The following is a 254654-nucleotide window of genomic DNA, read 5'->3' on the forward strand; positions in this document are numbered from 1 at the left end:
CGTCTTATGGCTGCAACATAAGAAGGATAATAGAACTGAATAGAATAGGATGTAGTAATTCAAACAAATATTACGTTATCGGCGACATTAGTATATAACTACGATTAGAGTTTAGAATTTTTGGTTCTTTATTTTCTTATGCAGTTACGTTTATGATTACTACATCATCATTTATGGATGACAAAATCGTAAGAAAGCAATCGTGCAACTTTAAAAGATGACTATTAAAACATTTTTCAAGGAAATAACTAATGGCTTTTATAACGACATCTAAAATTGCAATTGATATAATCAGAAAGCTTGTGAATTTTTATTAATCTTATAAAGTCAAATTTGCTATTATATATAGATATATTCTACTGTACACAAGTGTTTCCGATGTTAACAATTTCATGAAATATCAAGTTCACTTCAAATTGTGTTAATTATACTGCTAAAGATGTGCGTGGGCGAAGAAACTGATGACAGAAAAGAAATGAAAAGCGCAGGCAAATCGTAAAAGAGATGAGATAAATCTCGAAACAGGAAATCGAACGCTTTGCGTTCCTGTCTTTCTAATTAACTCTATTCTGCAACAAAAACAGCTTCATTAGGAGAGAACAATGCAATTAAGGGCTTCCCCAGGAGGATAAATGCGGATCAACGGCAGGGTGGGTGGATCAGACGCGGCCTCGTCTGAGAGGCATCCGTCGCTCCTCCGTTATCGATCAGCAGCAAGAAAGGGTGAACACCCCGTCGAGAGTGCTAGCACCCCCTCGCCCGATGAATATTTCGCATAAACAATCTGATTCGACGAATTTCACAGACGACGTCTCAGCCCTCGTCGATGTTCTCTCCCTCCCCCCTCTCTCCCTCTCTCTCTCTTTCTCTCTTGCCCTTCTCTTGATTTCTCTTATTTACCTTTAAAGTTATTTTCTTTATACTTTTTCGTCGCTGAACGCTTCAATCAAGTCGATTTCTTTGAAATAGAAATTAGACGTAAAAGAAAACATGTTCAAAAGATGAAGGTATTTGGTTTTTTTTTTAATCAAGATTCTTTCGAGTTGCAAATATATTACGAATATCTTTATTAAAAATTAATATACATATTAATAAAGAACATATATTCTCTATATATTTATGTTAAATTCTTATTGGAAAATACGAATGATAAGATTAAATCAATTATTAACTTATGGAAAATGGCTGTTTTATATGTAGCAATATACATATCGCGAATACTTTTTAATTTTTTTTTACATAAACAAAAAAAGAATGCTATTATAATTCCATTGTGCAATCTTCTTACACAAAAATGGCACCAACTACACAAATAAATATCTTTCTGATAGCGCCGTGTGTTAGAAAGGAAAAAAAAACAGATAGGGCCAAAGTGCTTCCGGCATTGTACTCTCTTTCCTATTGAACGTTACACGAAAAACTTCTACCAGTCGGTGAAGTTAAATAAATGCTGTGCGAGACTACGATCGGACGTCGTCTCGCGGCGGAACGCGCGAATGTTTCGGCAAACGCCGACGATCAGGCGGTAATAACGGCGCCGGCATAAATAATACAGCAGCCAAAGATCCGGAAGGGAAAAACGTCGATCGAAGTTGGACTACGTGGCTACTTCTTCCCGTAACTACTACTCGGTACGTTCGGGGAGAAAAGAGAAGGATGCTTTTTCCGGTGATCTGCTCGGCCGTCGTTGCCGCTTCGTTCGTCGGTGGAAAAGCGATAATAACGAAAAGTTCGCCGTATAGCGGAGGCTCGCGTCGAGGGGGCACGGATGAAGGGGGAAGGGAAGGGGTGCGGTCCAGCGGTTGGTGGATCGACGCAAGGCGTCGGCGGGGGCACTTCGGAAAGAACAGTGGAGCGTGGAAAACAGTTGAGGGAACAGAAGAACGGAAAACAGTTGCGAAACTGCTGCAATTCTTCCAAACTGCCGCCCAACCAAGCGCACCATCGCCGCGCCACTCGCGCGCGCGGCCATCGGATTCTCCCCGCGCCAACCCCCCGGGGGGATATCACGATGCAATCGTCGTACGCCGTCGTACGGCTCCTTCTACTCTCTCCTTCTCTTCCCGCGCCGTGCCCCCTGTTGGGTTGGCTTTATCATCTGCTAATAGCGAAATAAAATTGGGACGAAACAAAATTTGCGGCACCGAGGACGCGGGGAAGTGAGCGCGCGTATCCTTTCCTTGTAGAATGTAGAATGGCGATAGATGCGTCGCGGCCGGATCCTCGAAAACTTTGAACATCGCATTATGCCGAAGTGCAGTCGTATAGCGAAGCTGATCCCGAGTTGCTGCTGCATCGGGAATTTTGGCAGGGTTCCGTTGTACGTCTGTGATTTCCCGTGTCGTCGGCGGGTTCTCGAGGCCTTTGTCTGCTAACGGTTTTCAGTTTTGCTATGTGCGGCTTTAATTAAATTTGTGAGACGCGAAGAGGATTATCCCATTGCTCCAGAGAGCCGCGCTTCGAAGAGAAGAACAGGGCTTCTTTTCCGGATATACCGCCATTTATTAATTCTGACTTGAGGTTTTATGGCGCTCGAAGTAAGTTTCTTAAAGCGACTCTCAGATGTTCGGAGAGCTATTAATTCATGTGATAAGAAATGCTATCAGGCGCACTGACGTTCGAGCTGACGTTCTCTTTATGGTACGTTTACTACTTTTAAGTCAACGAAGGGTATGCCACGATACTATATACGGAGTTACCCCGCCTGTTTTGTATTCTAGCACTTCCTGATCTCGTTTTGAGAAAGTCTTCGGGACCAGTGCAGCATGGTACATATGAGGGAATTCAATGTTCAAAGTTTGGGCGTGAATGCGATACTTATTGTCACGAATACTGCACTTTCATGCTCCTATTGGGATATTTTGTACTTTGGTTTCCTACCGTTATACAATACGTTTCACCTGTTGTATTTCACAAAAGATATTATTAAAATAGATTTTAAATCTATAAATATATTAAAAGATAATCTTAATAACTTTAAGTAATAGATGATAATTATTTTATTGAAAACAAATTAGAAAATTTTATAATATTATCTAACAATTGTACGAGATATATATTATATATATATAAATGTTGTCTTTTTTAGGCTAATATTAGATTGTGTTAATATCAGAATTCATTGGGAGCTTTCCAGCAAGCGACACAAGTCGACACAAACGTCATTCTATCTTTCTTTTTTGGCATGAGTAACAAAGACAAAATGACACTTGTGTCGACTTGTGTCGCTTGCTGGAAAGCTCCCACTGTTAATATTAGATTCATTGTTAATATTAGATTATTTGAATTTGTGGCAATTATTAGAATTGATGTGAACGTTAAGATAACTGATTTATCTTCTTCACGATATTTTTAATAAAGCTACCATTTCCAAAAAAGATTTTCAATATAACGAACTATTCTTATCGCATCGCGCATGTATAAATAATATTCGGCATTATTTAAAAACCAATAAGCGATATATGTCAGTCAGGATAATAATTAACATTATCGAACGTGACAGTAATCAGCTAGTTTATCGGAATATCGATCTACAAAATCTAGGCCAAGCTAAAGTTAGACAGAAAGATGAATCAAAAGTACATAAAATAATTGCTTTATGTTAAAACCGCAGATACAAAAAACATATTAAATTGAGCAGTTAACAAAATTAAATTAATTGAATGAAGACACTTCTTTTACTGCTTATCGAATATATCGAAGTTCACAGTTCACAAGTGAATTGCTTCGGGCACTAAAGTACCGGAATATCGTGCCACCTGCTCCTACCTGATCCTATGGGGACCAACGGGACTTGAAACATACCGACTTGGACACGGAAAAGGAATGGGAATCGAGAAGAGAGAAGAGAGATTCGACGGCAAGAGGAAAACACCCGTATAAATCAAGTTACGGTGCTTTACCTTTCTCTTATTAGGATGAGCGCATTCTAACCGCTAGAACTTGATCGTTTACTTTTTGTTCTCCGCAGAATCTTCCATTTCAAATAAAATCATGTCACTGCCGTTTCCCGAGAAAATTCCGAGTGGCATCGCGCGCGCGAAATATCTAATTTCGGGCTTTAATGACGTCCAGGAAATTTGGCGCCGCGATTGTCGATAGATCGACACGTGGCGTCTGTGGAAGCAGCTGCGGCTCGATGTTACGTTGCAGGCTTATTGGGATGGAGCAATCAGTGCGGTCACCCAATATGCACACTTCCATAGTGTATTTGGCGTATCCAATTGTGTTAATCCATATTATAATTTAGCGGCTAATCAATTTAAAATTTAACCAGACGTGAAAACAGATTATTTGAATGACTTATGCACTTGAATTATATATGGTTACATATACTGCGTGCGATACATTTAGGATGTTTCAGTATTTCCCAATGAGCATACGATGAGAAATCTTTCAAATGACCACAATTCCTATCGTTCAGAGAAAATCTGTCGGGCCAATATCATAGGGAATCATCGACAGTGCATATCTCGTTTCGCATATCCCGAATCTGCATCGCTTTGCGAATAAAAAGCAAGCGCTACGCTGAAATAGAAAATCGTGATTCTCCGATACATCCTATTGTGGTCGGAACGCGAAAAGAACTCTCTTATGACGCGTACGTGCACGTGAGTCGAAAACACATCGGTTCTCTGCGATATCGGAACTCTGCGTGTGCGAACGCACGTGCAGGATACGCGATGTAGTCCAGTAAATTTTCACTCGACAGCTCCGAAAAAAAAGCTATCTCTAACTGCGAAATCATTTTGAAATGTTCCTTCTATCTAAAAGCGTATCGCGTTCTCGACAAAGATCGCCATTTTGCTGAAATGTAACACTCTTAATAGTTCTCCGTATATTATTGCTTCGCGATAGTAATAATTTAAAATTCGTGTATTCTTGACAAATGTAACGGAAGGGAAAGAAAGGGTGTAGCTAGACGGAACGGTTACGGACTGAAAATTATTAAATGCGCGACAATTCTGCGTTAATTAATGTAGAGAAGGGATTATTTGTTTAGCTTTTAAGTCCCCGGGCAGTTACCGGATGCTCGAGATTGTCTCAGGAGCTATTTATTTATTCCTCTCCTACAACAATGCCGCGGCCCTCCGATGGGAATCGTTCGAGGGTAGAAATCGACGTGCTCCTCTGATTACGACCGAGTTTCTTCTCTCTCCGGCTCCCTCTGTCTATTTTCGACTCCGTCTCTCTGTTTCTCTCTACCTTCCCCTCTTTCTGTCCTGGTTTCCTATCACGCCCATCCGCTCCGCGATTACACTCCGTTTTCAGTGGCAACGTTTCATTTCGATTTTCCGGAGTTTCCTGCTAGGTGTCAAATGTTCAGCTATTGGATCGTGCGAACGTTCTTCCCGCTGGCTCTTTTTTTTTCTCTCGCGGAGAGCAGCTTCGCTCGATTTCTCTCGCCGAGAAAATTCGCGTCGACCGCACGTTGATAGCGCTTCGTGACCCCGCGCAAACGATCCTGCTGTTCTACGGTCGACAGATTGTCAGATTGGCGGAGAAAGTCCGAAATTGTGCGCTACAACGTCGCGAAATTGCTTCCACGTCACGGATGCTGCGTATACCATCTCGCGGTATGTGCGGAGGGGAATCGGTTTGATTGCGCATAGGAGCGATCATCTAGAAAGTTTATTTTCTGTATCGTTGTGTTTCTTGCATTTAATATATACAAGAAATATCAGACGTGCAATGCAATACAGAGGTGCTCTACCCCGTAGTTGATGTATTTCTATGCAAATATTGTTGCGCAAGTTGAGGAAGTATCTTTTCGTTTCTTTTCCCAAGTAACCGTGTGGATAATAAGGCGTATCCGTGCAAAGTTGAAGCGGACTAGGTGGAGTGCAATGCAATTACGGGACTGGAATGGCGCGACTGGCTTCATCTACTCTTATTTCCTTCTCGGATGATTCACGGCGCGTAACTTGGTGTGTGCCCGTGAGTAGGTGAGCTCCTGAGGCGCGGCGAAAAACTATCTTCGTGAATTTTCAACCAATGGAATTATGTTTCTGATAATAGTTGCATTTGCACGCAATTGGCGTAACGGAAGTCGAGCCGCTAAATATGCACCGATTTCAGTTAAGAACCCCGAACTTCTTGCGTTGAGAAAATTTTCCTAGCACCGTAGAAGAAACGTGATAACGAAACGCGATAGACTTTCGTTGCTCTCCAGTTGTTTTTATACAACATAAGCAAAACTGATCCAGCGTAGCTTTTTCGTTTTCCTGCTAGAATTAACACAGAGAAGATATCACGTACGAAATAAATAAGATATAAAATGCATTTTAATAAACTGGACGTTAAATAACGTCAGAAATCATTAGAGAGATTTATCTGATGATAATGAACAGTTAATATTACTCGATAGTGTTTATTTTAATCTAAGTGCATACGTGTATTAATAATAAAATCTGTAATATAATAACATCAGTGGCTAAATACCAATAGCAGAATATATAATTTACTACAATAATATCAATGGCTAAGTGCTAAAAACTTATGATTTATTATAATAACGCCGCGATAAAGATATTAACTATTTAAACAATTAATATGTTGTCTTTGTAGCAAATATAATATTGATCTGCATTTACAGTCTGCTATGATAAAAGGATAGCTAAATTACGTGAGATGGTAACTTCAATTACCGAAGATGAGAGAATTTGCTCGTTGGCTTGAACTTATATCACCGCTCACGTGTGCCATTGTCGCAACTCGGGTCCCGGTTGTACACTTATATTTTTACTTAGTTGCATGGCGTGCCTTTGGAACTTTTAGATATCCCCGTATCGTAACTTTCCACAAGCTAAACAACGTTCGTGGCCAAGATTACTTTTCATTTTATCCGCCGTGAAAAGTATCGCCCTGATGCACGAGATTTTCAGCGGCAACTTTTAGTAAAACACGGAAGCCACGTATGTAATGTACGCGCGTATGTAGGGTGAGATAGAGAACGAGTATCATGCGACTCGCGTAATTAATGTGTAAACCTACTTTAATCCTGACCGCGGTCAAGCGCCGAGTTCGCGCAGTTGTCCACCACGTTTCATAGTTAATTCATCCAACTTTAATCGCCTGTGACACTAACGACTTTTTTATGCACTTACTTCGTGATACGCCCAGTCATAACGGATGTAAAGTATTACATCGTCGCCCTACATTATGAAAGCTCTTAAGTCCTAAAGTGAATTTTCAGAGAAGATAAAACATGGAGAAAGTAAATATGCGAAGTCCATATATGGACCACGTAGCCTGAACTCTCAAAGTCAACATCGATTTCACATTGCGTCGATTGTAAAACCACACTTGTGCTACTAAGCTAACCCTCTATCAATTTATAAAAAGATTAAATTTAAAATTAAAAAAAGTGTGCAAATTAAAAACTTGCACATTGCTTCCTTATCATTACAGATCGCTACCATTGCTCCTATGTTATTTCGCTCATAAAGCTTCCTCTAGGAGGAACAGGCTTTCCTGAGGAAGCCAAACTAATAAATACTAATAATTATGCATCGAATAAAATACAAGCTTCCTCAGAGAGGAGCTTTGTGGGCGAAATAAAATAGGAGCAATGGTAGCGATCTGTAATGATGAGGAAGCAATGTGCAAGATTCTAATTTGCACACTTTTTTATTTTTATATCTTTTTTCTTTCTGTTTCTTTTTCGTATACTTATTTCTTTGTAAGTCGTCATACTTTACTAGTTTATATATAATATATATATATATATATATATATATATATATATATATATATATATATATGTAGGTCTAGAGGTATGTTCCGGGACTGTTTACGTTCTTTTGAAATGTACAGTCCTGGAATATAACGCATATATATGTAATCAGATTCAAAAAATTGTCCCGAAACGTGCCGTAGGACATGAATTTTTTCCAGGACAGTCCTGGAAACTGCCAAATGTCCTGGAATATACCGATGTAAAAAAATAAAAGTCCCGGAACATACTTCCGGACCTACATATAAAATTATATATATAAATATATATAATATAATATATATATAATATAATATATTATATAATATATATATATATATATATATATATATATAAAACTTATACATGTGCAAATATATAACCAAGTTTTCCAATCTTCGAACTCTAAGCGAAACTAAAGCTCACGGAATTGAAGCACGCAACATTTCGCGTTACATTGGAACCTATTCTATTTCCTATCTTATTATATAGGTACATTCTACCGCACGCCAATGACGTATCATCCGAATAGAATGGGTTTTACAAACCTAAAACAATATCAACGGAGATTTATCGAATACTTTGCACTCTTGAATTGTGTCAGGAACATTTTGCTATGTTGGTTTTAGCGTTTACAATGACCATCATTCATTAAATGTAAACATTTGCTCGTGACATCGAGACTCGATCTGCTACAACGTGTTCAAGCGCGACCTAACTAAACGTATATGCAATGTGGCTACTATTATTACGAAATAATGTACTGTCGTGTGTACGCAGGGCATATGATTATCAAAAAAATTGTAATTACATTCATGATACTTGATAATGTTTCATTAATTTGCTATTAATATTCAAATTATGACAGTCATTGTTAATATATCTGTTTATTAGGTATATTACCGAATAGTTTTGTTACCTACACTTATTGTTATTGACATAATTAATCATTTGAATAATTTATGTACATACAATCAAACTATTTCACATAATCGGTTTATCAAAATTCTACAACCTATGCACATAATATTTAAATGAACTTATTGTTAGTAAAGGAAAAAACATTTTCTATTATGTTAATCCTGTCCGTACGAGATTTCGTGATTGTGAAAGTACACGCAAATCCGACGTGATATATCCCCATGCGCGGACGTTAATCAAACTTTAAGATGAAAAACAAATAGTCTTTGTCTCTTCATGTATTTTGCATCGCTGTTGGATGGACGTATTAATATCCGGGAATATAGCAACCACTATCAGTTCTCTCGCGTGAAGAATTCATTTACTCGACCCAAATAAGAGCACGTGCCCCAGACTCCGATAAAACGATGTGCATAGGTAATTAATCCGTGCCAAATTTATTCCCGCGAGCTAGATCGAATCTGGAACCGGTTCGATAATGTAGGTCAAAAGGTCTCGGTGATAAAATTGGGATACTACGATTGACGTAGACGCACGCGGAGTAACCATTTCTAGATCTAGCCAGCTATCGATTTTCAATCCGTAACCGAGTAACGTTTTAACACTTCGAAAGACGAGATAACGTACGTCGCCAAATGATCAAGCGGCAACGGCGAGCGAAAACTCGTTCCTGAAATCGTTCCAAAACTCGTTCGACACATTCTCCTTCGTCCTTCTCTCTCTCCTCCTCACAGCATTTCGAATGATTTCCTAACTGGCTCGTAAGAAAGATTGCGCCACTATATCTAGCGATTTACGTCGTTTTATACTCCGGAAAAGTTGCAGTCTATTAGATTAAATTTTTCTCTAATAGAACAAAGTCGAGTTTTGCCTTATGCGGCCACTGAAATTTTTCTTGATTTTTAAAATATTTTTTTTACTAGAATTTTTGTTTTTTAAAAGCAGTTTATTCTTATCAGCAACGGACAAGTTGCTAAGTAAGTCGCAAGAGTTACGTTGTTGTATATATATAGAGTGGGCCCAGGTAAAATTTCCGAACTTGCACTCGATTGACAAAGCAGAGACAGTCACGTCGCGAAAGTTCTCGCAGGTGCAAAGAGGCACGGTAACTTCGAAGAAAACTTCATCACTATCTGCGAATTTCCGAACCTTTCCAAGAAGAAAAGCTTTGTCATTCGCATCAGGCGAGCCTGGTGTATCGCTATCTGCATCATCCGTACGACCCCGTGCAAGTTTCGAAACAATAACTGGATCCTCTCTCGTGTTCCCCGAGCACGAAGATAGAATCATTTGGGAAAGCTCTTGTCGTCGATGTTTCCAGTCGTCTTATTCCGACCGTATCGGTGCGCGTGCTTGACGTCAATATCGAGTACCGAAGCTAGAATTCTTTATCTGGGAATCTTTCAAACTTCTGAAGAATTCAACGTTTTTCAACGAATAGTTTCGTAAATTTTCATAATAGATACTCGCAGAAGCGAATGTCTATTATGAATCGTTATTTCCCCCAAAGAATTTTAAGCTTCATTCATTTTCCACGCGAAAAATACCATTTTCGTCATAAAAACAGAAAGTTAGCCCCCAACGAGCGTAAACTGTGATGCAACATATAAAAAGTAGCGAAGGGTTAAGTACAGAGTTTCAGGTGATTAATTAAATAAGGCGAGAAGTGCGGATTTTAGAAAGTTTTAATTAGTTTTCACACTTATGAGAAAGTGTATCCTGCTCTCGACGATAATCGAGAGTACGAACGCAGCGTTACCTTCCTACCGGTCGCAAACGCTTCTGAGGTTTGCAGCGACCGTAAATAAAACTTACTATAAATTTTAAATGCGCAACACTGTTTTGACAGCCGATGAATCCTGTTTAGTTCCGTTTAATAGAGCCAAGCCCGAATGCACAAACCGTTAAAGCAACTCATCTTAGATTATATACGGAACTCCGCACAATTTTCGTTTACAAAGTTTCCAACGAACACTAGCTGCGGCGGCGCTCTCTTTTTGTCCCCCTTTCCCCCGCGAGACCCTCCGCTGCGCGTCAGCTTAATGTTAAGTGTTTCAGAAGGGGATTTACCCTGCGATGAATAAGAACGCCACTTAATATCAGGCAAGTATATCTGGCACCTTCATTAAAATGCAAAATTCCCTGCAATTGCCTTTACTCCCGGTGCCCGCAATAGCAATACCCGTTTTCTCGCTGGCGCTCAGCCGCTCACACCGACGTGCTTTTAAGCGCTAAGTGTGTGTAATTTTTTCACGTGGAAGAGACGAGTTTATATCCGCGAACGAGTAAAGTCATTACCCGTATTCCCTTTACCCGCGTCCTCTCTTCCCTGTCCGACATTTTTTCACCTTGTCTAAATACTCGGGGCAACCGGGACGAGTCTGCTCTCGCAGTTACGGCGCCCGACGCAGAAGCTTTAGAGGTGCGACGGTGCGACCCGAGTGTGAGAGTTGGGTTGGGGGTTCAGATAAGAGAATCGCCACTTACCGGGAGAAAAATGCACCGGGCTGATTAAAGAGTTTACTCAGGAACGGATTATGAATTCTTTCTTGCACCCGCGAGCAAAAATTCCGCAAGTATTAAAACTCCAGTAGTTTTTGCGCGTATATAAGGATACATTTATGAAGCGATTTGCTTGCCTTTGTATTATCGTGTGTGTGTGTGTGTGTGTGTGTGTGTGTGTGTACTTTGCATAACGGGCAATGTTAAATAAGTGAGTAAATAAACCAAACACAATAATAAAGTTGTTAAATAAATCTCAATATTAATTTTCGTAATGTCTATATTGGTTGGGAGAATTAAATTACAAAGTTTCACTATCTTCGTAAGATACATATTAATTTACAGCAAACCAAGTTACGTCCCTGCTTTTCCCCTAAGGATCTTTTAAGACCCCGTCCTCTTCTCGCGGCGCATTCATTCTCGAACAAAACTTTCAGTCGAAATAGCGAAGAGTGTAACTGACTAAGAGGCCAGATATAGCATGTGCAACAGACGAACTGCGCGCGACTGTCTTAACTGGTCACGAATCTTCTTTATCGCGTTGAAGTCAGCGCGGACGCCAGCAATGCTTCCGAATAAATGGTGTATATTGTACGTCTCCCTTTCAAACTAGACCTTTCCACAACCGTTCTCCCGTAGTCCCTTTCTAAACTTGCCTCTTGTCCACCGGAATTAACCGACGCCGCGCTGCTAACTTTGGGGATGAATCGGGTACGTGGAGGGCATAAATTAACTTGCATGACGCCGACACGAGTTTAACTAGTTCCCAACACTTTTTACCAGACCGCGTCACGTCGCTTTGGTACACATTGTACTCAGTGTCGAGGTAAAAAAAAAACAAGAAAAGGAAGGAGAAAAAGATCGATGTGGCTTTCTCATGGCGACATTTGCAAAACGTGAACAAGTCGAGACTCTGACGCGGGATATATAAATAACAGTAATATCGGTTAACATTTAATATTTGTCACGTAAAAACAGCTAAATTGTTTTTATTAAAATTCTATTTAAAATCCATTATATGTATTAGTTAATTTTATTGCGGCGTTTCAAATAATCCGGTTTGTTATTAATTTTAGAGCACTAGATTATATTAAACAAATAATAAAATGATATGTTATATCGCAAATACAATATAAGCTAGATTTTATAATTTTGGCATGTTTGCGTTGGTGGATAATGGAAAGGTTAACTTGTGCGCAAATATCGTTTGGCTGCGCAACGGAGAAAAAAGTAAACCAGTCAGTTATAAATTGATATTTTGCGCAGTGAACCGATTAAACTATCGTGCAATGATTTGACGAAATTATATAGTACGGAATTATACTCGAATGCGGAATGTTAATGGTTTACCGAGAAATAAAGAGAGATTCAGAGATAATACTTGGAAAATGCATACGGTATTTTATATTTAAAATCTCATTACAAAAATAAAATTCTTGATTACTTGCTGCTTTGTTCGATTCAATTTATCTTCTGACAAATTACTTCTGAATATAAACCAAAGAAAAAAAAATCAGCAATTACAGATAACAGTTTATCAGCCGTTAGTCAAAGAGCGGATGAATTGCTTTCAAAAAGCAAAATTAGAAGGGACCCGCATAAGCTCTTCTTCCTTTCTTCATATAGAAATAAACGTCAGAAATCAATGGCAGAATTACAATTCGAGTTGAATCAAAAGAAATGAAATTTCTACGGTTAGCCACAAAGAGATACATAATTATATTTGACCTGAAGCAATTGTTTTAAAATCGTTTGAAAATTACGATATACTAACTAAGTATAATAGAGTAAATATTCTCTTGCGCTCCGCGCAACTTGCTGAGACAAAGATAGAATATAGATTTAAATCGGTATTTGAGAGACACCGAGAATCTATCTACGTTAATTCGACGACAAGTATAACATTCGCTTTAAAATTTACGTTGGTTGATTCGTTGCAGCCTTCACAAATTCATGAAATAACACGATAAACTTGGAATTTCGACAACTCAAATTCCATGTAAGACACGCTCGATCACGAATTCATTTCGCCGTAAGTTCATCCAGCTGGCACAGTTTCAGCCTACAAATCCGTCGGCTGTGTGTGCGGCAACGCCGCGCTGCCGCAGTTTGCGCGCTTCGCTAAGCTAAGTACGGAAAACATATCAATTTACTAATGCCGCACATTAATTGAGGCTCCGGTAACCGTCGCGTAAGTGAGTCACACCTCTTCTTCGTGGCCCGAATTATTCAGTCGAGTGCAACTACGTTCCGCATCACCGTCCTACTTTCGAAACTTCGCACTTTAGCAACTTAATCGTCGTACCAGCAGCGGCGCGACCAATTCGCAAAGCGAAAGAGCATCCTAAAAAAACACCGCAATGTCCGAATAAAATTTTGATAAGGACTCGCCCGGGAAAGCTGCGCGGAATCTCGCTTTAAAGTTCGTCGCACGGAACGGTAATTTCTCACGATCTCTCTTCGCTTCCTACGCGTTTTGATTCGTAAATTAGGAGCGATCGTCCAGTGGCGAATGGACCTTCCTCTCTTACTTTGAAGATGGTGATCCCTGGCCCAGGAAATTCTGCATGTTAGTACACGGCTGCGAACCGAAGGGATTGCACTGAACACACGTTAACACACAGCTACTAAACACAGTTCCATTACATGCAGATCGTTCCATTTGTTACAGAGCGTTGCGGAGCGAGCGCATCCCTGTACTTTTGGCGAAACGCTGCCAACGGAGTTTCGTGAATTCCATCAAGACACGTAATGGCTCTCCTGACAATGACGCAGAGTTCAGTAATAATGCAGTGTAGTTAGATGCACGAGAAAGAGGTATTATTTTATTATTCAGTTGTAATTTTAAAATATTAAAACATCTCGTTGTATTTTGTTTTTAAGAACAACATCTTTCTTTATTGAACGTGGAAATAAATGTACTTAATATAAGTGTTGCTTTGTACGAAAAGCAACAATTAGCGGGAAAGACAATTTGCCACCGGTAAGAGATGTAATTAACGATATCTAGCGACAATGAGAGGTCTCTCATTAGTGTAAGCTCTTGGGGAAACTCTTTTTTTCCCCAAACAATTACGGGCCTGTCCGATAAACCAATTGGCGGCATCTCGCCGACTCGCGCAGATTTTAATTCCGTCGAGAGCCGTTCATTTCGGCTGTTCGTTGAACTTATAGCGAGCGAACGTGTCGCGAGCCACTGCCGTCTCGTTATCACCGAGAGGAAAATATGTAGGGAGAAACACACGAATGTGCCGTGACGTGGCTGTGATTGCCTCGCTGGCATCGTGTCTCCATGCGACTGATGGAATTCGTGAAACTACGGGCGCGCGCTGGTCGTCGACCTTTCTGTTGATTTCGCAGTAATGTCGACTGTGCAACACTTTGCCTCATATCAAGAGAGGTACGCTAGAAATGCACATGCATATATTGAAATTGAGATATTACTAGGTAAAGTTATAAGCAAGCATCGAAATTCGAGTTTTACTTTAGCGTAGAGAATCATGGGACTCTATATTTTATATAATAACAAGCACTTTAAGAAATATATGCCACACAGATATTCTAATACACCTTTTTAGGATATTGTCATTGATCTCAGTTGCAAATGTAGTTAAAGTGAAATATGAAGTCACTTTTTATCCCGCGATTTTTATACGTAATGCAATACGACAAATGCTCCGTAACATGCATATGTATTGATACAGCTGAAAGCAGTCTCTTGTTTGACAACGCGCGCGCGCGCTCGCCCTTTTTTTCCTGATCCATATTATATTATCCTATAAAAGTGGAACGTCGCGATTTCGTCATGGGACCGATCCAACAATCATGCCGACAATGGGGGAATTCACGCTTTCGCTAACAACGCTGGCGCTGCGTTCATTCGCGATAACTTTGTCGATTATCTCGATACGCAGTTGACAAAGCGGGAAATTAAAGCTCGCCGGATACACAGGGGTATGTAGATCCTGAGTGGATCCCAGCGGAAATTTGTCGCGTCGTGCTACATATTTATGGAAATTTAATGTGTTACACATCCAGCGCGTACGCTGGACCACCGCGACCGCTTTGACCGCTTCGACTATCACTCGAACGAGCAACCCGCAATTCATCTGTCGGCCAACAACTCGCAACACGTTCATCCGCAATAAGTTTGATGATTGCTCAGGAGCATGCTGGTTCCCGAGGAAATTAAAACTTGGCCAATTCAACTGCTCGGTTCGGACAGTTGGCTTTATTAACCGTCACGGCACGGAAAGAAAGAAAGCCGCCAGAGGAGCGAGGCTAATGAGAGGTACAGCGAAGCCGCTGGAGCGAATAAACCACCCTCGTCGAAATATGACGAGCGCGCTCTCTCTCTCTCTCTCTCTCTCTCTCTAGGGTAATCTTAATTCTCAAACTGAAGCCTTTTCTCCAACGCGATGGTGTGCATGCAACGCGCCGAGTTTTGATCAACGTCTGACGCGGATGGATGAAAAATTCATCGCCGCAACTCGCGCAACTCACCCTCGGGGCACTTTATTAGAATACCTGTTTACCAGGACTTGCAACCGCAGTCATGCTCAATTTGTCAGTCTTAATGAACTGATTTCTTATGTCATTTCTCATGATACTCTCGCGCGACCAATTATCAATTATTTTTCTTCATTTCGCACGCTTTTCTTTTTAAAATACACACTGAACGGATTCGCGTATCATAAAAATGACCAATAAATATATTCTTGAATATTTCTTCCTTTTTGAGCATTCTAGATCTTTAAATTTTTGTATTGTTGTTGATATTATTGTTTAACCATTCAATAGCTGCGCCTTTGACACGCTGCTGTGAAATATTATCATATGTGAGACAAAATCAGAGAAGAGAGATAGAACGACCGATTGATATAGGAGAAACAAAATATGTAATGCGTGTCAGAGATATTTATCCTCGTAAACAAAATTATTTAGAGCTAACGCAATGTCACGATGGTACTCGACGATAAATTAAAAATCGTGTAGGAGCCATTGTCCCGTTATTTTCATCGTGTATTAGCCAGCTGTAAATTCTCGTAAATATTTCAGTGGTCAATAATCGTTCAACTGCCGCAAAATTGTGTCGAATAAACGGACGGTCCGCAATCGTTTGCATTGATTTACTTTAGCGATATTATCAATTACAGTTCGACGTATGCCTCTGATTTGGTTAATCATTATATACATAATTCAGTCACCGTATTCTGTACATAAGCCAGCAAATATTGGCGAAAACCTTTGAAGTTTCATACTTTCACGCATTAAATACTGAATTAAGCGAAACGTCAAGTAAATACGTCGTATTTTGCTTTCTTAGTGAATAATAATATTTCTTACAGGTAAATTAAGGTAAGAGTACCAATACCCGGACATGTACCTATATCTGGACACCTTTATTATTTATAAGTATAAAACGAATTAAAATCAAAGATAACAATATTTTTTCTTGTAGTTTGAAACTTTAGTTATTAGTTTCCTATAATATTGCAAACGTTTATTTCCATAAATTTATATTTTTTTAAAGGTATATCCAGACATAGGTACGTGTCCAGGTATTGGTATTTTTATCCTTACTGATTTATCTGTAAGGACACAAACTACTATTTTAGAATTTCTTTTACTTCAGAAAAATTATTAATTCAGAATTATTATTCTAGTTCTAGAAATACTTCAGACGTAATTATTTTCTTATAGATGCGAGATTGAAATATACATACGCGTCAGGACTATTATAAACGGAATCAAATATGTATCATCATAAATATTTTATTTATCAAAGATCTCGAACAGAACTGTCTTCGCAACGTTCATGAAATATGAACGTCTAGAGAACCGCTTTATACGTAAAAAAATAAAGAATCTCTGCCACTCATAATCGCAAGATTATGCGACAAAGAGAGATATTCTCGAGTGTCCTGCACGAACTGGACAGGACCCCGTGCTTACGCTGATGTGAATTAGGATAGGACGCAGTCCGCGGAAAAGCACAAGCGCTTGCGCTAAAAGCCACGGCCCGCGGGGGAGGGGGGTTGAAAGAGGGTAAGAGCTAGCGCTGGGGTAGGGAGAGGGTTCGTGTTGGAAGCTTCTGCGGGAAACGGAGAATCTGCGAGTGTCAGTGCAATTCGCGACGCGATGCCCTTCGCTCCCCCGATCCGTGCTTAAGGGGTGGTGAGATCGAGGGCTCGCCGACTACTCGTCGTGTCGTCATCGAGGGCGACGGGAAGACTCCCCCGTCTGTGCGCGACAAGTTTCCAAGGAAATCAAAGTCTCCATTCATGTAAAGCTGCGGGCGGTACAATTCGGAGCAGTCGCGGCGACGAGCCCAAATAATCGCGCGATCAATCCGTCGTTCCTACGGGAAATGACGGAGAAATGTGTTAGATGTGAGTGACAATTAGTAGGATTAAATCCGCTTACCTTCGAAATGAGTCCGTTGATCGAATCAGCGATTTTCGTTATCGGCCGATGAACGAGCAACTGCATTTTCAATTATTCGCGATAATCGTGCGGATCGATGCGATACTCCGGTACGTGGCCGCGTCACGAGTTCTCGTCAATACGTCGGTGGTTTCTATCGCGAGATTGAAAATTATGCAAACATAATTTCCGACACTGTGCAATCCGCGCCAAAGAAACGCCGGCGTGGCGACGTCCGATCGTGCGTTCGCCATTATCGGAAAAACAGCGGCGAGGTGCTCGAAGTAAATTTAAGATACGACGCATCTCTTCCGCAAACCCTTCCCTCACACCATGTCTCATGCCCACGAACCCTCTCAGCCAACTCTCTTCCGCTCCCTTTCGTTTTCTGTCCGCCAACTTCTCGCGTAACTTCCCGCTTAAATTGCGTTAGAAACTCGATTTGCGACGTGCGATAATAATGATTGAAAAGTTTGGCAACAGTTATCGATTAAATATAAAATGCAGCATTTTCAACTTTTATCATCTACTCGTTTCTCTAATGTGTTTCGCTATAGTCTCGATTTCTCATGATTTCACGGTTAAAATATGAGTATCATAAAATTAATTAAAAATATGAGACAATGAGATATCTATAATTTCTGACTTTTAATATCAATAATTATAAAAATATTAGACTGAGAAATTAAATATGTTATTTGTGAAATAATCCATTGATCTTATATATCACATGTGACGGAATTTTGTCAACTTCCAATGTTCCTCTCCTCGTCCGTTTCACAGTTTCAATGGAAATTACTAGCCGCACATTGCATTCAAGACTCGATTCGTGGGGATAATAATAATGATCGGAAGCTCTCTTACAGCAATTATAAACGCAGGAACTTAGCATGGGTGAAAGTTCGCCCGTTCGCGTTCTACTATCAGAATTCCGATCTTGGAAACAAACGAGCAGTGACAATCAAATATGTCTACCTCGCCTTAGTCCAACTCGTATTTGTTCGCAAATCGGTATTTAATTACATTTCTGGAATCGTTATTACTAAAAATGCGATTTAATTTAAAAACACCCTTAAATAATTGTCGGATCGGCCAGCAAAATTTTATGTCAAATTTTTACAAAAATTTAAATTAATTTTGTAAAGTAAACCGCTGCAAAAAATAATTAGTAAATAATAATGATGAACACGGAGCTAATGAGAGAATTAAAGTCGATATTTTAAAATCGTATACGAATCGTGACGCTGTTAATCTGGATATAATTACGCAAGACTGGAACGTGCTGTTCACGATTGGAAGTATTAGCTCATGGTGAACAACTTCGGGAGAAGCAAAAGGATTATTAAAAGCGCATAATGGATCATACTGGATAGATACTAATTGATAAAATATTAGCGGAATTCAGTGTAAATGTATATATAACGAGAACGTGATTAATTAATCGACGGGGGCACACACGAAGGGCTTCTCGCCGGCATTGACGAACACGGTGTGCGATTGGACAAAATTTAACGGTGAGTATTCATGTATATGTAAGATATTTTTTACGTTCCACTCTTTGAAATTCAAATTGCTATTATAATATCGAAATTACAGGCTAACGGATTATTTCGTTGGACGTTACATTATATTGAAATCCTCATTGACATAAAATTATTTAATCAGCTTAACTTTATCGGGCATTATTTTCTATAATTTCCTTTTTTCCTACTTTCTCCGTGAAATATCTGCTTTTTCATGAACTAGATACATTAGCCGTAACTAATTTAGGCTTGTATCATATATCTTCGATAACGTATTCGCCAATTAACGGGAGGAACAGTTGGTTATGCGGGTGCTGCCTTAATTTTCCCCCTCTCGTCTTAATTCTCCGTGGTAATTCGCACTCATATTTTACGTCGTTAGACCGGCACCGTAATAATGGTAAATTACGTGTAACATTGCAAGCAGTATCTGAATATCGTCTCTTCTAAGATGATTCGATGAAAGCGTACATGAAACATATACGAATCTGTTTTATACATTCCGCATTACTGTTTTATATATTCCGATTTACGAGACCGCAAATAATTGAATCGGTTTAATCAGTTTAATTTTACGCTCATCGATCATTCACATTGATCTATTATTCATCATGTGTTGTACAATTAATTAATTTGTCACGGTAGGATAGCTGATTACGTTCGCTTATTTTGAAGGATAATATACCACGTGACACAGAAAAAATATTTTTAATTTATTGCAGTATCGTTAATAATTTATCGTCATCGATTAGAATAAACTGATAACTTTTTGTTACATATTTTATTTGTTAACGCGATCCCGATATTAAGCAATTATTTATTTCGCTAATCATGCTTGATTATAACCATTTTTCATAAAAAAAATTGATATGCAACTGGTAAATATACTGATTTAATGATGTTCTTGCATATTTTTGTTTCAATATTGAATATAAAATATATCTTTTTGCAGATATATCTTCTAACCATAATAATGATTTAAGAATATCACAAAAAAGTATAAAAATAGAGATATTAAGTAACAGCTATTTTTAAACTTTTTTACTTGCTAATGTCTAAAATAGGATTTATACACAGACCAGGCCGATTGAATTGATATGCCATTTCTTTCTCTTTACTTTTATTTAATAATTGTATCAGTTTTTACTTAATGGATATATGCGTATGTATGTGCTTTTTATATTTTATACAAAGTTTTTGGCAACACAATAGAAAGAGAGAAAGGGAGAGATTTTATTGTTTAAAACGTGAACCATTGTCGCAATGTGTTCTGTCGGAAACGACTTAATTAGTCAAGAAAAGTAAGGATTGTTTTGTCGTGAAGCCAGTATTATCTTGTTTTCGTTGGAAAATCGTTAACGTCCAAGTGAAATACAGCAAAATGCACTAGCATCGAAAAAGCCACTTGCAAGCACCGTGTCAGCATTCCATTCCGCATTTCGCTGGATCTTGCTCAATAAGCAATACTGTCATCGTCGAAAATTCTCGGAAAATAAAATCGCGGAAGCATGTGACAAGAAGAAAATCTACATCGTCCGTTTCATTATTTTTGCCTTCACGAAAAATAAATTTTGGCACATCAGTTACGAGATATCGTCCAAGAATTTTAAATATAATAAGTGAAACTGGACCAATATAAGTCTAAAAATTAAATAGAAAAGATGCCATCTTCAATCAGGCTGGATTTTAGTCTAATAATGATATTTTTGTTTGAATTTTATGTACTTTTTCGAACTCAATAATCTGCGCGCCGATTATTTGTTAGTCTTGAAACACAGTTCTTTCTTGGAATGGTAAATCTACATATTTAAATCAATAATCAATTTATCTTTTTGATGATAATAAACATCCTTTTTAAATTGCTATAAAGAATTTATTGCGAGAAATATCATTCCTGTCAGGATTCGAACCTGAACTTTGCTCCGTGATATCTTTATCAATTCGATCACAAAATTCACACAAAAATCTTATTATTAGGCTGCCAAGATCTAATCCGAAGATGGCATCTTCTCTATTTAATCGTAAATATGTTGAGAATTTTTTTTCTTGAAATGGAGCGTGATGATATTTATATGAGACGTGGTAGCAAGAAATTATCTACAAAAAACTGTGTAAAATAGCCGAATAAAATATTCGGGTTTAAATGAAAAACTGTCGAATAAACGCTTCTATGTATTGTTTGGCAACGTAAAATCAATTCGCAAAATTGGTTTTTCATGCAGACAAATGAGAGCTCTAGAGACGAGTTAACTGTCTCCCTCTCTCGTGGAAGCTATTACTAATCAATAGTCGGTCGAAACAATGGTTTTAATATGTTCGCATATTGCATACATGCGTCTACATGTGACAACACACTATCGCGAAGCTTTTCGAACGAATTAAGAGACAGGTAAAAATATCAAAAATTATATGTTTTCTAAAAATATATTCTAAATATAGATTGACGAGATATATACAGACATTTTTCCAATAAATTATAGATTTGCAACTTAAATTACGCGATTTTATTTAAAAAAATGTGAAGATATGATACATGACAAATCGCAAATGAGTACTAAAGATTAATTAGTAAATACTATCAATCCTTTATAGTACTTAGTATTTAGAACACAATCAATCTATCGAAAATTGTATATCACTAAAATTTCGATTAAGTTTATTCAAGAAGAAATGTCGATCGCGGCCGTTCAGCATTATTATGAATTATGCATCACGACAACGCATCGAGAGCACAAACTTCTCCGGTTTTCCATTTATATTAAGCGTTATGCAAACTCGTCAGCGTCAAGTGCCGAAACTTAAACGATTCTCACGCGAGCTTGCAATTAACGAACTTTCCTAAAAGAAATTTATCGATGGATCCTAACAAAATAATTTATTCGTTATACATTTGTTTTGCTCGTCGTTTCGCAAAGGCATTATATATTCGGTTATGATAAGAGTTACTCTTGCAAGATACATGACGCGCCAAAAAAGTCCATGTAGGCAAATCTACAACTAAATAATGTGATTTCACAAAAATTGAAGTTTTAATTTGTTAGTAGATTGCTTTTAGTGTAAAATTATACAACTATCGTTATGTCAACGATTGCTTCAAAATTTTATAATCTTAAGAATCTAAATTTTATAAAATGTACGTAACACACACACACACACAAACCCTTTTTTTATAATAACTTTTTCGCCATTTATTGCCGCATAATTTTGGATATTTTGAATTTCAGCTTCGTTAGAGTATTTTCTGCGTGCGTTTATTACATGAGATCGTATCCTTGCCGATATCGGTTATCAAGATTAGCAAAGCTTGTCAATGGATCAGTCTTTGCGAATGTCGGTAGGACCGCGTGATCTAAACTGTTTCAGTAATGGAACCTGTAATACGGTACGTTGCTCCTCGATACAGGGACTGTAATGAGCCGGCTCCACACCGGAATGTCAAAGGTCTCTCCACGTCGCAGCGGTAGACCGTTCTAACTTTGATAGCTCATTCCTTGACGCGTATTCATGGGATATGGCAGACGGCGGGCCGTACAATTAAACGCCATCAAGGTCTGGCCGGAAATAAATAGCAAATATCGTCAAGCCGACCGAGTTCGCGACATCGTGGAACCGACACGTTAGTTAATCACTCGTCGGTGCATGTTCAATTGCGATCGCGCTGTCTAGGAATTCAGGTCACTGAAGCCGTAATGAAGCTTTGCGGGTTAATAGCAAAAGGGATTGATACGCCGCTACGCACAATTCGATCGTTACCCTTAATCGTCTATGACGTTTAAGTTTGGACAATGCTACCTAAATTGATTTTGTTTGAAGCAATTCTCTTATTGCACTCGAGAGAAACATTTTTAATTCCATTTTTCCTTAATTATACTTAATATTAAATCATAAAAAAAAACTTTTTCTCCTTTTTCTACCATACTCAAGATTACGAATAAAATTTAAAACAACAGGACTAAAAAAACCATAATTAAGCTCAATGTTAATAATATTTCACATACATCAATTAGCTTGAAATTAATTTAATTAATGCGTAATTTCTCTATAGAACTTCAGAGTTAATACACAGTTGCAAGTACGAACTTAATAACTGAAGGCTGTTGACACATTGATATATTACGAAGTAACTCAATGACTACCGTATTACCGGGCGCAAATTCATCTATCCGCAAATATCGCTCACTTATGCTGCTAAATAACCAATTGTACAGCCCATATAACTGCAACTTGGTGTAACGGATCGCAAGTGACGAATTGTTACCATTAATCTGACAAGTCTGATTAACTTTCGTCATACATTAATCCAAATACGAAGCGAGATACAAAGGAGGAATTTGTGCTTTGTTCATGAAAAAGAATTGTTGATCAACTTAAACCAGAAAATTGAAATGTATAATAGAAATAATATTATGATACGATAAGAAATTAAATTTTCCAATTATTTCTGATATAGTCACGACGTAAATGATGATAAAGATAAAGATATTTTAAAGCGTTATTATACAAATATAGACTGTCTGGTTAGCGAAAAAAAAAGAAACAAGATACAATGTCGAATTTACAATACAGAAAATCACTAAATATTGTTTTTTTATTGTTTGCTTATCGTAAATCTATATTTCGTTACATCGTTACTGGCACGCAACGATGTCGTTAAAGTTTCCACGAAGCGTGTTGGGGAGCAACTGCCTGTGGACATAAATATTTTATAACGTATGGTCATATGTAATCTGTCATATGTAATCCGTTGACAGATAGCTGATATCGAATTGATATCCATTTCGTGGATCTCTCTTGATAAGTACCGCACGTGCGAAAATCCCTTCCAATGACTCGTATTTCGCGAGTAAACATACTCGGCAATCTCGAATTCGATGAACGACAAAGTTCCCCAAACAAAGTTGTCTTGTTACAGCGCGAATAGTCAAGATAATATAATAATATTGCTTGTGAAATTGCGTTTGTTGTCAGTGTATTCAAAACTTGATATCACTGGTGAAATTGTTCACCCCTGGCGCGCGCAATATCGAAAGGAATTTGATTACGCAACGTGCAATTATTAATTGCGACGAACGTAATCGCGCTTGAGGCTTGAGCGTAAATTATAGCGCAAGGTATCAAACTTGGACGGCCGTAAACGCGTTAAGGCTTGTTCGTGCCACTTTGTGAATACCAATGCGATCAGAGGGATGTACACGAGGTCGGCGACACTCTTGCAATGGTACGGTCAACTACATAACCGCTTATTGCCCGCCAGTTCGTGTCGGCGATGCTGCAACGGGGCAACGCGTCCTTTGTGATTGACGTCCACGCGGTTTAATACTCGGCGCGTCCACGTCAATTAAAGTTTAGCGGCGTTGCACGAGCAGCCGATAACACGACGCACGATGCGTCCGAAAACGGTCGTGATAAAAGCTCCGCTTGAAAAAATATATGGCCTGAAATTTTGCGAATGCAGACAGTATCGTTCGGATGCTAGCGTGTGGCTGGCATAAGGCTTTTATAGGCTACTACGATATTTCAATCGTCGCGTTACGTTGCGTTAAACAAATGGAAATCACAGTAAAATCAATAACTATTAAGCCTAACCAAGCGTTTTTGCGTTATGCTATCAGTAAACAGGATTTTTTATTAAAATAAAAAGAGAAAATAAAATAGAGAACTTCCACGTTATTTTCTTTTTAATATGCACATTGTATCAAAAGTCATACGTTTTTTCTTGACTCTATATAAATAAAGGAAATCATGTAAAATGAGTAAAGTGAATATTATTACGCTTTGCATTAATTAAAATACAATTTCATCTGGATATACGTTTGTCAAAAGAGTATGGGTATCGTTTTGATACGCAGCTTTAGGTAACGAAATGTTCTTTGAAGTAGTCTCACAAAACTGTATCCACGTACTTCAGAATTAATTAAAACGTAGCAACATCCTGACGGACGTGTTTAAAAGTTGTTCTCCGCGTATTACGTGGTTAGACTGATTTTATTCCATGTGAAACTCAATCCGTAATGTTTCCTGACAGGTTGCGTAATTTGGTGCAGACCAATTAAATGTTCCAATAAACTTTGAAAATCATAATGAGTAAGACGTGACCGTTATATGATAACAATCAAGTAAATAGAAAATGTGCCAATACACAGGCTGCCATGCATTCTGATATTCACTGTCAATACTGAAAATCTATTTTTTTTTATATTTTACGTTACGTACATACTATAGATTTTCAGTACTGACAGTAAATATCGAAATGCAGTCACAGTCGGGCTGGATTGTTTGTGTTTAATATTTTCCGCGTTAAAGTTTAAAAATAAATTTTAGAAACTTATATCATTAATTACGCGATCACCAAATATCTTCAATTGATTAGGAATACGTTATTATATTATTATATATGGAGTATCCACTATAGAAAGTTTCAAGTTTGCTATCGAATATTATTTATATATGATCATGCTTCCATTATTCCATATATTAACAGCATCGGTTATAAAAACAATGTTATTTAGCTTCAATTAAATTACTTAAAATGATTATTGACAAAGAATAAAAGTTATAGCATACTTTAATTAGCTAGATTTTCTGGAGAAATTAGAGAAAGTAGAGAAAGTTTAAAAGCTTCAGATTCTTTCATTTGACCCACGGAATGGAACATGTTTCAGCAACTACACGGCTATGCTTTTCGACCATCAGATTTGTCGAAAACGCGTGAGATCGAAAGCTTTTTCGAAAATGTCGATCCATCGAATTGTCACATGGAAACTCATAAAAGTATAGCGATAACGCAGAATCGAGAACCGTTCGACAATATGGCTCTCGGGCAGGAGGTGTATGAATTGGTGCGCGCGAATAGGACAATTCGACAGAGTCTGGTTGCAACGGGTTAATCTAATTTAGCCGCTGCGGGATTTGCGCGAACTATACCTGCGATTCGCGATATAGCGAACCGGCGTAGTTGGTTTAAAGCCGTACTCGCAATGAGCTTGTCTTTCACAATTAAAACCTACCGACTTTCACTGTGCTATACGGCAGTAGTAGCACAGTGTAAGATATTATAAGTAGACATAAATTAAAATTTAATTTCAGCAAATAGTAACTTAGAAATGCTGAACGTCACAGGGAATAAGCATTGCGCTTTGATATACATGTATATGAAAATATGTACAAGATCATAAAGCTCGACAAACGCTATAATCGAGAATTTTAATTGCTATGTACTACGTTAGCCGTGATGGGGCACGTATACGTCGGCTCTTAACTACTGTATACAATGCCGCGTGTTGCAATTTTGCAGCGTAGCGGCCTCGAAAACTGACCGTGTCAAGCAGAGAATCGAAACAGGTAAACGGCGCTGGCTGAATTATTTCACGACCTCCCTGTCTAGCTTTTTCTACTCCTGTCGACATAAATGATGATTACGTAGGAAATTCTCGTTGCGTTTGAGAGTAAAAAGAAGAAGAGAGAGAAAGAACGAGAGAAAAAAAGAGAGAAAGATCATCTTTTTACTGCACCGCGCACGCGGAACGGTGTTAATTAACCCAGCGGACGAATCTCGTCCATTTTTGCGCAATAACTTGTCATTCATTAAACGTGTAACCACTTAATCCTGTCTTTTCGCGAATACAAACTGTGAATTTTTATGCGCGCGCCGTTGAGGATTTAACATGTATGTACGTTTTTTGTCGTCAGTAGCGAGTTTTGTCGATAAATGCAAGAAAAAGTTGGGTACGCTCGCGCTTGCAACGTTGTAATATATGCATGCACATGTCGTAATTGCGCGTACCCCAATCGATATCGTGTCCGACGAATCCGGGGGATTTGCGAATTTTTATACAAGCCTCGGATAAACGCATTTCCTTGCGTTTCCGTAAAATCGACGAAGATATATTTCAAAGTTTCTCTCCACGCGCGAGACACGCCCGCTTCTGAACGCTCTCATGAAAGATTTATGCTTACGAAAAGTCCGCTAACGCACACGACGACAACGCACCGACGACGACGACGACGAAGACGAAGACGAAGACGACGAGACGGCGGCGGTCGACGACGAACGAGAAAAGCTCGCCTTCGGGAATCAATTTGCGGGATGAATTCAATACCTCGAAACTGGAACAACCGATGCCACTTGAAGGTAGAAAGACAGTCATACGTTTCTTTCCCTGACTAAATTTTCAAGCTACGATAAAATACAGAATCTATGTTCGTTTGAATTTGAAACTTCGCTTCTCTATAATTTAGCGACCGCTGGAAATCTGAATCTGTCGGCGAGGATTCGGCGTCAGATAGGCGAAGGTATAGCATATCTCGCGCCGATGTAACGTGCGCGGACTGTTGCATCGCGCAACAACGCACGAAAGCGCGCGCGACGCGGTAACTCGCAGGGCCATCATTTACCATCAAACAGACCACGCATGGAATAATATACAACGTGCCAGTCTTGCTCGCGCGGTATCAGGCAATAATTCCTGCCCAGGTATCTGCATAATATACAGTCGACGGCGTGAGATTCCCTCCATACAAACGTTTACGTTTCGGATACGTTCTCGGCGGACGTGCGCGCGACCATTTCGCTCGCTGCGAGAGATCTGTTCGAGCGATTCCGCTGATATAAATCACTGTCTGCTTCGGCGAAATTTAGATCTTCGTCGTAGGAACGCAGTGAGAATCCATTGGGAGCTCGCGCGTGTCAAGAAGAATCATTGGATGTCCGCCGAGAGGCGGAGCCCTTCGATAAATTCATGAATGACGTATAGAAGTTTTGAGCTTCCGCAAATTGGAATTTGGCATTTAGATCGGTAAAAGGTAAAAATAATATTGCAAACTTTGGCCGGGATATCGCTCGTTACATTTCCGGTCATAATTTCCAACTGATTGATTGTTGCGGTGAAGCTGCGCGAGCGAAACCGATATATGTATAGTACGTATCGAATCGCGTCGAACGAATTAATGGCGCGGTGCGCATTTTCTTAAATATAATACGACCGCGAGGATGCTGCGGGACGCGTCGCGAGATAATGAATTCCGCGAATGACATTTGGAAGTCATAAAAGATTTATGATATGCCACACAGTTGTTGTACGCGGAGGGCACGCGTAATTCCGCAGCAGCCGACGTGTCGCCGGCGTGACACATCATGTAAATGAAACATGTCACACGTATGTGTATATATACGCGTCGGAATAATGCAGGTCGCTCAGAGCGCGACTCAATGCAAATCGCGGCTCATGAGCGCTCGCTTCAACGAGCGATCGATCTAAGCCTTTGCGCGGCTGTTGCGAATAAGACCCGGTGAGCCTTTTATCCGGGACATGCTTCCAAACAACGTGCGATTACTCTTGCTCCTTTTTCTACATTTTCGGCCGATATTGTGCAACACGTGATACGTGCGATCCTTAATGGATTGTAATTTATACTCGCGGAGTAACGTGAAACTTTTCATGCGAAATAACGCGAAAGTTTTCTGCCGGTTTCGAGGACTAACGATATTTAGTGGCAGTAAATCTTTCGAATCGCTTCATTCTGTCCGTTGCAAGAACATTGACTTGCATCCACTGACTTTTATTGGCGAATATGGATGTTTTACGGCGCCACGTGGGATTTTAATCGACCGCGCTATTTCGATTTGTATTCGCTCCATTCCAATCTATTGCGATTCTATCGCATATTCAACGACCAAATGCATTGCTATACAGATTCGTCATAATTTCGAGGATAACTTATGTTTTATTGCTTCACGTTACTTTATATTTCTGTTAAAACAAAAATCGTTTCTTATTAATAAATTTGCCAATAAATAATCGGAATAGATGTCTCACTAGTATTAAATTTTTTAATTAGTAATCTTAGCAGTTATATATAAATGACTTTTAAATGGAGAACGATATGTTTAAAAGTTTCTCTGATTTCAATATTACCGCTCCTTTTCAGATGTATTTTACCAGCATCTCCATCCTTATTAACTCCGCCGTTAATCAGTACAGGAAAATTAAGTACCGTTCTCAATTTCAGCCTGAGAGAAATAAGCTCACCGCATCTGAAGAAGGGCTCTCCACGCGACACGCTAGTTGATTTTAATGCGCCGTAAGTGTAATCGCGACGTGTTAATCCAGCAAAGAGATCGGCGTACAGACGGAACGAACGCCGACAACGTCTCGCGAGGGAATAAGACGCGCACAAAATTGGCCTGATTAGATTTAATAAGCCCGTCGGGATTCCTGCGCGATGCCGCGTCTGGTAATTTGCGAGGCCGTGGGATTTTAGGAGCGCCTAGTTTGAGACGCAGATGTGATTACCATGTTGGCATCAGAGTCAAGTTCACGATATACCTAATATACAAATATTGTTCGATCGTAATCACGTTTCGCGTTTCAACGATATCTATCATACGAATAATTAAGCCAGATTGCAACATTTTTTAACTGGTTGTGTACTTACAAAAGTTACTTTACTCCTGTCATTAAATTTAAAGAAATTTTGTCTTCCAGTGCTATTGATTGACGTAACAATTTATTGTTGATGAATGATCCGTTATTAATAAACGCCATCAGATTTGAAGAAATATTAGGCAGCCGCTATTAAAGTTAATATAGCCGAGTGGTCACTAATATTACGTTTCTCTAAAATAGCTCTGATAAGTAGAAAGTTGTTACGAACGTTAAACCATAGCATGAAGTCGGCAGTACTTGTAATGATCGATCGTTTGTATTGTTTATAACTCACGATATTAGTGCATCTGTACGCGACCCTCATTTTTTATACTTCGCCGCACTTTACAAATATTACGGAATGTTCATCTTGCTCGCACGTTTACAACTTCTGCCTTTTTACATAGGCGGTTTACACATATTGGGATCCTTCCATTTAATATTATCGACTGTACGATATTCCAATATATTAACTTTTTATTAATATTTTCACATGTGTATAAGCACGAGTCTGCAACATTAAAATATCGGTACATCACGATTACATATCGTAAATTTTTGTCTTTCGTACAATTTTTATTCGCTCAGAGGTTAATCAATATATTTTTCGCTAAAGTATTTTGCGCAATCAATTTTAATATTTTATCTTAACATCGCGCTGTCAAAGGGACGACGGGTTAAATAAATAAACTCACAAAATATCCATTTTATATGTTAATCAGATTTTCAGCATACTATATTTATGCTTGTTGAAACGTGCATATTAGCGTTTCGAATCGATCTCGCGTGAGAAACATGTTTCATACATTTCGAGCTCCTCTTTTTCTGGAGTTGTCATTACGTTAAATTTGACATGTTACTACTCTGAAAGTTAAATCCCGCTCTTAATCGATTGTGATCGACAGCTCGTAAATATGAAATGAATTCGGCACGTCAAAAGAGACATTTCGTTAAATTCTCTCTGACACAAAATACATACATATTCGGCAAACATAAAATACACGTAGCGACTGACGAATGACGAAAGGAATACTTTGACGTGCCTGACAAGTATGACATTAATGACGATCGAAGGGTGATACGTTGATCATGATGAGAATACGCTCGCAGGTACATACAAAAGGCCTTCTTATAGTTCGCGTATATAGCGTGAATGATGGATGTCCATGCTTCGCATAAAAGTTGTTCGTATATTTGCGCGTAGCGTCAGACGTGGAAAAAGTATTTCTATGTGTCGTGTGCCCATTGAAGAGGCGAGAATAAATTATGCGTAGGCAGCATATCTACCTTCCGGAGTGATAAAGTCGAATATGGTTGAACTAGATATCGAAGACTGTCTTGTAAGGATAACACAATCTTTAATATGTATCTTAATATAGGTATATCAATAGGAGCAATTAACAGATAATACACATATCAAAGAAATATATTTGTAAGTAAAACCTCTACAATAAGATATTATTGTGATAACTATAATATAAATTGCAGTCGGAAAAACTCGGTTTGAGATATTTGCGAACACTGGATTGCATGAACCAGATTGCATAATTAGATATATTTTTATAGAAATTGAAAGTAAATGTACTGATCCCGCCGCTTTAACGATAAGAAGGTTTAATTGGCAAACCAATTATGAGGGAACAACTCGCATAAAGGAAAAGCTGGCTCTATTTTTTGGATTTTTTCCTAGATAAACTTTTCTTCGTCGTAATGTTGCTTACATCACAAGCATTTTGTCTGTTTAATTTTTATAACATAAAAAAATTCAATTTCTTGCTCCGTTTCATAGAATACGAATGAATTAGGTTGTAGGCAAAATACAAAATTTAATTAATATTACATAATTAATAGTTTAACCGTATTGATATAAAGTTAAATAAATAATATTTGGTATAAAGCAACGCGTCTATATAAAATGTTGGTTTTACATGGACGAGAAACGCATAATAAATGCACACACATACGTTTTTGCAATCTAGCAATTACATTAACGTTATCTGGCGGTAAGACACAAAGAACTGGTGAGGCAAATGTATAAAAGGGAACTGAGAGAGGGTACGCTAACAAGGTTGGCTAATGGAAGCCAAAAAAGTTTGGGGTTCAAATTCGTTTCGCCCCTCCTCGACTGAACATGCAGACAATAAAGAGCCATCGGGCCTCGTCGCGCCACACGTTTTTCGCCCCCCCCCTCCATTAAATTCCCGAATCCCTTCAAGGGACAGACGTGGAAACTTGAGAATAGAAGTTCGAGAGCCCGGGACGAAGACTCAATTAGGACTTTTGTATCCACGACAGCTGAAAACGACGTTTACGGAAAGGTGTGATGATCGGGTTTGGTGTCACATGCTTATGAGGCACGCTCGATCGATTCCGCACGAATGCACGTTTCCGTGACGTAAATTGAATGTTATTTAAGTTGTTGATAGTTATCGTCGTCGGCGGTAACAACTAAATTTACGTGAAAAAATGAAATCAAAGTGAAAAGCTGAAAAATGCATCTCATTTCGGGCCGTATGCGACATTACACAAACACGATGTAACGGATGCGCTCTCATACACGCAGTTGCGCGAAATTCATGTTATTCGTACGCGACGTTAATGAAATGTATGTTAACGCCACGCATTCCCCCAACAATATTAAACAATATTAAAAATACGTACGAAACTGTGGAACTGAATAGTCAAGCTGTATCCCGCGGTTTTACGTCCACTGCCAATACGAATACTCTACTTGGCAGTTTTCGAAATCTGCTCACGAACTCGTTATCGAGCCGTTCCATTACCAAATTACAAACTGGCCGCGCTATTAGCGTCAGCGCCGGCTCGATAAATCCACTGCGAGCCAATTTGCCAAATTGTTTATCGGACGCTCCCGTCTCTGTTAGTGAACTGTGCATTTTTCACGGTTCCCGCTTCTTCGAAACACACACGAGATTTTTACGAGTGTCTCGTTAGCGTATCATTTTCAGCTTGATCAACGATATGCAATCGATTTTTTAAACACACAGCGAAATCGATCGCGTCGCCAGCTGCATTGTTGCCGTCAAACAAAGCTTTTACGATATTATTTTACACGATGCGCGTCCGTGTAACATGATTCTATACAGTAAGAGATATCAGTTTGAAAACGTTGAAATCCAACTGTTTTTCTCGTTCGATACTCGGATATCGCTAATTTATTGGAATTCAATTAGCTTGCCCGAGGGCCACTTATTTTCTAAGCCCTTTCCCTCCCCCCCCCCGTATATTATTCATTTCAACAATTCAATAAGCAGTGTATTGGATATTCTCCAAAAGAAAAAATAATACACACGCTCATAGATGTGCCGCGTATTCAAGAGAGCCGATCGATAACTTCAACCACGAATATGACGTTTCTAAGGACAATCTAAGGGTCAGCCGACCCCTTCGCTCTTCATAATCGCCGAGTGCATTTACGTGTTTTAGCGATCCAGATTTGTTTCAAGTACCGGGGACATCGAGTCTCTCGGACGCAATTTGTCCGGTGAGTCTTTCAACATGTCGCAACATATCGCGCAACGCGACGTGCTTAACAGATTGTGACGAAAGCTTTCGCAGGAAATGCGGAATTATAGCGGCTGAACAGCGTGGACGTGACATCACTAAAGGTCCCTGTTTGTCGCACGTTTGAGAGTAGTATAGATCGATAACGCGCGAGCCGTTCGCGTTGGATGTGACAACGCGTTTGTGCGGATCATTGGCGAAATGGCGGGCCACCTTTCCCGAGACACGACAGGGCAACCGCCTCAGAAACGGCAAGCGGTTTATGGACGGTGGGACAAGGGAAAGGGTGCGCCGATCCGATCCGACGGAGGTTCGGTCGCGACGTATCGGATACTTGGCCGGTCGTTTATCTCGGCTCATAAACGCACGATCTCACGGGCAATTTCGCAAATTGGAAACCCAGCCACGATCGCACGAACCCAAAACCATTTCGACCCTCTGTAACGAAACTTGCGGCCCTCATCGCCGACAGCGCGAACGGCGATGTCGGTCCGTGCAATCCTGCACGCCGCTGTTCTAAATGACCAGAGAACCTGGCGAAAAAGACGAGTCGGGAAAGAGGATTACTCGTGTTCTAAATTGACTCCGGACATCGGAACGAGAGACATTTCATTTTTTTTTCTTCTCTGCTATAAGTACCGACAAAGAAATGTACTGAGAATCATTAGACAAATCGAAATTAATTCTATCACGGATGAAATCGTATAATATACAGTTTTTATTGCTTGAAAAGGGTATTTCAGAAAAATTAATAATAATATTACGTTCTTTTCTCTCGAATTTAGGGAGGATTTTTACGCAGAGGAGAAAATGTATCAGTTTATTACAAAATCAATTCGTTCCCAAGAATAACGTGGTATTTTGTAATAAGTCAGTAAAATTTGAAAGTTCTACCAATTATGTCATTCATCTTCTCTCTCTTCTAATTCCTTTGTCATTACATTAAAATCTCCCAAGCGTATCAGAGAGCAGACAGTTTGATATTCTCTGACAGTAGATTTTCCTATCTCGCAAAACTGTAACAATAAGCACGCCATCACGTAATAAGTCTCACAACTTCTCGACAATAGCATTATTCTACTACTTACAGTACTTACAAAATGTATTTCACTGTTTACACGTTTCATGCTGTTTCATAAGATTTTAGCTACCTCGAGTAAAGTACGCTCAGTGATCAACTTTAACGCCGCTGTTTCCACGAATGCAACATTTTGTGTTTTGAACATCTTAAGCCGACAAAGCGTCAATTGATTCAGATTCTTTTTCGGCATTATAACCATCGTGACGACAACGTGAAACTACGTGATGATATTGGCGATGTTGATTAAATCGCAATAAAAATTCTATCACGCACGACGCAAAACAAAAAGCGGTTTGCACTTTTTTCCCCGCTTTTTACGCATGGAAAAATTAAATCTACCTTGATGTAAAAAAAAATAAATAGAACATTTTATCGTTATCCGATAGATAAAGTCGATTCAACCGCGCGAGTTATGGGCCACGTTTTTTTTTTTCTTTTTTGGATAAAATGACGCAAACCCCATTTTCTATAGTACGCACATAAAAGTATATTGAAAACTACATATTTTCGAAAAATAGAAATTTTTGTGTTTTTTTTCTCACATTTATCGAACCTATATTAACGTTCTGATAATACTGTAGTGTATATATATGCGATATATTTTAAATTGTTTAAAGAATTTGTATACCACATTGTTGAAAAATTATAATTTAAAACATTAATCATTTATCTAACATTTGCACTAATAACAACATATAGTTAAAACATATTTGCAATAAAATTAAATTAATGAAATATTTAAAATACACTTGAATCATTATACGTGCTTTTACGCACTAGTTCTATTTAATTCGTTAAAGGAAAAAATTGCGGCACGATGGCGAGCTGAAGGATTTAATACATATCTGTCAAATCTGATTCGCTGAATTATTTCAAGCTCTGTCGCTGCAACGTGATATTTCACAAGCTGCCATCCATCTGCACGGCTTAGGATTCACCAACAGAGACCTACGATAGATGATGTAAAACTGTCATGTCGCGTCGTAATCCTCCTCGGGGAGATACGGTTTATTGAAATATTCATAATCATTTTTTTTTTACGTCCTCAGGGGCGAGACGCCGTAATTTCGCGTTTATCCCTCGCAGACGCGTTTACTCCTCCGTCCCAGAAGCACGATAACAATGCGAATCACCCTGAGCCACGAATTCACCCTCCAACAAATCGAGTTACGCTAATACAACTCCGATATATATTTTGTCATATTTTTATTAAGTTCGCATAATTTTATTGACTGAAATAAACTGAACGCGATAATATTAGCATTTGTGATGATAGACTTAAACTTTTATTGGGTCTTTTATTACTTTTTTTTCCGCAAAACTTGTCAGGATCAATGATTGCAACCAGATTAACTCGCTCGTTTGTCTTACGCCACGTTAGAATTTCTAGCATTCAAGTCGTAAGACGTATTTTACGTTTTGGCGCTTAAAACATCTCGCGCTCTTGGCCGGCGCGGCGCGACGTCATTGTCTTTCTAACAAGTGAAGTCGTATTTCCACCATTCGTTCCAGTCGCGGAATACGGTCGTTCGGCGTCATTTCGCGGCAGGTCCTTTATAATTTATCGGGAGGATACGCGTCGTTTCAGCGCACTTGGCCGTTGTTCCTGGACCCCCGGTCGTCGATCGATACCGGTTGGCGTACACACGCGCAAGAAATTAATTTCGTATGCACCCTTCCGCGTGAACTGGGATAACGAGCAAGTCGCAGAAGCCATCGCGAGACCACCATTATGTGCATGAGGCTGCATTTTCTAAGTGATTCAATTCACGTGCGATTGACCGAGTCGCGGTAGATTTCGGTCAACGCGATTTATCGGCTCTATTAAAATAAAAATATTCACCGTTTTACTCGAAGCAATCCTGTTCTCATTTTTTTCTATTTTTAAAAAAATATATTTTATTCCTACAGAACTTTATGCATAGATCTTTTTGTTAGAGTTTCATTATATGAATATTATATCGTATTTTATACTAACAAGTGCGATCGCACGGTAATTTGACGCTTTGAAGTTAAGAATTTTATTACTTTTCCAATTCATTTATTTTGATGTTAACAATCACGTTGCTGCCAGATAGCCGGAGAATCCATATAAATGATTATAGTCGAAGGAATTCGGATTATTTTACTTCTTCCGAGTTGAGTGTGCCATCGGAGATTGTTAAGACCTGTTTCTCTACTTCCTGTCGCACTCATCTTAAATATCGGATTACCCGTTCTTTTATAAGCAAGCAAAGAAAGAAAAAGGAAGTAGAGAATACAGAGCGGGGAATACGAACTACTGGAATTTGTTTGCGCAATCTGTAAGCAAATCCGTTTCGATTTGAGGCGCTAATACCACGCCCGGGAATAAAATTGCGCTTTGTCCCGAGAATTCAGGATTTCGCGCTTTAGCATTGTTTACATGTATACGACGAATAAGATAAATGAATTATATGAACGTCTGGCTTATGTTAGACGATCTATAGTTTGAGTATTCAGAATAGAATTTTATTTATAATTTTATAAATATTGGGATAAAGTTTTAAAAACGGTCCACCTCCGATTTCAATAAAACTTTATAAAAAGCTTCATTTTGGGTTAAACTGAAAGCCCTTAAACCGAATTTTGGCGATTCGTATAAGAAAGCCATTTTTTAAGCTAAAATAGTAAAAAACAATGATGAGTGTGGTAATTATTTAGTTCAGGGAGCAACTTCCAGACTTTGACCTTGATATATATTTTATCTTAAAAAAATGGCTATATCATAGAAGTTGCCAAAATTCCTTTTAAAGGCTTTCATTTTAATCTGAAATAAAGCTTTTTACTAAGTTTCATCGAAATCAGAGCAGGTGGTTCGGAACTCCACCCAAATATTGTTTTCTATGTATGTATATATAAAACATACAATAATGTAAAATTTATTTTACATATTAATAATTACATAATATTTTAATATTAATAATTCTGTAGGGCGCGTCGTGCGTCATTACCGACGGCGTCGAGTCATATTCCTCACCCCTCTGAATTTGCAGCGGAACCGAACCGAGTCCGCGCCAGTTTCACGTTTCCTAGTGACGACGCGAACGGTCGGCGAGTCGCGTCGTCGCCTCGTTCGTTCGATATTCGTTGAATTTTGTGCGATTTGCGGCTTGACGGAAGCGTCACGCGGAAGATTGTTTAGTATTCGTCCAACAGATAATTACGCGGAGATATCGGAGCGCGTCGACGCGCTATCGCGTCGTTAATGCGGCTTAATCCATTCGCACGGTGGGTCGCCCGGTTTCGGTCGGTGACGTCACGGGTGTTCCGACGCGTCTATGGCGCCGTCATATTCGTTACCTGCCTCCCGTCTACGATTCTCTTTGCCAACTTTGGAATGATCGATAGACGAGCAGATGATTCATCGGCTCATAGAAGCCTCGACGACGGCGACGTTCGCGGTCCACCCCGTTGCGGTAAGTCTGCCCTACTTTACTCGGCGATTCTACCTTACGAGAAATCGCTGTTGACTCTCAGAGGAATGGAGGGGAAACGCGAATTAAGGTTGTTTTTGATGTGCAGCGATTTTCTTCCGAGACGAATCTCCAGCGGATAATTTGTCCGCATTCGGAGAAAAAAAAGTATCAGAAATAAAAAAATTGAAGAGAAATAACGCATCAACCATGGGTCTGTTTTTTATTGCTGAACTGGCTGCACTAGTTCCGAGTAGTTCAGAGTTTATCTTTTTTACTGCATATTTTGGAAGGAAAAAGATAAACTCTGAACTAGTGCAGCTAATTCAGCAATAGAAAACAGACCCTATGTATCGTAAAGTATGAATGCAAAAGAAACATGTTGCACAAACTAAGGAAGCATAATTAATTATTTGTATCAAATATGATATAGGATGGAATATGAGAAAATAATAATTTAGAATTGCAACATTTTTTAATGCTCATTTATTGGCCTTGTTTTTTTCTATTTAATTTTCAATTTAGAATTGTTTTGTATGCTAAACCAACAAATTATTATTGATACAAACAGAGTGTTATAACGAGTCATTATGTATGTCTACCAATAAGTCGAAAAAATATAATTTTTATAATAAGTCCATACAATTATATACTTTAGTTATGCCACTATTTAACAGTAGTTTATATATTTATTTTTGTCTACATCTCGAAAGAACATAATTTTTATAACAAATCTATGAAATAACTATTATAGTTATTTCACTTTTTTATTATAATTCAATAGTTATATACAATTAATGCAATAATTAATAATAAGTGAAACTGGACCGATTTGATTCTCAATTAAGTAAAGAGAAGTGTCTCCGGTCGGGCTAGATCATGGTAGCCTAATAATAATTATTATTATTTGCACCAAAATATTATAATATTATTAGGCTACCATGATCCAGCCCGACCGGAGATTGCACTTCTCTCTATTTAATTAATGTATCTAATAATATTAATATTCAACATCATGTATATTTCCATGATTATGTTTTGATAGTTTTCGTTATATTAGTTATTGCCATTATATATGTATATATACTATCTTTTGATAGTACTATTTTCGTTCTTATGACTTTGTAAAACTGTTGCGAGTACTCAAATTTCAAAGGCGTTACATTATAATTGCCGAAGCTATTTTGTTTTTTCTGAATGTGGATAAAAGCAGTGTTGAATGGCATAGTACATCTAATTTTTTGCACGTAGCACAGATTACAAGAAACAGTATTCTTTTGTTGAGGAAATGTACGCAAAAAAAAAAAAAGATTATTCAAGAGCATTCTTGAGCAAATGGCTTTTGATCAGTCGGTTAAGTTTGCATGTAAACTATTTTAAACGACTTTTAAACTGCTTCGGGATGGCAGCATTATTATATCCTCGAGAAATGATTCCGAATATCGCGGGGGCGGTATATGACTGCTAAGTCGCAACCGCAACGGAGGCCATATCGAGACAGCGTGCCGGTAGCACGGACGATGATGGATGAACACGTAGAATAGAAAATCTTGGCTGCGAGCACAGCGTACGGTAGCGTGATATTACGTAGAAGGAGTGAGAGAGGGAGGGGGAGAAGCAAAAATGACGGGGGCATGAATTATTACTACGCACGCCGGGGCTCTCATATTTCCCGACGCCGCCGCTGTGCCGCAAAACTAAGTAATCGTATATCGTCGGCTTCGACATTTTTTACATTTACTTTGGGAACGTTGATAAAATCCTGTTAAAAGCGGCCCGCGACGTCGCTTTAGACTAGACGGTGAAAAATTTCAGAGCAGAGATACACGACTCGCGTATAGTCAGAATTTGTCTTTCCAAGTAAAAAATGCGCGTGGCTCTCTGTTCACACATACGCAGACCTCGAGATTTATTTTTATTTTAAAAAATACTGGTAAAACGTTAAACGACACTCGCTAATCAATCGTTCAGCACACCGTTCAATTTCTAGTATCAAATTATACTCAATTTTAGTCATTTTTAACCATTCCGATAGGTCGCTACTGTTCCTACTCAATATATCGTTAATTTAACTAAAACAATGATAATTTAACTAAACCAATACAGTTAAAATAATACTGTCTTGTGTTAAAATAATAAATTTCGACACGCATGGTTAAAAATAACAAAATGTCATGTAACTCAACTGGTAACTACTGGTTTAAATTTCGTTTTTTAATATTTAACAGTGCAGTGCTTCTAATAAGTGCTCCAGCTTTAATTCGATAGTTACGAATCTTGCGTATCAATATTTGTTATTATTATCCAAGTTTCCTTTTTCGCGAACGACGGTAGACGTCGTGACGTCGACAAGGCGACATTCGCGTTTGACTTTTTAATGTCACAATCGCGTTAGAGGCGTAGATCGTAAAAGGCGCCTCGTCGTCGGATTAACAACGAAAGGGAAGAGCGTCGGCACCACTTGGCGGAGACACAAAAGTAGGCGATGAAACGCGCATCCGCGCGCGCGCGTGCACCGCGAGTTAATTAATCATATCGCGTTATTTGGCCACCGACGATGTTAAACTCTTTAATTCGTTACCGTCGCTCTAGCGAGCGAGGCGAGACAGGGTGCGGCCTGAAATTTTCATTAATTAGTCACCGACACCGAGCCGCGCAACAGGGGACGCGCGCATTCGATTAAAAAAATTTTTTTTTCTCAGCGTTTTGATCCGCTTAGTGCCGACACGCACGCACACAGACGCGTGCATACGCGCACACATTTCACACCCGCAAAATCCTTTTCCCGGCGCGGCGCCGCCACTGCCGCGCGATTAAAGTATTAAATATTTAATAAGAGCGCGATGCGTCACCGAGCCAGCGATCTGCATGACACGTAGGTAAATATTAATAAACGTCGCATTGTCCACGTTGTTCGTATACGTTAATATCCGAGCGTGTGTCTCGTCATGCTCATGTTATCCAAACAATAGCTTTTAGATCACGTGCATACACACGATAGAATGTACTTCTTAATCCACGTGTTGCAGTCACGTATTATTTTTTTCATATTATTATATTATAATATAGTATAGCTGGACAATGCAGCAAGGATGTACGATATACATATGTAAATACGCTTCTGAACTAAATTAAACTTTTCAGAATGTAACCAGATGAGGGAGGCTTTTTGAAGCATTATAAGAATATATAATTAGTTTTCATAATATTATTGAAAATCAACACACACGTACATATAATATTATTTCTCGACTGCAGTAAACGGAAGTTAAATTATACTTAATGAATATATATATTGCGAAGCCTGGTTATTAGTCGAGATAACATGCGCTTTTCTGCATATTTTGATACGATATATTAAATGCATTTCTGCCATGTGTGTGAACATGCGTGCTCGCATATCGATGTTAATTTCTCTAATTAATAATCTTATCTTGCTGCTTAATTTGGTTGATCGATCGCGACCTACATGCTGACGATTAACACTCGAATCTCGCTGCTTATTATCTCGCTACATCGTACAAAACAGTTTATTAAAGCACACGCGACTGTTACCTGAAACAATAGCCGAACACGTAATCGCGAACCGCTTTATTCATAGCAGTTACTCACATGCGTGAGTCACGAATAGAAGCGTGTGTATTCGATTTCGTCCAGTTACTGAACTTTTTACCCGATTCTTTACTGAATTCTATACATTTTTTTAATATTCTCGTATGTAACGTACCTCTAATCGGTTTTTTATTATCTCCATTCTCACAATATTTAAGAAGTTTCGAGCGCAAGTAAGTCTGCTTCGAAATGAAGAAGAGTTCTGCTATTAACTAACTATAATCTATTCGCTACGTCTTCATGTGTGCGCAGTTTCAATATAGCCTCGATCTCAAATAACCCCGTAATTAGGCGCCAAAGTAAATGTTTGCGCGAGAAATTCCGTCGTGCTTTCATATAACGTCTTAAATATGGGCTACGGCTATCTGATCTTCTGGTTCTTCATCTTTCGCAGTTCCCGACCTTCTAAAAATAATAAAGCTGCCAGGCATTAAACTCCGTTGGCCGAGCGATGATATGCGGCGTAATGATAAATTAATCGCGCGACGATTAATTAAAACGTATTAGAAAGCCGTGGTGCGCGTCCCGCGGGAGCGTCACGTGACGCGGAAGAGAATGCGATTCATCACTTTTTACGTCATTGCCTCGCGTCTCGCGTCGATGATAATAAATCCTTGTCGTGGCAGCAGTCTTGGGGTCAAGCCTAGAAAACTATGACACCGCTGCACGCACGTGACGAGGTCATCGTCGTTAGTTCCCGGTTTCGCCGATGCCATTTGCGCGTTGCTTTTCCGAAGCAGAATTATCACACCATTTTCCGCCTTACGACGAGAAAGCTATGCTAAATAATGATCTACGACGTCGTACACCTACCGCGTGGACCGTGAATATATCGGTGCTGTAGCGAGTATGTCAGTCGCAAAGCCCGTTTGCCGCAAAACGGCGGCCGTCGTCGTCCGTAATAATTATTGCAGTGGCCGGCGCGCGCGATTACGTACCCGTTTACAAGGAGTGTTTTATGCCCGGCCCGTAAATTCCCGCGGAACACAGCGCACCGAATCACGAACATCGGAATTCGTTTTAGTCGCCGGAGATAAATTGCGCGTGGTAAAATTATTTTTGCCACTCAAAAATCACATAAGATACACACGATCATCCGTAATTGCTTCAGGTATATTGGATCGCTCGCTAAATTATCGTCGATGCGGTTTACGGAGTCTATATAATTATGGATGGTATAGGTATATATATATGTACATTTTTTACATCGCTTCCTGAGCAACTCATGGATCATTTGCACGGTAGATCCTTCCGCGCGTTAATTGTCTCGATTATTTTCATCTGGATTTGCTGAAAAATTCTACCCTCGAAAGAGAATTAACGACCGCGCCGGAATCGCTGACTGCAGTGTTGCTCGATAACGCTCGGCGAAGATTCGATTTGCATCGATTGCCGGTCGAACGCGATCGGTGCCCCCGTGGACGAAGGCAGAGAGAAAGCTCTGCATTGATTTTCTGCGCCATTTGAAAAAGCTAGCCCATACTTCTTGACGGTGTCTCCCGGAGCGAGTGTAATTTAATTTTAACGCCCGCGTGGTCGGCGCGGGCGGCGCACAGGTATCGCGGGCGCCACGATCGATCGCGACCGGTATCGCGTCCGCCAACGCAACGGTATATTATTCACGGGACAGACAACGGAAGTTTATAGTTGACCGTCGCGACATTTTATTTCCAATAAAACTCGTTTATCGGCGCACCGATACTTTTCGCACTCGTTTACCCGATAGGGACCGGTAAGTGCGCGGTGGGATGAATGGGATTTGACAATCGCGGTTCTGGTGTCCCGATAATCGTCCTCGATCATAAAAGACCGTGATTCTCTTCTTCCTGTCGCAAGTACCATTACATTCAATTGCGGATATTCGTACGCGAGTAAAATAGCGATTTTACGATGCGTACAACGCGACGTGTAAACGATATTTTACACGCGATAAATGAAGGGCTTCACGTAAATGAAGCTTTAGCGATGCAAATAAACGATAAAACTTTATTCTCTATTTTGTCGCGAGCGTACAAATGTATTTGCGTACACGCGTAATACGAGTGGATTCCCATTGAAAGAAAAAAAGAAAAAAATTAAAAATAAAAAAAATAGAAATGACACAGGATCAATCTATACAGACGCGGAAGATCTGGTGAAAGCATCGCGATTAAATTACGTCCGATAAGCCGCACGACCTCGTTTATAGCACGAGAGATGTGCAGACGCGGTTGTTATAGGTCGAAATTAAAATTAACCCCCTTGCTAGTATCACTCGCTAAACGTATGCCACAATTGGACGCGACAGCACGTACGATCGCATGTATTCCCGTAGATCGGGGTCGATTCTATTGCACTCATGAGAATATTTATATGTGCAATTCGCTACCACGAACGCTGCAAGAATAATCACCAGGGTGCATGCTCGCGCGTGCACATACACACACACACACACACGCACTATATGCGATAACTGCACGCATTTATTTATCGCTCGGTAGAACACGATCGATATAAACTCGATCTTCGCACGGCCTATGGATGACCCGATTTTCACGAGGCTCTCGACACCGCTGTGTAATCTGGATAATTGGTTGCTAACCGCCGAGATGTGTATTTAATCGAAAAAGTAATGCGCGATAACCGGATATATATTTGCAGAAAGGCTTTTATTCACATTTCGGGATATATATTTTGATAAATGAGCGGGGAAGCTTAAAAAAGATATTAATAATAGTTAACGTGTATAAACCGCAAACAGAATTTGAGTAAAATGGAACAATATTCTATACTTTAAAAAAATATATATTTTTGTTTTCGATATTGCCGTTGTATGAATCTCGCTCGGCGAGAGGATTATTTTAATAGTTAAAAGGATTATTATAAATCCGCGGACGAGGCTTTTTTATAATCTTTTAGAACATACGAATTTGATAGCAAACTGGTTGGACAACGTTGGAAATATTTGCTTTACAATGAAGTTTGCATAAACGACGTTCTTTCGACGATTCATTACGTTATATAATGTATATTAAATTCAATATTCACGATGCTATAACGCCAGTTTTATAATCTACTCTTGCTATAGATTACCATGTTTATTAGCGATAATATAGTGAGCTTGACAATTGATTATTGACATTCATGTGTTTACGTACGATGCTTTAACGGCGACTAGCATGATTGTCCAGCCGGATATTCCTTTACTGTTCGAATCGAACTTCGACAATTACAGCGTCCGTTCCATGATTGCCTAACCGAAACGGCTGGTATCATCCAAATTGCATCTCCAAATCTCTCGGACAATTTCTGCTACAAATCAGTGAAAATAATTTCGCCGCGCCGGCACTCCTTGAATAACAATTGTAAACGGAAACTGTAATTGATTAGTTTGCTGTTCGTGCACATATTGAATAACATGGTATAAAGTAAAATGCCATAAGCAATAGTAATTAAATTTAACAGAGATTTGTAAATATTTTGTTTCCAATGCTAAACGGATAAAAAAAATTACACGATGAGTTATTTGTAATCTAAATTAATACTTTTATTGAAATATAAATGAATCATATTTTTCATGTTCTGTATAAAAGTTAATTTTTGCCACAGAAGTTAAGTTAATATTTTCTATTTAAATGTTTGATTCTCAGCATATATTATCTTTGTATTCAATTTTCACTGCATAGATCATGTATTTTTTTTAATTCATATAAAAATTATATGTTTATTCATTTTATAAAATAATTTCAAGTGTAATCATCTATTATCTATTCCAAAAATATATCATTTTTATGATTCATAAAGATGCGCAAAAAGTGTCTCTTTTGTCATGAATATAGCGGAAAGATTAAAACGATTTTTAGATATAATAGAAAATAAAATTGAACGCGCAAACCGTCTATTTTTCAAAACCGCAAAATCTAGTTTGAATGCTGGGATAAACGAAAGTTTTAGCTTTCTGTAGTCGCGTGACCACAGAGTTTTGTATGCCCCATGAAATGTATTCTCGGATACAATGCGCTGCTTGCGAAAAAAAAAACGGGTTGTACCATATAGTTTCGGCTCTGAAACTGCATTGAAACGTTCGTACGAGTTTAGATAAACTCGCGTAACAGGTTCGGCATAATCTTCTCGCATTGCACAGCTCGAGGGAGATGGTGTAGGTATAGAAAATAGTGTGGAGCCTGTTACATGTTCTATTTAATTTTGTCCCGCTCGTACCTTAAAGTCTCGAGCGAGCTTGCGGAATATATCACGACTGTTGTCTGTCGTAAGAGGCGAATGAAGATACACGGCAAGTTCTCGCAGTTGAATTGACGCGACTCGGTACACACCTTTCAAGAGGAAAATATTGCGTTTCCGTCGCAGTGACTTCCGTATTCTCGTTCTCGAAAGACGCCTTCTTCCATTACGACTGGTCTTACTGCAGATTCTCTGACATAGAACAAAAAGGGACGTACAGAAGCGGCGGTAAACAACATTGATAGAACTAACGGAGGTGATGGAATGGAATCGAGAAAAATCGATTCGCAGCGGGGACTTCCTTACTTTTGAAAGATCACGAGTCGCCCTTGGCAAATAAAATGTATTTTCTTTTTCTTGCCCCTCTCTGGTAATCGTGCCTTTCTCAATTCTGTGACACCTTTAAAGAAAACATAATAAACGCGGAAGTAAAATTTTTACGCTTTTTTAACGTAAATAAAATTTTTCTTTTAAATTTTCTTACTGCCTGTATATCTTCTAAAGTAGAAATAATTCAAGTTTATTTCGATTGTTGCTTATCAAACCACTTTTTAATCAATTATATAAGAAATAACAAAAACTACGGGGAGGGGGAATCTAAAATCATCATCTTTTTGTGATGTCGTATTTCATCAATTAATCAATAAACTCTGATAGAACGCAACATACTATTATATGCGTGATATTCTTAGAAAACATTAGATATTAGATAGATCTTATATAATATATTTACATATTAATATTAAAATATTAATAATATACCCACTTCGCTAATACGCGAAGAGAAGTTATCTGTACTTTTGTTGAATTTGTACGAGAACCGCGATGCATAAATTTACGAATGTAAAGCGGCAGCGTGAACGATATCGTCCCTATCGGCGCAGGAACTAAAAACTCGCTGCGCCCACACGAATAATAAATTACCAGATGACGTGCACCACTTCTCGATTCGGTGTAGCGTGGATGCAAAGTGCAACGTTTTGTAGGAAGGAAAGCGCGGCGCAAGAAGTTACGATCGGTCGATCTGGCCGCTCGTTTATCATCGCAGGTCAGTTTCCTTCGGCCTCGGCGCCCCTGCATACTCGCGTGCGCGTGCGTCAGGTCGAACTGGGAATCACGCGTGTCGCTACTCAAGGTCCATAATTTACTCGACGTGCTGGAACTTCCTACTCGCTAAGGTAGGACTTTCACGGCGCGGCATGGAGCACCTCAAGTGGAAGGAAATGTTTTCCGGGTAAATTCCTCCGCGAGGTCGGCACACTTGGGGAAGGGAAGAAATATTTCTTTGGAAACTTTCGATCCACCTGACAACTCGGAAGAACGATCGCGCGAATCTGTGATTCGGTAAATAAGACCGCCGTGAGTTACTCGTGTTTCGTCCGCTTGCAGATCGATGGGGGGATATCGGCTCGTCGGCTTTGGAGCTTAAGGAATCTCGTTGCCGACTTTATTTTTAGCGGAAACTAACTGGAAAATACGATGAGAAAATGTTATTGATTGATATCGACAATTTATGTAGCAGACTTACATATTAGGGAAAAATTTCTGAAAGAAGGGCCATCAAGAACTTGTAGTAAAACTAGGCAATAATCGTCCAGTTCGTGAAAATATATTTGTCGTGATTTATCATGGGAAAAACAAAATCGTTCGTTTAAATAATTACACAGATGAAATCGGCATGTGAAATCGTTAGTATGAAAAAAATAATATATATATATTTTTGCGAAATATGAATAAAATATTAAATAAAACGTGAAACGAAGAATCTATTTTATTTAATGATAAAGACTGAATTTTTGATGTTTTGTTCTGATTTTAATATATTTAATATTTCGATGATCTTTTAACGTGGGTGTTCAATGATTATTATGCTCAAAATTCCAATTTGACATTTAAAGAAAATAATAGTAGTGAAAAAAAATACAATAAATATATATACAATAAATCGGCATATTGTAGCAAAAAAAGAAATTGAATCTCGGCAAAACGGACTATTTTTGAAAGGAGAAAGGGAGATTCTTATATGCTTCGTATGCATGTCACGGAAGATTTGAATAATGCACAAAGAATGTTGGAACTGTATATACCGGCCAAGTATTAGTGAGTCGAAGAAATGCAAAAGGAGAGCATTGAAAGGTTCCAAAAGAGCGACATGTGACAAAAGTAAGAAGCAAAAGAAATATTCGTCTTTTCTATTTTGCCCTCGTCAGATGTAATATTCGAGGTTATACGAGTTACGAGGAAGACAGGATAAAGTTACCCATCTCCTCGGAGATTTTATGTCACGAGCTCAGATGCTCCATCACAAGAAGAACCGTATAACAGAAAAATATAGAAAACACATACCGGGAAATACGTAGTACACAATGGCAACTTTGATACAATGTACAAAATAATGTGTAAAAATCGCAATAATGTAAAATGTTTACAGACAGCATGTGGGGTGGGGGTGAGCTTTCTATATGATGGTTTTACTTAATGATTTTTATTTCAAATTTATGTCAGTACAAGTAGCAAAAACACGAAAGTGATTTATATACATTTTATTTTTTTCTAAATCTAATATTTTCTAAACCAACTATATTTACGAAATATACTATATATTGTAAATGTAATTTTTACTCTAAATATGATTTCGTAAAATTATATAGACATACATACATATAAACGCACATAAATAGTAGAGATATATTGTATAGATTGTATAGAAGACAATAAAATAGCCACGTATCAATTTCGTTTGGCGGTTTGTCCGTAATTCCATGCCGGATAATCGAAGAACTCGTAACGATCGCCACAGACGAGTCATATCTTTCGGCCATTTCGTTCGGATTGACTGCCAGGGTTTTCTACGATTCTTCGCGTACCACTCAATTTCCCGTATGCCGAAGACTCGCCGGTTGCCCATTTACGATGCTCGTACACGCGTTCGTATGCATTATAATGGAGCATCGCATATTCGAATATCGCCGCGTATTCCAGACTTTGGCTAACGGAGAACGATGCACCTTGATGATGAGCGAGAATAGTGGAGACGTAATAATAACGAGAAGTTGGATGATTAACGTTTCGCGGCATTCGTCGTAAAATGAAATACGAAGACCGATGTGAAAGCTGCTCGTAATAAACGCGAATATTTATCGATAATTCGTGGATATCTTTTTTCATGAGATGGAGGCTAATGGAAATTTTTTTTTTTTTTACATTTATCTCGTTGCTTGCGTATTCTAATTGCTATTTGTCGCTGTTTGTCGCATTAACTTCCCGTTATTAGTGTCAAATCTCTCGCGTTTGTCACAGACTTACGGATTTATAGTTCCGCACGGCTGCGGATAATGTGAACATTGTAAGTTTATAAGTATCGCAATAAGCTCGGCAATGTCCGCAAAACAGTGATAAATCACCGTAAAAGTTTATTTCGGAATCATACACGTAAAATTCTGATTTATGATAAGAGTAGTAGTTTTTTAATGTATACATATGCGTAATTGAAAGAATATACAATTCGCGCTTTTGTTACTCCTCCAAATTGACAGTCGCCGTCAATCGTCGAGCAATCGTGCGCGTACGTGTTGGCGCAAATTCGCCAAAGTCAGTAATTAAGCGCGCTCTGACAAAAACGCTTTATCGTTTACCATCGCATAAAATAAAGTGGTTGCAAAGCAAGCGCCACGTCGGACGACGATGAGAAAAAGAAAAAGAGCGTCGCTGATTCGTAAATGCGCGCTATGTCGGGATTTTATGTAGTCTTAAATGCGCGGAAACGACGCCGCGGTAAAAGCACGCGGTCGTTCCACTTTCGAGGAGGGACGATTATCAGAACCGAATCGCGGCTGTATTATCGGGAAACAATAGCCGTTCGCGTGGGTAATAGCGTGCTTTCGGAAGCCCTTGCACGTACGTAACACTACCGCGCGTGATGCAACACCTTATCCTTAGATGTGAGTACATCCTGTTGTTACTTAATGTAAAGGCGAGAGCAACAGAGAGTCTATACTTATTGTTCATTAATTACTAAATCATGAAATTGTAATATGCAAGGAGGAATGTTCTTAGACGACAATTTGGTCACGATCTAATTAAATTTCTTCGGAAAACTGACTTCACAATTCAAAAATATCTATACCAACAATATATTTATCGTATATTTATATTTATCTTTGCTTCGAGTACGAATTAATAGGATTATTTTTAACATAACATATATTTCTATTCTCTTTATGTTATAATAATATATCTAGGAAACTCATTCTTTATAAATATATATGAAATAAATACAATCAATTTTGCAATAGTGAGCAGAAGCTTTTACGCGAAATACAATCGCGAAGGCTTTCGCCATTACGAGACGAATTGTGTGTATGTAATTCCATATTTTGAATACAAAACGTAGTCTTGCCGGTCCGTCGCCTATAGTTCGCTCGATCCGGCGCATCCGTTCAGAAACGATGAGACCGCGGCTATCGCTGTCGCCTGTAAATTCGCAGCAATTGTTTAATTGCTTTCTCCGGCCTGGCGCATCGCGTCGTATAATTTAAGCCTTAGCTGTCGCGGATAAGCGAAACGTTACGCGAAACTCGGCTTGAGTACCGAAATCCCTGGCGGATCGTACGGGTAGTAGGGCGAGGCAGAACGGCGCCGGACCACACTAGAGAGATATTAACATACGTAGATCGTCCTATACGAGTTAGCGGGAATGAGCACAAGTCAGCTCCACATGTACACCCACACATGTTCGCCGATACTCACCGTATGCCGTCTACGTGCGGTGCAAATTTAACGGAGATATCCTCCGCTGGGCGCAAGAAGCGTCCTTAATTAACAGATAACGGTCAGTAGGATATTAGTTTATCCACGAGTGCGCCCTGACGTTGAAGGCGCGATATATCACCTTTTTGCGTCTCATACAGCGATTGTTCTCGGTGTTCGTTGGGGACACGGGAAATTAAAGTTCATTTCCGAAAGTGTACTGAAGATTTCGAGAGTGACATTATGATATTGCAGAAAATAATGACTTGTTAATTTGTATTTTCGTATCAACTGTATAATTTTTTCTTAAACGAATTAGCTTTTATTGTATATTTTTAGTTCAATCGCGATGATATTATTATTTCATAACGTTGAGCTATTTTTAAACCATATATATGTAAAACGATATTAAAACGATATTAAAAAATACATTAAATGTTCTTCGTGAGTTTAATGTATAAAATTAACATGCGACTCTTCACTGAATTCATTTCACTATTTTAAATCCGCTTGATGCAAAAAAGCTCATTCTCGCGAGATAACACAGAAGTTTTAATAAAAGCATTTGCAACTTTGCAAACCATTAGCTTTTGTTTTTAAGATTTTTCGCGTACCTCTCTTTATACATTTAAAAGAAAAATTCGTTTTAATTGTAAATTAGATTGGATTGTGCATAATTAAAGTAATAGGTGACAAACTGAACTTAAATAAACCAAATTTAAATCGAAATTATCTGTGTATGTATATAAATCGACATTTTACAGTTTTAACACCTCTGTGAGCTCACCGTGTTAGAAGGTACCTTGATGCATATCTGCTTAACTTTTCCGCTTTCTAGCCTAACTTTATTGGCACCGACCCCCATAACTCTGGCCCGACTCTCTAGTCAATTTCGTTAGAGGCGGGATGCATGAACGTGAGAGTGTACGACCACATTTGCATGGTATATAACACACACGCGTAAAAGCAGACTCCGATCAAGCACGGATAATAATTTTATGAATCTCGTGAAAACTAATTCTTCTCGTATTTAAAACATTTAATTTTAAATATGACGATTTCGATTAATGATTCTAATGTCTTTAAATGTTACCTTTTAAATAGCCACGTAAAACAGATATTAATCAGAAGCGTACAGGGAAATAATGGCTTGTGACATTAATAGCGAAAATATAATAGAATCTGTATTGATTTACCATTTGTAAGAATATTTTCCACTCACGGGTGCCGAATCTCGCTTGTTAAACCAAGTCTGTGAAAAAGCCAACTGAGGAGGGTCAGACGCGAGTGATCAGCTTGACAGCGTTCACTTCCGAATGTACGCAGGAGTTTAATATTATTAGCGTTAGTACTCACCAGAGTCAGCCTGTCCCTGAAAGGGACGACCGAAAGAACAGAGAGGAATACGTGCACGCGGTCTGGCTACATGCCGTATAAGTAGATTAGTCCTGGTGCACTGGAATGGAAATGGTGCGAATGGAAAGGTAAGAAAAGAACGAGGAAAAACAACACTACCATCCTTTGCCGGGACGAGACGCCGCGGAAAATAATTAACGATCGCGTTGAGAGACGAGTTTTCTATAATTAATTAGTATGCAGTTGCACCTATTTCTGACGTAAAAACTTTTGACGAGTATAAATAGTAATGATAAATGTGAATTATAACAATCACTTCCATGAAACTTGGTAATTGGTCGCGAGTAACAACGTTTTCCAAGGTAAACGCGATAACTTTCAGAGCGCGATCCTTAACGAAGATCCTTAACGAAGAAGAACACCGTCTCGAAAATTGTGATTAATAAAGTCATTAGTCGAGTGGGGAAAAAATTTCCCGTTAACATTATAACCTGTAATTTACGATTGATCGAAATGGATGTATCGACCCTGCTGGAATATAAATCACGATGTTGCGTAACGGGGTTTCTAACGAATAGCGCAAGAATTTATGGAAAAATTTACAGTCAAAATTTTCTGTTAAAACGTATATTATCTCTTGTATGTTTCACACAAAGATTTCAGTGCGCTTTTAATTTTATTACGTGATAAATTTCTGCGATGACATGATGTAGGATATATCGAGAGAATATTCCACTCGCAGAATATACATTCTTGGCAAGTCTTCAAATTTCAAAGAACGCGTATATAGGGACATAAATCTCACCGCAGGAGAGAGATTTCTCGTTTCTTACGTTGAATCGAATACGTTTTGTTCTCTAAAGATGAATTCGGGATTGAAGAAACTGCATAAAGAGAACTACATTTTCAACTACTTGAATAGAAATCAAAATGAAGATATTGAAAACATATAGTTAATGCAGACCTGGTTATAAAGATGGTCTGCGAGTCATCGTTTGGTGGAGTCAAAACAAAAGCAAGTTATATGTCGGAAATTAGAGAGTCAGTGATTCCGCGTTGCTTTAGTTTACTTGGCGAAAGAATATTTTTCTTAAGCGGAAGACCGTTTGGTTTCTTCATCCTACTCGCATAACTGAACGCGCGTTCATTTATTTTCAAAGAATCATCAAAAGTTAACGCACACATTTACCGCCGCCCGCTACAACTTTCAAACTGAATCTTTCGTAACTAAATGGATGCACTTTAACGAAACTCACCGTACAACTAGTACGTTTTCTTTCGCCAATCGATATAACGATCGCCGCACCAGAGACCTGACTGCACGTAATATTTTCCTTCGAAATATATTCTATACTCGGACATACATTCGTTCGAACGTCAAAATGTTTATCTCATAGTGTATCGACATAATGCAATTTCCTTCTCTTTATTTTTGCTCTCGAATAGCTATCTGTGAGAAACTATTTTGTAATAATTTTATTTTAGCCAAAATAATGACGTCATTACGCATTATGCATGCACATTTTGCTTTTATATATGTATATAATTATATATAATTTATCATTTCATAAAGGAGAATAATGCTTATAACTTCCATGTAATTACTTGTTATTTATCCTGGCTAAAAGTTTATAATGGTTCCTTACCGAGTGATACTCCAAATACTTTAATGACCAAGGTACTTAGGACGCGAGACAGCTTCTCTACACTGATATCGATTGCTTTAACGAAAAACAGTACGAAGGTATTTACCGAAGGGTTGTCCCTCGAGAAATTTCGGGAAGGGATTTTTATCCGGGGGCCGTTATCGTTTTTGCGACGAGCGAAGTTACCGATCTGATAACAAATGGAGGAGAATCCGATCCTTTTTCCGGGTTGTCACACCACGCGTACGTACACACCAACGCGTGTAGGTGCACGTGTATATGGATCACGAACGGGATATAGATCGGAAGCAAGGACCCGAAGTCCTTGGCACCGCAGTGGAATTCGATTAAACTGGCTGCAGAGGCGTTCGAGTTTCTTAGTCGAATTGGAAGATTCCACGAGCTCCTCGGACGACAAAGCGTCGCGGGAAACTCGTGGAAAACGCTCGTTCGTTCTTTCGCCTAAGCCGTCGCCGCAGCGTTCCATGACCTCCTCGGTTCTTAGCCGGGTGGCTAACTCGTTGGCCAATTAGAAAAAACTTTGACCGGAACGGGATTACTTTGATCCCGGGAACTTCGGCCGGCTGGCGCTGCGACACGATTGTGTTATACCTCGGCGTCGCGTTAGGATTATAAACTTCACCCTGTCGGATTTTAAGAGATATGTAATGTCACTCGCGCGCTATCAGCACTTAAAAACGATTGCTCTCGAAGTTTACGTCGTGAATCACGTTCTATCTAATCGCGGCAATTATCTTTTATATTTTGAGAAAAATCGCGCAAATTTGTAGATCTGGATGCTAGATTATCCGCAAACAGTGACCCGTACTCGTCAAACAAGACCGTGGATGCGAATATGCTTATGGTTCATTGAAACATTGAAATGTACGAAGAAATGTTTGTACGCGGTTGAAATCGCGTGCAAAGCCGCGGCTAGCTATGAAAAAGGTTTACGACAGTTGAAATTCCGCGACCATCGCGTATATATGTACCGTCTGCGTTACGCCCGGATAGTAGAGTGGCTAAAATATAGTAGATACCGGGCGCATTGTGCCACCAGTCTTTCGCGCCCGCGATCCTTGCCCATTTATTTGATATACGCGGCGGAACAAAAGGTGGGGTAATGATCTGCTAGTGCTTCATACTGCCATGAGCAAAAGGAAAACGAATGCGAAATTCGCGGCGGAGATTTACGCCTATTTTCGCGACCGGCCAGATATTTTTTTATAAAGCGCGTTTGGTACAGTGAATAGGCGGCTTCCGTTATACCGATAGAAATCCGCTCTTTCTCTGAGTATTTATAGCGCATGGTCGTCTTTAATTAAATTGAAAAATTACCCGCAACGAGAAAGATGAGGCTCGTGTATATTAATCCTATGATGCAACCGATACTGAGATATACGGTATGTGCGCAACGAAGCGACGTTTATTAAAAACAGCGAATATCCTCCAGTCTCGTATTGATATATAACTTTTTCCTCTATTCGTGCTATTAATACAGATTGTAAAGCTATCTTCCAAAAGAGATGCACACTATTCATTGCGCTTTAAATTTAATTTAACAGAATTTTTTATTTTTTATTACTGCAATAATAACTTTAGATATTAATGATTACGTTTATGTACTCAATTTGTAATTTAATATCGATATTAATTTAATGTCGATAAAACAAACTTATATATTCGATGGATAATTAATTTAAAACATATTTGTAATAATTTGATCGTTGCAATTAGTAATTATGAAATTTATATATAACTGTCTTTTTACCGCGATAAAATCTTTCTTGATTAAAATCGAATTTTGCATGATGTATTGTGTTTCTCCTTGGCCAACAGTCATTATTCACCTTGTCTCGTTCCGATAGATCTCTTCCGGACTTGAGCTGATCAATAGCTGTCTGCACTGAATGATTTAGATCAGGCTTCATTATTACATATCTCGCGAAACTGCGCTGTTATCGATATGTGTCTGTACCAGACCGCATACGAGTGATCGCTTTCGTGCATCTGCCGCGGCACGAAGGAAACGAAGTTTAATCCTTCGGCAAGAGTTTCCATTGCACGTACATACACACAAACAGCAGCCGGCAGGAAAGGCTCGATTAATCATATAAGCAACTTTTGCCGCAGTTCTTGAACGAGATGGCGTGTTCAGGGGGAGGGGGAGTGCGATGTGATGCGATGGCGAAAGCTGCCGCGTGCACAACGAGTGGATGTCGAGGGGTCAAAGGGGGGTAGAGCGGAAAACGGTGGCTGCGAAACGGGTGCTCCGTTCGAAATTGTCACGATGATAAATCGCGTCGGTATCGTATATCTTGGTGGCGCATCTCCAAGCACTTGCACGCGGCCGAAACTATATTTTTCCCGGATACGGATACGCGCGAAAACGGGTCGGAGGGGAGGGGCTACGTGTGGAAAGTGGAGCGTGAGGGCCCGGGGGCAGAGGGAAGGGGGATGGGGCCACGGTTACGAGCCATAGATATGTGTGCATTTGTAGATTTCAACGCGTACTCATCGAGAGAACGCATGCCGCAACTTTGTCATGCACGCTCGGGGAACAATACCCGGCGCTTACACCGCGGGAAAAAGCACAGATCCACGATCAAGTACCCGAGAGCAAAACTGAAGAGCGATTGTTGAAATATATCTTCATCCGGAAATACAAAGCGTTTTTTATTGGGCTTGAGATTTTACACTGTGAAAATTTGTAAAGTGTTATCCTCAAAGTGCGATTAAAGCTGAGATTTATATAATAGTCGGAATTGATGGCGTTAAGTATTGATACCGAATAGTTAGAAAAACGATATTATTCATAAGAAATACCGTATTTTATGTATGCATTTTATGTTATAAATATTTGTTTAAAGTATACTAGTAAATTATTTAAATTCGGTCATGCAACTAATACTGTAAGAAAGATAAAATGATTGATGAGAGATGCAGAGAGCGCAATAAATTGTCACGAATAAAAAACTATGCATATTATCTTTACATGGATGACAGCAAACGACTTCGGTCGGTATAGGAAAGCAATTGAGATAAGAGGAAAAAATGCCAAAAGAATGACAACGCAGAAACGGGTTCAACGAAATATGTTATTTTATTTATTCGCTTACATTATAGCTCTGTTCAGAATCTGAATTCAAAAGATTGGTTCCTTCAAAAGAAGAAACACGGGATAACCATTCTCTTTCTGTATTGCCACGACTCGAGGCAGCCTTTATATTTTTCTCTCCTTACTTTTATTGTATAAGACATCGTAAGACATTGCGTTTCTTGGCAACGCAATCTCGCGACGGAGATAATAATTATCAATACTCCAGACTTCTCTCCGAAACGTATTATATAAGCGTATTACTGCCGTGCCGAAAAGTATCTGCATAAAATAAGAAACTGCGAGGAACATAAAGCAGCGTTAAAAATCTCTTCCATAGCGAACTTCTAAAGATCTTTAAGAGAAAATCTGTATTTTTCTTTGTAATGGCGTTGTTTCAAAAAATATAAATGTATCTTGATTCTACGATGAAAAATATCTCTCATTGAGGTGATGTCTTACGCAATACTTGCGATTGTTTGATCAAGCATAATATTATATTATTTAAATCTTTGACTTTTTTTTCAATAAATTTTAATTTACAGATTCGATTATAACACCTCGCTCACGAATAAACATCGCTTCGGTAAACACGTACGAGACGTTCTCTATCCTTTCGGTAGCTAGTTCGAAGTTCTACTCCGGCAAACAACGCGGCGTTACGTTTGCCGTAGTTGTTGGAGTGAAAAACAAATATTGCCTGGTGCTTGGACTAGCACGAGGCAGTGCTGCGACGTTTCGGACGGAGGCTGCTCGCTGCTGCGGAACGAACATGTCATTATCCTTAGTCGTTAAGCTCCATTAGAAACTAAATGCACCGCGTTCCGGCTGGCAAACATGGGGACCACTGTGAGAAACCTGACTGATTATGGAGACGTGGTAATTGTGCAGTCGATGGTATGTTCTCTGGAACAGAGAGAAAACAGATAATCAGGCAACTCAAGAAACTCAAGAAAAAGACAATAAATGACCGATATTTTTAATGATGGTGAAACAGATATTTATAATAAATATGACTAAATTAAAAATACGATCGATTTTAAATATTGTCTTGTAAAAGTTTCTTGAAAGAGGTTTTTAGAATTTTAAATTGGAACGGAGGGTGTGCATTGATCTGACGATAACAACAGCTCCAACAAATACTGATGTTTGAATACGACGCGATTACAACCGTAAATAGGAGGCATCAACGGCGTTTAATGTGTGTTTCTGCGAAACAGCGAGTATAACTTGAGTACATCCTGAGAAGCGCTTGTGGAGCTACAGTATAGCGCGACATTTGCTACAGAATTCACGCTCGGTCTGACCTGAATATTAATGCTCGATGCATATATCTTTATCATACAGTCTTATCCAAGAATATATCTTCCAACTATAACAGCAAACCACAACCAAAGCCGCAAGCATAGCTGCTTCTACTTTACATATTTCAACAAATACTAGCGGAATATGTTTCCTCGATAAGCTTACAAATATTTACGAACAAATTAACATCGTACAATTTTTATGCAATACTCAGCACATAAATTATCAACAATAAATTTTTGTTAGTTAGTTATTTTACTGCGGAAACGAAGTTTCATATTTGGAGTAAATTATTAAACTGTAATTGTGGAAAATTTATGAGCACATAATAATGTCGGATTTAATAATTTGAATGAAAAGTTAAATAGTTTATTTAGCTTTATTTTCTATATCTTGGAATAAAATTTTATACAACAGTTATGACTTTGTTATTCGGTATCATTATATATGCGTTAATCTTACATTAGTGCAACGCACGAATGACTTCGCTCGTTAGTTTGGAATTTGCAGCTAGTACCCCGCAAGAAACATTTACTTCGAGTTGTTTCATCGGCAGGATGGTCAGATGATTAATTATACTATGAAACGCACAATCATCTAAAGCCACAGACAATTGACGGCCGGCCGTGATTGTGGATGGACTAAGATACATTCTGATGCGCAATTAATCGATATTCCGTCTAATTGATGCCTAATTCGATTAATAATTATGACGGTTCGTCGCGCACTCAATAGCCGTGCACATTTACAACAGAGATTAGCGAATTAATTATCATCAACGTTATTGCGTTTTGTTGTAAGATATTATAGCGAATGAAAAATTATTACTAACATCTATTCATTTTCCTCCCGTATAACAATATATACAGTTATTTTATTTTTTGCACCTCTGATTTAATACGAATTTTTGCAAAGCGGGAAATTTTTGGTAATATCAAAGGCATACTTGGCGAGAGAAGCGTACAGTTCACAGCCGTTATATATTCTTTATACTTTGGCAACACTTTCAAGTCGAGAATGATTGAACCTTGCATAATTCTTTTCACCTTATTAAATAAACATTTAATGAACATAAAATTAAATAAGCAGTGCGGGCTGTATCTCCACAAGAGATAGCGTTCCTTTAATTAAGTCTCGGCTAAAGAACATGTGCTTCACCTTGAAACGAAAACAGCGCGCGCGCGCGCGCTGCAGTGCTTGTAGATGGACGCGGAAAACGCGGTTGCAGGCTAATTTGCGGTGGTGCTAAACGAGGAGTTGCCGGAGCATCAAGAAACAGGGCTAGACAAAGGGTGAGGAAAGGAAGGGGAAGAAGCGAGGTAAACTCCAGACACACGGCGTGAACTCGCGCGAACTGCGGCCCGAGTAATTATCCTTGCAACGAGAAATGTTATTTACCTGTACCTATTTGCCTCTTCGGACATTTGATCTTCCCTATGGAGGCAACTTGGCCATTTAGTTTCGACATGAACATTAAATTTTACTGTTTGTCTTAGCGACGTGCGAAAGATGCACGATTACAACTCTCTCTCTCTCTCTCTCTCTCTCTCTCTCTCTCTCTCTCTCTCTCTCTCTCTCGAAGCATTATTTCTACTTTACATACATAGTGAAGCGTAATAACTGAGAACGGAGACAATTCGGATAGAAAACATTCCGAGCGGGAGGCAAATTGCAGATGGCAAGACCAGGGAGAGATGTGGAAAGGGAGAGGAAGAGAAAGAAAGGGATGGGACAGAGCTGACCCAGCCTTTGTGCCGTTGACATTCTGGTAACCGCTGATTCTCCTTCCATCGAAACCCTCTTTTACCGTTTGGTCGGTTTTATCAAACGGAACTAGCTATAACTGCATGCGGCACAATTACAAGCTACTTGCGGCTTTTTCTTTTTCGCTCCTTTATGCCAGCTCCAGTTACATATGTTTCTTCTTCTATTTCGATCACTGTTCCCCCGGCTATGCGCCCAATCAGCACCTGAATTAAGTTAACTGCATCGACACCTTTTGAATGAACCTATTCACAACGGCAATCGCTTCAATGGAGATTACTTAAAAAAGAAGGAGAATAAAAGGAGGGACGTCATTCTGGAGAGGAAATACTTGACTCAGTTATGATGGAGATATCTGACGGAAGTGGCGAATTATAATTGGAAGATCTTATGCAAGAGGCGAGGTACAGTGATTGTTGAAAACGAGATGGGCAGTGTGAAATAGCTAAAGACCACAATAGCACGATTTGAACCAAACATACTTAAAAATCGAATAAAAATATTATTTGTGTTCATGACAGCTTATAGCATAAAAAATAATTGGAAGTATGATAAAAAAAGTCACGCCGCAATAAACATTATAATTATATCACAAAATATATCTCAGTAGATAAAGTCAGCATCTGGTCAGACTGCGTAAATTTCTCGATTACAACCACTTCTGTTCATTTTAGGAATAAAAAGATAATTATTTATCGTCCAGTGTTTCTCTTGTTTCACTTTTACGTGATGTAAAAAGAGACATGAGACAGAAAGGAGAGAAAAGAATCTTGTTCAAACCGAATGAATGCTGGATGAAGAAAAAGGAAAAGCATAAAAATGCTGTTATTTACGCGAGTTGAGTTTATACACTTGAGAGAAATGTCCTTAACGGAGTTACTTTCTTTATCCTGAAATGATACGACGGCGAAAGTTGCAAGTTGCTCTCTACTTTGAACGTAATCGTAGACCGGAAAATGCAACGGTGTAGGAAAGTGTTCAGGAATCTCGGTTAAAGCAGTGTTAAGAACAGTTAAGAAGATAGCGCGAGCTAATAAGGCGGACGAGCGATAAGTGCATAGTAAAGGGTAGAAGGAGGGAGGGGGAGGGAAAAGAACAGGTATCTAGTCCCTGCGGCTAAGCACCCGATCGTCCACCGATGCGCTACATGAGCAAGTGTATAAAGGTCGTCCTTGCAGAACGCCGAGTGGCTTTCATAACTGCTGGACAAGTTCGTGGTAAAACCGGCGACGATAGATAACGATGAGTGAATAACACTCACAGCGGCAAAACGACGGGATAACTTCGGCTTGTCACATTATGAACGACTGAATCGTCGACCTCCCGTCTCTCTCCACTCCCTGCCGGCGTCTCCGTAATGGGGTCGTCATCCCCTTCGGCCTCCGAGTCCTTGCCAGCGACCTCGTGAAACATTGTGGGGAACCATGATCCCCGACTTATGCATCGCTCGTCGCCTCGATGGAGATACGCTAACGAGACATCGACGACATTTCCAAGCAGATGAAAATGCAAATGCCAGTGCAGCTGAGTCCTAGAAACTATGCGGTCTCTTCTCGCTCGGCGCGATATGAATTTCATTTCGATGGAGACGTGACAGAAATTAAAGTAACTGCGTAAGATAATTATTACGTCTTTCATGATCTCACGTTTTATATTCACGTAAATTAGATAATAATTCATAAAAATAGATGAGTAGAAGAGAGATTTTTTATTTGATACAATTTTTTAAATTTTTAAATAGATATAGCTACATTTTCTGTCTTACTCTCTCTTTATCTCTCTTTGCGGTCTATTTTTACAAATTCTGTAATAATATTGTACTTGCTGTACTTGTAAAAAAAATTAATAGGCAGTTGGATTAAAACAGCGCATTATTTAAAAAAAAACACACAATTCTGAACAGTCGATACGCTCGGATACGCTGCATGTATTTTAATTAATAATCTCCTTAATATTTTAATTAAGACACATGTATTTTATATATGATTTACTAATATACATATAATTTTTTTAGTATATAATATACCAATGAATTTAAAACGGATTTTTATGTGTAAATAATACTCGAAATAATATTATTGCATATTCATGTTCTATGTATGTAAAATTTTTGTTTTCTTTTTTATTGTTATCGGAACAAAAATTCTGCGAAAAATTTTACAAACAAGCGGCAAATACTTCAATTTAGAAAAGCCGCTTTAACAGTCGTGCAAATCTGCAGAAAATAAGTTTCAATAGTCTCCCTTAGTCTTGGAATTTTTCACAAGAGTTCTTTGAGCCCTGTCCGTGCTTCATCTCTTAATGATCATCCGTCAAAGGAGCCCTTCTAATGAAATATTTTGCTATTTTGTTGCAGACGGGATTTCGGAAAAAAGCTTTTTGATGTGGGCGAAGTCATTGAAGGATTTAAGAAGACGAGTAAGGGTCTACACGAGTCTAATTCCGTCAGGGAGCGAGGAAAACCGGAGTCCGGCAGAGAGAGCCGAAGGGAAGAAAAAAGGCGGAAAATAGTGGAAACGGTCTGGCACATGTTACGAGCGTAAAAAAAAAGAAAGGGTAGAAAAGAGCGAGATAGTAGGGAAGGCCGTTACTCTCGCGATCGCCGTCGGTAGAAGCGATGATTGTGTCTTCATGTTATACCCGAAGGAACGGAGTAATACGTTCCGAGAAGAAGGAACGTGAAGTATAGGGTGCATAAATCAAGGCTCGCGCAGAAATGAAGATTCTGTCCGAGAAGAGGAATAACGGGCAGCGAGAGTGCAAAATTTTACGTGACATAAAGCCCCTCCGCTCAATGACGTGGAAAAAGTGCGTCTGATAAACAACGGCGGGCTGCTGTTCCTTGATTCTAAATTTCCATATATCTTTATCTGTCGCCAACGGCGGTATACGTGTTAATCTCATATATGTCGAGCACCAATTAGAGCGGAGACGCGTGATCGCGCTTAATTAATTTCGCTGCCTCGCGAGTCGATTATGCCGGGTACCGTCGTATACACTCGACCGTGACCCAGAATTCGCAAGAGATTAATTACTCACAAACAAATAAATGCGCTACATAAATAAATACGCTTCATGCACTCTTTCTGTTCAATCACCGACACATCTTGATATCTTTTCTATTCGGATCCTCGAAATTAATATCGCTGTCGAATCTTCATCCCTCGGACAATCCACTCGCATATCGCTCCTTCGTTCCTACCAATACGCAGACTTGCTTTAATGAAATTCCTCTTTTGAGAATTCTTTGATTGAATCGCGTATAAATATTATGCGTGTAGAAATTACGCGAGGTGCGTATTCTTATAATTTTCTTCGAGCTATCATCGGGCGATCGCAATGATATGAAAATACCTGCTATTAGACGCGACGCGATAAAACGACGGTATATCGAGAGTTTCGTTCGATATTGCGTAGATATTCAACGGCTGTGACGTATTGTTGTGCGCCCGCGCTCGGACGGCAAAAAAGAAGGGAAAAAGAGGAACGTGCGGAAGAAACGAGCCGTAGCGAACAAAAACGGAGAGGAATAGCGGAGGCATGCCAGAGAAAATGATATCGAGGCGGAGAACTGATTGAAACGAGAGAGAAAAATGACAACTATCGAAGCCGTTAGTGAAATGAGTGCGGTACGTCGGGCGGTATGGTTCAGCGCCGTGTTATTCGCAGCGACTCCCTTGGCCTACACTCAAGTAACATGGACGCCGATCTACGTGGGAGGATACAGTGAGTACTCTTTTACTATTTGTATAAATAAAATGATATGTTAACGAAATAGAAAGAAAGTTAAGTTGTATTTATGATCAAATGGAGTTAACATTTTTTAGCTACTTTTGTAGAACATTAATTAAGTGTTTAAATATTTTGGGGGAAGCGCTTGGCTTATGATAAAATAATTTGAAGATAAAATATTATAATAAAATATAATGTTAATGTTAAATTTGTTAGAGTCAAAACGTAATAATGTGTCACTAATTCCTTGTACATGTGACTTATTAACGTCATTAATCATTCCGCATGATTTGCTCGCGGAACATGCGATATTTGCAGTTGTCACGTACACTAATCTTCATTTTCATATGATAATACATTATGATAAATTATGCTTCGGACCGCACTGCGCGTCGCTCGTTACGAGCTGAAAAAACATGTCAAAACGAGCGCACACGCGTTTCCTCTTTTTTTACGCGACATATTTTCATTCGTCTGACGGGAAAGCGAAAAAGGAAGGAAAGAAGTGGCGCAGTAAACGATGAAATATCGCGCAGCATTATTTTTTCGCATTTCTCCGAATCTTTTTTAACGACTCGAACTTTGGCAATCAGGGTTATAGCGCCAACAACGAACGGCGAACGCGAAAGTGTGCTTCACGATAACCTGTACGAAAGATTGATAGTGTCAATTAACGAGCCACGACTGGCTGAAAGTTCGCAAACGAGTACAATTAATGACACATCAGCTTTCTGCACGGCAATTGACAAAAGAGATATCAAAGAGAAACGAAATCGTCTAAAATTGGGTAGAATTTCTCAAACGCTTTTTTAAAATAATTTTAACGGTATGAAATGTTAAAAGTTACAATAGTTAATTCTTTAAAATAATATGAAATAATAGCTAATGATATCTACTTTAACTAATATTGACTTTTTAAAGCTTTTATAAAAGAGCTCGATGATAATAAAACAAAAATTGGATAATTAGATAATTTTTAAAATACTTAATACGATATTGCTTAATATAACTTCAAAGAGCTTTAAGGGAATATTTTAATTCAGATATAATGATATTGAAACAAATTAGACGTTGCCGCGCATGAGGGTATATGTTTCATTAATGCAATCGCAAATTATTTTAATGATATTCCTCTGGAAAAATGAGTTCAGAATTTAATCTATTGCCCGCGTAACGGGGAGCGTCAAACCGGGAATGATGATAAATGCATAAAATACTCGCTTAAGAGAAAAGCAATCTCACGAGTATTCAGATCTCAACGGACATTAAATTTTTATAACCTGGGACATTTATCCGTTAATGCCGTCACTCCGCCTGATGGACGTCGCAATAATCGAATTACAGGAACGGTCCGTCACATAATTTATTAGACTGGACGATTTTAATATATTTTATTGTTAATTATCACCGTCGAAAGTTTAAATCAATAGCCATTACCATTTATAACAGTTTCACTCTACGATCTCATAACTTTTGTGTATATTAATGAAATTGTATCGTATAGATATTGCGTTGATAAGTAGATTGTACGGACCATGAACTCACACGTGTAATGCGATATCATGCGAGTGCATCGAATTACGATATTGCATGTCATGCTTTCCTAAATAATTGGATACAAAATACGGCATTTATTTAAATCTACTAACAAAATAATCTTTGTATTACAATATTTGAAGAATTTTACATTATATTATTACAAATATTATAATATTAAAGATCAAAATCATAAAATGTAATATGAAAATGGTCGTTTGGCTATATTTGAGTTGTCGATAGACAGTATTTTGTTCTACGTACTCCCGAGAGGAAATACGGAAGATCTGGGAATCGGTAACAATGTATCTATAGCAGGATCAAATTATCGCACACACAGAGAACGATATTGCAAGAGGGTTTAGCCGAAGTAGAGTTTTACCGAATGATCATTCGATCCACGTAGAACGGATTGAAAACCAATCACGCTTTGCTCCGTAGAAAGATATAGGGCCCCGCTACCAAGAAATCAATCTGAAACGTGCCCGAAGTAACTCAATTTTCCCCAGTTATGTCTAAGGTTACCGTTGCAGGCCGCTGATATAAGCTGATATGAGAAGGTGAGCGTCCTTGAGTTTGCAACTTCCGCGAAGTCTGATCGTAGTCTTAATCACTAGAACTTCATCGTGAGAAATTAAGCACTACCGTTCTACAACTCGGACGTATCTTACCTTGTTTGTCTTAATGAACAAGTCTCAAAGTTGCGCCTTCCTTGCCTTTCCTAGATTTACTCGCTAACATTTGTAATAGGAAACATATAACGACCGAGTGATATCTCTAAAAATTAAAAATTACATTTCAGAATTAGAGTTATACTCTACCGGAGAATACTCTAATGCTCTAACATTTTAACTTTCAAATGTAGTGTTTAATTCCTCTATAAGAGATATTACTCGGTTACTGTATTTCCACTCAGAAATAATCCGTTATATCGTGTCAAGTTTCTGTTAACAAACACAAGTCCGGAGAAGCAACTTACAGAAATATACTCGGCATGTAAGCAACGACAACGCAAATGTGATATACATTCCGCCGAGTGGAATGTCGCCTTATTCAAAGATCCGAAGTAGCAATGCGCAGCATATCCTAGGAACTGAGAAACCTACTATCGTGCGCCATTGTAGCGCATCAATCTTCTAGATCGTTACGCGTCCTCCGTCCATTTAGTAAGGTCCCTTCAGTTAGATCCTGACTCCGTCGTAAGCGATGTCGTCGCGGTAACGACTGGGCTAGACAAGCGGATCCTTTAAAGTGATCCAGGGCTGCGTGTAGATCCGCTGGAATAATTCAAGCCGCAAACATCGTGCTCCGGTGATGGTGGATCAGGCGGAAGAGAACCTCGAGTGAGTTTAGGCGAAGGGGAAACGAAGTGGTGGAATATAGGATCGCCGCTGAAGACTCTCCTTTGCAGTTGCTTGTCGTCGGTAGCAGACTGTACTCTAATTAACGGCGGGGTAACAAGGGTACCCGAGAGAGACGGAGAATCGTTGTAATAACTCGCGCCACTATGAAGCGATGAAGGAGGCGGAGATGAGGAGGATGAGAAGGAGGAATTGCATACAAAAGGGAAGAGGGTGGGGAAGGCGGTATATGAAAGGCGTGAGAGAAGAGCGATTCTCGAATCGGTATCTCAAGTACGCCCGTCTTAAAATGTTGTCGATTAATTAACACCCAAATACCAAGCGCTTGCTGTTTCTCGGTGTGGAAATTTCCAACTTTCGTGACGTGAAAAGGTTGGAACCCGGTTGACGCCTCCGGTGAATATTGCGCGATATACTGAGGAGACTAACTACTATAAGCAGAAATCGGAGATGGATAGTCTCTCACGTCGCGTTAAGTCGACATAAATGGGGCTGAAAGTCATTTGTCATACGACTCTGTACGAGGTTTATACAAGTTACCAGTAGTAAACGTTTGATGAAAGAAATGAAGCTTCTTCCAGTTTTTTCCGCGTAAAACATTTTCTCTCGCGATAAATTTTTTAACGCAGATGTTATAGACACATTACGTCATAATATTTGAATAAAAAAACGCGAAAAAAAAATTTGTTGTATGCGTCAATAACATCTACTGTTCTTTACCTTTTGAGTCTATTGCGGCGAATGGGAAAGAATAAAGCGTAAATTGATGCGCCCTATTCTTTGAATTCGATGGCGTACCACAGAAAAACGGATCAGTGGCGCGATATCTTGCGTATTACGGAGCGTATAGATAGCAGCGAAGACTGCATTGTGAGTCAGACATGCGTACTTAATTCACATATTACTCACACACGAGTTATGAATACGCGCAGCATGCTGCCGGCTACGCGCACCTTGTCTCATTATTCGAACTTCAAAAGGATCATACTTCCATTGTAGCGTAGCAGTAATTATATTCCTTTCATGCACCGTTATTATGTTACGTTCGTCATTTGTGACGAACTGGATTTTTTAACAATAGGTGATTGATGTCGTCTAAGCCCAATATCGTCGATCGATAAATTATCCAATAACACTGTCTCCTGAAAACGAGAGTGATTTAGCGCGATACGGAGTGAAACGTCGGTTTGATTTAATCTCAGATACAATTGCTCAAGATACGGTCCTTGAATCGTTTCACTTCTTCAGTTATCTACGTTATTTCTTGATAAAAGACAAAGAGAAACGATAGAGTTTCTTTTACGCGCGCGTGTCCAACTTGGCGAATGAAGTCAGGGGTTGTAAAAAGACTTACGCTCGTAAAGCCGCGGCGAGATTCAAGTTGGACGGACGAGAGCCGAATATCGTGATCAGTCTTCAAAGATCGCGGGATTCTCGAGAAAGGGCATACAAAAATCTTTCGTCATTTTTTCCCATCTTTACTTTCTCGTTTCGTACCGCTTAATCTTATCACGTGCGGACTCGGGCGGTTCAAACTCGACCTTACTACTTACTGTCCTGAAGGGCAACTTCGTTCACGAGCCAAACTTCGATCCTCTCGGTTTTTATTGCGCTGCTTTATTAACAAGACCACACAGGAGCGTGTTACGCGACGCGAATTAATTACTGTGTGCTCGCGTCGAACTTGTTTTGTTTTAACAACACAATAACAATGTGGTAACTTCTACGGAGGATCGCGTTTACGAAATACATATTAGAAGCAATTTTTCGAATGACGATGATAAATTATTTTATTGCAAAAGCGTTTGTTTAAAAACATATTCTTTACAATTGCGCAGCGCCAAACTTCACTTCCTCCATGATAAATGGTATAAACGTTGGTGCTGTCCAAATATATCCCAATATTTTAAAAACCGGATTACAAGAAATCCGATTATTTAAAAAAATATGTGGGGATTTCTTTGTATATATGCATATCCATACTCTCTCCCCAATCTCAAACAATATTGCTGTGAAAATACGGCATTGTGCGAGCTATAAATGCGTATCCGTCGTATTGATTTATAAGTCAAAATGTAGCGTGTGCCGAGGGAGAACGTGACAATCTCGCGCAGTGCGTTTTGAGGGTGCACGAAGCAGGCGGCAAAGGACGAGTAGCGTACGGAGTGCACGAAGGCGAAAACGTTTGTTTGGACGAGTAAACAGGGGTGATTCTGTTTGCTTTTCGAGGAGGAAGAGAAGCACGTCTCGACGTATGCGTGAAATCGGGTACCCCGAACCTCGCCCCCGTATGCGCGTCTCTGCACGAATGACAATTCAATATTGATGCTAACCTTGCTTTCATAAGCAACTGCTGATGTCCACCAATTTGTGTGTTCACAACAATAAAACATGCTTCCAAACCCAGAAAGCGCTCTTTCAAAGTGAATTGTAAACTTCGCTCAGACAACTTTGTTTTCCCGGTAGACGAATGCTCAGTTGATATTCCTCGCTGAGATTGTGTGTGTATGTGTGCATGTATTCTAGTTCTCTTATTTATTAACTTGATCTCGCTTGAAATTTTGTTTCCTCTGACAAACTACGCTAGGAGAACTATTAGAAGTACTATTTCAATTTCTCACGTTATTACATAAAGTGATAATTGAATTATATAAGAAAAATATCCAATGGGACGAGATCTGATATTATCACAAAAAGATTGTGTTCATGATACTGATTATATTTATAACAAGTATTGTTTTTAGTACCGTTTTACCGTAAATTTCCTGTCTTGAAAAGCGCAATCAATAACGGCAAAGTTATCGCGAATACATCGATCGATGCTATACGTGTATATACCGTCGAATCGTTCAATAGGGGAGCAGCTGTAAAAAGGTACCGCATAATGAGGAAAGGGGTTCCATGTTCCGTCGATCTCACAATCGCGGTGGCACATTGTTACAACACATGGACCACCGCGAGCGAGCGAACTTGAAAAGCCACCTGCGCGCGCGGTGTGCAGGTGCATTGCAGTTTCATAGTCTTCGACCCCCATTCTCCTCCTCCTCTTCCCTTTCTTCCACCGCGCTGTTTCCCGCCCGGTCGACGGACCGGAGACCGTCGGGCAAACTGTAATCCTGTTTTCTAAATGTAACCCAACTTCGGCGAACATGTGTATGTCTGACCGCAAGCACTGTTCGACAATTTGTCTCCGCGCCCGACGCTTCGCCGCACTTCTCTCTCTCTCTCTCTCTCTTTCTCTCTCTCTCTGTCTCTTTAGTACTCTCCTGGCGCCGCCTCCTTTGTCACCTAACTGCATTTTCCTTCTCGCGCGTTCAATGTTCAGTATCTTCCCCAGGGGGAAAGGCCCCCTACGCGAAACTATATTTCCTTTGATACTTGTGCATGTGCGTATGTAAACATACGCGTTGAGATAGGCAACGTGCGCACACGTGTTCGTTCAACTCCATGTACATATATGATGTTTGTGCACGTGTAAGGTAATGTGGAATACATAGAGTACATAGGGCGGTTGCCTGTACACATCGCGCGACTGTAAGTGTGTACGTAGCGCACTCAGGTTTTTGGATGCAGTTTAACGCTCCGCCTTGGTCTTCGACGTAACTTCCGCGAGAAATTTACTCGGTGTTGCTCTTCGAAATTTGCGTCGAAGATTATCGAACTGCGATAAACCTTAACCACCGGTTACTAACCGGTTATTATTCGTAGCTGATTTGTGGTTTGCGCCTTCTACAATGAATAATTTCTCTTGAAAAGCATCTTACTGCATTTCTTGTAGTGGACTGTGCTTATATATCGATTTTAATTATTTTTGAATAATTTTAATCATTATATTTTAAGTAATGGATTGAAATAATAGATTATTGTTATTTTGTTATTGTTATTATTATATATCTAATAATATATACAGCTATGTTAAAAAAGCTTTTCGAATATGAAATATTCCATTTATTTACGAGGGATTTAATAATATCAAAATATTTTCTGTAACATAATAGCAGAGGTACATCATATTTGCTAATGACACGCACACTTCTGCCTGTATAATCTCATTGAGAATATTTGTAAATTATCTGTCTGTTATATAGCTGACAATTATTTATCATTTTATATTTTTATATTCCCGAGAAGAATCGCTGAATTATATCGTCAGATTTATTAAGCCATGCACGTAGATCGAGTTTGCTCGACAAACGATCAGTGGTACGTACCATCGAAATTCAAATTTCTCCATTCGAGTCACTCGTCATCGTCCAATGAAACTTGTAACATAGCAGTTTGGCAAGAACAATTAACCTCGGGCTGATGGCATTTAGCAATACCAGTCTAATTCAACCGTCGTCAGATCTCGCATACCGTCCCTTCATCCGACTCGTATCGTGACAATCGATTCCTGTTAATCCATTCCGCGCGGCACACACAATCACCGGTCTCGTTGCACCGGAATGTTTTATACGGACCTTTGTTCGCAAATTCACGAGTAAGCGGCAGTAGAAAGATCGATCTTCTTTCCTCTTGCACCGGCGGATATACGAGTCCCGTTGAAATTCGACGCCGATAGCAGACACGTATACAACATTGTCGAATCAGCGTCGATATTTCCATGATGGCTCTCTCTCTCTCTCTCTCTCTCTCTCTCTCTCTCTCTCTCTCTATTTTCTTATACGATATCTCCGACATATATTTAATGGACATTTCCAATATATATTCTAGTTAGCAATGTAAATTACATTTTAAGTTAACGTTATATCGATCTTTAATAGAATATATAATTATAAATCAGATATTTCGACTCCGCTTTGAACCATCTCTTCAGCAGTGCAGTAACAATTAAATAAAAATAATCTCACTTTGGCGAGAAATAATAAGTGAGTAACTTTAAAAGTTGATGGTCTAATAATAGCGTAATTTTCCACGAGGAAGTCCTAGTAAAACTTGGATAAATAGTTTATTATATGATCGAAATCAAAATGACAAGAGTCATAACTTGAGCAAAAAGGGAAGTAAAGTTATTTATCAGGGAACGTGAGAATAAGCATTGAAATCGAGACAAAAAAATATCGAGAAACAATATATAATTCAGTAGAGGACACCGTTACAATTGAAACAGTGATGCACTTAAAAGACAATAAGAGATTAATAAGAAAATAGTTTCCTATTTTTATTAATAAGAGATTATTCAAGACCAATGATCATGGTAATTTTATAAAAAAAATTAATCTTTGACAGAAATTGTTGTCAAAGAAAATCAATTTTGTGCATTTGTCTAATCGATGATAACGAAATGTCCATGGAAAACACGGAAATACTTGGTTAATTAGCCTTCGAGCATTGTCAGTAATTACTATCGCTACGTACACTCAACGACATTTTAACGCAACATCGGATGATCGTCCGGAAATCGACTGTGGTCGTTGCTCACGGCAACCTCAACCGGAAGACCACGTCGTGTTCGCGAATTGTCGATATTCGAGAGAGCGGCAATCGCAGCCGCTCGTCATCGCTCGGCATGGGGAGAGAGAGAACGGATCGTAACTTGCAGCAAGAACAATTAGCCGGCGGGCCTGCCGGAATTGCCATGGGCGATGCAGCCGGCTGGCTGCTCTCGCACTCGTCATGAGTGCTTTCCGCACAATCCCTTTCGTACCATCCCTCCGGGTTTATCGCCATCCCTCTACCGTCTCGCTACCGATTCTTGTCGCACTAAAGCAACCCCGACGTGAGTTACAACCCTCCGTCAAGTTTCCACGGCGGCAGCGGCGACGGCTGCTACAAGTCTGCCAGTAATATTGTTCAAAATATCCGGAGCTAACTCCGGCACGTCGCGACGCCGTGTATGTTCCCGAATGGAAGCGCTTCGTGCTTCAACTTTGTTCTTTACGCGTTACGCTGTCCGCGACCGGCGCGGCGTCGTGCAGAGAGCGAAAGTGCTTCCGTATGCTGCAGGATAAGTGACGTCGCGATGCAAGTTCCGAGAATGCAGTGATTTATCACGTGTGCGAGGTGCATTATACGCGCCTAATTAGATCGTCACGAGATGCGTGACGCGGAGATGATATACTTGATTCTTCACGTTATTTCACTCGAAAATAAAGCGAAAATGCGGTTTCTATAGAAAATAATCTTATGCAGTCTATGCGGATGCGGATTTAATGAGGAATCTTATTAGCCCTACATTTCTAAGAATTCTCAACCGAAAATGTCAGTTAAACAAGGTAGTGTACGGCAACAATAATGACCTGGGAGTTGGCTATAACATATATAACTACAACTCGGGTCATTATCTGCATTACGATATATCTATGTGATTGTAACTATAAGCAATACAATTAAAACTATGTTAACTAGTTTACATTGCGTACCGTTCTGATTCGAGCGCGTACAGAAGCAGAGACAAAAAGGAACAGGAGAGAGAAAGAGAGAGAGAAAGAGAGAAAGCTAGATAAACCTGTCTATTTAATGAAAATTAACTAACAGCCTCGTATCGCGCGAAACGCGGCGGAGTGATGAACTTTGGAACAGCAGGGTGAGATAAGGGCGAGAGCGATAGTAGAGTAGAGTTAACGCGATGGATTATATTTCAATTTCGACTTTGGTTGGAAACACGCGAATGATAAAGCAAAACGCGCGGCGCGGCGCGCGTCTTGCCAGGCGATAAAGCCGCGATATCTATCCGCCATAAAATGCAAAATCCATCTTAGACGAGGGCGTGATCTGGGATGCGAGGTATACGCGATACGTTACACACTGTTGGCACGGGACTTCGAACGACTAGGAGTGATCCGCTTTTATCTGAGCACTTTTCGATACCGGCCAAATGTTTCTTGAGATATTGCGTGTGCTGTAAATTATGGTCGTAAAAACGACTTATCTCTTAAAGCGCACGTACAAGATATCTATAATATCGTTGTACGGGGCTAGATTGTAACTGTGAGGTTAATCTCGTGGTACAGTGAGCAAACAGTGCCATTACTTAATCAGAAAGTAGTTAGCTTCTGTTCATTTATTAATGCTGATACATGTTCTTCATTATCGAACTGTAATATAAATCTTTCTTTCGTTCTCTCGCAAAATTATGTATGTACATCTGCGGGCACAATTTAATTCTATTTTATATTGTGATGATGTAAATACACCGAAAATAAGTGTGGTTTGAACACTTTTAATGTCATTCTCTTAATTACCTCCGCTTGTATTAATTACTTAAATCCGACCGCGGAAATGAAATTTCACGAATGCACGTGTAATTACTTAACTACTGCGTTAAATTAACACAGGGCTATACGGTGCGAAACTATGTACGAGATATAATGTGCTTTCGAACTTACCGGAGTTAAAGAGAAATTCGTCGTTCGCAGTGTTTAATCAATTTTGGAGGAAAACGCGTCTGTCTACGGACTGTCCATTAACGAATTGTCGCAGATCGATCCGATATTTCCAGTTAATTAAAAGTGCATTTGGGACATTGAATTTGCAGTTTAACGGAACGCGAGATTTAATGCGCGTATAGTTACGGTCCGAGCTTCGGACGAGCTTCAAATTCTCGATGAAAAATGGAGATAAAAGAAATGTAATCGTTTTATTACAATCAACGAAACTATTTAAATCTTGTTGCGGAAAACATATTTTTCGAGTTCCACGCAGAATGCAGAAACATTCGTTCGTTTATTTCAGCATTGCGTCAATTAATCCGAAAAAGAATCGCACTTGCAACGAAAGGAGTGTCATCACTGATATAAAATATAACAATATTAATTGTTTGTCATCGCTATAATTTTCTTTCTATCGTACTACGCATATTGATTTTTATTAAAGAATTAAAATAAAAAATTATGCTAAACACATGTATATATCTATGTAATTAATGAAAAATATATTTATATACATAAAACATCGGATAAAAGTAATAACAATAATTTAATTTTGATAAATTGTTAAATATAATATAAACTCTTTCAATTATATTTTACATTAAATTTGAATTGTAATTTTTCATAACGAAGATAAATTTTATCTTTGAAATGTTAGATATCAATACGCGATAATAATCGCGCGTCTATCGAAATTAATTTATCACAAGATCCACAAGGAACAGAATATTTAGCATATATTAATCTTACAACGTTAAATATTTTGAATTAGCAACGAATTTGCGGCCGCGCGAAGCTCGGTGTTTTTTTGTGTGCGGCGCGGCGTCGTACGTCGTAGCGGCGCTCTTGTATGTCGCCGCGCGAATACCGCGAATCACGATCGTTCGTCTTCCGCGTCTTCGTCATTCGTACGACGATACTCGAGTCGGAAGGTAGCATCGCGAGCCGCTCCGCGTAGGTATAGGTATCTCCGAAATGTCATTCTCTCTCGAAACGCATTCGCGATAATATCACGAGAAAAAGTTACTACGGACAGTTATCAGGCCGCACGCGATTTGTTTTTAACGCATTACATATTTCCTCGCGCTAACGAGCTGATACACAATGCTCCGAATGCTCGGTACTCGCTTGCGATGTTACAATATGCATACGCGTGGCTCTTATTGTGATTACGAGCGATAATGACGCTTAGATTCGAGTATATTTTGCATCGCGGTTGGAGTTTTGTTTCGCGGATCCAAATGTGTATAATATACCTATCATTTTCGGATCGAGAGAACCTGACCTAACCTAACGCGAAATAATACGTGAATTGCCGCATTGAATAATCGAACGGAAATTGATACTCCATCGTTTAACAGTTAATTTGAGATACTAGGGATAGAATATTCGATATACGTTTATTTCAGTTGGCGCACGTATATAGGTATTTCGTTATATATTTCGTAGCGGTAACGAATTGACGAAGTACGAAGTTTTTACAGCGCGCTGTTGTTCGCACTGAAGTTATTTGCGCTTCGAGTTTTAAGCCGGGAGGCCGGGAGGCAACAGTCGTGAGCCGCTCTGTGCCTTATTAACATTATCTCTCGAAATGCGATAAATTTCAGAAGAAAACGCAATTCCTTATTATTAACGATTATTAATTTCTATGATCAACGATCTTTAAGCGTCTTGAAGCGATGGTCGTTTACAAGTTTTTTTCCGAACGATCGATTGCGTCTTTACTTAATTAACCATTAAACATCGACTCAGCTTTTTTATCGCGTTGCATCGGTACCACATATCGAAATGTTGTGCTTGTTGAGCAATATCGTAACTTTGTACTCTTTTCTTTCAATAGATCGCAATAAAATAGAGTGCGCACGATCAATTTCGAGAGTGCCGTGCAAGACATCGCAATTGTAATTAGTTACGCGATCATGTTTTCACGAGTGAGTGTTGTGAATTCAACGACGAAATCTGAGAGGAGGTGGAGGCCTAGGAGGCATCGGGCGACAGCGGAGCAACCATGAGGTAAGTAACTCATTTATTATTTTGTTTCCTATTCTCTTTATCCTACCCGGTATTAATTATTTATAATTATTTTGTATACGCGCAATTATATTATTCTTTGAAATATTAATTATTCAGAGCATTGCTATAATTTGAATTTATATTTTGTATTTTACAGATCGAAAAACGTGATTTCAACGTAACCGCAACTCCGCTGCTACACATCGTGTATCGGTGAGTTACAAGTGTTTTACTTAAAAAATGAGATAATAGATTTTTGAAAATTATATTAGATGTATCTATATAATATGTATGTAGGATAATTGAGTAAAAGTGTTGCATTTAAATATAATATTTCATAGATCTATTGTCTTGAGATGAATGGGCTAAGACTGATTAGTACTCATGTCTAATCGTGGAAAATAAAAATCATCTGTTATTACACATATCACTGTGCATATGCATAGAAATTCAAAATTCAGAATAAAACTCATTATATACTCGCAATCTAAAATAAAAATCAGAAATATTTCAGATCAAGTAAGCTTGGCAAAAAGTGATAATAGAATAATTTTTGCAAAAAAAAAATCTCGAAAATTAATAAATATATTATCTCTTATACTTTTTAATAAGTTCTCGATATAGGCTCAAAATATTTCTCTGTATTTTCTAAGGTTTTCAGGTAACATAATTATGAACATTATGAAGATGTATTACATTAATAATATTATTTAAGTAATTTTAATATCAATTAAGTAATTAAATTTTTGGATTTGTTTTTAGATAAATGGTAAAAAATAAAGAAGAAATATAGTAAAATAAAAAAAAACTAAAATATATTGATGTTTTTAGAATATATATTTACTTTCACTTTAATTTCTTCATGATGTTCATAACATATAGGCTACGAAGATCGAATTATGAAAAATTGGAGCAAGATTTTTATGTACATGTTGTATATAAAATAAAAATAAATTAATAAGATAATTAAAGATAAATGAATACAGAAAGAAAGGTAGGAAATATTTTACAGTTACGTAACATATTTTAAATACTTTATTTGAAATTAAATATGCGCTGGTAATTATTAATTATATTTATTCTTATATAGTGCGCCAATTTTTTATTTTTACTTTTTATAGCCTATTCATCTGTAGTTATTAACAATTTTATATCGCTTAGTATAAGTAAAATAAAGAGATGATATGAGATATATTAGATCTCATAGATATACCACGGTATAAAATTTTCTCAGTGTATTCCTTTAGTGTATATCTTTAGAGTATTTTAATACTAATAAATTACGCCAGTCATGTTAAAATATTCGGTATATTTTGGAAATATTCTCAATAATAATTTTTGTGATTTACTTTAATTTTTAATCTATATATGTATTATATGTGCGATATATTGAAAAAAATCGCAACAACCTTTGGTTGGCAGCAGTCGGGAGTAAAAACAATAATAATTAATTTTGTTACATTTAATATTTCTATTGATGATATTTAATATCATCTATTGTGGTAATACCACTTACTACAATGTTGACTCTTCTGGATTGATTGATACGATACTAGAATAAGTAAGCAAAGACTTCTGCATCCGGCGTGAAATTCGAAAAGTGCAATTATCATCTCTACATTATAGAATATTTTTGACGATTGAGAAAATATGATAATTCTCTTATCTTAATTATTCATCGAAGATTTTTGTTAATAGTTAGGACTGCAAACGCGCGCATTAAATCCCGCTTTATTAAACCATTTTGATATTCCAAATTTTTAACAACATAATATCGTATAACTAATATAAGTAATTAATATACTAATTAACATAAATAATAAAAAAAGAAAATTGCATATTGATTACGGTTCAATACGAGCCAAGTACAGGAACATGTTATGAGTCGAGTTTTTAATTCGACCTCGCGGGAAGACGAGTACCGTCCCGTCCTACGTTAAACGATGGCCCAATAAGAAAACGGAGAGATGCTGCAACACGGGCGAGATTACTTCTTTTCGCTAGGTAACTCCCAGATCCTCTCTCAGCTCGCGATATTCGAAAAGTTGGTAGTTCACTCTACAGTGGCGAGAGAAAATTGCTTACGCTTTTTACGGTCTTGCAAATATACCTACTCGTGGCTCGTGTTTATTCACGCTGCTAACCGGCTGTGCGATCTGTGGTAAACGATTTTTGCCGAACCTACACTCTCGCGGATTGTGAGCTTTGTAAGATCGTGAACTTTAATTTCTGTCGCGAGAAAGGTGGTTTTCTGAGAAAAAAAAGGATTAAAACCTGCGAAATATCAGAAAAAGGAAAGTGAAAAAAATTGAGGGATAAGAAAATTGTATTTTTATATAATATGCAATTTATTATTAATTTATTTAACATGCCGGAGATAAAAAATAATTACAAATAGTTTCTAACGCGGTACGTTTAATTTTTAAGAGTTGATTGTGCCATATATTTTGACATAAAAAATTATGCACCATTCGAGTCCGTGTTGAAGTGTGAGATAAATTGAAAAGTATGAGTAAATATTCCGTGTGACGCGAGAAGTAGGCTGTCCGCCTTCGAAGAACAGCAATTTTCCTTTCACGGATAAGCACTCACGTCTATTTGCTCGACAGTTATTGATGTCAGTGTCACGAACAAGCTTTTTCTCTCGATTCTCAAGTTCTATGAGAAAGTTGTGATGGTACTGCGGGCTTTATTTTATCGTTGCAGAAAAAAGAATAAATTTCAATCTCATTTGCCTAAGGTAAATGTAATGATCTAATTTATTTCAACATTTTAATTAAACTATAGTTGAATTTATATTAAACTTTTATTAAACTCTCTCTTATTAAATTCGTGTATATTTTTAATATATCGGAACGACTAGAAATATACACAAATGGATACCATATTCTGTCGTAAATTATATTTCATTATGAACAGTAATTGTATGATTAATACTCTACAATAGGGGTTTAGCTTTACGATAAATTGCGAAAATTATGTATCTAAATTCTAAATGAATGGAAATAACTTGCCTTAAATATTTCTCGACAGCACTTATTTTATTGTAACCCATTTCTAAAAATTTACTGTTAGTAATAATCATCAGCAAATTTAATTCGCGGATTTTTAAACATTAATTTCCAATATTTTCCCGTGATGCTCGTATAATGATACATTTACGAATTTAGTACGATACTTTTTTACGTTTTCCGTTTAATGGATCCCCGTAAATCGCGCACTGCCCAGGGAAACTCGTCATAATGTTCCCGACGGAAATTCGAACGGTCCTCATCGTCGCGGGGAGACGCTTATTAGAGTTGCGTTAATTGAACGAAAGTCCGTTTCGAAAGTCGGTCTTTGAAAGTTTACCTGTAACTTCAACATTCTAACTTATTTCTATCGAATTTTACACGGGCCTGTAAGCAGCCACTAAACTTTTTCCTCAGTATATAGCGTATACTCAACACCACGCTTTTCTCGTGTATTTCTCTTTTTTCTGAATTTTGCTGATAAACGCCAGAAACTTCAAGGATTTTGTCTGCCAGAAATAGGGTATAGGGATTTGCCCTGAGTGGATCATAATTTTCCGTCCTACCGGTCCTCGACTCACTGCCTCCGAGCAGATTCCGCCTTTCCGTCCGACATTTTCTACTTCTTGCCACTCCGACGTCGGCCATAGATCGACATAACAAGCTTTGTGGATTTAAAGGTCTTAAGAAATGCCGCATGACAACTGCGAGAAGCGCCGATGCAATGGAATTCATCGGAAATCGATATTTATGGATAGTTTACCACAACCTGCCGTGGAAATCCAACCTTTTCGCAATCTCGAACCTAAATAGACACTTCCAACTAGCTTTTCGTTACTTTTTTCTTTCTTCCATTTAACAATTTCTCGCGTTCCAACTTCAGCATACAATTGACAGACTTTTTTATATACGCACTGCATTAATAGAATTTTTGTGCGCGCGAAATTTGCGGTGAAAATGGAATACAAATGGAATGTACGCGCGCGAGCAGTTTTCACAAAGGGCACCATCGGAAACGGTATCGCACAATTTCTTTTCTCTTTTATTGGAATAACTGTTACGCGGAACTCACTACAAAACATCGCGGCGAAAATTCCATTGGACGTTATTCCACAACTCAAACGTCGATCACGCCTCTATCAAACACTGTATTACAAAACACGAATACCAACATTACGACGGAAAAAAATATCGTCGAGTAACAAAATAGAATTATTTGTGGCTCATCATCCTTTAAACAAAATTATAATGTAGCTTCTGCGTACGATCTCGAATAATAATACGTTTCTGTATGAAGGTCTAGTAAATCGTATCGTAACAAATAAATTAAAAACTATTGGAAATGGAAGACTATAACGTGAATCATTATCCAGATCAGCTTTACATTTTCTTCGGAATTTTTTAAAAGAAAAATTGATTCCAGACCATCGCGGACCAAACATCTCGAAATCCACGCAAATCAAAGATTTCCGATTTTTATCGGTATTACGGTTTTATGGTAACGTTACGGATATTGCCTGGGATATCGCGGAACCATAAAACTGAAGTAAATTCCTTGTCAGTGTAGAACATGGAGTATTTTCCTAGTTATACTAGTTGAAACAAACTTTTGTCTATAGCTAACAAAATACCTCGTATCCATTAACATTTCGAAGTTCGAAATAAACTTGGAAATCGATAAAATGACATTCGAGTACAGACGCTAATTGGCTAAGGTCCACATTTAGAGTCATGTATATTTCTGTTAAAGAATTTATACTGTTGTAGGTGTTTGTGTATCAAAACTTGTTAAAAAACTCTCTTGCTCGTTTGCTTGCATGCAAACTCATCCGCATGCCGGCCAGTTACATAATATTCTAAATTTTATAGTTTATAAAAATTGTTTCTTTAACGATTCAATAAATCGCACTTAATTTTGGAACATAAAAGTCTTAACGCGAAAGATTAACTATCTAAAAAGAAAGCTGTATTTTCAAAGCAGTATACAATTGTGCAGATTCCAGCTTGGAAGTAGCGCCGGAGGATGAATATAGTTGAAAGCATAGGAAGGGAGAGTGGCAGGAGATGAAAAAAAGGTAGATCAGTCTTGGCATGTCCTGTGAACGCATATTGCGAGTGTATTTTCTCTTGCCGCTCCAGTTTCTTCCTTCAAACGCATTCTCAACAAAACTCATTGTCTGCAGGTATCCCCTCGCTACTTAAACGTTCATTTAAATATCACCGCGGCGTCATAATTGCGCAAAAACTAGTTCGTTTTAATCACGCGAAATTAAATGCGCGGCTGAGAAGAACGCTTCAATTATCTGCTTTTCATGGCTACTGATACAAAGAATTATATACCCGCCGCAAATTCCATTAATATTTATAATCTTCTATTTTTTATATCTTTTATATCATAAAAATTCATTACTTTATTAAAATACGTCTCTGCTTCGTCGTTAGTATTATTAACATCGTAAACGCCGCTACCGCTTATCGTTCATATATTTTCCTTTGTATTCTGAAAAATGGAAATTATAAATTATAAGGATCGCAAAAATGTTAATGTATTTTTAGACAAAGATTCGCGAAAAGAATATGATATTATAGTATATGTAAGTCTAAAAATTACTTTATATATTTTATATTTGATATCCAAAGATTTGATATAAATAAAGATATCGCGGCGGGCCAAATACAATATTATTTTGATATTTCCAAGAATTACTTATTTAACATTGCATATTATACTATTCGCGAATTCAAAAAGCATATCGAACGCGTTATTAGGAAACTGTATTTCGTTTGGCGTTCTCTATCATGGATTACTTCGACACTCGAGAGAATCATTGGATAAGTAGCGCTCTTCACGAGACTCCTCGAAGAGCTGCCTTTAAGTCTCGCAGTAGCACTCAAAGCAAAGAGATTCGTCGAGTCCTTCCACGTGGAAGAGCGCCATTCTTTCTCTTCATCAACCTCGCGGTCCTTTCTGTCCATTTGCCACCCAGCCATTTTCACTTTTGAAAATACGAAAGCAACCATAATGTAGATGGCCATTCGGGTATCGGATCGTGTACAAAAGAGTGATGAAAGGCGTCTGGTACTTGAAGGGACAAGAAAGGGAAGATGCGCTGGAAGGAATTGCGGCGGACAGTTTGGCATGGGACCACCATATGACCTCGTTGTATATCTCCGTGAAAACTCTGAAAGACCTCCGTTGACGGTGGTTGGCCCTCGAAGGACTTTCTATGGCATGGAAAGGAAAGTTATTGAAAGAAATCGGAAAATGCGGCGACAAATATTTCAGTTAATATCAGTGAAAATCACGGTAAACGTAACGAAATACCTATACGTTAAAAAAGAACGCTTTTAAATCGGAAATCGGAATGTATATTAAGGTGTAATATAAAAATGCACAATTGTATACATATATTTCCCTCGTTTTAACGAATATCCCGATTAATTGACGTATTAAAATAAAAGCAAAAATGAGAAATTATCAGAGAATGAAAATGTAGAAGTACTTCACAGAGAAATAACACGAGCGCGGAGCATTGAGTTTTTGTTGAAGTGGCAGAGAGAATAATTTTTGTACAATGACGTGGTTAATATATAGATAGATGCCTCGTTCTATATTAATTTTTTAATCAATATTTTTCATTATGTCTTTCCGTCGTGAGCGCACTTAAAAGAGCCCGCCGTGATTGAATCGCAAACAGAGCGCTAAGGGCGAAATACCGTGACGAAATGATTCGATTATAAGGAGGACAAATTAGGAAATGCAAAGCGGTCGCCGCAATGTAGATCACTCGCCATTGAGCAAAGAAGTAAATTTGTCGCGGCGGAATGAACGGAAAACGCCACGGAGTTAGCCGCACCCGTCGCTAAGTCAAATCGTTTTCCGATATTGCCGAAGCCCCCGACTGATAATTAGGAGTTTCCTTTAATTGAGGCGATTCAATCGGCCCCTTACCCCGCCCCCCTCCGCCACCCGATCATCAGGGATTTTTAATCTCCCCCAGGGTCTCCCCTTCGATTCGGTCAAGATGGCGCGGCCTATATTTGCATGTATAATTTCTTTCGTATGAGAATTCCCCGCAATTTATATTACTCTCGACGCATTATTTATACTATTCGAGGTCGTAAAGACGGGTACTACGCGTTGTGTTGTAACATAGGGGAATAGTTTACAATTAGAATTAATTTGTATCAGTTTAACTATCTGATAACATACATATTATAAGCGTTATTAATCGTAGCCTTTGATGAAGCGTAACCGCGTGAATATTGGATGTACAGTTCTCCCGATTGCGTCAAGAAGGATCGTTGTAATTATAATTTTTATAAAAGTGCATATTTTTTATCTCGCCTAATTTACATGCTGACACCGTAATCGCGCTGTCGAGAATTCTAATCAGCGATGCGGAAAGAGAAATTTCTTCTGGCGAGATGTTTTATTTTTCTCGTAGAATAAAAGCCACGCGGTCGTAATGGCGCCGTCGCATAAAATAGCCGCGATTTAAGAGTGGCGTAAATCAAAATAACACATCCCCGAAACATTTCTCATCGCCCGTGCGCGCCGATGCGTATGCGTCGCGCGGCCGCGAATACAAACGTAATGCGGAATGAAACCGGGGATTTTTCTTGGGGTATTTTAAATCCTCCATCTGTTACGCAGCTAAACGCGATACACGTGAATGAGAGTAATTCTCTTTTGATTATATTCATTGTTCTACGTTACTATGATTGTTCTACGTATTACATCCGGATAAACCGAATATCCTCTAATTTCATTTTGCAATTTCGAACGCGAGGAATTCAATTCCAGATGCAAAGCCGGGAAATTGCGAAATTGAGGAAAGAAGTTTCGCTTATGCGAATCCGAAACAATCCAGCAGTAAATACATGCGCTGTACATTTGTGTTCCTTTAATGCCACCCGGATGTGCAATAACGTCTGAGACATTGTGCGGCCGTAGTTTATTTCAACCGTAATAAATGGCGTACGATTCCGTGGATGCAGTTACAGATGCAAGATGTACTGCAAAACTTAAATTGTATCGCGTCCGTATCCGATTAGAATGACTGTTGTTTCTGCTTCTTATCGCGCGAAAGATAGCGACGCAAAACTTGCAAATATATTTGACGATAAATTAAGCAAAATTGAATTTCCGTGTTAGGAACAGTTTAAATTGATCTGCATTGGATATTATTTTTTCGGAAAATACATATTAAATTAAATGCAATCTTCTTATTACAAATACAATGCATTTATTGTTTATTCGAGTAATTCACGTGAGTGTGTTATTATTTATTAATTATAATTATACATAAAAAGAGCGTTTTATACGCATAAGTAGATGAACGAATATTGAATCGCCAAAATTAATTAAGAATGAATGCATAAAGAGAATACATAATTACAGAAGCGAGTTCCATGATAGAGCTTAAATGTGAAAGGAAACATACACACGTACAACGTACCTATCGTTGCCACGTACTTCCTGCGGCATGCATGTATAATTGCCGAAACTTTTTTTATGTTTTTTTTTTTCAATATTCGAACCACAACCTTACTATCGGATTGCCCGGGATTCGAGCAACGCTTGCTGCGAATCTGGCGCGAATCAACATCGCGGAAACAGCACCCATTTTCGCGGAATCCATTTTACTCAGACAGCATTTCGCTTGTTGCTCCGACACGGTTTGATGGAAGAAAACTGCGTTTTTTTGAAACGGAATAAAATCGCGATTTGAAGTAATGAGTATAGAATACAACTGTGATCATTTTCCCATGTATTTGTTGCAGATTTAGTACTTTATTTTGTGGTCTTCTAGCCGAACGAATGAATGCTCGAAGAGCAGACACATAGAACAAGATCATTTAGAATTATAATTAACATTAGCATTAGCAAACGTTAAAAATATATTGTACGACATTCTTCAAATTATATCTGTAATTGGGAATATTACTTGCTATATTAGTAATTTGTTAGTAATATTACCTATATGCCTTTTGTTAGATTTTTTAAAATTAAATTGTTGGTCGGAAAAAGATTAATTTACCCGGCGAAATGTCATATTTTATATATCAATACGTTCGTTACGTGTAATGAATGAAGTACCATCGAATGGAAAAAGTCCGATATTCCAATGCCAGAAATATTCCTGTCAGTATCAACCGAATTGCAATATTCATTCGAGTAGAGAATATTTTAATCTATCACGCGTTATTTTTACAAAGGTCGTTCACCGTTCGTTTGATTATATTATATTTATAACCTTGCCAGATAGATAATACGCGAACTGGGAACGTTTGATTTGATTAAAAGTTATTTACCGTATTATATTAATGCAATAATAGAACGGCGAGATTATCGGTATTTTATCGTATTGGCAATATAAAGAAAAAAGGATGGATCGATTAAAAAATATTTTATTCCAAGCGGGATAAACTAACTGCTTAAACAAACATCGCTGTAATTGCTGTAATAGATTTTTTTATTCCCGCTTTATCGCAGTGTATACTTTATGCAATACAGCAAACAGTGATGTTTACTTTTTACTAATTTACTATTTCGCCATAATCAATTAATTCCGCGATAAATAAAAGCGCGATGCCGGAATGAGGTAACATTTCTGTCAGGATTTCTATTACTCTCATGGAGCTCCATGAATAAATTATCGTTATAAATAATTAAAGCCCCTTCCACCGCGATGCATTAACGATTTATGGCAACGTATGTAAAAGTATTTTAGAGTAAAACCGCATGCAATGTCCCGCATTTGTTTACACGCAAGTTATTTCGGAGATGTTGTCGCGCACGTCGATTTAAAACATCATGCCGTGGATTCGATGGAATACAGATTTTACCGCTATTGGCGGCAATATCGGATCGATATAGGGCGGAATTTAGGCGGCGCGGGCGCGGCGCCTTACGATATAAGACGCTTTCGAATGCCATTTCCCTCGATCGCTGCGAATCGTCGACTAGCTCTCGAGAGTCTCACGCCGGTACTCACCGAAACATCTTGGCAGTAGACTTTTCGAAATGGAATTTTGCCACGAGGCCCCCTATATCTCATCCGCTCTCCATGTAGCGCGTCTAGCGCTACGAAAAATACTCGGGCCGGCCTTTGTATGTTTTGCCCGAGCTTTGAAACCCTCGAGGAGCGAAACGAGATTCTTGCTCCCGCGCGCCTACACATGCACGCGTGTATCCGACCGTGCGCTAATCTCAGCTCGGGGAAAACGACTCGGATCGTGAAAGCCGACCGCCTACGTTACGAGCTTTATAAGCTTCTCGAGTATCGGGCGGTGCCACTTTTTTTCTGGCTCTCCCGCGCGACTTCCGCTTCCCCTGCGGCAAGTATCGAAAATATATAGACGGTCATGTTAGCATTACACATACGCTTTATTTATAATATCAAAGAATCTCCCGCAATCTTATTATATAATGTATTGTGCGCTTCGATTTGATGCACTTGTATTTGAAATCAATATCTCTGTGATCTTTGTGTATACACTGTGCCTTTGCGGATCGGTTCAAAGCCAAAATGGCTATTATGCACATAACATCTGACCAAACAGACAGTAAGCAATTTCAGCTGGTCAATATGGAAACATCATCTTCGGCATACGGAAACTTTCCGCGAGTAGAGATATTCGATCAACTTGGAGGATCAGCGAGGATAATGCCCGTTAATCCTTCGAGATGAGATGAAACGGGAGACGAAGTCCGGCGAAACTGGAAACGTAACCGGAAGTTCTCTATCTTGTTCGCGCATGGACAGAAACAAGTCCGATAATCTACGCGGAGTGATATAGTTTGCACGGGGACATTAAAGGTGTACGATAACAATGAAACAATATCGAATGATTTAGAATCATGCATTGAATGCAAAAAATATCTCTTACGTCTAAAAAATAATCTATTTTGAAGAATTGATTGTTTTATAATGCATAAATACATATGTGTAGATATAATAATATGCTTTTCTTCATTAAGATGATTGAGGAAGACGGACAAGATGGCGATATAGATGCATTTTAAGGGGAGTTTACATACGCAATGATTAGTGGCGCAAATCGACTAACGCCAGTAAAAATGCAAGTGTAAAGACTTGATACAAACTGGCGCTAGTAATGTGGCGTTTATACTGGCGGTTATCATGGCCAAAGCATATAATCTCTAATTTTCAGGTTATATGTTTGATGTCATTTACTGTGTGTTTAATTAATAAATGTTAAATATTTTCTGCCATATTTTTTATACGCCACAGCATCACTGTGTAAACAGTTGTGAGTTTGCTAGTCGGTTTCTGGCGCCAATGAATGCCAATCAATTGGCGCCACTAATCATTGCGTGTGTAAACTCCCCTTTACTCTTCTTTCTCTGCGAATGATGGCACGCGGTGTAAAATCGCGTCAAGGAAAGTTTTCATCAGATACGATCCAATAATTCACGGCACAGCTGCGACAACGCGCCCGTGCCCGCGTGCGCGTGTCTTTATTAATAACGAGAATACCTACTTTTTCAACTGCACACGAAGATGCAGACCTCCCTCGGTAACGCAAACACACGTATACACACGCATGAACACCATTCGCAGCCAGGCGACGGTGTAGACTTGCAATTAGCGGCTTAATAACTTCGCCGCTTTGTAGGAATTAATTGGAAACCAATGAATGCGAATGAGGTTGCGAGAACGTAGAAGTTCCACGGCGAAGGGAATCTCCCTATTGTCTAGCCGGCAGCCCCGAGCTAAGCCAATTATCGGGCGTCCGGAAACGCCGAGATTTGGCGAGACTAATTTATGCCGACGGTCTCGTGATTCTGCTCTAAGATCGCCGGCGCATACTGATTATTTTAAACGCGCGAATCCATGCAATCGATTCAATGAATACCCAATCGGGATGACAACGGAAGCATACCTATTGCACATGTTAAGCTTTCGAGTGCCACATTATAAACCGAGATCATATACTCCGATGCCCGGGATGAGGAATAAAGTAAAAGAAATAACCTACTATTTAACCATCTGAATTACTTATTCTATTTGCGTTAGATATATATATTTTCCGTTACTATTTTAGGAAGAATAAAATCATGTTCCTGATGAGAAAAATGGAGACGGAATATATACTCGGAGCACAGGTAATGCATTCAGAATTAGCTCTATTTCCGTCAGGAGATCGGCACTTATGTATGTTTCGACGACGAACATCAGACGATAGAGAAATCCGATGAAGTCACCGGATACATTAGTGGAAATGGGAAATACTGGGAAACGTGGAAATCGTATTCTCGTCCCTTCTCGATGAAAGTTCATAGATGCGAGGTCGTTTGAGTTGGCTCTCCGTGGCTGCTCTCGTCTCACCTTTTTATTCCTTCACAAAAGAGTACACTTAGCCCTTAATCCTCCCTCTTATCAGGAATACAGGAAGTAATGCGGCAATCTTAAGCGATCTTTGAACTTTGATGCCGGTTATGCCACAAAGAGAATTCGAAAAACTTTCCGGACGACAGATTTTTCGAGTAAGAAACTTCACGAATCTTGTTAGCCGATGGTTCAAACTTTCTTCACACTTTTCCTACCATGTAACATAATAATAACGGAATAATCGACCTATAAGCCTGAATAATATTTTTCCATTATTGATATATTCATTTTCAAGCGCATTTAACTTTTCCACTGTCAATTACAATATACGATTTTGATCTTACTTATTATTAACTAAATATAATCAGAAATGATTTAGTGAAATAAACGACAGGTATGCTCTAAATAAAGATATTTTGAAATATCTATATTATATAGAAAAAAAATCTATTGAGACATATTTTATTTAATGGGATAACTTATATAAAATTATTTTAAATTTTTTTGACCTTAATTTTTCTAAAATAAAACGGTGTATTATTGATTATTTACTTAAGTCTATTTTCAAATAGCTCTTATTTGTCATGAATATAGAAAAGTTAAATGTACGTAGTGAAATGAGTTCATCTCTGTCAATAACGATTTTATCCGATATATTATACATATAAATCCCGTGTAAGAATAGAGTACTACTCGTTTCTACTATATGAACCTGCTTTCTATTTTAAACTGCGTGAACTTTTGCCCTCGATGAGTTTGCCGTTATATTTTAATCTAATTCGATAATGTTAACGCGATTAATAACCGTGTCGAATCGAATTAAACCAGCGCATTTATCAGCCGTATCACCTCCGACTGTTAATTTCCATACATTTAGCGCCTCTTAAATTACTGGATATATAAAAGCAGGGAACGTCGCGCATTTTCCTGGAGTATCTATTTTAATAAGCAGATACTGTATATCCCTCATTTATGTGCATTTTATTATCAAACACATATTATCAAACACAAAGTCAGGTGCGTTTATCATTTATGCATCTATGCAAACTAAATATGCAAACTAACTACATGCATATACATCGTCGTACTTTTTAGTTTGTTTATACCAAGCTTTAGCAGTATTCCGTTTTACACTTTTTACGACAGCGAGGATAATTATAGTTTATCCATATTTCATTAATCGTAATAATCTTATTATATTATGATTAAGAATATCTACTTGTCAAGACGTCGACAGTAATTTGAAAAAAGGATATGAGATCGAGAATATATTAATTCATGTACATAAATCCTATTTTTGTAACTTTCTCTCTCTCTCTCTCTCTCTCTCTCTCTCTCTCTCTCTCTCTCTCTCTCTCTCTCTCTCTCGTACGCAAAATTTGAGAAATTTCAAAGAATTTCTATTAATCTCGTTTTCTAGACAAGTAGAATAATGTAGTATGGTCTATCAAGATTTTAATATCGGCAGAATCTAAGGGCGGATAAAGAAACAGATTACAGAGAGGCCTGAAGCGGGCCAGAGCCTAGAAAATGACTCGTTCTTTCATCTTAAGCAACGAAATAGAGATAGAAAAAGCTTGAAGAAAGAAGTTAACCGCTCGGCGCGTCTGAGCGGTTCAGCGATCATCTCTAGGGAAGATTAAAACTTCCACCCCGCTAAGCTCCACTTCAACCTCCACCGTCGAATGGGATGGAGTCTTTTTACTCTAGTCAGTCTATCGAGATCACGCTTTCTCTTATTACAATCCTGTTGCTTTGAATAAAATGGTTCTAGATTCTTATTAGGCATACCCGGTGAAAACATTTTTATAATATAGGCAGCAATTTAAAATTTGTATATTGATTGTAGACAATCAACACAAGTAAAACTTGAAATTTAACATACATCTGCTGATTAAAATCATAGAATTTATTTAAGTTTTTGTAGTGTTTATATTCATCATACAGTTTGTTCACATATTAGAGATAATAATTTCAAATAACTAAAAATATATGTCATTGTATGTACCTATATTTAATTATAATTTCATATATTTAAAATATTATAAAATACAATAACAAGCGAGCATAAATGAGTGACTGAATTTTCAGACGATATGGAATGTGGGATGACGAAATGGATTATAGGAGTTTGAGAAAAAGTAGAGTACATTGAGCTTTTCTCCGCCATGATTGATGAAAGATCGTTTTTTCTTATCGGCTTTTGTCCACTCACGGGCTTAATTAATTAGACATGTTAAGGGTGGTGTTAGACCTTTCTGAGAGGTCTCATAAACTTCTGAAGTGTAGAAATTGCGAGAAAAGGGTCTACTACTTTTGTGCTTTTGCCACGATCCTTCGGCGAAATACGCACTTGTGGTCTCCTAAAACCAGCTCTTCGATGGTTAATTCATAAGAATGTAAAACCTTTTTCTTGTCGAATTTCTTTAATATTTGATTCTATAAGATATTTAATGTCGTTACCTTTTTGGGTTTGATGTAGCTATATATAGCTAGGAAAAATTTATGTATTAAAAAAATTTTTTTCCACAGAAATATATGATAACAATATTTTTTCATGCGAGAAACCTGTAGCGAATAAAACATTTTCATATAAATGATTGATTAATTATCGCGAATGTGCGATATCTCAGTGGGAAGATCTTTGACGATTCAATGACGTTACTAATTTGTCTTGCAAAATTGCGGAACGATTAATCTCACTCGCGGACATCCGGTACGCGTCAGCTTAGCATCCCGAAACTCGTTAGACCAGTGCTGTTAATTTTCGGATCTTGACGCATTCTAATCCGTGACGTATATTCGCGACGGATTGTCCCGGTACCGTATGGACTGTCGTCGGGCGATGCGGCGAAACGCGAAGATCCATCAAGATTCGTATGCACAATGGCGATAACGATCTCTCTCCGGAATCGCACAACAGTTAAAGCAGCTTCTCCCGTCGTAACATACACTTAGGCGGTCTGATACTCTCGCACAATGCACGAGGCGTGAGTGCATGCGCGCGCAGGCAACAATACGATGCCCGCTACGCGGATCCATCCACCGCAACGTTGAAGACCGGTGCCGAAGAACTTGTCCAAAATAGCTCGTTTTCGGAGCTCGGGGCGATAAACTGGAATTTCGTATGAGCCAACCGGTCGAAGTATTCACACCCCCAACCCGACACGCCTCGTTAGGATCGACGGTTAACATTAACTGCAGTCTCCATACTCAACTCCCGTTTCGAATTTCGGCACAGTTTTGTGGCGAGCATGCAACGTACCCCAAGCATGGATGCGGTTAAGAGCGGAGATGCACGACGAGAACGAGTTTCTCTCTGAACGGACTGGACGGATAGTGGCTAATTGAATTTTCATTGCTTAGCGTATATATTATAAATAGTACACTATGCATCACTCTCGTTCGAATGTTCGATTTAAATAATACTTCCTCTAATCAAATTCTGGAAAAAAATTTTTTGCTTTTTACGGCAAGATAAGCTCGGTTTCTAATGGAACAATATTGAACCGTTGCAAATAAATCAGCATTATTCTCACGAAACTTACAATATATAAAATTATTTACTAGCTGATGCCGTTTTGCTCTAAATAATTATTCATGACGTTAGACACACAGATGATTCGTTTGAGGGACTAATTAATATGTACTATTATAATTAGCTATTTGTCATATCCATGTTACTATCTGAAGCAAAGAAAGTAGTAAAAGAGCAGCAGACAGGATCAAAGGAGCAGCCAGGCTGCGAGACCAGAACAAGTGAGGCGGTAATGGTGGTATATTTAATAGTGTTGGAGTTAGCGCTCCTATTATACTTGTGGAGTGCGTTTCACTTTTCTAAAGCATAGCCGCATAATTGAACGTAGCAGCAGAAAGATCGGAGTTATACCGAGACGGGGATGGTTTTCAGAGAGACTTTTATCGAAGCAATCGCGAGCAGAATGATCTCGCCTGCTTCTTAAGAGGCGTCGTTTTCGCAATCGACGCTCGCGCGCTCTTACAAAGGCGTCGTCCTTTGCATCGTTTATGCATAAGCCGTCCCCCGTTGCACTCCTATGCACGTTGCTGAGCAAACGTGATATTGCGACGCGGGGTGTACTGGGGGAGGGAGGAGTCGAAAGAGGGTCGCCGGGTAAAGGGTGTAAGCTTGTTGGCCAGGCTGCTACGCGAAGACGTAATGGGTTCTGTTTCTGGCCCCGTGGCTGAGATAATAAGGAGTGATAGTAGGATTATTAAGGAGCGCATCAGCACGCGCTGTCTGCCACGTATCATTTCACGGGTTGAGATCCTCTCTGAAGATCCCGGGTTGCCGCGCTTCCTCAGCCGAGGAATTTCTAAGACGATCGGCAACAGGGAATAGCGAGAATATCGATAGTAATGTTGTAGGCCATTATTCCGCACCCGCGAATACATATCGTATAATTAAATGAAATAGTAGTGCGTTATCGTGACGAGAATCTCGTGACGTACATGTGTAATTTAATAAGATCATAAGCACGATTTGCGGCACTCGTAATTTTATTAAATTACACAAGTTACAAGAAATTGCACTTTTTTTTTATACAATGTTGGTTGACAATGCATATATGCTATGTCACTGCTGTTAAAAAATTGCATAAATTAAAGCTTGTCCGTAAACATGAAAAATTCTTGTCCTAAATAATTCTTATTTCTGTAAGAAATAATAATGATATACCACACAAGTAAAATAACGCAGATTGTTTTTAATTAAATAAAGCAATTTTATTTTGTGCTGTAATTATTAATCGTACAAACTAATTAATTGTAACACCCAGTTAATTGTAACACTATACTCATGAATATTATGCAAGGAGTCTGTTAATTACCATGCCACCTCTCGTATGGGTAAGTAGAGCGCGTTAAACTGAAAAGTTCTTTACTGTTTTGCAATTATGGCAATAAATAATGAGATATTAATTAGTAAATATTCGCAAATCAGCATGCGTTCACGCTATTCGATGCAAAGAGCCAGCCTAGCGTTTATGGTTGCTATACGCGCGGAGGCCCAGCGTCATGCGTTGCATAATCATTGTTGTTTACAGAGCGCTTCTCCCAATGCCTCACCGCGCCTATATAGCAACCGTAAACGCTGAGCTGTCTATTGTCGCTGACGCACGCGGATGCATGCTTATTCGCAGATCTTTATTAATCAATTTCTCATTAATTATTAAACTCGCAAAACAGTAAATGACTTTTCTATTGAGTTTAACGCGCTCTACTTATTATACTCACGAGAGGTGGCGCGTACTTACCAAACATTATGTATATAGATATTACGACATGGAATTCATCACATTAAAAATGAATAAATAGTATGAAATTCTAAATATTAAAGTAGGTAAATGAAATGGAATAATACATATTATGCATTGCGATCACATTATTATTTAGTTAAAATTCTGCGAAATATCACAAAAATTCCGTTCACATCTCCACAGTAACGTCTTTTGTCTGCTTTCATTGTAATAACTGGCAGGCAGACGAAACTGTTCACTTCACTTCTTCTTTACACACCACACAGAAGAGATGTCCTGCGGCTTTATCGTTTATCCCCGTTAGTGAATTCAGCTTTCCGTTCTTTTTCCTTAAGCGGACGTCGACAAAGAGGGACGAACGTGGCAAAAATTTAAATGGGGGAACAGGAGAATCCCGTTGAAATTACATCTATTTCGAGGCCACGCGAAAACGCCGCGCAAGAATTTTTCATGTTAAACGTTGAACTCGGATAAGATGGTTCCAAATGCAATAGAAGTGTAGTGCGGAACGGCATCACGTGTACGGGAGGATCCTTGCATCGCGACAGGATCTAATCGTGGAAAACCTTACGAGAGGTTGTTTGCGCTGTTGCTTGACAAGATATTCGTTAGATCTAACAGCATTCGCCTCGTCAGTAAACAAGGCTTCGTGCTCCGCGCAATCTCCTTCCATCTGCGCGCGAATCGCGGGAAGATCCCTATATAAAATTACATCTCGTATACGGGGGAATCGAGCGCAAACTCTCGTAAAAGTTGCAGACGGATGCATCGCGCACGTTTTTAACGAAGCAGAATATTAAATCTCAGCCGACGAAAAACCGACGCATGTAAAACGCTTTCGCCGTGAGTTATACGACCGCGGCTTTCAATTCACGACGGTTATAAAATACGATTATAAGTTTATGTATAATTTACATACGCGATATTAAGAATTCCGACGCGCCCGTAAACGGTAGAGGGAATGATCTTGTATACTTGTAAAATTCCGCTCATATCATCGCATTTTTAGCCGCCACGTGAGTTCCGCATCTTTCACTTGCATTTATGAATTCTGTAAATTTTACCTTAACGTATTATTACGTTTTCATTAACAAAGGAATTTAAGGCTAAATAATAAGAGCATTTTTAAATACTCTTGTTATCTTTATTAGAATTTGTATGGAATAATCTTTAACATATCTATCCGAGAAGTTAATGTAACTGATTTATCAGTTTTATGAGCTGTTGAAATGATTAATGTTAGGATTGAACATATTGGTTTCAAAGTAATACAAATTGGGTTTTTCCCATTTAGATATGCTACAGAAAACCGTTTTGAAAAATGTGCTGAGAGATGTAGATCATTTTAACATGTGAGGAATATTCTGAAATATTTCGATCTATCCGCGATATTGTAATGTCAGAGAGAAAGAATCTTTTTCTCATATAGTGAGTTTTCAAGTGAGATGTGCTGTGAATAAAATGATGACATCTGCACATTACTTCCACAATCAATTTGTTTAATCTATAACATCAATGACATTTTAAACATTAAGAAAATTTAATTACAGTTTGTGAAAATAAATAATATTTTCGATTTAACGTAGGTACATATATCATGCGTTATAAATATTTTAGTGAATTGTGATAAACGCTTTACGGCTTCTATAAAGAAATCTTTGCTTTCTCAAAAATTATTATCTCGATAATAAACCGAATCTTTTGAAGTATTATCTAATGGATTCGGTTGGACGCACTGGTGCACATTAAAGCCGTCGTACACAAATTAACGTACATGTATATAAAGTGTATGTTTAATATAAACGGATTAAATCACAAAATCCTCAATATTCTTTATTGTTCTATTTGGTAAAATATGTATTAGGTATTTTATCAGTCGAGATATTTGCATTTTACTTTAAGATTAGAGATTAAATCAGTGTACAACGGCTTTAATATGCACCAGTGCGCACTAGTGTTTAACCGAATTTACCAAGATTTATATATCTAAGGTTAAAAACGAGATCTCGGCAGCATAATTTCGGTAATTCTTCTAATCGCGGTGACGCCGGTGACAATGCCACCTTAAAGAACATTCTTCTTTTCTCTCCAAGGAATCACTTGTATATAGTTTTGAAAACAATGCATTTAACGTAAAAGGTCTCGGTGGACCGTAACCGTAAAAAGTAACACCTGTGTTTGCACACGTAACTTGTTTGGGCCGCCTTTTTAATAATTTATGCCGAAAGAACGACGAAGAAAGTACGATGCTGTGCAGCCGACTTCTGATAAGTACGCTTCTATGCGCAAAAGCCACGTAGCTAAAAAGTTGCAGCTGCACTCGAATGCTTTTCCACCAGGCCGACAGTCGAAACTGCGCGACCGTGGATGCGCAAAACGCCTTGGGCTCACCCTGTTTCCGTGTTTATTTACGATGCCACGTTGACACGTTTTTCCGAAAGCGCCTTGCATTTCCGTTTTACGCCTCCGTAACCACACCTTACCGGCTTACCCTTCCCTCCCCTTTGGCCTTTCTCCTTTCTCCGTTTGCCGCATTCGATCTGCTTGCTTGCCCTTTGTCACGTTATTTTTCAATGCTTCTCAGAAATTTCTTTCGGTCGTCAAAAGAATTTTTCGTCAGACGTTTTCGTTCGCCAAGCTTCACTCTTCGCGTATTCGTAAAGCGTATTCGTTGCTTGCGCAACAAGCATTACAATTACTGCGTAAATGTTCAATTGAACGAGTTTCAGGACACGGAACTCTTTTTTAGCGGGAGATCTCTCGGATTGAAAGGTATAATTAGTGTTTCGCGAAAGATTACCGAGTGGAATAAACTCTGTGTTAATCTTCGCGAACGACGAAAAGCGTCTCTGGTATATAAATAGGAAAAAAATTAATTACGGTCATTAATTTTAATACCCGACGAAAATCTATTTAGAGAGAGAGTGAGCTTCTCTAAAGGTAAAAGCGCGCGTTCCTGAGATTCGTTCGTTTACTATCGTGCAATGTGTAACGACCATTTCCGTAGCGAGCACTTTTCGCATTTAACGACGATTCAATTCGACGGATTAAGTTTGCTATAATACGCTAGTGAAGATACGCTCTATCCCCATATTGAGTATATTTCTTTAAACGTTATTTAATAAGTCTACGAAGAGCACACATATATGTCCGAAATTATATTCTGACCGACTCTGCGTCACTTGTATGAAAGAACGGGGAATTAAACTGACGATCGTTAGTGAGTTCTTATCCTACGGATAGCCACGAGCAAACGCGTTCGCTGAAACTTACATTATTAAAGAAATCGCGCTCGCTGGATTTCCATAGTTGGAGAAACCAAGAAACTGCTTCCATGAAAATACCGTCGGATTTTTTCTTATTGATTCAATGTGGTGCCCCGAGTCGATTCGAGCGAAGGCACCGAAGAGAGCCGGGGCCGGTGAATTATTAAAATCGAATTCCTTCGAGTCTCCCGGAGACAGAAAGGGTTCCGCCGCGATGGCCCGGTGGGATGAGGGGACACGACGAGGGAAGTAGGGGCGCGACGTTAAGGGATAGGAAAAGACGGGGAGAAGAAAAACGAAATCTATCGCGATATTGGCTGGCAATTGACGCGAACTTTGAAGACATCGCCTTCGGTCGATCGGAAGCCGAGTTGCATTCTACTTATTGCTCGCCTTCGTTCACGCCCAAACCGTAACTTGGCAGTCTGGAAAAGTAATTAAATGATAAAAGCGTCGATGAAATTCACATTTCGCGGAAAGGCACGAACGGAAGATTTATAAATGGAGGGAAATGCGGAAAATTTAAAATATTTTCTTCTTGTACGACTATTTATGGACCAATGGTAGAAGATGAACCGTCGATGTAGAAAAGTCAGATATATAAAATATCACAATCTTGTTCAGGAAATCTACACGCAACACGCATAGATATATAAAATTTATTACACAATATGTGCGAACGATAGCTTTTTTATAGTATGAGATTAATTTTACATTACGAATACAGAAATTGTCAGTCGCGCTAGTGTCGAAATATGGCCTATTAGCAAAGACTGAAATTTAATACATCGCAATGCTTCAACCCTGCAGTAGAACTGATTAGAGCTCTGAGTATTGGGTATTTACGTCTTCGCCGGGTCGTTACGAATGGTCCTTGCGGGCATGCAATATCGACTTCAGTCCCACATCGATCAAAGTCACACATGTCCGGATACGTACTTCATTAACTACCGTCTACATATATATGTACGCTTCGTTTTCATCTGTATAGGACTTTATCGTACGCAAACGAAGATTAATTATTATCATCCGAAATGCATAACATCGTCATTTTATTATTTACCTTCACGCGTGCGAAGATTGTACTAAAGTTTCTTTTATGAATGAATAAGAAAAAAAAGGCTGACGGATCGGACGGAACGATTTTGCTTCGTCATAACGCCGTAACCGGAAATTTGAATTCCGCTCGCGTCTCGAACCGACTGCGCCCTCGCGATTTCATCGAGCAAATACAGCATAGAGCGGAAGAATATTCCGAGAGGCGTTAGCAAGTTCTGTCGCGTCTACAGTTCGTTTCAAGGATATCTGGTATGCGCGGTAGGCAGTGGGCATAATGCAGGTTTGGTCCGCACATAATGGTAATAGTTGGCTCCGATCCCGAAGGCCTATCCCTATTTTCGACCATGTTACCTCTCTCGCGCGCGCACATATATGCATGTATACACACACACATATATACTCTCTTTCTCTCCCTTTCTCATCCTTCGCATCCTTTCACCCATCCAATCCTATCGCTGCATGTACACCCAGTGACACGAGGACGTTCCCTAACGAGCAGAATCCAAGGCTATCGATCTAGTAACGCAATGCAGAGAGTACGACTCGGTACTTTCAACGGCGCAGGAAGCAATCCTGAATCTCCTGTGAATATACGCTTCGCCTATTTCGTTGCGAAGTGTTGATTTCGACTGCCGAGAGCGATCGGAAGTCCTTGGAAATATTCAGGGACTAACTAATCCCGGTTTGCGATTTGCTTTCCCGATGCAACCCCAGAAATTAAACCTGACACGCAACTGTTAATCTATCTCTGGCAATTTTAGTTTAAATCGAATTCCAGACGGGAAGGGAAAACTTTCGCGTATACAGATCCTTGCGAGTAAATCCTTTTTACTTTAGCATGGTTGCGTTTACACGAACGTAAATTAATGTTGCTTTCTCAAGGAAGCATTACCACGGAAATCGAGAGCTGTCGCGTGAATTAAAAGTTTCGAGATCACAGCGACTCATTTCCTTTAACGTTCTCCTCAAAGATTCTTCGCCAAGTGTGCTCTCCGCGTTACACAAATAACGCCCTTGAATCTGAAGATGGGAAACATTTACGTAGCGTAAGTTAAAACGCCGGTGAAAGCAATGCGACGTAATGGAAATTGCTTGCTTCGGAATAAAGTAGCGCAAACAACTTTACGCTTTACGAAAGTTTTTTCAACCGCGTTATCCTTCTGTCCCCGCTGAATCGCGTGTCGCGCTTCGCGCGGTGACACGACACGAAGCGATATACGCGTACTTACATTCTCGGATAAAAGTGAGTTTTTACTTTCTGCATTTTTTTAACGAGCTCGCTGATAGCTGTAGAAATTCCGTTGTGCGAGAGGTTACATAGTTGCTAACAATAACACGTTCGTGCCGTGATAGTTTACTGCAGCATTTACTTTCTCACAATAAAATAATTGCCACGTCGCGCGTCGTAACATCGGATACACTTCTCGAGCTGTATTTGTATTCGTGATGTCTATAACACTTGCCTATAACACTGGCGTTTAACTGATGCATGCAAATAAAATACAGCGCGTATCTAGTTAGCGTTATTTCGATTTTACGGACCTATCAATGAAAGTTTAATGCAACTCTTCATGGATTCATATAACTATAACATAAATTCTGCTTCTGTTGGTTATGAATTTATCTCGGTTTACGTGTAGGTACTCCGCATCCTCCAACTCTGCCAAACATCGAAATATTCCTGTTTATAAATGCACATTTTCCTTCATTCAATTGAATGTTATTTTATCAGTTTCTGCATACTTTATTATACCTATATATTAATTAGAACGCATGCCAGATTTTCAAAGTATTTTATATTATAATATTGCATGTAAAACATCGTGGAAATGTTCAAAGTTCAACATTCAGTGTTGCAAAAGTCTACCTTTTACACTGATAATCGACATCCAGAACCTTAGTTTAGTTAGAATGCCTCAAGTAAAAGTTTGGATAATTTTCAAATTAGTTTAGAATCTATGCAATTTATTAATATAAATATTATTATTACTATCTGTAATATGAATAATAGTAAAATATAAATCCTTAGTAATTAGCCTAAAACATATGATAGATCAATCAAAAATTGCCTAAATAGTATCTAAATGTGAGAAAGTCCGGATTAAAGAAATTCTAGTTAAATAGTGATCATTTATGTATATTTCCGAACACGCATTTACGCGTAAACGGTTAAAATACGGCGCGCATTGTTGTGCGAATGACCTCCAGTTTGCAGCTCTTCTACTGGTATATTTGCTACTTCCTGAGGGCATAGACCAGAGTTTTTGCCTTGGTGCATTAGGAACGCGATATTTCAAGCCCTGGACCCAACATTGGCCCCGTCTCCTCACCCGCGTGCTTCGCACACGGACTTGCGAAGACACACATATGCCCCACACGCCCCACACACGCACACACACATACAGCATCCCTTTTCCCTGGTCCCCGTAAAACCACCGCGGGCGGTTCTGTCTGGTTGGCTCTGGTTTAAAAACAATCGCTATAACCGCGATCCCCGGGCGGTTTTAGCGGGTGAAACAACGCCGAACGCTGACCCGCAGAGCGGCGGAAGAACTTTTCGCTGACTTGAGCCGGCTCGAGTTCCCCCCGTGAGAGAAGATTTCGCATTTAATGGCGTTTTGTAGCACGGAGACCCACTCGTCGTTTCGATTATCCTGTTGTTATATCGGAAAAAAAACTACCTACGTTATTTTTTCCTTACAACGATATTTTTACGTTTCCCGTACTATAATCGATCGATAAATTTTTAAACATTGAAGAAAACGGCAGTATCTTTGAAATGACAGATTCCTGTAGTTACATTTCCACGCTTATAAGAAGCATTGAAAGATATTCTTCTCTCATAATAGACATACAGATGGGAAAGAAAGAGTCCCTGACGACAAGGCATACAATTCATACTTTTTTAATACAATTTTATAATATTTCTTTGCGCATAAAGTTTATTTCAACCACCTGTGAGTCACGATTGTCATATGAAACATAATAGATGGAAATTTATTGTTTCTCTTAGGGTTACAATCACAGCTTATGCTCTCTAATATGTACATAAAAGATCTAAACTTATTTTCATGTTTCTTTTTCATACATTGGACGTAATAATGTAATCATTAGATAATCATCAAAAGAATCGCGATTTAACTGGAGCTAGGAGTTTTATTTCTCTTTAAATCTATCTGGTGTGTGTTATCTTATATCTCGATTGCAAGAAAAGTTAGGATACCATTTTTTAAAGCTAAGATATCAACAATACAAAAGCTAAATCTAATTTTTGCCAACTGAATAAACTAGTCGCTCCAATTTTCAATAAAGAATGGTCTATCACGAACTACGTTGACTGAAAAGTTTTCGATGGAGTTGTTCAAAGGTATCAGCCACATTCAATTGACCGGATCTCTGCTCCATAGTCGCGACCATTTTCGCAAGTATTTATCGCCGCTCCTTCCGGTCCCAGATGATGCATCGATATCCGCAAGCACCGTGGCACGCACATTTACGGATGCTGCGGTCCATCGAATTTCCTGCGTTGCGGCATATTTTATGACATCGATGTATATTCCATTAATCATCTTATAAAAAAGGATATTAATATTTTCGATCTCAGTTGCGAGTTCTTGGCGAGAGTAGTTAATGTAATATTCGTGCGCAATCTTAGATCATTATGACGCGTCGTTATTAAGTCCCAGGGTCCTATTTCGGCACGTACACAGCCACGAGCTATACATACATTAACAATGTAACACAAGTCCGCTGTAAATCTCAGTTTAATCGTCGCAGTTACGTACACTCTGCGGCAATAACTGTAACCGTCAACTCAGCTCGTCGTTTTCGACAACGACAAACTGGTGCGACCTTTCTAAATGCTTAACTCGCGCACGAAAGAGCTCGGTCGTGCTAGGGAGCTACCAATGCCCGGTTCAGCGCTTACGAGTGAATTTATAGACGGGGGTTGCATCGACGCGACGGTCGGCCCTCCGTTTCCAACACTAAAGCCGCATTCGTATTTATAACCGGCGCCGAGAGCACACCGAGCAAAGCGAACAATCCCCCAAAAACGTTTAATGCTACGGCTAAGCAGCAGAAATTTCACCGATACCTCGCCGTCGCGCGGTGTATTTTTTTGCTTCTTTCGCCCACAACACGCTCGCGATCGCAGCTGAAAGCTTGCATCCGGCGGAAACTATAACGTGGTATTGCGAACGCGGACGTAGGATTATCGCCGTACTTATATGAAAGTCCACTCGAGCGCGTCCGATGTGCACGCACGTGTTTCGAAAGTTGCTGGAAATGTGCGAATTAGCTATGCGGAAATGACGAGTTTTTAAGTGCAGAGAGGAAGAGAGAGAAGTATCGTTCCGCGCAGGGAACAATGCAGCGTCTGCACCGACGCAGATTTAATTTCTGCTTGGTCGGCTCTTTTTTTTCTGATTCGGCGTAAGTACGCGGGTAGTAGTCCCGTATTTTTATTTCTAGACATCGCCAGACGCGCGATATTCAAGGTACGTCTATTACCGTTGTTTTTCTTTTCTACAAAAGAGGGAAACCAGACTACAAAAATATGGAGCTTCACGTTTATTTGTATTACGTTGAATTGGGCTTGCTGGGAGGCAGCATAAATGAATTGAAACAACCCGAGGCAGACGAATTTGTCAACAAAACTCGTCGTCTCGTGAATGGAAAAGTTGAATGAAAACTTCTCACGGGGCGCAACTTCGGATTAAACGAACCGCGCTTGCGGCGAACAACAAGCCTCGGGTTAACCAAGCCTCAGACTATCAAAGTTCTATCGTTTTTGCATATCGGATTCATGCAAATACACCATACGCCAAATCTTTCCGCATCCTGAAACGTCTTACAGAAAACACTCGCGATCGATAGATGCAAGACATTTCAAAGAGCTGCCGTCTAACTCTTTTCATTTATGGATTTGTTTAAACAATTTGTTATGCTTATTATCGCGATATAGTATGACAATCTATATTAACGTTTGTTTATAATCTTACAGCAATTTTAGCTTATAACATTAAGCCTTTGATACTTCTACCGTACTAAATTCGGCGATACAGCGAGGTATCCGCGAGGTAAATGCACGGATCTTTGGATTGTAAGTGGCACGCTCGAATTGAAATCGGCTTTACGTTTCTACGGATGTTCGGCATTAAGCCAAAGCCGATTATGATAACTCGTCTATCTCATCCGTGATAGCTATAAGGGGTTGACTGTTCGCGCTGAAGGAAGCTCTGCTTCTCCCCGATCGTGATGCAAATTGGCCCGTGCTCGGTAACCCCTGTTGACCGCAGCCGATTAACGAGCACTCGCGAATCGTTAACTAAGATCCGATACGACAAATTAACGTGAACAGTAAATCTGTGATACGACAAAATTAACGTGATCAATATATCTGTGATACATCAAGTGCTATAAATGAATAATATACGGAAATGAGCATAACGTATATAATATCACGTTGCGTGAAGAAACGTGCTTTTTTGAAACATAGAAATCTTTTTATATCAGAAATAAAATAAAACAAAAAACACGTGTGTAAAAGATATAACATAACGAATAACGGAAAATTAAGAAATTAATATTTTTGAAAAACACGATTTGGAGTGCAGATGCTCCGATTTGCCAGGAAAAATTTTCTCCAAAAAGTATATTAGCCGTTTATCGATTTTATAATGCGCTTAAGCGATTACGATATTAATCACTCGAGTAGTCTGTTAGATGCCGGGATCAGATATGTATACATATAGCAGAACTCCGACATTACTACTATGAAAATAGATCGACGTTAATAGCGGCACTAGCAAGCTTCGCAATTTCTCCAACAATATATTGCATAGTTCTGAAACCGCATAGTTCTAAAACCAAGTGATATTCTACGTTGTAGATGATATCCTATCTTTTCCCCCACATTGTGAAGTTTTTTTATTATATTTAAAAATGGCTGGATTCTGCAATGTATTCTATTTTACTTATTGTTAGTTGTTAAAATTTTGCGTCAAACTCTCGCGTTTATTTCAGATTAACGCCAGTAGTGTTGGAGCGAACAGCAGCCCCAGCACACACTCCATTTTTACTCAATTTACTTGCTAGGTTTGTCAAAATTAGTCGAGCGTAAAAATGTTACGATTGTCGGACTAGGAAAATGGTTTTTGTGGAATTCAATACAACGTGTACCTACGTAGTTACGTACGCGTGCACGTCGACGCATATGCATGTCCCTGTTTGTATACGCATTATACATATTTATAGGGGACAAAACGATATAAACGCGGGAGAAAAGGGGGAAGGGTGGCAAGTGCGAAGCCAATTAAAGTGCAAATGCATGGAGATGCGGGTGGAATGCCAAGCAGCTGACCGGGAAACTATAAAACCAAAACTCAACGAGGCTAGTCAACATCCATCATATCAACACACTGAATTTGTCAAAAGAAAGCAGAAAAATGAAATGGGAAAGAGAAATAACAAAAGCAAACAATAAAAAGTAGTGAAGTGAATAAAATTAATGTAGAAAATTTTATATACATATATGCATAGGCAGTTTAAACATTACATGCATCCGCGCGTAATATAATACGTAATATAATAATACGTTTGAATGGATGGAATCGAGAGCGGAAAAAATACACCTGAAATTGGGAATTATTGTAAAAATAATCGAACGTAGGTCCGTATAAACGAAACTTATAACGATTGCGTTGAATTACGATTTTACAATATTTTTTGGGTAGCTGCATTCGAAAAGCTGTTGATATGAAACATTTTAAGCTCTTAATTTAGCGTCCTATTTCCAACGTGAAAATGTATTAAATCATATTCTATAGAGAATACATTAATACACACTTGATTTCCGACGATGGGAAATAGCATTTATTAAAAAGTCAATCGGTGCGCGCGGACGTGAAAAGAACACGGCAGTTTCGAAATTATGCAGCAGCAACGACCGGGGCACGGCTGGTACGACCTGTTTCAGCCAGATATTAAGGTTAATAAATGAAACATAACAGGATTTCCACACGCCAGTTGCACATGGCGGAAGTTGCAGCGTAGCCAGCCACGCTTTTGCTTTGTAGGGAATTCAAGCGCTCTCCGCTAGTTGAGAATCGATCAGCGCAAAGTCGTTTCATATGAAACTGGTAGAAGCCCGCATTATTGGAAATCAGCTTACCACGTGGCACCGACTGCAAAGTAACAAATTATCGTATATGACACTTGCCATTGTCGATTCAATATCTAGCAAGCAGAATCTGATCCGTTAAACTGCAAAACGTTCAAAGACACATTTCCGTCAATATCAGCAATAAATTCGATCCGATCGACTATCGGAGCTTGTAATTTACAAATGCTATTTATTATACTGCATTAATCCTTTTACATCCAATATTCTGAATAAATCTCTTTTATATTTCTAACGTGCAAACATATTTTTAATGTTAATATTGTTTCTTTATAATATATGGATTTATTCGGAACTATAATTTAAATTTTTTAACAGAATTTGCGATTTTAAAGTGAAAAGATAAATAACATAAATGTGAACTTGTGAAATATATCTCTGAACAAAAAAGAAATTGATTCGCGAAGAATTAAATATTTCAGAGCGTGATCACAGGCCTATGATAGAGTAGCTTTAACTGTAATAATTTTAATATGTTTTAAAATCTTTATATTCTCTCGTGAAATTTTAAAAATTATCGTAAATTTCTCTTGATAAAGATTTCACGCAGTGTCATAATATTTCGTTTCAGTCGATCGAAAGTTGAGTGTGAAAAAGATATGATAAACATCTACTAGTTCTCGTAAATCGGCGTATGCAATAAATCTGGATGAAATGCTAAAGCTCGTTCTTCCGCCTTAAGTCGAGCGAAGCAGAATCGCACTACGCTGAACGTGACCAAAGGAAAGAATACGATAGCCCATTCCTTTAAAGCTCGAAACTATAGTATAGGATTACGGTTATGGTGTGCTCTCGCGGAAACCTGTTCGATATCGCGGAATAACGAGCACATGGGTTCGAAAGTGTTATTGAGGTTACATAGCTCACAGTCATTGAGAATCTAATGCGTTATTGTGGCAAACTGTGGTAGAAATTGATATTCCAAATAAAAACGATACCAAAAAATTTGATTTTTTATAAAGATGTATATGCAGCACATTTTCAAAATTACTAATAAGATTCATAATAATAAAATATAAATTAGGTTCAAAATAGTTGATCTTCTTGAAACATTCTATACTTCGAACCGTGTTCTGTTCGAGTAAATTTATCTGTTAAACACACAATGACGACTTCGTAAACATTGCGAAATTTATGCTTCAAATTCCTGGCTTGCATGCGAATTATACTGTTATCGCCGAGTTTCGGCCGAGCAGTTTCTGTCAAGTGACAGAAGATAATGAACGACCTTTGAGGGACCACATCCTCTGTTCCGTCTATTATCATGGTAATACCGGCAGCTTTCGCCCTACCGTGAGCAGCTGTGCGAAAGGGCCCTTCGGACACAGCAACGGGTGCGTTTAAACGAAAATTATTAGATACCTGCGACGGCCGACCACATACGGTAGACTGCGGAGACGACCATTACGGCAGGTCGGTCCGCGGAGTCGGATGCATCCCCCGATCTACGTGGCGGGCTGATCGGATCGGTGGAATCGAGCAGCGTCGACTTCATTAGAATTTAACGCCGTGTAAAGTGAGCGCTAAGTGGATCTCTTCGTTCGGCTGTCATCCGCTGCACCTGCAGCCACGATTTTCCGTGGGTTACCCTAATTGCAGCTGTTCGCGACACCTCACATTTTTGGCGTGTCCCCGATCTCTCTGGCTGTGTGTCACGCGTTTTTCAAGCAAACTCTGTTTCTGAATTTTTTATTTTTTTACGAAAGGTCTGAGGTCTGAGCTGTTGAAAAAATAGGACTTCAAATTTAGCGCAATAAGTATTCCGAGTTTATATCGTACATACTTGTCTTTATTTATTTTTTTTTGCAGATTTATAACTATTGTCGCCACAGATTTGTCTAATTTAGAAAACTTGAACTAGATGAAGTGCATGTTATTGAATCACAGCGAGTATAGCTAACATAATATAATTAGCCTATATACTATTGTGACGTATATGTATAATTATATCGCATTATAAATTATAAGTGATTAACATTATATCTACTGGTGATTGCATCTACTTTATTAATCATTCCGTAATATTCCAAGTTTACGAGAAACGCTAATCTATATCTAATAAACATACCGTGGGTGGACGGTGTATCATGTAATCGCTTATTATTGGTTGCATAGCCTGCTAATCGGAACCACATCGGTTATAAGATAACTTTATCACGTGCATAACATGATTTACGTGTACACGGTATCATCTACGCCCGAAGCGAATATACGTAAGTTTAACACGAAGATGGTATCACTTATATTCGCGCGTGTTTTTTACGTCACTGAAGCCTGTTTATTAGTACAAAAAATACTCCCGTTTTACATATTTATTAGTAGAGTAAAATTAATTTTTTTTTTTGGTGAATCGAAGTATATAATTTTTTATTTAATGAAAAATAACGCGATAGAAATATAACTAACACATGAAGCCACGTATAAATAATACACTGATTATAACATTGGAAAAATAATTGCTTTTCCCTGCGGATAGCTCACGAAAAAGCTCATAAAATAATATTGAGTTGAGAGTGGCTATCCAGTGGCTATCTGTAATAATATCCATTTAATAGCCGTCAGCCTCTGAATAATCGAACAGAAAGCGCAGCATCCGTGAGTGAACGCTATGGCAACAGTAGGATATCCCAGAGGATCTGGAGAGAGGAAAACTGAGAGAGCGCCACAAAAGCCCACCCGAAGACGTCTTTGTTTACTCCAGGCTATCTCCGTTCGCGTTTTCGTCTTTTCTCCGATTCCCCTCGCGCTCACTTTCGGTTCCTTCTTGCGGCGCGTCTCCGCTCCTTCACTATCCGAGTATCGCCAGTCCTTATCCCCTCGAATCGCCTTGCAGTCCTGGCAAGAGTCCTTTTATCTCGACGATATCACGCTCATCCCCCTCACTCCACCCGTTTAAACAAACTTCTCTGTAATCGAACCTGAATCGATGGATTAAAAATCCAATTGCGAATATCTCTTTTCCTCTCTTAATTCTTCCATTTTCTTTCGTCATCATCTAACATCTGTTTTATGTCTCACTCAGCGCACCGTAAAATTCCTTCAAATTCTTGCGACATCTTGCGAGAGATGCGCACCGCTAGTTGATATCCGCGACTGGGAAGAATCATCGTGTAAAACGAGCGTTTTTCCAGAATACGTTTCCACCATTGCAGCATCGACGCTCACGATGCGATATCTATAGTGGTAGAAGTAAAAGCAGCAACAGCAGCAGTAGCAATGGCAGCTGCAGCAGCAGCAGCAATAAAGCTTGCTTTATTTTTACTATCCCTCCAGCCAAGTACCGCCCCGTATTTCCTCGGGATATTGACATATCGGGGGTGCCGGGGCTTCTCCTCTTAACGCCCTTTTTACACTGGCTCGAAATTTATGTCTTCTTCCTCCTCTTTTCGTTCCGCCCTCCACTCTCTTCACCCAGCCATCCTCATCTTCTCCGCCTCTCCATCTCGTTCTCCATCGCGCTCTCCTCTATCTTCCTCGTCTTGCTGCTCGTCGACGGGGTGACGGGTTCTCCTCTCGCACGCATTTCCCGATTCTCGTCCTCTCCTCGCGTTTCTCGGACAATCAATCATGTACGCGTATCTCCGCGTTCGCAGAATCAACCGAAAATCTCTATTAGTAGCCGCACCCTCCTCGATTCTGCCGATCATTCGGCAGTAGAATGACGCAATTATTACTGGCAACGATCCATTCATCGAGCACTTTCTCAGCAAACGTTATTTGGATGTAAAGTCACGGATTAGGAATCCTGAGAAATGGATGATACCGAATTTTTTGAGCGGCAATTAATTCGAGAAGGGATAGAAATATGTAATCCCGAACGTAATATAAGAAGCCCGCGACGCTTACCTACTTACCACTTGCCTACGTAAAAATCTGATTGTTGCCTTTATTGATATTTTATTTTACAAAAAGTGTTGTCTTTAAAGCCTTCTTTCGTTTTCGCGATTATCGAAATTGATTTTAAAAGTACAAGTAGAAAATATTTCGTACTATATCACGATGCAAGATTGATCAGGCAAAACACGCAACGACATCTATTCTATCCCGAAGCGAGGTGTTAAAGACTTTTGCCAAGGTCGAATTCCGCAGAGTCAGCTAACAAGACGTTCACTAACTTTTTGCGCAATCGGGCGAGAAGTTTTCTCTTCTCTCTCTCCGTGGAACACCGCATGCAGTTCGGAGGACAGAGACCTTTATACTATATTAATAACCGTGTTTTTGCCGGTTTATCGAGTATGTTCGGAACATCGCCGCGAATGAGAGGCATGATAAAAACGCGAAAGCGCCGCGAGCGCAAGCCGGTCAGTGAACGCGGAAAAACAATGAACAACCGTTCGTCAAGGCGGTTGTATCCTTGCTTCCTTGCCCTTTGCCTTCCCTCTCCCCTCTCGCTCTCTCATTTTTCATTGCATTTCTATTTATTAGTGCCATGGGACATATGGCTGCGTAAAGGTGCGTTGTAAAAAAAAAAAGAGCGTCCAGCCGCTACGAGAGGAATGTGAGGGATGAGAGAATGAGAGAAGCGCGAAAGAGCCACGAACACGGCGGCGAAAAACGCAATATCGTGCCGGGAATGTCAAGCAGAATGAAAGCAGATCGAGTGGACGTTCAAAATCGTCCGACAAAGCTCGCGGACCGTTCACCCAGGATTGAGAGTCTTCCAGTATGTAGCTTCGATTGCTGAAAAGCACACGACTGTGCCTCGTTACGGGCATTCGGATTACGGCCGGAGGATTGCAGCTATAGCGACCGTGGTCGATTATAGGTCAACTTTATTTGACATCGATGAACATATACAGTTACGACAGTTAAACGATTCGCTGACGCGCGGTGTATTTCGCTATTCTCATATTCTGTTATTTGCATATCGGGTATGTAATCCCGTCGTACACATTTCTAGGATCAATAAAGTGCTTGTGTGCCGATTAATCCCTATGCAACAGGAGTATCGGAGACATTATTGACAGTATATTGCCCGTTATCTTCATACAATATTTACCCATGTCGATCAAGATACAAATTCGATATTGGCGCACCAAATATAATTTTGCTCCGCTAATTTAAAAATAATAAAAGAATCTTAATTTTTATGCGTAATAATATTAATGAAAATTTCGTATCACCGCTAATTAAAATTCCTGCGCACCGATTAAAATGTTGGGATCAATAATTCATAAATTTTTAATGGTATTATAAAAATCTCAAGCTACCGAAAGTTATCGGGAAAATTACATTTGCTTTAAATTTGCTTTATACTATAATTATTATTTTGCTTTAGTATAAAAATTCTATCTTTTACTTAACAAAATATTTTTACGGAGATATTATTATTTAAGAGTATAATTTCTACAAACACGTATCTCTTATAATTTTTATAAACATGTCTTACTTGCATACATATCTTTATTGCAAAATTTGATGCTATTTTTTATACATTTAATATGATCTTATATTAATCGGTATGCTGTACTCGTATATTGCATAAAATGTGCGACGTACAGACCAAAATGTCCTCACGAACAGTTTTCTTCATAAAGGGATGTATCTTTTTTTTTCCAGGTCAAGTTGACCTCTGGACACAGAGCACCACCGGCTGCGCCTGCAGCTTTAACTCATCCAGCACTGATTGCGCTTGTTGCGTACCGTCGGGCGGCTGCAGCTGCGGCGCAGCTTCGCCCGATAGATGCGCTCAATGCGGCTTGGAGCAGCATTGCGCGAATAGTAAGTATCATTAAGTTAATCTTGACATACAGCAAAATTGAGTTTCTTGAATAACGCTTGTTGTAACGTTTTACTACGAATGAAGATTTCTGCGTGTAACTACATTTGATGCAGACATTAATTAAAACTATTGCGACCAACCGGCGCATTATACACGGAGAGAATTTTTTGTGTTATATTTTAGCTTTAAATTTACTACAAACTTGGGACAACTTGGCAATCAAGGAATTTTTCAAATATACAGAAGACATTTTACAAACAACGTGATAAAAATTACCAAGCAGAAGAATTATTGAAATTTCCTAGATATATTTTAGTAAAATTAATAAAACATATTTTATATTTTAATGTAATAGATATTAATATTTTTTATTATGGCAGATATTAATCAGAATAGCTCGCATAAAATTCTTGGTGGTACATGTTGTCCCACAACTACCATGATTTCAGGGTAAATTTCAAGAGAAATTTTCCGTGTACGTTTTAGGAAAAGAGATATATCTCTCGCGCACTTTAATATGCATGCATGTAAAGCGTATAAATGTAAAATTTATTAATCTTGTGAGCGGTAAACGAAAATTCTTTCTCACTGTCGCCTTGCACCGCTTTTTCTGTCCGCCGACGATTAACTAACTGACTATTTGCTCTCTCGCGGTGTCTCGGTCCTACGAGGAAATATAATTATGTCGTATCAAAAAGACATGGCCGATCTCTTTGAGTCTGTGCCGACGTTAGAAACAAGATTCGCGCCATTAACCCACTTGCCTCGTGCTGCTTCTCGTTTGCAGCCGCTCGTGTCGTGCGAACAAGTGGAAATTAAAGCGCTTGCCGCGGCAAGTGAGTCCCTTTGGAAGCGGCCCACGGGATGGCGCGGTGCGGAGAAAACGGGGAGGCGTGATTCAAAAGAAACGGGGAAGCGAAAGAGAACGGGAACGTTTATAAGAGGATGAGCACTCAAAAGACTCGGCAAATGCGCTCAAAAGACACTAAGATATCTGAGGAAAAGAAGGCGAACGAACGTTTGCGGGCTCGCTTTGCACGATAGAATAAATCGGTATCGAAGAAATTACTTCTGCGTGCCGTCCATTCGACCTTTCTTTCTTATAACTAATCACTCTTGACGAAGTTCTTATGCTCCATCCATCTAACCTTTCTTTGCGCTAATTACTTGGGGCGATATTGCCTTCGTGTTCCATCCATCAAATTCTTCTCTCCTCGGATTTCTTTTAACATCACAGCCATCACAGGATATATATACGTGTATTACATGAGCGCGTAGGTAGATTTCGTAGAGTTAAAAGGGTTCACAAAAAAAGGGTTATCTTTTTGGCGCAAGCTTGTAGGATTATTTATATTGTAAATACAAATTTTTTAACGAATATAAAAATCGATGTTTTTGATATCTTAACAAGATTAAATATTTCTATGTAATAAAAATTGGATTTTTTTATCATAAAGAACTAAAATTATGCACAATAAAAAAATATTTTATAAGAAGTCATATATAATAAATCTAAAATTTTCAGTAAGATTTACGTTTCTTTAATGTAAATTTTGGACTTATTTTATTTAAGATAATCAAAAAACAATAATATTAATGGCCTCTTGTCAAAAGGAAATAATTTCCATGAAATATAATGCTACGGTTTAGGTTTAGAAGATAGATATTCGCATCATAATCACGGAACATTCTGCACAACATCCTACGGGAAGCAATTAAGAATCAAATTACACACTATGGCAGATTGCCTCATAATATTGCGCCAAGCTGTCGCGACTCGTCGTCGCCCAAACAACACGGCTGCACGGAGACGCGCCAATGAAACTGTACAAGCAAGAAAAATCGTTATTAGCTGCACTTCATTTTTCTTTGCGCCTCTCCGTTGCCATATCTCTCGCACGGTCAGGTTTTCGCGCAAGACCGTAAAAATTCGATATCGTAAAATAAAAACACAATTAAAATGTAATTATATTGTATACGATATTCATATTTCCTAAAATTAAGAAGTGAAGAATTATAAAGAATATATATCGGTTACGCAGTATTAATTCACGTATAACGCGCACACCACATCGCTATTCGATTGTATTTTTATACAAGCATCGTTTTGTTCCGTTTCAGTGTGCAACATAACATTGGACAGCAGGCAGCTGTTCAGCAAATCGGATCGTGGCTTCGGGCAAATAAAGTCGCCGTATCTTCAAGGGCCCTCGAGGTGTACATACAGATTCGTGCCGGATACCGGGCAGCGGGTCGAGCTGCAGATATATCGACTGGTTTCCATCGGCCGACACAACGGCACCGCGTAAGTAGCTTTTCGGTGACGCCTTTCTTTCCATCCGCTCGTATCGCTTAACGGCACCCTTTCGCGCCCCCGTGCTCCTTTATTGCCGCGACCGTAAACTTTATGGGAAAATATTCCCGGCGCCTATATATGACTTCCGCCCGACACATGCGTCTGTAAACTTACGCCACCTCACCTTGAGCCCAAGTAATTTTGAATACATAATAAAGCATATGGGCACTAAGAAAATGGCCTAGAATCTACTTGGATATTTTATGTTATTTAAGAGGCACTTTCCGATAGATTTGAAGTTCTTTTTTCTTATGATGATAAATCGCATATATACATATGTATGTTAAAAAACGAAGAATATTCTCTCAAAGACTCTCTAAAAATATTTTAAACACGTTTATCGGTCAGTAACTTGCAACTTTTTCGTTGCACAAAGTAACCACCGTTCGTGAAACCTTCGTCCCCACTTTTCTCGCTCGTGTAAGTAGTTGAAGAGCGGACAGCGTGGACCGATATGATTGAAAATCGCTCTCGTCGATGGTCGTTTCAATTTATCATACTTCCGCTCTTACGAGACGATAGCTCGGCTCTCAAGCCCCTCTCGACTATGGATTGAAGGAGGAGCTGAGAAGTCGGGAGTAATGCCGGCGGAACTACGAAGAACCGGGGAGGGTTGGGGGAGAAAAATTACTGTTTTCAGAAAGCCCTCCGGCATCCCTGACCCCCGCCACACACGAACTCGTCCACTCCGACCACGTTCATGGGCAAACTTCGTGGCGGGCGGAAAAGGCCTTCGACAAGCCCCTGGAAAAGTTCTTACAATTTTTCGACAGGGCTCTTCACTCCAACCCCCGCGCTCTCGGGCTCCAGTGTGCCACGACGACGAAGTCGGGGGAGCTTACGACGCGCCGAGCATCATATGAGCTTACTCTAGTGGCTTCTGTTCCCGTTCCGGAATACGCAAAACGCGCGCGACCATGTATATATATATATATATATATATATATATATATATATACAGAGCGGATGTGTGCTTACGATATGCACGAGTTATAGCGGCACGAACGAAAAATATACTCTCCCATACTCTCGTCATTGTTATCTTCCTTGAGAGAAACTACATTTCCGTTAAATTTTCAGCGTCAGTCCTGTCGTCGTGTCTGAAAATAACTTACGTTGAGCGATTGAACTTTGTAAATCAATTATTATTAATACTCGCGTAAATATTCACCAACGTTGGACAGGATAATTATTTGACTCGCAGAAGTAAAAATTTTATTAGTAATTATTTTTGGAAATACATAAGTATATGTTATCGATTAAAGGAAATATTCAAGATTAATTTTTGACCGTAAAAAATTGTCGGTCTTCTTTACAGAAGTCTGGGTGAGCGCGATTAAACGATTTTAAATGTTTCTAAATTACTCGGTACGCGTAAAATACAAATTTGCATAATTTTCATGTATTACGCTTCCAAATAGTAAGACTCTAAACTATAATATCTACGCTAGAAGCTAAAAGCGCTGCGTTAAACGCATATAAAAGATGCAGGAGCCCACACTTTAAGTCCACTTGTTAGCGAGGAAACGGTTGGTAAGCTAGGGGTGAAAAATATCGTTACTCTTGCCTGCGCGGTCCAGATCGTTCGCGTTTTCTTTCGTTTTCCGTACACTGCGCTCTGAGAAACTGCAACGACCGGAAGAAACAGCGCCGCCCACACGAACCGTACCGCGCAAATCCTTCTACATGGAAAAATATTGGTGCTTGATCGGCTTTATCGTAGAAAATCCTGCGAAATTTTAGTATTACTTCTGAGCGGAATCCTTGAGAAATTTTGCGGTCCATTTGCGACGCGCCTTAAGAATCGACGCGAGGAATGTCACGCGAAAGAGTAGAAAACAGTGAACTGAAAGTGTTCAAACAATCATTTGACAGATGAGCTTCAAATTTTATATCGCCATCTTTTTGTGTCATTGAACGTAAAATTGCAGCAGATTGATGTATTGACGAGTGATGTGCAGGAAAAATATATTCGCACGTGTTGAATCTATTAAAAATGTATGTTCGAGACGTGTATGTATAGGTATATTGTACATAATTAAGATAATAACACGCGTTTAAACGAGTATTTTGTCGCAAAATTTTGGTCATTAAATTGTGTGTGCGCACTCTTTCGCGAGACATTCACGTTCAACATTTACGAATGAGATTGAAATAGCCGGTTTTCATAGTTTACGTAACGCATGACGCTGAATTAATATCACACCGGACCGTAGCATAGGACGGAGTTGGTGGAAATATGACAAACGACACACGTTACATGCGCGGTCGTGTAATACGTGTGTAGTTCATGCTCGTTAAGTTATAATTAATGTAACTTTCCGAGCCCCATTATGTAGGATGCCATAACAGGTTCCTTGTCCTGTTCCGTATCACGTTCATCACATCCTTCAAAGAACAAATGGTTGATTACTGATTATGAAGAATTATTATTACAGAATGTCCCGTGTTTTAACAGCAAAACTGTGTGTCAGTGTATTCTATGGATAAAAATAAGAAAAAATGTTTTGTAAATATACGATTATAAAATTTTTGCCAATTTCACAGTTTATACAGTTTCTTTTCGGAAAAGTAAAGGAATCAGATTTATTCTTTTTTCTTAATTATCCCGAATTAATTAGACTTCTTATTAAATTGGATATCTGTTTATGGCAGTCATCGCATTTTACAGATATTTATGCTTTGCACAAGTCGCTGTGCGTTTATATTGTTCCTTCGTCCTCTCGACAAATGCTGTCTCACGTACGCAAATCGTCTATCTTACCGCTGTCCCATACAGTCGGACCTTCCGGGGTCCTTCTCGAGCACTCATAGAAGCTTGATAATAGAACGTGAATTTCGAGAAATGGAACAAAGCACGGGCCACTCGGGTATCCCGTGTTCCAAACCGAAAACCGGAAGATGTAGGTGCTCCTAATCCCGAATGCCGAGCCATGGTCACCGCGATGTACGTGCACGTTCTCGATGAGACACAATTGGGTCAGGTCCTCAGCTGGACATGCACTTCATTCCGTGAATGTCCCTCGAATGACCCGCACGGTCCGATTTCAAGTCCGATATTAAGTGACCGTTATAATGAGAAATATCCTCGAACGAAAATCGAATAAGCGGCATCGAATAAGATCTCTTCTTCGCAAAGTTGCGCATTGTAACATTTGCATTCCGCTCTACGATATTGTAGCTTGTAAGCGAAGCTATTATTTTAACATACTTTTAAGTAGATATAAGTAACGGATATATCGGCAATGTTATTATGTTTTCCTCTTTTAAATCAAAACATTACAATAATAGATCAACTAAAACCACGAAGCTGCAGGGAGCCTAGCGAATTTAAAAGCCCGTAGGCATAATTCTCTCCAGTTCTCGAGAATTGATTTGCGCGAAAATAACGCGCAGTATACGCTAAAATCCGCAGAGATATCGCTTTTGGACGCACTCAAATTAACCGTGCGGAATTAATTTACGGGCTTTATTGAACAAATATCATACTTTCCCACTCGTAAACTTCCGACTGTGCGTTCTCGAAAATTAGTTCGCATAATACAATTGACATGCAGACAATACATTCGCGTGTGTGGTGCGAGATCGCGCAAATTAAACATGGGATACGCCATCAATGTTCCAGAGATCATTCCCTCGCTGAATGCTTGTGCCATCTTTATAATTCTCTCATTTCAATAATATAAATGTATCTCTATATAACTATCTACTCATCCATAAAGTTAATTAATTCACAATAATGAATGGGGAATGTCCGTAAAGGAAATAATACTCTGTTCGAGAGAAACTGAATGAATCGAATATTCATTTGTGAAATTGAATGATTGAATGATCAAATAGAGGAGGATGGAGGGAGGATTAATTTAGATAGACGCGGATATATTTATTCAATCCACGGGAAGCCATAGAGACGGCCCATAAAGTAATAAGCCAACTAATGAAAGTCCGATGTATGAAGAATTCGCCGTTTCGTCGAAAATCGTGTTCCCGCCAATCTGATGGACGATGAAAAATATGTGAAGTTAATTAAAAAATATCTCATGAATAACGCACGAATTATCCTGCATAAAGTAACTCGTTATACGCGCTCATCCCTGCTTTCTCTCTTTCTCTCTCCCTCTCACTCTCGTGAGGGACGTTAACCTGCAGAATGCTGAAAAATTGCCTTCGCTGTAGCGACGGCGTACACACCGCCCGTAATTAATTCATCGCGATATCGCGCGAGAGGAGAACTCTCGCATTACCCATGAGGTATCCCGCGAATATTCCAGCTGGCTTGTTGACGGATGTGCATGCGACGCGCAGCCCAGGGAGAGAGAGAGAGCGTGGGTTTTCGTTCGTCAGGCTGGAAAGTGCCGAGAAAAGCGCTTCTCCACACCCTCTCTCCTCACCATACAACCCACTCTTCCGCCCTCTCATCCTTATACTTCACTCTTCCGTCTTGTCGGCTCGCGTACATGCGGTCCGGAAAGGGTGTGAGCGACAAAATTACGTCGCTCAGCGGAATACTATTAAGTGAGGATAGCGGAATAGAATGAGTCCCGCGGGTGATGGATGACCTTAATTTCGCTATGATTACCGGCGGCTCGGGAATTTGTATGAAAATCGCTCGGGGCCGCTTCTTTCATATGATCCCCTTCTTCGCGCCTTCGATCACTCTCCCCCGACTTCTTCTTCTCGCCGCTCCGCCTTCCCGCATCTCTCGTTCTTTCTTTTTTTCTACCGCAACTGCCGCCACCGCTTTCAGATTAATACCCGCGACGCTCTAATTTCGTGTCCCGCGGTAGACGTCTCCCCATAGAATCATACACGCCTTTCAGAAATGAGAAATTACATCGATATTTAATGATGTAGATTAACAGTTCGGTTAGCAGCTTGTTAAAGTGTGACAGCGATCGAAGGATTAAAGGAAAAGAAAAGAAAGAAAGAAAGGTAGAAGAATACTTTCCGACAGGAAAATACTAGGAAAGGAAGATGAGATAAGCTTGTAAAGTCTGTTATCCGTATATAAAACTGACACTTTAATCAACACAGTTAATGATGATTAGTACATTTTTTAATTACTCTTAGGTGCTTAAAATGTAAAGAAACAAAAAAGAATTTTTATTTGGAAAGTTGCCAATATATCTTTTGTAATTTTATATCACACAAAATACATAGAGAGATACTTATAAACTATGAACACTTGGAAAATGCAAGACGTGCTTTAACTGCGGCTTATTATCGTTATTATATTTGTATTATATATCCGACATTACGAAGACTATAAGCGCGAGAACGTTCGAGCGGCGAGATTAAGATAACTCCACGGTGCAAAACGCGATCCTTCGCCATTACCTTGTGTATTATATATAGTTTAAGTTTTTAGTATAGTTACATAATGCGCCATGAAGATAAATTTTCTTTCCGACTTTCGGAAAACAATGTTGAAGCGTTTTAATTTTCTCGCAAAACTTTCACGCGGAAAACATTGCAAAACTTTCATTTGTTAAAATGTGCATTTTCTCTCTCTCTCTCTCTCTCTCTCTCTCTCTCTCTCTCTCTTACCCCTACGCTGCACGCATTTATTTAAAGCGAATATGGACGTGCGTGAGTTTACAGAATGATTTACACATATTAAAAGTACAGTTTAAAAAATTACTTGCAATTTATTTAGGATGCTATATGTATATGAAAGAAACATTGCGACATATATTAATTGTTAAAAAATATACTTTGTTTTATCCACCGTTGGAAAAATTTTCAATAAATCCGCTTTTAATAATGAAAAAAGCTTTCAACCGAATGTAAGTATAGAATAGCAGTATCGATTTTGTCTCTCGTTTGTTTCATATATGCTTCTAAAAGGACCGTACCGCCGGCTGCCACCTCATATAACGATTATTCCCGTTCGAAGAGTTCATCTCCTTTCGCGGAAGCTGTAGCTCGACGAGTAGGGATATTATACTCGAGGGCTAAGGTTTAAGTAGTTTCATAAATTACGCTACTTTTACGGTAGGATCACCTAATCCGCGCCACAGGAGCGGTTTCGGCGAAAAGCGAACTTCTCCATTCAGCCTTAGAATTTATATCTCTTGACGTCTCAAACGCAAAGTGACATCGCGCGTTAGACGAAGTAAGTTTCACGTCGTAAAAAAGTATTAGAGTGATTTATCTAAACTAAGGCCGTTTTAGGGAAGTACGTTTTGTCGCGAAATTACAAGAGGGATAAACGAACGAGAAATGTCTCGCGTACTTTCCTTACAGTTATATAGATATCATATACATACAAACATATAAGGAATTACACTTAAATTTCTATAATTAAATTATAATAATTTAAATTATGGATGAAGATAATTCCTATTTGCTTGAAACTGGTAAACAAATCGTTTCAGTTGTTGTCTCGTGCGAAGTAATTTTCTGTTTAATTAAATTGTACGTAGGTTTGTCACGATTTTCTCTGCTCGCGTGAGAAGACGCCGCGTACACACATATAAGATTGTCATAATTCACGCATCGTATCAGGACGCCAAGACGATAACGTGATTACATATGTACATCACGTTTGCGACTGGAATATCAGACGGTACAATTCCTCGCCCGAAATTCGACGTTTTGCTCTCGAGGTGCGCTTCTAACGTCGCTTGCTTACCGCGCGAGCTGCAATAATGTATGCCGAGCACACTTCGTGAATTGTTTGCCCGCGCTATGTACACTTATCAAATTAGACACTCGCTCCGCTGATAAATCCAACATGAACGTTTGGTTGCCGCGCGACGTTCGTTACGCGTGGCATATAAGTGATACACGCATGGTAAACGCGACATCACAACGCCGAGCTTGCGCGTTTAACGTGCACCTCAAACGCGCCGTCTCCGCTCATGATAAGAACATTCCGAAATTTAATTTCTCCTGAGGTGGAAGGTAAATGAACCCAGTATGTAACATTCGTGGCGCTTTAAAATTGGTTTAATTAATAATTGTTATTTACAACTGTAGTGTATATCATAATCTAATATTGCGAGTGGACCATTAATTCACAAACTAACTCCACCGAGAATAATACAAAAGAAGAATTTATTAAATTGTACGTTATAACCTTAATTTAAATATATTTGAAAAAATTGCACTCGTATAAAATTTATACGTTTAATCAATATTTGATACATTTTTTGCGTTTTTTCGGATTAGTTTTTATTTTGCGACGTTGTTCGCAACTCGACCATATTGAGAGAAAAAAAAACAGCTAAAAATCACCAATTTTGCTGTTGAGCGAACAATGGACGATGCCCTTAAGCTTCGTTCCTGCATAGGGGACTATACGAACAGTTTTTATCAGGCGCCGGCCAATTGATCTGTGCGCCTCTGGAAATAATGCGGCCGTACAGTTATCGCCAACGTGATTTTACGATCGACTGGCGCGGACGAGACAATGACCTCCCGGTTATTTATTAGCTCGAATCTCTGCGCATTATGCGCGATCGAATCTGTCTGGATCGCGGCGTGCGTGATTGGTCCATGGGTTTACGCACGGGTTTAGGCGGTCTTTCAATACAAAATTCCGCTGAAATAAATCATTAGCATGCGCGAGCCCGCAGCCGGTTATTATGGTTAAATAATCGCGTTATTGTAACTGATGGCGCGCGCAGCGCAATCCTAAAAACCACACTATCCAATTCCGACGTATATGTACAATCGTGCGCTTCCGTCGTTCTTTCCATTCGGAAATTATTTGCTAAGAACCTGGTAAGAAAAAAAAATCATTGGAATAAAGCGGAATAAATTTGCGAAACGTCTGCACAGTTTCGTAGCGGCAATGGATATTTTCACAATGATGTCAAGAGTAATATCTGCAGAAGTCGCGAAAAGAACTATATAATCCTTATTCCGCATTAAGATCACGAAACGTCGCTTAACACGTCTGCCTTTTCCCAGCTTTCTTCTGTTCGCTCAAGGAATTTACATAAGCCGATTTTTGCGCTACGTTAAACATGTATATTTAGTACTTCTAACATTAATTAATTTTTTTAATTCTAAAAGGTAGCTAATCTCAGAAGTTCAATGGAGATTGATAAATAATGACATTCGTGTTTTCGTGATGGCGATCCGAAAACTGAAATCGTGCGACAATTAGCGAAGCTCGAAGTACCCTCCTACCACATCATTGTTCCCTTCCTCGTTTCGAATCGACTGGCCGCCACCTTTACCGCCCATTCCTTCATCCGTCTTTCCGCGTACGGACTAGCCAGAACGGAGGAGGGAAATAGGGAGGGAATAGTCTTGTTTTCAGAAAACTTCAGATCCAATTCACCAACTTTCCACATTACGACAATCCCGTTCGAACACGAGGACGCGTGGAGTAGTCTTTCATCCGTTCGAGAGTAAATGAAACTGCCGCGGAGACAGAAGCAGGATCCCGAAAGACGTTCCGCGCCGGACAGAAAGGAGAACGCGAATCATCCTCTTTCCCTCAACTTTACCGCTGATTATATACACGTTCCGGCAATTGAGTATAGAATTTGTCTCGCCGGAAATAAATTGGTTAATGGATCTTCTCCGGATCACTGTTTCGGTGCACCGCGGAAGCTGCGCGGTAGCAATTTTTTGCAACTACAGAAAAAGCAAAGATGGGAAACCTATATTCCCAACAGACAAGATCATTAAAATTGCTATAGTCTTGAATTTATTCGAAATTTTATAACACAATTCTAATTGAATTAAAAATCCACACCTGATAATAGATGGATAATAGCTTTAGTCGAATATTCTATTTATGAAAAGAAATTTAGATAATAGTATGCTTGAAAGACAAAAAGAAATCTTTTCGATAACGAAAACATTTCCAAAGAAAGTTTTTCATTAAGTAAATGCAATTTATTACTTTAGAAGCTTTAGCTATTTAAAAAGAGAGAGAACTTAATTCTTTTATCTGATCTTACGAAACAATTTCATGGCGATTGCTCGCTTGCACAATATAAAAATGAATGTTTAATCCTTCGAGTATAGAACCGCATGACTGTCCATTTGATTTCGCAACGTATATAGTGTAGAATTTTTACTAAATTATTTGCGTTTTTTTTCTCAAGTTTATAATACTATTTATTTACAAACATACCTAAGCTATATTTTATAGACAAATTAGAAAACTAGAAAGCGAGATACACTGAGAACATATATACCTACATATCCGTGGGCGATTTTCTTACGCTGAGTACTTATATCCGCCCAGTGTTTAAAGGGTTTTAATCTGATATTCGCGTAAATTGAATGCATACAGGCCTCTCAAAACGCAAATTCGCACTAGGGAACGCGTTAGAATTTCGCGATTAACAACAGCAGCGCACCAGACTCGTGCCTCATTAATGAAAAGTGAAATCATTGCTATTGAATCTGGCGTGTTGCCGAAGTTTCACGCGCGATCGCGCAAAAATACACACCCGCGAGTCGTATCAGGTCACATCGGAAGCCAGAAATGGTAAGCTCCTCGCTTATCCGTACTCGTTTGCACTACCAGCGCGATTTGTGTCCCGCAGATCGTCGCTGGATTAAAACGGGCTACCGATCGATGAGACACGTTCGCATCCATCGGCTCTCGGCCGTCGTCCGATTTTCGAGGGCTCGGCGAGGGCTCGATCTGCGTGCTCCATCCCTCTAACGGACGCACGTTGCCGCGCCCCGAAATCGTTCTGATCGTTAGAAATTTGATTTCACGCTCGCCGCATCCATAACATCCTCCCTGCACGAACGCGAACAACGCCGACGCGGTAGTAATGGTACATGGAAAATAAGCTTTTGTGCCGCACGTATTGAGTGGAAATTTGATCGTGATTATCGCTGCGTGTAATTTTAATAATCTAAAAATTAAAAGATAGAAGTTGGATCATTTTCAGATCTAAATAAATGATAATAATAAGTAAATACTTTCTCCGGGCATACTGTTTATTTTTTTATAGTTAACTTACATTATAATGTTGATAATAGATAACATAATAGAAAATAACGATAGATACTGGCAATTTTTGTCTGAAAAATTGATATATAAAACGTGATCTATCACCTTTGTCCATTCGATCGTAAAGAGATATGAGCGACACGTAAATAATTTATATACCCGCGTAAAAAAGATAGCTTCTTTTTTACGTAACATCTAGTGTGTACATGCACGTACCGTTCCCTCGTACTCTCATTTTCCGTTACTCTCGCGTCTACCTGATGTAACGGGCGTAGTCCCAACGCGAAATAACTCGCATAAATCACCGATGGTTACGTAGATACATTTCGTGCGATTCCACTGGCGGCAATGTTTTAATAAAACCCGAGGCCCAATTATTCAACTCGGCGACCTCAGTTCGCGTCCTCAAATGACCTGTGTACCGAGTACACGTACTGAAATTCTTCACCTTTAACCAAATAGCCTGTTTCGCTATTTTGTATTTTATTCAAAAGGGACCTGTTCGGCCATTTATCACTTTTATTTCGGTCGTGTGTAGTTTGCAAAGGTATTTTGGCATTTTCGATAAAAACGATTGGCAAGCATCGTGACAAATAGCTGTCATTCCTTTTCGCAGTCGACGCCGAAGCCGCGGATCACGTTACGGCTGTTTGGATAGCCGTTAAGCGTTAAAAATAGCATGTACTCAAAGTTTTCCGCCTGCTCTCCCTTCGACCTTCGCTCTCCGCCTTCTCTCCGCCACGTATCTCGTTATCCTCGCGATAATCTGAAATCACACAAGCCGCTAACGTCAACCGGAGAGAAGACAGAGAAATGGTTTCGAGAACAACGACTCGACGTTGACAAACATCGCGTGTAACCATTTTCGAGCACCGCATCCCAGCGGATGTCAAAAACATACGTGAAACTTTGATACAAGCCTGACAGCTTCCGGTCACGAAATCCAGCCGTGGGATACGCGAGGATCTGAAATCCAAAAGCGGCGTACGTTATTCCATCGTTATATGAACGGAAAGAGCAGAAGTCAGAGCGCCTGCCGGAGTAGTGTGGGAAGTAAAGTGAAAAAAGTTTTCAGCGCATCCCCGTCTCTCAGAGCCCCTTTTGCTCTTCTCGCTACCCCGGCCTCGTTATTCTTTTAAGACCCGCGTACAGCAGATCGTTTCCGAGAGAAAGAAGAGAATCCACCTTGTTGATTTATTCGACGAAAGAGTTACAAGAAAATTGTGAGGATCTTAACGTAGTCCAGTCAATTGCACTTTTTTTTCTTTATTGATTGATCAAAGTCGAATCTCTGATGGAATATTCTTTCGTTCGAAGGGTTTCGTCGGGTTGTATTTTTTCAAGCATCTAGAGATCGTCGAGACGTATAGAAGCTCGCGAGGGGATGAGAAACAAAACAGCGTTGAGTAACTCTTGATTACTGGGGAATAGAAAGGACTGCGAATATACTTATTTCTTAACGAAAACTAATTGTCGGATATATATTTGCGTAATTTACATTTTAAGAGTGGAGAGAGTGCTCGTTAAAGTCTATTGCGTAAATGCAATTGGAGTTGAAGTAAATAAGAATCTCGACTAGCCAATTATCACGGTTCAGTGAATCGAAGTTCGCGATTTAAAAGCCGAAGTGATCAACTTAACGACGCGTCGACGAACCAGTCTCTCGTGACTTCACAATTTCAACAAAATTACTGCAATGTCTGTTTCGCTAGCTGCTATTTAAACGCCGAGCGATCCTCCGCCGTTCTGGTTAATCCCTCGTTATATCACTCGTTACTGATAGCTTACCGTCCGATCTCTCGTGGAGACATACTACTTAAAATGCACTTATTCTGTGTAATATAACAAATAAATTTTCAAATATCAGCAATAATTTTGTGCAATATATTTAATTATATCTGTGCTATAATGAGTATAAACAACACAAAATCCTTTTAATTATGTGTTTTTTACAGTATAAATTATCGTTTAATTATTATATTCAGTTTCTTTTTATTTACTAAAGTCTTAATTCCAATATCGGATGATGACATTGATTATTAGAGGCAATTAAGTATAAGATTAATGAAGCGGATGGAAAAAATGAGCGCGATTTTATTACGGTTTCGCTACGGTAGTTGCAAAGGCACGAACTGTGCCCTTTATCGATTTTCCATCCTGCAGAGAGAGGTCAGCGTACCTTTAAAACTTTATCAGCTACTTATACCGTCGTTTCATCGTTTTCCCAAGAAAATCATTCAACATAGAATATAAACTATATCGACATTCCTAATAGGTAATCTTAATGTGTGCCAAAGATAGTTCAAAGCACAGTGGTTGAGAGTGTGGTTCTTGGTTGCGGATAGAGTTATCTATTAGTAATTTATTCCACTTTCAGCGAAACTAACATTTTCATTCCAACGGTGATTCTACGAAATGTCGAGGATGAATAATTCTCCATGCTTTCGAAGCAAAAGCGGGACATGCACAGAAAAATTAAAAAAAAAACGTATCTCAGTAAATACTTCGTTAGGTAAATTTGATTAAAATATCAAAAATCTAGATCATAAAATAAAGTAGTGTATAAAATAAAATGTATATCACACAGCTACACGTATACACGCTATATACATGTTGCATTAATAAGACTATAACATTATCTTGGATGACTTAATTGCAAGAATTTTAACAAAGTTGGAAAAAGAAGTTTTAATAAAAGGTTACTTACAATAAACTGTACTGTCGTGTCTAATCTATGATCTTCTAAAAAGGAAATTCTTCTAGTCTATCCCCCACAATCAGCCACTATCAGATAAGTCAAATTTGTTTTAGGGGTGACGACAGTACAAGTGCAATCTGATGGTGAAATCAACTGAAACGCGGTCCACGCAGTCAGAAATCAATTGACATTTTTGAATGCGCCGCTTGGAGAGTCGAGATTAAAGTGTTCCCTGTCGTACGAACTCAGCCGTTCGAAAACGAATTACAGCCACGCTTGCGCGTATTGCAGTAAATGGATTTATCTCTCAGTTGGCTTTGCCATTGACGCGTCGTCAGCGAACATTATTCCGGGTTAAGCCGATTTGTTTTACTTAAACCCGTAAAATGGGCGACCTTCTATCTGAGTTAAAAAGATAATTGAATTTTTCGATTTATATGTTATTATTCTATCGACACTGCCTGAACCTTTTTTCATAAATTTTGTAATGAGCCGATTTGATAGTCAACTGAATCCAAGTCTTTTAACCGTCATGATTTATTCAAATTTTATACAGAGCAGGGAGGAAGACATGATATAATACATTATAAATCAGCATCTTTCTCGAGTTTCTCGCGCACGATGGCGATAATGCGATTTCGATCACTATTGTCCGAGGCATCACGGTGTTTGCTAACGCGGTGGGCGATCCGCCAGCTTGCGCCGCATCACTCTCGATCGCACCTGGTGAGGGGACGTCCCTCACTTTTGTCCCTCGGGACTGCGTCGGTTTACATTTAAATTTATAATCCGTTCTTCGGAACGGAGGGGGCTCCGTCCGAATGCTCGCAGTAAATTGATTTGCTGTATAACTCCGTTCCCTCGCCGCCGCCGTCGCGCCGCGCCGTCGTCGGAAGGGTTCGCACTTCGACGGTGAAAAGAGGGTACAGCATGAAAAAGACATGGAAAGCTGTGCAAGCAGAATGGCGAGAAACGCCAGGGTGGAGGGCACAGCGGATGACGGGTTCGAGGAGGGAGGAAATGTAAAATACGAGATGGTCTGGGCGCGGTAAGCGATTTCCGGTTGACTGACTGACATCGGTAAGCTTGGCGCTGCCTCCGGGCAACCTTCTCACCGTCTAGTCGGTTTTCCTTCGCGTTCTCTCTGGACTATCCGCAAGCGGACGTATATAGGGGGGGCGTGTGTATTTGTTATGTGCAGACAACGTGTACGTACATACACAAGGGCCAGGATTCTCGCTACTCCGTTTTCCACTCGGAGGCTCGACCGCGATTAAGGTACTCCGCGACAAGACGCGCCAAATTGCATGGTATTTCGAGGAGGCGGTCCTGAGGACCCGCCATCCACATTGCCTGACAGCGATTTCGACAAGAACGCGTTCTTCCGAAGAAGTGACGTATGCTTGCCGAGATTTTTTTTTATACGTTATATCAACGGTCTGAACCAATGACGTTATCGACGTTCAAGGATTTTATCGTGTTTTACCAGGCATAACTCCTGTCGCTCCAGTTATAACGTAAAATTTATTATGCCTTAAACAATTGTAGGTTTCTGTTCATTTATACTGTTTGATATTTAATACTTTAGTTATTATATTTACAAATTATTAATATAAATGTTTATATTATTAAATATAAATATGAATATTTGACATACGATTTAGTTCTCGTTATGCGTAAATTGCGGAAAGAGTACAGAATGAAAGCCTTCGACTGAGAATATTACAATAACAATTGCAATTATTCACTATAAATTGCGATATTAATTTATTAATACTCAAATAAAATTCTCTGATCGAGTATACGCCTATAGTATCGAGTATACTTACAGAACGTCGACATTCTGTACGTCACTAGTGCAGCTGCAATCGTGACTTCGAAGTTTCCGCGTAGGTCTCGGTCTGTCTGTTTCGCATTATACTGCCAAGAAGCACGGTCCACGAGTTTCCGTTTTATACCCCGGTGAGCCAGCGCGATTATAAGGGACTCGGGAAGACAGGGCCGTCCTAAATTGCACTCGAGTGTTTCGTAACTCCTCTCGACGTTGTGACGATATTCCCTCCAGATGTAGTCCACAAAACCCTGTGCGAGTTCCGAGAGAAATCTCCTCGTCGTTTCCTGGTATAACCCAACGAGACACCACTTCCATACATACGTACGTAAGATAATTCTTATTAAAGAGAAGAAAGATGAGGACTGAGAATTTTCGTATCGCGTGTGCTCTCATGCTCGCGATATATATCGAAGAAACGTGCACGCGATGAAACTTGCGATGCTATCATCGCTTGACTACCGTGAAAAGAAAAATAAAGTACGTGTAACGGAACTGTGGAAGGAGATCGTACAGTACAAAAGCTAATTACTTGATTATTAAATTATCTACCACTTTTTTAAATTAATTCTTAAATAAAACATGGTCTTAATAGATAATCATAATTTTTAGTCTCAAGTTTAGTTTTGTCGATTGTGTGTAGGAGATCTATTCTTTTATCTTGAAAAAAAAAAAGAAAAGAAACATTTCGGCACAAAGAAATTTAGTTCCCTTTCATATCCCGTAGAACAGTGGCAGTCGATTGACATACCGAAAAACCAGAACGGTCGGATAGCGGCCCTCGAGAAATCGCTTCGATCTTTTGGTCACGGACTCAGTTCGTCGTACGCAGGGAGGGATGAACGAATTGGACAAGAGGGGGGCGAAAAAAAGAGAACGAGGAAGGTTGCTCCACTGCATGAGAGAAAATCGCGCGAAATAAAAGCATCCAATTTCCTGCGAATCGTCCGTCGGATTTCTCGGCGGACTTCCTCCTTGCTCTTCCTCTCGTCGCGGCGGCGTCCGACCGGCGTGGCGCGAAAAGAAAGAGCACGAAGAGCCCGGTTCATGCTTTTCACTGCCGGACACGAGATGCCAAATGCAGTCGGTGAAACGTGAAATGCCGAGGATCGCGAGTCGAGGGGATAGGGTGACTCGCTGTTGCTGTGAACGGCGCGAGGAGCGCGGCGCGGGCATTGCCATAGCGGAGCGCTTCTTGTACCTCCTTTCGTCTTTATTCTGACGCAACTTGGCATTTCAATTATTTATATCGCGCTATCAACGGCACAATGAAATCTCCGCGACACGTCTTCCTCTTTTCTGCCTTTGTTCTCCGGCTTCTTACGAAGGTTCCCCTTATTTGTTTCTACCCTCGTTGAATACTCGTGTAGAGCTCAAGCTCTGCCATATACAACGATTTTAGAAATAAAATGGACACGGAGATGAGCTCAATATTCAAATATACTATTGATAATTCTTTGAAAAATTATAAATATTCGCTACGTCTCGAGTCTAAAGAATTGTTAACGAATCATTGAGAATTCCAACGGCAATGAAGGTAGTCGCTACGAGTAATCGTGTTTATTTCGTTCTCGAGTCTTTCCCCAATACCAAGACAGCTTACTCGTACACTATACTGGCAAAGCATTGTACATCTCAAATAATAAAGACAACAGCTGCGGACTTGAATGCAAGAGCCGCAAACTCCCCGCTGGATTGCTGATGCGGCGTGACGTTCGCTTATTTGCATCGCATAATTGACAATACCGCTGTTCGTCAGATATTCTCCGCTCCTTTGGTTTTCCCCGTGTCGGTTCCCGTTCCACCTCCGACCCTTTTGCGCGGCGGCTGTAACGATCCCTGATATCCTTTATTCTCTGACGATATACTTCGCGCTCGCCTGTCTCTCCATGTTGCACGTCTAACGAGTGAGAGAGAGCAAGCTTCTTATCGAATCGCATAGCGGATACGTATCTCTGGTGCGATTTCAAGTTTTTGAGCGAGCGTGGAAAAAGAGCTGAAGTAGACTCGCGTAAGCCGCATCAAAAATGAATACCTTTCTTCCTGGAACCGGAAAAGACGGGCCGAAAGTAACGAGCCCATCTTCCCAAGCCACGTGGGCGCTTCAATTATTTATGACGTCTTGTTGATACCATCCTACACCAGTCAGTCACGCTTCTCATTGTTCTCTCCACTACTCTCCACCCTACTTATCGACTTATCCTCTTCTTCTTTCTCATTTTTGAAACATTAAGCCTGGATGTTTTTCCAACTTTTGCATCGAATAGATGTACATTTCGCATAAAGTACCCGAAAGTTTGTAATCCTACATGTGAAATAATTATATATGTACAGTCAAGTTAAATTAACATCATTAACGTTTCGTATTTTGCAATATCTTAAAAATAGGAATAATACGCGACAGTCATATTTTATCCGTAAACGAAAGCCAGCTGTTTGAAACTTTATCTGAAAAGTGTTGTTCTTCATAAAAGATGTTACAAAGCAACCGAGTTCGTATTCTCCGCGGAACGTTAACGGCATCGTAACTCGGATCAGAAGTTAGACCCGACCGGATTACGAGGAGATATATGTCCTCTCAGGCACCAATAGAGATCGAAGAGGATCGCGGCGCGACGATCGGATCCGCGACCTAACCCGTCGAAGCCGCAAGCAATTAATTCATAAGCGTACGCTCGACACAATGGTGAACTATAGTAGCACATATCCGTCTCTTCACGCAACAATGGCTCACGAGCATCCGTACGTTGCGCGAATTGTATCAAGATTTGAATGAGCCAATACAGAGAGATAAAGGGCCCTGGTCCCTGGGAGGCCAAAGATATTACTACACGAGAATACACGTCTCCGCGATTGTCTTGTTGATATGTTAATTAACGTTATTGATGTTAAAGCAAGACCGCCCCGAGCACCCAATATGGGTATCTATTAATCCTGTCGAACCACAATGCAGAATCGAGGTCGCGTTAACCGATTGTCTCAGTATTCAAATTGCATTATCCGACAAAATACATTATTGGCATGCACTGCAAATCTTCACGACTAATATCAGATTTTCATGCAAGAGTAGCTGAATAATTGATTAAAATTTTAATTATCACAAATCCTTTGAGTGACATGAAATAAATTACGTAATGCCAATCTGCCAATCTATTTGCAATTATTATATATATTTTTGAAAAGTAACGATGATTCTTTCTCGACCGACAGGCTATTGTTTTAGCATTGTGGCAATGTTATATTAGATATATCATATGTAGGAGATATATTCTGTATAGGTCATCTTTTCGTAGGAGGCTCGTCGACGCCGCAAAATTCTCTGGAATCTCGATAGATATTAATTAACCGAGCGTAGTATGGCGTATTTCGCCCGTTTTCCCTCTTACGAAGGTGAGACGAGACGGCAAGTCTGATTGAATCAGCATGATTCCCTCGTTGCGTATTACCCGTTGCGTAACCGCCTGATTCTATCCCGCTCATCCACCCCTCATGGATTCTCTCATTTCGTCCCTACCCCGAGAATCCTAGTCGACGACGCCTCGGGAAAACGAATCCTTTGAAGTCGCCCCGTAATCGAAGAAGTAATTTCAGCGCGACCCTCGTCGGCAATCGTTTTTCCCCGGTCGTATAGGGTCGCGCGTCTATCGAAATGTTCCCACGAAATGTTATTATCGGAAGCGCCCTGTCCTTGATAAAGACAATTAGCAGCGTAATTCACGCGACTTCGCGAGCGCATTGAATAAAATTAAGAAAAAGTACATATTTATGTGTGTATTTAACAGTAATATTAAATGTACGCACATTGTATTTATATTTTGAAACGATGATTGAAAGAGGTACTTGATAGCCGTATATAACTATGTCTTAATGAATTCATCACGTATTAATTTTTCTAGGTTCAAAAGAGAAATATATATCTCTGTATAGTTATATTACTTTTGAGAACTTTTGATCTCTGTAAATATTACAAAGTATTTATGGATAAAGAAATTTCAGAGCATAAAGAAAAGATTTAATATAAAATCTGTTTTTGACCCAAATAAAATTTTAATATTTATTTCGTGTTAATGAACATGTTTGTAGCGATTTTGACCGTCTGTTCGTTAAAAATTACGCAACGCAAGTAACTCGTTATCCGGCTATATCTACATTTTTTGCCTTCGCTTAAAACATTGCTTGATTAGAACGTAGCATTGAGGCAACCGGTCAATTCTACGCTTGAATAAAGCGGACGTATTCTTGTCAATGGCCGCATTTCTTTTTTGATCTCTTCTATCTTCTCATATCGCGCGAGTTTTAGGTTAAAATTACTACCGACATTTTCCTCGGACGGAACCCAAATTCAATTTTACTTTACACAATCTAATTTAAGCAAAGCGAAACTCGTACTGTACGTGGCGAAACTTGGTTAACATTAAACTTCGCACATATTGGATTCAAAATACGATTCCTACCAAATTCAATCTGGAATAGCAAGTACAGGTCTTAACATCACGGAGAATAAAATCAAATTCAAAGCACGTATACTGGAGTTGAGCGTAGATGCCACTTTGTAAAGTAAACGATCTCAAAATGAAAGGCTTTCCCTTTTCTCGTCGTCAAGAGATTGAGAATTTCGCGGATCCAGGATCAACAAGACAAAATTTTAATACTCGATTGTAATAAATGCAAAGACAGCCCACAATAAATATGCGAGATAAAGGATTTCTACCCTGAGGAAGGCGATGTCCTCGAAAAGTAATTTAAATATTCCAGACTCGGAGATAACAGCGAACAGAAAATTCTTACCCGACTTCACAGTAAAATATGCATGTTTCCTAAAACTCTACGACATAAAATTCAACTCGTCGCAATGCTCAGCGAGGAGAATTTCACAACGTTCACGCTCAGAGTGAGTTAACAATTCTACGTAGTGCTATGGGGCAGTCGGATCGAAAATTGTGGAAATTAATTAATTAACGACAGAAAAGGAAGTATCAGTTCGTGCGCTCAGAGCTAATGGACAGCTACTGGAGAGATTTTATCTTTCTGTTACAGGTGCGAGGGCGGCTGGCTTCAACTCGAGGGCAGTGCTCGCGTTTGCGGTCGCAACCAACGCTTCGACCGACCGGTCGTTCTCTTTTCAGACAAGCCGATGGCGATTCTACATATGCAGTGAGTACAATACCTTTATCGCTTTATTTCAGTCAGCGCGAACGGTTTTTGCATTGTCACTTCGCTAAGTTAAAAGCAATAATTATTCCACTCGAACGAACTGCATCAATTACCATTAATTACGCTTCGCGTTATAATAAAATATCTTTTTAACAGAAGACTTTTCTACTTTATATACGTATAAAATTTGGAACATTCAAAGCATTCGTAATGGCACTTTAATGTTTCAAATAACATCGTAAATAAGAACGATCTTAAAGATTATCTGTTTTCGCCAAGTAAATCCGTGAAGATTATTTATCTTGCCGAAGTTGCGTACGAATATTTTTATGTAGGACACAATTTTCTCTTCAGCTTTCTGGAAATATAAGATTTCAGCAAGGACGATTGAATACATAAATATCTATCTGCATTGTCGCTAAAAAGGTTTCGCCGATTTCTTTTTTCGCACGTTTTGTACAGAACCATTGTGTTCCAGATGAATTGCGAGTGCGTAAAGTCGATTTAATGTTACTGCGCGAGTTACCGTCAGTAGCGCTATTGAGAACGAAAGACGAGGACGGACGGCAGAAGGATAGGTAGAATTCCAACAGCATTACGAAATAGGAACACGTTCTGAGCTAAGTGCTTCTTACTATCCCAAGTCGTTGCCCGATTCGAGTTACCCGAACGTGCACCAGTAACGCTCGTACATCGAATTTTACTCTTAAATACCATTAGGCACTGATATCGGAGAGAATTCGCGCTCTCGAATCTCCGTATCCTCGCAAAAGTTTCTCTCGTCCTATATTAGGTATCGTAATAAATCGGACTGATTTCGATAATTTTGGAGAAAGAGCAAAAGCTCAGAAACGACGTGGCGCAGAGTATTTACACGATTCGCACCTTATAAAAAGCGATTTCCATTATCAAGTAGCCCGGCTCTCGCTTTATCCGCCGTTTGTACTTGAACATCAGCTTCTGAGAAGAGTTTAATTTAAATGCAAATTGATTTACCTTTGATAAAGTGAAATGGGGTTTCCTCTGTTTACTGCGAAGGCGAGAATTATTTTTTAAATTAACTTTCTTGACGTCGTGCTCGCCACGTAACCGTATTTAATTACGCTGAAACTACGTAGAGAAGTAATAACGTGAAATTAATAGCTATTCATGGTTGATGTGCTCCGAAACGTTACGAGCATCAATGGAAATGGAATGCAAATTAATTATTACGTTTGATGAAATGTATTACATCGATTTATTTATTTATTTAATGGATGTTATCTGGCGGAGGATGTCAACATTTTATGATTTAATACGCGTGTGTGTTTGCAACATTGTAATTTGGGATTAATTTTTGAACCAATTATTTCGTTTTCTCATATTTATCGCGTCGATAATCAAATATAAATAATTGGAATCATAGCAACAGGCAATTAATGCGAGCGATCCGTAAAATGTTCATCTGCAGCTCCGCAGTCGAGGTGAATTGTTATGGCGGTCGTCTGAGAGCACCGAAAAATCTGAATAATTGATTGGTACATATTGTTGGGCCTCACGGGAGTCGGTAAATGGTGGAAAAGTTGCAAATTCGTCCGTAGGTAAATTCCCGCGCGGCACCCCGCGCGGCGCGCCTCCATTATTTATGTTTCTTAATTGGCGCGTCCAGAAAAAGCGAATTCTGTCGGACAACGAGAAGCTTCGTTACGAACTGCTCATTAAATATTTATGGCGAAATCAGTGTCTGCGCGTCGTCAACTAAGGTCTGCGTATACATAAAACATCAGCAGTTTGCCACGCAACTCATTTCTTTGATCGCGGCGCAAGATTCTCCGAAGATGTTTCCGCGAAAGGTTTTGATGATCCACTCGAAAGAGACGAGTCTAAATAAACGTACAGCGAGTATCACGTGAAAACTGCATTTGACAAATACATACATCTCTTCGAAAACAGTATTAATTTTATATATTTTCACTATCTATCACACGCACACATTGAAAATCGAGAGACTCGCAAGAGTAACGTGGCTTAAAATTTAATTCTGTTAGCCGGTTCCAAAAGTAATTTCATTGTCCAATATGATGTTCAATAAATTTGTGGGGAAATCGCGCTTGATTTCTATCACAAATTGTTTCCATAAATTACGTGCGAATGCAGCAACGTAGATAAGATAATAATTGTATCAAATAGCATTAAAGTAAAACTCGATGAGCGTAAAATTGATAAAACGTGCATGCTAACGTAGTAATCCATAGTAAAACGTCATTTTGCAGAAAAATAATTCGTTTTCAGCTAATAGTAGGAATTAAACCTTTTTTCTCTCTTCTTTACGTACACATTAATATCTAATTAAATAAGTTTATATTTGCCACATACGTACAACTGATAATAATTTTAATTCTACAACAGTTTTAATTGTATGACGAAATTTCTTGATCACAACGTGAGAAAGTATGATTATTTGTACGATATTTGTTACATAACGGTAGAAGAATAAGAGAATTCGGAAGAAGTCACTATCGAGAGTATACTTTTGACCCGGAAATGTCTTTCGTGTTATTACTCGGCACTTTCTCAGCGAAGGCTCCGAAACGCGGCTTGGTTGGTATGAAATTTATATAAGTTGAGAAGTTGAGTGTAATGTGGCAAACCCGTCGCACGCGACTGGCATAAATGTGTCAAGAAATGATTTATGGCGTTTAACTTCTCCGCCCGTCCGTGGCAACTTCTTATATGAAAATATCTAGGAAACTTAACAACAAACGACAATCTATGAGTCGTGATGCGCGATATTTATCTCTCAATAAGAAATTAAACAGGATATGTCTTTGATTGGTCGAGAAAAAAGAGAAACAGAAATAACATTTTGTCGAATAGTTGTTTTTATTATCACAGACGAAGAAAACGATATAATTATGATAGTCAAAAATTATCTCGCAGACGAATCGGAATGAAAAAGAAATGAGAAGAAGCGAATTTTACGGACGACTAAGCGTACGCAGTGATATAAAATGGCGCGACAAATTTTTCATGAATTTTCTGGCTGAAAATTTCCTATAGTGCCGCTTAATTGGTTAAATTAACGAGCCGCGACGAAAATTTCGTCGGATGGTATCCTCGAAAGTACACAATGCACGCGAAACGTCGCATAATATTTTTCACTGCGTCGGCTGTAAAGTAACGACACGTATCCAGCCGAATTCGAGGCAATAATCGGATTCCCATGAAATTTCAACGCGCTCATTTCCATAACTACGTCCTTTTACGTCACCGTGAAACATTGAAATGGACTGAATTATTCAACCGATAATACGCGGCTCATACGCGGAATACGGACGGAAACTTTGTCTGTTATGTTTCAACATATTGCATAATGCACTTTAAACTACGGCCGTTGTCCACGCAGGATATAAACCGTAATAAGGTCAATATACGATCTCGGTTTATCGCGGAACGGGAGTGCTCTCGTGAGGAAAGTACGAGAAATACTCGTTTGCCTCGCTTATATTTTTCTTTTACCAATATGTCAGATTTATTCGAAAATCTCTTTTTTTTCTGAAATGGAATATGAAACAAAAATAACGAAATATACGACAGAAATATTGAACAAACTATCCAAGTTTGTACATTCACGCAGTGTTAGTAAAGTTTTGTTTATTGTGTATCACTAAAAAGGTTTTTCTAAAGAGATCGGCTGCACGGATCACTGCATAGGTACTTCTCTTGCTTATTGTTAGTAGCAACTAACAACAACAGTAAGCACATAAAGCAAGCAGTGATCCGTGGAGCTGATTTGTTTACAAAAAATTTTATAGTGATACATAATAAACAGAACTTTACAAAATTATTTTAAAAAAGATTTTTAAGAGGATATTGAAACGTTTATAATAATGTATAAATGAAAGTTCAACAACGTTGATTCTAAAAGTTGTTGAACTTTTATTTACACATTATTATAAACGTTTCAGTATTTTCTTAAAAATCTTTTTTAAAATAATTTTATGTGTCCATATACTATAAAATATTTTCATAATTAAAAAAGTAACAAAAGTGAAAGATTTAACACGAAGTACCTATTTGTTAATTTCGTAGTAGCACAATTCGCGATTAATATGGTATATTCTTTCGTGGACTATTATTATAGATATTGTTTACTCTTAATTAAATAACTTTGACATACGATCTTATAATTAATATCATTTCTTGGACATGGTGAATCACACATATATGTCATAGTATATATTATATTTTGAAATTTCGGACAACCATGATCTAGATCTGGGATTTTACCGGAATATCTACCGCAGGTATTTTACCAAAATTTATCTATTAAATACATTTAATACTTTGCAACTGCATATCGTATGTATTAAGTGCAATATTGCTAATTTTCTCGCCGTTATTAACATTATTACAACGGAATTATAATACCTTACGATCTTCGTACGCGCGCACAGAATCGATGAATTTATTGTATGACCGAGTTTGCGGTATTATTTTAAAACGCGAGAGATGAAAATTAAACTAGTGGAATAAAATTCCCCGCCGGCAGCTATTTATTTTCTATTTGTGTATACCGTAATAATGAATCTGCAGAATTTGCCATAGAGAATTTGACAATTTCGCAAAACAATGCTCGCAGCAGCAACGATGCTGCGCACAGTCGCATGCGAGAGGGTTGAAGTAAATTAAGCGTAACCGACGATGAGATTACTACTGAATTTTGGACAATTCTTGTCTTCATGGCAAGTTTACATCAAGTCTCTAGCGTACTACGTTTTGAGAGCGCATGTTTGCATCCTTCCTGTATCTCTTTCTCTTGAAACCCTCTCTGACGAAAGTTTGCAATCGCTATTTACCACCGCGAAGATACTAAACTACAAAGCCGCGTTTCCAGTTTACTTCGACGACCGTTAAATTGGATACTCGTTTCAGATTTAGTCGAATTTCGGCTTGTTGTAAAGCTTCAACGATGTAGAAAAGCTTTCCGCCGAAACTTAATGTACATCTCACAATGAAATGAATTATGTGTTGAGACGAGGGCAAGCGATAACGATGCTTTTGCAATTAAAAGTGTTTGCGATTTACCTTTGCGATCTGCATAGAAAGTTCGAGGCGTGTACTGTTCGTGCACTTTGACAATCTGCATAATTATATGTTTTAGATGTTCCTTGCTTATGCCGGAGCATCAATCCTTTCTTTCACAACTTCTAATTTACATGCAAATTAATTCACTTTTGATGGAGTAATGCGGAGAGGTGCCTTTACTCGTGACGAAATTAGTTTATTAAATTAGTAGCTCTAATTTTTGCCATTATCCGCTTCGAGGTTGTCGCCGTTCGCAACATCATACAGTCACGTCAAACCGTATTTGATGTTCAATCACGTAACCGCAAGTTAATTTAGTTGGACGGCCATCGAACACCAAAGGACGGGCGCACTCTTTTCTGAGTTCGCGGCATTTTCAGGCGGCTTAAGTCCTGCCATCCTAATTTTCGGTTCGTTTCACGCCGCCACGGCAGCCGCCTCGAACTTCCGCGAAACTTAACCGGTCGACAATAAAATCGATATCTTGACAAAAGGGAACGACCTCTGGCAACGGCATGCCTTATGCGATCCATTAGGTGAATGAAAAGACAGGAAAGGCTTTGCGCCCACCTTTTTTTATAGCCTGCCATTATTCGTCGACCTCTTTCTCTTTCTCTCCCGTTCTTTCTCTTTCTTTATATAAAAGGCATCTTCGTAGAAAAATGTCTCCGGGCGAAGAAATGGAGTTCGTATGTTTATTTCAAAGTAGCTTCCTTAGTGTGCAGCTTCACGAAGGAGAACAATACGGGTCCTATCGAAATATCATTTTCGCGAAAAGAATAATATCCGATAGATTGGAGTTTTATCCGTCGGGAAAAGCGCTTTTCTTTTAGGTACCATCGATCGAATTGCTTTTAGGATACCACGAACGGAGCAGGAATGTCAGACGGCAGGAGATCTTCAATTTCTCTCAAACGATAAATCACGATTGTGTGTCTCGTGAAAAATATATTCTTTTGTTATCCAAAGATTGTTTCTGAAAATTTTATTATCGGACATTGTTTTATTATGTTATTAAATATGGAGTGTAATACATCCGAACAGACAACATTAGGATTATCTTACAACAGAGAAAGAGAGAGAGACGTTGGCGAGAAACCATAAGTAGAAAATCTGAACGAAGAACTCGTACGTCAAAGAATAAGTTGGAACATCACCGCATATATATAGAATTACTTGGAAATCTCTCGGTCTACCTACAATTAACCAGAAGCTACCCCTACAGCTAGTAGTCGGAACAAAAACGCTATCTAGAAAGGTGCAGTAGAAGACCAACAGCAAAGAACTTTCTTTTCCTTTTAAAAGCGAATAAAATAGTCTACGTGTTACTTTCTGAATTGTTTAAATATATCCTATATACTCAAATTTCTTTTATTTAAACTATTCATACTGTAAATTAACATTATATATACCGAAATCTTGTACTAAAATATTTACTGTAATTTTATACCTCTGCTATTTTATCGGCAAATTAGGCCAATTAGAATATAGATTAGATTGATTCATTTGTAAATAGCAGTTTTTCCAAAATAATTTTATGTGTCTTATTGCTTGTAAATTTATATATCTTACAATTATAATTATATAATTGAAGATTTAGTACCAATAAGACTGAAGAACACTTTTTACTTCCTTATTTTGTTCGATAATTGTTATTTAAAGTAGTAAGTAGAAATTAATAAAATCTCTCTCTCTCTCTCTCTCTCTCTCTCTCTCTCTCAAGTTACTTTTTTAAATATAATTACATAAGAGATATTTAAAGGACATAGGCGATCGTTACAAAAAAACCACTTCACAGTCAATACAGAAAATTGGAGTAGCACGAACCTTTCCACTAGACTGAAGAAATGAAAGACAGATCGTGCGTGGAACCCCTGAGAGAGAGACTGCGGAGAAAGCCTATCGTGTCTTAGCTGCGGGTGAAACAAAAAAGACGGGAAGAAAGAGACGTCTTCCATATCCGTCGAACTGTGCTTTCGATTTTGCGCGTAAGCCCACTCTTCCTCTTTATACCCTTGTCAGACTGCAACCCTGATTGAATGGATGCGGGCTAGTGCCACGTCTGCAGCTCCGAATTGCTGAACCTGTCGCGAGGAAAGACGTGAAACAATCCTATATAAATAATGGAAGTAAAGAGAGAGAGAGAGAGAGAGAGAGAGAGAGAGAGAGAGAGAGAAAGAGAGAGGAAGATATACGATTGTAACAATTACGATATTAAGGTTACTGTAAAATCTTGCTTACGCACAACCGCGGCCGTGGTAGTTCCAATTTCATAGACATGCGATATTTTATTTTATGTCTTCGCCGTGCCTTTGTGCAATATCGCTTCGCCGAATAGTATGCGTTTCCATGAAAATAACACTCTCGCAAGCAGACGATCATTTCCCATCGTTCAAGACATAAGATTCTATTTGCGACGAATGAGAGGAATTACCGCGCGAGGAATTGGACTGACGTAACCGATCCGGCTTAATCGCAAAGAAAAATTAGGTTCGTTATCCTTTCCCGGTGGGTATCGATTAGCAGATTAGTTTTATCGAGTGCCACGGGGGCGGATATCTCGTATAGCGTATAGGAAGACGGAAAGAAAGAGCCTCGAATCTGATTCCGGCAATCTGTCTGCTCGAGTCGGACCCGAGTCACCCTCTCTTTTCCTCGCGAGGCCGGGGATACATTTTTCGAGATAATTTCCCGTCAGAACTCCCCCGGGATAGCTGTGCGCGCTCATCGACTCCGGTGGGATGGGGGAGGGCCAAGATAAGCCCGCGCAATATCGGATTCGAATCCTACGTACGAGGCGTGGGGTGAGAGCACCCTGGGGTACTTTCTGGTAGCCGAGTACAACGCGATGGCGGCATATCCCACGCGATCCACACGTGCGCGATTTATTCGCCGGCGCAAGATGAATATTTTATTAACCCATTAGGATAAGTCGACAATTTATGTCGAACGGATCTCGCGCGATAAAAAAGGATTTACTTAAGGGAACACGCTGAGATGTAGAAGCGCGCTAATATTTTAAGATCTTTATCGCTCATTGATAAAGATCTTTGTTAGCAGGCGTAGAAAAATATTCCGCGATAATATCTCACTAGATAAGCTTATAAAGCTAACAACGAATATTTTTAGTCTCTGTTTAGTCTCACGTGCTATTATCTGTATTTATATATCTATAACGATATGATTCAAACGTTGGATATAAAGAAAAATTCTTTATCTGTCTTTGAAAATTTAATTAATATATTGAGTATTATGAATTTATTGACATACACATGATAAACAATATTGTATTTAAATAAAGAAACACCTTTCTCTTGTCTTAATAATAAATAAAATACACTGCAGCGCAACAGTAAGGGATTGAATTTTCGTATAAACACTTTCGCGCACCTGTGGCAAGGTGTCACGAGATGAAACACCTACATTAGGAAAGTAGAACTGTTAGTCAACACCTCATTATGAAAATTACTCGTGCTATTCCGTAACATCGTTGCTCTTCCGGCTTCACGTAAGATATAGAAGAACGGAAGGCAAAAGGGAATTGCGCGCGTGCGCGGATGAGGATGAAGTAAATGTGGAGTACGCAAATTACAGGACCATAGCGATTAATGTTAACGACACGCATTAGCAGTCTTGTTACGGACACCGGCAGTCCCACTGCACTCGCTCTTGTCGAGAACAACCTGCTGACCTTAATTCGCGTGAAAGTGTTAAGTATCCTCTATACGTCAAATCTGTCACACGCAAAATATTCTCGATTTGTTGCGAACGTTCGAACGCTGTGAGCAAACTGTCAGTTGAATAATTGTTTCTGAAAAAAAAAATGCAAATTTTATAAATAAATAGTTCCGCGTTTACCTCAATTTGTTCGTATTATACATAGATATATACATGATAAGTATGACACGACATCCAGCACACGGCTGTTACGTTATAAATGGTCTTCCATTTTCATTTGTTTGCAATTCTTTTTCCGATGCAATTGCCCTTTTAATAAGTTGATTTATAATGATAATTGCATATATGGTATCGTACTTTGAGAATTCTCTCGCAAAGAATTAAATATTGCCATACTCAAAATTTTAGACAATTAGAAAGTTAACATATATTTGTTATGCATTTTTTGTTTTTATGTTTAATAGAACTACATGAGATATCGTTATATCATACATCATACAAAGTTTGAATAATTAGCGTATCGTTACACGCGCAATGCATCGCGCGTTGTCTAATTGGTTATTTGTGAAGAAGCATAGCGCGTAAAATACGATATGGCGATATTATTTTCCCGAACGTTAAGCAATTAATTGGTCACGCATATTATTACCGTCAATGACACGGCCACTTCCGCTACGAAAATGATTAATCGCGTCGCTACCATATTTCCGAAGGTAACGCAGCCCTTTCGCGTGGACCGTCGCCCTCGGTGTAACGCCGTACGTAATTGCGCATCATCGAATTAGCCTGGACCTGCCGGTCAACCGTGCAGATAGTTCTAGCGATAAGAATCGAATTTCGTATACACGCCATTCTCAAATGGCCGACCTGGTGCACCGGTGCATCGATAAGAGTCAAATTCTGCGTGAACAAATCCCCGGTGTCGTGCCCCGCGCTTATCGATCATTACGGCTAAATGGCTAATTGTTTGTTAAATGCGAGACTTACTATACACCGCGGTATCTCATTCGCACGCGGTTTGGCTCGATATCACGCTTTATAGCCGCTTTTGTGCCCACAAAACAACGATCTTTATCGTCGCATTACCGCGCTGCCGCTCGCTTTCGGTATTTACATGCATCAACACACACACGTGTTACTGGGTTAATGCAAAATTTCAGATTTAAAAAATGTACGCCGGTACAATTTAGTCATTGCAGTTTAGTCGAGCTAGTTCATTCGAGAATCAACTGTTCGACCGCGTTTCCACTGTTAAAAAACAACGTTTAGACCTCCAGGAACACGAGAAGGCTTTCCTTGCTGAAAACGAGATTTTTCACGAGGAAGAACAATGGTCGTTTATCACGCGTAATCTTCCACTCCTGCGAATTAAAAGCGAATCAACCCCATGCCGCCCTTTGCCGCCCGCCGAATGCAAATCAGCCGAATTTCACCTGGAGGCAAGATAAAGCCTGAATAAAGCCCGGTGCAATAACGATCGCGTCTAACGCAGGGAACGACGAGACGAGAGAGGTGTGTAAAATGTTTGATCGGGGAGACTAGTATTTCTGACGAAACTAGGCCCCGAGAGTTTGCCCCACAATGGCAATCGATGGCGGTGGAAACGCAAGGCAGAAAATTGCATCGCGGTACGCGGGCCACGTCGTTTCCTCGCTCCTCGTAGATACCACGGGAAAGTTGAAATTCCCGAAAGCGAATGTCAGTTAAACTAACGAACGAACCCGGGGCTAAAAACAGAGCGTGAAAAATAGTCACGAAAATGACATGCCGCGCGCGCGCGCGACGTTGTAATTTTAGCAAATATTAATCCGCAGACATCACTTTTCGCGCTGTAATTATAACTTCGGCGAAATTCCCGTCGAACTGCACGTAAGTATCCATAGAGAATAATTTGTGTATCCATTGATATAATTATAGCTTCTATACACTTTCCGAAATCTAATACTTGCACAAATGAGTGCGATATTAACTTTGACAACAACAAAGTTCGTTCTCTTTTGATCCTCTTATCCGAAAACTAATTTCCCCCTTTGACACGCAGCGTTGCCTAAACACATTTCGCCTTTGACCTTTGACCTTTCGCCTTTCGGCCACCCCTTTTCACGATGTTCCAGTTCTGTATACACAGACTGCGACGATTACCATTTTCAAACGTTTAGTCGCTTTTGCGCTCTCCCTCGTCCGCCGACCCAATTTCGCTCTGACGAATTTCTTTGCCTTTTCTTTTCTCCCTTCCGTTTAATTAAGCTACGGGAATTAAGCACTAGAAAGTCCCCATTTGTTATTCATTTTAACCGGGAACCTGCGCCTGCCTCGGCGTGGCATTGCAAAAACTGTCTTGACAGTCGGGAGCTAATTCCATTTTACCTATTGCTGGTAGTTTCACGCAATATAAAACAAATACGATATTGCCTTTACGAAAAGAAATTAATTAAGGTATATCCTAATAAAGACATTTAATTAAAATATATATCTTAATAAAAAGCATTTAAACGTCAAACGCGATATTTGTTAAGAAGCTTAAACGCATTATATAATATTTTATCGAGGTATTTGTCGAAAAACTTCGATAAATAACTGCCTATTATTATGTCGAGGCTTGCAAGAAAAACTTTAATAAATTACTGCCCATTATTATGTCAAAGCTTAAAAGATTTACCAATCTATTTTTACGCACACAGCAGAAAATAGATATCGTCGTCAATATCACATAACAGGATTCAATTCAATTAGCTATGTTTCTACATGCACTCATATAGTTTATTTCTGCAATATGCAATGAATTGTGCTATTTAAGAATTATAAATTATGTTAATTTCTGGTACTTTTTAATTAACAGTGAAACATTATGATGCAATATAGATATACGTAAATATGCTCGTATACGTGCGCACATAAAATGTGAAAGAGTATTATTGCATCAGCAAAAGCTTTATACGATTGTTAATCCTTAACGATTGGATGTCGTATCGCAAATTATACGCACGTACTATATCGGAATTAATCCTCTTTGTGCGTATGAGCGCCGGTCGGGGCGATGGCGGGGAATTGTGCCCGCGTCGTCGAAAACTTCGACAAATCTCCGGGATCGAAAACAGCGCAAAAGGCAAAGCCCGTAATTAACGCGTCACAGTCATGCACTTTCGGCATTAATCGCATCGGCGAATTGGATTTACGAGTCGCGAGAGCGATTTTCGACATTCACCTGTCGACCGCGTTTCATCGGTTGTATTTCCGTAAGCCCCGCTCGCATATATACCGTGTGGCCTGCCTAATGTTCCCGCTTGACACATAATCACGTCTTGCGCCGCGAGTTATCGACGTTAACGACCCGTAAGGCCCAGCCTAGCGTACTTGTTAATCGCGCGGCTTTCGAGGCAACGCCAACGTCGGAATTCAGATTAACGTGCCTCGCGGTAAACTTCATCAGCGTCACTCGTGACGACGAGTTCCGGCCGGCACGTTTGCTCGGCAGATATTTGATCTCCGCACGGAATCGAGTCCGGTCGCGCCGGCGGCGGTACAAGCCACGATCCGCTTCCCTCGTCGGTGCATTGGATGGCGAACTAATAAACGCGACATCGATACCTGGGGTGCTGTATGCACATACCTATGTATACGTAGGCATTGCCACGCACAAATGAGCGAACTCCCGAAACTTCCCGGAGCAATGTAGTTTTCGCCAATAGCGTCACGATGACACTCATCCATGAAACATATACGTATCCATATAGGTCTGGTAGAGTGTGTAGACCTACAGCATGTCGTAACGTAATTGCGTGTCGTATATGCACCTGCGATCGAAAAGTCAAAATTATAGAAATTTCCAGGATTCGCGCTGCCCTACGATCGCGATTGACAAAGGATATACTTCGTAGGATCTTCGGAAGAGGCTATCGAGCGTAGAATTTGTAATTTTCTGCTTCCCTCGGTTGAATGTAATCTTTCTGATATTTTGGGAAACGATGTATTCGCTGACGAAGCCTCGAGGTACATTTGCGAAAGTGGTCGCAATATGAGACCAATATGTGTTCGGGTAGGATCGAAAAACGAATACGATAGAAACGAATATTCGGTAATCTCGCTGCGGATTTGGCAGATTTGGATATGGTACCTAGGAATGAACCTCTTGAGTTTTTAATTTGTTTAACTTGTGACTACATTTCTAGATTTGTTTAACTTATGACTACATTTCTAGATATATTTTAATTACAAAAAAGACATATGCGCACACATACACACAAGCATAAGTCTCTTTAGCTTCTCTTTAAAGTGTTTCTAAAACTGTGCAAAAGATACGATACTTTTAAAACAATTAGAACTCAAATAAATATGGATTTCATTTTCGGTTTAGAACTCGCACATTTGCCGACACAAGATTCCATGACATTCACTTTGTATAAAGCAAACAGACATTAATTGGTATCATCGTCGCGTTGTCGCGTTAAGAAGCGAGCCGGATCCGCTCCCGGTAACTTGGACTTAGGCGGTCCGAAACCGTCGGAAATCCGTTTTCAGTCCCAGAGCGAAACCGCACTGTTCTCCAAGACACCGCCACCGGGCGAACCTGGGATACGGTCTGGTGATTACGACTTTACGCGAGTTCCTAGCACCCTGTAAACACTTAAGCTTCTCGCTACAGCCAGCAGCCGCAAACTTGCGTCTTGAATAAATATGACTGCGTCTTACGTATCCTATATAAGGGCGATTCCCCTTGAGGGAGAATACCCCAAACTTGACCGCGCACTCGTTACTTTTTAGTGCGGCAACACACAATGGCAATGGCATAATTATTTCCAGGACGCACCATTGTGAGCGCCGCGCGGGGAATCCCCGCAGGATGCATCGTTACGACAATAAGAAAGCAGATTTCTGTAGTGTTTTCGAATACTATGCATCATGGTAATTATTTTATAACATAAAATAACTTTATTTTTTTCATTAAAACAGCGCTATAAGAAACACATGCCAATAAAAGAAACAAAGAAAGAAGCTAGTCTTTGACAGTTATGGGTTTTTATGGAATAACGACGACAAACGATGATATAATTACATCAAAGAAAAGATAAGGGAAACACGCGCCTGAAAAAACGCATCGCGATTGCAGCCACGTATAAAGAGCTTGCGATAATTGATGCGGACATCAATGGGGAACGATTCCACTTTGTTGTGCCCGCCACTTGTTTCTATTCCCGATAATATTAACGGGCCCGTTTTTCTCGCTCGCCACTCATTCTACTCGCGGGCTTTATCACTCGCATTTTACTCGTGCTTTATTATGGCGACTATCGCGCTCGCGATATCGTAACGTCCGAGCGTCGATTCGCGCCCGGTGACGAGTGCGTGTGCATCGATTCGTCGATTTGAAAGCAACCGATTTATTGTCCTCTGCACTGACCCGTGCATTAGAGCCCAGTTCCATTGGACGAATCCGAGGCTTTTCGCGCCCGCTCGGCGTCAAAGCCATTCTCAACTCTGTTCAGCCGCATTGTTAACTAACGATGTGCGCTTTATGCGTACTGGAAACAATGTAAACACGTTATACCACTCGTCGGAGCGGACAAATGGACATGTCCCCTTTCTGCCCGGCGATCGGTTCGAGCGTCCAGTCACGTAAAAACACGCCACGTTAGATTCCAGTCGCGATTTTATGTTTTGCGCGTCCGCATGGTTTAAGGATCGATCCATATTATATCTGATGCTGACAATTTATATGCCAAGACCAGCGGCTGCATATCCACCGCAATATAATCAAATATATATTTTACATAATTGATATCAGTTTATGCTTTCACATCGATGCAGTTCATGTACTTTGAACGAGAAATAATTATACCTCTTCGTAACGATCTTATCGCTATCCGGAAAACATCAGAAATTGAACGAACTATTACGATAATTTCAAATCGGGACAGGCACATATATTGCCCTTATCGGAGAGGAATAATTTCACCGAGAGAATTGTCGCCCTCAATATCCCCTCCGTCTGCGAGGTTTCCGTCTCCGAGATTCGAGTTATCAGCCCTTTCGTCGCAGACGTTGATAGACGTTGGGTGGAGCACGCTGTTATCGTTATCGCGACAAATCACTAGTCGTCCGATCACGCCGTCGCTGCGTATCCTGCCGGCACCGCGCGGCGCCGACACCATTTTTCCCGGTACGGCACCGGATATTTCCCTCCATTTTTTCGCGAGGGGCAATCCGGCATCATCGTTCGCGGCAACGGGTGGCTGACGTCGCCTGGAGGAGTTAGTCCTGTGACTTGAGAGTGGCTCCCGAGAAAGAGAAAGAGAGAAGTGCGCGCGATCTTCGCGAAAGCACTAGACTTAAGTCGCGCAGTACACTTTTCTCCCTCTACCTCCTAGCCGAGCGTCTTATCTTACTTCGCTTGAGCGAAGCAAAACACGAAGAAGAGGATATGCCTTCGGTACACACGAGTACCTACGCGTTGCTCTGGTGTACCAGACTGCGAGAGAAAGAGAGAGAGAGAGAGAGAGAGAGAGAGAGAGAGAGAGATAAAAAGAGAGGAGTTGGAAAAAGGGGTTGGAGGGAAGCGGAGGGAAGCTGTTTTGCAAGAGATGACAAAGTGTGGATAGAAAGGAGTACATACAAGATGTAAGGGGCCACTTAAAAATCGATATCCGCGCGCTACACCGTACCACCTCGGCTTGACATTTATAGCAATGCAGTTTACAGTAAATACTTTATTTAAGGCAATATCTCTGCGATCGCATCGCAGCAGAAGAGTGTTGTTAGTCCCAACCTCACGCAAGAGATGTTTAAATGTAAATGTTTAAAAGTTGACGGTGCGTATGTAGACGAAACATAATTTTTAACTGCGAAATAGTGGTAACTGCGAGGCGTTTCTTTTAAGGAAATATTCCTCTTTATATTTATATATTTTTAACAAAATATAATTTCTGTAATGCGTAATACATCTAGTTTGTAATAATTGTAATTATTATATTGCTGGAAAATTGGTATTTTATTAGTTTTCGATTTCGAACATTGACGTAGATATTTTTTCTTATAAAATCAGAATAAATAATCACTTGAAAAATATCGACACGGCAAACTCACGCACAGATAAAATACGCAACGTTAGATACACATATAGCCGAATACCGGATGCTTTGTTGTTAGATAAATAAAAACTGATTTTTTACATATTAAAAAAAAACTGGCGGTTTACTTCCGTTGAATCCACGTACGTTATTTATCCATTCACTGGTAACAAATCTCCTTCGGGCGGATATTTATCACGGCGATACAAAAATATGATTGGTCCAAGTAAACAGTAAATTTAATATTTCATTTCAGATTTTCCGTAATTTTGTCGGCAATGTTTACAAATTATTATTTTCAAATATGCCGTATTTTTCCTGTTTAATATTGTTTCTAATAAGTAATTAGATATCAAATTTTATCTCAGACCGATGTTCTCGTAGAAAAAATATGTCTCTTGAAAAATCTGAGTTTTCCAACGTTGCTTATTTTACTTTGCCTCGAGGTAAAAGAAAACGACAAAAATATCTTTCATACACATTCACGCGCGTCCCAACAAAGTTTATATATTGAAGGAAAGACGAAGAAGATAAAATGACAGATACGTTTTTCAGTTATTTACTTAATTAAAATTAAAGTTAGCAAAATGTTATGGCCTGAAGAATGTATTATTGAAGTATATAAACTGTATATAAATAATATTTCTATATTAGATTAAACGAAAAATACAAGATGACGCAATCGCGATATCTTGCTTATAAAGTAAACAGGATTACACCCATATTCGTATAACCAAGACACAATGCGGTCAAAAGATAGTCATCGTGCATGCTGAGGGAGAATAGCTTTCGCGGTTGAATGAAATGCGGATGGTTGAAGAACGGAATACAAGAAGCTACTTAAGTATAGCGGTTGTATTCCGTATCGCCGACGCTTCATAAATACAGAAGACCGCATTTACATCCCGTCACCGATGACGCCGAGAATGGCATCGAAAGAAACGAAAGGCACGTCTGGCAGACAAGGCCGAAAACAACAAATTGCGGACTGCGGAGGTGGTGCGTTTCGCGATAGGAGTATTGTATTGCGGAAGAATACACGCGTTTTCTCTCGGACAATCTTACGTCAACGTGGCGTGAAAAAGCAAACGCCGTGGAAATACCGTGCAGCGTGTATACATACGGGAATACTACATATAACGCGAGGGAGATATAAGACGCGATAGAAGGAAGCGATGTTCCTTGTAAGAGGACAACGTGTAGACGACGAGGATTTGCTTGAGATTTATGATTACTGGCAGCGCTTGCACACGGAAATGTAAAGTGCGAGGGTAAATACAAAACGCGAGTGTAGAGCTGTATAAATAAATATCAGGTAGAAAAAAGTCATCTCCGGGATGGTGAACTGCACATAAAATATAAAAATGTGCAAACACACACGAAACGTAAATATCCATCGCTGTCGATAAAGTATACATATTTAACTACGTATACGCGTAGAACATCCGCTCGCTATTGCATTATTATTCTCTAACTACTATATTTAGCATCAAGATGAGGATGTACATTGGACGAGCTCTCGTTGATATTTCCGGTAACGAAAAAAATATCTGAATTTGTTCGCCAATTAAAAAAAATAACAGCAGTAATGGAATATCCAACGGAATATGTATCATTTATACAATATGGTTCGTTGAGTAAATGCGACGCGTGATCGATATGATACAAATGTCCAACAGCGTGCTCGGTGTCACGTATGTATACGGCCCGTTAAACATGAAACGCGAGCAGGACGACCGAAATTCGTAGTCAGTGGAAAATATCCGACGATGACGGGGTACCACTCGTAAAAGCGCGTATCTCACGAAGCGACGCGCGTATTTCACTTCAACAAAACACACACGCGGAGAAAGGACGCATTTCGGGACAGTGGCCGCAACTCAGGAGGGAAGGTGGTAGCACGACGGATGCTGAAAGTGTAAGACGCTGTTGGGGAAGACTCGCGTCTCTGGTACGAGGACAAAGTGTGGATGAAAGAAGCGTGGAATACAAAGTCCTACTTAAAGCACGGTACCTACCCCGCCGACCGCAATGCGCGCGGTCCTTTGAGATTTACTTTACACGTCTAGCTTGGAAGATTTACCTTTTAGAACTTACCTCGGCGCTCGCACTTAGGGATTCCCGTGTCCTGTGGCGTGATTTAATCGGCGAGCATTAGCATAGTCTCCCTAGATGAACCGAGGTAGAGCAATGTAATATCAGCACAACGATCTTGTGTAAAAGAATTTTACATATCGTGTCAGTTAAACGCGCGCCGAATCTGTATAGAGGTAGGTACAGATCGGAGAGATCTGCACTGAAAACTGACGTTTGTAAAATCTCAGAATTGTTATTACCGGTAGCTCTGAACTTTTTTCGGTGATAAATATGTCGCTGCTTAACTATCCTGTATTTGATTAGCGGCCAATCCGGCGGCTAACCTTTCGCGATGCGTTCCGAAACTTGCGACGTTTCTAGGTGCTAATAATATCAGGCGGCATTTATTACGGTAATTTTCTAAACGCTGGAAACTGATATTGAGTTTTACCTAATTCTCTAGACTTTAATTGATTTACTATTCGATAGAATATACGATTCACGATAAACTTTCATCGTCAGAAAATACCATTATGCAATAATGTATGTATATATTAATCTTGCCCAGATGCTGTTAAGAAGTGTATGATTTATTATAATAAATATTAATATAATGGAAGCACTTACAAATTCTATATACTTATAAACTTCTATAAGTACTTATAAGACATATATTTCGGTTTAAATATTAATTTATATATTCTGCATATTTTCTAATATATTTTCCGTGTTACAAAGCATGCACTTTAGGGGAGATTCCGTAAAATGTTATATATCGATTGCGGGTAGGACGGAGAGAATCGCCTTTCAAAGAAAGCCGAGGTTAAGCAAATCCTCGGGACGATGAAAGAAGACGGCGGCGGTAATCCCTGCGGGGTTTACAAAGATTAGAATGCAAATTTTGGAAAGCATTAGACGAAAGCGTCGGCAGCGTTCCCTGTGAGAGTAAAATCCTTTTCGGCATCTATCGAGACGTTAAACCGATTCAGTATGCCATTAAAGTAGGTTTATTCTCGTGGACGGGGCCGAGTCGATATCCACGTTATGGCGAAACCGCGCGTAAATTTCTACGCAGATGCCAGCGAGAACCGTGAGATGGGACTTATAAAGTTCCATGAAGCGAGTGAGCCTTCGAGGATTTCATGAGCACAGAATCACAATTTGTTCGCGACTCGAAGAAAATTCCCATCCTACTGGAATATAGAGAAATTTTATCGTCCGCAAAAATTTTAATCGTGGGCGATAAACTTTATTACGCGTACATTATGAAATAGCTATTTTTAAAGAAATGTGTCTCATAACAAAGACTTTAAATTGCTTTTGTAACTTTCTAGTACAAAGTGTGAGATTATATTAAAGCATTGAGCGTGATAGATTTAAAATTATCAAAATTTAATTTAAGCAATTACCGCATGTTTTTAATTCAATCGTAATTTCATCATGTTTTATTGTATTATATCAAGTTTATTTAAACGTCAGCGCATTTTTACCGAGAATCTTCTCTCTGTTATTGCAAAGATCTTGTATTTCAAAATGTCTCGCGAAGTACGAGAAGAACTTCTCAATGTTGGTATGAAGATTAAAATGCAAATCTTTACAGCTCAGCGTTGATTCCCGTGAAAGCCGAAGAACATTATGCAAACACTCTACCTCTACACGATCCAAACATCAATTTTCGTAGATGAAGTAAAATCCGTGCTGCTTAAAAATGACATATTAAATTATTGTGACCTACTATTTTTTCTACAAGAAATATTTACAAAAAGTTTTCGCAAACGCGTGCATTTATTTTCTTATGTTTAATTAAACTTAAATGTACTTCTGTTTGCGATATAAAAAGTTGATAACAAAACCATTGAGTCCTTAACAACATACAGGAAAAATACTTTACTTTTTATACTTGAGGTAAAGAGAACGAAGAACGTATAAATATAGCACACTTGAATGAGGTGGATTTATATTTTTCGCAATATTAATCTATTATCCTCAAAGCACGATATCAATCAGGAGTAGAAAAGCAGAAAAAATGGCCATTTGCACATGTACATACATTAAAACTTGTTTTTTTTTCACAACTTACACTTAAAGAGTCTCCCTATAAAAAATCATGTATATTATTCGATTCTTTCAACAAAGCAAATAAAATTGTATATAATGTGCTTATCTTTTCATTAGAAAAAATCGCGTTAGGTAGAGATGTCTTGATTTATATGGTCCACGATAATATAGTTAAAGTTTGGAGCGTTCATGGAGAAAAATTAAAAATTTGTCTTAATTAAAAAGGATAAGAAAAAGAAATATATTTATATAAAAAGAATAAAATTATACCAAAAAACCAATTTAAAATTAATAAACAAATAATAAAAGAAAAAATAAAATCTTCACGAAAACGCTTCCTTGTCTTATGATAAAATATACAGATGCGGGGACAATCTTTAAGATTTCTGATTGTAAGAATAAGATGGTTTGTTAGCAGTCGAAACTCAAAACTGCTCCGTTTAATTCGAAATATCCGCGCGTGTTTTGTTCTAATTCTATTGTCTTTATATAAATATGTATATTTCTTTTTATACCGTAAATTCTTTTCTATTAGAACAAATTTTTAATTTTTGCTCCAAGAATGATTCAAACTTCAGCTACAACCACGATATCAATTTTTATACCTTAGAAGTTTAGTCACGCTGTCGCGTAAACTTTTGCGAAGTATGAACAATTTTTTCGAAACCAATATTCAAAGCTTTTGCGAAATTACCCGAAAAGGGCCAGCTAATAGCGAAGTTTGGCACTTATAAAGTATATTTTTCACGCTCATATAGTCGCTCGTTTAAAGAAGTTTGTGCTCGTTCATTGCAGATGCGCGCGTATGTATATGTGAATACGTGTGTGTGTGTGGGTGTGGGTGTGGGTGCGTGCGTGTGTGTGGATTTGCTCAATAACAGACCCGACGCTTCTTTACTTGGAGAACAAAATTAAGGAGTCGGGCGCGCACAGGTCCGGTAAAAGGTTTGCTAGTTCGTTACTGTAACGAACTTCTTCCCACGATCTGATCCGAATTCCGATCGTGTTGGAAACCTTCGAAAATAAACTTTTCACGGGGCACCGTATTTGCACTACCCTCGAAGTCTTATATCGTCTCGTTCTTGCTGAGAAAAATATATTGCAAACAGGAAATTCGCTCAAATTCTACGTATGTAGGAAACGACAACGGTCCGTGACAATGAGAAAACACTTTTAACGACATTAAATTTTGTTCTTGCATCCATAAAATGTAGGTGCGAGCGAGCGGCGCGAGATAATGACCAAGCAGAAAATGTAATGCAGAAAAATGGAATAGAAGTGACAAAGCGATAATACCACGCGGACGGATAAAAGACAATAAAGTAATGTGAGGAAAATGAATTGCGGATATATATGACGCGTAGCAATTAGTGAACAAATATTAAGTATCATGGACAAGTATCATGATTAAATTCTCTCGCAACAGCAACGCACAGTGCTCGGCGAACCGTGCGCAATTCGGCCAACCTTTCGTTCATCCGCTTATTGATTTCATTTGCATTAATAATCCTTTCGCGCGCCAAACCAGCCGGTTATTATGCTTAATTTTCAAAGCTTATTATCTTGGTAATTGGCCAACTAAATTTCATTCTGTTTGGTATATGCGCGTTCTATGCGGACGCGTTGGGATTTTTGCCGCGTATAATCGCGATTTAAATAGGGCTTTCGCGCGTTACACACGCGGAAACACTTAACTCGCCTGGACTGGCCTCGAGTGTGTGCAGCTCCGAAATTTTCAGCGGTCCATCACACGATGATGCGCCGCGTGGCATTTATCACGAATTTCGATCGCCGGTATATTGCGATAGTCAAGTTTCGAGAAGTATAGTCTGTGTAATTAAAGTATAATTTCGTAACGCGTATCCTCGTGAACGCGAAATTAAAAGACGTTTAACAGTTCTATATTAAACGAATTTCGTAAAATATCCAATGTCGCGTAAAATTTAATAATTATAGCGCGCTACTATACTTATGTGATTCACTTTATGCTTCAAAGTATTGCGAGTTATAAAATATTACACGTAAAATTAAAAATGTACATAAAGATTTTATGTTTCTCGGTTAGTAATATGGTATATGGTACACTTACGTATTATACACTATAAATATATACAATTTATTAACCGTGTCTAAAATGTCTAAATCTCTTAATTTTTTCCTCAACATTTTTAAAAAATTTAATTTTCTGTTTAACTACGCCATGCATGAGCGTCTGACTCGCGAATACCCTATAGTACCGCAACCACGTGAAATTTGCTGGTAATTGAGAGTACGGTTGAACGGTTCAAACAGCATGAGACCAATAATAAATATTGCATATATACGCCCTGTGGTCTCGTTCTTCATTAGCGTGAGTTAATACATTTTACGTGGCAATATTAGTAATTAAAAAGATTCAATTTCATAAATGTTTACGAACCCAGATATCACTTGCTCAAGAGTCAGAGAAAATTTGGAGACTGATCTCTCTCTCTTTTTATTTTATTAATTTTAATAAATCTACGAAATACTCGTCCTCTTTAAAGATTCAATTTATAAGTTACGTCAGTCATCAATAATAAAAAACTAAAAACTAATCATTTTTTACTATTAACAATTATATAGATGATTAAGTTGTATTCCTTTGTACGTGAAAACTTTTCATTGATTTTCTATTAGTACGATAAAACCAAATTGTTATTGAATCACTAGTCACTGTTGCCATCAATATATTATGATTCAGACTTGAAGAAATACGACAAGCGTAAAAAGGATCACTGGCTCGCCATCCTCGAAGGCGTTGCGTTTTAGAACATGACAGAACGCGCGCCCGGGTGTAAAATCAATTTTCTCGCGGGGCACGTCTTTTCCGGGATTACAAAACACTTCGACAACCGCTTGGCATGGCAAAGTAAAAGTCGCGGATCGAAAGCCGCGCCGGATGTAAAGGAAATAAACGAAGCGAGGAAGCGTGCGAGACATTCTAAGACCGCGGTGGGAGAACTAGAGGGAGAGAAAGAGAAAGAGAGAAAGAGAAGGAGATTGGGATCTGGCAGCTTTGTCGAAACGTTTCTTCATCCTTCGTCGAATCGTACGTATTGCCCTCGTGGCAAATGTATGTGCATAGCTTGAATGCGAGAAAGCGTAGGCATTCATCGATCTGACGTTGCAAAAGACGTATCTATAAAACGCCGAGAATGATGACGAGGATCGAGAGCGGAAGACGAGCGCGCGAAACACGCGCGGCGACGAGGTCGGTCGGTCGGTCGGCGAACAAGTTCTTGCATAAATGACGTATAGCTTCGCCACTTTCGGCGATTGCTTTTTCTAAACACACATTGTCGAGGACACGCTGCACCCGTTCGCCGAGATCTCTTTTCCATATATGGCTACATGGGTGCGATCGCGCGTAGAGGGTGAATCAATAACTTTTATGGAAAGAACGTATTTCATGTCGAAAAGGATCCTCTGATATGAAAGGCATGAAGATTATATTCCGTACGGTTCTCTGCGGCTGCTTCAAGACATGATATATTACTATGCGATATATCGATCTTTTACTTTTAATCGCGTTGCTATAAGATCTGCCGTGCTTTGCTGCGGTCGAATACCACCCAAGTCGAAATCGCCAAAGAAATAACCCGTAATCGATACGTAACAGATACTGATTTATTTAATTTCAAACGAAACAAACATACTTATTCCTATCAACAATTACCGAAAATACGAAGAAAATTATTTCGTATTTTAAAGGATTTATGCTCGACATTTCCGTTACGTTCAGCCTTGTCGATAAACCTCTTGAGGCAACTTGAAAAAAAAAAGGAAAGAAAGAGGAAAGGGGAAGAAAAATGAAATAAAAGGCGATCGAAAAGCGTTCTGTAAAGCAAACGAAGAAGGAAACGGAAGATGTGTGTTCGCGTAGACGGAGCAGCGAGGTTAAAAAGGGGGCCCTGTCAGAAAGCTTCTTCGCGCTCATACGATGTAGCACTTGCAAATCCATGTTTCCCTGGGAGAATCTCACATTGCGTGTGGATAAACGTTCCCTTTGCCGTAACTATATATTTCCAGACGAATGTAAGCATCGAAGCGAGTGCGCGCGATCGAAAGAGAGATGCTTATGCGCCGTAACCTCCTTCTTGGTACGTTGCCCCCTCCGCCCCCCTCCTTTCCGCCCCCACCATGTGGGGAAACGCAAATACTAAAATATTTTCTTGAAGTTCTAGAAAATCGCTCCCCGAGTATAAACGCGACGTAACTGTCTTTGCGCGTTTGTGCAAACTTAAATGCAAGCGCGAACTCACGCCGTCTTATTCTTGCATCGATGCGAATAACATCGCGATTGTTCGATTCAGGTTACATCATTGATGTCAACTATAATATTTAATTACAAATTAACAACGTTATGCTAATTAATGCGAAATAAAAAATATTTGAAAAAATATATCTTCAGTTTTTATTTAATCGTTCTTAAATAATTTAATTGACGATTAAATTATTTTTAATTCTGTGTTTGAAACAAACTTGTAAGTTTGTCAATTTTCTCCATTTGGACATCTAATTTAGTTATAGTTAAACTCTCATAAGCAATGCGGATCTTTTTGGTAGTTATGATGTATCCTTACTTCGTTGTAATGTGAAGAATTATGGAATTCTTCCGTCGATATAATGTGAAGAAATGAGTGCAAAAGCGATCCGGACAAACATAAAGGGCGGATTAGGGAGCGTGAAGGCACGCGAGAAATTTAGGGATAAAAAAGCGAGGGACTGCAGCACCAAATTCGTCGTCTGAATGCTCCTTCATTCTTTCTCAATGTTACCGTAAATCTATATCGCGGGGAAAGAATCTCGTATGCATGTGCATAACGTATCTAGCTGAGCGAACCGGAAGTACCGATGCGGTGCCAGAAACGGCGACGGGAGTTTGCATTTCGATCGCATCGAACAACGGGAAATAAAATTTTTCAACAAACGAAATTCCCTGCGCGAATATAGGTAGCGGACGTGTTATTGCCGATGCTAAAAGAAATCAGGAGAGAGGGAGAGAGAGAAAGGAAAAGATTGCACAAAGTCCAAGAAAATCGCGGGATCAGTTTTTCTGCGTCGAGTAAATCAGACTGCTGCTGCTTATCTCGCACGAGCCGATTTTATATCTGCAACGTAAAATGACGCCAATCTATTTCAAGTTCCAACATGGCGTGATGAAATTTAAGTAAAACATGCTTGGCATCGCTCACAGAAAATATAGGTAAACATCCATGTGAATATAATATACTAAACGTTTGAAATTTGAAACATATAATGTAATAAATGTAATACGTCCAAAACAGTTTTCCAGTCCAAGAATATAAAATATAACAACTGTTTTTATTTTTCAATCACCCTCTATCTCAGTACATTTTTTAGAACAACGAATTAATTTTTCTATACAAAGAAGTAATCTTTGTAGTGTTAAATCATTTTAAGGTTAAAAATTCAGAATTTTTAGTAGTGTATAAAAATTAATTTATTGTTCTAAAAAATATATTAAAATAAAGGATAAATTATATATTGAAAAATAAAAATAGTTTTATTTTATCCTAAACGACAATTTTTATAATTTTAATACAAATTATAGACGTATCAAGAAAATACAGGTTGAAATGGTAAAAATGTTGCTGCCTCATACATAAGCAGTACGCGTATTCAGCTGGTAGAAAAGTATTTGTCATCGCCAATATCAAATGAGGAAAAATATCGCTGGGAAAAGATACTACGAGATGTACCGTAAAGCGTTTTTCTCGTTTTATAGCCCGTCCTATTTCATTTTCCTGTCCACTGTACAGCGGCGTGAAAAAAGTTTGATACCTCTCCAGAGAGATCTTATTTTTCATTACTGCAAAAGTATTGATCTAAATTTCCACTCGGCACGTTTCAAAAATTGTCAGCTTAAAATGTGAAAGTTGCGAAGCGCATTAACTTCACGCTGAAAAAAAGAAAAAAAAACTGCGAAGGAGATACTGAGGAGATTTTTCAATTTTTCGTTAAGTGCGACAATACAAACTGAAAGGAGGATAAATAGCGTGAGCTACGTTGCGAAAAAACGAGGTATAAACGAGCATATTATTTGACTCAACAAAGTCTGCGAATTCTTAAAATTTTATTTTCATTGAATCATATGGACTGTATTACGCACCGCGTTCACGTACGTACCATCGGCACGTATATATGCTGTAAGTGTTAAGAGGGTGTAAACGCCAGCACGTACACGAGCTCGTGCATTTAAGGTATTAAAGGCGAAGAAACGACGTTCGTGAAAATTGATATCTTCCACAGATTCAAATATCTTCAAACGCTCGAGAAATTAACGATTTATTGAAATTTAGTTGAGTTGAAATTAATGATTTGTGTTTTTATTACAGACGTTTCCTTATATCGCTTGCGTCACGGCAATGATAAAAATAATAAATTTTTGCCGTTTTCTATAATTAGTAACTTAGTGTATCAACGGCTCTCAAATAACCGAAAATTCGAGGTTTTAATTATTTTAGTTAAATTCTCGTCGCGGTTCCATTTACATAATTTTCTAAAAAAACTGATATCTTTTCTCAAGAAATCAGTACTAGGATATAATTTATGGTTTGAAAGTTCTATTCTAGCTCATAAAGTCAGAAAATCTGTATCTTTTCTCGCAGAAAGATATAGCGCAACATAAAATAGTTCGTGCGACGAAACAATAAAATGTTGCAAGGACATTTGCTTGAAATATGGAAGTTAGTGCTTATGCACAATGCAATTCAAGCCATGGCTGCGTTGCCAACAAACCTAGAGGATTTTATATTTCAATCCTGTTAAACAGGAAAAATAAAATTTGTCGAATGGCGTAATTTTATGTAGACGTGCCGTGGATGAGTGCTCTACGATCGCTGTAGAATTTCTTGCCAAGATATAAGAAAAAAAACCAGGGTAATAGAAACACGAGAGAAATAAAGATAATATTTCGTGAATGAGCTTCTATATTTTAGAATAATATAAATGAAACGGAAAATATGTATTATCCTTTTCTATCGCACGTTATATCTTCTCTCGCGATTTGATCGATGAAATTCGATATCGCGGGTTATCTTGGGAGGCATTTTTGCGCATCTAGCGCTTTACAGTTGGGATGCGTCGAATGAAACTTCACGTGGATACAAACAAGCCGCGTATTACTCGTGACATAAGGGGGATGATTGCGATAGATCGAAGGTCGTGGAAAGACTTCTGGTACAGTCAGAACGAGAAATTTAATTTCGATTTCGTGTTATCTGGTTTCTTGTGAAATCGTTGTAGACAATGTAAAGGTAGGACCTAATCCATATTCTTGGAAAAAAAGATAAAATAAAAATAACAATTGCAAATTCGAGAATATTGTTAAAGCAAAAGAGAGAAATAATATTCGAAATTTTTGAGAATGCTGACCCGCGAAATAAAAGCATAATTAAGATTTGATATTTCAGCAAATTTGCTTCGTATCGCCGTGAAACATGAATCTTTTGCAACGTGATATTTAATATTTTTAATTCTCATGTGTATATGCCTTTCTATTTTCACACAGTCGGTTATTAAATAAATGAATGAATTAATCTCTTTATTCCTGTGCTGCAACCTTTTTCATCACGATTCTGTGCGATAAAAAAATTTTTTGCTCGTTAACGTTTGCCAGATTGGTAAGTATAGTTGTTTGTTTTTGACGTACACACACACACATACATACGCACGGGATACCGAAAGAATAATTCATCGTACGAGAATACAGCATGGTCTTGCGAGTATACATACGGAAACTCAACAATAGGATTCATAGGTTCATATAAAAGCGCTGCGGGCTGCATTTCGCAAAACACGTATCCGCAATGTGAAGGAGCGGCGCTCGCCTATACACAGATCATGCAGTAATATTTTCCGAGGGAGCGATGGAGCAAAAGCAATCAACAATATTCATTAATGATATTGAATGAAGGTATTATACGTATAATGACATTTATTACATTCTCGAAATAAAACATTTAGCATCAACACGAATAAAAGATATTTTTGAAGAGAGAAAGATCCTCTCACATACGTTTATTAGTAAGTTTATTATAATTAATAGATTAATCTTTCATCTTTCATACTTGCAGCTTTTTAATAATCTCTCACGCGAGATTGTTAAAGCTGTAATGTGCATTTTTCTCGATTCGCTTTTATGCGCGTAATTAGTGTAATTTACTATGAAATTGCTGAATGCAAATGCTCTTTTTATTTTGGAGTTAACTATGATCAAACGAAAGGCCGCGGCCTAGCTGCAAATAAACAAAGTGAAATATCTGTCACAATACAGATAGAGCAGTCTGAAGCTCGTCGAGTTCATTTTTTACTTGGTTTACCGCACGAATTAAAAATTTCGTTTATGCGTTGACAAACGGACTGGCCTGCGGCGCACCATGTTGGTCACATTTCATGATAATGCAGTGGAATAATTGTAAAGAATATTATACAGCGTTGTGAGGAGAAACGCGCACGATAATACTATAAATTTCGAAATATTTATTCTCGTTGTATCTTTATCCCTATAAAGTTGAAAATAATACGAATCTCGCTTTTGCCAATTTGCAAATTTAAATGCAAAAAACTCAATTGCGGAGATATGTTCCGCGGCAGAGGATTCTCGGGAAAGAAAAAAAAATAAATCTGCGTTTCATCGTGCACTTCGTTCCAATTAACCTTAACCATATTAATTAATATCGGAGGATCGTACAGTTTGGTAACGAATCTACAACCGCCGAAGGCAGCCGCCGATAAGCGGCGAATCCGCCAAATTTCCGATGCACTTGCTGAAAGGCTCTCCGGCACCGTGCCTTCGCACATGCACAACGTAATTACTCGCAAAACCGCAGCCGCGATAGCGCCTGGGTATCGCCCGTTGGCGTCTTTCCCGCACCTCCATTAAAGGTCGTGTTATTGTCCATCGGGAATCGACTCCGTATAAGTGGGCCATTCTGCATGGCGAGAAAGCTCGAAACGGTTGACAGGGTGTCGATAACCTCCGTATCGAAGGAAATGGAAAGGGGTCGACAATTGGACTCGTAGAATCTCGATAATATCGCCCTTTCGGTGGCGGGGCATTGATCGAGAACGAGACGGTGCCAGGGTCGCCGCGCCGCGCCGGGAGGGGCGAGCGAGCTAAGTTGGATGCACTCTCCACGGACATCCCAGTTTTCCCATCGTAACGCCAATCCTCGCCTTCCTCACCCGCGAGCCGTAGCAACTGACATCTCGATTCTCGAGAGCGTCACTCGAACGTGATTGTATTAAGCCGACGTGACGGAATCTCCTCAAATTCCGGTGGGCCGTCCACGGGCCGCCTACGTGATTTACCCCGAGATTTTGCGCCGGGAATTCGCATATCACGAGGAAAAACGCAAATTAATTAAGGTCCACGACAGCAGGCTCGCTCGTGCCTACCGCTCTGGTCGTATAATCGTAATATAGGACGACCATAATTTTTGATGGCCCGCGTCATTGCATCGGGGTGAAATTCACCGCTCCGCGCTGAATTAAATGAGCCGCATACTCTCATTTTACAGCTCCTAAGCGAATGTTTTATTTGATAATAAGCAATATGAGCAGAAACCGGCTTTGTCAATTTAACCTTTGAATTAAAACTTTAATTTAATTAAAATACCCTTTCAACGCGCAACGCTTGGATTTTTTTCCATACAGTTATAATATAGTATTTTTTCCCAGTAAATTTTATATTTTTATTTAAAATAGGTAACGTAAAGAGATTTTTTTAAAATAAAAATTTAATTAGTAAAAAGCTCTATGTGTGCATATGCGTGCGCGCGTAACACGAGATCATATTTCGGTTTTTATTACATATATCTATATTATGTATCACCACCGTATTTGCTATTGTATAAAAATATCTAACATTTCGAAAACGCGTTTTTCCAATTTAACTAATGTAACTAAATATTCGGCAGATTCGGTCCGTATTTAACTTACAAACAAATTACTAAAAAAATGTTTATTGTATCCATAACAATAAAAGGATAAATAGTTACCTTCGAAATGTTTAAATCCGATTTGAAAATACTGCTTAAATTTTTGTTAAAAAATGTGTTTAAATTTGGACGAATTCAATGGGATTACAAATATACTGTAGGTATCTCTAAAGGGGTGGGAATGGAGATTTAGGTATTTCCTATAGTATATATATATATATATATACTCTGAAAATTGAGTTATATTTATTTAGGATAAACCTATATGTGATTATATCCGTTAATACGTAAGATAAATTGAATTTGTTGAAATAATTTAATATCTGCTAATACGTATTTATCGTGTCACAGATAAAAATGCTCGATCACACGATCGTCTAAATTATAATAATCTGTTCAGATAGATTATTAAATATAAATGTATGTATATATATTTAAATAATCGGTTATACGTAAGATAATCTCTTATATACGATAAATTGAACGTGGAAACATATAGAGGAACGCGATGTCTCTCTTCCCCCCTTTCTATTTTTCAATTTTTTTATTTTTCCATATCAATAATATTTAATTATAATTACAATTTGTTTTACATTCAATGTCGACTACTAAATTTATTAGTGTATTGAATATCAAATTACAGTTTTAAAAGAATTGGCCATTTATTTTAATGCAATTATAATAATTAAGTAGTGCGATGCGGATTAAACGAAAGTATAAAGTCTATACATTTTTCATGAAGAATATGTGGTCTAGAGATTACTTCGGAAAACATCGACGAATCTAAAAAATTGTGTAAAACGATACTCTCGCAGGCGAAACGAGTTGGAAATGAGTAGATCTGCGATAAATGCATATGTGAATGCTCTTCTCGGGTGAAATGTGTCTAAGATATGAAAGCTGACTACCACCTTTGGAATTATAATTTACCGTCCTCTCAAGCTGCCTACAACCGCCAAGCTAATTTCTCGTAAACCTACGGACCCGCAGGTCTCGAATTTCAAGAGTGGAACATCAAAGGCTGCCTTGGGAAGAAAAAGCTAAGACCTTTTCGTTTTAAGGATCTCGCTTTGCTCGTTTGCCGTCCGAATATATTTACCATTGCAAAGTCTTTCGGCTTATAATCAAAGTCCTTTTTGATTATATGAGGGGGCGAAGGTAGAAGATTTATTGTAAGTAAATACAATTAGGAGTTACGAGTGCCTTCGAGTAACCTTTGGCCCCAGCTGACGCTAACCCAACTACAGCGAACCTGACCTAACTAAATAATCGAATTAGAGGTGCCTTCTACCGCGATGGCGCCCCTCCCTCCCTCCCACCGCTACCGAAGTCCATTCCTCGTCTTCTCCTCATCCACTTCTAACTTACATTCGACACGATCTCCGGACCGTATTCGCGGGATTGGTCCTGGGATAGTAAATTGACTGTGGCTTGACGACGGACACGATTTCTCAGGTGTTGCGATAGTTGTTCGTCGACATGATCTTCGTCAGACTAGGTCTGAAGTCTGAATAGGAAATTTGAGGGTATCGAAAACGTAAGAGATCTTTAAGAGTATCGGCATAATGTAAACTGTTAACATCTTGTTGAACATGCATAGACAAAAAAATGAAAATGAGAATAAATGTAAAAGAAATTATTTTTTAAATCAAAATTTGTCTTCTGTTAAGTATATATTTGATGAGTTGACATATAATTTTGTATCGATTAAATTTGCAAAACTTTTATCTTGGATTTTCCGTTTTCTAAAGGAATGAAAGAAACATCGCTTTTCCATAATCCTTCTCGAAAGGATATAGGCATCGCTTTACCCGCGGAGAAATTCGTATGCACGACGTTTCTCACAAAGTGCGAAGTTCCTTCGCGACAAAGTTGGGGATATCGATACTCAGCGATTCGACGAAACACTACGCCCTGCCTGCTTTCTAAACAGCTTTCGAGCGCGACAAACGATCCCCTCAGTTCCCGATCGACATCTGATCAATCTCGACGAAACATCGCGCCTTCTTTGAGAACGCGACTCCTCGCGTTGAAAATATATACAACTTCCCTCGTCGTCCTCCAGCGAAAGTTTCCGAGCTTACAGCTATTCGCGATAACGAAACTTTCGCTTGTCCGAGTTTCTAGCAAGGAGTTCGCACTTTGTGCAATGACATATTGACACGCATTTCAAATGCAGTGCAATTCTAAGTTCGCGCGTCTCTCGATCGCGATCCCCGTCGTTTCGGAGATTTAATTTGATGATAATGAAATTTTCTATGAAATCGAGATTAATTAAACGGAGAATCTGTGAAATTTTCTTTATGTACGAAGGGTCTGAAAGTAAAAGATAATGATAGATGATAAATAACGAATAAAAGCAAGTAGGAAAAGACTGAAAATAAAAAAATAATACATAGTTCATAAATAATAATTATTTCGACAGGCTAATAGGACATGTCAAGAAATCTGTCATTTGCAGATTGCGGATAACACAAGTAGATAAGCGATCATTGATTTATAACGGCTGGCAAATGGCTACGTCACCGCGTATTCACCGCGAATTGTTCGTTTTATATCTGCCGAATTTCTTGAAGCCCGCTTGAAAGGGCCCTTTTTATTGGCGGGCTATCGGCTGAAACCGCGCGCCACGTCCGATAAGGGCGGCCCCGTCAATAAAAGCGCATCGATGATTTACGAGCCGTATGCGGAATGATGACAAAAACAGGCCGCAATAAATCGCGCGAGTACATCGGGCCGCCGCCGCGGGTTATTTGCTGTATATCACTTTGAAAGAATCCGTAAATTTGCCTGCCGCGCGCCAAGATCTCGTCGTAAATACCGTGATCGTGGCGATCGTGGCCATAGGTCGGCGCGCGTAGCGAAGCGGACGGCGGGCTTGCGCGACCCGTAGTAATTTATCACGCTAACGTTTTCTTTTATTGTCGCGACGCATAAAAACCGGCGCCCGGTTACGTGCGCAGACGAATTGTATACGCTAACATACGAAACGTGCGTGTGTTTCAGGATAAATGAGAACACAACGCGGTCCCAGTTCCTGGCCTACTTCAGCTTCTCGTCCAAAGCGAGCACGTCTGTCGGCTGGCCGGTGAGGGGCGGACATCTGGTTAACAATACGGGTAAGATATTTAGCTCGCTTTTGTGATGAAAAATGAAATTATGTTATACGCTTCTAACGCTCAGCTTTTCGGACGTGTATTTTCCATTTGAATTTCGTACAGCGTATTACTCGACGCTGACAATTCTGGCGACTAAAGGTGCGATTTCATTGACGCTAGAAACCAGCGGCAGCGTCAAGAAAATGTAGTGGGGGAAGAAGTTCAGACCGTCTCAACTTTTTAGCGTACCGCAAAATTCAACAGAACTTCTTCCCCCACTACATTTTCTTGACGCTGCCGCTGGTTTCTAGCGTCAATGAAATCGCACCTTATGACGGATTTCTCGGGGTGACGGTAAGTCAAAGAACTCTGGTACGTCATTACACAATATTACTAGACGCGAAAGTCCAAAGGCACATATATATATAACAAAACTTTTCTCATAAGAGCGTCGTGCAATTTTTTTAAAAGGGCTTTTCAATTTTCTCACTACCTACAGCATCTGCAACTTACACAGTACAGCTATTAAAAGGATCACACGCTGTGTGATCAAATTGTATAAGTCATCAATCGATTGTAAGTAAAAAAAGTTATTTATAATTAGACGCGCCAGAGGAGAATCTTTTAATAGTACAAATATGATAAAAATTCAACTCCTAAACTATTCATTTTGTTCCTTTTGTTACGAAAATTATATATATTCTAAATACATAAGAATATTCTATTTCAACTATCTTAAAAGAATCCTAACTGAGCTCTGGTCTCATCTTAAGATAACCCAGACTGGACCTGTACAGAGAAGCATCGATTACGTTGGAGATTAGAAGCCCGTCGCATTTAAAGATAAAGATCGCACAGTTGTGCCGAGCTGAGGATCGATATTCGCGATTTAGCCCGTTAACGCTTTCGATGGTTAAATGGCTTCGGAGAGCCGAACGTTCCCTCATTCGCTTAAAGCGCGGGCCGGTCCGCACTTAAGCTCGTATAATTTTCGCACTAACTAAGGGAAAGAAGAAATTATCCCTCCGCGCTGCTCGCGCAGGTAAATTTGCACGTTCTAGCTACTCCTCCTTTTCCCGCAGCGCTCGCTATTCATGTTTTCCAACTTTATCCAATAGCCGTTTCCAAAATCGTCATTGGCTGCGTTCAGCGGAAGAAGCAGCTCAGTGAGCGCTCAACGATCCTTTATTACGATCGGTTTCTACAATTAGAGCCGGAAAAGAACCAAAGGCAAAAATCATATTAAATCATATTAAAGAATCACTGAGCTGCTTTTTCCACTGAACGCAGCCAACGTGGACGAGAATGTTCGAAAGCTATGCCGTTTCCAACGTTTCATCCGGATTTCGCATCATGGGAGAAGAATACGCAACACGTATACAAAAACTGACGTTACAAATTGTTCCTCCTTTTTCGTCGCGGTTCTGATTTTTCGTTGTGAATTTTACAGGAGACACGCTGGAGGTTCTGACGAACGTTTCGCCAATGTATGCTTTAATCGAGTAGGGCAACAAGGTTAACGCGTAACTCGATTTTACATGCAAAACGCGCATCGATAATTTGCGAACATACTACGAGGTTTACGCTTTAGCGAGTTAGTTAAATAGTTTGTTTCCGTTTTCACATGGCTTTCAGGGAGATACGAATAAAATTGCTCCCCCAATTCACGAGGGGATATATATATATACTCGCTTCCGTTTGATTCGCAAAAATATTGTGCGGGGAAGGTTTTATTTACTCTGAGAATCTCCGAAAATGCTTCGCCCTTCGTTCCCTCGTGAAAAGAGGGAACGCGCGCGCGCAAGTAGTTGCGTACTCGTAAATGGTATCAGAAAACTTTACTCTTGTCGGCTCGTGCAAATTTGTCACCGGGGTGTTAAGAAGAACGCTATCTACGTAGATTGCCCGTGCAGTTGAGCATTCCGCGTGATAAGCCACACCACGGGGTGTAATTTACAAGAAGATGAAGTTACCGTCATGAGGGAGTCGATAGTGAACTAGGTTGTTGGCGTGTAGTTTGAGCAATAGTCTATGATAGGAGCGGTCCGAAACAGGACGTGTAGCGAACGCGGCTGGGCGACCAAGTTTACGTAGCACCATAATCTCACTTGTTCAACAGATCGCCGCTTTCGTGATTGCCTCGTGACTTTAGGCGCGTTATCGGTTCCGCGATAATATGAGATCCGACACAATTTCATCGATATCAAACATTGACGTAAAACGTAACAAGAAAACGGGAACAAAATGTTAACTTCTTTTTTCTACAGCTATTAAATTCAATACAATTCAAAACAGTCATCACTTATTGTTAGCATTGCGCGTTTGAATGATTGTACGACAAAAGAGTCCAAGGAAATAGTATAACGGACAATCAGCAATTTTTGTCGAGACGTCGCGCGGTGGCTGAAAAGCCGTGTGTCAAGAGCAGGAAAGCGGCGAGAGAAAGACGTAGCGACAGTGAAAGCGACTCCGATGAGGTCTTCCCTCCATACGGCGAGCTGTAACGAGATGACAACGATTCTCGATTATTCCTAGGAAAGGCCGCGTCGGACCTACGATCCATATGCACGGAACGTACAACCGGGAGACGTGACTGTCACTCCGCCATCCGGATGAGAGAGGTCTTTTTTTGACGTCGGCCCACGTCCTATTGGGAAACGTGCGAGAGGCAGCGAACGTAGGGCAGAAGGGCGAACGAAGAGCCACGGGAAAGGGTGTCCTCGACAGAGGGGACGAAAGACAGCGTGCGGATAAAAGTAGAGAGAGAGAGAGAGAGAGAGAGAGAGAGAGGAGGGAGGGAGGGAGGCAACATCAGGCGCCACCCGATTGACAAACAGATCAATCGTGGGTAGAAAGACGATCTCGCAGTCTTACCCGCTCGACCTGGCTTTTTCTCTTTCTTTTTCTTACTCTCTCTCTCTTTCTCTCGCTCTTTCCCTTTCTCTCTATCCCTCTTTTTCTTTTGATTTTTCCACATGAGCATTTACTTACGCAGCCCGCGCGCTCACTTGCTGGACGAGGGAAGGGAGAGTCGGCCCTTCCATTCTCGAATTTATCTCCCGCTCAGAAGAACTGGCCGACGTCTTCCTGGGTGATTTATAAGAAGAGGAAGCTATTGTACAACGAAGAAAGGCTGATGCCCAAAGAGAATATTATTTTTAGAATGCACCGATATGTGTCTTATGCCGGGCGTAAATCGCAAAAAGAGAAACAACATTTACATATAGATATTTCAAGTCTGTTTTTAATCTAACCGGATTTGATTTACGATCTGCTTATACATGTTTGTCTACAATTATTCTGAATTGATTATGCACTTATTCATCGTGTGTTATAATTAATGTACAAGGTATTTAAAATGTAAGAAATCAGACTGATATACGAGGTTTATTCAAAAAGTTCCCGAACTTTGTCCTTATAATTTTTGGGGGTTTATTTACAACTTATTCAGTCTTATCTTCTTCGAAATATCCTGTTTGGTTGAAAAACGCCACTTCTGGAAGCAGTTCTGGCGTTTGTCGGGATCGCACATAAATCCGTCTGCGAATTTTCCTTGATGTTCTTAATTGTATCGAATCTTCGGTCTTTCAACGTGGATTTCAGTTTTGGAAAAAGAAAAAAGTCCGCAAGAGCCAAATCATGGGAGTAGGGAAGCTGAATAAACACAATAATCTTTGTTTTCGTGCAGACGTGACGAATCAGCAACGATGCGTGCGCGAGCGCCTTGTCGTGGTGAAGGAACCATGAATTGCCTTTCCACAGTTCAGGCCTTTTTGTGTGTGTGAAGCTAGCGTCTCATTTTGCGGAAACTCACAAATTATTGAGAGTTCTGACTTCCTTTTCAATAGTTCTAGAGTTCCTGCAAGTTTAAACAAATAGTTCTGGCTTTTAAAGCCAAAAAACGCGTCAGTACAAACTGAGACGCTAGGTTCACGCAGCGTCTCACTTTGTCCTACACAAGTTCCACTACTGTATCTCATCAGATTTTGCGAGATCTATAGTTCTATAACAGTTCTATAAAGAGTTCTGCCATATAAAAACAAAAAAATTAATTATAAGGTACTAAAAAAAATTACAATGTAACGAGTATACCGAGTTGAGACGCCAGTTGAAATCTCGGAGTTCCGATTTATGTAAAATATTTTTCGAGTAGTTCTGAGCATATTGAAGCATTTCTTAAAGAGTTCCGAGCGTTAGAATATTTGTGTTATATTTTAAAAAATTAATATTAACCGAAAAGTAATCATGACGGAAAACGATGAAACGCTAAGCGAAATCTCGGAGTTCCGGTTTATATAAAATATTTTTCGAGTAGTTCTGAACATATAGAAGCATTTTCCAAAGAGTTCCGGGCATTGGCATTGTTGTATAATTTGTAAATAAATTAATAACACTCGAAAGTCAGGAATTTATCGAAAATAGGTGAGACGCTGGCCGTATTTCGACAGTTCTGCGAGTTTTATTATAATTTTCGTACAGTTCTGAACGTGTTCTAACGTTTTCTAAAGAGTTCTGGCGATAAACATTATTTAATCATTTTTTTAATAATTTTTATCGCCCGAGAAAGACGCATTTACGTGTATATGAGAATATAGTTGAAAACTATACGAAAAATATTTTATATAAGCCAGAACTCCGAGATTTCCTACAGCGTCTCACCCATATACACGTAAATGCGTCTTTCTCGGGCGATAATAATTATTTAAAAAATGATTAAATAATGCTTATCGCCAGAAGTCTTTAGAAAACGTTAGAACACGTTCAGAACTACACGAAAATTGTAATAGAACTCGCAGAACTGTCGAAATACGGCCAGCGTCTCACCTATTTTCGATAAATTCCTGACTTTCGAGCGTTATTAATTTATTTAAAAATTTTACAACATTGCCAACGCCCGGAACTCTTTAGAAATTGCTTTTATATGTTCAGAACTATACGAAAAATATTTTATATAAGCCAGAAGTCCGAGATTTCCTACAGCGTCTCACCCATATACACGTAAATGCGTCTTTCTCGGGCGATAATAATTATTTAAAAAATGATTAAATAATGTTTATCGCCAGAACTCTTTAGAAAACGTTAGAACACGTTCAGAACTACACGAAAATTGTAATAGAACTCGCAGAACTGTCGAAATACGGCCAGCGTCTCACCTATTTTCGATAAATTCCTGACTTTCGAGCGTTATTAATTTATTTACAAATTATACAACAATGCCAATGCCCGGAATTTTTTGGAAAATGCTTCTATATGTTCAGAACTACTCGAAAAATATTTTATATAAACCGGAACTCCGAGATTTCGCATAGCGTTTCATCGTTTTCCGTCATGATTACTTTTCGGTTAATATTAATTTTTTAAAATATAACACAAATATTCTAACGCTCGGAACTCTTTAAAAAATGCTTCAATATGCTCAGAACTACTCGAAAAATATTTTACATAAACCGGAACTCCGATTCAACTGGCGTCTCAACTCGGTATACTCGTTACATTGTAATTTTTTTTAGTACCTTATAATTAATTTTTTTGCTTTTATATGGCAGAACTCTTTATAGAACTGTTATAGAACTATAGATCTCGCAAAATCTGATGAGATACAGTAGTGGAACTTATGTAGGACAAAGTGAGACGCTGCGTGAACCTAGCGTCTCAGTTTGTACTGACGCGTTTTTTGGCTTTAAAAGCCAGAACTATTTGTTTAAACTAGCAGGAACTCTAGAACTATTGAAAAGGAAGTCAGAACTCTCAATAATTTGTGAGTTTCCGCAAAATGAGACGCTAGCTTCACACACACGGCCTTTTTCCCTTGATATTTTCTCGACCTGACCTACGCGAACTTCTCTTTTCGAAACAAAATTCACGTTGAAAGGTCAAAGGATTCGACACTTGAAGACATCAAAGAAAATTCGCAAACGGACTTACGCGATTCCGAAAAACGCGTACCAGAACTGCTTCCCGAAGTGGAAACGACTTTGAAAGCGATGTATCAATCAAAAAGGAACATATTTCGAAGGAAAGAGTGCTAAAATAAGTTGTAAGCAAAATCCCAAAAATTATAAATACAAAAGACAATGTCAATGTTGTTTAACTGATGAAGGCGATTAGTAAGAAACCAGGCCAATCTACAAACCTGTACTATCGTCTGTATTCGACGCTGTTTCTCTTTTTTCTTTTTCGTACAATCGCACGGTCACGTAAACTGCACTTACGGGAGAAGTGCTCTTAGCCGGCGCAGTTAAGATAAATTATTCCACTGAAATTCCGGCGCAAATCACAGCGCATTTCTTTACGTATAACATTTACTACTGAAATTCCAGCGGATTTCGTCTTATTTTTGTATTAAAAAAACTATAATTAAAGTTCGTAATTATTAACAATGCCAGAAAATCTCTCTCTGCATAAAAAAATTAATACAGAAAAAAAAGAGAAATGAGAAATAAAAGAGATATTTTTTTAGTAAATATAGCTCCTTTATATTCGTAAAGAAATTTCATTAATTAATATCTCATATCTACTTCTTCAATAATGCAGAAAAAATACATAAAAGAGACTTTATGATGTTTTCCTCTAATTATTGGAAACGTCAATGAATAAATGTATTTTAATATTCATAAATTTTTAATATTAGTTAGAGGCATTTTAATATTAATTCTCTCATATATTAATACGGAGCATATAATAATATGTTTGCTATGCTGCTAACTTTTTCTGTAAACTCATTAAGCGTAGATAATCGTTATTATAAACGCTATCGTTTAAAGCGACAGTCCTGTACCTCAATTTCCGGCTGTCTGACGGGCGAGCTTCGCTGAGCGCGAACGATTTGCCAAAAGAGTGAAAATAATTGATACGTCTGGCGGCTTCGTAAAAAATTCGAAAAGTGGAAAATGGGCAGACGCGTAAATGACAACAAGCGCCGGTCAATTAGAACGGGTTAACGAAATATCCCGCATCCGGCTCGCATTCTCAATTAATATTTTCGGAACTCCGCTCGAAATATTGCCAACTAGACCGAAATATTGCCCATGTGTTATAGATTATTATTCGATATATACGACAATACCAAATGCAATAACAATTTAGTAACGGGCCACGAGTTTGCAGCATGTAAATAACTTGCATTTCCATTTCGATAACAATTACTACATATGCGACATAATGTAAATTGAATTAATACTCGTATAAATAAGAAAAAATATAATAATGTTAAGTAAAAAATAAATGATAATTTATAATGTAAATGTTATAATATGTCCTTAAAAGCATCAAACACACGCGTTCATAATCGATTTACATTTTAGAGGGTCTTTTAATAGATTGGACATATATCTCATATATAAACAATATAATGATAAATTAAACATAGCCCCGGTATTTGATATTGGCGATTTATACAATTCATCACAAGTCGGAATATTTGTTATTAAATCAATATTCGCATTTATGCGAAAGTATTGAAGTTCAAAGCTATTTTCGAATAGGCAAATCAATGCCGTCCATGCCGATTGTTGTAATATTCAAACGGTGATTGACAAACCGTTACGCGTCCAATTATTCCACTTTCATAACGTATGCAAACATGTGATTTCCATAAACGTATAATAATATACTCGTATTTATTACTGCCAACTGCATGTGATTGCGAAAAAGGCGATTAATATCACTTTAATATCACAATGATTTAATATCACGTGAGGTTTGTTTAATGGTACAGATAATGGTACAGATACCTTTATCTTTACCGTTAAACAAGACTACAAAGGATTTTGACGTGTTGATTGCGTACGGCGATTTCAATTTGCATCTCCGCACAACTTGCGTGGTATTAAACAGTCGCTCTCATTTTTCTTTCTACAAAAAAGAGAAGAAAAGACGCGCGGCTTGATTTTCCACCATCCTCTCCTCCTTCTTTGCTTAGCTTTATAGTACCGGCGTATGCAATTGTCATAATGGGCGGATCCATTAGACGTGGTACGCGTCCACCTTCGGGCATACGGTTTTTTTCAATTTATATAGTGCTCTTTGCATCTCCACCGCTTCGATCTCTCTGTGCAAACCGTTCCTTCAACCATTTCCACCGTAAACGGCTCCGCCCTTTTCGCTTTTCTACCTTAAAACACGGAATTTTCTTCGTCCTTCATTTCCCGTGTCCTCGAGGCGTTCCTCATCTAAAATGCGGACCCTTTTTTTGCAAGCATCTGATTGAACCGCTTACGATCGATTAAATCGACCGTCGACGAAAAAAAAGCACAACGACGGCGCGCCGAGACGCTAATTTAATACGCCGAAGTTAATACTAATTTCTTAGGTACGGCGCCAATCAATCGGACGAAAATTGAATCGTATAGTTAATGGGCGTCAATTGTTTGGCTTTTAAAAAAGTTCTCAAGCTCGTTAATTGTACGTGTAATTGAAAGAGTATCGAGTTTTATTAACCAAGCGTTAGTTTGCTCGGAAAGTTGCCTCGTTAGCGCGGACACGGCTCAAACGGATAACCGTGCTAATGACATCAAAGGAAAAGTTTCGCGACACTCACTACTGCATGATATAAATATAACTGCGATAACCCGCAGGTAATATTCGTCGACCTTGTCTTTTTCCTGTAGCGAATATTAACAAAAGAATGTTTTACACGATTTAACTTTTTTTTTATTTTATCGTGTATAAGAAGTGGCGCTGAGTACCGCGCACGATTTAGCAGGCAGAAAAAGTAAACTTTAATGAAAAGTCAACTTAAAAAATGACATCCAGTTGCATTACTTTGTAACAAGGCTTTGAATCGCTACACTGCAAATCCAAGTGTGTCATTTTTACACGCATAAACGTTTTAAAAATAACACATTAGACTGAAGCTCTTTTTACATGTTTCTTTATGTTTTAAATCACGTCATTTAACACGTTTAATCGTACTAAATTAAAAGTTAATACGTTCAATCGTGTTAAATGGCATGATTTAAAATGGAGCAAGAAGTATGGAGGAAGAGCTTCAGCTAAAATAACACACTTGGATTTGCTGTGTAAGAGAGTATATAAAAAACAAGATACATAACCATATTTTTACGCGATAACGCATTAATGTAAACATCGTCAGCCGATTCTTCGTAAAGCGAGCGCAATTGCCACGTTAGAGGAGATGCCCCTGCCGAGAAACTCACTTCCCGCGCTTGTGCCTTTAAGTGCGCAAAGGTGAAATGCTTTAATATGGCGATAGAAGGGAGGAGAGAAAGTGAGGACTCTATGTAAATGTTCGCCAGAAGACGCGCGAAGACTTTTCTTCGCGGCGCCCCGTAACGAACCCAAGGCAGAAATGCTGCAAGGAAAAGAAAAGGTGGAAGGAGAGAGGATGTTCATTCCTCCCGCGCAGTTCCCGCGGAGTTTTCGCGAGTCGACGAAATTTTTCCACGGGGGAATCTTCTCCTTTTTTTCTGCTCTATTCACTCGCCGGAGAAACTTGCGGCACGATGAAGCGGCGGGGCTTGCGACCCGAAACATCGCGCGTTGCGTTTCAGGCGGAAAAGCTGCAAAAATTGCATAGGCGTTGAACGCGGAGAGAAATGAAAAAAAGGAAACAACGGGGCAAACTTGCAATAAGGACAATTAACTTTTCAGCGAGTGTCGGTCTTCGAACAAGCGCAAATTTTTTCTTCACACACAAAATGTAGATTTCAATTTTTTTATAACGTGAAAGTTCCCGATTTTATAATATTTTTTCTAAATTTTAATTTCGCGTGGAAGTTATAATATATCTGCATTTTGATGAATATTTATTTAACAATTAACTGCAGTTGTACAACTCAGAGCGAGCAGTTTTCGCCAAAATTCGCGGGTAATCGTTGACCGTTGACTATAGGTTTTGGTTTTTAACTGGACAGTAGGAAATCATGGAAAAACGCTGTGAAATAGTAAACATCCTGCGTTGATTTGGTTTGGGAAAATGTTTGCCGACGCGTTTTACTTGCCAGACGAATGTTTGTGAATTGGAAAATTAGAAGATGCCTACATATATGTATGTATACATTATTGAAATAGTACATGTAAAAAGCACGTTTTACTAACCCAATTATAAGTTTTATGAAAAACATATTTGGCGAAATATATAAACAACGTAATAGCAGACTTACAAAATATATTCTAACTAAATAGAGTATACATATATTTGTACATAAAAATTGGTAAATAGAAAGAGAGAGAGAGAGAGAGAGAGAGAGAGAGAAGAGACAAGAGACAAGAGTTTCAAGTTACTGACGTATATTTCTTCTTGCTTGCAGAATGCGACTCGGTGTACGAAGACACGGAATGCCACGACGGATGCGTTTTAGCCAGTCCCGGATATCCTGGGCTGTATCCGCCAAACATCCGCTGCCGGTACCTGATTACTTCTGGCCCACGGATCTCCATCGCCATCAACTTCACGGCGGTGCTTCTTCCGTACAAGTAAGTGCCCGACTGTCCGGTAATGTCAGACTTTCAAATCGCACTGGGAAATGTTCCTGTAGTCCTCTCATCAATAAGTTTCCTATTTCCAACGAGCATCCAGGAATATATCCATTCGCGAGCGCGTAATATTTAATAATATTTAATAACTCTCGTTTTTTATTTAATTCTAGTAACGTCGCGCTTAATTACTGCGTCATTATACATGATATAAAAGCGCGTGATGTTTAATTACTCGCATGAGAAAACGGATGCCGTACGAGGAAAATAGACTGAGAAAATTCGTCAAGCAAGCACTCGAGGGAAACGACGATTTTCTTTTGTACATGCACGTGGTATGACGTCCATTTCGAGATTTCTTTCGCATATCTACGGCGTATGGTCGCTTCTTTCGCGACCCACGTTCCGTGAAAAACTACTCGAGTTTCACAGACCGGTACAGGCTGTTGCACGACAAATTAAAAACCCCAGACGAGCCGGGCGAGGAACTGTCGCGTGGTTCTTTGGCGGCTTACGTTCTCAGCGGCCGCGGCACCGAGACGTTTCATAATTGTAGCGATGTTAGAGCACGCGAAGAAAAAGAGAACACGGGATACAATTCTGGGATAAACGGAAAAAGTATAAGAAAAGGAGGAGTGAAATTTACGGATTGTTCAATTTTAATTGGAACAATCTCGATTTAAAAGCTATTTATTGGTAGTATAATGTAATTGAAAGTACTTGTACTTTTACTTTTTTTTTATTAAAGAAGTAGCTAAACTTAAATTCAAAATATATCAATCAACAAAAACATTATTTTTAATTTTTTATCTTATTGTTACGTTGAAATTTTGTCCGAATATCGCAGAATTGGAGAAATTAGTTTTAGAATTAATGCAACGCAAAAATAATACATAATATTTATAATATTGACAATATTTTTATATTGTTTATTACCAGATACGTGTAAATATAATCAACATCGTTATAAAGAAAATGAGTTACTCTATCCTCTGTACTATCTGTATACTGTGTCGATTATATCTTTGCGTTAATTTCAAAGTCTCGCCGAGTGTTTCTTCTTTCATTTACCATCATCACCGGTTCGGATTAGCGCGTTTCCGAGCAGAAATGAAAGAGCAACCGGAGAAAGGAAAGCGAAAAAAAGAGAACTCTCCAACCCCTTTGCTATCTTTAGCTCGGGTATTTTTAATAAAACCCGCTCTTAAACGTAGCTCAGCTTGCATAACAAGCGCGGAACTCTCTTTACGCCGCGTTAACCTCGCATGCATATAAATCATTTTTCACTTTACCGAAGAATTCGCAACCAGTTTTTGAGTGAATCGCATATTTCCGTTTTTTGTTTCGCGAGCAGCAATCAAGTATAATAATCAGGTTTTAAGAAAGTCCACACTTTCTTAGTTTTTAAATAACTTCCTTATAGATTTTCTAACAACTCAAGTAACGGAAAAAGGATTTCAATTATTTTGATCTAAATACTGTCGAAAAATAGTTTTAGGTTTCTTAAATCTAAGACTAAATAGTCTTAAGTATCCTTAAAAATTGTTCGCGAGAAGAAAAAATGTATTTATATAAGTATTGGAAAAATATAAAAAAGTAAATCCTGCGATCTTTAACAAATTCTTTTTACGCATCCAACACCCAAAAAAAAATATTCTGCCGATAAGTGGGGAATTCCTCTTAGCAGTTCCTCTAAGCAAAAAATCTTACATGAAGAATATCCTTCTTTAAGTAATACGTATTACTTTATAAATGAGTGGATGCGTAAATAAATAAATCTCTATTTTAATAATCGCTACCTTGATCAAGTCCCATCAAGGCCCTTATTAAGTTTCCTTATTCAGGCCACACATTAATTGAGCTACCCAAAATTGATATCGCCCTACTGGGACCTAGCCTGGCAATAATGTGGAAATCCTTATTAGGGAACCCACGTTTAAGCCCTTAAAGGCCCCGAAGTTTATTAAGGTTGCCTTAACAATTTTCCACACGGGACCTCGCGCAATCTAATGCCTCAAAGAAAGGCGCGCAGGTTGGTGATGGCTCACCGGCAAGAAAACCCCCGTGGTTTAGGTAACACACCGTAACAGCCGAGCGCACGCGTGGGGAACAACGGCTTGCGGCCTGGCGCAGGAGGTTGCACCGCGAGATAGGATAGGTAGATAGGTGACCGAGGATGGGAAGTACAAAAGCTTTCAACCTTCTACTGTTCTATGTGCTATCTCCGTTTTACGTACACACGTACGTCCCGCATTCTGTATATGCGCATCAGGCGGCGCGGCAAGCCGTCTCAAATAGGCGGGAATCCGCCCTAATTTTATGCGGCTCTTATTAAATTCCAGCCGACGAGAATCGCTGAGGACGACACGCGAGGCGCACCGTTATTTTACGCCTGCATCACCCCCCCCTTCATCATTCACGTGATGTTTGGGCGAGAGATCTAATTCGACCGTCGCGTCGCGCCTCTACGATGTTAATTGGCGCGGAGGATAAAGGATAATTAGTTTTTGTTACGACACGTCGGATTAGATGGGATTAATTTACAGCGGCGGTGGCTGGCTGGCGCAGCCCCTTTTCAAGTTGCAGCGATATACGAGTGATCGTTTTATCGATTAAGTGAATGATAAGCGAATGATAAGAAATCGACATGAGAAAAACGTCATCATAGTTTTGTTATCCGGCTGGATAACCTGTTGAATGTGCACTTGAAATGCAGTGTTTTGTTTACGCATCGCTGTTTTCGCAAAGGCTTCTATGTGCTCTGATAACAATATGGAGATTGTTGCATTAAGATAGCTAGTATGATAACAGTATTGAAGATAACGTTTTAACCGTGTATATAATGCATGTAGGCAGAATACATGAAACATCACGAAATCCTTTAATCCGAAAAACGTTTTTGTGTAAATGCTATGCGATATTTTCGTATACAATTAAACACGTTGAAAAAAAATTCGAAAACCCACGAATTCGCGGTCGCTAACAAGAACTGCCGTCTAGATCTCGGCAAAAGCCAGTTGCTTGCAAATTGTGGACTAAAAAAAATAAGGGAAGAGGAAAAAAGTGGGAGAAAAAGAGAGAGAGAGAGAGAGAGAGAGAGAGAGAGAGAGAGAGAGAGAGAGAGAGAGAAAGAAGGCAGAAGCAGAAGAAGGGCGAGCCGAGGAAGGGAGAGAAAAAATCGCTGCCTCAGGACTCTCGCGACGTAGTTGGAATAATTTCGACGTTTGCATGGATGAGGGTGCTCTACCACCGTCGCATTGAACCCCTTCCTTTCCCGACCCCCTCCCGCGTCCCGGGTTTCTTTTTCCGCGGTGTGAATTCGGCATACCACATGGCGGCTGCGATTGTCGTCCCTTGGCGCGCGAGTGCGCAAGTTAAGTCTGAATAATGAATCCATACGGTGGGCAAGGGCGGCGCGCCTCGTGATTCCGTCGCCGCGAATCCTTTAGGACTGATCTTCTACGAGATGTTCTTGCAAGTTGCTTGGTCGTTACCCGAATACTGGTAAACTCCCTTCTATCGCGAAAAGGAGATTCGAATGAACATCCGGTGTGAAATATATCCGCCCGAGAGAAAGACGGAGATGGAGAAAAAAAGACGGAGCCGGAGTATCAGTAGAAAAATATACATGGAGAACATTTTTGTATAGAGATTTAGTTCTTTTCCGTATGAAAGATCCTTGAGTGTTTAAAATGATAATTCTTCTGCTGCAGAAAGAATTATGGAAGTGCGAATGCAGTTAGTTGTGTTATGATTCGAAGATTTCTGACACCTTGTCAATTGTTGAATTCTACAATAATTCAATGTAACTGAATTACAGAAAACAATATACAGCTGTATTTATTAAATTTTTGAATGTAATATGTAACCGTATATATTAAATTAAATTATCCGTTACCGTTACAAATAAATACTCATATAAGTTAGTGTGTTTAAATAAAAACAAATTTTTATAAACATATTCTTTTATGTAAGAGAATTCTTACTATTCTTACTATTATATTCTTTTATGTATTTGCACATATTCTTTTGAGTAAAATATAATAATAAAATTGTTTTATTGTTAATCCATTAAATAGAATTGTCTTTCTAATGAAATAAATTTTCAACGTGCAGCTACGTTTACAACGGATAATGTTTTATATTGTTAGAATGATTTAAAAGATATCTGACGGGTAAGAAGTAGAAACGAATTTATAAAAGTGAATATGCATCCTTCTAATTTACGCTGCGAGATGGGTAATGTCATTGAAACAGCAACCGTGCGAAATAATAGTTTCGTACGATTAATTATAATGAGATTGAATAATGGATATGAATAGCGAGAGTGAGGTAACCTATGCATTTGGCAACCGCAAATCCTTTGAGGCTGATCCCTAGATGTTCCTGCAAGTTGGTTGGTCGTTGCCTACGCGGCGGTTTACCTAGTACGGCATATGGAGCGGCTTATTTAGACGTTAGTGGATTCTTGGTCATAACTCATGGAATAATAAACCCGTAACGTCATAAAATAATGTATGTGATGCGATATGAATAATCGTGGTATAACTGTGTGATTTAACGAGCAACTGCGGCGGCGTTGTTGCACGACGAATAGAAAATCGTTGCAATTTAATCTCGCTAAACCGCAAATCTATTATTTTAATACATATTTGCTGAAACCGTCGCGCATAACGCTATGCGGAGACACGTGCATATGAATCAAAAGTACCTGATTTAATGTTTCTATACCGTTTTCCTTCAAACGATCTCTCTCTGCGAAATTAATACTTCCGCGTATAACGAATTAGAATTCGCTACATGCGTGATACGCGCGAATAAATACGACGGGGAAAAACCAGGCGGTTTGTAATTAACGTTAGTCGATATTGCGTTTTTTTTTCTTTCTTTCTTTTTTTTGCGCGATACATTTTGCCGGACGAATTACGCGCGATGAAAGAATTACGAAAAATGAGAAACTCAGTTACGAATAATTATGGAGTAGCGTATAATTTCGGTCGCAAACATGCCGAGCGGATCTTCCGCTGTATCTCTGTCGGCCGCTCGCGAATAAGCCTCTCTCGTGACGCGCGCTCATGTAATTTTGCGTGCATGTAAAATCCAGAGAAAATATCTGGGAAAGCGGCCCGGTAATTAAACTACTGTACCGTGTTTGCACAGAACGCGCGCATGCCACAAAGAATATATACTACGCCCATAATGGTATCGTGTAAGCTGCGTGACGCGCGACTCTTTTCATCAGCCGATATATTTCGCAACAACGGGCGAGCTGTAGGATATCATAAAAAGATACGATACGATAACGAAAAATTATTCAGTTTTATTACTCGTTGAAAAAAAAATTCTCCATGAATAATCTTTCAATCATTTTTCCTACTCACATTTTATTACATCTCAATATACCAATTTCTATAAAGTTGATTATTATATTTTATTCATTTAATTTTCACATTTGCTTATTATAATTACTATATTTTTTATTCATTTATAAAATTATTGTAATAGGAATAAATTTGACATATAGAGAATATTAAAGTTATCGCTGAAAATAATGCATACCCTAAACGCGACCAAAATATTTTTCGAGATAAATAATTCGATTATTTAAAAATCAGTGAACGAATTTCAAGTATAGATTGTCCTCGATTTGACGGTTATACAAATACAATCATCGAGAAAACACGTATAACGAAGCGCAGTCAAACACACGACGAGAAAATGTAAACCAAACGCAACGCAATTTTCTTTTTGTAATTCTACTTCGGCCCATAAGATCGTGACGTATCTCGAATTGTATCATTCGATAGGGATGCGACGATGCGGTGCACTGGATTCGTGATTGACGCAGTCAGTATAGCCCGTAAACTGCGCGCGTTTGTTTCCCGAAATGGGTGTATACCGCAGCCCGTTGAAAAATACGGTTTATTATTGCCGCAAAAGCAAATGCAGTTGCCACAAAAAGCGATATATTTTCTGCAGAAATTCAACAAAGTTTTCTGTGATTACACAAACGCGCGGATTGCTATTCGGAAAGTCAAATGTTTTGAACGAATTAAGCTTCTTGCAACGCTCTGTTCCAAAGGATATTTATTTTTTCTTGTCTGCATATCGTTTTTTTATCGTTCATGGATTTTATAAAATTAATTCGTGAAATCTATTATCCCTAAAAATGTGTTAAATATTACATCAGGAACATGGAGTTCGCAGAAATTATACTTCTTTTCGCGGTGTTTCCTTCTTTGAATATCTTGCTCGTAAAAGTATTCGACCATCCGGGCCACGGAGAACGAAATTGGCGTCGAAGAAAGAACACCTAGGTGCCCCTGCGCGATCATCCGGCCATCTATTTCAATATTACTGCCCGCCGTAGCACTCGCAAATAAAGCGGGCGAGAACGCCAGTGGTAGAGGTCTAAAATACGACCGTCTTTAGAGAACGGAAATGTTCGGTGTACTCGCGACTGCGAGACTCCGTGTGAAATGGCTTTCCAGCGACCACCGGCGTAAAAGCCAGCGAGCCCACCTTTAAAGAACAACTGCAGCAGCCGTGAAAAGGCAAATGCAGCTGCAATGCGCAGCTTTCCCTATCACGGACATGTTATAGCTACGTCTTCTCTCTCCCTCTCTCTCTCCCTCTCTCCCCCTCTCTCTCTCTCTCTCTCTCTCTCTCTCTCTCTCCCCTCCCTCCTTCCCTCCTTCCCTCCTTCCCTTTATTGCTTTTTTACATCTCGCACAAATTTCTCTGACCTAATCTGATTATACTCCGGAAATCGCTCATTAGTATTGCAAGCAGGTAAATATTTACTTTTAGAGGAACACCTCTGGTGTTTCTCTAAATATTGATCTAAAGTGAATTGTGTCTAATTGCAAATAAAGACTTTACTTATTTATTGATTAATCTAATCTCGCGACAAATTTCTGTACTGAATCATGCATGTCATTGCGACACAATATTCTTTGCGCAACATTTATAGAACGTATATAAACTATCAAAGTTCAAACAAACAAAACGAATTTGTTAGCTTCAATACGTGGCTGACGAAGCGTTGAATCCAAAAGGAATTACAACGTAACACGATTTAACGGGATCGCGTTTGACGTCGTAGGGTAAGTAATTCGAAACGCACAATGGCAGTATGCTCCGCGCGTAGATGTATTCTTATTGCTCAGAGGGATGATTCAGACGGGGGATGAACACGGCGGAAGAACGTGAGAGACGGTTGTTGACACAGCCGACGAAACGAGACGCGAGATGCATTATCAAGCGTCAAGATACGCGCTTGTATGCCCCTTCCGTATACGCGGCTTCGTTCGAGCACGCACAAATGGGCTCTTACCTTCGGCAAAGTGCAAAGCGAATGCATATTGACTCGCGACGTTTCTGCAGACCAGATTTCGCATGAGGCGCTCACATGTACGCGCGTGGAAATGTGCGCGCCTACAGAATCGAGTACCGCACCCCGAAACTAATTTCTCTTATTTGTCACTGCATCATTAAGATGTATGTATGTACGTTAATCGTAACCGCAGGTTTCCATGGGCGTCTAGGCGAATCTCAGAAAATGATAATCATCGTGCACCATGCACGTTAACTCAAACATCGTTTAACTTGAACCGATTAGCTGGACGAAGTAAAAAATGACGCGCTCTCGACTACTGACTTTCGGGCGAGCGCAAAGTCTGCATTTTTTCAGCTGAAATTTTGTTCAATAAAATCTTCTCCAACTATTTTGTTTTTATTTTTGACGTTATATAAGTGAAACCTAATTCAGAACTCAGCTTAGGAAATTGTATAAAAATAAGACTAAAATAACAGTATACGCACTACACGGACAATACAAAAGGGATAAGACAAATAATACAGCATCGGTAAAAAGGGTTAATAACGTAACTATGCTTGGAGGAGGAAGAGGAAAAAACGGTCGTCGCGCACTTGTAAAATTACAAGATCGCGGCACAAGCGCCGTTGGCGAGTTTCAATTAACGTAATGCAGCGTCTCCCTGTAAAAAAATGCGACAGCGAACAGTTCGCGTATTAACTGGCAACCTCATTTCTCCCGCCCGGTGCCGTCCGGCCCCGCGTGACATTGGCGGACATTAATTAAATTACATGGTAAACGCGCTTCGGTAATTAATGAAGTGTCACGAAAATCGAACTACACGCCGATATACCACCGGCCGGCTCGTTGCACGGATTTGCGCGGAGTAACGAAATCAAGTTACATCAGGGGCGCATTGAAGGTATTAACGATATCGAAAATCACTTTAAAGCCGACGCTTGCCGCTTACACAGCGCGCCTGTAAACAATGTTACCGAATTTATAGACAATTGACATAAACGCGATCTCGTTCGTTTAGGCAATCAATTTACCATATTTGGCAATCCGATTCCGATGGGATTACAGTTACATTATGCCGCGGAGAAATGCGGCGTTTGCGGACCGATTATATTCGCAATATTGTAAAATATGATTTAAAAAAGAAATTCGTCCGTTCCACTTTGCATTCTCATCCATTTCTCTTTTGCTATCCTTCGTTTTCAAAGTATGTACATCATAACACATCGCCGCCTCGTAATACGTTGAGATTATCACTGAGAGGTAGTAGCCGATTTCGCTTTAACGGTGGAGATCCCGTCGGACTCTTGCGTTCTCTTTATCTACCATCGTCGGGCATGCAATTTCGTGATTACGCTCTACATCTAAAGAGCGCACTTACCGGTACCATTCATGCGTACTGCGATGTACGTGATATTATGAGAACACGCATACGAAGATACTGCATTTTATTTTGAATCTACGTTTCGCAAATCGCACGTAATTACTGTAGGGCAAACTGGGACTGGTTGTTAGAGGGGTAAAATGATACAGCTATAAAAAACAACTGTAACAACCCAGTCTCCCCTATTTACCTATCGCTGAATTTATAACATAAAGGGAAGAGATATAAGATGAAGAAGGAAATCAACGCTCGAAAATATTCTATCGCTGAATAGAACATGAATGGAACACATATTCTCGAAACGTGATTTTGTAACGATGTTTTTATAACAACGGTGTGCGACGCCCTTTCAATCGAGGACGAGATAACGTCGGAAACTAAGAGCGCGCTGTATCTCTGTATCGCAAAAAATCGTGAGGTAATTCCTGCAAACGTAATTTTCTTGTTTTTTTCCGATCGCGGCGGACCTACGCGATAGTGAAATTCCGTCAGCCCAGCCGATACGCGGGATTATTACGGTGTGTGACGACGCAATATTACTTGCCCGTCCCTTAACGTCGTACAGCACGAAACTCTTCTGTCACACGCGGCACATTGTGTCACGTGTCACGCCACGAGCGCACTCACGCTCGTTAATATCCGTGGCTATACGGCTTACATGTACGAAACCCACGCTGTGGAAAACGTATTAGCACATCGGCACACATAGGATAACTTGGCGTGTCCTAAGAGTATAAGTATTCTAGGACCACACGCGACTGAATAATCTCACTTTTATCACCACCCACTGATAGAACTTTTCTGATATGTGTAACATAACGACGTAATAAACCTCTCGTGCAAATATTAGAAACTTTGCATAATATAAATATAAAACGGTAATCTGTGCATATAAAAGTGCATTTAAAAGTACTGATTATAGTACTGATAATAAATTTATATCTTTCTTATGTCTCTAATATAATTCTCTAAAGACAATAATAAGACATAAAGATATAGAGCAAAATTTTACTGCAAGTTTAGTTGCAGGATTATCGCGAGAGAGCACGTGTATATTATTTACCTCGGAACTTCGAAGTTGTGAAGCTTACGCAGGTTAATACGTTACACGGGCTAGCAAGGCGAGGTGCCTGCGAACTATCCAATGCAATATTGCGACGAGACCGGCTGTTGGTGAATGGCGCGGCAACCGCTTTCTATTTCGAGGGTAATGCTGTATATCGTATATGCGATGAACAAGTTCGTACGTATGCGTGAAACGGTGTACAACTTAATAAATCTTTCTCACAAATCCCATTACATCGAAAATAGAAAAAATGACAAAAAAGCATTAAAGATAATCGTTAACTAAAATGTATGTCTTTACCTTTCCATTCAAAACGTTTAGATACAAAAATGGATATTTTTATCCGCGATCAAAAGCCTGAATTTCCTTCCGAAATTTACGAACAATCGTGTAATGATAAATAATGGAATTTCTGAATTTTTACTAATAAATAAAAGGTTTTTTGAATGCGGTGAAATGGTAATAGCTGATTGGAGTAACTGTCATAACGTTCGCCGTTATGAAAACGCGGTTAACCGACGCGCGCGATCGTACGCGGAATAAACGTTTCAGTTATATACCGCAGGAATTTTAGAGTTACACTTTGCAGGCACGTACGGGATATGCGAGGTACCTACAAACAACACACGCGGCAATATTGCATTCGTCCTGGGCTCTGCAGCGGGATGATATGTAACCACGGCTCTATCTACTTGCGGTGCAATACGCGACACGGTCTTGCGTGGTCGTGACATAAATATACCTCCGTTAATGCATCAAAGTGGAACGGACACGCGGCGGTAATTAAAAAGAGCCGCGCAATTAAATGATCCGCTGCGAGAAACGATCACCGATTTATGCTGAAATTAAATAACAATCGGCAATTAAATATCGTTCTTTCGCCGCGAGTGTTAAATATTGCGCGGATAAATTCGCGAGCGCAATTTACGTTTCCGAACCGCGTCGCGTCGCGTCGATGCGACGTCATGCGCGATTTTACGAGAAATAATCGCGAATGAACATGCAATTGAATCCATTTTGATTTATTGATGCCGCGGAGAGAAATTCCGCCCATTTCGTCATTTGCCACAGATTACGCCGGATCAGATTTATGATATGCCCTGACAAGGTCGTAACAACGTCATAAGAATTTTACATCCGGCGGACCGGGATGCGACGGAATAGCGCGAGCTCGTTTGTCGATATACGGGGACTGTTGGCCGACTTCGCGGACATTCCATGCGTTACCGTGTCCTCGGTGCGACCACTTTCGGTGCAACACCGTGCGGTCGCGGCGACCGCAGCTTGCGAGTGTTAAGCGTAAACAAACACGGGGTCTACATGCAATATGACGACACGCATACGTCGGCACTGCTTGCGACGTAATTCGACATGCTTGAACGCGTCCGTTGAAGTAACGTTGCGGGAGTAATTAAACAACAAGTGAGAATTTAATATGACGGGGGTGAAATATAAAGGAAATATAGTGCCCGTAATTGAGAGGGCGAAATATATTTCAGGCCTTCACGTTTTTAACACAAATTTGATATTTTATAACAATAGGGCGAATGCACGTGCAGTATACATTTGAAAATTGTTTGAAATACTATGCGTTTATTATGATCGAAATGTAATGCACATTATTGACGTTTGCATCATAAATCTAATTTAAAATATTGTTTGTTTTAATTGTACATATATTTTATACAATATCCGACTGTTACGAATAATATTACACAAATCTTGCAATTATTATGTTGTTAGAGCTTAAATAATAGCGGTATTTGTTCAAAAACATATAATATAAAGTGAGTGGCTTGATATAATTAATAACCAGTGATTCATTACGTACAAATTATTTATAATCCATCTGCAGAAAGTACGTCTGAATTACTCATTGCGTGTTAATTATAACGATCACATAATGAGTGGGTTGGGTTTTCAAATTTATTATGCTTACCAAATTTGGCAGTATTTTGTACTAAAAGAAATTAATTAATATATGTATATTTCTACTGCATATTTTTCTATGCGTAAATAGATAAAAATATATAGAAACAGAATAAGAAGAAAGAAGATATATATTCGAAGTTGTATTGTCAATAAAATATGAAAAATATATCATATTCTCTCTCTCTCTCTCTCTCTCACTCTCTTTCTCTCTCTCTCTCTCTTTCTCTCTTTCTCTCCTTTATTTATTTGTCCCATCAAATGTCAGAAACGATACAATTCATTTAAGTCTGATTAATTATTTTCTGATGACTGATTTATTAAAACGGAATATGCTTTTTTCTTTCTTTTTGGGGGCATTGTAATTTTCTGCGCCAAAAAATCCACCGAATCGTCGAGGATCGGAAAGGATGGTGACAATGATGCGTTGCATTTACGCGATTTATGAGGCTTTGGTCGGCGATATCGCGGTCGGCGCCGTCAAAATGTCGTTCCGCGTATCAAAGCTGTCGAAAGCGGACGTAGTAGAAGCGCTCGAGGCCGAAAAGAAGCAGAGAAAACATAGGGAGCGACAAAGAAAAGAAGAAAGAAGAAAAATAAAATTCGTAGGATGGAAATTAGCCGAGCGATGAATGAACCGTCGGTGCACATACTCCAATTACGTGCAGCCGTCGAACATGGGCTTCGGGGTATGCAGAATTTCACGCGCTCAAATACGTCTAATGCACATATATCCCATATACATTACTGGAGCTCTGCTGGACGGCAAAAAACACGGACGCGGACTGACTCGGATAATTATCTCGTGTTGCGTTGTTGCGCAACTGCATTAGGATACCGAAAATCATGATGAAGGTAATTTTCAGGATCCAGATAGATTCTATTGGCAGAAATATCAGGGATAAATAAAATACACTAGTTTACCGTTTTTATAATGTTATAGAACGATAAATCACGAATAAGTATTTAAAAGTACATTAATAATAATTTATTGTTTTATGTGTTTCTAATATAATTCTAAAGACAATTAATAAAGAATAAATTTGAAGGCATAAGCATATACTGGGCGAGCGAGTTCTATATTTTTTTTTCGTGAAAGTGAATTAATGTGCAACAGAAAATAAACATAATGTCAGTCGCAATTAGAAAGCATTAACTATTTTAAAACTCATACTTTAAGTACCAAGTTTCTTATTTTGTTTTTTGTTTAATTTGAAAGCATGTAAATTTCTTATGAATTATTTTAATTGTAAGTTGAGATATCTTGGCTTCACAAACATGATATCATCTCTTCTCTCTAAATTTATATTCGATAATAAAATCTTTATTTAATTTGCTCTATTTGCATAATAAGTGGTCAATAATTTTTAATTAAAAATTAATTTTTTTTTAAGTGGGTGCTTAACTAAAATTGTTAAATGTGAAATAACTTGGGGGGTGGAGGCATACTGGGGATTAACTAGTGTGTATTTCCTTTAGAGGGTCGTTTAATTGGAAATGCAATTATCGTAGAATACAAAGTCATGTTTTACATCGCTGCTTGTCCGGCTCGCTCTTCGTCCGGGAGCTCGAAATAAAATTACGCTCAACACGATGATCTCGCTAACCAATTGGAAAAAAATCTCCCGAGTATTGACAATAATCTCGACTTCTCTGCAACGACGTCGAACCTCGGTTCTATTGCCTAACATTACCATAAGAACGAAAATTTCCGCGTGACGCGAGACGAACTATCTATCGTTAGATCCAATTATTTCTCGAACCATCTTGTGGAAGAAAAATATCTGTAGAGAGAAATCGTTGCGCCCGATAATCGAGGTACTTTGCATATTTCTCTCTCGCTCGCTCGCTCGCTCGCTCGACGCGGAACGGAAGATCGACTGAATGAACAGCCAGAATGAGAGACAGATCGTGGAAGGGCGACGAAGAAGAATCCCCGAGCGATGGAAGGGAAAAAGTTGAGGCGGAGAGAAAAAGCACGGGAGACAGAGTAGCTCCGCGAGGCAAGAAGTCGCTGCTGCCTTGGCGAGGAGAGAACCGGAGGAGAGACTGAGAAGCAGTAGTTCGGTTATTTAAATCGTCCCAACGCTTGATTGGTCAAAGCAATGTAAATGCTCCTTCCATCTTTTTCCCCGGCTGCAGTCTACGCCACCCACGGCAACAATTTCTCTAATGCGAATCTCAGCTGCGGGGCCCACGGTGATCTCACGGGCAAGGGAAAAAGAAGGTTGAAGAGAGAGAGAGAGAGAGACTTGCCGGGATATCTTCTCGCAGCGTATTCTTCCGTTCCGCTCTCTCTCCCTCGTCTTGCTATCCTCTCCGCTCGTCTGTAAACGTATTGATTTATACCTTAGCATTTCCTGGAGGAGAGATAACGCGAACGAGAAACGAGATAACATCGCAAATTTTACTAGGCTTTTTAAATCTGTTATAAGGATGCTGCGCGCTTCAATGCTGCTTACAAGTGTACTATTTTGATGCGCCGAAAAGAATTGATGGACGTGGGATTAAGAAAAAGTACAAAGGACAATGATTAACTGAAAATATAGAAGAAACTAATGACGTATACGTATAAACAAATATAAATGTTGAAAGAATCGTATGAGTATGAATAATTGCAGCTCCAAATCAAAGAATCGGAGAATCTATCGCGAAAATTAAAATCTTCGATCTCACAGAGAGAGAGAAAGGAAATATTCTTTCTCGTATAAATTACCATATTTCACGTGTGTCATAGCGATATGAGAAACGTTACGGTTGAATGACGTAACGAGTACGTGCCCCCTCGAGAAATAATCGGCATGTGTGTAAACGGAGGCAATAACACCTAAGCCCGGGACGTTCGCGCCGCAAATTCCCTGACAAACGACGACAGATTGAGATATACGACGCTGGTGGCCTTTACTCACCAAGAGATTTTATTAAGGTCCTCCAACGGCGGTGTAATACCCGCACAGTCCCGGGTTACGTAACCCGGGGAATAGATAGCGCCGCCCTACTACCGGATCCCAAAGAGAAAGGAGAGGAATCCGTGCGCACGGACGACGCAAAATAGCAACCGGCGACGGCGATGACGCATCCGCGGGATTGCCATCTGATAACTGAATTCCGAAAGAACCGCCGCAGACGAAAACGAATCCTTTTCCATCGACTGGCAAACGACTGACGCTCCGAATGGAAAATAAACGTAAAAACACCGCCGGGATCCGCGCAGACACTGAAGTTTCTTATTCCTGTGAGTTTCGTCCCACACGACTGGCTGTACCTCATCGCTGCGATCGTTTTAATTCCGCGGAAATATCCGCCGCCGACCCGCGGGATTGCGCACCTCAGGGAATAGCGAAGAAACTACAAGATAATAGAAAAGAACGCGCGGTGCGTGTATGCACTCGTCGGCTATTGCAAGATTTCTCCTTGCCGAAACTGCAGCGAGGATGATAATGCAAAACTGTTGCTCACGCATATTGTATACAGATATATGTATATAAGGCATTAAAATTTATGATAGAAATATTTTACGAATTCTTGTACGACTCCGGTTCCTCTCGTAGCATATCTTCTTTTTCTAATATGAACAGACGTAACGTAGGCGGACGCGGTTTAATACTTAACAAAGAGGCGGCAAAGTGGCTTCTGGTGTGCTCCCAGTTTTAACATTGCAAATTTAATACTGTATAGAATTTCCTATCTCCCCATGAATTATTGTATGTATTATTTCCCATTGTGTAGTGCCTCAGAACGTAAATTAAGTTTCGCTCGTGGGGGAAGTTTCTCGACCGGTAGGGGGAATTCCACTATAGAAGTTTCTAAACACAACTCTCGCAGGATCTGGTCGACGTAACGAGTTCGAGTGCAGCTAATGATCTATACGCTGAACTCCGGTCCAGACGCGGCTCCGAACGCTGATAATACAAAGTGCGCGCAAACGAATAGAGCAAACAACGTGTACTTTTCCGATTCTAACTAACGAACCACTCCGCAGAATCCTCGCCGCAACCTAAGTAAACGCTTCTGTATCGTTTGATTCAAGTCGCGGGAACGTCCATAGATTAATCCTGAACAAAATTGACGTTCGCCGCTGCGACGCGCGACACGATTTAAAACAGGACTACTCTCGATGCTAGTTTCTCGGTGGTTGGAATATCGCGAGTGTCGAATAAGAAGTTACACGTGCGACAACAGTCGGCTGAAATTTAATTATCCATCGTGGTGGATCCCCGCGCTCGATACAAGGTACTTACCGAAATCACAATCGACGATCCCCTATCGCGGGTAACCATCCGCAGTAACCACGAGTGGTTTATAGCCGTCACTACGGGGACCGGCAAGAAGAGAGTTCAAGCAAGGCCATTAATTCGTACGTGTTGGTGTCAGCCAAGAACGGATAAGTGCGCCCAACGGAAGATATATATCTCCATTTAGGCGGAGATGGGACTTACTCGTTAAAACCAGACCTTATAGCGGGGGAGGCCGGCGGCTCTCTTAATAAATCCTCTCGTTGTGCTGGCGCGAGCCCGGGTGGTTCCGCGCGCGGCAAAATCGCGGAGCCCTCGCGCCGTATTACGATTATACTCGTCCTCAATTAAACGCTACACCTACGCGCGCGTCCCGGCTTGGCTATATAGCTATACACCGGAACGAGCTGTCGTTACCTCCGTACGCGAATATTATCTCGATAATATTCGTGTCACCGCCGCAACGCTTTAATTAAGAATCGTTGCCGCACTTGTTGGGATTACCGAGCGTGTGCGCTCGACAACGAAATTCTGCTGCGATAATAGAGTCGCGTACCATCCAGATATGTGACTTCGTGCAACGGTCACGTGTGTGTCGGTGCCTCCGTATATTCCACGGGAGAATCTTAGAGAATCGCTGATGAGAATCGCTCTTTGAAAAGGGTATCTTTCTACGCCGATAAATCCAGGATAAGCAGGTTCAAGCTAGTATTCAAGCCAGTATCGGAAAGTTAATCCGATTATATGTATTATCGCGATAACGACAATCGGCTTCTTAATTAATATAATGGGTAGCGAAATGTAAAACCTAGAACAACTAAATTTGCACCGGACACGATGGTATTGCTCGCAAGATTATTCACTTTTTCCATTAAAACTTTCGGAAGGTAAAGCACTTTTGCTTTTTTTGTCTTAAATACTTTTCTTGAAGACAAACGATCCATGGGAGGAAGCGGGGTGCGTCCTTTAATACGATTTTATCTTGTTACAGAAATTTTTCTCTTTAAGAAATACTAAATTCTCAAAGCCGAACGCATTTGCGTTTAAAAGAAGAAAAAATAACAGAAAGAAATCCGCTTTAATACATTTGCACCCGCCTCGTCTGGCAAGATACGAATTTAATACATTCGTATCTGTCCCGACTTTATCGGATCCCCGACGGATTTGATTTCGTCAGAACGCGAGATTGATTGAATGGGGGGAGTTTTGGAACCAATCTTGAGGTCGCGGCGACGGCGGCGGCGGCGGTATATATATCACCGATCGATATTTGCGACAAGATTGCATATACGATTGGCCGTTCGGGTCAGCAACTGGGATGCGATATCACATATATAATAATCCTTCCCAATCCCGTATAATGCATAAAGAGAAACCGCCGCTTTGCTTAATGATGCCGCGAGTGCCCCCGAGACCCTGATTGCGCAAACGGTACAGCCACCGCGCTGACACCAATCAGAGTAACATTACGATATAGTTACGGTTAGTTAGTGATAGACCATAATAACGTCTGTAAGCCGCTGATTGGACATCGGGTGCGATCTGGACCCGCGATACGTCCCAATTGGGATAATGCTGCAACGACGTAGTCGGGCTTTACGAGCGTATAAATGATATCGATTGTGACCACGCGGTGGTCAATAATAATACCAGCCGATGGCTGTCATATTCGTTATTATTGATAGATATAATTATAATTAAAGATAATAATTATTAATGAGTATCATTTTCTTCGTACATATAATAATTTTGAAATTTGAACACCGTTTATCATAATAAATGGCAAAACAGTACACCGAATTTAATACGGCGGTTTTAGAAAGGTTTCTGCATGTTTTAGTTAACAGCAAAATAACTCGATTTCGGGTATTAATGACAATCGTGTCATTATTTGTCATTAATACCCGAAATCGAGTTACAAAATTACAATTATTTGTCATTATTTCAAGAGCTCGTATTGCACAGATATCGGTATCTGGAAAATCGGCTTAGATTATGGATACCGAACGCGCGGCATTGCTCTGGCGAGACAAGAGAAAGTTTACATAATCCAACATAATCCCAATTAGCGCATCGAAAACATTACGTTCCGGATTAGTTATATACGTATTAATCATGTCTCGGTTAGCACAACAACTTACGAAACCATTTTGCATCAATTTCGCTCGGTTTACATAACAATAGCGTATTATAATTAACAAATGTAAGCTTATACCGGATATAATTGTAAGTTTTCGATTTTATCGAAATTTAGGATTAAACATTTGCGAAATAAATTTAACATATCGAAAACGAGGCCGCGATTCGAAAAGGAGATTGCGAATTGAAGATCTGGTCGGTCCAAATTCGAGAAATTCGCAATCCCGTTCGTGCGGCAAAGCATATCTTTTATATCTTATCAGGGTGAACGATGAAACACGCCAGAAAACTCACGCCTCTTACTTTCGCGTCTCCAAAGAGAATAGAAGTCCTCGTATATACGAGAGAAACTTTGGCGGAGAAATATTCCCGTGGGAGATAAAAATCCATTTCGGATAGCGGCTTCGTTCGGCTAGTCCCGGCACCGAGAAACCCTTTTACGCGAATCCCATATCAGGGATCTCTACGCAAGCATATTTCAAACGCGCGTATATGCTTAACTCCCTAATGCACGCCGCGCCTGCCGTCGAACTCGTGAGATCTCTGTTGCTTGGCGCCGTAATCAACCGGAAGTTATGAATGAATGCTCAAATGGTGTGTTTGGAGTTTAATTAGCTGCGCCGTGCGCGCCGTGATGAATTTCTGCCTACAACAAGGACGATGCAATTTCTTTGATTAGCGAAATCGCTATCGGATTCAAGGAACAAATTGCATTTCAGCCCTCTCCCGATTACCATCCCAAGAGTGAAAAAGAAGAATTCCCACGCATTTTTGGCATTAGCATATTGGAGTGGGGTTGATGAATAAATCAGTGTACTACTTATATTAACGTTTAGAAATATTATATTTATATTACTCTCGGTATACATTATTCATGAGAGATGAAAGGGGCTGCGAAGGCAAGAATTACCATAATGTGGGGTACAGCTGGTAACAAATATGTTCAGAAGATTATTAATATCTAAATATTTTGCATATATTTTATTGTAATTCTGATAGAATAACATGGCAAAGCTTATCGTTAAACTGGCATAATCAATTTCGCACAAGCGTATTTTCTGAAGCATAAAAGGGGGAGATAGGACTTTAATCTACTTCACTATCAAGATTCTCGGCGCACTGTCTCAGACGAGAGGAAAGATACGGATATCAAAAGGTCATTTACTCGCAATAATGACCTCTCACCTATGTAGCGCGTTGCAATCAAAAGGTAGCGCCTCACAAAAAGCTTCATATATACATAAATCGAATCTTCGCAACTTCTTTTAGAAATATTAACGCTAATGAGCTGTGATGAGAAAATGCAGGTATAACAGTAATAAACTATGGAGAAAGAAGCGTCTCGAAGTTTGCAGTATAAACGAAATCGGTATTTTTAATCGTCTCGCTTTAATAAAGAAGGTAGAGCACTGCAGCCATCGCGCTCCTAATTGATCTTTTCCGTTAGAAAGCTTCTTTCGATTTGCTATCGGCTTTATATTTAATTTCAAACGAGCGACAAACTGCGCACGCTTTGGTCCCGTTGTATCTTTCAGCTCGCGTTATTCCTGGCGAGCTTCACTTCACGCCACTCTTCTACAGTCAATCGTCTGTTTTCTGTCGCTGTCCCATTTACGAGACTTAGTGTTTCTTGAGATGTACCAGCATTTGTACCGATACACAACTTCGTCGAAAGCAACCCCCCCGTAGAGTAATGTACATTCCGCGTAGTAGTCTTGTCTTCCGCGTCGAGAATGCAGACAACCCCTCGAAGCATCCTCTCAATTCTATCTCTCGACAACACCGAAGGAGCATCCGCAGACATTATAGGTGAGATGCTGCATTAATGGCTGGATTGTTCGAAGGTGGCTCGTAATTAACTAATAAGCACGTCCTACGGCACTAGGGGCGTCAGTACGAAGGGAGCGATTGCCGAGGGTGGGTGAAAGAGAGAAAGAGAGAGAGAGAGAGAGAGAGAGAGAGAGAGAGAGAGGAGTGCGACTTCAGGCATTTGTGATTAATGAGTGCCGCGACGAAACGATATAGGGCGGAAGACAACACGTAGCAAGAACTCGCAGGAGTAAGCACCCTCTGCGGAATAACTCGCGAGTAATTTACAGAAAACGTATATAGGATGTATACAAGATTCTACGGGCAGCGTGAAAATCTCATTTACATCACGCCAACCGACCCGGATTAATAAAAAAGAAACATGACAGTCGTCTGAATGTTAATATATAACTATACTGTTTATTGATTCTCTGTATTCTGCAATCAAATTGAAATGATACTCGACATGTATGTATAAAGAGCGATCTAAATATTAAAAAAAAATATTGCTTTTATCGTGTCGTGTAAATTTTTTTCCAATTGAGTAGCTGTAACGTAAATAGAAACGAAATTAACGCGATCGCAAGCAAGGGAAAGCGGCAGGGAAGCTGCAGTTTGCATATGAAGATAAACTTATTGAATGATATAAAAACAAGAAATTAATAAGTCGATTAATTATACATAGCACGATTGCGTCAGGCGACTGGAAACTTTCAAACGCGACGCGAGAATCTTGATCGCTGGAAAAAGACAAGAATGAAGAATTACAACGACGACAACTGCATCTGACTAACGATCGTAGTAATAACGGAACTTTCCCGGACACCTTGTGGAAGACACTTAAGATAGTACGGCACGATCAAGGAAATATTTCGAAAACTCGCGAGAAGGAAACGGGTATTCATTACTACGACTTTATACTCGCAGTAAAATTTCATTGCGACTATGGCGATTATTTTATATCGCGACTCGTTACTGCGTTCGACATTCGAGTTGACGTTCTTAGTAGCAATTAACGAGACCTCAATGTGGCTGCTTCAAGCTTCTTTCATTGAACGATTGTTTTAATTACGGTGGATGATTAAATCTCGACCGTTAAATCCATTCAATTTAATCCGAGTTAATTGATAGGAAGGAATCTTCTTTCCCACCTTAACAATAATTATCTTTAATTGTAATTAATTTACGATTAGCGACTAATATCTATCAAATCGGATAGAGACGATATTTCTCCGTGCTTGTAGATATCGCGTGTGTGCGAAGCTCCGCTCATCGCGCTCGCAGTCGCACTTGTTTCAATGGGAACGCCGCGGCGTTCCCATCGACGACAAATCAATGATAGAATCCTCTTCGCCGTTGCTGGAAACTGTGCTTGCGGTCTCTCGCGCGTCTGTCGTTACTTCCAATATCTCAGGGTAACGTAAGCTCACCTATTCCGCCGTTTCGGCTTTCCCAATTCCGGGAATTCCGTCCGTGAAATAAAGCGAGCGAAATGGGGAAAGAGGAAATCACGCGGGGAGTCGAGCCGCACGATTCGTCGTCGTCGTCTCTCCGTATAACTCGCGGTTCGGACGAGAAAGCGAACGTACGTTCGATGGATAAGATCGATCGCGTGGCGTGCGATCGCAATGGACGACTCTGTTCGGAACTTGCATTTCGAAGGAGGGCATTATGCGACCCTACGGTCAAGCGGAAGCGAACGAGAAACGCGCGCCCGATGAACACTTGACCCTCCCGAGTCCCGATTGGTGATGGTGGAAAATGTCGTGTTGGATCGCTTCGAGGGATTGCGAAGGAGATGAAATAAAAAAAAAGGGAGAAAAATCGTAGAGGAATTACGGTAATGGATGAACAGAATTTATCCTTACCATAGCGTTGCTCGTTTCAATTTATCATTTTTGCAAAATTTCGATAAAACTTTACTTCACATAATATGCAATTCGCATAAAGTAAGATTTATATGTACATTAAATAATTTTTCCAAGGAATTAAGAAAATTGTCTACTGTATATATATACGCAATAAAATTATCGTAATTACGTGTGGAAATGGTATTACAATAAAGAGATATAATAAGGAAGAATAACACAGGAAAGCCATGTGGAATATGTTCTTGTATCCAAATGTCTCGTAGTTGGATTATCGAGAAACGTAATAATTCGTCTCTCAGGAAATAAGGAACGCGTGGTATGCCATGCACTCGGCTTTATTCAATACCCGGGAAAAATGTCGTAATAGTGTGCCGGGTAGTTTCAATAGGTAACGAATGCGCGAGGATGAGCGAACGCGAATAATGAATAATGACTCCATTAAAAAATAACTCCTCCCGCGCATTCACGGATAGCTCCTCTCTTAATGCGGAGGAAGCTGTTACGATGTCTGTATATATCCAGTAATAATTATCTTTGCGTAAGAGAGGCGGAGAGAAAGAGAACAGATAAGTATTCACTGGATAAATTCCGCGTGGAACAAGGACACAAGGGAAACGCAATGTAAACCGTAAAGCTATACAATTTTGTTAAATACAATTTGTTGGCAGCAGCCAAAAAATTTCGAGTCAATTCGTGCCGTTTCTCATGAAGTAGTATTACTTCAGCCAGGGGAGAATTTCAACAATATTTCTACAGAATGTTAGAGAAGATGTCATAGCAGAGAAAAGGTAATAGTTGCAATATTCGTAAAGGAAAATCTGAGCCAATTTCATCCTCTAAGTAACTAAGTATTTACATATTATTTTTAACGTTTTTTAAAGAAAAAATTGCAACAGGAAAAGATATTATAAAATCGCGTTATATAAAAACACTTGAAAAATAATTAATTTTTAACAGATACATTAACAAGTGAGGAACTCCACCTGCAATAATCGCGAGTGCTATTGCCGCTTTTAAATATTTACAAAAATACCTTTCTGCGCAAAATTAATAAATAAAAACGCGCGAGTCAAGTTCGACAAGCGTAAATCGACATTTGGCAATTTTAAAGGTAAATATTAAATCTATTATTTGTGTGCCGCCAGATGCGCGTATCGATATCTGCTGCATCGCGCGATTATATTAAAAATAAACACAATCGTCCCAATATGAAAAAGAAACATGTCATTTAGGAACTGTCAAAATATCGTTCCAGCGCTTGTCCGTCATCGCTATACTTTATACCAACATAATATTATTCCCTGACGTTTAAAATTTATGCCGTCTCGGACGAGAAACGCAGATTGGCAGGCGATCGCATCACATAGTTTTCCGAATAAAAGTGATTTCCGCACTGTCCACGTCACGTCCGCGGACATTGCATTATTCCCGACCCGCGGAGACCAAGACAATCGGGTGATCGTGAGCCGATCCTAGACGTCCGGCGAGCGAAATATCGAATTGCTCTCAAGACACATCGTCCGCACTCAGGGAAAGGTCTCACGTTTATCTTCTCGTCGTCCCGTAGACGGAAAGACAGGATGACCGTCGCGGGAAATGGAATGTCACGTGGAGAAAGTGCAAACTGTCGGAAATTTATTAGACTCGCGAGATAATTTCACCGCGTCTCGCGGAGAAGCTTAGTGAGGAATTATGGCAATCGTGATTTTACCAATGTGCGTGGCGTTAGACCTAGAGACGTCCAATAAATTATCGTGAGCAGAGCGATTTGTACTGATAAAGTTTAAATCGAAGTTTCTTGAAAAGGCGTCCCCTGTTTATGATAAAATTATATCAGTCAGGCACTGAATTATCCCTACCTAGGCTTGCTGTATCAGTACAACACACGATATTCCAAAACTTACTGCAAATTAAATGCGCTGCAGCATCGTATATATAGTATATATCGCCGGTTATCTATTATCTTTCACTGTGCGAAATACGGAACTACTACGTTAAAGACTTATCTCTCGCGCTCCGAGAGGAACGTCCTCGCGTTTATCTCGCCGCCGGTCCTGCGAGCGAACAGTCGGATGACCGTCGAGAGAAATAGAACGTCCCGCGCGAAGAGCGCGGACTGTCGGGAATTTATTCGCCTTCTTATACCGGTGCTTCGCAGGCGCGACCTCGGTGCACCTCGAGGAGGTGCACTTGTTCTCGAGACCTTTTCTCTTCCCTTCGGAGGGAAGGGTGGTGAAAAGGTGCCGCGAATTTTCTGAATTTCATCCCGACGCGAAAGGAACAGTCTCGAAACGGCGAGACGGGAGGAGAGAGAGAGAGAAAAAGGATGGAAGGACACGACGAGGAGCCGAAGGAGGAGGGAAGAGTGACATGACACGCGGCAGGATATTGTGTCTCGGAGTCCGCGTTTCCACTTCGAAACAACTAGTTCAATCAGTCGAAATTTACTCCGACAACGACGATCCGTTCTTCCTTTTCCCTCTTATCCTTCGGGAGGAGAGAGGTCAAGACGTACAGACTTTACGTTGCACGCGAGATACTGCGAGCGGGCCATCGCGAGCGATCGCGCTCGGCGAGAAACCATAAATTCCAGAATTGGCAATCAAGGACCACACGTTTCCATCTGCGAACGTGTGTGCGTATCGCAGGTGCTAACCGCGACATAACAGACGCAATAAAGCGAGAGATTGCATTTCCGCGATCAAGAACACTTTTTTACATCAAACGGAAATGAAGAAGTAATTTCGCGATATACGGCTCCAGCTCTGTAAACCCTTCAGTGCCGGTCCTCGAAAAATTGATTCCGCAGCGAGCAAATGTGCGCGCACGAAATGATTTTGTATATACTTAATGAAAAACCGACATCTTCATCAATATTGAAATTTTATTTGCTATCGTCAACAGCATCGTTGGAATATTTTTCATGAATTTCACACACTTTCACTGCTTTATTTTTTATTTATGCTCTAATTTTTATTCATACGCTTCCTTCATATGTTTGCAAAGCATATTTGAGTAACGGGGGGAAATTTTCCACTGTCACTTCCCTCGGGGGTCATGTTTATAAATTTAAATCCGCGCGCGATAAACGAATCAATATCGATGCAGATGAGGCGAAAACCCGAAATACGGTCACCGGGCAAACCCACCGTCGATCGAGAAACTTTCCGGAGAGTTATTTTAATTCCAATTTGACCGACTTTTTACGATGAGAACAGGCGCTATCTCGGACGATTATTTTTCCGCGAATTTTAAGAGGGCCCTTCCCTCCGCCCGATGACTCAACCGTGGAGAAGGAAACCAGGTCATGACAATGTAATCTCCTAAACGATCTAAATGAGAATTGACTCCTCTGCTCAATTTCTGAAAGTGCATTTCCCAAACTCACAAATAACCAGAGACAATCGTCGATCAAATATAGTCAAACACCTTCACTGTTATATTTTCATACGTGTAATATTTTGTCAAGAACTTGCCACAAATGTGCTGCGATTCTAAAAAGATGACTTTTTATGGTCGAATTAATGTTTTTTTTATAGTCTGTAAATGATTTCCCGACATTAAAGTACATGTTGTTACAATTTACTGAAGCTTACAGAGAGAAGTTATACAAAGAGGAGTAATATAAATGAGATACGCGTTTTATTAAAAGCGTAAGTCGGTTAGCTTGTAAAATAGTCTCGACGCTGAAATAATAGCCAAATAATGTATTGGCCGAAAGATATATGTCACGGGGGGATAAGAGCCTCCGGGAATATCACGGGAGCTGGATAAAAGATGATAGCCGTGAAATACCGCGCAAAAAAATCTTTTCATCGCGGGGAACGTCGCGGTCACATCTTACGAAGCGGTGGGGCTGGCTCGGAGCGCCTTATCCGCGTCGTAGCGGAAACTTTTTAATGAAATGTTGTGACAAGCGCATAATGCGCGCGCCCGGACGAAACTTCCGGAGACGGCGACGTCGGCAGGGAGCTCCGCTCACAATGAGCTGCGGCGCGGCACAAGTTTCTGGCGATCGTCGAATTGTTGAATTTAATTACCAAAGTGAGCCGAAGAGAGAAGTAGAGAGAGAGAGATGTGGTGCTATATATATATATATACACGTTTGCTTAACATTCGCTCCATGCAGGACCCTCCGTCGCCTGCACCTGCGTTGATCGAACTCGCGATGTGAATCGTTGAATACGTGAAAGACGCGAAAGACCGCGATTAAACCGCGAGGCGACGACGCGCCAAAACAATAACGAAATAAGTTTCTCCTCCTCTTCGGAGAGGCGCGGTCGGGCGAGACGGGATTCAAGCGATATGAAAGTTCGCGAGAAATTTCAAGTCAAGGCTCGACGCGCGAATTCCGCGCGGCTCTCTGGACAGAGACGAGAGACGATGCCTCGGGACACCGACAAATGGTATATTTTGCCAGCGACTTAGCGAGAGAGTAATAACTTCTTGCGATTCCGCGGAAATTTGTAAACGTTCTGTACAGGGCGAAAGATATTCTTGACGGGTAACACAATGTTTCTGCTTCGAAAGCGGAGCGGATGCAAAGCGAGAAAGTAACAAAGAGGGTCGAGCACAACTCGAGCTTCATTAAGGAGCAACTCATCGAGTTTGCAGAACGGGATACCATTGTGCCGTGGTAATTGTTATCTGTAACTTCATAAGCGCGTAAAAGGAAGTCGCGGGTCACTTATGATTATTTCAACAAAATCATGAGCATTATAATTTGTTCCATCGGGATCCTCCTCTGCGGTATTTTGAATGGGAAGAAATTATTTATATATTTTTATCATTCCTAGTAGTCTTTTCTCTATATAATCTTTATAATTTTTACTTTATACACTGGTGGAAATGGAAAAAAGAACATCAAGACTTTATACCTACGATACCCTATAATGCTGTGTCCATTCGTACGGTCGAGCACGGTGCATGATAAGAAAAAAACAAGATTATACACAATATATGGAAATCTTTATTAGGGGTATCTTACAGGTAGTAGTGAATACATCAGCCCTTTATGTTCTTTTTTCCATTTCCATCAGTGTAGTAACGATTCAATAAAAACAAATATCGGTCGTAAGTAAAAAATATGAAAAATGCATTTTTATTATAAGAGAAAGTTGTGACGTTCGAACGTCTAATTTTATCATTTTTTCGGACAAACACATAGCATTTTAACATTATTAGCGACATTATTTTCCTGATAGACGAAAGGCAGTTTTCTAAAAAATCGTAAAAGAGTCTCCTTCGTTTTTACTCTTACATCAATATCTTGGAGCATGAAGGCGCCTTCCGCGCGTGCTTTTAATAAACGTAATAGAGTGTAAAGCGCCGAGATAAAGCATACCTCTATCCTTGTGCCAACTCCTCGACCTAACATCAACCATGCCCCGGTTTCATGCCTTGCCTGCTACTACTAGGATCTCGGGAACAACATTTCAAAGCAGATCCGGCCAGTGGCAGAGGCTACTCTCAGCCAATTCTCTAACAACACTGAATTGTTTCCAGAAACAACTACACACCTCGGGCATTTACCAAATTACGCATTTGACTAACCTTGTTCGTCGTTCTTCATGGTTCCTTAGACAATTTTAAGACACGCGATAAAATAATATTAATATTCGATCAATTAAATCTCGTTTTCTTTGACAAAAAATCGAACTTTCTTCTTAATATTTACCATAAGATAATCACAATTGCATTTATTAAGATTTAATTGATTAACTTGCTTGTGCATATATTACTAGACACTAGACACTACAAAGAGCGCACGCCTCGCGCGCGCCATTTATTCTCAACTATTACATTAACTTATTCACGCATTAAGATAACCAAAATCAATCTATAATAACCTGTTATTTATGAGTTGTCAAAACGCGATTTTTGCGCCGACAGTTACTCTCGTAGTACATTCACTCAGGTAAAATATCTTTTTTAAGAATGGATGGACTGTTGGTATTACCTCTAATAATATTATCTTTGGTATTATTGTTACCAGGATAGTGTAGAACGGCTTTGAATTTTGATAACATTGTGATACGCATGAAGCAGAATCTCTTGATCTAATGTTCTCGAGGGGCACCTCAATATCCTTGAATAATAACGAGTTACGGGAATATATTAGTTTACAAAATATACAGAATATGAAGAAAAAGAGAGACAGTACAAAAGGCTATTTGGCGATCACGAGTGCAATTATTGTTATATTTTATCTCCAAAGGTAATAATAAAAATTTTACGTACTTTACGAAGAACTTACGAGGTTGCTTCACGATTACTAATAAATTGAATATTATAGTGCTGCATCAACTCGTTTTTTTAAGTACAATACAACCATATGTAGTGCTCTTGAATAGAATAATCTGCACAACAATCGTTTAGTATAAATTTTTCACGTTCCGTATTTTCCCCCGTGGCTGTTGCATTTACAATTTTGTGTGTCGATTAAAACGATAAAAAATTATTATTTAAAAATTCTATTACACGTTCACGATTTACGCTATGACGCGAAGGCATTCGTGCTGAAATCATTCAATTTAACGCGGTGGATTCTACGCGGACGCGAACAGAAATCTTTTAATTATTTGGCTTGGTAGCGCGGCTACCAGAGAGAAAAAGAAGGACTTCGATGGCAATGCGTAGGAAGTCAGGAATGTTCTAATTGGAATGGCGAGGAGCTTAATTAATTGGATTGCGAAAGTCTTTAAGTTTCCCGGAACATGGATGAGATTTTAAACTACTACGGCAATGCAACCCCGACGACGCGAAGCTTTAGCATTGCCTTGAAACGTTTCCGTAAATATTTTTCTTCCTAATATTTAATGAGTGACTGCCGAAGCAGAAAGAGAAGGAAAAAAAGCGCGAAAGAGGTGGATGGTTTAATTTATCTCAACTTATTTAGCGAGCTCCTCGTTCTATAATAAGACGCTCCAAAGTACCAGGACTTAACGTTCCTGAAGTAAAAAGTTAATACCCGGTTAATATCACTTAATACTCTTAAACATTATTTTATATAAATTACGCTTAAATAACTATTACTCAACAACTGTGAACTTATTTAAAATTTTGATTACTAAATAGTAAATATTTAACCAGACCAAGTCTTACGTTTCACTCTTTTGCTATTTTGTATCTTTCCTCTTTGGAAGTAAAATCGAAAAAATATTAATGCGAAATTAACTCAGATACTTAATTCAAAAAAAAAAATTGTTACTCTTAAACATATAAAATTGCGTATTTGTAAAATTTCTCAGTTTTCCGAAGAACGAAAATAAAGCACATTTACGTGCGAAGAGCGTATTTCTGGCGGCTCTGGCGCCACCATTGCTCCCAGCCGGTGCCAAGCTATCGTTCTATGATTTCGCGAAAGCGGTCTCGTGTAACTATGCATTTGCACCCAGGATGAACGGCGCGGCGCGGACGAAGACCGCCGCTCGCAATCAGGGGTGAATTTACAACGAGGCGCCGGCTCTATTTCACCACCGTGACGGAGCCGGCGACAACGACGACAGGATTAAATGCCAAGCTAGTCATAACCACGCCCCGGGGCTTAGAGACCCTTAGAACAATGGACGTTGCTTCTCACTTCGACAAAAGTAACGCGTCCCATCTACCGCCACGGAGTGCCGGCGGTTTATTATCTGAAACGCGGAAAATTGAATCTCGCATACGTCAAGATTTAAACGTGCAAACTTTTCGATCCCGCATCTTTCGATATCTCCACGAGATTGATTTCAGTACATTTACTTCTTTACGCACTTCTCGTAAAAAAAATAGATAATAATTTACTTCGACCGTATGCGCACATTGTTTTATCACGCGAGAAATTCACGTCGCGATCAAATCCACTTATCGCGTAGCAAACAAATCTCTGCCTCAACTGGATACGTCGAAATAAGCGCGAAACGAGTCTGTTTTCTCTAGTTTCTCGCAACATTGACTTGGTAATAGAGTGAAAGGAACTTGGGACGATTTTATGGTAACGATAAAAGGGGGAATAATGCTAATCTGGATAACAGGCGGACATCCATTTTCTGGAACACTGGCTGCTTCCCCCTTCTTTTTCTCTTATTGCTGATTACAATAAGAAGACATTATTACTATATATATATATATATATATATATATATATATATATATATATAACCAATTCCTCCGAGTTACATCTCATTGGGATTCCGACGAACGAGGGAAGGTGAAAAGCCGATAAAGCAATGAACCGACGTGTCACAGGAGTTTTGAGCCGTGGGATTATCGGTCCATCTACTGAAACCAATATCTTTTTTTCTGCGCGATTGCGCTCGCCGAGTATTCGCAATATACGTGAGTTTTAAATATCCGTTTAATCTACAATCGTGCATCTCGATAGTTCTCATCTTTCTGTGTATTTGATATACCTTATCCTAACTCTGGCTTCGCAGACTTTACATCGAGTTAGATATTGATTTCATGAGTCAAATGGGGAGAAATATAGCACAACGTTTATGGCAATGCAACAGCATCACCACCTATTTTATCGCCGCCGTAATTGCTTGCCGATTTATACGATCGCGCCCGTAATTGTCAATATTTTCTTGAGGGTGGCAGAGATAATTAAACGCGCGCGGGATGAATTCAATTATCGAGCCATATTTTCCTCCGGCAGGTAATGAAACAGAATAGAACTGCATTAATATACTGTCATGCCATTTTCCGGGGAAATATGACTTCGGTGGGCGACCGACGTGACGGGCGCGTAGTCCAGGTCGCCCATGTAGGATGACGATGCACAATCGTCTCCAATCAGCATAGTTAATGGATTCATGCGACCGCGTTTTACCATAATTACCTGGCGCCGCCAGGTGAAGTATGTCGAATACTTGATTTCAGATTTCATCGCGCCCCCCAAGATGGCTGCGAAATGGCAACGTATCTATGCCGCATTAATAGCAGTAAATTGGATCTGGCGGTGCATTAATATCGCATAGCACATATAGTACTGCATTAGTTACACACAGTTACATACGATATCTGCTGGCGCTGTTCTGATTGCGTAATATAAACGTGGCATTTGCCCGCGTACCGGCACATCTAATGCAACTGCGTGCGGTGTTATTGCCTACCGCGGGATTATTACCGTAATTGCATTTGTTACAATTCCCCGCGCAATCGTTTCCGACGGCGCATCCTTTAAAACAGCACGCGTGTTGGCTGTTTCTGTTTTTTATTTAAAAAAAGAAATCTACTAAAATAACGTAAAAACCGCACGTGTTGCTTTTGCATCGCTGCAGCGAAAATAAAAATATAATAATCTAATTGTATATTTATAATGTATTATAATTCCAAATATAAAATAATTATTAAAAAAAATTATAATTAGGTACTTGATGAACTAATAGGATAAATGTCAAAAATTTTCTTAGCGAGTACCTATATTAAAAAAAATGTGGAAGTACTGCGCGCTGCAAGGAGGTCGCTCCCCTAAATACAGTTGTCGCAATGAATCGTTCATTCTGCGAATCTTAATTAAACCGGTGTGTTAATCTTCGTACTGCATTTTCTTCTTCTCTCAACGATAATTAACGGCGCAACAGCGGCCGCCCTAACATTTAACTTCGCGCACACCTGTCCTTTGTAATGTCATGATAATTTATTAATGTCCATTACGGGGGCGCCTTAATTATCACCCGTGCGAAATGGAACTGCGAGATATCATGATACACCTATCCGCTCCACTTTCCCCATTCCACGTTTCTCGCTTATATCGGCGTTTATCCCGGTGCGAAAGACGAAGGGAGTACCAAAGTCCTTGAAGCGCCCCCCGGATGCATAGTCGCACCTTATACGGAAGTACTTCTATTCTCGTTGCAGCCATTGCACCAGCGACTACATCGCCGTTTATTCGGGTTCGAAGTCGTCGAGTCCGTTACTGAAGATGCTCTGCGGCAAGGAAAAGACGGCACTGGTGTACGACGGTCAAGAACTCCTCGTCGAATTCAGGTGAGTAACGCATTTCTTTACCAGAAAAACAAACAAGAAGATCCATTTTGACTTCTCGATCGATTTAAATATCTTATCGTCTTCTGCGCCTTCAGAGAAGTTCGTATCGTTTTGCAGAACTGGCCCCGAAGTATCGCCCTTCGATTATAACGGCTTCGTCGCGACGTTGAGTTTTATAGAAATGACAACGGAAGTTCCAACGACGATCACTGTCGACAGCACGAATAAAAGTCGTAAGTAGCAAGAGGAAAATGTTCGCCTGCACTTCTCTAGCGTAGATCACCGCGTCGATTAGTCTAACACTTACACAATTCTAATATACTTCTTCTAGCTTTAATTTAAAAAAAATGCTAGGAGATTTGAAAGAGTAGAATAGTTCAGATTATTTTCGTAATCTTTTTCATATTTTTGTTCCTGTTTCAACTTTGTATCATAGAATAACGAGAATTATTGTCGACGCTCACTTACTTAGCTGTCCGTTCTTCCAGTCGAATTGATGAAGTCCAACTACAACAACCGCGACCTCCACGACCACCGCAAGGACCAAGGCGCCGTGACCAGCAGCTGCGACCTCGAGGTGAGCGGCGAGAAGGTCCGGGCAGGCCACCACGACACCAGAGGCAAACCCAAGTCGACGACGTGCAGACTCGTGCTGCGTGGCCGTGCTTACGACACCGGACACGTTTCCCTGGCCAGTTACAACCTCAGGTACAACCCGCCTCGCCCGCGGCCTTCACGGGCCTTCGAGTCACACATTGCGACGCACGTGCGACCGCGGTCTTAGAAAGCGGGAAACCATACTCTCTTCTTTACTTCCCCGGCCCCGTGCTCTCCTTCGTGTTTATCGACACATTTTACCGTACGTGGATTGCGTGGACCCGAAGGCCGATGAAAACTGCAGTCACGTAACGTGTGTCGCGCGGCGTGTGTGTGGAATTGCATTTCGGATTTGTTCACCACTTTCGATTCGTGTTTGCCAATCCGTACAAATCCGCGGCGAGTTACGCACGTAAAGTTGGATTTCGTGACTGTTGTAAAAACGGTCGGGAGATTTGTATTATTGATTAGCGTGTCGTGTAAGCGCCGTAAATTCCGTCGTTTACGCGCGCGCATTTTTGTTGAAATAATATATCGTACTTCGTGAATCAGAGTAGCACGTCAATATTGATTAATATCTAAGAAATCCGAATGTCGCAAAACCTCGGAATATTTAAGAACACATGGGAGAACCATTATTCCGCAATTGCGCCGTTACGACTACGCGCGGGAGCGCTTATTTCACAGTTAGCGGCGACTTGCGTAACTTATAGAAACGGCGCCCAGGAGGGGATGGAGAAGAAAACCACCTCGCACAGCTCTCTCGTCGCGGAAAGTAGCATTAAATCACGCGGGGCCTACGGCTGCCGTCGCGTCCGCGTCCCGGGGATTTTCAATTATATCATGCGCGTGCTATATACATCGACGACATGCGGAACGCGTATCTGCGCCTTCAGAGACGTGTTATGTACGCGCCCGGGGAGATGAAACACGCCGCGGGGGAGAGATGAACCCCTTCCTTTCCAGAACTGACGACGACGACGACTCGTATCTCCGACAACCCTCTCGACATCGCATATGAACGCGCCGCCGCGCTGTCGGTCTTCGAGGCCGCGGATATCTATACAACCGCCAATATGAACCCAGTAGAAGGTGCGCGCGCGCGCTTACGAGACACAGAACGGAGGGCTTTATTGAAGGTAGCATGAATTTTGAACGGAATATTGTAAATCCGAGCGCCAGGTGAACCGAGAAAGTATCTCCGAGCACGGGGGAATATCGTGCGTCTCTCACCCGTCGACCAAACCCTCCAAATCGCGTATCTCTTTCTCTCTCTGTCTCTTTTCCTTTTTACTCTGTTTTCATGCACGCGTAATAGGGGCATCCGTGTCGGATCTGCAGCTTACTTTCCGCAGACGAGGCGATTAGAGCGAACGAGAACGCGGCACTCGAATATTTTGGTTCGAGTGATACATTTACGGATTATACCGGAACAAATATCGGATGTAACATTTCCAAAAAGCTTTCAATCTTTCCTACAGATTAAAAGAGAAATTGACAAACGAATAAATCGGGGTGTAATAGTACGTTTAATACATACTCCTATTTTTTTAGTCCAAAGTTTTTTTTTCGTTCGTTTCTGTGAAAAACGCGTTAGATATCGCCATACCCTTTCAAATTCTCTACACGAGAATTTGCAGTTGATACATCGACGGTGAATTCTCCCGGTACGGGTCGATGAGTTTTGACGGCCTCGGCGCGCATGACGTCCGTCGTAAAATCCACTGATAGACATGTTCCTGGCTATCGATTTTACAGCGCGCAGTCCTGCCAGTCGACGATCGAGATATTCGACGGCTCGCCGGAGAGCGGGATGCTGGATACCGCCAACTCCTTGGAGAGGATCTGCAGCCCAGCGCAGTGGCTCCCGCGGGAACCATCGACTCAGGATAAGTAAGTGGATTCCCCTGGTTATTAGCGGGTCATTAGAGAAATACCACTGTGTACCGGTTTGTAGGTGATGTGCATCGTAATTGTGAGTTGGTAAATTTCGAGATCCCTCGGCAACTCGTGCGATGCCGGGCTCTAAACGGGACTGGTTAAGTCTCCTTAGAACCTGGCATCGGATGATGGAGATTAGTTCTAAACGCTAATCTCCAACCTTGCAGAGACGCGAGCGCTCGAGACGTATTAAGACGTGCCGACCAGTTAACAACGCGGCAGTTCCGAAACGGGCATTTCGTCGCGAGTCATTTTTAGTCTCTTTACACCTTTGTTCTGATATTAGCGAGTAGCCTTTCTCTCCCTAGTGCGCATGCCGTTCACAGTGAGGATTATTCATTATACCTCGGGCACGTATCCACGAGACAACGGCTGAACTGACGCGCGAAATAGGAGCCAGCGCCGTCGTAATGCCGAGGAAGCAACGAAAGATCGTCGGGCACGTAATCATAAAACAGACCCGGCAAATCCATCATCCGTCTCCATCCGAGAACTAGACGGCGGCATGCAAAGCGATACCTCATACTCATTTCGCCGGAAGTCAAAGTATGAAAGATGGCTGTAGCCCGACTCTCTCTCTCTCTCTCTCTCTCTCTCCCTCTCCCTCTCCCTCTCCCTCTCCCTCTCTCTGCACATCGTGCATTCCACTCAGTGCGTACCGGGTACATATTCGAATGAAAAGATGTCACAGAGAACGCACGGAGATGGTAGTTATCTGAAATCGTTCAATCGTTGCCGCGCTCGGCAACTACGAAAGCCGATACGGAAATACGGCTCGCAACAGCGTCGCAAAAGTTGTGCCTTATTTCGATGTTTTGATGAGTTCTCTGGGAGGATTTAATTAGTCGCGGCTTTTTTATTTTATACTTGGATCTATTAAGGTAAATGTACTAATGCCTGGATACGTGAGATGTATATCTGGACATCTTCATCATTTTTAGTTCTCAAATAAGTATAACGCGAATTAAATCAAAGATGAAAATATAATACAAGAAAAATATTTTTATCTTTGATTTTAATTCGTGTTATAACTTATTTCAGATGATTGGATCGACGCGCTTGTGAGTTTCAAGTGCGATAAATGGAGAAACGACAAGGAGTGACATCTGATCGAGTAATTGTCGGAATAAGGGTCTGGAAAAAGGTTTTCTCTATAAAAATTGCGGAATATGCATCTCTCTTCGCGTACTACGTCGCTGTTCAATATGTATGGCTAAAAATCTTCTTTCAAATATCTTTCTCGTCACGTTTTTCATTTGATATGACCTCTATTCTATCTCCCTTGAATTCTTATCCAGGCATCTCATTCTTACATCGATATCTCGACTTTCTCGACAGAAAAAAAGCACACGTATTACGAATAAAAATGTCTGCTATAATAATTTATCGTATAATGATGAATAATTTTAGATAGAGCAAAATGCAAAACATTAATCTTGTTTTATTAAACATTTTAATTTAATATTTTAATAAATTTTAATAATATTATTCTGTGTGATACATTATATATTATTTTATTAATTTTAATTTAATAATATCCACAGCTTTTGTATTAAATCATATGGTATATTTAGTTTTATCATGTAATTCCTATTTACAAGCAATTTGTTACTGCAAAATAAACCTTTTTTTTTGTGCATTTTTAAGTTCCCAAATTTTTCCCCTTTGTCGATATTTATACCTAACTCGTCGGTCGCGACAGTATTTTGTTATCAAACGCTGCAAGTCATAAATTCTAGAACGCGCGAGGTATTAAACGGATTAGCCGGTATTCTATCAACGCCTAGCACACGCTTGCATTTATTATATTATTCGCGCGCAGTAAATCGATCGGCATTAAATGTTTACGACGTCGAAAAGACCGCGTCCATAAAACGCGCGATATCAACGCGAAGACTGGACCTGCCGTGCGCAAAGATTTCTATCATGAATAATACGCGGCCGAATACAACGAGCGAAAATAAAACTTTTTGAATAAAGGTAATACGTACGTCACTGGGCCGCATGAGGAAACTACAAAATTACGCAATTTGCATGTATATTTTTCTCTCCTGTAATTGTACGGAATTAAATATGTTTGCCATTACAACATCATTGAAGAAATTGCATTCGTTAAACGGTCGTATGGAGCGCGCAGGTATAAAACCTGCATATCTACAATATTTCGACAACCGGAAGGACTTCGTGACATACATAGTGTATACACCGTGTGTATTTTACGAGAGAAACGTTACGCAATTTATAGAAAAATCGAAACAAAAATGTAAACCAGCGTCAAATTAAATAGAAGTTGAACGAATGTTGCAAAAGCTATCAGTTTTTTTTTTTACCGCGGCATATTAACGCTCGTGTAAAAAACACTATACATTCGTTTCACACGCCCTTCTAAAGTAAGTTATTTAATCAAACGCGAATATTTACTACATAATCGACAGATTCTTTCATCGTAAACATCGTGCAATTTGTTCCTGAACGTTACGAGAAAAAATACGTGCCAACTGTTCCAATTTATGTCATAAATTTTTGTTGCGTTTTTTTTACGGATATACTCGCTTTACGACAATATTGAAATTACACGTAACGCTTTTTCTCTAGGAATAGTTCAGATAAAAGTAAACAGAGTCCTAAAATTCCGACTATACTATATCGACGAGGAAACCAGGTTCGTCAAATACACTTTTTGATACGATAAACGTAGCTACGTGCATATGTACTCCAAAGTTTCATTTATTTGAACTCAAAAGCCGAGAAAGTTCGCAAAAAAATAATTTAGAGAATTAATAGCCTTTGAGGAATGTTCAAAAGGATTAAATACCAAGATAACTATTTAATTTTTATTCAAATTAAGGTAAATGTACCAATACCTGGACACGTATTTATGTCTGAACATTTTTATCATTTTAATCACAACTCAGAACGTTCTCGTAAGCTGCAACGAGAAAATAGTAAAAATACTTGCGCGTAACTTACAAAAATGAAGACAACAAATATTTATCATTTTCGGGCGTGTTGGAGAAAAAGGATTAAATTCCGCGTATTTAAATCTATGCAATGTATATCTGTCCTACATGCAGAACGACAGCTCGCTTCGACGTTGAAACCTCCGGAGACAAGGTTGACCAATCGGCCGTGAAAACAGACTGTAGAGGGTCGAACGACGACAAACAAAGGTATCGCGTGATTCCTCTCGAGGCTGGAAGCCGGCGGTGACCCGCGAACCAGGATTCCGGCTGGCCGATCGGAGAGCCTGGAGAGATAAGTACAAAAGGGACTTTCGAGCGAGCGACGTCGTCGTTCTCGTCGTCGTCGTCGTCGTCGTCGTCGAAGCAGCCAACGGTCGCATGCATTATGCAAGCCGTGGGAAATGGACGGACGCGAAATGTCTGTCGCACGAGCGCCCCTGTCCGCCCCCGCCCTTGCTGCATCGGGGGCGAACTTGATGCGGCCGGTGCAAAAAGAACAAGAATCGACCAACGAATGGCCAAACGAGAGATGCCCGGCTGGGCTAAGAGATTTCCCAGAAGAGATTTCGAGGCGCCGCCGCCGCCGTCGCCGCTACCGATATGGTACGGCGATCGATTCGCCGGACTTTACCACCCGGCTTCTTGCCCTCCTCGATCGACAGATGCCCGCGGTAAAACGTCTGAAATATTGTGATAACGTGCACGTATATATGTCTCTCAACTGGGAAACCTTCCGAGTGGATTTGGAGTACGAATTACAATATATGATGTACACGAGCGCTGTTCTTCATTTTTATTTAGGAACAGACCTTCCCCTAGATGACGACAGTGCAAGGCTCTATCACAATTAAGAAATTAGCAATTTAATTTTGAAACATGAAGTCTTACAGAGTATACGGATAGAAATATACAATGGTGCGATTATGATTCAACGAGATACAAAATTCATAAAGCGTCTCTCGACAACCGTACGAACGTCGAAAACGACAAACGCTCGAATTGCCAGATCGAAGGCAAGAATTACAAATAACGCACTGCATCGTTCACGCGATGCCCAACCGTGGAAACCGCGGGACCGCGATTCACAGGTGTTCGCGGGGCTTCTCTCTCCGCCCGGCCGTGAGAGAACGAAGGGAGAAGGATCGTTTCCGCTTTCTGCATCCGAGAAGAGTGATATTCGTCGCACGCGCGTTGCGCCTCGCTGCCTTGCTGATGCTACCGGCAGTTTTTAATCTATTTTAATTTCTAACGTTTGCGCCGTCCCGGTGCCAGCCGGTCCCAGGACGATTTATGCTTAGTAGCAACAGCAGTAGTAGCAGCAGCAGCAGCAGCACCAGGTCGTCCGGATGTAGCGTACGTACGTACGTGCCTATGGGACTGCTGCGTGTTTTATGTTGGCTAATCTCGTAAAAATTCATGCGAAATAACGCCCGTGCTTCATCCGCCTCGCACGTTCTCCAACCCCGCCCGCGCCGCGCCGCGCCGTTTGCAGCCGGGCATGCACGTTTTCCATCGCGCGACTCGACCCGCGCCGAATTTCCGGCCGTTGCCTTCCGCCTCCTGCGATACTCCCGAAACGGTATTAAGATGATGCAAAATAAAACGAGGTAGGAACCTCGCAAACTGGAGGTTCGATAAAGCTAAGAAAGTGGGTTACGAACTCTGTCATATCGAAAAGTATAAGAATAACATAACGTTATTCCAGATTAGATAAGATAATACTGCCTGAGAATTTTATTTTCCATATCAGAAATTTATTTTTTTTTTTTTTTACTTAATTCAATTTCTAGATTAATTTAGGCTTTAGATTCGCAAGGAAAAAAACGTGAATTTTGTACGTGTGAAAAAAGTGTCTGTGAAGTTGGCATATCATTTTCTAGCAGATCAAAAATAAAAGGCAGTTCTTGTCGCATGCAGTCGAGTTCTATAGTTCCTGATACTTTTTAGTAATAGTTCTGGTGATTTTACCCAAAAAACAGTCGATCGAAAAAATGATCTGCTAACTTCCCGTAGCAGATCATTTTCTAGCAAATCAAAAATAAAAAAGAGTTCTTGTCGCATGCAGTCGAGTTCTATAGTTCTTGATACTTTTTAATAATAGTTCTGTTGATTTTGCCAAAAAAAATCCATTGAAAAAATTATCTGCTAATTTTCCAAAATCTCGAAGTTCCGGTTTATTTAAAATATTTTTCGAATAGTTCTGAGCATACTGAAGCATTTTCTAAAGAGTTCCCGATATTAGCAATGTTGTACGATTGTTTAAAAAATTAATACCGCTCGAAAACTGAGTATTTAGAGAAAATAGGGTGATATGCTGTACGAAATGTCGCAGTTCCGGTTTATCTAAAATATTTTTCGAATAGTTCTGAACATACTAAAGCATTTTCGAAAGAGTTCCCGACCCTGGCAATGTTGTATGATTGTTTAAAAAATGTAATACCGCTCGAAAACCGAGTATTTAGAGAGAATAGGATGATATGCTGTACGAAATGTTGCAGTTCCGGTTTATCTAAAATATTTCCCGAATAGTTCTGAACATACTAAAGCATTTTCTAAAAAGTTCCCGACCCTGGCAATGTCGTATAATTGTTTAAAAAATTAATACCGCTTGAAAACAATCATTGCCAGGGTCGGAAACTTTTTAGAAAATGCTTTAGTATGTTCAGAACTATTCGAAAAATATTTTAGATAAACAGGAACTGCGACATTTTGTACAGCATATCACACTATTCTCTCTAAGTACTCGGTTTTTGGGCGGTATTAATTTTTTAAACAATCGTACAACATTGCTAATATCGGGAACTCTTTAGAAAATGCTTTAGTATGTTCAGAACTATTCGGGAAATATTTTAGATAAACCGGAACTGCGACATTTCGTACAGCATATCACCCTATTCTCTCTAAATACGCGGTTTTCAAGCGGTATTAATTTTTTAAACAATCATACGACATTGCCAGGGTCGGGAACTCTTTGGAAAATGCTTTAGTATGTTCAGAACTATTCGAGAAATATTTTAGATAAACCGGAACTGCGACATTTCGTACAGCACATCACCCTATTCTCTCTAAATACTCGGTTTTCGAGCGGTATTAATTTTTTAAACAATCATACGACATTGCCAGGGTCGGGAACTCTTTGGAAAATGCTTTAGTATGTTCAGAACTATTCGAGAAATATTTTAGATAAACCGGAACTGCGACATTTCGTACAGCATATCACCCTATTTTCTCTAAATACTCAGTTTTCGAGCGGTATTAATTTTTTAAACAATCGTACAACATTGCTAATGTCGGGAACTCTTTAGAAAATGCTTCAGTATGCTCAGAACTATTCGAAAAATATTTTAAATAAACCGGAACTCCGAGATTTCGAAAAATTAGCAGATAATTTTTTCAATGGACTTTTTTTGGCAAAATCAACAGAACTATTATTAAAAAGTATCAAGAACTATAGAACTCGACTGCATGCGACAAGAACTCTTTTTTATTTTTGATTTGCTAGAAAATGATCTGCTACGGGAAGTTAGCAGATCATTTTTTCGATCGACTGTTTTTTGGGTAAAATCACCAGAACTATTACTAAAAAGTATCAGGAACTATAGAACTCGACTGCATGCGACAAGAACTGCCTTTTATTTTTGATCTGCTAGAAAATGATATGCCAACTTCACAGACACATAGGGCATGGAGTAGGAGACTATCGAAAACGGTCGAGAATCGTGTACCGATTTATCAGGGAGTTCACGAGGATGAACTCGATTCGAGGGGGAAGGCCGTGGAAGTTTCGCCATTAAGAAAATATCCAATATTACCGGCAAGGCAGAAGCGGCTGCGCCGAATTACCGCGATGGGATGGCGTGATTTATTTTACGAGGGAACTTCATCGCCGTACGCTTCGCAGGGGACGATCCCTCACAGCTGGGATCACGAAAATGCGATTTTAATAATGTGGCCAATTAGGGGTCATCGCGCGGCTTTATCGAGAAGATTGCCCCGTGTCTCCGGATCACCGTGTAGACGAGCGATGATTAAAAGTGGCCCCCCCTTGCAATTATCGCCGACAGTATTAGACGTCAGACGTCGAGCTCTGTTATTGACAAATAATCAAAGTGGAAGTGATTTCTGTCTGCTGTTAAGACTCTGGATATTACGTAATATCTATAGACGAGATTTCTTTTCGCAAAATATATATATTAGATAAATTGCAAGTGGAATTCGAAAAACGTATATCGTAAATGTTATTCTATTTTTTTTTATCGTAGCGTTCATATTGTGTGAATAAAAAATTAGTAAGTTTTAGTAAAATTAAATTTTTATTTCTACTGTAATTTTTATGTTTAAGCTGCACTTAATATTCCTCGAAAGACCGTAACGTCAGAGAAAGATAGTCCTGTAAAATTTGAATACGGATGCAAATGAATTTTATGCTGAATATTAATCAGAATATAGCTCCTGGTTCATCATCGTTATTATTACAAGTCCGTGCTGCGAGAGCGACAATGTAAAATATTCAATAGTGATATTCGCCAAGATTCTGAAGTAGCCGTTCTAAACATGTAACAGGTGCTTCAGAAAACTTTTCTCATAATTCTAATTAATTACCTCAAAGTAGAACGCGAAGAAATTAATGGGGAAACTTCGTTGCTCACAGTTCGATTTTGCCGGCTGAATTTTGCAGTTAAAATGAAATTCCATGCCCTCAAAGTCTCGCTGTCTCATCTTAGATACACTACTCCTGGACTCGGTTGACCTTCTTTTTTTCACCAAGATGCACTTAACATTAATCGCGTGCAACATGAATTGTGATGGATCAATTACGGTATATTGTATATGTTGCACGCGATTAGCTCATCAATCTCGATCTGACGACCTTTACATCGTATATATCTCTTTGTACATACTATGTATGTGTTATGCCCGATCCATCATGTTACCAGATATTTCTTGCGAATTTTTTTACAGATTTATTTCATTAAATACATTTCTAATTGGTGTATTGATCGATATATTCTTACAATAATTTTTTCCGCAATATTACCACTTTACAGAATTAAGCTACAACTGCTATTTCTCGCAGCATTGTTATAAACAGGTTTGTCGTTTTTTTCCTCTCTCTCTCTCACTCTCTTTCTCTCTCCCTCTTTCTTTATCCATCTATCTATCTTTCTTTCAAACGCTCTCTCACGCGAACTCGTCGCTCTCGATAAATTAGATCCCACCCTAAAACCCACGCGAACAATGAACAGGCCGTAATTATTTTCATTAGGAAAGAGCCGGGGGAAAAGGGAGCCGTTGGTCGGGAACGGATCGTTGCCGCGGAAATAGTTCTGTACGTCATTTTCTGCCCGAGCGGCTCGAACACCAGAAAATCAGATTCCTCCGGCCCCATTTCGCGCGAGGCTCGCGTCGCCCAGCCGTCGGATGGAGCATAAAAGAAGCGGGACGGCTTTCGTCCATCCGAACGAACGGCAGTATCCGCATTGTGCCGTCTCGGTAACGCGTTACAAAATGCCTCCGAGATAATGTGCTCCGGCACAAATCCCCGCCGGAGTAAATTAAAAATCTTCTACTCGAGTCCCCCTCGGTCTCTCCCGTCGCGAAATCCCCGTCCAAGCATCTCGTTCGCATCGCCCGGTTGCAAACACGAGGGTATTTTTTTTATGCTAGTTCCGGATTTTCGCGAGCGTGTCCCGTATATCGCGCGAATACTTCCGTTTGCGAAATCAGTCCTCTCCTCGCGCTAAATAGCCTCGTCGAGATCGGCGATGCGAGCGCGACGATTCGAGCGGACGCGTGAAATCCGAGGGAAAACGAGAAACGAAAAAAAAAGCGATATAACACGCGCCGGAAAATGCGTTGTTCCGAAACTTCGTCATTTTAAAACACCGTTTCTCTGCGCCGATATTCGAGCGAGCGAGCGCGCGGAGTTCCGATAAATCGCGGTATTGAAATCGAATGAATAACATACTAGATCGAAAAATGTGTGATCCCAAATTTGTATTCTTTTTTCCCCCCATTTTGTAAATGTAAAAAAAAAGTGTAATTTTCTCTCATATTCAACTCATGTTTCCGGGGTTTTTTTCCCCGATTCTTCGTTTCGTCGTTGAGTGAGTTTTTTGGGGGGGATTTCGCGCGTCCTTCCCGATATTCCCGGGAAAAATGATATTGTTTGCGTTGTGTCGCACTTCCAATTTCGGGATTACGATTTTTGCGGGAATTTTCAAACGTGCGTTTATTACAATTCGCGATGAGATGAAGTATCGAAGAATTAAACGAACCGAGGAATGTTCTTTAGCGGCGCGACTCTCGGGGTGGCATAAAGTTCCGCGGAACATTTTATCCTCATTAATGGGGAGGCGCCTTTGGAAACATAATAGCGGTCCGCTGAAAACCGCTTTCGCCGCCCCGCCTTGGCCTCCTCAACACGCTGATTATAAAGTGATTAAGGAGTAAAATCCGAGTGCAGCGGGTAGCGGGTCGTGTGGTCGTTGGCAAAAGAAACCCACGGTGATTATGATGGTTTTATTAATTAAACGTAGCTATAAAGGCGTTTATAAGGCGCTATCGCCGATAATACTTATCCTTCGCGTGTGCGGCAATTAAAACTATCATTATATAAAGGAACACACATGTAAATTTTATATTCAGCTCGCTCTTCCCGTTAATGAATGTAGCATAATGTGCTTTCAATTGTTAACGATTAACGCGCATTATGCACGATTAAAATCTGACCGGAAAGAGATTGACATGATTCCCTATTATCTCATCGAATTCACAAATGCTCACTAATTGTATTACCAATTAAAATTACAGGGGAATGTATCGTAAACAGGTGCGTCACCTATCTCGTTATGCAGCTACGAGAAACTTGGGAGCGATTTACTTTAAAACCTCATATAAAGGAGCGATGATATCATTATGCGAGACACACAAGCGATGGAAATACGAAACGCGATGGAAAGTCCATTGTCGGACGACCGAAAAACGCTTTCGAGGGAACATCGTTGCGGTTCATTATACAACCCGGGTTGCGCCTTCGGCGAACGACGATGACGACGAGATGGAGAGAAAAACCTTGGCAATCGCAAGACCCGTTTCTTACAGCCTGACTCTCCTTGGTTTTTATTCATTCCACGACCTTGCTCTCCCACAATCCATCTCGTCTCGGGTTCTTTCTTCGCGCGGAATCTAAGGTGCGCAGACAGATTCACGAACGGCCCGGGGTATATGTTAATCCGGTTGAGATTACATCGTCGTAAAGGCGTCGAGCCGTAATTCCTGTCTTTCCGCAGGGAAGAAGTGCGACAAGTCTGAAAGAGCGGTCTTTATACGGAGATATATCCCCGCCTCAACTTCGTCCTTTACGGTTCTTCAACAGCCTCCACCATATTGAGTCGAGTTCTATAGTCCTGATACTTTTTAATAATAGTTCTGTTGATTTTGCCAAAAAAAGTCCATTGAAAAAATTATCTGCTAATTTTCCAAAATCTCGGAGTTCCGGTTTATTTAAAATATTTTTCGAATAGTTCTGAGCATACTGAAGCATTTTCTAAAAAGTTCTCGACATTAGCAATGTTGTACGATTGTTTAAAAAATTAATACCGCCCAAAAACCGAGTACTTAGAGAGAATAGTGTGATATGCTGTACGAAATGTCGCAGTTCCGGTTTATCTAAAATATTTCTCGAATAGTTCTGAACATACTAAAGCATTTTCCAAAGAGTTCCCGACCCTGGCAATGTCGTATGATTGTTTAAAAAATTAAGAGAGAATGGGATGATATGCTGTACGAAATGTCGCAGTTCCGGTTTATTTAAAATATTTTTCGAATAGTTCTGAGCATACTGAAGCATTTTCTAAAAAGTTCTCGACATTAGCAATGTTGTACGATTGTTTAAAAAATTAATACCGCCCAAAAACCGAGTACTTAGAGAGAATAGTGTGATATGCTGTACGAAATGTCGCAGTTCCGGTTTATCTAAAATATTTCTCGAATAGTTCTGAACATACTAAAGCATTTTCTAAAAAGTTCCCGACCCTGGCAATGATTGTTTTCAAGCGGTATTAATTTCTTAAACAACCATACGACATTGCCAGGGTCGGGAATTCTTTAGAAAATGCTTTCGTATGTTCAGAACTATTCGAGAAATATTTTAGATAAACCGGAACTGCGACATTTCGTACAGCATATCACCTATTCTCTCTAAATACTCGGTTTTCGAGCGGTATTAATTTTTTAAACAATCATACGACATTGCCAGGGTCGGGAACTCTTTGGAAAATGCTTTAGTATGTTCAGAACTATTCGAGAAATATTTTAGATAAACCGGAACTGCGACATTTCGTACAGCATATCACCCTATTCTCTCTAAATACTCGGTTTTCGAGCGGTATTAATTTTTTAAACAATCATACGACATTGCCAGGGTCGGGAACTCTTTGGAAAATGCTTTAGTATGTTCAGAACTATTCGAGAAATATTTTAGATAAACCGGAACTGCGACATTTCGTACAGCATATCACACTATTCTCTCTAAGTACTCGGTTTTTGGGCGGTATTAATTTTTTAAACAATCGTACAACATTGCTAATGTCGAGAACTTTTTAGAAAATGCTTCAGTATGCTCAGAACTATTCGAAAAATATTTTAAATAAACCGGAACTCCGAGATTTTGGAAAATTAGCAGATAATTTTTTCAATGAACTTTTTTTGGCAAAATCAACAGAACTATTATTAAAAAGTATCAGGAACTATAGAACTCGACTGCATGCGACAAGAACTCTTTTTTATTTTTGATTTGCTAGAAAATGATCTGCTATGGGAAGTTAGCAGATCATTTTTTCGATCGACTTTTTTGGGTAAAATCACCAGAACTATTACTAAAAAGTATCAGGAACTATAGAACTCGATTGCATGCAACAAGAACTGCCTTTTATTTTTGATCTGCTGAAAAATGATATGCCAACTTCACAGACACGTGAAAAAAAGCGATAACGCTATATCGACGCGTTAGCGACATCGACATCCAAAGATGAAAATCGTATCATTGCGCATCGCGCGCGACATCGCGTTGGCGACAAAGGGTCGTAAGGTCCGACCGGGCATCGCGATTATTCAAGTGAGTTGTCCAGAGCGCGCTCTATTTAATAACCGTCCGTGCATGGACGCGAGATACATCGGGGATCAATCCGGTATAGCCATCAAGTAATTTAATCTTCACGCACGCCATGTCCAACTAAAAGCCATCCCCCGTTGCTCCCTGCTCGGAAGCAGCCAATGAACCGGCACAGATCAACCCGCTGCCGTCGCTTTATCCCGCGCGCTGATAAAGTAAACTGCCATTCCGTGTGCGAGGGATATCGCGATAATCAGGTATCGCCGGCTTGTAATACAGCCTACAAATAACAAGGCATTTACGCGCTCGTGTGCTTCTACACAGCGATTATTCAACATCACACCGTAGGAAAATTCATTGGATGTAATTCCAGAAGGATATTTTAATAAAATTTAATAAATAAGTTTCATATTTTATATAAAGCGCGCACAGATGATGATGATCCAATAATATATACGTTTAAATGTAAGTCAATCTGACACAGTCAAATATAATTTATTTAAATTCTCAGGATTGGTGTCTCTATACTTAGTTTTATAAAACTTTGATTGCTTGTGGCTGCAAGATTAAAGATTTTCTCCTTTCATATCAAATTTAGAAAGCCGCGGTCACGTTTTAATGTTTTTATTCTCACATTCAATAATAGTTTCATCCACATGTCTATTTTAATTTAACTCGACTCAAGAACGCCAGACGAAACGCGCTAAACTTTTTTTCTTTCTCGATAAATGTTTTAAACAAAAAGATGCGATCCACTTCTCGTAGATGATCTCGATAAACTTGTTTGAAGAGAAGAACGTCATCGACTTCGAACGGCTGACGTGATATCGTTCGCCGTGCGGGAAAGTTGCTGTGATGTTAGAAAATCGACGACGTAATTCTGGCGCTCATTCGAGCGACAAAGGGCGAGATCCTCCTCTCGCGGCACCGCAGGACGACGGGGCATCGACGAGGGGCGGGAGAAGGGGGGGCGGCAGCGGAAAGGGTGCCCGATTTATCTTGCAAAACTAACTCATAGGCAATTCTCGCGTGCGCCGACTATCGAGGGCGGCTCCCAAGACGTCCATTTACAACTTTGCCTAGGGAAAATAGAGTCTTACGTGCAAGATTTACATCCTGCTTTGTCCCGACGTCTATGTAACTTTCACGGAGAGAGCACCCTTTCGCGCCCATGCGCGACACGCTCTCCCTCGTGCCCCCTTCGCCATATAATGGTCGTGAATTAATAATACGCGTCGAAGTTTCCGCATGCCCGGAATGTCCCCGATGAAAAGTGTCACGAATCCCGCATCCCGGATCCCGGTTTACGTATATGTGCGCGCGCGCGCCCGCGCTCTATAACGTATGTAAGCGGAAATCGGATCGATCATTATTCATGACCCCGTCACCATCGTTCCTCCGTATTGATTGCGCGGTCGTGATGCAAAGCCATTCAGCTGTTTTAACGAGGATCGTTCACAATGAGATAAATTTTATCCCGAGGTAAGTTCAGAATCTGGAATCATTGCAATATCTATCCTATTTCATGCTCAATTATTTGTAGAATCTTTTAACGAGGTCGTAAAATGATCTTCTTTGTAAACTGAAGTCTCTTTAAGTTTCCGTAGGTATTTAATCTACATTTTGGCGCAAAATGTAATGTGTCTAAGCGCTGGCGTTTAAACGTGTCGACCGGCAGTGTGAAAATTAAAAAAAAAAAAAAAAAACAGTCCCGTTCGCGCTTGCCCGTCGGTCGTTCGATTTACGTCCGGTTTTCGACCCCGGAAAACTGCGGGGCGCTCTCCGTGAAAGGGGCGAAAGGAGCGTGGGAAAACCATCCCTCCGCCACAGATTCACTCTCCGTTGCCGAGAGCGCAAATGACGTTCCCTCTTCCCATTTCCTCTTTTCCAGGTACACCGAGCCGAAGCGATACTCGTCGAGCGGCCGGGACATGACGGTGGTTTTAAGACGCGCCTCCAACAGCCCCACCGACGAGGAGTATATGGAGGTCTCGTACTATTTCCACGACGGTAAGTCGTAAAAGGGAACCAGCCGCGCCGTCGTCGCCGGACGGGAACGAACGTGCCGCGGTCTGCCGAGCTCGCTCGCTCGTCGAGCGGGCGAGCTCTCGGCACAAACTCGAAACAAAAGATCGCACGTCGGAAATTGGATTATGATGCGCGCCGTCGCCGTCGCCGCGCAATCAAGTCAGCGCGCGTAAGCGTCGTGAGATCGCGAGAAACACACTCCGTGAGCGGCTCCATGCAGCGCTCTATCGCCTTGAGATACAGGTTACTCTTTTCTTACCCGTTTCTTCTTTCTTTTTTTTCCCTTCTCTTATTCATTACGAGTTACGAGCGCAATCGCGCTTCTTTACGCGCTTCCGAGAAGCTTCCTCGTTTTACGTCTTCGAGCGGAAGTTTAAAAAGGATCGCGCAATGAAGTTTATCCTATAATTTGATATCTCTCGCGCCCTTCCCGCGAGTTTCTTGAATAGTACGAAAATTACACGTAGTAAATAATTAAGAATTATTAATTGAGAATTACTTTTTTCTTTCGATATAACATGTAATATATTTTTCTTCGTCCACAATAACACGTAGCGTGATCTTCTTACGTAAATAATTATGCTTGCTCTTCTTTCGTTGTAAAGCGCGAGAAGCGCTGGCATTCGATTATCGCGATGATAGTGTCATTTTCGTGATCGGCGCAATTTGCGTCCCACAGTCTTTTATCGTTCCCGATCGTTCCGAATCGAGTTTTTGCCCGTTGCTTCTTGAATAGCCGACTGGCGCGCCCAAACCGCTAATTACGAGTAACTAATTACCGTAAATACGCCTCGGCATATCGATGTCAAAGCCTCGTTCCCCCCCTCGCCCCCTAATCGGATGAGCGTAGGCACGTCCGGACGGTAATCCTGAAATTCGCTTGGCAGTCGACCGAGGGATTCTGGTTGGCTGCCGGAGGACACATTCACGAATATATCGACGCGCGTCCGTCCTCGCAAAAACAGCGGTCGCGCTTAATTCCGTTTCAAAGATTAGATTTTACCCCGATTAAGTAGCTACCGACCTTTTCCTTGGCCGAGCAATCCCGGAGATTAAAATGAGAGCCCGGGTATATTACGCTCTCGCGTATCGGGAAACTTGTAATTATTCGCGGTCGGATAATTATTCGCCCGTGATTGTTACGGCTATTTTGCAAAGTAAAGCCAGACTACCGCGTATCACAGGCTTGAAAACGCTAAATCTATAAATTCAAAGCGTGGATAACCGCGTAAGCACCCTGCGATTTTCAGTATAGAACTTAATCCGTATAACATTTTGCACATAATGAGCAATAATATATAATGAATAATATGAGAGTAATATATTTTGAACGGATATTAACTAATTTCAGCGTGAAGTTAGTTTTGATTTTTATTTTAAAGTAAAATGTTAAGATATTAACTCATTTCAACGTTGAAGTCAAAATATATCTCAACATTTTACTTTAAAATAAAAATCTCTTTTCACCTAATGCTTGAGAATTTATTCTCCATTTGTCGGATCTATCGTTTTCCTCTCCCGTGAATTTAAGCGTCCGGTTTCATTAAAATCGAAAATTAAAATCGTTCAAGCGTTTTCGAACACAAGCTAATAGTGCGCGAGATAAAATTTTTAACGAACAAAACGAAACGCGGACAGCAGTAATTGAATCTTGATATCGATGAGATTTTAAACGTCGACCGAATTTTACGACACATCATGTCGACATCAAATTCTCGTTCCGACGAATTTTTTTTTCTTTTTTTTTACGTTGGCTGTATGAAATGGCTACCAGCCTCGCGCTCGTAACCAGTAGCCATCCCCCCCGTTACAACAATCGTACGCGAGCGAGCGGCATATAAATCCAATCATGGACCATTATAAAAAAAAGGGCGTAAATGACAAGAATCAAAAGTCATGACTGACGACGAACTATCGCCGTCGATTGGATCGGTGATTGACGAGAGGTGATCGTGTCGCCGGTCGAACGTTATTACGTTTACACGTGTTACACGTGTTACACGCCGCGTGCATTCTCGTGTCTCTCACAGTATATATCTCTATCTCTCTATTCGAATCGCGACGATCGATGAGAACGGTCGTCAAAGACCGGCGTGTTTGAAATCTTAAATAACAACGTTTCGTGTTTAAACGGAGAAACGAAGCACGCGCACGTGCCAGCCGCGTTTGAATCGGCCACGACTTTGTTCGTCAGATTTTTTGTTCCCCACGTATTCGTAACGTCCCACACAGAGATCCCATTCCCGTCGCGTCGCTGTGTTTCACTTTTTTCCCTTCCTCTTCACCAGAGAGGCAGAATATCGAGACCGAACGTTTTCGAATTCCGGTTCTACCATCGGAATTCCGGTGCCTACCTTATCTCGCGCCGAGTACGATCCCGTACGGTGGAACATAAAACTTTATGCGACCCAGGGAGACCGATCTCCTTACGGGAAAGGGGTCGAATTCAACCGAGCAGACCCCGAATTGCCCCGAATAATCATGCGAAATTGTCGCGTAAGAAACGAAATGAGGGAATCCTGTCTGCGGAGTGCATGAACTTCCACTCGAAATGAAAGTGCCCGTAAGACGTTTACCCACTTATAACTCGCTGAAATATATATCCCTCTGACTGCGAGAAACTTACGGGGAAAAAAAATTAAGCTAAGAGGCGTGAGGAGAGCAAAGTTGCAAGAGTTCCCGCGAGAATTCAACGGATATGAGCGATAAAATGAAAATATTTTATATTCGAGATCGTCTTGGTAATTTTCTTGATTGACATCCCGAGTGGATAGTAATTTTTACATTTACGTCATGTATCATATTTCTTCCGTTTCTTTCTATTTATTATATTAATCTCGTTGACTTGTTAATTTTATAATCAACTTTTGTCGCACAAGAAATTATTAAAAATAACAGAGAAATTTCAAGATCTCATCGTTGCATACAGATTAGAATTTGGAGCCTTTCTTTAATTATTGATATCGTGTCTCTCTTCCGTTTGTTTACGCTAACTTCGTTGATTTGTTAAATTTATAATTAATTTGTCGCGCAAGAAATTACATGAATAACAGAGAATCTCGGGGCACTATTTTACGCGCACATATTACATCTTTATTTTTGCAAGGCATAATTTGCGAGGTAATTTCTCTCGACACCTTCACAAGCAACGCATTTTTATTTGATGCTCCAGAACGTGAGGGTGGCACTCAGCAGCCGGCCAGCGTGTGCGACGTCGAATATTACGGGTTGACGTCGCCGGTGGAGGGCTCGGTGGTACATCCGGAACCGCATCGGCTGTTCGCCATGGAAGGCCTGGTGAAGTGCAGGCAGCACTTTATACCGGCGCCAAACCAATCGGTGGTCATTACTGTGAGTTCCTCGACGAAATGTCTAATCTCTCTGTCGTTCGTTCAATTGACGGTCGGGAATTAAATTCTCGCGAATTCATTCTCACAGTTTTTAGACGCACACTACTGTCTCGCGCGAACAAGGATTCTCGCAGGTTACATGTTATTCGAGGAAAAGAGAAAAGGAACTCCCTCGCGCAAACAGCATCGTCGGATGTGCGGAGGAATTTTAGAATCCAAAAACTATAAAACTATCTATCTGTATACTCGCGGCGCGAGCCTTTATAATCCGCATAGAAATAATATTCCGCTGGATCAGACGCGGTTCCGAAGGCGAGACCACGGTTCAGCTATGGGTTTCAGCAACTCCTGCGAGAACGATAAAGTGCAACAATTGAATTCCATAGTGGAAACACGCCAACTGTAATCCCGCGGTGAACGATACGAACGTCGCATCCGTGTTGCGAATCCGTTGCGCAACCGAGAAAATCGTGCAACTTTAATCCGTTACGTCGCGCTTAGATAAATCATCTCTTCAGGATATTATATATTATGGAAATTTGGATTTTCGGCAGATCTACATAAATATGCAGTTTATGAAAGTCGTAAAAAATATTGTCTAACACATGTTTTATATATCTTGTCGTTTCGACGGTAATTGCTTAGAAATCAAATATAAGTATATTAACTTTGAGAGATTGTTTCACTCTTAAATCTCAAAACAGGCACACCTAAAAAATACATGCTTCTTAGATTTTTGCGTTTAATGTCATATTTCAAGGAGAATCAAGTCGGTTCTGGGCAATTGTGATGTGTCCCTTATTGTCAGTCGCAGAAGAAAGAGCGAACAAATTTTAATTGCACGTATGGCACATCGTTTGACATAATTATAATTGACCGTTTTTGCTATTCTTTTAGCTTTCTTTCTTCCGCCCGTACAGATTTTCACTCGCACTTTTCCGAATGATGATGCCTCCGTTTGCAGGTGAAGGGTAGCACGAAGCAGACGCCGAACAACCCGTGCGAGACCAAGTGCGGCGACAGTGGCTGCCACTGCGTCAGCAAGTCCCTGGAGAGCATGGACCACCTCCTGCTCGTCTCCGAGACCGGACACATTGTCACCTGTCTCTGCGGGAATTACCAGGTAAGCGCGAGCTGGCGGAAAAACTTTATTCCGTGGCGCCCGCCTCGAATGAGCGTCTCGACGGAGAGCGCGGCCGCTCTTATCCCACGCGCACTTCCGCTCCTTGAATGCCGGCGAGATAAAAGCTATATCGTTATTATACCGCAACTTTTATATCCTCCGCATTGTCACGCGAAAACGTCGGCGATGTTAAAATATATCACTCGCGGTATGCAATTTTCCGCAAATGGCTCTCTATATTTATCATATCATTTTATTCGATGAGATGGTTCTTTTTTTTTCTTTTCAGAAAGAAAATTTATTACGCGCTCGATTTCGTCAAAAATCTGAAATATATTTTTTTACTATTATGAATTAACGTGAAGTGAAGCTCGGTGCTAGGAGTGTTTTTGCTGCGGAAATTTAATTCCACGTAATGTGTACAATGTTATTAACGTTCGCATGAAATGTATACTAGTTTCATTAACGTTTTTATTTACCACAATGTTGTGCAATGTGGCTAAAAATTTTAAATTTACCGTGTAATAATCTGCGTTATTTTTCATAAATTTAATAATATGCGACTATATTACGACAAATGTACCACCGTAAAAATAAAATGAAAAAGTGGCACGCGTTTGAAAACGCATCCTTTGGACTTTTTCGATCTTAGAGCTCTACATTTAGCTGAAAGAAATGTTCGGCAAGAAGCTGTCGATGCTAAATAATTTATTCGGCGCAAAATGCGTTCGCCACAATCTCGCGCATGTAATACTGCCCAACTGATCTGACTTTGACTCTATCCACACGATGATTATTAATAGACGTATTATCAGATTACACCTGACCGAGTGTAATCGTTATGGCGAGTCTATAAACGATAATACGATTTCGATTCGTGGGATCATCATCATTTCATATTCAAATGCTCGTTATTCCGACACAATTGAGGCTATCATGCAAACAACAAGTTAAATCCGTGTAATTTAACTGCGTAGGATTAAATTCGAAATCCACGATTGATAATTAAGCATACCGCCGGGTTGTCAGTAAGTCATCGATATTTCTTTCGCCAAAACTGCGACAAATGTATCTTAATTAAATTTATCACGTTATTACGTACCATTCGCATTTCGTCTCGGTCATTCTTTCATCGACGATGCTCGTGTTACTTTCAATTTCTCAACGTAGTCCGCGCGCTTTTTATTTTCCCTAAATTGCTCACCATTTTCCACGTCGTATCCTTCGTACCTCATTTTACCCGTCTAACGGGATCTATTATCGCGCAGGACTGGCTTCCGGTAGGCATCCGCAGCTGGACCCCGGTCTACATCGAGTGGTCGAGGTCTACATCGAAGGCGGGCCTCGATTTCCACGCGGCCTACAAGTTTATCAATGACACTTACTGCGGCGATCACACAACGGCGGAGCCGGAAGGCGAGGTCAATGGCGGTGATCTGGCGAGCGCCGGGCTCAAGCTGAATCAGTATTACCAGCAGAAGTGTACCTGGATTCTGGACTCGCCGATCGACCGGCAACTCATCATCGAAGTCAAGTCCACTCAGAGTCGTGAGTAGAATTTAGAATTGCATCTCTATATCTTCTCCATTTGCAAAAATTACTCCAACAGAGCCTTCGTACTTTTACTTTCACAATATCTTAAATATATGTAAAATATGACTCGTGTATGAATACTTGACTCCAATTTGAAGCTTTAATTTAATGATAACAATGTATATAGTTATGCACACTTACATTACAGAATTATTTTTTGCAGTTTCGCGTAAATAAAAAAATATATTTATAGCGTCGTGATTTAATTTGATAATAATTATTTCTGCGAGCCGTTTTTTACCTCGAATCATTGATGACTTTTTACTGAAGAAGAATCTCTCTTCTAAATTAACTTGCACTCTCGGGCATTAAATACTTTTCTTGAATTTATTTTGGTTCAGAGTTGGTTCAAAGTAATTCAATAATTAATCTTGTTTTATATTATATATTTAAATATATATACATATATATATATAATAATTAATAATTTCCGACGCGAAGCAGACACATTTCCCTTCTTTATCTTTCACTCTGCAAAAAGCAATAATACGCGTATGAGAGGGCTAGTAGCCCTGTTTATTGCCAGGATTCTTGTTGGCTAAGCGGTAAACATTGGCGAACCTCTCATGCCAGAAAATGCATCATTCAAAGATGAAATTTTGTAAGAACTGCAGCTGGAAGAAAAAAAGAGAAAGAGAGCGGAGCGTACTATGGTGGTAACTACGGTGATACCGCACCTTGAAAGGTATATTAAAGCCATTTCCGGTGGCGGCGTTTGTCGGGCTTTGGTTACGATTCCGCCTCTACTTATAATGTTCTGCAAGGTGGCGAGGAGGAAGAAAATGAAAAAGCTATACGGGAGCGAAGGCAAGAAACGAGGAGATGAAAGGAACGAGGACAGCGACGTTTCTATGGCGAAGTTGCCAAGAGTGTCGTCGGCGGAGTAATTCGATTCGCGGCGGTTCATAAAGCCGGAAGGATTTCATATAAATGCGCGAAGCCTCATTAATTCATTTAATAATTCAGCCGTTATACTTGCCACGCTTCTCTAGCGAATAAATACACGCGTCGTAATTGCATCCAGGATTGACATAAGTAGACAGGGCACGTCCCTCGATGGAATGGACATTTTTCGTTTCGTATCGAATCTCATCCCGCGTAATCTGTCCGCATAAATCAAAGTTTCTTGTACCGAATTCAATATTCCATCTTTCATATATATTCGTGAACCAATAAAACTCTATTTTCTTGAAACATTGCAGAGGATATTCTCCGCATTCGATAGATGATATTTCCCCCCATACGAACGTACAGAGGTCACAATTCATTGTGCTATCACATATGTACATACATCCCCGTTACATCGATCGATCGCCGTTACAAGAGTTTCAAGAGAAAACAGGACTGAAATCGGACGGGAATACTGCTGAAACAAATAAATTGCTTCAAATTCTAATCAAATAATACCGCGCGACAAAAAAATCGATAGCACTGAGCGATCAATTTCGGAGCAGGAGATGATTGCGCACGGCCGCAGAAATAAACGTAAAATTCACCCGTGAATGCAGCTATCTTTACATCAGAAGGAATATTCCTCGCGCTGCATTTCACCCGGGAGGAACAATCGTAATATTCTCAGGCTCGAACAAGCGATAGGTAGTCGCCTTTGTCGCGTTCGTAAGATGACAATTTACGTGCCGCGCAGAAATAGGAAAGGCGAGAGGGCGACGAAGGCGGAAAAGAGCGAAAAAGAGGGAGAACGATGCAAGAAAAGTGATGAAGCAAGAGAGAGAGAGAGAGAGAGAGAGAGAAAAAGAGGACGTAGCATGGTTTCTACACGGTGAAGCTTTAGCTTCCGTTGTCGTGGTAAATCCGATGGTCTCTTTAATCTCGCGACCCACTGCCATTCGTTTCACGCCCGCGCTCCTCTGTCCCTTCGGTCGGCCGGGCCGCGACGTCCTCTCTCCTCTCTCACCCTCCGACTTATTCTTCCACAACTTTCACCCTTTCGTTCGCCGCGGCGGCGGCGGTGGCGGCAACGGAGCCAATGGCACGGATAGAAATTCTGGCGGTCTCCGAAGAAAAGCAATCGAGAGAAGATTTCGCCGTGTCGTCGCCAGAGACGGGGCGCGCGTCGCGCGGAAGATGATCTATCTGTGTTTTCTCTCGAGCCCCGCGACCGGGGGGGAGGGGGATCGAAATAGAATTTTGCGGATAGAACTCTGCGAGTGGAATCCTATTGCGAGACGCAGACTACAATTTGCGCTTACCGAAATAAGAGCTGAAGGCAATAGCGGGGAACGTCGTTAAGGATAAAAACAACTTGAAAAGAATGTTGTCATAGAAATAATTTCGTGATACAATATTGAAGCGACGCAAGTTGCTTTCTTTTAATATTTTTGAATTCGCTGAAGAGTTTCCTTCGATAAAGAGAGCATTTTAACACGACCGATGGACTTTTGCGAAATAATAAAACAATTCGATTCGAGAAATTGATTAAAATAGTTACAGTTTCGTGTAAATGTGTTTATTTGTAAAGATATACGTGCATACAGGCTACGTCGTTAAGTCGAAACAATTTCAGGAAATATCAACAGGTTCGTTACAGCAAAGAAATTAATTGCTCTATAGAGAGAGAGAGAGAGAGAGAGAGTAACGCGGGATTCTTAATGCTCAGATCCGCGAAAGATACGCCGCTTCGGAACGCAGTTGCTTTTTTGTTTTCTTTTAATGCCGCTCGAAGATAAATCGCTCGAGGAACGCTCTCTGGAGAAACGTAGATAGGTGCTCCTAGATAAATCATTTTCGTGCTATTAAACTGCTCGCAGCTTTTCTTGCAAGGTATAAAACTGCGGGCTAACGAATTCCCGGGATAACTATGTTTCTTTTTACTGAAGAAAAATTGATGACGGCGCATCTCGTAATGCTCTTTCTACTTATGCATCGCATAGGGACTCGTGATACCCGTAAATTCATGATTTATTTAGATATATTACACAACACCTTCACAAACATACATTTACGTTACAAGAGATTATTTACATCATCGCGACATACCGATGTTCGCCAGTACTGTCCGCTCTATGCTACGCTTGTTCTACTTAACAGGGCCCTGCACGGCGTGGAACCTGACGATACACGAGTACAGGAAGAACGGCGACCCCGCCGGGCCCAGACTGCACACGTTCTGCTCGAGGGACACTCACAAGAATTTCACCCTGCCGTGGAAGATGAATACCGCGGTGGTTAGGTGAGTTTCTTATACCCCGGCGGGTCGCGTCCCGGCCGATTAACCCGGCGAAAGTTCCGCCGCGATCTTGTCTATTAGCTACGTTTTAACGACAGTTCCGCGACAGTTTCGACGGCCGAGATTATGACGCACGGTCGGCTGAAATATAACGGGCATTTTATTGGCGTGGCGCGATTGAGCCGGCACGCTCCGTGTGTAGGTACCGGCATAAAATCGCGGAGAATTGATGCCCGCGCGATCCGTTACTGTCGTCTAGCGCGAAGAAATTATCCGCGCTGATTAACAATCGGCCATCGTTCATCCCGCCTTACGACGGCAATTCCATGTTACAACCGCGGCACATTACCCCCCCCCCCTCCCTATTCCATAATTTACGGGATATGAAGAAAAGTATGCTTAACAGCAGAGCTTCTTCACGCGGTACTTTCTCATTGACTCTGGCAGTGATCGATTGGCGGTTGAATGTTGAATCGCGCAATGACAGAGACGCTTTCATCATTTTTATTGGTACTAAGAATAATTATTTCCGAGTTACAATCTGAGAAATTAGAAGAGAAGAATATAAGGATTCGAGTTATCACCGTGTATAAAAACTTCGTCACATTGCCTCTAAATATACGTTTTATGTACAAAGTTATATCTACGTCATCTATAAAATTATACCTATTAGTTAAAACTTATATTTTCTGAAATTATACCCGTCTTGTATTTTATATTAATTATAATTGTTAATTTGGCCGTTGCCTGTCACATTCTCACTGCACTGTATATTCTCATAAGTTATTTTATAATATTTGTTAATACTTTCTTTAAGTATTATAATTATTATCTGTATACACTCTTAATGTTAAATTACATGTGCTCATATATGAGTTATTATTATTATTATTATTGTCATTTTATTTGCGTTAAAAAACTAGATTTGTAAGCAATTATTGATAATGCCTCACCTCTTGGAATGCAATTCTCTTTCACTTCCATGTATAATAATTCAGGAGTTAAATTCAAGTAAATTAACTCGCATTTCAAATAAAGTTATCATCATCATCATTATTCTTATAATTGCCAGTCATCATTTTCGATTTCTGATATCTCAGATTAAAGGACCTTTCACGATTCTTATGAAAAAATCGTTTTCGGTCAGTTTACTTGAATTTGTGATGTGGTAGTTCTTGTGTAGCATAAATAAAAGGTCTCAAATTTCATCAACTTTCTATCTTAGTTTCTGAATTATAGGCATTTGAAAATCTCCTTCACAAGAATTGTTCGTACGTTTGTCTACACGAGTTTGCACTTGTGTACCTGCCTGCATACGTATTATGTGTACAACTCTACCGCCTCTGTTGCCTCTGCCGACTCCGCCGAACTGGCGACAGAGTTATATATACACAAATATATATACAGGCACGCACACAAGTGCAAACTCGTGTAGACAAACGTACGAACAATTCTTGTGAAGGAGATTGTCAAATGTCTATAATTCAGAAAGTATAAAAAGTTAATAAAAATTGAGACTATCCATCAAGGACACAAGAACTACAACGTATCACAAATTCACAATAATTAACCGGAAATGTTTTTCTCGTAAGAATCATGCGGGGAGTCCTTTGCGAATAGGAAAGATATTTTGAAAAATATATAAAATCATAATCGATATTTTTACATCGAAAAATGTAAGCAGTTTCAAGTAATATTCGTTAAAAAAAAGAAAATAAAATAGTGAAGCTCTAAGCTCGTGAGTGAGAGATATTATCGGCATGAATAAAAATGATCTGTTTTCTTGTTTCAGGCTGCAGGCTCTTGGAAGAACCGCCCCGCAGTACACGATGAGATGGCGAAGTCAGACGGTGATCGCAAACACTCGCAAAAGCGGACCATCGCCAGCCCCGAACTGGCGCACAGTGGGCTCCTCGAGTAAGATCGAGCCGCGGTGGACAGGCCTCATCCTCGTCCTCGCGTTCGCGATCCTACTCGCACGCCCGTTCGACTGTTGAGACTGTTAAGCTCGCGTTAATGCACGCACGTTCCTGTTGATCGAAAAAACCACGAAGCTCACGTTACTGTCTCACATGTATATATATAAATGGTGAGGACTCGCGCCGGTCCTCGTTTTACATCGCCCGATGTAAGATGTTTTAAGAAAATGGCACATTCCGGCACACTCCCCCGATCGACGGTCGAGATTTCGCGGGCTGGCTCGTTAATCCCCGGCTGCGTATATAATTATCACGAGAGAAAATATTTTAGGACAAGCGTGGCCTATTAGACAGCGCATTGGTCTATTGAGCCAAAGGTCCCGAGTTGAATTCCCGGTAGAGCTAGAAAAATTATATTAAAAAAAAAATCCTTGTACATTTGGGGCAAGTGAATTTTAGTGAATTCCAGTAATGTTTTAAAATTCACTTGCCAAATTTACAAGGATTTTTTTTTTTTTTTAATATAATTTTTCTAGCTCTACCGGGAATTGAACCCGGGACCTTTGGCTCAATAGACCAATGCGCTGTCTAATAGGCCACGCTCGTCCTAAAATATTTTCTCTCGTGATAATTATATACGCACATTACTGGCATTCAACCAGTAATATTTTAAAATTCACTTGCCAAATGTAATGCCCTTTTGATAACTCGTTAGCAAATGTAATGCCTTCTCGCATCGGAAGAACGCGTTGCACGACGCAGGGGATAAATACCGAAGAAATTTGAACTGATCTCTGTTATATTTTTCAATAACGATGTACGATCCAAGTCTTAGGCGGTGTGAATGGAGAGTTAACGAGCCAGAGTTTAACGTTCTTCGATCGAATCGTATGCATATACATATTATACACACATACATGTACGTTGGGATTAAAGAGAGTGACGATCAGCACGTCTAATAAGCGATTAGCTCGCACAACCGACTGTCACTCGATTCTAAAGAAATGGATCTGTGAAGTCTTTAGATCATCCACTCGTCATCCGATTAATTTGAAACTTTTTATATTCTCTATGCAAATAAATAATGAAAGTTGTTTCAAGATCTTTCATTGCTCTGCTCCTCACATTTAATTATTTATTATTTATTAATTAGATATTAGATTACAATAAAATATTATTCTTTAACATATCTATACATTTAATGTATTTTCTAATATTTACTTCTTTAATCTACATTATTTATTTATAAAACATTCTTTTTTAAAAATATTTTTTTATAAATTAGCTGCTGGATTTTTATTAAAGCTGATCCTATTAAAATCGTAATTTTCCTGATCATTTCTGAAAATATCGTGTATCATTTCACATTGTATTTTCACGATTTCCCTAGATTTTCGAACTTTTATTTAAAGTCATATTAATGCCAGCACGATGGCACGTGTATATAGTATACATACATAAAGCAAATTAACATGCGAGAACGCGATGCACGGATTTGAAGTAGCGAGAATCTCACGAGTCACTTCTCTCACGCGAATGCCAAATTACACGTGTAAGAGATTACAACCAACAGTAGCGAGACATGTGTACATAGCTAGCGGCGTTGATAGAATTTGTACAGAACACGATTAATTGTCTACCCTAAGTCTGCGGATTACTGTAAAGTAACGATAAGATAAGTAATCTTACGCGGCTGAGAAACGAAGGAAGAGAGAGAGTGTATTTTAACGAACGAGCTTCGCGTGCCCGAGGGCACTTCGCGATTTATTGTTATATGTTTTGTCAGCCAAGCGGGATGCCCTCATCTTGACGAAACTATTGATCCATCTTTCTTCCCTTTCTCTCTTTAATTATCTCGAGGGATCCACAATTGAGGACTTACGCCAAACATCCGTTCTCCAAGTGTCCCATCAGGGATGAGGCGCACCGATTCGCTGGCAAACTCATAATTGATTATTACTGCGGTAAAAAGAGAAACGAAAATAAAATTCTAAGTCGTAAATATTTAATGTACGCAATTCACCAAAATGCCAGCCAGTAGAACCAGATCGCAGATCGCGTACTTCGGTCGTACAACAGTGCGAGGATATTTCTACGATTTTTCATTGATTTTGTAATAAATCCACGAGAGAGATCGTTGTTTTTTTACATCTAATTAAATATAATGCGTAACGTAATGTAACATGTTGGCCTAAGTATAATACTAGTCATTCTCACTGCACTTTCCCTGAAAGGATCTTTGTATCTCAAATGCAACGCAAAGAAATTTCTATTACATTCCTGGTACGTATCGTTTTTTATGAACTCTAATTTTTATGGACATGATCGCATTTGAAAAATAGATACATATAGTTATATCGAAGTTTTATGGTCTTTCTAACATTACATTTTAAATTGCCAAGATAGCTCACGAATGTGTCAATTGTTTAAATGTATTATTTTATCTTTAAAGAAATAAATCTCGGGATAAATTAGAGCAAACTGATTACCGATATATTATCCTTTATATCAAGCGTTTTGTCTCAAAATTTCAAAGTTTATCGCTGTAACAGAGCGAATTACTTTTATACAAAACAAATTTAATTGTTTAGAAAAAGGCATTTACATTGCGATACGTTATGTTATAATTTATAAGATAAGCAATCTACGTCGTGAAGAAACCTCGTCAAAACAGATATGAAAGTCCGTACCTACTCGCAGAATCGACTGACGCAATGAAATCGAAATCGAGGCACAGCAATATATAGTAATTTATATCTAAAAAAACAACGTAGATGTGAGAGAAGTGTCGAAAAATTAATCTCCAAGAAGCGGAAATGCGACAAGCGCCACACTTCTTTGTGTTCATGCAATATTCTCACATTTGTAGAAATTGTGTTCAACATTATCACTATGAATTTATACAATAGCTGGCTTTTCGTCTGAAAAGCATACCTTTTACACAGATGTGCGACCTACGAAAAAAAAATACGTGTTACATGTGTACATGTACTAGCCGCGTATATATACATATATATATAAGTCACAATAAATAGTCAATTGTTTCATATAAAATCTAAATAAAGCAAAATAAAACACTAATTGTCCTTTTGTTTAGCTACAGATCAGCATTCACCTCTTCTAAGCTAGCAGGACCAAATTGGCAGAATCAAACCGGACCTATCAGAATATTTAGTACCCATTTTGTACAATTTTGTACCATTAATAACAATTTTGTATCCTGTGCCATTTCGGAGAAAATCGTGGCGGTGCTACCTTAGCATTAAGCTAAAAAGACCACAAGAAAAAAAAAAGAAAATTAAATACAGAAATTTGAAGGACTGAATTTGTACTAATTTGTACCATACAAATAAACTTAATATATTCATCCCTTCTGCTTCAAACAGCTCCTAATAGAACTCAGTCCTATTAGTCTCAAGAGTAAAGTACTCGTTCTCATCAGCAGAATCAATTGCTACTTGTAAACTCGATTCAGGATAATTTGTATCACAAAAATATAAAGTTTCAGATTTTGTACCCTAGCCGTTTGATGGAAAACTACCCCCGATCCCTAACAGTCTCAAGAGTGAAGTACTCTTTCTTTTTATTTTAGTGTTCAGAATTTAGTAAACAATATTTAGTCGTAAAATAATTTTATTCATTTTAAGTACAGTTCTCTCTTAAGCCAGGAAGATGGGATGGTTTTCTTGCGAAGGGGTTGTAGCTCAATAATCAAAATGCGCGTATTTTAAGAGTTTATTCTTAGAGTTTATACGCTATACGAATTATATCCGCGATGCGATACGATATATTTAAATTTTTCTCAACATTTTTCTCTTGAGTTGAATCAATTAAAAGGTTGTTTCGGGGTTAAGAAGATGAGATCAAAAATCCAAACTATATCATTTTGAAAACTCATAAATAGCTCCTAATTCTGCCGTAAAAATCAATTCAATATCTATTTTTAAACGTTGACTCAGCCCCCCATAAAAAATATTAAATTCCTGTTCAGTGTGACAAGCTCAAAAATTTTAATCTGCAGGATATAAAAGCTCACAAATAGCTTGTAATTTTGCGCTATTTTTTTTTTAATTTCTGCAAGGTGGAGGGGGGGCCAGCTCAACAGGGGTCTTACTAGTATTTGGGGCGAACACGAAGCAGTTCAGATTTACTGTGCTTTCATCTGAATCTGACCGATCGGAACCGATCGCTTTCAATTATTTCATTTTATTTTTCCTGTCGTTGACACAGCTCTAAAAATTCGCGAAAGAATATAATCTGACGGGTGTGTGAAGCTGGCACTCCTACTTTAAAATTCGATAGTTCTGATTAGAGAGTTTCAGCTTCTTTTCGAAGAGTATCTACACGATTTATGTTGAGAAGTTCTAATGCTTTTCGCTTGACTAGCGCTCAATTCCTGATATTACGAGATCGCAAGGTCACGCTATGCTACAGGTAATAAGGGAAATATATACATGGAAAAAAAATGATGTATCAACAGCATCATTTTTTGCCAGCCATTCTATTAGCCATCTTATGCCGGGTACTCACTAAGACCGTGCAACGTGCAACGCAACGATTGCTGCAACTAGTGAGTACGTCTTATTTCGGAACACATTGTGAAAAAATTGTAGCACGTTGCACGGTCCTAGTGAGTACCCGGCCTTAGGTTTTGCGGCGAAACGCAACAGGCAAAGTATACTAATGTTCAGCGGCCATAAGTCAACCGCGAATTTCTAACACACGTATTTGCGTTGAGAGTATACTAAGCTCATCTTAAATCGGAGATATAATCACGGAGGAAGTTTGTTATGCCGGATACTCACTAGAACCGTACAACGTGCAACGCAACGGTTGCTGCGTAAATACGTCTTATTCCGGAACAAACACATTGTAAAAAAATTGTAGCAACCGTTGCGTTGCACGTTGCTCCTAGTGAGTACCCGGCTTTATACGAGTAATATTGATAAAAATCTCACAGCATCGATATATACGCGTATTAAAGATGCAATGATAAAATTATCGTTGCATTTTTAATAAGCAACGATAAGATTATTGTTAAACAATATCAATGAGTAAAACGCATAATTTAATGCATTAAGTACAAATAATCATGACAAATTAAAAAGTTAAAAGTTACGTGCAACGTGCGTCGGACCTACTACCGGTAATCACGCTGGCCACGGCGGCCTCGCTCCCGTCCACGTTGTTAACAGTGGCAAGGCTACTACCTTTTGTGAATCGTGGCAGAAAGGAGCGCGAAAAAAGTAGCGGATCCGTGTTAGGATCCGGCGATCTGAGTGGCTCGAAAACTGCGCTGGTGCGAGCACTGTCCTATTGTATCGACCGAGTTAGGCTGTCTTAGGTCTTTGATTCTCTGCACGAGTTTCTTTGGGCCTAGGGTTAAAGTCAATTGATCTGGTGAAACGAATATATAGCCTCTCCCAGTCAAGTCATGCGCCCACCTCCCAGTGGTCTCGCTGGAACGTTGCAATGGGGCTGTTCTGATTCAGTACGGCTCGGTCGCAAGATCTGATGTCGGCTGGTCGGCGCGCTCTGCAGTAACCAAGCGACGTCAATGGCGATCTGAATGCGCCACTAAGGGCCTGTAGTGATACGGGCCCAAGTACCGCTGTCCATGGTGAGTTGTGGGGCGAAGAAAGGGCACGGTTATCTGGGGAGCTCTCGGCTGTCAATCCGTTTGCTCTCCAACACGTAGTAAATATGAAAAAGTCAAGAATGAATCTTCATGCCCGGGTTCTCGGATGGTCACGTGCAAGCGATGCGAGAGTGGTGACTCGGTTAGTACGGAGACACCCAGTGAGTGCATAGCTGGTCCCTTGAGAGTAGGAGCCAGTTATCGGGTATAGAAACGATTACGCCTCTTGACGCACGAGACTCGTGCCGTGGCCCCCAGTAGCTTTCTTCATCTTCTTTGATTTTATGGCACCTAATCCTCCTCGGGATCACATAACGGCCAAGAACAAGTCGAAGATAATAAATACAGACTCGAAAGATTCAATCTAATCTCGGCGCTGATGGCATTAGTAATCTTCAAAAATTATTCAGGACAAAACACGTCCGAATATGTCCACGGTCTCCACGAGATTTGCCCCCAGTAACCGTGTCAAATTAAAATAGAAACAAATAGTAATAAGTTATTTCGTGAATGGATATCCATGTGTGTCAAACGTAGTGCACTGGCATTGCGTTTCAAGCATACCCGGCGCCGGGGCTCGACTCGCAGCGGTGGCGGGAATCGCGTCCGCTTCTCCCACGTTGCAAGGCCAGCCAACTTCGACACCCCGGCTAAAGTAAAAGATAATCGCATGCTTCAATTGGTCTGGTGACGCGAATATATAGCCTCTCCCAGTCAGGTCATGCGCCCACCTCCCAGTGGTCTTGCTGGAACGTTGCAATGGGGCTGTTCTGATTCAGTACGGCTCGATCACAAGATCTGATGTCGACTAGTCGGCGCGCTCTGCAGTAACCAAGCGACGTCAATTGCGATCTGAATGCACCACTAAAGTCGTAGTGATACGGGCCCAAGTACCGCTGTCCATGGTGAGTTGTGGGGCCAAGAAAGGGCACGGTTATCTAGGGAGCTCTCGGTTGTCAATCCGTTTGCTCTCCAACACGTAGTAAATATGAAAAAGTCAAGAATGAATCTTCATGCCCGGGTTCTCGGATGGTGCACGCACGATGCGAGAGTGGTGACTCGATTAGTACGAAGACACCCAATGAGTGCATAGCTGGTCCCTCGAGAGTAGGAGCCAGTTATCGGGTATAGAAACGATTACGCCTCTTGACGCACGAGACTCGTGCCGTAGCCCCCAGTAGCCTTCTTCTTCTTCTTTAATTTTATGGCACCTAATCCTCCTCGGGATCACATAACGAACAAGTCGAAGATAATAAATACAGACTCGAAAGATTCAATCTAATCTCGGCGCTGATGGCATTAGCAATCTTCAAAAATTATTCAGGACAAAACACGTCCGAATATGTCCACGGTCTCCACGAGATTTGCCCCCAGTAGCCGTGTCAAATTAAAATAGAAATAAATAGTAATAAGTTATTTCGAGAATGGATATCCATGTGTGTTAAACGTAGTGCACTGGCATTGCGTTTCAAGCATACCCGGCGCCGGGGCTAGATTCGCAGCGGTGGCGGGAATCGCGTCCGCTTCTCCCACGCTGCAAGGCCGGCCAAATTCGACACCCCGGCTAAAGTGATAGATAATCGCATGCTTCAATGAGCTTGGAACTCTTAAGGAGGGTCGTTCAGCGCCAACACGTGAGATTCGTGAGATAACTATAATATGTCCATAAACCTTTTATCCTTTCTGCCATAATTCATAAAAGGTAATAAGCGATTCACAAAGTGTAACAAATAATGTTCACATGATAATTTTAAATGCCATAATCTACTTTACACTAATCTACTTTAAAATAAATATTAACTCATTACGCGTCATTAATCCATTTATCATAACTTTCTCTTTTCCCTCATGTGTAAAATATATAATTCTTAAAATAGTTACTGTTGGTGACGTACAACAAATCTTTTGATATAACATACTGTTCTTCTCCATAAATTTCACTGATTTCTCATCCTTAGACTCAAATTCAACGGTCGAGTCTTCAAAACGTTTTACCCCTTTAAATACTACTGTGGATGATTGTAAATTCATACGTACAGTTTTATTTATTAGATCGTGAAAAATTTAAACTCAAGATTTTATAATTCTCTAATGATTCGATAATATTCCAACAACTTTCGCAGACAAAAAAATTATTTTATATACATTTTACATTAGTGATATATGTTAACATTATTTAGACCTTGATAAAAATATGTACACGGAAAGAACGATTTTGCTGAAGTAGGTATCTAAAAACAAAACAAGTAACTTCCGTCGCCAGTAAATAATTCAAAACAACAGTCGTTTTGGTTCGACCCAACTGGCCAAATTATTATTATATGTAAAAATATTAATTTAGCCAGTTGGGTCGAACCAAAACGACTGTAGGTATCTAAAAATTTAGCTAGATACAGATCTAAAAATAATTTTGTTGCACCATCAAAATAATTATAGTAAGTCGCTAAAATATGATAATGCTGTAAAAAATTTTGACATTTTAGCAATCAGTTTAGGTGTTCTACATAATTATTTTGATAATCCAACAAAATTACTTTTAGATCTGTATTCAGCTAAATTTTTAGACACTTCAGCAAAACCATTCTTTCCGTGTGCTGCATATATACGGTTTTTTAAATAAAAATATGAATTATATCAATTTCTTCCTTGTTATGCAGCATCGAAAATGCAGCAGCGCAGTGCTGCTTGTTAACCCTAGGTATACACAGTGAAGTCTCCAAGACCCCAGCTCAACTTTTTTTCGCGTTTCTGCACTTTTGTCCCCTATATTCTTTTCTTTTTACTCGTATATCTTGAAACTCTTAGGAGTGCGTTCGGTGAACAACAAGGATAAATGATGCATTATGCGCATCATGCGTGAAACGAAACGCATCGATTTAATTCTATCGACTTTTATACATTATGGGCCTATTCATGGATCGATTCTCAATCGATTAAAAAAATAAATAAATAAATAAATTGAATTTTTGCTGAAGTTACGATGACAAATGTGGATGGGATCTCAGAGACCTCACAGAATTACACTCTTAAGCATGTACCGCGTAGTATCTCCAAATTCGAGGTACTAATTTCTAAATGGAAATAACATTTCAAGTTACATACTGCTAGGAGATACTTTTCCCGGTACAGTATAGCACAAAGTACGGAATACACACGAGGTACTGATAAAGGAGGAGGTACCGATTGGAGGCACCGCACTTATAAATTCACGGTACAATTTTTTAGGAGGTACAGTTTTTTAGGGGGCTTTCCGTATGTACCCCGTACATACATACCTCGTACGTGCATATGTACCTCGTACAAATGTACCTCCTACATACGTACCTCGTATACGAGGTACTCGGCGTCAACCATGCATGATCGCGACATTTGTTGAACAAAAAACATTCGCGAATAGCAGTGGCATAGCCACTAGGTGGCATCGACGCGGATGTGTCATATCGTTGCTCGAACAAAGGATTCTTACACCATTTTATACGACTGTTATATTATTTACGCAACTAACATAAATATGAATATATTCACAAGCAGTGACATTCGCGAAGTATTTCGCGGTGCGTGCCGGGAGTCACAGTGCGAATGCATGGAATACATTCGCAAATTAGACAGTGATACAGCAGCAGCAGCAGCAGAATCGTTTATTTTGTGTATATAATGTGGTCATCCACCGACAAAACATGTATCCGTTATTTGATAAAAAACTGGAAGAAACAAGTAATGCAGGTATGTAAACTCTTAAGCATGTGTCGCCAAAAATTGTAGGTACGTAATGTACTTCCTGACTTCGAGGTACCATCTTCCCTTCTATTTTTGATGGTACTTATGTCCCTCGTAATTACGTAGGATTTTTATTTCAACGTATATCTCCAATTTTTGGCGACACATGCTTAAGAGTACATTATGCGGTAAGCATGTATCGCCAAAAATTGGAAATACGTAATGTACTTCCTAACTTCGAGGTACCATCTTCCCTTCTATTTTTGATGGTAATTATGTCCCTCGTAATTACGTAGGGTTTTTATTTCAACGTGTACCTCCAATTTTTGGCGACACATGCTTAAGTGTATTAAAATAATTTAGATAAATGATATTATTGTAGATTTCTATTCTATTTCGACAAAATAAAATGTAATGATCGCAAGCTTTCAGTCAGATTTAGATGAAAGCACAGAAAATCTGAACTGCTTCGTGTTCGCCAAATACTGGGAAGACGAGAAGACTGTGCAAGAAATCAAAACCAGCGCCGTAAAACGCGACGTCGTTTTCTCTCGAAAAAATATGCGGCGTCTTTAGAACTCTTGTCAAAACGTATTTAAATGCTCGGAACTATGTGAGAACTCCCGAGAACTTTGAAGAAAACGATCGGAATTGTCAGCACCCCGTATTTCTCGTAGATGAGGTGCTGGCGGTCAGATTAAAAAATTGTTTAAAAATAGTAAATAGCCGAAACTCTTGTCAAAACGTATTTAAATGCTCGGAACTATGTGAGAACTGCCGGGAACTCTAAAGAAAACGATCGGAATTGTCAACACCCCGTATTTCTCATAGATGAATGCTAGCGGTCAAATTAAAAAATTGTTTAAAAATAGTAAATAGCTGGAACTCTTGTCAAAACGTATTTAAATGCTCGGAACTATGTGAGAACTGCCGGGAACTCTGAAGAAAACGATCGGAATTGTCAGCACCCCGTATTTCTCGTAGATGAGGTGCTGGCGGTCAGATTAAAAAATTGTTTAAAAATAGTAAATAGCTGGAACTCTTGTCAAAACGTATTTAAATGCTCGGAACTATGTGAGAACTGCCGGGAACTCTGAAGAAAACGATCGGAATTGTCAGCACCCCGTATTTCTCGTAGATGAGATGCTGGCGGTCGAATTAAAAAATTGTTTAAAAATAGTAAATAGCTGAAACTCTTGTCAAAACGTATTTAAATGCTCGGAACTATGTGAGAACTGCCGAGAACTCTGAAGAAAACGATCAGAATAGTCAGCACCCCGTATTTCTCGTAGATGAGGTGCTGACGATCAAATTAAAAAATTGTTTAAAAATAATAAATAGCTCGAACTCTTGTCAAAACGTATTTAAATGCTCGGAACTATGTGAGAACTGCCGAGAACTCTGAAGAAAACGATCAGAATTGTCAGCACCCCGTATTTCTCGTAGATGAGGTGCTGGCGGTCAAATTAAAAAATTGTTTAAAAATAGTAAATAGCTGGAACTCTTGTCAAAACGTATTTAAATGCTCGGAACTATGTGAGAACTGCCGGGAACTCTGAAGAAAACGATCGGAATTGTCAGCACCCCGTATTTCTCGTAGATGAGATGCTGGCGGTCGAATTAAAAAATTGTTTAAAAATAGTAAATAGCTAAAACTCTTGTCAAAACGTATTTAAATGCTCGGAACTATGTGAGAACTGCCGGGAACTCTGAAGAAAACGATCGGAATTGTCAGCACCCCGTATTTCTCGTAGATGAGATGCTGGCGGTCGAATTAAAAAATTGTTTAAAAATAGTAAATAGCTGAAACTCTTGTCAAAACGTATTTAAATGCTCGGAACTATGTGAGAACTGCCGGGAACTCTGAAGAAAACGATCGGAATTGTCAGCACCCCGTATTTCTCGTAGATGAGATGCTGGCGGTCGAATTAAAAAATTGTTTAAAAATAGTAAATAGCTGAAACTCTTGTCAAAACGTATTTAAATGCTCGGAACTATGTGAGAACTGCCGGGAACTCTGAAGAAAACGATCGGAATTGTCAGCACCCCGTATTTCTCGTAGATGAGATGCTGGCGGTCGAATTAAAAAATTGTTTAAAAATAGTAAATAGCTGAAACTCTTGTCAAAACGTATTTAAATGCTCGGAACTATGTGAGAACTGCCGGAACTCTGAAGAAAACGATCGGAATTGTCAGCACCCCGTATTTCTCGTAGATGAGGTGCTGGCGGTCAGATTAAAAAATTGTTTAAAAATAGTAAATAGCTGGAACTCTTGTCAAAACGTATTTAAATGCTCGGAACTATGTGAGAACTGCCGGGAACTCTGAAGAAAACGATCGGAATTGTCAGCACCCCGTATTTCTCGTAGATGAGATGCTGGCGGTCAAATTAAAAAATTGTTTAAAAATAGTAAATAGCTGAAACTCTTGTCAAAACGTATTTAAATGCTCGGAACTATGTGAGAACTGCCGGGAACTCTGAAGAAAACGATCAGAATTGTCAGCACCCCGTATTTCTCGTAGATGAGGTGCTGGCGGTCAGATTAAAAAATTGTTTAAAAATAGTAAATAGCTGAAACTCTTGTCAAAACGTATTTAAATGCTCGGAACTATGTGAGAACTGCCGGGAACTCTGAAGAAAACGATCGGAATTGTCAACACCCCGTATTTCTCGTAGATGAGATGCTGGCGGTCGAATTAAAAAATTGTTTAAAAATAGTAAATAGCTGAAACTCTTGTCAAAACGTATTTAAATGCACGGAACTATGTGAGAACGGCCGGGAACTCAGAAGAAAACGATCAGAATTGTCAGCACCCCGTATTTCTCGTAGATGAGGTGCTGGCGGTCAGATTAAAAAATTGTTTAAAAATAGTAAATAGCTGGAACTCTTGTCAAAACGTATTTAAATGCTCGGAACTATGTGAGAACTGCCGGGAACTCTGAAGAAAACGATCGGAATTGTCAGCACCCCGTATTTCTCGTAGATGAGGTGCTGGCGGTCAGATTAAAAAATTGTTTAAAAATAGTAAATAGCTGGAACTCTTGTCAAAACGTATTTAAATGCTCGGAACTATGTGAAAACTGCCGGGAACTCTGAAGAAAACGATCGGAATTGTCAGCACCCCGTATTTCTCGTAGATGAGAAGCTGGCGGTCAAATTAAAAAATTGTTTAAAAATAGTAAATAGCTGAAACTCTTGTCAAAACGTATTTAAATGCTCGGAACTATGTGAGAACTGCCGAGAACTCTGAAGAAAACGATCAGAATTGTCAGCACCCCGTATTTCTCGTAGATGAGGTGGTGGCGGTCAGATTAAAAAATTGTTTAAAAATAGTAAATAGCTGGAACTCTTGTCAAAACGTATTTAAATGCTCGGAACTATGTGAGAACTGCCGGGAACTCTGAAGAAAACGATCGGAATTGTCAGCACCCCGTATTTCTCGTAGATGTGGTGCTGGCGGTCAGATTAAAAAATTGTTTAAAAACAGTGAATAGCTGGAACTCTTGTCAAAACGTATTTAAATGCTCGGAACTATGTGAGAACTGCCGGGAACTCTGAAGAAAACGATCAGAATTGTCAGCACCCCGTATTTCTCGTAGATGAGGTGCTGGCGGTCAAATTAAAAAATTGTTTAAAAATAATTAAAGGCCGGAACTGTCGCTGACACCTATCAGGAACTGTAGAACTCTTCGAGAACTATAGAATCTCATGGTAAAAATCAATTTTTTGGAATTTGAGGTGCTCGCAATCAGATTAAAATTTGTTTAAAAATACTTAATGACCGGAACTATTGCTAAATCTGATCAGGAACTGTAAAACTCTTCGAGAACTATAAAATATCATGTTCAAAATTAATTTTTTCGAAACATGAGGTGCTACGGAAAGTTAGCACCTCATATTTTCAAAATTCATTTTTTTTAACTAAATCAACGGAACTCTTTCTAAAAATTATCAGGAACTGAAGAACTATTGCGGGTGCAAATAGAACTGTTGATAAAACTTTCGATTTTTGAAAGTGAGGTGCCAACTTCACAGAGACTATTTTCGTTCGGTCTAGGTCCTAGAAATATATAAAGAGAAAGGGAGGGTGGGTGTTAATTTGTGAAGTCGCACAATGGCCAGGTGTTTCTTTTATGGGAATAAAGAATATGTAAAAATTTGGGTACGTTCCTTAAAAACGCCCTTTAAGGCCCCTTGGGGCAAATAAAGTACCGATTCTAAATATAAATCTAAATGTAAATAATTTAATTTAATACAAATTTCAAATAAAAAAATTTTTTTTAATCAATACCGAAAAGACTGTAATTTGCCCAATTCCGATACTTTTGTTAGCTAGAAAACCGAAACCTTTATTCAGTATTGAATGGCATCTATTCGTATATCATTGAGCGTTACCCGTACTATAGAACCGCGGATAAAAAAAGCTGGCAATGTTCTGTACGGAACACATTGAGTCAAAAATTCATTAAAATAAAGAAAAAAAAGTTGGGGAAAGGTTTCTTCTGGAAAAGATACATTCAGACGATTTTTGAAAATGGAGGTGCCAACTTTACAGTGGCACACGCAGTATGCATATGTAAATAATTTAATTTAATAAAAATTTCAAGAAAATTTTAACAAAACGGAACCGGAAAAAAACTGTAAGTTGCGCATATATTATAATCTATTGCCTTGAAAAGGATATAGACTCGGAAATGGATAGATTCTACTAGAGCCTAAAAAATATTTTTGTAATTTATATAAATAAAAGTGGTCAGCCACTTCCCTCCCCTCCTCATCACTCAGGACTACTAATTGTCAAAATACAAAACATATATGTGAAAAATAGATCTATAATTTTAAATTAAAGTCCATTAATGCTTTGCACATAATTATTGATACAATTATTATCCTAATTACGTATTAAAAGTAAATCATTAAATAAAAAACTGATAATATGTAAATAATTTAATTTAATACAAATTTCAAATAAAAAAATTTTAATAAACCGGAACCGAAAAAACTAATTTGCGCAATACCGATACTTTTGTTAGCTAGAAAACCGAAACAGAGAAACCGAAACCTTTATTAAATATTTTAATGTACCGAAACCGGAACCGAACCGATATTTTACTGGCTGCATGGATTGGTGAAAAATTTAAACCAAGAGCACTAAATATAAACAAAAAGGTATATTTCCGAGCGTTTACTAACAATAGCTACACATAGTTGTCCAAAAAAGTTCGCACGAGAAGTTTAGGCGAATGATTCAAAGCTACTGAATTTCGGCAGTTCTTATTTCACCTACAGTACTCTTATATTTATAAATTACACTGCGCTATTCGCTAGCCTCTTAATTAAGCCAAAAGTGAACGACTTAAGATTAGCAAAGCACAAAAATTGTTAGAATCATTTGTTTCTACTGCATAAATATATACGGAAGAAATTCTTTGTATAACATTTATTGTTTAGTTTATCTCCCAAAAGATGTTTGAAAATTTGGATCTTTAAATCATTTTTTTTGTTTTCTTTTTGAAAACAACATGACATTTTCCCGTAAGTAAATAAATTAAATAAATATCATTAATAGATAGAAATAAAATTAATTAAATTGAAAATTCTTTCTTAGAACAGTTATGAATGAAATATGTGAATAGCAACTACGTAAAATGGAATCACAGTAGTCTTTCCAATGTGTATTCCATATTACCAATTTTTAATTCTTTACCTGAAAAATTTAGACCACGTTTTTTCTAACAGTTTGATATCTCTAGGAAACTATATCTGCTTGTGCACTTAAACTCGAGCTAACGTATTACAAAAAGAATGTTAGACAGTATTTAAATATTAATTAAGACTGTAAAATTTTACAACATGACATCATAGCAATGTCAACGGAGCGCGATTTATGCCAGCATCATTCAGGGCTGCGTTCGGATTCCCCACCCGAGTGCTAAAAATCCAATAGTATATGCACTGTTAAAAAAATCTGTATTAAAAATAATATAAAAGTGTACAAAATTTTTATGCAGGCACTGCATATAAAATTTCAAATACGAAGTTGAAAATTAAAGGAGTGGTATTTCGAAAATAAAAATATCGAGCAGTAATATAGTCGGACTCTTTCGGGTGAAGAATTACAAATCTTTAATAGATATGCTGCAGAGAACTCTATACACCCCATAATTGCAAAGAAGGTCGCACTCTGACAGCCGAAGACCTACAAATCCTCGAGAGATTTGCGGAAGGAAACAAAAAACTAATAGAAAATTATATACCTCTACACGAAAATTCCTCCATACAAAACTTGTTCACTAAAATAACTGAACCACCACATTATAAATGCCCCTATTGTAGCCAATGTTTTCCGTCTACTGTTCATATTCGGAGCTTAAGAGGTCACTTGGCAAACGTACGTGTGATAAAAATATTTCATTTGTGTCAAAAATAGACCATCTGTATACACATACTAAGAATCAACGAATGCCAGAGTCTCGACATAATAAGAGAACGACTTCCGTGGCCAGTAATGAATTGCCTCGGGGCTCGATGTCGAACGACCGTTTCACGTACACTGTCAGAATTCGAATCGATCGAAAATCTTGATTCATCTGTTGTCTGCCGCAAAAGCGATACGGAAATCTGGCAAGAGCATCGACTTGATGCCCTTGCGACGGAGATCTTGTCCCACGAAGCAGACGACGATCGCGAACGCGACGCGATGATAGTGATCGGAGGCGAGCTCACCTGGTGAGCAGGAAGGTCACCCTCGAAGATAGCAGTTGACCGCTCTTGGCGACTCGGGAGTATGAAGTCGTGCTTCTCCCGGTTGAGCGGAGGGGCACGTGTTAAAGAACGTCTCGGGTTTAACAACTTATTGGGCGGCAATGCCGCGCATGAAACCATGCACACAGAATATTTGCCGTTTTACACGTAGCGGTCAGCCTCGCGGCCCGATGCTTACATCGAGCGTGCTATGTTCGATCCTTAACAACCATTAACATTGAATATATTATAGTTGAATAAAATATTTAAAATCCGATTAATGTGTTTAAACGTTCTTTACACGAAGGAATATTAAAAATATAATTGACAAACTTATGTTTCTCCAAATTATTTATAATAATAATTATATACATTTAATTTAAGTTTTACACATTTATAGATATATTAAATTTAATAGTTTTTAAACTTTAAATAATTAAATATTAACATTTTACGTAAAAATGTTTAGATAAATCTGTAGGTATATTTCTTTTAAAATATATCTTTGATACGTTTCAGCTGCAAGTTCCAAAAAAAATAACGAAAATGTCTTAAACAAGAGGCACGAGAACTGCGCTTGTTTGTAGATTTTTATGCGTTTAAGTTTAGGTAAAGGTAAAGGCAACCAAACGGCCGGTCCCGACTCAAAGAATGCAAAGAATATATTAACCGCGTTTTAATCGAAATCGTCGAGATTATATCTTGATCGCGAATATCTGAATTTAAATAGCATAATGTACACGAAACAACCAAAATTAAAAAATCAAACGGAGGGTAAGGGGGTTGATGACGAGAAATGAAGCGCATTTGACGCGCAATGGGCGCAATAGCTAAAAATCTCGGATATTTTCGGCCGCGTTCGGCCAATGTCGGACGTAAAATTTATACAAAGCTACAAACGCGACGAATATTAACCGGCGTTATGTATATTAAACCGAGAGAGCTGTCCGCGATTATTAATCCCGACTTTATTCGACGCCGCAGCGACATAATAATAAAAAAAGCTGTAATAATCGTAGCAATGGACCGGATAACTAATGTTGGGACAAATAGATATCCAGTTCGAATTCTACAAATCTAAAGACGGCGCCGACTATAAATTCACGATAGCCCCGAGGTAAGACCGGCAAGACCTTGATCTTTGTCGGACCGGTAGGTATATGGTCGTTGTATTCTTTGCTTTGCTATCAATTCAAAAAATAAAAAAGAAAAAAAGAGATATATATATATGTAACCGAAATTAAAAAATCAAACGATGAATAAATCAATAGGTAAATAAATCAATGTTGGAAAAAAATTAGTACAATCCGATCGCGAACCGCGAACCACGAACCGAACCGCGAAATAAATCGCAAACATTATTTGATCTCACCCAATCTCACCTCAGATATCAAGTGATCATTATAAAAAAAGTCACTCACCGACCGATGCGCAACGGACGAAGTTGATCAGCCACGAAGCTCCGATGATTCTGTAACACAAAAATGAAAGATTCATATTAAATAGACGCTCAAAATAATCAATGTTTCAAAAAATAATTTTTAAACGTCACGTCTACGTCGTCTTTTAATTAGATTTACTAATATATAATTTACTTATTTCCTGAGAAAAACCTTTATGAGAATATAAACTTTTATAAAATTTTAGATAAACGTTCGGTTTCTCAAATTATTTCTTGCTTATCCGAGCGACGCGAATAAATAGAAAAGAACAATTAATTTTAAAAATGAGAAATAAAACTTACCCCAAGGTTGCTCCGTCGGGGCCCGATGCCTTTGCCAGGCCTCCTCCTCCTCTCCACGATTCGCCAGGTCCTTCTCCGTTGCAGCGTTAATCCGTACTCCGTTGGCCGGTTGGCGCACTCCGCACTCACTCACGAACGTTCACGAAAATCGATGATAAGATCGCGTAGCTTATGATCGCGCGATATTTTCGACACTTTGCACGACACTCCCGGCATTAATCTCGCGACGTACTTAATTACACGGCAACGGAAAAATTACGGCGGAGAAGCTACGAACGAAACTATACGATCTGCTCGACGCCGTGCCGCGATGTCCCGCAGGGAGACGACAATATGACGGAGAGAATTTCGTAAATCGCACGGTTAACTTGACTCGCGGACTCGCCAACAGCAACCGCGACTCGCGACTTTCACGAAAATCGACGATAAGATCGCGTCGCTTATGGTCGCGCGATATTTTCGACACTTTGCACGAAACTCCCGGCATTAATCTCGCGGCGCGTACTTGGTTACACGGCAACGGAAAAATTACGGCGGAGCAGCTACGAACGAACTATACGATCTGCTCGACGCCGTGCCGCGATGTCCCGCAGGGAGACGACAATATGACGGAGAGAATTTCGTAAATCGCACGGTTAACTTCACTCGCGACTCGCCAACAGCAACCGTGACGTCGCGTCACTACTCACTCGCGACTTTCACGAAAATCGACGATAAGATCGCGTCGCTTATGATCGCGCGATCTCCGCGATATTTTCCAACACTTTGCACGACACTCCCGGCATTAATCTCGCGGCGCGTACTTGGTTACACGGCAACGGAAAAATTACGGCGGAGCAGCTACGAACGAAACTATACGATCTGCTCGACGCCGTGCCGCGATGTCCCGCAGGGAGACGACAATATGGCGGAGAATTTCGTAAATCGCACGGTTAACTCACTCGCGGACTCGCCAACAGCAACCATGGCGTTGCGTCACTACTCACTCGCGACTTTCACGAAAATCGACGATAAGATCGCGTCGCTTATGATCGCGCGATATTTTCGACACTTTGCACGACACTCCCGGCATTAATCTCGCGGCGAGTACTTGATTACACGGCGACGGAAAAATTACGGCGAAGCTGCACGATCCGCTCGACGCCGCACCCGTGCCGCGATCCGCGATGTCCCGCAGGTAGACGAACATGGCGGAATTTCGTAAATCGCACGGCCAACTTCACTCGCCAAAAGCAACCGTGGCGTCGCGTCCACTCACTCACGACATTCATGAAAATCGACCGATATCGTCGCTTATGATCGCGCGATCTCCGCGATATTTTCCAACACTTCGCACGACATTCCCGGCATTAATCTCGCGACGCGGCACGTACCTACTTAGTTACACGGCAACGGAAAAATTACGACTAATTACGACGACGAAGCCGCGCTCTGCACTGATGCTGAATGCTGGATGCATGGAGCGCGGGAGTCGCGGGACGCGGGCGCCGCGCCGCGGCGAACGGCTTCTCGTCAACGCGATTGGTAGGGACAAAGTGGGGGCTACAAGTGTCTAGGCACGGTGCGCGCACGGTATGTGTGACGTCAGCACGCCTCGAACCGCTCCTCTACCCCCACTACT

General features: G+C 39.7%; 1 protein-coding gene across 4 annotated transcripts; it reads left to right on the plus strand.

Moving 5' to 3' along the window:
- The first annotated feature begins 17275 nt into the window (after window positions 1-17275).
- Window positions 17276-238575, plus strand: LOC139817491 (uncharacterized). Of its 4 annotated transcripts, XM_071785628.1 has the most exons (19): window positions 17276-17529; window positions 18835-19077; window positions 61657-61819; window positions 62718-63026; window positions 110029-110190; window positions 112313-112496; window positions 132048-132164; window positions 165100-165212; window positions 175463-175628; window positions 207244-207372; window positions 207490-207605; window positions 207861-208080; window positions 209728-209862; window positions 223880-223998; window positions 227189-227367; window positions 228331-228489; window positions 229758-230037; window positions 233131-233272; window positions 235062-238575. In XM_071785628.1, the coding sequence occupies exons 4-19, from the start codon at window positions 62894-62896 to the stop codon at window positions 235264-235266; spliced, it is 2559 nt and encodes an 852-aa protein (XP_071641729.1). In that variant the 5' UTR covers window positions 17276-17529; window positions 18835-19077; window positions 61657-61819; window positions 62718-62893; the 3' UTR covers window positions 235267-238575. The 4 variants fall into 4 exon arrangements, with proteins under 4 accessions (XP_071641729.1, XP_071641728.1, XP_071641730.1 ...); XM_071785630.1 differs by lacking the exons at window positions 17276-17529; window positions 18835-19077; window positions 61657-61819 and adding exons at window positions 75140-75312; window positions 75470-75525 and having other exon boundaries at window positions 62888-63026; XM_071785627.1 differs by lacking the exons at window positions 18835-19077; window positions 61657-61819.
- The last annotated feature ends 16079 nt before the right edge of the window (window positions 238576-254654 follow it).

Source organism: Temnothorax longispinosus, chromosome 8, assembly GCF_030848805.1.
Source record: "Temnothorax longispinosus isolate EJ_2023e chromosome 8, Tlon_JGU_v1, whole genome shotgun sequence".
NCBI lineage: Eukaryota > Metazoa > Arthropoda > Insecta > Hymenoptera > Formicidae > Temnothorax > Temnothorax longispinosus.

Bases quoted from the DNA above. Each gene is read 5' to 3' on its own strand.
- LOC139817491 (XM_071785628.1), top strand. From the start codon at position 62,894: ATGACAACTATCGAAGCCGTTAGTGAAATGAGTGCGGTACGTCGGGCG. The intron at 112,497-132,047 runs GTAAGTAGCTTT...TTTCTGTTACAG, and splicing joins GGCCGACACAACGGCACCGC to GTGCGAGGGCGGCTGGCTTC. The intron at 207,373-207,489 runs GTGAGTAACGCA...ATCGTTTTGCAG, and splicing joins GAACTCCTCGTCGAATTCAG to AACTGGCCCCGAAGTATCGC.